Source organism: Myxine glutinosa, chromosome 7, assembly GCF_964187855.1.
Source record: "Myxine glutinosa chromosome 7, kmMyxGlut1.1, whole genome shotgun sequence".
Lineage (NCBI taxonomy): Eukaryota > Metazoa > Chordata > Myxini > Myxiniformes > Myxinidae > Myxine > Myxine glutinosa.
In genome coordinates this window covers 169,739,330-169,970,353 of record NC_136267.1, presented here as the reverse complement: position 1 = coordinate 169,970,353, position 231,024 = coordinate 169,739,330, and the positions used below count along the sequence as shown (strand labels likewise).

The window sequence follows — 231,024 nt, the reverse complement described above, 5'->3', positions numbered from 1 at the left end:
TGTACATCGAGATGGTTCTTCTATCACGATCATCGGAGCACCTACCTATGCAGATCTACCTGATCTAGATATTCCCCCCTACCCCAAATTCATAATAGTATGTATGTTATAGATAGATGGGAGGTTTGCCCCACCGATTGGCTCCACCATTAGCTAACGCTGCACTCACGGTTCCGTTCGGCCGTAATATGTAGTCGGGTGTGCGTTGAAGGTGCAGTCCTCAGATGAGGTCATTAGGTCACCAATAGGTAACACCACATTGAAGGCATGAAGACCCTCTTAGACCTAATTATCCCAACGGGCGTCCTCGGTTAGTTAACAACCCATAGGGCCATGGATATATCTGTGGACTGGTGGCCTCAGGGTCGGTAGTGGTGGCGGGACCGAAGACGCACATCTTGAGCCCGGCGTGTGTGCTGAACCCATAACATTAGGCTTGTTAAAAAAAAATTCCTGTTTATCATCGCCGCCCGCCCCATAAAAGTCGTCCGCCCCTAAAAATTAATTATTTTTTTTTTGCTCGCGAAGTCAGTAAAATCCGTTCCCGCTCAGTGGAACAGGTTCGAATTTTGTATGTGCTCGTGTACTGTCTGAGCCAAGTTACATGTGCTCGAACTTCGCCGATCTGCAGGAGACCAATGAGGCAAACGTCTCCAATAATGTCTACGCCAAAGCCAATCTCACATGCAACGATGCGACAGAGAAGCCATACTACACGGCTGGCTATGAAGATGTGTGCTATTTCTGTGGCTGTGTTGAGAAGCTGAGTACCACAGATGTCATATCCTATATGCAGAGTAAGAGTCGTACTGCCGAGAAGAAGCCCACTCGGAAGTTCAAGAAGTAGTTGGTATTCTGAAGGAGAAGCCAAATATCATCGGCAAACGGGAGAGCCTCACGCGATCATTATTGCTGTGGATTTCTAGTCAAAAATTAAACGAGCGCTACACTACATGTAGTAGTAGGTGATGATATACAGATACATCTATGAGTGCTATAATAGCAGTAGCTGCTGATATATAGATACATCTATGAGTGCTATAATAGCAGTAGCTGCTGATAGATAGATACATCTATGAGTGCTATAATAGCAGTAGCTGCTGATATATAGATACATCTATGAGTGCTACAATAGCAGTAGATGCTGATATATAGATACATCTATGAGTGCTACAATAGCAGTAGCTCCTGATAGATAGATACATCTATGAGTGCTATAATAGCAGTAGCTGCTGATAGATAGATACATCTATGAGTGCTACAATAGCAGTAGCTGCTGATAGATAGATACATCTATGAGTGCTATAATAGCAGTAGCTGCTGATATATAGATACATCTATGAGTGCTATAATAGCAGTAGCTGCTGATATATAGATACATCTATGAGTGCTATAATAGCAGTAGCTGCTGATATATAGATACATCTATGAGTGCTATAATAGCAGTAGCTGCTGATAGATAGATACATCTATGAGTGCTATAATAGCAGTAGCTGCTGATAGAAAGATACATCTATGAGTGCTATAATAGCAGTAGCTGCTGATAGATAGATACATCTATGAGTGCTATAATAGCAGTAGCTGCTGATAGATAGATACATCTATGAGTGCTATAATAGCAGTAGATGCTGATATATAGATACATCTATGAGTGCTATAATGGCAGTAGCTGCTGATAGATAGATACATCTATGAGTGCTATAATAGCAGTAGCTGCTGATAGATAGATACATCTATGAGTGCTATAATAGCAGTAGCTGCTGATATATAGATACATCTATGAGTGCTATAATAGCAGTAGCTGCTGATAGATAGATACATCTATGAGTGCTATAATAGCAGTAGCTGCTGATAGATAGATACATCTATGAGTGCTGTAATAGCAGTAGATGCTGATATATAGATACATCTATGAGTGCTGTAATAGCAGTAGCTGCTGATAGATAGAAACATCTATGAGTGCTATAATAGCAGTAGCTGCTGATAGATAGATACATCTATGAGTGCTATAATAGCAGTAGATGCTGATATATAGATACATCTATGAGTGCTATAATAGCAGTAGCTGCTGATAGATAGATACATCTATGAGTGCTATAATAGCAGTAGCTGCTGATAGATAGATACATCTATGAGTGCTATAATAGCAGTAGATGCTGATATATAGATACATCTATGAGTGCTATAATAGCAGTAGCTGCTGATAGATAGATACATCTATGAGTGCTATAATAGCAGTAGCTGCTGATAGATAGATACATCTATGAGTGCTATAATAGCAGTAGCTGCTGATAGATAGATACATCTATGAGTGCTATAATAGCAGTAGCTGCTGATATATAGATAAATCTATGAGTGCTGTAATAGCAGTAGCTGCTGATATATAGATACATCTATGAGTGCTATAATAGCAGTAGCTGCTGATAGATAGATACATCTATGAGTGCTATAATAGCAGTAGCTGCTGATATATAGATACATCTATGAGTGCTATAATAGCAGTAGCTGCTGATATATAGATACATCTATGAGTGCTGTAATAGCAGTAGCTGCTGATATATAGATACATCTATGAGTGCTGTAATAGCAGTAGCTGCTGATAGATAGATACATCTATGAGTGCTATAATAGCAGTAGCTGCTGATAGATAGATACATCTATGAGTGCTGTAATAGCAGTAGCTGCTGACAGATAGATACATCTATGAGTGCTATAATAGCAGTAGCTGCTGATATATAGATACATCTATGAGTGCTATAATAGCAGTAGCTGCTGATATATATATATACATCTATGAGTGCTATAATAGCAGTAGCTGCTGATAGATAGATACATCTATGAGTGCTATAATAGCAGTAGCTGCTGATAGATAGATACATCTATGAGTGCTATAATAGCAGTAGATGCTGATATATAGATACATCTATGAGTGCTATAATAGCAGTAGCTGCTGATAGATAGATACATCTATGAGTGCTATAATAGCAGTAGCTGCTGATAGATAGATACATCTATGAGTGCTATAATAGCAGTAGCTGCTGATAGATAGATACATCTATGAGTGCTATAATAGCAGTAGCTTGAAGGAACTGCGCTCCAAGGCGAGTCGAAAGAATTGACGCGACCAAAGACGGAATTCGTCCGAGTTGCTTAATTGAAACAAAACAGCTCAGGTATTCTGACAAGCCCGTTTATCGGGCAGCAATATATATACACATTTATGTCGGGAAGTTTGCCCGGCAAAAGCTATACCGGGCATGCCCGGGTGTCAAGGGCGAGCCTTGGAAAGGCGAGTCTGGACCTGCCCGGGCGTGTTTGGCTGCGGCCTGGCAAGTCGAGGCTGGGCGTGCCCGGGCGCTCTGGACGAGCACTGGAAAAGCGAGAGCGGGCATGCCCGGACGCTCTGGGCGAGCCCTGGAAAGGCGATAGCGGGCATGCCCGGACGCTCTGGGCGAGCCCTGGAAAGGCGATAGCGGGCATGCCCGGACGCTCTGGGCGAGCCCTGAAAAGGCGATAGCGGGCATGCCCGGATGCTCTGGGCGAGCATTGGAAAGGCGAGAGTGGGCATGCCCGGGAAAGACGAGACCGGGCGTGCCCGGGAGGTTCGGGCGTGCCCGGGAACAGTGAGTCCGGGCATGCCCGGGAGAGGCGCGTCTGGCCGTGTTCTGGCCGGTGCAAGGCGATTGTGTGCATCCAGCGGTAACTGCTACACACGCCCCTCCAGAATCGACCTGCACCGGCAGGGTCAATTTAAGGGGGGTCCGGATGACCCGGCCGAAGCGACCCCTGGAGGGTCGTGGGGAGGGGTCCGACGTGGTGGTGGGTGGTCGAGCGGGGGGAACTGTGGACGGGGGGCGGCCTCGCCACGGAGGAAGGGCCAACCGTGGTGGTCGGTCGACGTCCATGTGCGCCGGTTTGAGGCGGTCCACAGAAATCCGGTCCGGCCGGCCGCCGAAGTCGACGATGAAAGACTTGTCGCCCCGTCGCAGGACCCGGAAGGGCCCGTCGTACGGCGGCCGGAGTGGCCCCCGGTGCGCGTCATGACACACAAAGACGTACTCCGCTGTGCGAAGCGCCGGGGGGACGTAGGACTGGGGGCCACCGTGGCGGGACGTCGGCACGAGGGCAAATCGTCGGGCGGCCTCCTGGAGGTCCGAGCGCTGCCGAGCGGCGGACCAGGGACTGGTAGCGTCGGGCACGAATTCGCCCGGGACGCGGAGCGGCTGGCCGTAGACGAGCTCGGCGGCGGACGCCTGGAGGTCTTCCTTGGGGGCCGTGCGAAGGCCCAAAAGGACCCACGGCAGCCGGTCGGCCCAACCGTCGTCCTGAAGGCCGGCCATGAGTGCGGCCTTCATGGAGCGGTGAAACCGCTCGCACAACCCGTTGGCTTGGGGGTGGTAGGCCGTGGTGCGGTGCAGCGTGACCCCCAACGAACGGGCGACCACGCCCCAATGCTCAGACGTGAACTGTGGGCCGCGGTCGGACGAGATGTCCGCTGGTGCGCCGAAGCGCGCGACCCAGGTGGCGATGAACGCCTGCGCCACATCGGCGGTGGTGGTGGAGGCGAGGAGCACGGCCTCCGGCCACCTGGTGGTCCTGTCCACCATGGTGAGCAGGTGGGTGAACCCCCGCGAGGGGGGCAGGGGACCCACCAGGTCCACGTGGACGTGGTCGAAACGCCGTTCAGGCACGGCGAAAGGTGCCAGCGGGGCCTGGGTGTGGCGGTGGACCTTGACCCGCTGGCAGGCCGTGCAGGCGTTGGCCCAGTCGCGGATGTTTCGTCGAAGGCCGTGCCAGACGAAACGTGCCGACACCAGCTTCTGAGAAGCTTTCCGGCCCGGGTGAGAAAGGCCGTGGATGGAGGCAAAGATGCGACGCTGCCAGGAAACGGGCACGATGGGGCGAGGCTGGCCCTGGGAGACGTCGCAGAGCAGGACGGTGCCCACGAAGGGAATGTCGGCCAGGCGGAGGCCCGTGTCCGCCGCACGGAGTGCCTGCACCGAGGCATCGGTGGTCTGGTCGGCCGCCATGAGCGCGAAGTCCACGCCGAGGTGGACCGCGTTCGCGCTGGCCCGAGAAAGACAGTCGGCCACGGCGTTGTCTTTGCCGGCGACGTGCCGGATGTCCGTGGTGAACTCCGACACGGCGGAGAGGTGGCGCTGTTGGCGGGCCGACCACGGCTCCGTGACCTTAGCCATTGCGTAGACCAACGGCTTGTGGTCGACGAAAGCCGTGAACGGGCGGCCCTCCAGGAGGTGTCGGAAATGGCGAACGGCCAGGAATAGCCCGAGCAGCTCGCGGTCGAACGTGCTGTAGTTTAACTCGTTCGGCCGGAGTTGCCGGCTGAAAAAAGCGAGTGGCTGCCAAACCCCGTCCACCCATTGCTCATGGACGGCGCCCACCGCGTAGTTGGAGGCGTCCGTAGTGAGGGCGATGGGCGCGTTGAGCACCGGGTGAGCCAGCAGCGTTGCATCGGCGAGGGCCCGTTTGGCGCTGGCGAAGGCCGCGTCCATGGCCGCGGACCAAACAATGTCATGCTTGGCCGGCTTTCCCCGGAGGGCCTCGTAAAGGGGCCGCATGAGCTGAGCAGCGCGGGGCACGAATCGGTGATAAAAATTCACCATGCCGAGGAACTCTTGGAGGGCCTTGATGGAACGGGGACGCGGGAACGTGGTGATGGCCTCGACCTTGGTCGGCAGCGGCACGGCCCCGGTCTTGGTGATGCGGTGGCCCAAAAAGTCAACGGTCGTCGCGCCGAAGTGGCATTTGACCGGGTTGACAATTAAGCCGTGCTCGCTGAGGCGACCGAACAGTGTTCGGAGGTGGAGGAGGTGCTCGGCGCGGGACGTGCTGGCGACGAGGATATCGTCCAGATAGACGAAAAGAAACGGCAGGTCGCGCAGCACGCCGTCCATCAAGCGCTGGAACGCCTGGGCCGCGTTCTTGAGGCCAAACGGCATCCGCAAAAATTCGAACAGGCCGAACGGCGTGATGACGGCCGTCTTCGGGACGTCGGCCGCCCGGACAGGTACCTGGTGGTAGCCCCGTATCAGGTCAATTTTCGAAAAGATGACCCGTCCCGCCAAACGGGCGGAAAAGTCCTGAATATGCGGGATCGGGTACCTGTCGGGGGTGGTAGCGTCGTTGAGACGGCGGTCGTCGCCACACGGGCGCCATCCACCCCCCGGCTTTGGCACGATGTGCAGTGGCGAGGCCCACGCGCTATCGGAGCGCCGCACGATGCCGAGGTGCTCCAACGCGTCGAACTCGGCCTTCGCCACGGCGAGCTTGGCCGGGTCGAGGCGGCGGGCCCTGGCGTAGACCGGCGGGCCCGTAGTGGGTATGTGGTGCTCGATCCCGTGCCGCACCGCGACGGCCGAAAACGTCGGCCGCGTGAGGGCCGGGAATTCCGCGAGCAGGCGAGCGAACTCGTTCGCTGCCGGGAGGGCGCACGCCAGTTCGGTCGGCGCGGAGCTGCTCATCGTGCACGCCAGGGAGCTGAAGGTCTCGGCGTTGACAAGGCGACGACGTTTGACGTCGACCAGCAGCCCGTGCGCGCAGAGGAAGTCGGCGCCCAGCAAAGCCATGGGGACGCAGGCGGTCACAAAAGTCCATTGAAAACGCTGGCTGCCGAAGCAGAGGGTGACGATGCGTGGGCCGAAAGTGCGTATGGCCGAGCCATTCGCAGCGACCAAAGAGGGGCCGCAAACGGCGTCCCGCCTGTCCTGCTCGGAGGCGGGTATGACGCTCAGTTGGGCGCCGGTGTCACACAGGAAACGCCACCCAGACGCTTTGTCCCGAATAAACAGCAAGTTGCCCGAGTGGCCGGCGCTCATGGCTGGGAATGAACGCCGGCCCGGCCGTTTCCCGACCTGCCGAAAGTGCACGGGGGCCGGCACGTCCGAGCCTTGTGTCCGAACCTGGCATGGTAATAACACCACGCCCGGTCAGGTGGAGGCCCCGGCCGTCGTGTCGGAAGCGGGCGGTGCGGCGTGGCGGCCGCCAGTTGCACCGGCAGTTCGGCCTCCAACCGTGCAGGGCGCTCGGGTGTCGTGGGCGTTGCCTCGGACGGCGGCGGGCTCCAGGTAACCGCGCCGATGTGCTGGCCCGCCGAGGAGATCTTATCGGCTTCCCTGGCGAGGGCGCGGGAATCCGTGATCAACGTGCCAGCCAGGGCGAGGCGTACCGGGTGAGGCAGCTGGCAAAGGAACAGCTCGCGGAACAGAAAATCCGGAGAGTGCTCACCGAGCAACGAGAGCATATAGTCCATGCGCTCGGACGGGCGCGTGTCGCCGAGCTCGGGCAGAGCGAGCAGGCGCCGTGCGCGTGCTGCCGGTGAGAGGGCGAAAGCGTCGAGGAGGAGTGTCTTCAGCGCGTCGTATTTGTCAGCAGCCGGCGGGTGCTCGAGGAGGCTCAAGGCGCGGGCCGCGGTGGCGGAACCGAGCGCCGCCACAACATGGTGGAAGCGGGTGTCGTCCGCGGTGATGCCTCGCAGGGCGAACTGAGAGTCCGCCTGAGTGAACCAAACAGCCGCGTGAGCCTCCCAGAAGGTAGGTAGTTTAAGCGTCACTGCCGTATCCATGTCGGTAGGTCACCAATGAAGGAACTGCGCTCCAACGCGAGTCGAAAGAATTGACGCGACCAAAGACGGAATTCGTCCGAGTTGCTTTATTGAAACAAAACAGCTCAGGTATTCTGACAAGCCCGTTTATCGGGCAGCAATATATATACACATTTATGTCGGGAAGTTTGCCCGGCAAAAGCTATACCGGGCATGCCCGGGTGTCAAGGGCGAGCCTTGGAAAGGCGAGTCTGGACCTGCCCGGGCGTGTTTGGCTGCGGCCTGGCAAGTCGAGGCTGGGCGTGCCCGGGCGCTCTGGACGAGCACTGGAAAAGCGAGAGCGGGCATGCCCGGACGCTCTGGGTGAGCCCTGGAAAGGCGATAGCGGGCATGCCCGGACGCTCTGGGCGAGCCCTGGAAAGGCGATAGCGGGCATGCCCGGACGCTCTGGGCGAGCCCTGAAAAGGCGATAGCGGGCATGCCCGGACGCTCTGGGCGAGCCCTGGAAAGGCGAGAGCGGGCATGCCCGGGAAAGACGAGACCGGGCGTGCCCGGGAGGTTCGGGCGTGCCCGGGAACAGTGAGTCCGGGCATGCCCGGGAGAGGCGCGTCTGGCCGTGTTCTGGCCGGTGCAAGGCGATTGTGTGCATCCAGCGGTAACCGCTACAAGCTGCTGATATATAGATACATCTATGAGTGCTGTAATAGCAGTAGCTGCTGATATATAGATACATCTATGAGTGCTGTAATAGCAGTAGCTGCTCATAGATAGATACATCTATGAGTGTTATAATAGCAGTAGCTGCTGATATATAGATACATCTATGAGTGCTATAATAGCAGTAGCTGCTGATAGATAGATACATCTATGAGTGCTATAATAGCAGTAGCTGCTGTTATATAGATACATCTATGAGTGCTATAATATCAGTAGCTGCTGATAGATAGATACATCTATGAGTGCTATAATAGCAGTAGCTGCTGTTATATAGATACATCTATGAGTGCTATAATAGCAGTAGCTGCTGATAGATAGATACATCTATGAGTGCTATAATAGCAGTAGCTGCTGATATATAGATACATCTATGAGTGCTATAATAGCAGTAGCTGCTGATAGATAGATACATCTATGAGTGCTGTCATAGCAGTAGCTGCTGATAGATAGATACTTCTATGAGTGCTATAATAGCAGTAGCTGCTGATATATAGATACATCTATGAGTGCTATAATAGCAGTAGCTGCTGCTAGATAGATACATCTATGAGTGCTATAATAGCAGTAGCTGCTGATAGATAGATACATCTATGAGTGCTATAATAGCAGTAGCTGCTGATATATAGATACATCTATGAGTGCTATAATAGCATTAGCTGCTGATTGATAGATACATCTATGAGTGCTATAATAGCAGTAGCTGCTGATATATAGATACATCTATGAGTGCTATAATAGCAGTAGCTGCTGATAGATAGATACATCTATGAGTGCTATAATAGCAGTAGCTGCTGATAGATAGATACATCTATGAGTGCTATAATAGCAGTAGCTGCTGATATATAGATACATCTATGAGAGCTATAATAGCAGTAGCTGCTGATAGATAGATACATCTATGAGTGCTATAATAGCAGTAGCTGCTGATATATAGATACATCTATGAGTGCTATAATAGCAGTAGCTGCTGATAGATAGATACATCTATGAGTGCTGTCATAGCAGTAGCTGCTGATAGATAGATACATCTATGAGTGCTATAATAGCAGTAGCTGCTGATATATAGATACATCTATGAGTGCTATAATAGCAGTAGCTGCTGATAGATAGATACATCTATGAGTGCTATAATAGCAGTAGCTGCTGATAGATAGATACATCTATGAGTGCTATAAAAGCAGTAGCTGCTGATATATAGATACATCTATGAGTGCTATAATAGCATTAGCTGCTGATTGATAGATACATCTATGAGTGCTATAATAGCAGTAGCTGCTGATATCTAGATACATCTATGAGTGCTATAATAGCAGTAGCTGCTGATATATAGATACATCTATGAGTGCTATAATAGCAGTAGCTGCTGATATCTAGATACATCTATGAGTGCTATAATAGCAGTAGCTGCTGATAGATAGATACATCTATGAGTGCTATAATAGCAGTAGCTGCTGATATATAGATACATCTATGAGTGCTGTAATAGCAGTAGCTGCTGATAGATAGATACATCTATGAGTGCTATAATAGCAGTAGCTGCTGATATATAGATACATCTATGAGTGCTATAATAGCAGTAGCTGCTGATATCTAGATACATCTATGAGTGCTATAATAGCAGTAGCTGCTGATAGATAGATACATCTCTGAGTGCTATAATAGCAGTAGCTGCTGATATATAGATACATCTATGAGTGCTATAATAGCAGTAGCTGCTGATAGATAGATACATCTATGAGTGCTATAATAGCAGTAGCTGCTGATATATAGATACATCTATGAGTGCTATAATAGCAGTAGCTGCTGATAGATAGATACATCTATGAGTCCTATAATAGCAGTAGCTGCTGATAGATAGATACATCTATGAGTCCTATAATAGCAGTAGCTGCTGATAGATAGATACATCTATGAGTGCTATAATAGCAGTAGCTGCTGATATATAGATACATCTATGAGTGCTATAATAGCATTAGCTGCTGATTGATAGATACATCTATGAGTGCTATAATAGCAGTAGCTGCTGATAGATAGATACATCTATGAGTGCTATAATAGCAGTAGCTGCTGTTATATAGATACATCTATGAGTGCTATAATAGCAGTAGCTGCTGATAGATAGATACATCTATGAGTGCTATAATAGCAGTAGCTGCTGATAGATAGATACATCTATGAGTGCTATAATAGCAGTAGCTGCTGTTATATAGATACATCTATGAGTGCTATAATAGCAGTAGCTGCTGATAGATAGATACATCTATGAGTGCTATAATAGCAGTAGCTGCTGTTATATAGATACATCTATGAGTGCTATAATAGCAGTAGCTGCTGATAGATAGATACATATATGAGTGCTATAATAGCAGTAGCTGCTGATATATAGATACATCTATGAGTGCTATAATAGCAGTAGCTGCTGATAGATAGATACATCTATGAGTGCTGTCATAGCAGTAGCTGCTGATAGATAGATACATCTATGAGTGCTATAATGGCAGTAGCTGCTGATATATAGATACATCTATGAGTGCTATAATAGCAGTAGCTGCTGATAGATAGATACATCTATGAGTGCTATAATAGCAGTAGCTGCTGATATATAGATACATCTATGAGTGCTATAATAGCAGTAGCTGCTGATAGATAGATACATCTATGAGTGCTGTAATAGCAGTAGCTGCTGATATATAGATACATCTATGAGTGCTATAATAGCAGTAGCTGCTGATATATAGATACATCTATGAGTGCTGTAATAGCAGTAGCTGCTGTTATATAGATACATCTATGAGTGCTATAATAGCAGTAGCTGCTGATAGATAGATACATCTATGAGTGCTATAATAGCAGTCGCTGCTGATATATAGATACATCTATGAGTGCTATAATAGCAGTAGCTGCTGTTATATAGATACATCTATGAGTGCTGTAATAGCAGTAGCTGCTGATATATAGATACATCTATGAGTGCTATAATAGCAGTAGCTGCTGTTATATAGATACATCTATGAGTGCTGTAATAGCAGTAGCTGCTGATATATAGATACATCTATGAGTGCTATAATAGCAGTAGCTGCTGTTATATAGATACATCTATGAGTGCTATAATAGCAGTAGCTGCTGATAGATAGATACATCTATGAGTGCTATAATAGCAGTAGCTGCTGATAGATAGATAGATACATCTATGACAGTTTTGCTTAGGTGACAGTTTTTTTTGTATTCCATTTGACCTATCTCAACATGAAATGACAAAATGTTCGGCCTGGGGTCCAAGAAAACAGTGTGCAGGGCAAAAATCCAAAATGGCCGCCGTTTTCCCTGAAAAATCACATTTGTAGCCATAACTTTGTCATTTCTGGGTCTTTTTACTTGGTTGTGGTGTCTAACCCTATGTTTATGGGGTCAGGCAATCTATTTATGCAATTAGAAGTAGTGTCAAACCTTCACATGTTGAGTTAAGACATATTTTTGATGTTTTCGATGTTGAGTAATCATATTTTTATTAAGACATAAGTTATATTGTCCATTTTTATTTCAGGTTTTGTTCAACAGAATGGATACCAGGATACTTTTTTCTTGGACCCCAGGCCGAAAATTTTGTCATTTCATGTTGAGATAGGTCAAATGGAATACAGAAAAACTGTCACCTAAGAAGAATAACAATGAAAGTATTTTTGACCCCCGTATAGCCCACTCTTAAAAAGAGGAATGAAAGAGTGAAGGTGAGCAAAGAGTCTTGATTTTGGCAGTTTCACAAGGGGACTGATGGTGGACCATGTGTGCTCTGCAGAAACTTTGGGAGCGAGAGGGGGTTGGGGGGGGGGTGGGAGGGGGGTGGGGGGGGGGGGGGAAGGGGGGAGAGAAGAGCAGAGGGTGCAAGACCAGAAAGGGGGTGGTAGAAGACAGAGGAAGACGACCGACCTATATGTGTGATGAGAACGTGATAGGACTGTAGAGAGCTTCAGCGCAGTAGATTCCAATGATATTGAAAACCTTCACTTCCAAAGCGTCAATCTGAGGAAGGTGTGAGGCATGGGAGTTAGCCCAGAGGGGAGAGCAGTACTCCATCAAACTGCGGATGAAGGCCTTGTAGATGGATGATGTAAAGTTCTGATAATGATAGAGAGGCAATGTTCAACGAGAACGATCGGTTTTATTGCAGTACCAGAATCATTGCGCACCCAGCGAAGAGAAGCCCAAGAATACCCCAACCGTGCCCCGTAACTCCCTCTTCTTACAAAAAGCACATGCCAGTCCTTCCGGTCCAATGAACGCAAAATAAAAACGGCAAACTAATGTAATACACGCCATTACACTCTTAAGTAGGAGAGGCCATGTAAATATCCTGGTAAACACGAGGGTCAGTGTAAATATCCTGGTAAATACAGGGGGCAGGGTAAATTCCAAAGTGTAAATCTGGATCATTAAAAGCAATTGGATCCCAACCCTCTACCCCTTCCCTGTAATCGAAGAAACTGAAACGGCCAGCAAATATATCCATATATTTATTACATATGCAAGAGGGAGGAGGCTAAATTGAGAATAAGTAGGACGGCACTCTTCGACGTCACGACGTCGACTGATATGCCTCCGCCCACATTATTACATCATTATAATACTCATATCAAGTTTGATTTAAATCCATTCAGCTGTTCTCAAGTTAGCACATTTTTTACCTGACATGACTTCTGACCTTTGGCCTTTGACCTCGAGATCAGTTCATGTTTACGTCATTATACATACCTGTACCAAGTTTTGATTTAAATCCCTTCAGCTGTTCACAAGTTCTCACATTTTTACCTGACATGACCTCTGACCTTTGGCCTTTGACCTCGGGACCCCCAAAATCTAATCAATTAATCTTTACATCATGATACATATCTGTAGCAAGTTTGAATTTGATCCCTTTAGCCATTCTCAAGTTATAGACCTATTACAGACTTTGACCTTTAACCTTTGACCTCTTGAAACCAAAATCGAATCAGTTCATCTTTACATCATTATACATACCTGTACCAAATTTGAATTGGATCACTTCAGCCATTCTCGAGTTACAGACCTATTACAGACTTTGACCTTTGACCTCTTGACATCAAATTCGAATTATTTAATCTGTACATCATTATACATAACTGTACCAAATTTGACCGTGCCAGTCAGCCTGAGTGAAATGCCAGACACATCGTCACTGAGGAGGCTCTCTGAGAATGGCCAGAGAGATGTCCACTTTAACAAGCACATGATCAGATGAGCTGGTTGGAGCAGAAGAAGAGCAGCAGACATTTGCAGGGAAGTTTGTCATAACCAAGTCTAGAAGAGAAGATGCTCCATTGACTGATATCTGGGTCGGGAAATTGACAGATTGTGTCAGTCCCAATGAGTCACAGAAGTCCTTTGCTGAAGTGCCATGGCTGGTGAGAGAGGAACCCACACCCAGCTGGCATAAGGACAGTTGAAGTCGCCACATATGAGGAAGAGAGAGTTGGGATGAGTAGATAGAAGATGGTCCATGTTATCAGACAGCGAGATGTAGATTGAGTCATCACTGTTTGGGGGACGGTACAACACACATAATTATGAATAAAAGGTGGGAGCGAAGGGGAAGCCGTAGCCAGAGGTACTCCAGTGGATGAGGTGGAGAGAGGGCAGTGCAGGGCGAGTGATGAAGAGAGTTTTTTATAAAGATAGCAACCCCACCTCCAGGACGAGGCTCAGGTCTATCATACCGGAGGAGGGAGTAACCTGGGAGAGATACTAAGGAATCAGAGACATCATGAAGGAGGAAAGTTTCTGTTAAGCAGATCACGTCTGGTTTGTCAGAAGCAACCTGAATGGAGAGATCAATCAGGTTTGAGCGAAGGCCCCGGATGTTTGAGGTGCATAACGTTAATGAAGAGGAAGGGGGAGCATCGGATACAGGACAGGTGAGGGGAGGGGTAGGATAAGATGAGGAAGAGGAGGAGGAGGTAGGGAGAGCTGTCGATAGTGTGTCAGATATTTCAGAAGAGCTAGGAGAAAGGGAAGGATGAGGAGGACAAAAGGTTTGATGGTGATTGGATGAGGCACAGTGAGGTGTTGTTTGATGGGGGGCAGAGCGAGGAAGAAGGTTGGAGGAGATGGAGGTAAGAGTTGCAAGGGAGAGGAAGTGGGGAGGATGCTTTGAGGAGGAGGGGTGAGAAGGGAAAATTGGAGAAAAAAGGAGAATGGGGAGATTTGGAGGGGGGAAGGCGGAGTTTTGAAATGGAGGGGTTCGTGGGGAATTTAGGAGGGGAGGGGTGAGAGGGGAGTTGGGGAGGAAAGGGGGTGAGGGAGGAGTTTAGGAGGGGAGGGGCAAGGGGGGAGTTTAGGAGGGGAGGGGTGAGGAGGCTGTTTAAGAGGGGAGGGGAAAGGGAGGAGATTTGAAAGGGATGGGTGAAGGGGGAGTTTAGGAGGGGAAGGATGAGTTTGGATTTATATTTCTCAAGTTATAGACATATTACAGATTTGACCTTTGACTTTTGACCCTAAAATCTAGTCACTTAATCTTTACGACATTATACATACCTGAACCAAATTTGAATTAGATCACTTCAGCCGTTCTCAAGTTATAGACTTATTACAGATTTGACCTTTGACCCCAAAGTCTAATCACTTAATCTTTACAATATTATACATATCTGTACCAAGTTTGAATTAGATCACTTCAGTCGTTCTCAAGTTATAGACCTATTACATATTTGACCTTTGACCCCAAAATCTAGTAAGTTAATATTTACGTCATTATAAAATACCTGTACTAAGTTTGAATTGGATCACTTCAGCCGTTCTCAAGTTATATACCTATAACAGACTTTGACCTTTGACCTGTGACCCCGAAATCTAATCACTTAATTTTTACAACATTATACATACCTGTACCAAGTTTGAATTTGATCACTTCAGCCGTTCTTAAGTTATAGACATATTACAGATTTGACCTGTGACCCCGAAATCTAATCACTTAATTTTTACAACATTATACATACCTGTACTAAGTTTGAATTAGATCACTTCAGCCGTTCTCAAGTTGTAGACCTTTTACAGACTTTGACAATTGACCTTTGACCTCTTGACCCCAAAATCTAATCAGTCCATCTTTACATCATTCTACATAAGTGTACCAAATTTGGTCAGAATCCCATTACTGGGTCACACGTTATCGCAGTAATAGTATTTTTACCTAACATTAGGCCCCATAAAAAAAAGTATTAGCTTATCAAGATGGCCACCACAGTATTAGCTTATCAAGATGGCCACCACAGTATTAGCTTATCAAGATGGCCACCACAGTATTAGCTTATCAAGATGGCCACCACAGTATTAGCTTATCAAGATGGCCACCACAGTATTAGCTTATCAAGATGGCCACCACAGTATTAGCTTATCAAGATGGCCACCACAGTATTAGCTTATCAAGATGGCCACCACAGTATTAGCTTATCAAGATGGCCACCACAGTATTAGCTTATCAAGATGGCCACCACAGTATTAGCTTATCAAGATGGCCACCACAGTATTAGCTTATCAAGATGGCCACCACAGTATTAGCTTATCAAGATGGCCACCACAGTATTAGCTTATCAAGATGGCCACCACAGTATTAGCTTATCAAGATGGCCACCACAGTATTAGCTTATCAAGATGGCCACCACAGTATTAGCTTATCAAGATGGCCACCACAGTATTAGCTTATCAAGATGGCCACCACAGTATTAGCTTATCAAGATGGCCACCACAGTATTAGCTTATCAAGATGGCCACCACAGTATTAGCTTATCACCGTCGCGCGCATCACTTTTGGTAGAATTCCGATGGCTTTTTTCGATCGTCTTTTCGGTCTTTTTCTGCTGGAAAAGCGGACGATTCCTTCCGAATAACAACGAACGATTCCTTTCACGCTCCGGAAGTCATGAGATCGATCGTTTTTACTTCATGCGCATGCGCAGTTACCACAATGACTGTTGATCCTTTGTGTGTGCAAAAAAACAACAAAAAAAACGCCCTCCCTCATCACTTCTCCAGCCTGGATAGGGTGATAAGATAATACTTTTTTATGGGGCCTTACCTCTGACCTTTGCCCTCACAACTCCAAAATCTAATCAGTTCATCTTTACCTCATTATACATACCTGTGCCAAGTTTGACTAAGATCCCTTTAGCCGTTCTCAAGTTATCGTGGTAACGAAAACCTATCACGTACGGACGGACGGAAGGACGGAAGGACGGATATCTGGACAGCCAGACGGACAACCTGAAAACATAAAGCTTCGGCAACTTCGTCCGCGGAGGCATAAAAATGTAAAAAGAGAAGAAAAAGGAGAGGGTTAGAGAAAAGGGAAGGTAGAGAGGAGTGTGGGAGGAAGGACTTGAGTGAGAAGGAAGAGGATAATAGGACATGGGAATAAACAGAATGAGGCTACGGACAAGATGGGCAAAATCAGCTGTTCGGTATATGTAAGTCCAAGTAAAATAATTATTCGCTTCTCCTCCGGACTTTTCAAAAAAAAGGAGGAGGCACCTTACCATTTGATATTTTCCAGATTGCTGATAATTTTTCCAAGATGGCCACCACATAGTGAAGTTTACCAGACCAAATACTAAGACTACCACCAACACACATCTCCGATACCATTAAAAATGACGATGGTCATATACCCGATTTGTCAACATGTACTGCCGCAGTGTCACTTTCTGCTGAACTGAGCGCTTGCACATACTGACCCGGTACTCGATAGATGGGGACTTGCACTACTGACCTGAGCTGTCTGCTAGTTGTCGTTGATGGGCGATCCTTGGTCAAATTCCCCATTTGCAAATTTGTTGAAAATATCCCCCAGAGTCTGGGTGTACAGATCAGTGTATGGAACACTGTACCATGGATGCAAAAACTTTCTGCCAGCCTTCAGGATGTACAGTGCATTCAGAAAGTATTCAGACCCCTTCGCTTTTTTCACATTTTGTTATGTTGCAGCCTTATGCTGAAATCGTTTAAATTCATTTTTTCCCTCATCAATCTACACTCAATACCCCATAATGACAAAGAGAAAACAGGATTTTAGAAAGTTTTGCAAATTTATTAAAAACAAAAAACTGAAATATCACATTGACATAAGTATTCAGACCCTTTGCCATGACACTTGAAATTTAGCTCAGGTTCCTCCCATTTCTCTTGATCATCTTTGAGATGCTTCTACACCTTGATTGGAGTCCACCTGTGGTAAATTCAATTGATTGAACATGATTTGGAAAGGCACACACCTGTCTATATAAGGTCTCACAGCTGACGATGTATATCAGAGCAAAAAACAAGCCCTGAGGTTGAAGGAACTGCCTGCGGAGCTCAGAGACAGGATTGTGTCGAGGCACAGATCTGAGGAAGCCTACAAAAAAAATTCTGCTGCATTGAAGGTTCCCAAGAGCAAAGTGGCCTCCATAATTCTTATATGGAAGAAGTTTGGAACAACCAGGACTCTTCCTAGAGCTGGCCGCCCGGCCAAACTGAGCAATCAGGGGAGAAGGGCCTTGGTAAGAGAGGTGACCAAGAACCCGATGGTCAATCTGGCTGAGCTCCAGAGATCCTGTGTGGAGCTGGGAGAAACTTCCAGAAGGACAAACATCACTGCAACACTCCACCGATCTGGGCTTTATGGCAGAGTGGTCAGACGGAGGCTTCTCCCCAGTGAAAGACACATGAAAGCCCGCTTGGAGTTGGCAAAAAAGCACCTAAAGGACACTCAGACTGTGAGAAACAAGATTCTGTGGTCTGATGACACCAAGATTGAACTGTTTGGCATAAATTCTAAGCATCATGTCTGGAGGAAACCAGGCATCGCTCATCACCTGCCCAATACCATCCCAACGGTGAAGCATGGTGGTGGCAGCATCATGCTGTGGGGGTGTTTTTCAGCAGCAGGGACTGGGGACTGGTCAGGGTTGAGGGAACAATGAACGGAGCAAAGTGCAGAGATATCCTTAATTAAAACCTGAAACAGAGCGCTCAGGACCTCAGACTGGGCCAAAGGTTCACCTTCCAACAGTAAAATGACCCTAAGTACACAGCCAAGACAACGCAGGAGTGGCTTTGGGACAACTCTGTGAAGGTCCTTGAGTGGCGCAGCCAGAACCCTGACTTGAACCCAATCAAACATCTCTGGAGAGACCTGAAAATGGCTGTCCACCGACGGTCCCCATCCAACCTGACAGAGCTTGAGAGGATCTGCAGAGAAGAATGGCAGAAAATCCCCAAATCCAGGTGTGCAAAGCTTGTCGCGTCATACCCAAGAAGACTCGAGGCTGTAATCGCTGCCAAAGTTGCTTCAACTAAGTACTGAGTTAAGGGTCTGAATACTTATGTCAATGTGATATTTCAGTTTTTTGTTTTTAATAAATTTGCAAAACTTTGTAAAATCCTGTTCTCTCTTTGTCATTACTAGGGCATGCCCGTACTATATCTATATCTAAAATTATATCCCCCCCTCTATTTACATGAAATGGTTTGGTCCAAAGCGAACGGCTTGCGAGTGGTGACAATCCCCCCCCTCTATTTACATGCAATGGTTTGGTCCAAAGCGAACGGCTTCCGGAGTTTGGTAAAGAAATCGCCATCGCGTGCACAAACGCGCAGGAAAGCGAATGAATCGCAAATTCGTTTTTATTAGTTGTAAAACATAGTTTAACGCCAACATAGTTTGCAAACGTGAAATAAATGAATACGCGCTCAAATGTGCCATCCGAGGCAGAGTGTGCCCGCCACGTTCGGCACACGCGATCGTTCGCTGCTCTCTGATTGGTTGAATCGTTTTTTGGACATAGCTCGGTAAGTAATTGTCCGATTAATATGAAACCTTGAAAAGGCACATCCTCGGGTCCCCAGCAATATACCTGGCAAGTTAAAAGTATATCGGACCCGTGGTTGTCGAGAAACAGCGGTCACAGACAAACGTACAGACAGAGATTACTGGAATTATAGATAGATGGGGTATCGAGCGTAGATTGATGAGGGAAAAAATGAATTTAAACGATTTCAGCATAAGACTGCAACATAACAAAATGTGAAAAAAGCGAAGGGGTCTGAATACTTTCTGAAGGCACTGTATATGCTGATCTTTCGGCCATTGGTGTACATGAAATCGTCTCGGTTTGTATTTCTACAACCACCAAGGACGCATCGACCCGGCATATTTGTCGACCCGGCAAGGGGTCTGAATACTTTCTGAATGCACTGTGTGTGTATATATATTTATATAGACAGAAAATAGTAAATATCTAAAATAAAAAAAAGTAGAGGCCGTCGTCAAAAAGGAAATGGGAGGGGACTGGAAACTAATAATTTATTTTTCTTCACCTAATATCTCGATACATGGACTGAAATGGCTTTTCCATTCGACTGACACTTGCACGATCGCATACATACACGAACTTGTGGTCCCAAAAAGAAGAGCAAATCATACAAACGGACCATCTGGCAAGTTCACCGGATTTGAATCCATTGGTCAGGTGTGGTATGCTGGTGAAATAAATAACAGTGACCATTTGTAATTCACTTCCCAACAGCGTTGATTTACGGCAAACAGCAGCGCTATATAGAAGAGTTGATCACATTACTCCAACAGATCATTGATGCGCTTGTTTTCGGAGAGGAAGGCCAATGTGTGTTTCACATTATGATGTCTGAGATGATTGAGACCACGGACCAGGTGCTTTAATAGCAAACGTTTTCTGTCTCTTGTCTCATTATTGTGATGGAGCATTTGTAGAGAGCATGAGAGTGAGAGACAGAGAGGAGGAGAGGGAGAAGGAAAAGGAGAGGGGGGGGGGGGGGGGAGGCATGAGGGAGAAAGAGAAAGAGTGAGAGAGAGTGAGAGTTAGTGCTGCAAAGGAGGCCCCCAAAAATCATGGAGTTCACATTACGGTATTTCAGTTGAGTCTGATGACCTTTAACCAGTCTCTGTCATTGCGCGTTGTGACAAGCAACGGTAAAGCCTGGGACGCACCATCTTACTCAACGGACACATTGGCTGAGCCGATCACAGGCACAATTTCACTGGTACATGTCTTCAGTTTAGTCGACACAGGTGTGATCTCTGGAACCTCATCCTGTAGATACAGAAAGGTGAACATGTCTTCCCACATAATAGATCTCGAAGCACCAGTATCGATTTCCATTTCCACGTAAGAGTGATAGGTCGCCACATTCACAACAAGAACGACACTTGGTAGAGCGCATACATTCTCAGGGCTGAACAGTTTATGTTTTGTATTCCACTGATAGGCCGGCTCTGCATCCGTACCTAAACCAAAATCTAATGGGCTTGTTCTTGTCACCTACCCAACTCATCCGCCAGGTTTCATCCGAATCCGTCCACAACTTTTTGAAATATCATGCTATGTATCGTTTTTAACTTTATCTCTCAATGGTAAAAAATCATCTTACTATAATTCACCAAATGTCCGTCTGTCTGTCTGTCTGTCTGTCTGTCTCCTTCTGTCTGTCCGTTCAAAGGTACCGCAAAAACGGCTGAACCGATTGCAACGATATTTTGGGTGGCTAATCCTGGGATCTCCTGGAGTAAAATAGGGTACATTGTTTTTCCAATTTCATCTTTGGCCTCCATCATTTTCAGGTTTGGACTCCCGCATAACGTTATTTTCCCCGGTGCCACACAAACGGCTGCACCAATCGCTGCACAGCTGCACCGATCGCTGCACAGCTGCACCGATCGGACTCAGCGACCTCGGATAAAGACCTTTTATAAGGACAGTGGTTGAATCCCTGCTTGAGAGAATGCCAACCCCCTCCACGCCATCACGGTCGTCTCTCCAACTCACAATCCCACGAGATATGCAGAAAGAACGACCCAAGACCAATTATGTTCTTTTTGATTCGTGTATGAACATCATTAAAAGTAAATAATGACCTCGGCCAAAGTTCATACGACCTGAGTTCAATCTCTACATGAGAGAATTCCACATAGCTATTTGGGCGGTGTATATGCTAACAGATCGCTGTCTCCATCGATCTCGCCAAGGCCGTAACACCTATCGGCTCAAAATCCTTTTAACTGTTGACTTGGTAGTTTTTACAATGAAGGAAACATTAACAATGTTGTTGAAAGTTTATTTTGTGATTAACTTGTGATTGGAGTTATGTTGTTTGGAATGAAAAAAGAGATATCGAGTTCAAGTAAATGACGACATGCCATGATGGTTTCTACTTTCTAAACGTGAACTTCGCGGATCGCCATATGCAGATTCGCCACGGACCCACGATCGATGTTTCTATACGTGAACGTACCCGTTTGTTTGCGAACGGGTACGTTTTTCATGGAAGTCCTTCACGAACCTGCTGTCCATGTCTGACGTGCGCCTGAGGGTGCTACAGGAATGTGGAATTTATTGGTTTCATGCTTCAGCATTCGCCGTATCTGCATTGCCTGTTTGCTTCTGGCCTCCCACCTGTGCATAGCACGGGTATCTCACTAGTTTAAAAAAAGACTCTGATCCGGTTTCGGATTTGGGATCTTCACTAAAATCTAAACATTTCGTCCTTGTCACATAACCAACCTGTCCACCAAATTTTTGGCTGAATCCATCCATAACTTTTTGAGATATCCTGCTCACGCACAAGCAAACAAGAAAGACTGCAGAGCATGATACTTGTGAAATCCCTAAAAAAATTTGACCTTAAAAATTGGTGGTTGAATTCAGTGACCATATATGCAAATCCTCTTAAAATGTCGTCAATCAGATGAAAATTGAGGATTTTTTTTTTTTTTTGTATACGGAATCGAGGCTTGTGAAAGAGCTAAAATTTATTTCACAAACAAATCAACCAGACAAACAAGATATATAAAAAGAGGGAGCGGAAGACAAGATGGGGAGAGAAGGGGAAGCACACAAACATAACATTTGAGAGCAGGGAGATGTGTGGGAGGGAGAGGGCTTGGGGGGAGGAGGCGTGGGAAGGGGGGGGGGGGGGGTGGGAGAAGTATAAAACACAAGGACACCAAGGACTTCCAGGACAGAAGTTGGTATTTCAAAAAAGTGGATTTGGGGTGAAATTAGCAGGGGTAGAAAAGATCACGGTTTTGGATGGGGAAGACAAGAGATGGTGGTGAACAGCTGTTTTAAATACCTGGAGGGTGGAGTGGGATTGAAGAGAGTGAGGGAGTTTGTTCCAGAGGTGGGAGAAAAGGGGAATGAAGGAGTGAAGGTGAGCAGAGAGTCTTGATTTTCGCAGTTTAACCGTAAGAGGGTTGCAGGCAGATCTTGTGCGACCTGTAGGAATATTTGGGGGACAGAGCCCAGAGAGAGCTGGGGGGGGGGGGCAAGGCCAGAAAGGAGTCGGTAGAAGACGGAAAGACCACCAACCTGCCTGCGGTGAGTGAGTGAAAGGCCCTTGGAGTTAGCTTCATCGTGGGAGAATCCAATGATTCTGAACGCTTTGGTTTCAACAGCGTGAAGACGAGCTAGGTGTGAGGCAGGAGCACCAGCCCAGAGGGGAGAGCAGTATTACATTGAGCTGCGGATGAAAGCCTTGTATGTGTTGAGGAGCTCAGGTGTGCCAAGGAAGGACTTCGCACGACGGAGGATGCCCAGTCGGCGACTGGCTTTGGAGGCCAGATTTGAAATGTGGTTTTCCCAGGAAAGATCATGGCAGATAGTGAGACCCAAAAGCTTGAGTGACAGAACTTCTTGGAGAGGATTATTCAGAAAGTGGATGGGAGGGTTGTCCAGTCAGTCTTTTCGGAGAGACATCGTAAGAGTGTGAGATTTGTCAGGATTGAAAGACATGTTCCACTTGTTTGCCCAGTCTGTGATTTTGTCCAGGTCTGCAGAGAGTGAGGAGGCTGCAGACTGCCGATCTGAGGGATGAAGAATGGAGCGACAGAGAGTAGAGTCATCAGCAAAGAGATAGAGAGGATTTTCAAGGGAGTCAGAGAGATCATTGATGAAGACCAGAAAAAGCACAGGGCCCAGAACACTGCCTTGGGGAACTCCAGCCTGAACAGGAAGAGGAGATGAGAGAAACCCATTCAGGGCCACACGTTGACTATGACTAGAGAGGAAGTCCGCCAGCCATGTGTGGAGATTTCCATGGATACCAAAGGAGGAGAGTTTGGTGAGCAGAGCGGGGTGCCAGACCGTATCGAAGGCACGTGATATGTCAAGGGAGACAGCTCTAATTTCCTGTTTGGCATTGAGGACCTGTATCCATTGTTGAGAAAGCAGAAGCAGCATGTCCAGAGTAGAGTGACCAGGTCTGAAATCAAATTGATGATCAGAGATCAAGCCATTGGAGAAGAGGAAAGATTTCATATCCGAAGCAATGATGGATTCCATGACTTTGCTGATAATTGGGAGAAGGTTGATTGGTCTGTAGTTGCTAGGATCTTTTTTTGTGCAAAGCGGTGATGTTGGCTGATTTCCAAGCAGATGGAAGATGACCTTGAGCAAAAGAGAGGGTGATGATTTTAGAAATTTGGCATATGTTGACCTTTTGGCCTATGTTGACCTAAAAAATAGCTGGTGGTTGAATTCAGTGATCAGATATGCAAATCCTGTTCAAATTTCAAGTTGTTGTTGACCTAATTTGTTGACCTTTGCCTGATGTTGACCTTTGCCCGATGTTGACCTTTGCCCGATGTTGACCTTTTGCCCTCAAAATCAATAGGATTCTTGCTTTTGACAAACTCAACCATTTGTTGAAGTTTCGTGAAGATCAGTTTTAAAATATTACCTGTCGGTGATTGACATGCAGACAGAAGCAGACAGGGACCACATGAGTAAAACAACCTCCGTCCACATTCGGTGTCGGAGGTAAATGTGAAGGACACAAATTAATAAAAATGTTAACTGTTGTTTTCGTCAACTTTAGTTCAGGTACAAAGCGAACGTAGATGGCCCTTGCATTTGGAGATGCTTCCTCGTTGTTTAATCCCGCGCTGCGAAGCGAAAAGTGTGGTTAAGCAATCGGCACGTACGTGTCTGTAAGCGTACATCGAAAACGGCTCAAAGGAAGAAATTGAAACTTTACCACATGTTACATGACTGATACTTTTATAGCGCATATTGAGCGTACAGCAAAAACGGCTCAACGGAGGAAATTGAAACTTTAACACGATACATGACTGATACTTTTATAGCGCATATTGAGCGTACAGCAAAAACGACTCAACGGAGGAAATTGAAACTTTACCACATGTTACATGACCGTTATTTCTATAGCGCATATTGAGCATACATCCTAAACGGCTCAACGGAGGAAAGTGAAACTTTACCACATGTTACATGACCGTTATTTCTATAGCGCATATTGAGCGTACATCCTAAACGGCTCAACGGAGGAAAGTGAAACTTTACCACATGTTACATGACCGTTATTTCTATAGCGCATATTGAGCGTACATCCTAAACGGCTCAACGGAGGAAATTGAAACTTTACCACATGTTACATGACCGTTATTTCTATAGCGCATATTGAGCGTACATCCTAAACAGCTCAACGGAGGAAAGTGAAACTTTACCACATGTTACATGACCGTTATTTCTATAGCGCATATTGAGCGTACATCCTAAACGGCTCAACGGAGGAAAGTGAAACTTTACCACATGTTATATGACCATTTGATATGGCGCATATTGAAATTACAAATTAGAAATCATAAACATTTGAATCATTGTAATCGCTTCAGCCTTTGTCGTGTTAGGCTGGGTGAAAAAAGCGAAGAAGAAGAAATACATGGCGTTTTAACAGTCTCCTGATTAATATTTTAGCGATCAATTCTGGCGTCTCTATCAATATCACTCATATCAGCCTTGGTAGTTATGAAAACACTCGAGAACGAGAATAAAAGCTACTTTGTAAAGCTAAAAGGCTTCTGAATATACTCGTATAGCACACTTTTACAGTTTTCAAAGTATAATTTGTACACATTTACCTCAGAAGTGTAGATATATGCAATTACAAATTTGCCGCTTCAATAAAAAAACACAAGAATTGATTCACATCACTCGAAGTCCTCAAGAATGCGGGGTTAGGTGTTAGGTCTGCGATAAAAAGCATGTAGTTGTTGTTTAATACAGCTCGTGGGTTATTAAATGTTATTAAATCACACGAATACGACACGGTCGAGACGACGAGACAGAAGGAGCAAGGAAAAGTAACAAAATATTCCAAAGTGTTTAATATTAAAAACGCGGGTTAAGTGTTTAAACGTGCCGCTCATGTTACCACTCGACCGCCACAGGTTTCAAGTCACGTGTGTGCAAGGCAAGCGGCTTGCACGAACCCCCCTCGCATCTCCTTCTTCCCCCCATCCCCACACTGCACTGCACCTCTCCCCTCCCTCGTTAATTAGTGATCATTACGGTAATCATATTATTGGAGAGACGGACGCGAACTGGCAGCCTGTTGTGGACGCGTCTGTGAGGCCTCGAAGTGACTGCTTTCCCCGGACAGGCTACGAGTTGCTCGCCCATCGATTTGTACGTAAATGCGCCGGAATAGAACGATCCCATGAATGCATCGACCACCCGAGCTCCGGTCGTCTTCCTATCCGACGTTGGCTCTTACTCTTACTTAGGTCGTGTCCCTCCGGCGGGGAAATTCCACTGACGATTCTGATCCTTGACGAGACTTGGTGTCTATTTTACCCTTTCCTAGAATGGGGGTCATGACCCCTCGAGGAATATAAAACGAAGCAACTTTGAAACGTTAAACAATTTGCTGTAAATCATTACTATAGAGTTTATAGAACACGATACCCCGGAATTGGTACACAAGGAAAGTAGAATGGTATTCGGTAGTGTGTATCCCCAACCTGAACCAAAATCGACTGGTTTTGTCAAAACTCATCTACAACTTTTTAAAATCGTTTTTTTTTTGTTTGTTTTTTTGTATACAGAATCGAGGCTCGTGAAAGAGCTAACATTTATCACACAAACAAATCAAACAGACAGACAAAGTATATAATAAGGGGAGCGCTAGACAATATGGGGAGAGAAGGGGAAGCATACAAACACAACATTTCAGAGCAGGGACATCGGGAGATCTGTGGGAGGGAGAGGGCTTGGGGGGAGGAGGCATGGGAATGGGGATGGGGGGGGGGGGGGAGTATAAAACACATGGACCCTGCAAGGACTTCCAGGAAAGAAGTTGGTATTTCAAAAAAGTGGATCTGGGGTGAAATTAGCGGGGGTAGAAAAGATCAAGGTTTTGGATGGGGGAAGATAAGAGATGGTGGTGGACAGCTGTTTTAAAGACCTTGAGGGAGGAGTGGGATTGAAGAGAGTGAGGGAGTTTGTTCCAGAAGCGGGAGAAAAGAGGAATGAATGAGTGAAGGTGAGCAGAGAGTCTTGATTTTGGCAGTTTAACCATAAGAGCGTTGCTGGCAGATCTTGTGCGACCTGTAGGAATATTTGGGGGACAGACCACAGAGAGAGCTGGGGGAGTAAGGCCAGAGAGGAGTCGGTAGAAGACGGAAAGACCACCAACCTGCCTGCGGTGAGAAAGTGAAAGGCCCTTGGAGTTAGCTTCATCGCGGGAGATTCCAATGATTCTGAACGCTTTGGTTTGAACAGCGTGAAGACGAGATAGGTGTGAGGCAGGAGCATCAGCCCAGAGGGGAGAACAGTATTCCATTGAGCTGTGGATGAAAGCCTTGTATGTGGTGAGGAGCTCAGGTGTGCCAAGGAAGGACTTTGCACGACGGAGGATGCCCAGTCGGTGACTGGATTTGGAGGCCAGATTTGAAATGTGGTTTTCCCAGGAAAGATCATGGCAGATAGTGAGACCCAAAAGCTTGAGTGACAGAACTTCTTGGAGAGGATTATTCAAAAAGTGGATGGGAGGGTTGTCAAGTCGGTCTTTTCGAAGAGACATCGTAAGAGTGTGAGATTTGTCAGGATTGAAAGACATGTTCCACTTGTTTGACCAGTCTGTGATTTTGTCCAGGTCTGCAGAGAGTGAGGAGGCTGCAGACTACCGATCTGAGGGATGAGGAATGGAGCGGCAGAGAGTGGAGTCATCAGCAAAGAGATAAAGAGGATTTTCAAGAGAGTTAGAGAGATCATTGATGAAGACCAGAAAAAGCACAGGGCCCAGAACACTGCCTTGGGGGAACTCCAGCCTGAACAGGAAGGGGACATGAGAGATACCCATTCAGGGCCACACGTTGACTACGACTAGAGAGGAAGTCCGCCAGCCATGCGTGGAGATTTCCATGGATACCATAGGAGGAGAGTTTGGTGAGAAGAGCGGGGTGCCAGACCGTATCGAAGGCACGTGATATGTCAAGGGAGACAGCTCTAATTTCCTGTTTGGCATTGAGGACCTCCATCCATTGTTGAGACAGCAGAAGCAGCATGTCCAGAGTAGAGCGACCTGGTCTGAATCCAAATTGATGATCAGAGATCAAGCCATTGGAGAAGAGGAAAGATTTCATATCCGAAGCAATGATGAATTCCATGACATTGCTGATAATTGGGAGAAGGCTGATTGGTCTGTCGTTGCTAGGTGATGTTGGCTGATTTCCAAGCAGAGATTTTCTCAGAGAGCCTCCTCAGCGTTGACGAGTCTGGCATTTCACTCAGGCCAACTGGCACGGTCTTCAAGCAGCCATCAATCATCTGGACTGGTCTCCCATCTCTACCGCCTCTGACTTCAACTCATCCTGGGAATTCTTCCAAAGTAAATTGCTCTCTCTCATGCACAGATTTATCCCATCTCGTCTTCACTTGTCATACCCTTCCTCCCGTCCATGGTACACGGAATCTTGTGGTGAGGCTGTTGCCCAGAAACAACTTGCTTTCGTCTCCTGGAAAGCAAATCCAACGGAAGGAAATCTCATTTCCTTTCACAAAGCCCGAAACAAGTGTGTGTCCACCCTCAGGAGAGCCAGGAAACAATATCTCTCCGTTCTCAAGACCAAACTCTCTCATCTGCCTCCCTCTTCCAAATTCTGGTGGCGTCTGGTCAAATCTGTTTCTGGTGTTTGTTCCCCCTCCATCCCCTCCCTCACCTCAAACGGCTACACGGCTGACTCCGCTCGTGAAAAAGCTGAATGCCTCAACCCTGTGTTTGCCTCCAAATCTTGTGTCCCAAACACGTCTCTCTCTGTACCCACCTTTCCCAGTGGAACCCAGCTGCTCCTGGACTGTGTTCTTTCCTCCTGACAAGGTGGAAAAGTTTCTGCAACTGGACCTGACGGCATCAGCCCCCGGGTCCTAAAATACTGTTCTTCCGCTCTTTCACTCCCTCTCTCTGTTCTCTTCACCCTCTCTTTTGCTCAAGGTCATCTGCCATCTGCTTGGAAATCAGCCAACATCACCGCTTTGCACAAAAAGGTGCAAAAACAGATCCTAGCAACTACAGACCAATCAGCCTTCTCCCAATTATCAGCAAAGTCATGGAATCCATCATTGCTTCAGATATGAAATCTTTCCTCTTCTCCAATGGCTTGATCTCTGATCATCAATTTGGTTTCAGACCTGGTCACTCCACTCTGGACATGCTGCTTCTGCTTTCTCAACAATGGATGGAGGTCCTCAATGCCAAACAGGAAATTAGAGCTGTCTCCCTTGACATATCACGTGCCTTCCATGCGGTCTGGCACCCCGCTCTGCTCACCAAATTCTCCTACTTTGGTATCCATGGAAATCTCCACGCATGGCTGGCGGACTTCCTCTCTAGTCGTAGTCAAAGTGTGGCCCTGAATGGGTTTCTCTCATCTCCTCTTCCTGTTCAGGCTGGAGTTCCCCAAGGCAGTGTTCTGGGCCATGTGCTTTTTCTGGTCGTCATCAATGATCTCTCTGACTCTCTTGAAAATCCTCTCTATCTCTTTGCTGATGACTCTACTCTCTGTCGCTCCATTCCTCATCCCTCAGATCGGCAGTCTGCAGCCTCCTCACTCTCTGCAGACCTGGACAAAATCACAGACGGGGCAAACAAGTGGAACATGTCTTTCAATCCTGACAAATCTCACACTCTTACGATGTCTCTCCGAAAAGACCGACTGGACAACCCTCCCATCCACTTTCTGAATAATCCTCTCCAAGAAGTTCTGTCACTCAAGCTTTTGGGTCTCACTATCTGCAATGATCTTTCCTGGGAAAACCACATTTCAAATCTGGCCTCCAAAGCCAGTCGCCGACTGGGCATCCTCCGTCGTGCGAAGTCCTTCCTTGGCACACCTGAGCTCCTCACCACATACAACGCTTTCATCCGCAGCTCAATGGAATACTGCTCTCCCCTCTGGGCTGGTGCTCCTGCCTCACACCTAGCTCGTCTTCACGCTGTTGAAACCAAAGCGTTCAGAATCATTGGAATCTCCCGCGATGAAGCTAACTCCAAGGGCCTTTCACTCACCGCAGGCAAGTTGGTGGTCTTTCCGTCTTCTACCGACTCCTCTCTGGCCTTGCCCCCCCAGCTCTCTCTGGGCTCTGTCCCCCAAATATGCCTACAGGTCGCACAAGATCTGCCTGCAACCCTCTTATGGTTAAACTGCCAAAATCAAGACTCTCTGCTCACCTTCACTCCTTCATTCCTCATTTCTCCCGCCTCTGGAACAAACTCCCTCACTCTCTTCAATCCCACTCCACCCTCCAGGTCTTTAAAACAGCTGTTCACCACCATCTCTTATCCTCCCCCATCCAAAACCTTGATCTTTTCTACCCCCGCTAATTTCACCCCAATTCCACTTTTTTGAAATCCCAACTTCTGTCCTGGAAGTCCTTGGTGTCCTTGTGTTTTCTACTTCTCCCACCCCCCCCCCCCCCCCTTCCCATGCCTCCTCCCCCCAAGCCCTCTCCCTCCCACACATCTCCCTGCTCTCAAATGTTGTGTTTGTGTGCTTCCCCTTCTCTCCCCATCTTGTCTTCCACTCCCTCTTTTTATATATTTTGTTTGGCTGTTTGATTTGTTATTGAAATAAATGTTAGCTCTTTCATGAGCCTCGATTCAGTATACAAAATAAAAAAAGATGGCAGATGACCTTGAGCAAAAGAGAGGGTGAAGAGATCAGAGAGAGCGTGAGATAGAGAGGCAGAGCAGGATTTTAGGACCCGTGGGCTGATGCCGTCAGGTCCAGTTGCAGAATCAGAGTCGAGGGTTGACAGAAACTTTTCCACCTTGTCAGGAGGAAAGGACACAGAGTCCAGGAGCAGCTGGGTACGACTGGGTGCGGTGGGTACAGAGAGGGATGGGTTTGGGACACAAGATTTGGAGGCAAACACAGAGTTGAGACATTCAGCTTTTTCACGTGCGGAGTCAGCTGTGTAGCCGTTTGAGGCAAGGGAGGGGATGGAGGGGGAACAAACACCAGAAACAGATTTGACCAGACGCCACCAGGATTTGGAAAAGGGAGACAGATTTGAGAGTTCGGTCTTGAGAATGGAGAGATGTTGTTTCCTGGTTCTCCTGAGGGTGGACCCACACTTGCTTTGTGGAAGGAAATGAGATTTCCTTCCGTTGGATTTGCTTTCCAGGAGGTGAAGGCAAGTTGTTTCTGGGCAACTGCCTCACCACAAGATTCCATGTACAATGGACGGGAGGAAGGGTATGACAACTGAAGACGAGATGGGATAAATCTGTGCATGAGGGAGAGCAATAATTTACTTTGGAAGAATTCCCAGGATGAGTTGATGTCAGAGGCGGTAGAGATTTTGCGTCCAATCTCTCAGTTGTTTTTGTCCCCATCTCTCAATGGTGAAGAATGACTTGAATTTTTTTTTTCTAGTACCCGGATCTTCACCAAAATCGAATCATTTCGTCCTTGTTAGACACGAAACCTGTCAACCAAATTTCCTCCAAATCCGTCCACAACTTTTTGAGATATCCTGTTCACAGACAAAAAAACAGACAGGGATGAAAACATAACTTGTAACAATAGATGGTATTCATAGAATACTTACCCTGCGCAGTCAACTTGGTACAAGCTAACTCTTCTGTTTTTGAAGGGTTTTTTTCTTTGATCCAATATGGCTGCCACACCACGTGAGCGATTACACCATAAATTTATATTCTCTAATGTAATTGTTGCGTAGATCACGCTTAATAAATTTCAATCTTATCAGACTAAGCGTTGCCCTGGTGAATTATGACGTCATAATTAAGGCACCAATGACGTCATTAACAACACCTATTCACGGTGTTGACCTATTACAATGACCCACGTTTGAATTTTTTTCCATGGAGCGGTTTTGGAGATATAGAGGTGCAACCTTTTTCGTTTTTTCCAAGATGGCGTCTGTACCGCGTGACCTATGACGTCATAATTATCAGTAAAATATTCTGCAGGAGGAGGCACCCCTATGGTGAAAATTTTGTGTCCACACCAACAGTGGTAGAGAAAAAAGAATCGTACTAATCGGATGAAGCGTTATACTTGTCGAATTATGACGTCATAACAAAGGCACCAATGACATCAACATGAACGTATCTTTTTCCCCATTGGGAGTACTTGACAACACGACAGGATTCAATTTTATCCATGAAGCGGTTTCAGAGATATAGGGCTGCAAAGTTTTTCCAGGATGGTGCCCGTACCCCGTGACATATGACGTCATAATTGTGAATAAAAAGAATTATACTGGCAGAGGAGCTCCTATGGTAAAATCTCATGTCAATCAGACCACCTGTTGCCGAGAAAATGATTTTTTTATATGCAACATACACTACCCATTGCCGAACTCAGCTTTTTGCTTCGCGAGCACAGGGTAACTAGAACGCCACTCGGTAGATAGGTAGAGAGCATACCTTCGCCAGGCTGAACACTGACGTTTAGTATCCCAATAACAGGTTGGTTCTAGATTCGGATCTGAATCAAAATCTAATTGGCTTGTTCTTGTCACATACCCAACTCATCCACCAAGTTTTGTAATAAGTCATCCACAACTTTTTGAAATATCATGTTATATAACATTACTAGCAGAAGTACCCCGCATTGCCGGGCGGGGGAGTGGAGGGGGAAGGGGAGGGGTGGGGAACGGGGGGGAGGGGAGGGGAACGTGGGGGAGGTGAGGGGAGGGGAACGGGGGGGAGGGGAGGAGAGGGGGGGTGGGGGAGGGGGAAGGGGAGGGGGGAAGGGGAAGGGGTAGGGGGGAAAGGGAAAGGGAGGGGGTAGGGTGGAGGGGGAAGGGTAGGGGCGAGGGGAATGGGGATGGGGGAAAGGGAGGGGGAGGGGGAGGGGAAGGGAGAGGGGGAAGGGGAGGGGAGGAAGGGGAGGGCCAGTCAACAATGACGTTGCAGTTCTCATGGGAGGAGAGCAGCACAACAATCGCGACATCGTCCTGCATCTTCACAACAACAGCATGAAGCGGATTTTGGAGACTCACCGATCCTGTGACACCCTCCAGTACCGACGTTGCCGGGCGGGGGAAGGGAGACCCGTACATTCCCAACCCGTACATTCGCCCTCTCGACTCAAGCTCACTCGGACAAATGCCTCGCACAAATTACACCATGAAGGCCCAATGGCCATGTCTATGCCGCAAATCAAGTACGTGAGCGAGTCTGGCGCACTGAATTGAAAATATATAGAACGCTCATACTCCGTGAAAAGTGTAGCCGCCGTGTCGCCATCTTGGTTAACACGACTCGACCAACTCGCTTCGCGGATCCCGTTTGTTTTGAACGTGTCCCAGATTTTAAAAGCGAGACAACTGTTAAAATGCCATTTTGTGCGGCAATAAACGGCTCCAATCGGTTAAGGAAGGGTTGTGGAAAGACGTTTCACAGCTGATGCAAAGACGTTTAATTCATATTGCACAAAATCGACACAAAACACAATCGCACAAAAGGTGAAAAAACGCAATCGCTTTTCGCTCTGAATTACGTGCAAACGCGTGATGGAAATCACCATCGCCCAGCATCGAGTGCCAAACAAGATGGCGCCCGGTAGCTGCATCTCCACCTATGTGGTGTGAATGGCAATGGTCATTCTATATATTTTCCGTTCAGTGGTCTGGCAGCGAGGATGGAACATCACGTGATCGCTCTGAGCGAATCAGCGAGCTGCTCTGGCACCGGCTGAGATTCCGTGTATAATGTTCCTCGCTGAAATGCACTGAGGTAAATATGAATAAAAAATATGGATCTCCTCAAATATTTTTAGGAAGGCCATGTCCTTCCCATTCATTAGTGAAGAATCACTTTTAAAAAATATTAAATTATCGTATTCGGATTCAGATCTTCACCAAAATTGAAATAATTCTTCCTTGTCACACACAACCTGTTCATCAAGATTTGTCTGAATCCATCCACAACTTTTTGAGATATCCTGTTCACAGACAAACAAACAGAAAGGGGTAAAACCATAACGTTTATCCACCTTCGGTGGCAGAGCTAATAAGACGTATTAACACGACGACTTTGAGTTACAGTTTAGAAGATGGAGGTTTTATGGATCACCACCGAACACAGCATCAATCAGAATCTTCCTCACCACAACCCTCTCACATGCCACACCCACTCATGCTATATATCGATATATAGCATGGTTTTGGAAGTATTATTGTACACCGCTCCTTTCCTATGCCATCTACAGGTGCTGCATAACGTCATTGCTGGGCACCAAAGGGGGCTCGGCAATGACGCACACTGAAAGAGAGTACTCAGTTTTCACTCTGGTTGTTTTCTTGTTTTCTTGTTTGTTTGTTTGTTTGTTTGTTTGGCCGGGCGATATCTCGGCCATCATTTGAGCTAGGAAGCTGAAATTTCGGCACAATAGTGAGCAAGTACTTTGTCAAAAACGGAATTTTTTTGTTTTTTGATTAATCAATTAATTGATGAGTTATTTAATTATTAGCGATTAATTAAGTACTTATACATTTCGTTTCTCTTCTGGGCAATATCTCAGGCACCTTTTGAGCTAGCAAGCTGATATTTGGACATGACAATGACCAAGTGATTTGTCTGTCAAGGCTATTTTAGAGTTATTTATTAATCAATTAATCGATTAATTATTTCATTATTCGATTAATGACTAAAAACATTTATTTTTAAAGTTACAGATTTGGATGAAATGGTGGTGGTTCATGTGTTCTATTAGGCAATTGATTTATTATTTTATTTTTTTACGATTATTATTTATTTATTTTCATTATTAATCATTGATTTATTTTCTTTCTCATCTGGACAATATCTCAGGCACCTTTTGAGCTAGGAAGCTGATATTTGGACATGAGAATGACCAAGTGATTTGTCTGTAAAGGGTATTTTTGATTTATTGATTAATCAATTAATCGATTAATTATTTATTGATTAATAAATTTTTTATTTATTTTTTTCTTAATGACATATTTAATTAAATTCCTAAAAGTTTATATCTTCGGATGAAGCACTAGTGGTTTAGTTATGCTATTAGCCAATTGATTAAGAAAATATTTTATGACAATGTTTTATTGATTTTAATTATGCAATTCATCAATCAAATATTGTGCACCTCTCCCTCCAATAAAATACAGTCTCTATGAGCTGCATGGCGGTATTGCCGCGCTGGATGATATTTCATTATTTGGCATGGACGTGGTGTACTTTGAATCTATCTGTACTTGTTATTATTATTATTATTGGTATTAGTATTCTACAGTGTTCAAGTATGTAATTCAACTTAAACAAGAAAGAGCAATGAAAGACGGCAGACTCTCGCCAGGACGTGTTTTCAGTGTTTTTTTAAAGACCTTTGTGTTAAAACAAATATGGCGGCCAAACCACGTGACCGATAACGTCATCGTTCTTTTTTTTCTCCACCAATTTATCCCTAGATGATGCTCAAGAAATTTCATCTTCATCAGATGAAGTTTTGTACTTGTCGAATTATGACGTCATAATGGAGGCACCTGTGATATCATCATTAGCATATGTTATTTCACATGGAAAGTTCTTTACAATGACCCATATCTCAATTTTTTCTTTGCAGCGCTTTCGGAGATATAGAGGTGCAAATACTTTCGGTTTTTCCAAGATGGCGGCCGAACCACGTGACCGATGTCGTCATATTAATTTTTTTGTTCACGAATTTATCCCTAGATGACGCTCAATAAATTTCATCTTGATCAGATGAAGTTTTGTACTTGGCGAATTATGACATCATAATGGAGGCACCTATGACATCATCATTAGCATATTTTATTCCCCATGGAGAGTTCTTTATAATGAGCCATGTCTCAATTTTTTCTATGCAGCGCTTTCGGAGATAGAGGTGCAAATTTTTTCGATTTTTCCAAGATGGTGGCCGAACCATGTGACCGTTGATGTCATAATTATCATTAAAAATTTCTACAGGTGGACATTTCACCACCTATGGTGAAAATTTCCTGAAAATCGGACCAACGGTTGCAGAGAAAATCATATTTAATCTGTGCGGAAAAACAGACACACAAACAGACAGACACAAACAGACAGACAGACAGGCTGACAAATGAACAAACATACATACAGACAAACAAACACACAAACACACAAACACACAGACAGACAGACAGACAAACAAACAAAAATGCAATACCCTCTCCTCTGGCGAGGGTAATAAAGGTTTAAAGAGGTTTAAAGGCATATAAATAAATTTATTCCTTGTTTTACCGCCATTTCCCCAGTGACTATTACATCACACTGTTTAACACATTCCATTAGTGCTTCATGCTTGTTGTTACCTCTGCCACCAAAGGTGGATGGAGGTTATGTTTTCACCCCTGTTTGTTACTTGGCAAAAAAAAAAAAAAAAAATTTGCAAGTCTGTTGCTCACTCCGGTTTGTGTGCGTGTGTTTGTTTGTGTGTGTGTTTGTTTGTCTGTCCGCTCACTTATACTTGCCTACAGGACACAATTTTAAACCGATCTTCACGAAACTTTACCAAATGGTAGAGTTCGTGGTCCGACAAAATCCTATATAGTTTTGGGATCAAAAGGTCAAAAGGTCAACATAGGCCAAAGGTGAACCACTTTTTTCGAATTTCTAAAATCCTCAATTTTCATCCGATTGACTTGAAATTTGAATAGGATATACATATCTGCAAACTGAATTCAACCACCAACTATGTTTGAGATCAGCATAGGTCAAAAGGTCAAAATAGGCCAAAGGTCAACAACCATTTCAAATTTCTAAAATTCTCAATTTTCATCCAATTGACTTGAAATTTGAATAGGATTTACATATCGGCGAACTGAATTCAACCACCAACTATTTTTGAGATCAACATAGGCCAAAAGGTCAACATTGGCCAAAGGTCAACAACTTTTTTTCAAATTACTAAAATTTTCAATTTTCATCCGATTGACGTGAAATTTGAAGAGGATATACACGTCGGCGAATTGAATTCAACCACCAACTATTTTTGAGATCAGCATCGGCCAAAAGGTCAACTTAGGCCAAAGGTCAACAACCATTTCAAATTTCTAAAATCCTCAATTTTCATCCGATTGACTTGAAATTTGAATAGGATTTACATATCGGTTTACTGATGCAATGGTGACCACCAACTATTTTTGAGATCAGCATAGGCCAAAAGGTCAACATAGGCCCAAGGTCAACCGCTTTTTTTCAAATTTATAAAAGCCTCAATTTTCATCTGATTGACTTGAAATTTGAATTGGATTTTCATATCAGCCAACTGAATTCAACCACCAACTATTTTTGAGGTTAAAAGGATGCTCTACTGAGTGCCATTCCACTTTGTTCTGTTTTGCCAAGTGTCGCTCTATGAGTGATTTTTCATTTGTCTGTTTGTCTGTCTGTCTGTGAACAAGATATCTGAAAACGTTGTGGACGGATTTGGACAAAATTTGGCAGAGATGTAGCGTATGTGACATGGACGAAATTATTAGATTTTGGTGAAGATCCGGATTCGGATCCGGGTACTATAATTTTTTAAGTAATTCTTCACTTTTGGGAGATCTGGCCAAAAAACGATCCATAGCAGGATATCTTAAAAAGTTGTGGACCGATTCGGACAAAACTTGGTGGATAGATTCGGCGTGTGACAAGAACGAATGGATTTGATTTTGGTGAAGATCCGGATCCAGCTAGTATAATTTTTCAGTGATTTTTCACTATTGAGTGATAGGGCTAAATCCGATACATAGCACAATATCTCAAAAAGCATGTTTTGTTTTGTGGGACATCATATGCTGTGTATTGTATGCACACAGATTATTTTTATGCATTATTATATCCATATATGCATATTGTGCACATGTTGTATTGTTGCACATTGTATTGTTGTATTGTATTGTATTGTATTGTATTGTATTGTTGTATTGCACATTATTGCATTGCATTGTATTGCATTGCATTGTATTGTATTGCATTGTATTGTATTGTATTGTTGTACATGCACATGTTATAAGTGACATGTTGTACAGTGGTATATTGTGCACAAGCGTCTTGTGCATGACATATTGCACATATTTTGTGCACGCATATGCACACACGCACAAACACACACAAACACACACACACACACACACACACACACACACACACACACACACATTAGTGCCAAGTAATGTACACAATGGCAGCAAAATTTTCAGTCTCTACAGTTCATTCACATAATCGAGATTACATCCACATCAATCTTCTCTCAAATTCTTCACTCACACAATCACAGCAGGCTTGTCTCTCTTCAGTGTTACATTTACACAATACCTTATGGACATCACACAGATACTGACAACATTTTCAGAGTACATAGACCATCACCTATCTTCTTTATAGGGTGATACTGTAGGGTGGGCCCAAAGTTGTGCTTGGGTACAGCAATGTCTAAGATTCTGTAGAATGGGCCCATTGTGATATTTCAATATGCAAATAGTCGTCTTTCTGTTTATATTATATTCTGTAAAAGTTGGCGTTGTGTCAAAATCTCGTTTTTATTTCGTTTTTGGCAGCCTTTTTTTTTTGTCCTCTTTAAATTCAAAATGTATCTTGGTAACATCGATTTGTGGATTGAGCGACCCTTATTTACGTTAAATAGGCATGTTACCAACTTCTACTCAAAATGCCTATTGTCTTCTTCAAATTAAGTCTTTTCTGAAATTAGATCTCGTCTATATGCCTTGTTGTGAATGAAGAGCAGGGCGGGATCATCCAATTCAGCATCACTTCCTATAGAAGAACTTTCTGCAAAACAGACAAGATGACAGCAATTCATGTCCACTGCGAATTCTGCGACACAGGCAACCAGCAATGTATGCTCGTGTGTTCTGCTGAGGAGTGCCGAGTTGAACATTTGGAATTGCAACATTTATTCTATCTGTGCTGAACAGTTGTGACAAACTGCACTGATCGACTCGTTCTTTTCTTGTTGGTGAGACTCTGCAGCGTCAGAATGAATTTGTCCATGTCTGGTGAGCAGTCCGCTCCAGCAGCCGGTTTGATTAATTCAGCGACCATCACCATCCTCAATGCACATCTGAATTCCTTCGCAGATGGATTGGCTCTGCATCCACCTTTCCTCCTTATGGTTAAGAACATGTTCTCTATGATGTCCTGCATGCCTGCTGACAAACAAGGGAATAAATATTTAATGTCAAAATCTGACTGAAGCTGCTCCCACAACTGTGTTACGCAAGATAAGGCGTTTTTTGTTGTTGTTGTTTTTTTTGGATGGCATGGCTATGGAGATTGGGATTCTAACTTACATTGTAGGCATGGTCGTCCACAAGATCAATTTCAGAGGGGGGCAAAAAGGGGGACAAAAATTGGGACTTGTCGTGTTGAAGCTCCCAGAGACTAATTTCACAAAAAACGGATAATTAACCACAACTAGACGAGACATTCACAGCTCTTTTATGGGTGCACAATCAATGCAACAAGAAACACTTGTCGGTCAGTTGTTCCAATACTTATGCTTATGTAAAATGGGCGGACTGAACATAAAAAAGTGCTATTGTTCTACATTGATAAAACATACAAACATAAAAATACCAGGAAATAAAAACTCACCTTCTGTACTCTTACCTCGTATTCATCTGTTGATCTCAAATCCAAATTTCTTGAGTATATAGCAATCATACTAAAATACGCCATTGATGTCGTATTAAAAGCAAATCAAATATATAGCAAAATTAATCAAATCAAATGTATAATCAAATATATATGTAAAGTATATAGCAAATCGTACTGAAATACCAATTTTTGATGCCTATACATTCCGTCATTACTTATCCAATCTCAACCAAACTTGACAGGATGACGAAGGGTTACACAATGAAGGTTGTAGCACATTGATTTGCCCCCACACCCCAAAGGGTGTTTTCTCCCCAACCCCCGAGCGAATTTGTCCGCCATTGCCGTCAATGGGGTTGCACGTTGAGGTGTATATAAATGTTAAATTAGCTTTATCGTGGCGTATTTCCAAAGAAGATTTATCATGGCGTTTTTCCAAAGACGCTTTAATAACAAAATTAATGATAATTGCATATTTTTGATGTTATTACAAAGCAATATTAATACTAATAATGTCCCATTTCCCCCAAGGCGTTTTTCCTGCAGTGATAACGTATATAAATAGCTTATAGTTATAATGGCGTTTCCGTAGGAGCAACGGCTTCTACAGGAAGTAAAAATATTATAAACCACAAACACGTATGCTTAGCTTTTTAAACAGTCGCTAATTCTCTTTATAACACTAAATGAAGAAATTTGGAGGAATCCCGACATCCGTGAAGTAAGTTTTTACTTACAGAACTGAGCGAAGATCTACTGTACTCTATATAACCCACAAATGTTGGGTTAATAACATGGCCCTTTCTGCCACTACCATGGCATTTTTCATCGCGAAGTTTTGAAACTCGCTCCTGCTGTTTATTAAGAAACTGAAAGGGAGAAGCTCGGGTTGTGCTCCTTTTCCAAGCAGCTAGCTAGCGCTTGCCAAGCCAGCTATTGCTTAATTGTTTTGAATCGGAGTGCTTGCTCGAATGCTTAAACCACTTGGCGATCTCTTCACAAGAAACTTGGTAAATGAACACACACCCAATGTTCTTGAGACCTGCCCATAGATCGACTGTAATCTATATACCCCAAAGAGGAATGACCCTTCCTGCCCCTTCCGGCATCTGCGGGTGTACTAGTAATAACAAATTTGATTTCACTGTTCCGATACTTATGGAGGGCACTGTATATACTGTACTGTTTTATATACATAGCACACAAAATTATCCTTTGCATATAAGACATCTTCTCTCCCAACTTTCACTCCCATCTGCAAGAATGTTTTCTGCTGGTTCCTCAATTCACAGTCACCAACATAGCTTTCCTCTCTTATTGCCTTTAGTTCTTCAAGGCATCAGTTTTCTGCCTTTGAATGTTGACCTCCATACTGAGTGCACCCACCTGTAGAATTATTTATTTGTTTTACGATTGCTTAATTTCCACATCGAGCATATGTCTTTAACCTTGTTTTTGTCTTCCCATTGTTCTGTCACTTGGCCCGTCTCTGCCACTTTGTTGTGTTGATGTAAACTTTGCATCTTCTTGCAGTTAGATCTCTCAAGTACCTCTGTGTATGAACATTTTTATGGTCACCTCATTCTGTATAATGAAAGCATGGTGTTGGCTTCATGGTTTTAGGTCTTGAGGGTCTTGAGTTTGAGCCCCCTTAAATAACAACAGTAGTGGGGCGGCTTAGCCCAAATATTCAAAAGAATTGTGCATTTTGTGATACAAGCACCAAATTTGGCACAAATGTACATTAATATGTTGCGAACATTTTCAGATATTGGGCCACTTGAAATTCTCTCTTTATGTCCGCCATATTGGATTTCAAAATGGCCGCCACTTGAAATCTACATTTGCTATTATCTCTGGACGTAATGCAGCTATTGACTTGATTCTGGTATCTAAATGTATGTTTTTGGGGGCAAGGAATCCAATGGTACCAATTTCAACTTAATATTATCTATCACAGTCTGTTATATAATTTTATTTGGAAATTATCTAGGCAAATATTGGATTCAACACAATACTTTGAAAAGAATGTCTTAGTTCTGTAAATATAAATAAATAAAAAACTATACTAAATCACTAGTAACAACTCAGACAAGCTCATATATACTGGCAGTCTAAAATATAAATTCATATCCCATTAGGAAACAAAGTGACCCATTCATTTGTGTTTTTCATATGCATATTTTATGTAACATTACATTCATATTGTCAATAAATACCAAACATGCATAATCCCCTTTTCCTAGACCCTTTAAGCCATCTTTTGTGTTTCTAGAGTACAGAAATTTCTTGTATAGGCTTCCATCTGTCTTGTTTCCTTAACAATGCACTGTAGCATGTCTTTAACAATGTTTACAAACATGACTCCACTACATGTCTTTAATCACAGCCCTGACCCAAATAAAAGAGTAGAGAGGCTGCATGTGTGTTGACCCACATCAACTGTGTTCTTTGTGTGTGGCTGTGTTTAAATCACCTTGTGACTCCACATAAATGAGTTAATTACATACAATCTGGGCTCAGCTAGACAACATTGTGTGGTCAGCAATGAAGACGAGAGTCTGAATTACATGTATGCAAAAGACCTTGTGAACCAGTGAAGCAAATACACGGGTAAGCATGAATTAAATCTAGGGCATGATATAATTTCCATGATGTTTACCTCTACACTCAATGGTGGAAGGAGGTAATGTTTTGATCCCAGCTTGTCTGTATGTCTGTTTGTCTGTTAGTCCACAAAATTCCAGACAAAGCTTGTAGTAGTGGTAGTTGTAGTGGTAGTGGTGATAACAGAAATTGTTATATAGAACTGAACTTATATTATTATTATATGCAGAAAATAACTTCATTTCTATATGCCCTGCAGTGGACAGGTTAATTGGTTTATGCACTGAAGGGGTCACCCTGGTGTGCACTGCTGTGTTCTGCCTCACTGAGTTGTTCAGGTATGATGTACTCAGCACAAGCTTACCTGATACACATGTGTGCTGGCTAAAACCACTTGTCTGGTGGGCACTACAGAGGCAGGTTGTCTAATAGCCAACCTGGTCTTACTTTTTTGGGGTTTATCTGAAATTCTTACTATAAGGCTTTAAATTAGAAATGTTTTATATAAAGTAGTATTTTGAGTGAAGTGTGTATTCCACACTGACAGTTTTGACATGTTCTGAATTTAACACGAAGGCTGTAATTAACAGAACGGGGTATGTCTGGAAAATGTACTGTCCAACCTAATAAGAGTTTAGACTGATTTATATTTAAATCTTGGCTGTGTAAATATTGTAAGAATTTATGAATTCAAATGTTTTGTAAATATTCAATAAATTTGGGAATATTTTTTAACTAAAGAATCTCATGTGATTTTATTTCTCTTCTTGCCTCCGGTATGGGTGAAAATTTAATTCCGGCATAATCTCACAAAACTAATTCCCTAAGTGTGCCAAGCTAAATGCTCTACGATATAGAGGAATTATCCTCCTCTCCATTAGTATGGCGGAGGAAACCCCTCTATTATATATATAACAAAATGTTAACATTATATCATTGTATCGTTGCAGATTCAGAAGACAGTTCCACCATGTCCAAGAGCTTCAGACTAGCTGATGTTGAGCGAACTTCACCATCAACATCACAGCACCTCACCACAACTGACTGGAAGTTATGCCTTATATGTCAAGAGGACAAGACGGAGACACTGACCAAACCTGACCAATCAAAGAGAAAAGACATTGGGAGTGGGTACAGTTCACTCGCAGAGAACTTGGTCAAATTCAGTGAACTTGGAGAGCTTCCAGGATCATTTCACCTGGAAAGACTCGATGATGGTCATGGCATTGAAGCTGCGATGGTTGCACACGGTGCAAAATATCATCAGACATGCAGGCTCCAGTACAACAACACCAAACTGCAGAGAGCACAAAAGAGAGCACTCAAGAAAGAATGTGAGAGCGATGAGGAACAAGCTGCATGCAAACGCACCAGGTTACATTCACGCTCATTGAGTACAGAGAAGAAGGTCCCAGAAAATTGTTTCTTCTGTGAACAACCTGCTGGGGCTGACAGTCTTCGGAAAGCTGCAACATTCCAAATGGACAAACGGGTGCGTGCCTGTGCAACCCTTCTTGGTGATACAGAACTGCTGGGCCGTCTCAGTGGTGGGGACATGATAGCGTTGGACGCCCAGTATCACCCACGGTGCTTGATAGGACTTTACAATCGCACAAGAAAGGCCCAGTCAACAGGATCACAGGACACAAAACAAGAGCGAGCAATGTCGGCAGTTGTCTTCGCTGAACTCGTCCTCTACATTGAAGAAACCAGACAAGATGAGGAGACGGCACCAGTATTCAGATTGGCTGACCTTGTCCAGCTCTATCAGTCCAGAATGGAACAGCTAGGAGTCCAGCTCGACACGAGAGTCCACTCCACACGACTGAAACAGAGACTTTTGGCTCAGTTTCCTGACATGCGGGCACACACCAAGGGGAGAGACATCCTGATGGCATTTGAAGAAGATGTCGGTGCTGCTCTTGCCAAAGCCTGCGAGCTGGACAGTGATAGTGATGCAGTCCATCTTGCCCATGCTGCACAGATTGTTCGCCGTCACATGTTTGGAGAAGCCAAGCCCTTCACAGGATTCCCTGAAGTATGTCAAGAAGAATCTGTGCCACCGTTGCTGCTTGCCCTAGTCAGTATGATCTTAGAGGGACCCAGCATCAAGGAACAGATGGCAGACACTAACCCTGCAGCAATTGCCACAGCTCAGATACTGAAGTTCAACAGCATCAAACACAAGCGAACACGTGGCACCACATCATCCACCAGTGTCAGGCACAGTGTTGCACAGGAGACCCCACTTCCAATATCCATAGGGATGATGCTGCATGCTCATACACGCAAAAAGGAATTGGTCGACAGACTGTCACACCTTGGCCTGAGCCAATTTCCAAATAAAATTATATAACAGACTGTGATAGATAATATTAAGTTGAAATTGGTACCATTGGATTCCTTGCCCCCAAAAACATACATTTAGATACCAGAATCAAGTCAATAGCTGCATTACGTCCAGAGATAATAGCAAATGTAGATTTCAAGTGGCGGCCATTTTGAAATCCAATATGGCGGACATAAAGAGAGAATTTCAAGTGGCCCAATATCTGAAAATGTTCGCAACATATTAATGTACATTTGTGCCAAATTTGGTGCTTGTATCACAAAATGCACAACAGGTTTGCTATGCTGCTACACTACAGGTGTGTTGGCTCGGTCTGTCATCCTTCCGAGGTCAGGTCGGAAAAATGAGTCCCAGTTTACTGGGAGAAGGGGGAACTGCATCAGCAGCACAGCCGCGCTCCCAGTAATGATGCAACCAGCAGCCACAGGCTGCATACAAAGTAATAATGTTTCTGTATTGTGCATTTTAATTCTCTAGTGTGTTTGTAACACTTATTGTAAATGTCCTTCACACTCTTAAGATCAAGGTTCTTAGACCTCGCTTAATTTGACGACATTTCCATTTCATTATCTCATGGCAAAGGTCTTGTTCATTATTTGTTTTTGTCGATTTAGTCCGTTAATCTCACTCGTTTCTGTACGGTTTTGGAAAGCTGCTTCCTCATTGTGATAATCACCTTTGCTCTTTCCTGCAGGTGATGTACACCATCTTTTTATTCATAGCAAGGTGTTTCATAAAGAAAAAACCCAACCCAAGGTCGTGTCGTAGTTTTTTTAAATATTTCCCTGTCAAACAACATGAAACTTCTACATAAGAATCTTTGTAATATGTCGCATAAATTAGCACACAAAACTGAAACTAGTGATTGGAGAAGACGGTTCACAAAACATGTTTTAATTGGCTCTCCTGCTGCAGTAGGGACAAATGGATCCTCCTGGTGAAGTTGTCGTTAACTCGGCTGCATTCCTGAACCAGAATAGCTTTGATGTTGGTGGGAATTGCATTTTTTAGGTCGTCAATAATCTGAGGTTGCCCTGATACATTCAGATCCTTCAGATCCTGATCCTTCAGTTAACTCCAAAGATAGAAGTCAACATTATCCTTCAGGTAACTCCAAAGATAGAAGTTAGGTGGGTTGAGGTCCTGAGAACGGGATGCCCATTCAACATCCCAGTCCTTCTAGGGACTATTTGATCACTGAATTCCTGTTGGAGCCACTGTATCGATCTGTTGGAAGTGTGTCGTGTGGCCCCCAAATCCTGTCGATATGGCGCTTTCTTGCTAATGCAACCCAGAGGTTCTGCATAACTTTCAACTACCGTACAGTGGTTGCGGTTACCGACATCCCTTCTTCATCTTGAAACCAGAAATTTCTGGCTGTGCAATGGCCTTCCAAGAACTTCATCAGGATAAATAAAGACCCAAAACACGTTTTTACAGTTAACATGAGACCTACTTTATTTTAAGTGGTCGTCAGAAAAACCACACATTACTCAGGAAATTTGGATCCCAATGTTTTTTCCTCAAAACTAGTCACGCATCATCACAGGAAGGTGTTCATCATTGCCTTAGTTTTTGCTTCACTTATATGCGATATGGGTAAATTTTAGTTCATGCTTCAGAATTCTTTGTCAGACGTTATAGTTTTATAAATCTTTGACACAAAGCGCGCTCTCCACTCGTCTCATTTCACACAAAGCGCTCTGCACATGCCCCCATTCCATGTGAAGCACTCTCCACTCATCCTATATTTGACATGAAGCACTCTCCACTCATCCTATTTGACATGAAGCACTCTCCACTCGTCTCATTCGACAGGAAGCGCTCTCACCCATCCCATTTGACATGATGTCCTCTCCACTCATCTCCTTTGACATAAAGAACTCTCCACATGCTCCGTTTGACATGAAGCGCTCTCTATATGTCCCGTTTGATATGAGGCACTCTGCACTCATCTCGTTTGACATGAAAAGCTCTCCATTCATCTCCTCTGACACATAGCACTCTCCACTCATCCTATTTGACACAAAGCGCTCTCACCCATCCCATTTGACATGATGTGCTCTCCACTCATCTCCTTTGACACAAAGCACTCTCCACACTCCCCGTTTGACATGAAGTGCTCTCTATACGTTCCGTTTGACATGAAGCGCTCTCCACACTCCCTGTTTGATATGAAGCACTCTCCACACTCCCCGTTTGACATGAAGCGCTCTCCACACTCCCCGTTTGACATGAGGTGCTCTCTATACGTCCCGTTTGACATGAAGTGCTCGCCACACTCTCCGTTTGATATGAAGCGTCTCCACACTCTCCGTTTGACATGAAGAGCTCTCTATACGTCCTGTTTGACATGAAGTGCTCGCCACACTCCCCGTTTGACATGAAGTGCTCTCTATACGTCTCGTTTGACAGGAAGCGCTCTCCACACTCCCCGTTTGACACAAAACGCTCTCCATACTCCCCGTTTGACACGAAGTGCTCTCTATACGTCCCGTTTGACATGAAGCGCTCTCCACACTCCCCGTTTGGCATGAAGCGCTCTCCACACTCCCCGTTTGACATGAGGTGCTCTCTATACGTCCCTTTTGACATGAAGTGCTCTCCACTCGTCTCATTTGACACAAAGCACTCTACATACTCCCTGTTTGACATGAAGCGCTCTCCATATGTCCTGTTTGACAGGAAGCGCTCTGCTCTCATCCCGTTTGACATGAAGTGCTCGGCACACTCCCCGTTTGATATGAAGCACTCTCCACACTCCCCATTTGACATGAAGTGCTCTCTATACGTCCTGTTTGACATGAAGTGCTCGCCACACTCCCCGTTTGACATGAAGTGCTCTCTATACATCTCGTTTGACAGGAAGCGCTCTCCACACTCCTGTTTGACACAAAGCGCTCTCCACACTCCCCGTTTGACACAAAGCGCTCTCCATACTCCCCGTTTGACACAAAGCGCTCTCCACACTCCCCGTTTGACACAAAGCGCTCTCCACACTCCCCGTTTGACACAATGTGCTCTCCACACTCCCCGTTTGACACAAAGCGCTCTCCACACTCCCCGTTTGACACAAAGCGCTCTCTATACATCCCGTTTGACACGAAGTGCTCGCCACACTCCCCATTTGACATGAAGTGCTCTCCACACTCCCTGTTTGACATGAAGTGCTCTCTATACGTCTCGTTTGACAGGAAACGCTCTCCACACTCCCCGTTTGACACAAAGCGCTCTATATATGTCCCGTTTGACACGAAGCGCTCTCTATACGTCCCTTTTGACATGAAGTGCTCTCCACTCGTCTCATTTGACACAAAGCACTCTACATACTCCCTGTTTGACATGAAGCGCTCTCCATACGTCCTGTTTGACAGGAAGCGCTCTGCTCTCATCCTGTTTGACATGAAGCGCTCTCCAAATGCCCCGTTTGACATGACGCACTCTGTATACATCCTGTTTGACATGAAGCGCTCTGCACTCGTCTCATTTGACATGAAGTGATCTCCACTTGTCTCATTTGACACAAAGCACTCTACATACTCCCCAGAGTCTCCACTGGGTATTTGGGTGGCCCCCTGCAAACCTCACGTGGGGGCCCTTTCTATTGGAGGGCTAATACTATGGTGACAGATCTTTAAGCGAAGAATCGATTCATACCTCGGTTCCAGAGGGGGTTAGCAAAGTATGCGAATGACCATTTCTGTCTGTCTCTGCATGTATCTGTCTTTCCACACCATCATGGGTAATGTATTGTCATATCTCGGCTATGCCTGGACCGATTGTAACCAAACTTGATAGGATTGTAGTATGGGTTAACTAGAGTGTGATATGTGGCCAACAATGAACCAAGTCAAATGTCAAGGTCATCAAAGGGTGAAAATCACATTTCTAACAATAACTCTGGAATTAATCATCAGAGAAAGAAGTGGGTTTTTGCATTGAGGCCCATCAAATCTATGAATTAAGGCAAATCAAATCAAATCTGACTTAGGAATTGACTGTCAGATTCCATTGGGATACGAAAATAAACATTTGACCTGAACAATCACAATGACCAAAAATGCAAACATTAACAAAAATTTTTTATATCTGAGAAACAGCTGCAGAAATCCTTCAAAATTAGTTTGTGGAACCCTCTTTAAAAAAACCCCAATCAATCGCTAAAATAAAATGATGAGAGGAGAAATTCCGACAGAAAAAATGACTTCAAATTTCACGATGGAAAGAGCAAATGCAGATCTGATTATTTCTGAATATATCTATACGCACATAGCTCTGTTAATAATGAGCCAAGCTGCCGATCACCAACAAACTGGGCACATATGTAGTACAGACTGAACAGACAAAAATGACGAATTCCTGCAAATAAAGGTCCATGGCAACAACTCGAGAACAGAACAATGTGAATGTCACATCATTCCGAAAAATGCTCAAAAATATTATTATTTTGAAGTATTACGTGGTGGAATTGGTCTATTAGGGATTTAAATTCTTCAGATATTCACTGAGGGGATGCGGAGAAGAGCATCAAACTTTTTATGAGTCATGGAGTCAAAATAGCAAGTCTCACACACACACACACACACACAACAATCATTGATGCTTTACAATTTCACCCTTCTCCTTTTCCTGGATGCAAAATCGTCAATAATGTCATCATGCTTCAGTCTTCGTCTTGAGGCCTTCTCGATTGAGATGATGTCCAGGTGTGACAGTCTGTCCTGTGACATTGTAGCTTTGTGAGCTTCAGCTTTGAGAAAGAGTGTTCTGCAGATGCAACAGTTACCAGCATCGTCAGTAAAACCCTCAGATCCACGTGTACATTTGGATAAGTGTCCATGAGGGAGATTTTAGTTGTTTAGCTCAGTGTTTCAAGTGGAGAACATCTTTCCGGCACTGAGTTGTGCAGAAACTTGAGTTCTTCCAGTAGCTCGATGGGTTCCAAATCGCTTGAATTTGAATCAGCAGGATATGTCGGTCGTTACAGCTTTTTCTCAGATCATTGTCGCTTAAAGCTTTTGTGGCTGCGATGTTAAATAGAAAGTTGAATGGCTTTAGGATGCAGCGCATCTGCTCAAATCTACTGTCCAGTGCAGTCAGACAAACTTCAATAACCCCGTAGAAAAATTCAACTTTGAACTTTGTCTGTGGGTCTGAAACTGGTTCATCTGCAGACTCGTAAGAAAAGTGCCCGGATTCATAAGAAAAGTGCCCGGATTCGTAAGAAAAGTGAGCATGACACGCCTGGATTAGGTCTAATGCAACATCCAATTGTACGTCCTTTGACTGCAATATCTTGATGACTTAGTTGATCTGGACAAGTGTTTCGTACCAGATTGTTTCGTACCAGTACCAGTTTCGTAGCAGTTTCGTACCAGTTCAGATGACTAGACATATGAGAAATCTGAAAGTCCCCACTTCCTTCACTACGCCCATTGCCTCGCTGTAACATTTAGCATCCTTTCCTTTTGCAGTGTCAGCCAAATTCAGCAGAACAGGATCGCTTATGTGAGCCTAATGCCGAGTATGTTAAGATCACAGAGTTATATAAATAAACAAGAGTGCGCAGTTCCTATACCGCTAACGTGTTGCGATCGTGTGTGCACATGAGGGCACGTCCACCATTACCAAAGAGGGCAAAAAGTGCTCGGATAACCCGGATGTACATCCATTGGCGTACGAGTTTGAATGTAAACAATACGTAAAACTGTCACTCGTGAACGAAACCGTACTTAGCTTTTTCTTAGCCAAACTATGGAAATAAATAAGAAAAAAGTATTTCCTACAAATGCATTTGATAAAAGAGTGTATTTTATTACCTTAAATTGACAATTTAGGGTTGAATGCCGATGTACAGCTTTGAACAGAAGTCATTTGTATCGGCGACATACACAGTTATAATGCAGTGAGTTAAGCTTTAACTTGGTAAGCTAATACAGTCTATTCCATGCAGCAATCCGGTGTAACACGATAACAATCATTCTAAAATGGAAACAAAATCAGTTCAAAATCAGTTCAAATGTCTAATGAAGTATGCAATCCAACAAAGTAGAGCATAATGATCCCTCAATTGTGAACTTGAGTTGGTGTGAAAAGTCCGTCGTGAGATTGCCGTCATGCTGTAGCTTTAGTGTAGCCTGAGGGATTCAGTGTCATGAGTGTAGGCCTATTCAATTCACATGATTCAGTGTCATGAGTTTAGGCCTATTCAATTCACATGATTCAGTGTCATGAGTTTAGGCCTATTCAATTCACATGATTCAGTGTCATGAGTGTAGGCCTATTCAATTCATATGATTCAGTGTCATGAGTTTAGGCCTATTCAATTCACATGATTCAGTGTCATGAGTGTCGGCCTATTCAATTCACATGATTCAGTGCCATGAGTGTCGGCCTATTCAATTCATATGATTCAGTGTCATGAGTGTAGGCCTATTCAATTCATATGATTCAGTGTCATGAGTGTCGGCCTATTCAATTCACATGATTCAGTGTCATGAGTGTCGGCCTATTCAATTCATATGATTCAGTGTCATGAGTGTCGGCCTATTCAATTCACATGATTCAGTGTCATGAGTTTAGGTCTATTCAATTCATATGATTCAGTGTCATGAGTGTCGGCCTATTCAATTCACATGATTCAGTGTCATGAGTGTCGGCCTATTCAATTCATATGATTCAGTGTCATGAGTGTCGGCCTATTCAATTCACATGATTCAGTGTCATGAGTTTAGGCCTATTCAATTCATATGATTCAGTGTCATGAGTGTCGGCCTATTCAATTCACATGATTCAGTGCCATGAGTGTCGGCCTATTCAATTCATATGATTCAGTGTCATGAGTGTAGGCCTATTCAATTCACATGATTCAGTGTCATGAGTGTCGGCCTATTCAATTCACATGATTCAGTGTCATGAGTGTCGGCCTATTCAATTCACATGATTCAGTGCCATGAGTGTCGGCCTATTCAATTCATATGATTCAGTGTCATGAGTGTAGGGCTATTCAATTCACATGATTCAGTGTCATGAGTGTCGGCCTATTCAATTCACATGATTCAGTGTCATGAGTGTTGGCCTATTCAATTCATATGATTCAGTGTCATGAGTTTAGGCCTATTCAATTCATATGATTCAGTGTCATGAGTGTAGGCCTATTCAATTCACATGATTCAGTGTCATGAGTGTCGGCCTATTCAATTCACATGATTCAGTGTCATGAGTGTCGGCCTATTCAATTCACATGATTCAGTGTCATGAGTGTCGGCCTATTCAATTCACATGATTCAGTGCCATGAGTGTCGGCCTATTCAATTCACACGATTCAAGTTCATGCATATTTCCAAATGTTCCTCAGTTCCACTTATTGTAGCAATACATCCGTCATGGGCAATAGGCATCCAGTAAAATCCACAGCCACATTCTGCTGACGCACACAATGTTCAGGCACTTCAAGATGTACCGCACCCAGGAGAGCATCACAACAGTGATATCATTTATTGTCCTAAAAACAAAATAGTTTTTGTCAGTTGGTGTCTCCTTGATGGCTTATTTTCATTAACAAAACGTTCTGTGTACAGTCTGCCATGATGATGAACTTCACTTCATGCAACTTCATCACAACTTCACCTCATGCCTAGTAGGCCTAGGCCTATAGAGTTTTAGTAGTCTAGTCACAATTGAAGGCATCAAAGTTTAGACATTTTGCTTAACAAGCTGTCGGTAGTGTAGTCTCGGTTCCAAGGCCTACGTATCAATCTTGGCCCTAAAAACATGATATGCCATGGTAGTAGTACTATCACTACTTACTAGTACTAGCATCATCAGGCCTAGCTCGGGGCTCGGCATAGCCATAGGGCCTATGCCCTATCCTAGTTTATTTTTTCCCACTAGATTTTCATGCTGTTGAAAAACTTCACCCAAACCTCACAATTATGCCTACACGATCCCCTCGCTCTCCTTCCACTGTAGGCCTTGCTTCCGTGGTACATTTGGCACAAGTGTGAGAGTGTAAGGGCTTAATCATGTAATAATAGCCTGATATTTGGTCGAGGGCTAGGCCTATAATATTTTGTAATCTCTACCAATCTACCTCCAGGCGTGCTATGATAGATAAATTAGATTTCTTGCATGCATGGACTGAAGTTGGGGACATAAAAGTAAGTTCAGTTAAAGTCCTAGCTAAACTAACATGAATTCAGTTGTCATGACTTACATTCATTCATGCATTGCATTCATTCATTCATGCATTCATTCCTGCATTCATTCATTCATGCATTCATTCCTGCATTCATTCACACATTCATTCATGCATTGCATTCATTCATTCATTAGGCATTCATTCCTGCATTCATTCATTCATTCATTATAGCATTCATTCATGCATTATTTCTGCATTCATTCATGCATTCATTCATTCATTCATGCATTCATTCATTCATTCTTTCTTTCTTGCATTCATTCATTCTCTGCATTCATTCATTCATTCATTCCCTGCATTCATTCATTCATTCTTTCTTGCATTCATTCATTCTCTGCATTCATTCAGGCATTCATTCATGCATTCATTCATTCATTCATTCATTCTCTGCATTCATTCATGCATTCTTGCATTCATTCATTCATGTATTCCTTGCATTCATTCATTCATTCTCGCATTCATTCTTGCATTCATTCATTCATTCACGCATTCATCATGCATTCATTCATTCATTCCAGCATTCATTCATTCTTGCATCATTCATTCAAGCATTCATTCATTCATTCATTCAATCATATTCATAATCATTGCCGTTCTTCATGTTTTTGCTAACTATAAATTTATGATTTTAAGCTTGCTCAGAATAAAGCTTGTCACTTTTCGAGGAAATAACTTTGACAAAAAGATTGTGAAAGGTTTATTTATGTCATCAAACAGTCAAACTACCTGCCGAGTGTCGGACTGACGTGACTGAAATAGGCCTAAGCTTTTGCATCATGATGTGCATTTGACTTACATTGCGCTACCGACTATGTGCTGAAAAGTCACGAAACGAAGTCAATTTTCACTAAAAAAAAATATTCAAAATACTCAGTTGTGAAAAGAAATATTTATCCCCACTTTTCTTCTGTTGTAGCAACGCCAAACGGCACAGGAATGTGGCATTTTGGCAGCAATATTCTTGCAGCTTTAGTACATCGCATGCGGTAAAAGATCAACAAAACTGAACCGTTGCGGTGTTTTGAATGTCGAGGCCGGCTGACGTAAACAGTGCTGATTTGCCCTCTTTGGTAATGGTGCTTATGGGGCCAGCACTAAGGCCTGCCTTTTTTACATGAAAAAAGGTAAAAAGCCAAACATTTCAACAGCCTTGGACGTGCACCTTGACCCCATGGTCAAGGCACAATGTCAACAAGGCTGTCCCAATAACATTACACATGCGCCTCAACCCCAAGGGGGAAGCACATGGTCATTCAAACGCATGCATCATGCCCCCGAGGGGCCACAATGCATGGTCATACAATTGGGACCACTCCTCTCAATAGGAGTAAGACCCCTTAATCCACTGACAGGGAATTTACTCCTGCCAGGTCCGATTTTTTGGTAATGGCGGCTCACTCTTCTAAACGGCACAGGGTCACGTGATAGGTACGCACTCTTCTTTATTTATAGACGGCGAAGCCGGTGTTGTCAATAAACGAGTACGTATTATGTTGAAAACCTGATTATGCCTTGGCTCGAGAATCCGAAGCGCAGTGGGCGCAGCCATCTTGCGGAGGGGGAAGTATGCATAACAAATTTAAAACGTTCATTAGGAGTTTCTTTCACCCGTCGTCGTTTGATTCACAATCTTATGCACCTCCGATGTATTAATAAAATAATTTAAGACCAACATCGGCCCGCACGGGCCTGGTTATCTTCAACAAAACACGTCACCAAACACCGGATCCAATGAGAGTCGAGCATTTGCAAAAATATTTCTAAAATGAAAGCGCTCAATAGTGGGGGCCATCGACCGGATGCGGAAGTTTGCATAAAACAATTGCGAAAAAGTTCAATAGGAGTTTGTTTCACCCGTCGTTCTTTGATTCACAATCTAATGAAACCTCTCATTAGTAATTAAAATACTGTTACGGACGCGGTTTAGATGTTATTTACCGAGCGGTGGTATTGCCGCGACCTAACAGTTCCCCCGATTCTTCCCCAACTCACCCGATTCACCCAGACGTTGACCAAATCGCGCTATGCCAAATCAATGATGGAAAGGACACGACGACTGAGAAAGAGGAAACGATGCAAGGGGTACAGTTCTCAAGACCTCCGGAGGAGGGTATAATTACAGTGGTGGAGAAAAGGGGGTAGATTACACGGCAGAGTGAGGTAAAAGACACAGAAGAGATGGGCACTTAAATACAATCTTATCTATTCCCGGACAGACCACAGACAAACGGAACATGGCTGACTTACACAGGGATTGATGGCAGGGAGGGACAGGTAGTTCGATGGCACAAGGTGCACCTTAGCTCGGGGACAGGATAAAGCACGGTCCAGTCCAGAAGATGCGGGGAGGCCTCACAGCGCTCGGAGGTGGTCTCGCTTGCTCCAAGCTCAGCGCGCATCTGACGTCACCTCCTCTCCCTGCGCATGCTCAGCGGGGAGTGACACGCCCTTGGCTGGTTGGCTCCGCCCCACTGGGGCCGGTCCACCGCTTCCATTGGGTGCGGGGGTTACCGGGCTCCGCCCTTGACGAGGAGCTGACAGGGAGCCCCTATTTGGTAACCCCGTCGAGCACATGTTCGATGGCGGCTCGTTGGGAAGGCCTGATGCCCTCCCAACACCCCCTACCAACCAAGCCGGAGTGAGGACGCGCACTTCCCGCGCCCGCCGCTGCCGTTGCTGTTGTTGTTGTTGCTGAACCGTGAGGAAGAGCTGCGGGGAGGTATTGGGAGGTCCTAAACTTCCTAACGGTGCCATACAATCACATTCTGGTGCAACGAAGGGTCAGAATTAATGGAAACGAGTCCTTAACTGACATAGACTAAGAATAACTAGCAAGATGTCCTATAGTTGTCTTACATGAGATGCGGTGAACCTGGGCACGACATTTAATGGGGGAAATAGGGGGAGGTCGGGTCTACAGAGTGTTGTTTACAGAAAATGGGACTAGGGAATGGGGGATTGGGGATAGTTGGGAAGTATTGAGGAAATAGGGGAATATTTACAAGCGGATATGGATGGATGCAAATCCCATATCCGCAACAATACGTTAAGACCAACCTCGTTATCTTCAACGAAAATCGTCATCAAACACCAGAACCAATGAGTTTCGAGCATTTGCAAAAATATTATTACGCGTTTCGGACGGTGAAAACGGCGTCAAATATTCTAACATTGACGAAGAATTATTTTTTAGAAATCTCGCAGCCGTATGGGATAGTTTTTCATGGCCAGAAATATGGTATAAGCGGTTTACATATTTAGTTTAGAAATACGGATAGTTTTTCACGGCCGGAAATATCCGAAATTGAGACGGAATTCACCGAATTAATCACTGCAAGCTAACTTCTTCTGGTGGACGAAGCCGCCGTGCCCGGAGAGTCAGAGAACCAGCCCTGGCGCCTGACAGCGACTGAAGTTAGAAGACTACACACTTACTGTGAAAACGTATGTTAAGCCCAGTTAAAAATAGGCCTTAAGCTAGCACATCGTATAGTTACTTCCTTAAGCTTCTTGTGACATTTATTGTATGCTGGTATTGCCATTGGGGAGGACTGTCTGCTCTTCTCTTTTACCAAGTCTTACCAGGTACGGTACCTACTACACCTACCTACTACAAACTACCTACCTACCTACTACCAACTACCTAACCTACTGATGCCATGGTGATGGGTAAAATAGTGGCAAGAGGTTTTGGCTTCGCCGGCTCATTGCGGCTTTGCAGTCGGTACTAGTAGAACTCTGTGGTTAAGAAAAGGAAGATAACGCTGACTCACGTCCTAAAGGTACTTCCGCAAGATGGAGGAAATGACGTAAAATTGACTAAATAATTCATAGTTTAGGAGTCGCGGAAGGCGAGAGAACGAGGCCATTCGTAGGGTTTGAAGATGGTTTATTGTAACAGCAAGATCCAGCACACACTAAACTTGAACGGAAGTCGGCACGCTTATATAAAGCCAAAATCCCTCTTCGGAGGGCGTGGCTCCTGCAACCGTGCGTGCGTCACGTCCGCACAACCACAAGTCCAACAGGCCCGTGCACGTGTATTATGCCCAAATAAGGTAATCACATAAGGTAACCGCCACATGCGGTTACCTGCACATAAGGTAACCGCCACAATAGTAAATTTCATTCGATTTACTTTGAGGTCGTTGGAAAGTTATTAGTCCCCTACCGGTGTACACCGGAGGGGGACTATAGGTTTGCACTCCGTCCCTCCCTCCGTCAGTCAGTCTGTCAGTCCGTCACGCAAAGAACAGTTTTCCGGACTTTTTTTCTAAACGCTTAACGCTAATGATTTCAAACTTGGCACATGGTTTCTTCATGATAAGTTACAGATTAAGTTCGAACTTCACGACGTTTTGATCATTTTTGACAAAGTTATGGCACTTTGAACTTTGGGAATTCTGATAATTCTGATGATCCTTAACTCAGTGCCGTTTTAAGTTTTAATTTCCTTTAAAAAAGATTTTCTCTGCAATAATTGGACCGATTGAGATCAGATTTTCAGCGTAGGAGGGACTCGGTCTGTAGAATATTTTAATGGTAATTATGACGTCAAAGGTCACGTGGTTCGGCCGCCATATTTTTTTCACGAAAACACGAAAACCCCTTTTTCTCTGCAACGGCTGAACAGATCGAGGCCAAACTTTGCAGACAGAATCGCATACCCTTGACGAACAAAAAAGTCAGCCAGCATGACGTCATGCGTCACATGGTTTCAGAGTTATGACGTTTTTAAGCATGAACCTTTAAAACCGAGCTCCTCCCTCATTTTTGATCCAATCGAGGGGAAACTTCACAGATTTGTTCAGCATGTCAGTCCACTAAAATGTCCTTTTGGAATTTGCGATAGGGCACGTGGTTTGGCAGACATCGTTAATTAAACGAAAAAGAAAAAAGAAAAAAAAGGATATATCTTGAATCGCTCGTTCCTCAGACCGTGAGTTGGTAATTATATAATTCACACAGTGAAATACGTGCAGGCCGCTCCACGGAGCGACCTTGCGGGCTTATCGATGAGGCGAGGCGTGACACACATGTGTCTCAGCACACCTCAGATCAAGTTTGAAAACCAGCATCAACCGTGCATAAATTTGCATATTCGATCATTTTTGGCAAAGTTATGGCACTTTGAACTTTGGTAGGGGACATGTATTGCAGCGCAATACTCAGAATGCTTGTTTAACAAGTAATAAAAACATTTAAAAAAATGAAAAAGGATGTAGGGATGTTACTGGGAAAAGTAGGAAAACAAGAAGAAATGATCGATTATTACACTTGGAAAAAAAAATCAGTCTGTTTAAACATAAAGATACAGGGTTCTATTTTGAAAGTCCGTCTATCTTTCTGAATTAAATGAAGATGATGTTTTATGTATGGCGGCAGCAACCATTTAGGATTTTAGAATAAAGCATGACGGACACTGAATGAGCACATAAACAACAACAACAACAACTCTGTCATGAAAGGTCCGGTTGTCACGTGGTTCACTGTATTTTTCATCCTCATTGAGATTTACAGATATGTGGTTGTGAAGTGCAACTTGATGTCTTTGATTAAAACCGTCATTAAAGCGATTGTCAGCCGGTCGGCATGCAGGATTGTGCTATTAGAAATGTCTATGTTGCACTATTGGACTTTAAAGAAAGCTGATGTGGGAGGCCCCTATTTGTGAGTGGCCCCCAGCGGCTGCGGGTGCCTAACGGAAGCTCTGTTACTCCCTGTTTGACATGAAGCTCTCTCCATACGTACTGTTTGACATGAAGCGCTCTCCATACGTCCTGTTTGACATGAAGCGCTCTCCATACATCCTGTTTGACATGAAGCGCTCTCCATACGTCCTGTTTGACATGAAGCGCTCTCCAGATGTCCTGTTTGACATGAAGCGCTCTCCATAGGTGAGGATGAGACTACCGGAAGTAAGCTGTAGTGCCCTTTTGTGGTTTGTTTTCAACGTATCCAATCACGTGACTTGTCGTGAAGGATGCACTAACCGGAAGTTACGTAGTTCCGCGGGCGGCTATACAAACATTTCGTATTATTTTTCATAAAACTTTATATTGTTAGAAAGAGAATTACTTCTAGCTTGTCGGAAAGTTAAAATTTTAAAGATCAGACAAGAATTAAGCGAGTTATGATCAAATAACCTACACCGTTTCCATAATTTCCGGCTGTAACACGTGCTCTTTTGTGGTTTGTTTTCAACGTATCCAATCACATGACTGTTGTTGCGAAGGGTGCACTAACCGGAAGTTACGTAGTTCCGCGGGCGCCTATACGTCCTGTTTGACATGAAGCGCTCTCCATACGTCCTGTTTGACATGAAACGCTCTCCATACGTCCTGTTTGACATGAAGCGCCCTCCATATGTCCTGTTTGACATGAAGCGCTCTCCATACGTCCTGTTTGACATGAAGCGCCCTCCATATGTCCTGTTTGACATGAAGCGCTCTCCATACGTCCTGTTTGACATGAAGCGCTCTCCATATGTCCTGTTTGACATGAAGCGCTCTCCATATGTCCTGTTTGACATGAAGCGCTCTCCATACGTCCTGTTTGACATGAAGCGCTTTCCATACGTCCTGTTTGACATGAAGCGCTCTCCATACGTCCTGTTTGACATGAAGCGCTCTCTATACGGCCTGTTTGACCTGAAGCGCTCTCCATACGTCCTGTTTGATATGAAGCGCTCTGCTCTCATCCTGTTTGACATGAAGCGCTCTCCATACGTCCGTTTGACATGAAGCGCTCTCCATATGTCCTGTTTGACATGAAGCGCTCTCCATGCGGCCTGTTTGACATGAAGCGCTCTCCATATGTCCTGTTTGACATGAAGCGCTCTGCTCTCATCCTGTTTGACATGAAATGCTCTCCATATGCCCCGTTTGACAAGAAGCGCTCTCCATACGTCCTGTTTGACATGAAGCGCTCTACTCTCATCCTGTTTGACATGAAGTGCTCTCCATATGTCCCGTTTGCAACGAAGCGTTCACGACTCATCCTGTTTGACATCAAGCGCTCTCTTCTCTTCCCGTTTGACACAAAGCACTCTCCACTCAAATTTGTGGCATGTACTTGGGATTCACGTGAGCCCATTCCTGTCAGTGTAAGGTGAAATAGGAGCTATATCCGCTCTCTGCTCTTCTTCTAATCGTCTCCTCTTTCTGAACCTACTTTCCTGGATGATTGATGGCACCTGCCAAATGTTGTTCATCCCTAAGTAGGTCAGAATGTGCAATTGGGTTCTGTAAGCACTATGATATAATCTGCTTTCCCATGTATACTTTAATTGTGCCTTTTCATTGTGATTTATGTCCATCCAATAAAATTAATTACATGCTCATGATTTCTATCGTAAATACCTGCCATTGCTGATTGAATAAACCTAGTCCTTGTTGAATTAATGTGCTTGTTAAACTGTTGAATGTTTCCAATCATCTCACTCTCGTGCTTTCCACCATTGGTCCAACATAATGTGTTAGTCTAGTTCGAGGGGAAGTTTTTGCCCCACTGATTGGCTCCGGCATTGGCCAAAAGCCATCCACAGTTTGCTCGGCCATACAAAATAAATAAACAGGTGGCTGTTGAAGGTGTGACCCCTAATTAGAGTTGCCATGCCAATGGTAAGACAACGCGTATCCATGGAGCGAGAACCCTGCTCATCTCAGCGGTTCTAATCGGCGTCCATGGTTACCTAGCAACCTGTCAGCCTGCAGAGTTAGCTGTGGCCGGTGGCCTCAGGACCGGAGGTCTGGTAGAGGTCCGAGGAACGCCCTCGTGATGACCTTAGACCCCGGGACCGTAACAATATATTTGGAGTCATCAATGCATGAGTTTCAGTGACACAGGTTCTTTTTGGAAAACTTAGTACAAAGCAGTTGCCAATGACCACATGGTACGAAATCCATACAAACAGAGAAAAATTCCTGTTTCCTTACTCTGTGTACTGTATTTCTTGCCAATTTTATCCCTCTTTATTCTTTCTACATTAAAAGTCAAACGCTGCACATTATTACATAAATATATGCTGAAAAGACTCGGTTTACAGGTACTCGTTTCGGGTAGTAACAGAGCGATTTCCTCTTATAAAGTGTGGTGTTTCCACAGGGTTATGGGTGAAATAACATGACACCCCCCAATGTCTGACTGGCACATTTATTCCTCGATTTTGCCACACTGTGCATGTGCACCCGGGTAAGACGCAACATGTCAAAATATATTCTTCTGTGCCTGAGGGCAACCAAGCTCACCTGCTGAAACATCTCCAAGTTCATTATTAGACCCAAAATTGTTTCCACAGAACAAATGCTAATTCTGTATTTTCTTTTAAATTACATGTGCTTCTGTATTGTTTAACTGTAGCATGATTTATATATGGTAGAGTTTGCTTATGTCAGGGAATAACGTCAGTCAAGGCTCTGAAATCTGCAAAATTGTCCTTTGACATCGAACTCGTAATATCTTCTCTCCTTTTTCTTGATATTGCTCATAAATGAGCTTGCTCAAAATCTTACTGTGTAATACCAATAGTGTAGCAGCATAGCAAACCTGTTGTGCATTTTGTGATACAAGCACCAAATTTGGCACAAATGTACATTAATATGTTGCGAACATTTTCAGATATTGGGCCACTTGAAATTCCGTAATTTTTTTTTTCAAATTTTTTCAAATTTCGTAATTTCAAATTTTTCGGGTGACACCGTCACAATTTCGGTCTTCGAGGCCGGCCGATATAGTGGGGCGGCTTAGCCCAAATATTCAAAAGAATTGTGCATTTTGTGATACAAGCACCAAATTTGGCACAAATGTACATTAATATGTTGCGAACATTGTGTGGTCAGCAATGAAGACGAGAGTCTGAATTACATGTATGCAAAAGACCTTGTGAACCAGTGAAGCAAATACACGGGTAAGCATGAATTAAATCTAGGGCATGATATAATTTCCATGATGTTTACCTCTACACTCAATGGTGGAAGGAGGTAATGTTTTGATCCCAGCTTGTCTGTATGTCTGTTTGTCTGTTAGTCCACAAAATTCCAGACAAAGCTTGTAGTAGTGGTAGTTGTAGTGGTAGTGGTGATAACAGAAATTGTTATATAGAACTGAACTTATATTATTATTATATGCAGAAAATAACTTCATTTCTATATGCCCTGCAGTGGACAGGTTAATTGGTTTATGCACTGAAGGGGTCACCCTGGTGTGCACTGCTGTGTTCTGCCTCACTGAGTTGTTCAGGTATGATGTACTCAGCACAAGCTTCCGGTCGGCCCGGAGGTTGGGGTGCGGGGCCTGTCACGGAACGTCAAAACAAACGGCCTGCCGGGGCCGCCCAAAAGTCGGGCGTGAGGGGCGCGTCCACTAATGGAACGCCTCTCGCTTCCCAGATCGAGGGCCACGTGGTCAGGAGAACCTCGTCCCTTCCGGTCACACTTTGCCTATCGGCCGGCCTCAAAGACCGAAATTGTGACGGTGTCACCCGAAAAATTTGAAATTACGAAATTTAAAAAATTTGAAAAAAAAAATTACGGAATTTCAAGTGGCCCAATATCTGAAAATGTTCGCAACATATTAATGTACATTTGTGCCAAATTTGGTGCTTGTATCACAAAATGCACAATTCTTTTGAATATTTGGGCTAAGCCGCCCCACTACAAGGGGGAAATGGTAGGGAGCTTACCAGGTATTACTCGGGTAAGGGTTCTGCGCGCATTGAAGAGAGTTGTACATGGGGCTGAATTTTAATTTTAATTTGAGTTGAATTTTAATTTAAGTTAATTTATCACTCCTGGTCACCATGACCATTATCACAATTCGCCAGACAAAAGAAAAAGATGGATCTTTTAATTAGGCGCACCGAACACAACAGTTTCGAGCCATAAATGTTTTGGGCTGCTTAAAAAAAACACCTTTCTTCTGGGTCCGTGGTATGGACCTGGACCGAACACCTCTGATGAAATTTTCTGCGATTCAAGATTTGGAGGAAATATTTTTTCCAAAGTGAAATTATTTCCTCATGTTCATCATTTTAGTCCCACAAAAATGTTGGCATGACAACGGCCAGCCCACAGCACACCTCTGTGGTCATGGAGAATATCCCATCCCACATCAAATTTCACCTGGCATGCACATGAAATTGTAATAGATGGGTGAATTACCGGTACCATAAACAAATTACCACATTTGTTCATATTCCTCCTGATTGTGCTTTGAGCTCGTTGTACGTATTGACGTAATTGTTTGAGAGATCTATCATGTATGGCAGTTGTATGAAGGATGTATTCAGGTTGTATGAAGGAATAGCCGCATATTCAGGTTGAAACCTCGTCATGCTGCATCTTTGGTGTTGACAAATCTGCTCGAATTCTACATTTGCCTTTTTTACCTGGACAAAACATGATAACATACAGGTCATTTTGGGGATCATGGGACTCATTTTTAAGCATGGAGGGTTTATTTTATGTGATTCGTTAGTTAAGCATGGTTCCTGCTCCACACATGTTCTATGGTGGTGAAAACCTTTTTTCTATGGTACTGTTCTATGGTTCTATGGTGGTGAAAACCTTTTTTCTATGGATCTATGGTGATCTATGGTTCTATGGTACTGTTCTATGGTTCTATGATACTGTTCTATGGCGGTGAAAACCTTTTTTCTATGGTTCTATGGTACTGCTCTATGGCTCGATAGTACTGTTCTATGGTTCTATGGTGGTGAAAACCTTTTTTCTATGGTTCTATGGTACTGTTATATGGTTCTATGGTGGTGAAAACCTTTTTTCTATGGTTCTATGGTACTGCTCTATGGCTCGATAGTACTGTTCTATGGTTCTATGGTGGTGAAAACCTTTTTTCTATGGTGGTCTATGGTTCTATGGTACTGTTCTATGGTTCTATGATGGTCGATGGTTCTATGGTATGGTTCTATGGTGGTGAAAGCCACGCGTTTTTACCCACGCATGAAAAGGGAAAAGCGGAGCTAAACAATTGGTTCACTTCTGTCCGCCTGCACTTCTGTCTGAAAACGTCAGTTAATGATCGAGGAACAACTTAATTTCAATTGAATGTTATATTTGAACATGAATCGGAAAAGAAACTTGTAGTTTCACAGGACTTTGGCTCTGAATTTGTCCCGATCGCGCATGCGCAGAGAGGCGTGAGATAATTTTTCTACTGTCTGTCTGTCTGACAGTCAGACAAAATTGGGAATCATTCCAAACAGGAAACTTACTGCTCTTAAGGATGTCATAAAGGACACAAACAGCAGGCACGAATAACTAATATAACGTCTTAAATAAGGTGGTGTATAAGACACTGCATCACCGGCGGTAAACTTCCACAATTTTTTTTTTCTACGACCTTTAAAATCTTTATTTAATTTCAATTGAATACTTAAAATTTGAATACAATTTGAATTTGAAATTTGAAATTGATGAAGATGGCTTGAATGAATGAATGATCGTTTTAAGGCCATTTTCCCCGCTAGATTTAACACCCGCGGGGGTTAGCCTTTCGGGCCCCATGACAATCATGGTTCCCTGTTTGAGGCAATGTTTTTATGGCCGGATGCCCTTCCTGACGCCAACCCTTGGTCACGCTCTTACGATGCGCAGGGATGAAGATGGCTTGATGAATACAATTTCAATTGAAAACTGTAGAACACAAATCGCCTTTTTACAAAATCCTCCGTTTCGCTGTACTTGGGACCAAATATTACATCATTTTACGTCATCACGACCAATCGAATTTGTTGCTCGTAGACCCGCGCATGTCCTTCTTCTTCAAGACGACACGGGGTAAGGTGTTCTATGAACTCTCGTTTGTCCTTTAATGAACTTATTCTAATATTTTTAGCTTTTGGTGTGACACTATCTTTTAACATTAAATTTGTTAATTAAAAAAATTTTTTAATTAATGTTTTAATGTCACAAGGTCTGTTCATTAAAAATGTTGATATGTGATGGGATCTTTGGGAAAGTACCACTTGTCTCTCCCGCTGCAATGGTTCTATTAGCCTCGTATACTCTGTATACCTTGCACACCTTGGGGCATGGTGCTGATAATTACTTTTTCTTGAGCTCGGTGTGTGTATTAATTTGAGTTGAGTGCATGTGTTCTGGTTTTTTAAAATATTGTCAAGTCGGTCTTGGCAGGTTTGCTGAATGAGCAATGATTTAGAATTTTCCACACTCTGCTTATTGGTAGAGAATTGATGGCATGCTTAATATGACACATCAGCATGTAATGTCGCACATGTCGTGTCACAAATTAAAATAAGCACCACGACGCTCTCCAAGGCAGAATTTATGGCTGTGTTTGCAATACTTGTGTTCAATGTGATTTTAAATGGTGTTTTAATGAGTCACGTGGCCACGAAACAGCCATCGGTAGTATCAGTGCCTCTTCGAATGACGAGGAGCAAATGAGATGTGAGCATTTCAAGTACTGATGTATTTTGGTAATTAATTTCAAATAACTTGGGGAAATAATTAATCTCGAGCATTGTATTGATGTGCAACAATTGCCATGTGTTCTTTATTCCTACAGGGCGACAAGGCTTTGGAGACATCGCAGTCCGTTCAAAATGGATCGACTTCAAGTTTTGTTGCGACATGTTTCACCAGGAAATGGTAGTCTGCCTGGGAAAGACTCAATGGCGAATGAGATTGCCAGTCCTATGAGTGACAGCGATGTTGTCGTGGTCCATGGTGTTCAGACTCCTATTGGAAGAGCAAAACGTGGTGTGTTCAAGGTATGTATCACCTGAAGTGTAAAGCATGATGTAGGATGATTTTTTTTTACAGGAGACATTTTGGAGAAAACACTGAGTGAGTGGTTGTGTGCATGTGTATCTTTGAAAAACATTTGGGTTACCTTGACGGGTAATGCCCCTTCTTAGCCCATGCGGCGGGAGACGGGGCGATGTGTCCTGTGTTGCTTGAGATGTGGCTCCAGTAGCTTCTTGATATTGTTACGGACGCGGTTTAGATGTTATTTTGACCGAGCGGTTGGTATGACCGCGACCGAACAGTTATTCCCCGACTAGACCCCGATTCCACCCAGACGTTGACCAAATCGCGCTATGCTAAATCAATGATGGAAAGGACACAACGACTGGGATAGATGAAACGACGCAAGGGGTACAGTTCTCAAGACCTCCGGAGGAGGGTATAATTACAGTGGTGGAGAAAATGGGGTAGATTACACGGTAGTGAGGTAAAGACACAGAAGAGATAGGCACTTAGATACAATCTTATCTTATCCCAGACAGACCACAGACAAACGGAACAAGGCTGACTTACACAGGGATTGATGGCAGGAAGGGACAGGTAGTCGATAGCACAAGGTGCACCTTGGCTCGGGGACAGGATAAAGCACGGTCCAGTCCAGAGGATGCGGGGAGCCCTCACAGCGCTCGGAGGGTACGTCTTGCTTGCTCCAAGCTCAGCGCGCATCTGACGTCACCTCCCTCTTCCTGCGCATGCTCAGCGGGGAGTGACACGCCCTCGGCTGGTTGGCTCCGCCCCCCTGGGGCCGGTCCGCCGCTTCCATTGGGTGCGGGGGTTACCGGGCTCCGCCCTTGACGAGGAGCTGACAGGGAGCCCCTATTTGGTAACCCCGTCGAGCACATGTTCGATGGCGGCTTGTTGGGAAGGCCTCATGCCCTCCCAACACCCCCTACCAACCAAGCCGGAGTGAGGACGCGCACTCCCTGTGCACGCCGCCGCCGTTGCTGTTGTTGTTGTTGTTGTTGCTGAACCGTGAGGAAGAGCTGCGGGGAGGTATTGGGAGGTCCTAAACTTCCTAACGGTGCCATACAATCACATTCTGGTGCAACGAAGGGTCAGAATTAATGGAAACGAGTCCTTAACTGACATAGACTAAGAATAACTAGCAAGATGTCCTATAGTTGTCTTACATGAGATGCGGTGAACCTGGGCACGACATTTAATGGGGGAAATAGGGGGAGGTCGGGTCTACAGAGTGTTGTTTACAGAAAATGGGACTAGGGAATGGGGGATTGGGGATAGTTGGGAAGTATTGAGGAAATAGGGGAATATTTACAAGCGGATATGGATGGATGCAAAGCCCATATCCGCAACAATATTTATGTTTTAAAGTAAGGGCTGAGTTATTTAATTATTTCTGAGACTATTAAACACAAACATTTTGATGGCCCATGCCATGACAACGCGTGCTAGAACCCTGATTATAGGGGTGACCAACTCGGAGGGATTCGCTCAATAACTCCCACCCATAGGATTAGCCATTTCACCCCCCACTCAAGGAAAAATTGGACCCTACCTCATACTCACAAGAATACCTTGTGGCCAGCTGATAACCATATGAGCCTCTCAATCATACACCGGCCCCAACCTGTTATAAGTTTAAGTATGTCGTTGGTAACTGAAAAAAAAGCCTGGTGTTGGCTTAGCGGTTAGGGTGCTGGCTTGGGATCCTCGGATCCTGGGTTTGAATCCCGGTCGATCACTGAATTAACGCCAGGGGGGTTGACTCAGCCTGTCATCCTTCCGAGGTCGGCAAATTGAGTACCAGTTCACTGGTAATTCCCTGTGTGTCGCAAGAGGCGACTAACAGGGTTGGCGACAGGAAGGGCATCGGCCATAAAACATTGCTTCAAAAAGGGGACCACTGTGCCTGAAAAAGGCCAACCCCCGCTCTGTGGGGAAAAATGGCCTCTAAAGGTGGTTCTTATTTCTTTGTTGTTGGTAACTGAAAACACACACAAGGCATGCATGAAAGGCCTCGTTAGCATTCATGCCATCTTGAAATTGAAAGTCCCATATTGTGGCAGCAATTTGATATTGCAAAAGAAAGTCTCAACTGTCAAAAATGAAATTGGATGCTTCAATCTTTTTTAAAAACTTTATTTGAAGCCATAAGTATTTCTGCCATAAATGCATTGCATTGCATTTAATGCAAAGAAATGGCTCAAAAAAAAATCCTCCTTCAACCCAGCATGACCAATGACTGATCTTGTGTCCTTTTCAATGCAAAATGATTAATTGTACGATGAGGAATTAAAGCAAACATAAATATGTAATTTTTATTTGCCATAGTTATTCAGGATGGCCTAGACCTAGAGGCATGCACACTCTCCTATAAGTTGTCTCTCCTGGGTTTGAATCTTGGCCCAGCTATAAACTGTCATCACAGGCATCAATGTGTGCACCGTCCCTCGGATGGATGTTAAACTGGGCGTCATGTCTGATGTCTGCTGACATTAGTCGGTGGATGTTAAAGATTCCACGGTGTCCTCGAAGAATAGGCGTACTATCGCTGGCACCTTGAGCAAATTATAAATTCCTGCCTTAACCTTAGCCAAATATCACGCCTGGCCAGCCAGTTCGTGAATAACTTGGGCCAAGGTGCCCATGGCTAATTCCACATGAACATGGGAATAATTGTGGTCATTAAAGAAGAAGAAGAAGAAAATCTTCCTTAGTTATTGTGCATAGCACTTGATGACTCCAGAATATAATTTTTTATTCCGAAGCCACAGAAGGTGTCAGAGGCAATTTTTTTTTTTAGGTTTTACTGTTTGTTCGTTGGTGCGTCCATTCGTCTGTCGGTCCGTCCGTCTGTCAGTCTGTACATCCGTCTGTCGGTCCGTATGTCCGTCTGTCATTTCCTGATCACTTTTTGTTAACCGCGATATCTTGTGAACTACTGAAGATATTTTTAACAATCTGGTTAAAAAGGTGTAGGCCTATTATGATGAAAAGATGAACCGATTAAATTTTGGTTTCAAATGGTCAAAAGGTCATGTGACATTTAGCTGAAAGTAGCAGACTTTAATTACTGTGGTAACTTGGAATTGCAAATGGAATTTTAACCAAACTTGGTACAAGTATGGACAATGATAAAATATTAACTGATAAGATTTTTGGGGGCAAAGGTCAAAGATCTAAGGTCAAGTGCCTTTTGATTGGAAACCTGTGTTACCACAATAAAATAACTTATGACCCACTTCAGAGATTTAGACCATGCTTGCCATGCTTATGGACTGCCAAATAAAGATGAGCTGATTCAATTTTAGGTTGAAAAGGTCAAAGGTCATGTGCCCTTTGAAAATGACTTAGCAGACAATAACTCGAGTTAGATGCATCTGATGTTGTCTCTTCTACTTGTGTGTTTGCTCTCTCTTTCTCTCTCAGGGAGCTGTAATTTTATAATGTGACCTTTAAAGAGGTCAAATGTATCAGTGGGTTGACATGTACCATGCGCAGATGCAATTGCGTCAAATTCTACTTTCTAGTTTTGAAATGAAATTTGAAGCCAAAACACACTTGTTGAGCATTTTATTATTATGTAAATGTAAGCTGTTGGATTTGTCTGGTTAGACTGTTAGAGCATTCCCATCTGAACCTTTTGCTCAATATTTGGAACCACAGCTTAATTCGCACTGGCTGCCCATGGTCTCCCTGAACGGGTAATGAACGTAGAGCAGCAACGAAGGCTGGAAAGGGTGGAAATGGGAATGGTTCGGTGGATGTGCGGAGTATCGTTGAGAGAGAGGAAGACAAATGATGAAATGCGAAATATGATGGTAATAGAGCCTGTGATTGATGCTGTGAAGAGGAACAGGTTGAGATGGTTTGGTCATGTGTTGAGGAAGGATGAAAGTGACTGGTTGAGAAAAGTGATGGAAATGAATGTAGAAGGAAGTCGAGGACGGAGAAGACCGAGAAAGACTTGGCTAAAAGTGGTGGAAGAAGAAATGCGGGCAAGGAGGTTAACAAGGAGAGATGCAGAAAATAGGGCAAAATGGAGAAGATTGTCATGGGGACCGCAAGGCTAACCCTCGCTCTAGCAGGGAAAATGGCCTGAAAATGCATGTTGTTGTTGTTTGTCCATGGTCTCCTTCTGTCCTTGTAATTTCTGTTAAATTATGCTGATGTTTGTTGCTGTCTTTGTCCCACACGTGATTTATGTATAAGCTGCAACACGAGCTTTAAACCATGATGTACAAAACAAAAGAGTGAAGTTATATGGCATTTGCTTTTGCATTCTTGTTAAACTATGGTCTGCTTGGATAGTATGGATTTAGATATGGCATTAGTGGGTGATTTTGTTGGTCATGACTACTTTCTCACTCCTTTCTATGAAGGTTAAACATCGTTCTTGATTGTGCTCTTTATTCCATTCCCTGTCTTCCCCCCACACTGTATCTCGCCTTGCAAACACCAAAGGATATCATGCCAGACGAGATGCTCTCGCATGTGATGGCGGCCGTCCTGAAAGCTACGGGCCTGCCAGCAGCAAAGCTGGGAGATATCTGCGTGGGTATGTTTATCACAGATCGGATGAATGGTAGTGATGGTGCAGATAAGAGCAGCGGGTTTTGGAGCCGATATGAATTCTGACAATTCCACGCAGGAGGATGGTGGGTACAAGACCTCAATTGGACCATAGAGTCGAGATGCCTATTGGCACGTAAGGTCTCATGGGGTTGTGCTCCCCATCCGGAACCACCCCGTTTAAGAGGCTAAAAAGGGGGGGGGGTACCCTCAAATTCATTAAATTTATTTTAAAATCTCCTCTGAAACCATGGAGAAATAACCATCAGTCTCCCACAGGGCTATTTTTTTGTATTGCTTTCACTGCAATGGTCAAGGCCAATGATCTCACTGCAAAGTGCAAAGGTAATCCTAACCCTCACCCTAACCCTAACCCTAACCCTAACCCTAACACACAAAGGCATACTTGTTTTAACACTCACAAGTGCTCACTAACAGATAGCACAGTGGGATTAATGTCCTCTCTGAAAGGAAGTCTTACTCAGTGATGTCGTGCTTTGTCTCTGCAGAGCACCTGGCTATTGTTTTGTCACTGGATCCAATTTTATTGCGAGTGAAATGCAGACCGCATAATGCGGAGACTTGGAATGCTATATGTGAGCTATCCTTTCAGTGTTCTTTTGTTCTGTGCTCAAAAGCTGGATAGAAACAGTAAAATTAAAAGCTGCACTTGCGAAATAGTATTGTTTTTAAAAATTGTATCTCGGCCCAGCCCCTAACCTGTCATCCCGGTGTATCACAAGGCAGGTGATTCATCGATGTGTGTGCCAGCCCTCGGTTGGATGTTAAACTAGGTGCCATGTCTGCTGGCATTAGTCGGTGGACGTTAAATATCCCACGGTGTTCTTCGCGAAGAGTAGGTGTGCTATAGTCATGTTTCCTCCTCTTTTTGTTAAAGGCCTTGTCTCTGACAATTGGCTTGGGTTTCGGCCCAGTCACTCAACTCTGAACATGCTGATTACTTATGTCGCTGCAATGCTCACAGGCCTTCCTTTATCTCTAAGAAGTCTGGACCGTCTCATGCATTCAACATCAACGATTTCACTGATGCTCCTAAAAATCCCTCTTTCTTTTTGGAGATGACGCCACATTTTGTCAGAAAGTACAGTACATTGTGCCATTCCATTAACTTTCAGGCAGAAGCTATATCACCCTGCTGACCTGGAATTGATCTGATGTTGTTCTGACAAATGGAGCCCATCTTTCAATCCTGCAAAATCTGTTTCATCTTCATGCTCCGAATGAAAAGTCAAATTAAACAATTTTTTTTACCATGATCCCCCTACAGGAAGAGGTTCAGTCTCTTGGATTTATTGGCCTCGTCGTCCACCACAATCTCTTGGACTGATCATATAGCAAAGCTGCCTTCCAAAGCCAGCCAAAGACTGGGAATCCTCCATTGTTTCAAGTCATTTTTTTGTATACTTAGACGAGGCTCGTATGAGAGCTAACACATAAAACATATAATAAAGGGAGAGAGAGGGAAGCACAACAAGAGTATGGAACAGGTACATTGGGAGATCTGTGCAAGGGAGAGGGCTGGGGATAAACAAGATGGACACTGCAAGGATTTTCAGGAAAGAAAACGGAATTTGAAGGAGCTGGGTTTGGGGTGTTTTAACAGGGGTAGAAAATATCAAGGTTTTGGATGGGGGAAGATAATAGATGGGGGTGAACAGCTGTTTTGAAGACCTGGAGGGAGGAGTGGGATTGAAGAGAGTGAGGGAGTTTGTTCCAGAGGAGGAAGAAAAGAGGAATGAAGGAGTGAAGGTGAGCAGAGAGTCTTGATTTTGGCAATTTCACCAGAAGAGGGTTGCTGGCAGATCTTGTGTGACCTGTAGGAATATTCGGGGGACAGAGCACAGAGAGAGAGCAGGGGGAGCAAGGCCAGAGAGGAGTCGGTAGAAGACAGAAAGATCACCAATCTGCCTGCGGTGAGTGAGTGCAAGGCCCTCAGAATCAGGTTCATCGCAGGAGATTCCAATGATTCTAAAAGCTTTGGATTCTACAGCGTGAAGCCGAGCTAGGTGTGAGACATGAGCACCAGCCCAGAGGGGAGAGCAATACTCCATCAAGCTGCGAATGAAAGCTTTGTACGTGGTGAGGAGCTCAGTTGTGCCAAGGAAGGACTTCGCACGACGGAGGATGCCCAGTTGGCGACTGGCTTTGGAGGCCAGCTTGGAAATGTGGTTTTCCCAGGAAAGATTATGGCAGATAGTGAGACCCAAAAGCTTGAGTGACAGAACTTCTTCAAGAGGATTGTTGAGAAAGTAGATGGGAGGGTTGTCCAGACGGTCTTTTCGGAGAGACAAAGTGAGAGTGTGAGATTTGTCAGCATTGAAAGACATGTTCCACTTGTTTGACCAGTCTATGATATTATCCATGTCCGCAGAGAGTGAAGAGGCTGCTGCCTGCCGATCTGAGGGATGATTTATGGATGAAGCGGGTCAGTCACTTGAATTTCTTCGTCTCATCTTCAACCAAAATCTCTTGGGTTGACAATAGAACAAAACTCATCTCCAAAGCCAGCCAAAGACATGGCATTCTCCATTGTTTCAAGTCATTTCTTGATAATTCTGAAATAATCACAACCTACAAGGCCTTTGTCCATAGCTCAGTGGTGTACTGCCCTCCCTTTTGAGATGCTGCCCAATTATCACATCTGTCTCTTGTGGATTTAGTAAAATCTGGAACTCTCACGATGAAACCATCTCCATTTTCTATGATGACACGAAAGCTTAGTGGCTGTTGCTCTTACATTACAGACAGGCTTTTTCGGTCTCTTCCCCGGTCTTGTTATTTTTGCTGTCTCAGCTCTTCAACTCGCTCCAGTTCCTCCATGATATAGTTATTCCTTCCATCACTCTATCCTGGTTAAACCCCAGCATTCAGACTTATCACCTGCTCCCATTTTTTTCCAAGTTTCTCCCGCTTTTGGAGCTGTCTGCCAGAAGCAGTTTAATCGCACTCTTCCCTCCAGGGCTTCAAGCATCTGATGCAGAACAATATCATGTCATCCATCACCTCTACTACCCATGCTCTTCTTTACCCACATTAAGCCTAACCCTGGACAAACCCTTTTACATGCAGATTAGATTCCTTCCATCCTCTCCTCATCGTTTTTCCTATTCATTCATTTCCTTGCTCGTTTTGTCCAACAGTGGCTCCGTTGCCCGAATGTCGTTACGTTTCCTCTTTTACCCATGAGCCTCGATCTTAAATGAGAAAGTGTAAAAGCACTAATTAGGCCAGTAGCCAGCAGCATGTTCTTCAAATTGATGTAAAATATTGGGTAGCTGGGGGGTTGAGGGCCATGTGTGATGATGTCATGGATATCTTTGATTGCGTTGTGATGAATGCCCTGCACGATCTAATAATTTGGGTGCTGAGCACCAGGGAGAAGGACAAAAGTCTGATTCAATTCCTCCGACATTTTGTTCCTATTTCCAATATATTGTGTTGTATTCTTTTCTTCAATATGCATGTAAGCTTGTATCTTGGTATGAGGCAAATATTCTTCTGCAAAATGATAATTGAATTAAATCCACCCCCGAAGGTGGACCGAGGAGATGTTTTCACCCCTGTCTGTTCGTCTGTCTGTGAACTGGATATCTCAAACTGTGCACGGATTCGCACATAATTTTGTGGACAGGTTGGGTATGCGACTAGGATGAATTGATTCGATTTTGGTGAGGATCTGGATTCGGATCCAGCTGCTCTAACTTGTTAAGTGATTCTGCGCCATTGAAAGATAAGGCCAAAAACGACATATCTCATGATTGATTTCTCTAAACGTTGTTGACGAATTCGGACGAAACTTGGTGGACAGGTTGAGTGTGTGACAACGACGAAGCGATTCGATTTTGGTGAATATCCGGATCTAGAACCAAATACGAGAATATTTCTTTATTTAATTATATAATATATTAATTATAATTATAATTAAAAATTGTAATTTTTAATTTAAATTTTTTAAAATAAACTAACCCTAACCCTAACAACTCAGGTTGAGTGTGTGACAAGGACGAAACGATTCGATTTTGGTGAATATCCGGATCTGGAGCCAAATACGAGAATATTAATTTATTTAATTATATAATGATATTAATATTATAATTATAATTAAAAATTTTAATTTTTAATTAAATTTTTTAAAAATAAACTAACCCTAACCCTAGCAACTCAGGTTGAGTGTGTGACAAGGACGAAACGATTCGATTTTGGTGAATACCCGGATCTGGAACCGAATACGAGAATATTTATTTATTTAATTATATAATTATATTAATTATAATTATAATTAAAAAATTTAATTATATAATTATAACTTATAATAACATAATAATACTAAATAATTTATAATAATAATTTATAATAATTAATTATAATTAATTAATTATATTAATGATAATAATAATTAATATTAATAATAATAATAATATAATAACATAATATAATAATAATTGTAATATTAAAATTAATGTCTGCTAGTAATATTATTTATAACAATGATAATTATGATTATAATTATATATTTATTTATTTATTTATTTATTTTATTTTAAATGCTTCTTCACCATTGAGTGATGGGACCAAAAACGATACAATAGCATGATATTTCAAAACGTTTTGCACGAGATATGACAAAACTAGGTGGATGAGTTGGTTACATGACAAGAATAATCTGATGAGATTTTGGTTCAGGTCCGGATCCAGATCCGGCCTATCAGTGGGATACAACACGTAAACTGTTCAGCCTGGCTACATGATACACGTTTATGTCGATAATTTGCAACACATTCCTCCCCCTCCTCTTACCCCCAACCCTGAACTTTGAGGCTATGACTTTTCATCTCCTAAAGCTTTCCCTGGCACAACCCGAGTACAATCACGAGTTTTCAAGTCACACCATACAGAAGTTTAGGAATGCATCAAAGTCAAACAAACAAACATGCAAACACGGATGGGATTGTATAACTTAGAGCATGATTTATTCCTCATTTTAGACCTTGCCAATGAAGGCTGTTTAAAAAAAAAAAATTTGTCACAGTTTTTTCTCTTTATACTTGTCCTTGATTTGTTTTCTATAAATTACACTCACCAATCGCTTATGTCATGTAATTGATGTAAGTAAGCATCGCCATCTGTGATTATACATCATGCTGTACAAGTACACCCAGACTCGTTCTTGGTCACCACTTACTGAGCATTTCATGAACAATTTATTTTATTTTACTTCCCATATGGGAAAAGCCCACTCTCCATGAATCTTCACGGTACCAAAATGAGACATTTTAAATGTCTTCACATTAACGTCAGGGTGCAATCACTTGCTCTTAATTTCTCGGCTTATGTAGAACATCTGCTTGAGGGCATGTCATATGGAAGATAGCTTAATAATCTATTTTGAAAGACATGAGGGAAGAAATACAGTATAGCTTCATATTTGAAATCTTATGCCATGTCATATTCCCTGCTCATAGCATAAGTTTATGACTCCCATGGGAAGCTGGCTACCAGTGAAGAATGTGATATATTCCTACCGACAACACTGTATTGCAACCAACTCTGTAAGGATCTCTAGTGAGCGGCAGACTGCCCCTGCACATTCCAGGAAGAGTTTGTATGAACATAATATTAACTGCCTTGCATCTTCCACATCTCCAAGCTTTAGTTTCACATGGCTTGGCTGGAATTGCACGTGATAAGGCGAAGTGTTGTGTTAAGCATGCAGGTCAGGTTTGTTAAATTGAATGAAATAATTTACGTTGGAACCCTCCTAATTTTCCCCCTGCTTTTGCAAAGTGCTGCACAGGAGGAGTCCAATAGAATGGCTGAGAGTTGGCAATTTTACATTGTGTTATGTGTGTGCAGCATCCCCTTTCGTAAAGCCGTGTGTGCATCTCCGTGTTACTCTGTCTGAATAGATGTGGATATGTACATTGTACAGCTTTTTTTTTTTGATTGATTGGACCAAAGCTGTACATTATTAGCCCCCGTTGGACGTAGTACAAAACTGGGGCTTATGGATTGGGTCTCGTCTGCGCGTCCACGCGTCTGCTTGTCTGCAACCATATCTCGGAGATGTGTGGACCAATTTTGTTCATACTTGGCACAACGACAATAGATGAAGGTATACATATGCACATCGTTTTGTTTCGCGATGTGATCAAAGATGGCCGACTGGCAGCCATTTAAGTTGTAAAAAGCCCTCTGTTGAACATGTCCTCAACCATTTATCAGACATGCATTTGCTGATGGTTGTTCAAACTTGGCTCACAGATAATGAATGATGGCTTACATGTGCACGTCATTTCTTTTTGAGATCAGATCCATGATGGCTGACTGGTGGCCATTTTGTTACTCAAATGTAACCAATTTTCTTCAAACTTGGCCCAAAGACAATACATGAGTATACATATTGTTACGGATTCGTAACTGCCGTTATTGTGGTTTTCCTCCACTTGAAAGATTTCGGATTATATGTACTATTATTGTCTTCCCAAGGTTTATTGTTTATGAGCAGTTATTTAAAGTTAAAAAGGCTAACTTTAAATGATACAGGACACCGAACCGGAAAGACGAGAAGGTGAAGAGAAAGAAGCGGCGCGAGCAAAGTCGGAGAAGACGCATGGCGTCAGCGCTCCGGAACGAGCAAGGTTTATCGACAGTCGCGAGGGGATTTTGAGTTCCTGGAAGGGACATCCGGCGATAAGAATATTCGCTGGAGTGGAGAAATCTGCGTAGACAGATTTGGGGCGCTGAGATTCCGACGAATCCTCGCCTCGTTGTAACGGCTCAAGCCAGAGCTGTCGGCCATCTTGCACCCCGTGTGTCGGACACCTGTGAAGGTGTGCTTCATGTCATCTTCACCCCCAACATCGTACCGTCTGCCGGGGATGGGTGTGTGCGACCGCTTCGTCTCCAATTACGTTGCGGTTTGCTGAGGGAGCGGTGAAGGTGCGCCTCTGGAGGGCGCCGTTGTACAGTTTGGCGGGAAGAGCACCCTTGCCCACTGTACACGCTTCGGAGATCGACTGGAGAGCGAGATTCGGGCTTCGACCGGATTTCGTTCCATCGACCGCTGGAGCGAATCCCATTCGCCTTGGGAAAGGTCTAAGAGACATTGAGGAGTGTCGTTGCACTCGCTGACCACGCCATGAGTGACCTGACTGTATATAAGAGATATATAGAGTGCACTCTTAATGGCCATTTGCTGTACCGTATTACCTGTGTGTGATTTATAATACAAGTTTGTTCATTTATAATCATTGGTGTGGTTTCACGATTGATTTTCAACACAGGGTAATATATTTTTCTCCCGGGGTTCCTCTCGGGGTTCGGAGGTTACCGAGACCAGGAGATTGTGGAGGACTCCGTAACATTATGGAGAAGATTTTGTTTTGTCCTTCGATCAAAGATGGCCGACTGACAGCCTTTAACTCCATACAGCAAAATTACTAAAACCACGGCGGGAGCTATGACTTTTTCTTCTTGTTTGGCAATGGACTTGAAATCTCAGAAGCCAGTAGTCTTTTGTGTGATCACAATGTAACATTCTGATTACTTCTGCCACTGAAAGTGGAATATGCTGTGTTTTTACCCCTGTTTGTTTGTCTGTTTGTCTGAGCAGAATATCTCAAAAAGTTGTGGACGGATTCAGATGAAGCTTGGTTGTCAGGTTGGGTGTATGGCAAGGATTAATTCATTCGATTTTGATGAAGATTCGGATACTACAATCTTTGAAGTGCATTGAGAGATAGGGCCAAAAGCGATACATTGCATGGTATCTCAAAAAGTTTTACACGGATTCGGATGAATCTTGGGGGATGAGGTTGGATAGATGGCAAGACAAGCCGATTCGATTTTGGTTAAGGTCTGGATGCAGATCAGGCCTATCAGTGTGAACTTAAACTGTTCATCCTGGCGGAGGTATGCTCCGCTCTTGTTTCCAGTTCCCAAACGCCATTGTAGTTTATTGTTGAATTATTCATCAAACGTTTAATTTTCTGCTACTATGATGGGTTTAGTCAATCTTGAGGACATACAGCAGTTACATGGTACCAAGGGTACCAAGACAAATGATACCAATAAAAAATACACTTTTTTTTTTGTATACTAAGTCGAGACTCGTGCAAGAGCTAACTGTACAGTTAGTACAATTCCTGCAGGTCGCACAAGATCTGCCAGAAACCCTCTTATGGTTAAACTGCCAAAATCAAGACTCTCTGCTCACCTTCACTCTTTCATTCCTCTTTTCTCCCGCCTCTGGAACAAACTCTCTCACTCTCTTCAATCCCACTCCTCCCTCCAGGTCTTTAAAACAGCTGTTCACCACCATCTCTTATCTTCCCCCATCCAAAACCTTGATCTTTTCTACCCCCACTAATTCACCCCAGATCCACTTTTTTGAAATACCGACTTCTTTTCTGGAAGTCGTTGCAGCGTCCATGTGTCTTATACTTCTCCCCCCCCCCCCACCCCCCCCATCCCACGCCTCCTCCCCCCAAGCCCTCTCCCTCCCACAGATCTCCCGATGTCCCTGCTCTCAAATGTTGTGTTTGTGTTTGTGTACTTACCCCTCTCTCCCCATCTTGTCTACCGCTCCCTTTATTATATGTTTTATGTGTCTGTTTGATTTTTAGTGCGATTAATGTTAGCTCTTTCATGAGCCTCGATCTTGTACCCCAAAAAAATAAAAATTGAAGGCTGGATCAGCTGTGTGCATGACTTTGACTAGCATGCTTGATATTCGAATTTGGGCTTGTTTTCCACAAATACAAATACTGTTACACTTCGTGATGGTGCTTGACCCTCTTCTCTTTATCGCTGACCATCAGACATGCTTCTTCTAGGTCAAGCACTTTGTGTACAAATGAGCATGCATGTCACTGGTAGTTCACCCCCATCACCATGAATCCTTGTGTTCAAACACCGAGTGATTCAAAACTAACGCAGTGCAAATTGCTCATCACATAATTGGCATTTTTTAGTCGTTTGTTGAAGCAGAAGTCAATATTATTTCATTGTTTCTATTCCTCTGTGCAAATGTAGAAATGGAACGCCGTCTTTGCTTCGTGGATTGCCTTTCCTTTGTTTTACCCCTGCCCACCGAAAACTGGCTGAGGTTATGTTTTCACCCGTGTCAGTCCGTTTGTTTGTTTGTGAACAGAATATCTCAAAGAGTTGTGGACGGATTCGGACTAAATTTGGTGGACAGGGTAGGAGTGTGACAAAGACAAATCGATTCGATTTTGGGGAAGATCCGAATACGAGAATTTTTTATTTTTAAAGTGATTCTTCACCATTGAGAGATAGGGCCAAAAACGATATACTGTATAGCAGGATATTTCAAAATGTTGTGCATGAGTTATCTTCTTTACTATAATTCACCAAATGTCTGTCCGTCCGTTCGAAGGTACCGCAAAAACGGCTGAACCGATCGCAACGATATTTTGGGTGGGTATATCTGGGACCACCTGGAGTAAAATAGGCTATATTGTTTTTCCAATTTTTCCAAGTTTTCCAATTTTCCAGTTTTTCCAAACACGATGGAATAATATTTACCGATATGAACAGTGATGTGGCTTTTATTGAAATTCTACAAATACTGTTTAGATTTTGATGAGAATTATGAATTTGCCACAATGCTGAAGTGGACAGATGACGGCAATGTGCGGGTTTGATAATATCCCAATACAACCGTCATTCAATCGTAATGTTAAGTCGTTAAACGTTAATCGTGTTAATCGTTTTGTTAAAGTATCAATTGATGATTGGAATTGAGTGAATACAAGTACGATTTTGAATTCGTAATTGTGTTCACCCAACCGTACGGAACTTCACATCAGGATTTAAATATTTGTTTATGTCACGAATGTTGTTAAAAGTTTATTTTTTATATTAATGTTATTTAATTTGTGATTGGAGTTATGCTGTTTGGAATGAAACAAGAGATATTGAGTTCAAGTGAATGACGAAATGCCGTGATGGTTTCTACTTTCTAAACGTGAACTTCGCGGATCGCCATATGCAGATTCGCCACGGACCCACGATCGATGTTTCTATACGTGAACGTACCCGTTTGTTTGCGAACGGGCACGTTTTTCATGGAAGTCCTTCACGAACTTGCTGTCCATGTTTGACGTGCGACTGAAGGTGCTACAGGAATGTGGAATTTATTGGTTTCATGCTTTAGCATTCACCATTTCTACATTGTCTGTTTGTTTCTGGTCTCCCACCCGTGCGAAGCACGGGTACCTCACAAGTGACAAAAATAGATGGAAGAGTTGTGGTTAGGCGAGAAGAACAAACAGATTCCATTTTGGTTCAGGTCCGGATCCAGATCTGGTCAATCAGTAGAGTACAAAACGTAATGTGTTCAGCCTGGCAGAGGTATGCTCTCTCCAAAGTACTGTTCTATACACAAATAATTAAGTTAAGCACCCCCCCCGTTTTTTTACAACCTCGCACATTACAAGTTTGTTGTCGTCAAAACAGTGTAATATACCCATGATATTGCTATATTTTCTGGAGAAGTGATATTATGGTCACATAAAAACATAACAATCATGCCGTTTTCAATATTTTATTCTGAATAATTTAAGGTGAAATTTTTTAGGAATTTTAGGCATATTTTCACCTCAATTTAAGTATGGAGCTATAGGTCCATCACGGACAGTGTGGATGACGTTTATGTTTTCTAATGTACAGTCATTGTTCTGAGAAGACCTCTAGCGATCTTTGCGTCAATAACGTGTGTAGGACCCAAGTGATCGGATCACTGACTCAACCCTACGTCTCATAGACCCTGTAAGCCGTCGTATGTGTTGCTGTGGCAGGTTGAACCCCCTCGAGCACGTTTGGGACATGTTGGGACGACAAATTGCGAAGATGGTCCCTCCAATAGCCAATCTGGATGAATTGGAACGTGCATTACATCAGGAATGGAACAACCTGCCACAGCAACGCATACGACGGCTTACAGGGTCTATGAGACGTAGGGTTGAGTCAGTGATCCGATCACGTGGGTCCTACACACGTTATTGACGCAAAGATCGCTAGAGGTCTTCTCAGAACAATGACTGTACGTTAGAAAACATAAACGTCATCCACACTGTCCGTGATGGACCTATAGCTCCATACTTAAATTGAGGTGAAAATATGCCTAAAATTCCCAAAAAATTTCACCTTAAATTATTCAGAATAAAATATTGAAAACGGCATGATTGTTATGTTTTTATGTGACCATAATATCACTTCTCCAGAAAATATAGCAATATCATGGGTATATTACACTGTTTTGACGACAACAAACTTGTAATGTGCGAGGTTGTAAAAAAACGGGGGGGGGGGGGTGCTTAACTTAATTCTTTGTGTATAGTTAATCTTGTGCTTGCTTGACATGTCTTTTACACATATATTTGAAAACTTCCCAACAAACTCTGACAGAGTAATGCCCCTAAACTCTCCCTTTAAATCAAACTGTACCCATTTGGATTCTCTCTTTCTTTAATGATAGGATGCTTTAATGTAAATCTGTAAAACATACTCCTTATTTGGTCATGTCATCTCGATTCTCGAAGAGATGAACTGGTAAAATGGGTCTTGATGTCTGTCTGTCTGTCTGTCTGTCTGTCTGCCCGTCTGTCTGTCCGTCTCTCCGGTCACCCATCAAATTCATATGTCTATCCGTTTTTGCTATTTTTGCTACTCCTCCCTTATCACCCCCCTGATTGTACTGAAACTTGACACATTAATACAAGACAGTAGCCTGCACAATCGTTAAGGCTTCGATTTTTAGATTTTGGATTGTGGGGGGCTCCCAGGTGGTGTTTTTGTGGGGGAGGGGGGTGCCCCAAAATTCAGATCTCTACTCATCCCTTATTTACCAACCGATAGCTCTGAAAGCAAATACGGAGAGCAAATACGGCTAAAAAATAATTTGGGGCCAAGAGGTCAAAGGTCAAAGTCTGTCTTCTACTTGATGGTCTGCAGGATCGCCCTTTCTTAGATTTTTATTTGATTTCGTATCAAGGAGCTTCTCAGGGTCGGGGGACTCCGGGGATGGGAGTGCAAAATCAGCAGTGGTCTGAAATACAACCTCAAGAGATGACCATCTAGATGACTAGTTTTAGGCCTCTGCCGACTAAGTTGCCAGAGGCATTATATTTTCAGGTTGTCCTCTCTGGCTGTCCGTCCATCTGGGATAGGTTTTCATTAGCGCGATAAATTGACAATGGCTAAAGGGATCTTAGTTAAACTTGTTGCAGGTATGTATAATGAGGTAAAGATGAACTGATTACATTTTGGGGTCACGAGGTCAAAGGCCAGGTCAGAGGTCATGTTAGATAAAATACCTGTTACTGCGATAACTTGTGAACCAGTGATGGCATTCTGACCAAATTTGGTACAGTTATGTATAATGATGTAAAGATTAACTGATTAGATTTTGGTGTCAAGAGGTCAAAGGCCAAAGGTCAGAGGTCATGTCAGGTAAAAATGTGATAACTTGTGAACAGCTGAAGGGATTGAAATGAAAACTTGGTACAGGCTTGTATAAGAATGTAAACATGAACTGATTACATTTTGGGGTCAATAGGTCAAAGGTCAGAGGTCATGTCAGGTAAAATTGTGATAACTTGAGAAGATCTGAATGGATTAAAATCAAACTTGGTACAAGTGTTATAATGATTTAATAATGTGGGCGGAGGCATATCGGTCGACGTCATGACGTCGAAGAGTGACGTTCTAGTTATCTCACTTGGAACGAAGTCCAGGGGAGCTTATGCGATGGCACGTGTCCTCCGTCCATCAGTCCGTCAGTCCGTAAACACTTGAAACTTCTTCTCCGAAACCGCAGATGGGATTGCGACCAAATTTGGCACAAATTATATGTGTTATGTTGTGACTAAAGTTTGTTCACGGCATTAAAAAAAATCTGAGTCTAAGGGGGTTTCTCAGAGTCAAAATGGGTCCAGGTTTGACCCCCCCCCCCCCCACCCCCACCCAAAATAGGAATTTGATTTTTCCCCTGAAACTAGACACTATTTCGATGAACCTTTACCACAACCTTCATTACCCATGATGTACCGAAGATTGTTCATGGCACGAAGAAAATCGAAGTCTGAGGGGGTCTACGGGGGATCAAAGTGGGTTCAGGTTTGACCCCCAAAATAGATATTTGCTTTCTTCTCAGAAATTACACACACAATTTCGATGAAACTTGACCACAACATTCACCACCCATGTTGTACCAAAGTTTGTTCCTGGCATTTAAAAAATCGGGGTGTAAGGTGGTCTATGGGGGATGCTTGCCCCCCAAAATAGGTTTTTTCTTTTTTCTCAGAACCTACACACATAATTTCGATGAAACTTCACCACAACCTTCATCATCGGTGATGTAGCAATGTTTGTTCAAGGCATTGGAAAAATTGGGGTCTGAGGAGGTACACGTGGTGGGAGGGGTTGGGGAGAGGTTTCCCCCAAAAATAGGTATTTTTTTGTTTGTTTGTTTAAAATCTTATGATTATGTTAGTTTGATTCTTCATGCTGCCCTGTCTTCTAGCAACCATTGAAATTGGTTTAAAATACCTTTAGTCAGTGCAGTATACTGTTTATTCTACCTGGTGAGCACCTGGGGTATTGCCCCTATGTTTTCCACTTAATTTGGTGCTCAGATACCATCAAAAGCTCAACTTTTTAACCTATTTTCCTAATTGCTGTAGCATGCATTTTTATTTTTGTTCTTTACGTTTATTGAGATACTTCCGAAAGCATAATGATCTCTGAAGTTTCTAGAAGTTCATTTCCTGTGTTTGTTTTGTTTGCTTTTTATTATAAGTCAATAGTTTGTACTTTGTGTTAGCTATCAGCTCCGTCTGTCTGCCCGCCCGTCGCGCCATTTCCTCCTAAACGGTTGGGCAGAAATTCACCAAACCTGGTAGTTGTGATCACCATATGGCAAGAAGGTGCATGAGCAGTGCCATTTTGGCCCCATCCCACCTCCCCCTTGCCTCCCCCCCCCCCCCCCAGGTGGGGTCAAAAGGTCAAATACCAAAAAATGCAATTATGGGCACAAATTTTGTATATGCGATCAGCATTGGGAGACACATGTGATGTGTCGCAATTCCTTTGATTTGACCCCTGGTTCATTCCCCAAATATTCTTATGGGGACAGGGTCACGAGGGTAAAAACATGAAAAATATTTAAACTCAAAATTTAATATTGGGGTATTCCGTTCCTGATGGAAATTTTTACCATCTTTTAACTTTGCTTTAGGTGAAAAGCATGGGTATTTTCATGTTCTTTCATATTTAAGAAAACAAATGGTGTTTAGTTTTACTCTTGGTTATGTCATTAAAAAGTACTATGTGCGAAAGTGTTCGGCCATCTTGAAAATAAACATTTTTATCGTCACATTGGCATATTTTGATGAATAAAATGTGTTACACTGATCATGTTTTATTAAGGAAAGAAAAATGAATGCATTTTATAATATTTATGAATGGAATTCCAATATTTGGTCTGACCACCTTTTTCATTCAAAGCAGCAGACATCCGTTTTGGAATGCTTTCCTGCAATTTGATGAGAAATTCCATTGGGAGGTTGTGCCCTGCATTCCGCAATGTTTCCAGTAATAATTCATCCTTTGATCTTGGTTGTTTTTCATTTTTCTTCCTGTCCAAGTAAATCCCAAACAGCGTCCATGATGTTAAGGTCGGGACTTTGAGCCGGCCATTCTAATAAGTGTACAATAGTTTGTAATTCTAATTGTTGTGGAGTTTCTCTCTCTCTCCCCCCCTCTCCTGATGACAGAGTTGCTGACTCTGTTTTCTTTGTAAATATTGTTGCGGATATGAGGATTGTATTTTTTTGATTGTGTTGTATTGTGGTAAATTGCTGTGTAACATTGTTTGATTCTGGCCCCTCCTGCCTCCAGTGTTGTGTAAAGGTTAAAAGGGCGTCCCGGTAGTTAATTCCATAAAGCATCCATTGAAGGACACTATAATACCCTTGTTCAGTAGTTTATATCCTTATTATGTGTTTTAGGGTAAGGCCTTGTCTTCCATTAGAATGACACTCCATTGCACCAAGTGAAAGAGATAGATTCCCTTCATCCTTCATTCCCATTCCCAAAACCTCCATTTCCCCTTTCGTCAATTGCCATTCGCATTGCCAACTACAATTGCCGCCATTGCCATTGGCCACGAGGCGGGTTGGGGAAGAAAGGCGTGCCCGCCGTCGTCATCAAGGGCGGAGCCAGAGGGTCGCGCGACCAACCAGGGCCGAGGTGAGCACACCGATGGGCGTGTCCTGAAGGCCGGCGGCTTAATCGCCGGAGGCGCTATAAAAGCGCGCGCGCAAGAGTGACCAGGGCTGAGCTGCGTGGTGAGGTGCAAAGAAAAGAGCTGGGTCGTCAGAGGAGAGCTGAGTAAAAGGGTCCAAGAGAGAGAAGGGAGATCATCCAGCAGCGATTCTTGTTCAAAGGAGATCATCCAGGGAAGCACAAAGCCTGCTATTCGTCGCCTTGCTCGCCAGCAGCAGCGTCCACAGCAGCAACAACACTCAACAGCCGCTTGGGGCCTGGACGGCAGTTTGGAGCAGGGCCGCGAAGGAACGGCGGCTGCCCAACGCGCCGATCGTGCTGCAGGACCCGTTGGACCTCCCTCTCCCTCAAAACATCCACCTGCCATTCCTATCATCAATTCCCCGTGTGAGTCCGTTTCTGTTTGTTCTGTCCTGGGTAGTTAATTAAGTCTGTTTAGATAAGCTAGCGATTTTCACTGTGTCTCTAAAAAGCTTCTGTATATTATTTTCTTATCTTTCCTTCTCCTTGGTTATTTTGAGCCTGTACATAGTAAATTAATTTAGTAGTATTTTCAAACCTTTTTGCCTTCGTCTTCTTATTCCTTTTCTTCACATCCGTCGTCTTTGTCTTTTCCCTCATTGAATAGCTGTGGCGTGATACGGCCAACGTTCGAGTGAATCGGGTGAATCGGGGAAACTGTTAGGTCGCGGGGCCTCCGCTCGGCAAACATAACATCCTCAACCGCGGACTGTAACAATTGGTGTCAGGAGTGTCGGATTCGGACCTGGGACTAAATTCATTTAGCCCAAATTTTGGACACAATTGTACAATTGGCGTAACAATTGGTGTCGGGAGCGGGAACGGACCCGAAGCGCGCTTAACGCGCTCAAAATTACGAGCTGCCAAAATTTGTGTTGTTTTAAAGAAAAACCCGAATTTTGAAATCGCGCCATGGCTGGTCAAGGCGATCGGATGCCGGTGGGTGAACTAGGAGAGGGGTTAGGAGTAACCCAGGATCAAATGGAGGGGAACATTGGCAATGTGGTTGAGGAGGTTTCAGGCGCGCAAAATGGCGCTCTCGCGCACGTGGTTGTAGCGGCACCAAATTTTGCCGCGCCCGTAACCGTAGCAGCACCAAATTGCGCTGCACACGTGGTCGCGGCAGTCGAGCCAGAGATACCAGGGTACATGCGATTTTTTATGGACCAATTAATGGCAAAAATAGACGAATGTGGGGGATCATGGATCGCAGGATGGGCGAAATGAGGGCCGATAGGGAGGAAAGGGAGCAGAGGGACAGAGACCGCGAGTTGGGCGAAAGGGTCCCAGGGGTGCACGACGAGGTAATGCGGGTCGAGAAGCACTGGTTGAACGAAGTTGAGAAAAGCACGGGTAACTGGACCGGGGTAGAAATCGCGACACGGGGTTTGGAGCAGCCGGCAATCGCTGAGGTAGAGGAGGGTGTTTTATTAAAGCCAGCGGTCGTCGAGGTGAATAAAGAAAAAGCAGTGCTGGGAATTAAAATTGAAGAGATGACGGAGGTAGCCCGGGAATTGCAGGGAGAAATGGAAAATGTGCAAGGTCTGTGCTCAACTCATAACGGTGTGCTCACTAACCAAATAAAGAGTTTGCAGGTGCGCGTGGAGAAGGGAATCCCCCAGGTGAGTCGTGCTGTGTATTGTGCGGGGAGATTTTGTAAGAGGATGTTTGGCGACAAAAGAATTTTCGCGCGCTTGGGATCGAGGAGGCACCCGGGCGTTGGTGAAGGGTCCCGTGTGAGTAAAAATGGCATGCGTGTGAGGAAAAAGTGTGCGTCAAAGAGTGAGCGTGTTATAAAGTGTGGGAGTGAGACCGAGTGCGAGTGAAAATGCACGTCGGGGTGTACGGAGTGTACGTGCGAGGGTGAGAGTGACCCGGAGAGTGAGTTGGTGGTGGAGCGGGTGCGAGAATGCACGCTTGGAATGGTTGAGGGTGTGCGAGGAAGTACACCTGAGTTAGTCATGGCGCGGGTGTGGGAGAGCCCATGTGAGCGCGTTAGTGGGTGGATGCCAGAGTTCACGCCCATGGTGAGTGGTACGGAGTACGTACCGGGGGAGAGTGCGCAAGACGGTGCGCGAGGTGTGTTAAGGGAGTGTGCGAACGGTGAGTGTGCGCGAGAGGGGTGGTGTGTAACAGGGAGTGCGTTGGTGGAATGGACGGACGGCGTTGGAACGCCGGGTCTTGTGAGGGTGAAAGGGGTAGCGTATGCGTGTGAGCATGCCGGTGAAGCATCGACGGTAACCGGGTTAGCGGTTAGAGCGACGGATAGCCGATGCGAGCACTCGGTGTGAGGAGCCCTTTGTTGGATGCGAGGCCCGGCGCGGATCGAAGCTGCGTCGTTTCTCTTCGAAGCGTCGTTGCCGATTCGGGCTTGGCCCCGCCCTGCACGGTCGAGTCCGGGCCTTGGCGGGCGAGGCGTCCGGTCCGGTTCAAGGGCGAGTGGGAGGAAGCGGAACGGTGCCCCCTCGCGGGGATGGGGTTCCGAACGAGCGAGCCTCGGTCATCGGGCCCGGGACCGCAAGGTACCGCGCCGAGATGGTGCGTGGAATCTCGGCCCGACCAAACCACCTCCCTTGAACCGAAAGCCGGACGGATTCAACCTGCAGGCGACCAAACCACCCGAATTCATTGCTCGGCTTTGCGAAGCCGAGTTTAATGATGTCATGACGCACCGAGGCTAGGATATAGCGGACTGTGATGATGATGATGATACTGATAGTGTTTTGATCCGAAATTTAGAGAAGTGAATAGAATTGGCAGAGTGATTGGCAAATTTTTGATTGGTTGAAATTTGGTGTGCAAAATTGATAGTGGGAGATGCCCCATGTGGTGGGATGGCAACTCTGTCATCCCTCACAGCGGGGGCAAAGGAGCACCAGAGTTATGGGGTTTATGGCAGTGAAAACTAGCCTGGGTGGGTTTGGATAATGTGTAGGACCCTAGAGATTGACATTAGGTAACGTTAAGGTTAGGTAGTGACAAGGATACCTGTAGTGGGGACGTAGGTAGATTAGTGTGGATGATAATGACGTGGGAGCGCAATAGTTTAAAGGGGCGACGGGGAAGCGCAAGTTTCAGAGGGGAGTAGTTAGATGAGATGATGCCGTGTGAGTGTTGGAGGTGTATTCAAGTGTATTGAGCAGGGTATGAGTAAATGAGTGTGAGGAACAGGTGTGATTGCACAGGTGTGCAACTGAACAGGTGTATGGAGCAGTGTATGAGTGAGTGATAGTGATGAGTGTTGTATTGACCGAATGGTCCAGGAAGGAAGGAAGGAGGGTGCAGGTGGCACCAGGTGTGATTCCACAGGTGTGCAACAACAGGTGTATGGAGAATGGTTGTGTGGAAGACATGGAGTGTGGGATATATGGAGTATTGGAATGGATGGTCGTGGAGTGAGTATGGTGGAAACTATGGAGTGGAGTGGATGGTGCGAAGGTGTGAATGGGGGAAGGATGGACCCCCATCACGAATACCCGGGGAGGGTAGTGTAAGTGTTAGGTAGAGGGTACAGGTAAATTGTGGTTGGATATTGGCATCTGTGGTGCGGGTGAAAGAATGGTATTTGGATGGGTGCATTAGTGTTGTGGAAATGGCTGGGCGTGTAGCCTGTTAGTGTGTGTAGTTGGTTTGGGCACTCCACCACTGTGAGGATGTCAGCCAGGTGAGGCCGCAGGTGGGCTCTGGGAGCCGGTAGAGTTGTTGTGGATGGGGGCCGAGGATCCGGAGGACGGACCCGGGTAGCCCAGTGCCAGAGGGCACCGAGGGGTGACAGAGCCAGGAGGAGCCTTCCCCAGTTAGTTAGGTTAGGGTGAGGAGCTAGGTAAGCTCGGGTGGCAACTACAGTGGTGGAGGTGTGCAGGTGGGTAGACCTGCTGGGAGAGCTACACGTCTCAGCCCAGAAATCGTGCAAGGGCACAGGGAGTTGAATCGGGGGAGTGAGACCCCAAATTGAGAAGCACCACAGTTTGGTCAATGGGAATTGGTTTTTAGAACCCATAGTGTAAGGTGGCCAATGGATTGGCAGGGAAAGACCCCGGGTAGTGTAAAGTGTATTAAAGTCATTTAGAAAGTAGTTAGGATGAATATCTCCTCGCACCATCGACATCCACTCACCTGAGATGACGTGCCTCCACACCATGCCAGGTTGTTTGATTATTTTTGTGCAAATGTTTGGATTATGAGACGCATCATGACGTGGGTGTGACATTGTGCTTGTGTTCCATCTCTTCCTCCTTATGAGGATTGATGATGAATTGGGTGATGGCAAATTCTGGGTAGAGGGAGTGAAGACGAATTTGGTATCGGGGAAATATGGGGAAGACGTGACAGTAGCACCGAATTTGTAAATGTGTAGCTTTTGTCAATATGGGGTAAGGGCAAGGGGTAGTGTAGGTGACAGGGGGGGGGGTGACGTACGGTAGGGACGAGCTTTTCTCACACTTCGCTCTCCGTACGCACTTCGCCTTGCATTGCCTTGTTTGATGTGTACCCTTGTGACCTTACCCCTCGCTCATCTGTCTTCCCCCCTTTGTCTCCCACATGAGGACCTGAGCGCCACTGGGCGCCGAGGGGAGCGTGCGTGAGTCCGCCATTGTGCGCCCGGAACTCCCAGAACCAGCTGTCTGCATCGATGCACCACATTATGGACCACATGTCTGTGGCCGAGCACCACTTATGGACCCCATGGGTTGGGGCATGGCCCCTCTGCTGGAACCGGCCAGGAAGGCCCGAAATCTTGCTGGCGGACCTTGATCACAGGGCACCGATGCCCCACAGGTGAACCACACTAGTCGGCCCTGTGGGCCATAAATAAAATAAATAAACATGGACACGTTTGGGCAAGTTTTATTGCAAATAGGCCGCCAGTAAGAAAATGAAAAAAAGACAACAACTGGAAGAAATAATAATAGCCAGCAGAGGGAGCCGAAGAGCAAGAGACCACCTGCAGGGTTAGGGGTTGTTGTTTTTATTTTTATTCATTGAACAATGATGACTGTGCACCGATTGGTGCCTGAGGGTGTATTGGTGCGTTTTTGGGTGCTTTCATGGTGCATTGATGCAGAGCAGACTGTCTCCCCCCCAGAAAGAACAATCACAGGTCCTGGGTTGCGTATTGTAAATAAAATAGCGTCACTGTAAATAATGCTCCCCACCGTCAGTGTGTAGTTTGAAGACCATTCCGCAATTCGGTTAACTGTGGGCGTGAGTCTGTTAGGTAGGGTGCAATGGAGCAGCGGGACATATTTATCTATGTTTTAAAACTGTCGCACTCAGGGTCAGGTTAAAAGTAGAGGGAACTACACCTACGTGTCACACTAAATTAAAGTTGTAGGCCCGGGCCGTGCCTAAGAGGAGGAGGGTGCAGTGTTGCGGATATGAGGATTGTATTTTTTTGATTGTGTTGTATTGTGGTAAATTGCTGTGTAACATTGTTTGATTCTGGCCCCTCCTGCCTCCAGTGTTGTGTAAAGGTTAAAAGGGCGTCCCGGTAGTTAATTCCATAAAGCATCCATTGAAGGACACTATAATACCCTTGTTCAGTAGTTTATATCCTTATTATGTGTTTTAGGGTAAGGCCTTGTCTTCCATTAGAATGACACTCCATTGCACCAAGTGAAAGAGATAGATTCCCTTCATCCTTCATTCCCAAAACCTCCATTTCCCCTTTCGTCAATTGCCATTCGCATTGCCAACTACAATTGCCGCCATTGGCCACGAGGCGGGTTGGGGAAGAAAGGCATGCCCGCCGTCGTCATCAAGGGCGGAGCCAGAGGGTCGCGTGACCAACCAGGGCCGAGGTGAGCACACCGATGGGCGTGTCCTGAAGGCCGGCGGCTTAATCGCCGGAGGCGCTATAAAAGCGCGCGCGCAAGAGTGACCAGGGCTGAGCTGCGTGGTGAGGTGCAAAGAAAAGAGCTGGGTCGTCAGAGGAGAGCTGAGTAAAAGGGTCCAAGAGAGAGAAGGGAGATCATCCAGCAGCGATTCTTGTTCAAAGGAGATCATCCAGGGAAGCACAAAGCCTGCTATTCGTCGCCTTGCTCGCCAGCAGCAGCGTCCACAGCAGCAACAACACTCAACAGCCGCTTGGGGCCTGGACGGCAGTTTGGAGCAGGGCCGCGAAGGAACGGCGGCTGCCCAACGCGCCGATCGTGCTGCAGGACCCGTTGGACCTCCCTCTCCCTCAAAACATCCACCTGCCATTCCTATCATCAATTCCCCATGTGAGTCCGTTTCTGTTTGTTCTGTCCTGGGTAGTTAATTAAGTCTGTTTAGATAAGCTAGCGATTTTCACTGTGTCTCTAAAAAGCTTCTGTATATTATTTTCTTATCTTTCCTTCTCCTTGGTTATTTTGAGCCTGTACATAGTAAATTAATTTAGTAGTATTTTCAAACCTTTTTGCCTTCGTCTTCTTATTCCTTTTCTTCACATCCGTCGTCTTTGTCTTTTCCCTCATTGAATAGCTGTGGCGTGATACGGCCAACGTTCGAGTGAATCGGGTGAATCGGGGAAACTGTTAGGTCACGGGGCCTCCGCTCGGCAAACATAACATCCTTAACCGTGGACCGTAACAATATGCTTAGACGTGTTTGGGGTCGTTGTCTTGCTGCAACACAAAGTTGTTGCAAATTATCCTCCTTCCTGATGGGATGCCATTGTGCATTTGTATCCACTTGCACGTGTCAGTATTCATTGTTCCTTCAATTATCACCAAATCACCAATGCCAACAGCAGCAATACATCCCTGAACATGAACAGAGCCTCTACCATGCTTCACATTGGGATGTAGACACATATCCTTGTACTTCTCACCAATTCCCCTTCTGACATACTGTCTTCTCTTTGCTCCAAAATTTCAAACTTTCACTTGTCACGCCAAAGTACTTTTTTCCCACTGAATAGCATCTCAATTACTCTGATGTTCTTGGGCATAATTCAGTCTCTTTACTTTGTTACCTTTATGCAGAAAGGGCTTTTTGATAGCAACTCGACCATGGAGACCACTTTTGATTGGACACCTACTGACAGTAGATTAATCCACTTACACCCGTGATGTTTTGTGTCACTTCTTTTGTAAGTTCAGCACTTGATTTTTTTCTCTTTCTTAAAGGGGAACTCAAACGCTCAGACTACTTCGACACTAATCTATCCCTTGATGACCTACAAAATCGATATGACGTGTCGTTTTCCGATTTGCAAATTAAAAAGTCAATAATTTTGGAAATAAAAGTCGAAATCTTCTTCTTCATGATTAGATGTGACGTCACTCCTTGTAGTTGACCGCAACTTCCGTATTGTTGAGGGGTTACATCGCCGTACAATTGAACTAAAATAGCAATTAATTTTCGAATTTCTACAAATATGCCGGGTCGATGCGTCCTTGGTGGTTGTAGTAATACAAACTTGCATGCACACCGATTCGACGATTTCATTTCATTTCATGCACATGCAATCGACGACAACGATTTCATGCACACCAATGGCCGAAAGATCAGCATATACAGTGCATTCAGAAAGTATTCAGACCCCTTCACTTTTTTCACATTTTGTTATGTTGCAGCCTTATGCTGAAATCGTTTCAATTCACTTTTTCCCTCATCAATCTACACTCAATACCCCATAATGACAAAGAGAGAACAGGATTTTAGAAAGTTTTGCAAATTTATTAAAAACAAAAAACTGAAATATCACATTGACGTAAGTATTCAGACCCTTAACTCAGTACTTAGTTGAAGCACCTTTGGCAGCGATTACAGCCTCGAGTCTTCTTGGGTATGACACGACAAGCTTTGCACACCTGGATTTGGGGATTTTCTGCCATTCTTCTCTGCAGATCCTCTCAAGCTCTGTCAGGTTGGATGGGGACCGTCGGTGGACAGCCATTTTCAGGTCTCTCCAGAGATGTTTGATTGGGTTCAAGTCAGGGTTCTGGCTGCGCCACTCAAGGACCTTCACAGAGTTGTCCCAAAGCCACTCCTGCGTTGTCTTGGCTGTGTGCTTTGGGTCATTTTACTGTTGGAAGGTGAACCTTCGGCCCAGTCTGAGGTCCTGAGCACTCTGTTTCAGATTTTCATTAAGGATATCTCTGCACTTTGCTCCGTTCATTGCTCCCTCAACCCTGACCAGTCCCCCAGTCCCTGCTGCTGAAAAACACCCCCACAGCATGATGCTGCCACCACCATGCTTCACCGTTGGGATGGTATTGGGCAGGTGATGAGCGATGCCTGGTTTCCTCCAGACATGACGCTTAGAATTGAGGCCAAACAGTTCAATCTTGGTTTCATCAGACCACAGAATCTTGTTTCTCACAGTCTGAGAGTCCTTTAGGTGCTTTTTTGCAAGCTCCAAGCGGGCTTTCATGTGTCTTTCACTGAGGAGAAGCTTCCGTCTGGCCAAAGCCCAGATTGGTGGAGTGTTGCAGTGATGGTTGTCCTTCTGGAAGTTTCTCCCATCTCCACACAGGATCTCTGGAGCTCAGCCAAAGTGACCATCGGGTTCTTGGTCACCTCTCTTACCAAGGCCCTTCTCCCCCGATTGCTCAGTTTGGCCGGGCGGCCAGCTCTAGGAAGAGTCCTGGTTGTTCCAAACTTCTTCCATTATGAATTATGGAGACCACTTTGCTCTTGGGAACCTTCAATGCAGCAGATATTTTTTTGTAGGCTTCCCCAGATCTGTGCCTCGACACAATGCTGTCTCTGAGCTCTGCAGGTAGTTCCTTCGACCTCATGGCTCGGTTTTTGCTCTGATATGCATTGTCAGCTGTGAGACCTTACATAGACAGGTGTGTGCCTTTCCAAATCATGTCCAATCAATTGAATTTACCACAGGTGGACTTTAATCAAGGTGTAGAAACATCTCAAAGATGATCAAGAGAAATGGGAGGCACCTGAAAAAAATTTGAAGTGTCATAGCAAAGGGTCTGAATACTTATGTCAATGTGATATTTCAGTTTTTTCTTTTTAATAAATTTGCAAAACTTTCTAAAATCCTGTTCTCTCTTTGTCATTATGGGGTATTGAGTGCAGATTGATGAGGGAAAAAATGAATTTAAACGATTTCAGCATAAGGCTGCAACATAACAAAATGTGAAAAAAGTGAAGGGGTCTGAATACTTTCTGAATGCACTGTATGTGCACGATCACCCCCAGTAGCTTCCTCCTTTCTTCTGTCCCAATGGTGTTCACAAATTTCCAATATCCGCGGACACATTACCTATGCTAATGATTTCGCGGAACGGAGGATGTGAGTTAATGCATTGGTTTGTGTGAAGAATCCTGGGAGGGAAAGGAAAAGTACGAGCTATTTGGGAGGAATTCGATCTTGTCCTTTTTTGAGAGTTATTCATTTTGCCATTAACAAAGCCGGCCAGCAAAGATGGATCGTTGATCCCTTTGTTTTGGTGTCTAAAACTTAGCGCCCGGCTGCGAGCCATTCCGAATTTGAAAAATGGACGTCGTCACGCAGTTTGAGTGTGCAGCCACGTCGTCTCGACACGTAGCCCTCGTAAAGACAAAAAGGCATTTTAAATACTGGCGACGATACCCGCTCTTCGGGCGGGGCTTCAATTGGGAGGCCCAAATGAAAAGGCAAAATATCAGAAATTGAAGGCTTTGTTTTTATTTTAAACGATTTATATAAACATCCGTTAAATCATATTACACGCAAATCATCAAAATCTAAACTGTATTTGTAGAATTTCAATAAAAGCCACATCACTGTTCATATCGGTAAATATTATTCCATGATGTTTGGAAAAACTGCAAAATTGGAAAAATTGGAAAAAAAAAATGGAAAAACAATATAGCCTATTTTACTCCAGGGGGTCCCAGGATTACCCACCCAAAATTTTGTTGCGATTGGTTCAGCCGTTTTTGTGGTACCTGGGAACGGACGGACGGACAGACGGACAGACATTTGGTGAATTATAGTAAGATTTTGCATATGAAATAGTTGGCGTGTTTCCAGCCATTTTGATTTGACAGTTGTGGACACCGTAGAGAGACTGCTCTTCCGGGCTTGTTTATTGTCCCCCGTCGCACCGCGGAGCGAAAGGGGGGCTATGGTTGTCCCCTCTGTCCGTGTGTGCGTCCGTCCGTCCGTGTGTGCGTCCGTCCGTCCGTATGTATGTGCGTCCGTCCGTCCGTGCGTGCATGCGGAGGTGCATTCGTGCATGTGTGCGTGCGTAAGCGCAGGACCGAATTCTAATTTGGTGTGTGGTTGCAACCCACGTCAAAATCCAAGATGTCCACCACTATATATATATATATGTCTCAACCTTTTGAGCGAAATATCTTGAAAAATAAACGAACTACTAACTTCTAATCTGGTGTGTGGGTGTATCTACGCATAAGGAAGAAAGCTATTGGAAATTGGGTCGCCACGTCAAAATCCAAGATGGCCGCCGCCATGTTTGTCTGAACCTTGTGCGCGGAATAGCTTAAAAAATAAGCGAAGTACCAACGTCTAATCTGGTGTGTGGGTGTATCTTGGCATAAGGAAGAAAGCTATTGGAAATTGGGTCGCCACGTCAAAATCCAAGATGGCCGCCGCCATGTTTGTCTGAACCTTGTGCGCGGAATAGCTTAAAAAATAAGCGAAGTACCAACGTCTAATCTGGTGTGTGGGTGTATCTTGGCATAAGGAAGAAAGCTATTGGAAATTGGGTCGCCACGTCAAAATCCAAGATGGCCGCCGCCATGTATGTCTGAACCTTGTGAGCGGAATATCTTGAAAAATAAGCCAAGTACCAACTTCTAATCTGGTGTGTGGGTGTATCTAGGCATAAGGAAGAACGCTATTGAAAATTGGATCGCCACGTCAAAATCCAAGATGGCCGCCACAAATATATATGTCTGAACCTTGTGAGCGGAATATCTTGAAAAATAAGCCAAGTACCAACTTCTAATCTGGTGTGTGGGTGTATCTATGCATAAGGAAGAACGCTATTGAAAATTGGATCGCCACGTCAAAATCCAAGATGGCTGCCACAAATATATATGTCTGAACCTTGTGAGCGGAATATCTTGAAGCATAAACGAACTACTAACTTCTAATCTGGTGTGTGGGTGTATCTACGCATAAGGAAGAACGCCATTGAAAATTGGGTCGCCACGTCAAAATCCAAGATGGCCGCCTTGCGTCTTCCACTTTGTCAACTCGCATCACTTCCCCGACGGGGGACCTAGGTGTAACGCTCGTTGCATTTCATTTTTCTGTTGTAACAAAGAATAATGCGAAGCAAGGCAGGTCTACACTATTCACAAGGTACAGATATAGAAATGCCAATTGAATTGTTCCTGGGAGAACCTAGCAGTACCTGTACTTAAACATATTGCTACTTGCAAGATCGAAGATTTTTCAAGTATATTGGTCGGTCGGTTGAGTTTGTTATTCTGTCTGTCTGTTTGTCTGTCTGTCTGTTTGTCACTCCCCTACTGGTCACAATTCTAAACCGTTCGTCATGAAACTTCACCGAGTTGTAGAAGTCGTCAGAATTGAGAAGCCCATTGATTTTGAGGTTATCTGGAGGTCAAATGTCAAAATCGCCATTTTTCATCTGATTGACTTGAAAATTGAACAGCATTTGTATATTGAGTCACTGAATTGGGAAACCAGCTATTTTAAGGTCAAAAGGTCAAAGGTCAACTCAAGATCAAACTTCTAAAATCATCAATGTTCATCTGATTGACTTGAAAATTCAACAGCAATTTCATAGTACCTCACTGAATTAGGAAACCAACTATTTTAAGGTCAAAAGGTCAAAAGTAAACTCAAGGTCAAACTTCTAAAAGCATCAATTTTCATATATGAAAAATCATCACTTTTCATCCAATTAACTGGGTAATTAAAGAGCAAAGGTGATTCATCAGTATGTGTGCCGTCCCTCAGACCCCAATATTTTTGAATGCCGTGAACAAACTTTGGTACATCAAATAGCTATTTTGGGATGGTAAACCCCCCACCCCCTACTCCCACGCCCCCTCTCCTGGTAATTGCCCTTAATGAGCGCAGATTTTGATTCGGTCAATACACCTTCATTCGGCATCAGATATACAGCTTGTGGTCAAGTTTCATCAAAATTGTGTGTGTAGTTTCAGCGATGAGAGCAAATACCTTTTTTGGTTGTAATGATATGCTTGGGAGCCTCGATGTTACACATTTCTGTCCGCGCTGTCACTAACGACTCGCCAATAAGCGATGAAACTGGTCCAGCAGCTGAGGGGATGTGTAGCATTGGGTTTCTCTTGTGTGTACTTTGTGTAAATGTCATTACAGCTGTGGAGGGACTTTGGGTAGAGTTTGAAACAGCAAAGGGCTTTCATGGTTGCATTTATGCAGCTTTCTTCGGCTGGAGGAGCATGGGAGGAGTCAATTAATTTCTTTAATCCTAGCCACCTGGGGTAATTGATTGGGTGAGAGCTGATTGATTATTCCCTCCATTCATATGTGAGAGATGCAGGTGGGTCTTTGTTTTTCATTTATATATAATGTTGAATCTTGATAATATGGAAAGGGTACTTTGCCTTACATGGCAGGATCTTGTTTGAGTGGTTCTTAATCTCCACTGGTTGCTCACTGGAATTGTGTGTTTGCTCACTCTCGCCAACCCACACACACTGCTAAGTGTAATGAGTATGCCAAACACCCCGCAACATGAGTTGAAGGAAACCTTCATGCTGTGTTGGATTTAAATAGGCTTGATCAAAGATTTTGCTTCTATACTTGTCATCGTTTTAGTGCTATAATTTTTCCAGAGCATCGGTTCTAAGGAAATAATCTCTTGCAAGGGGAAAATCTTGGATGGATCACCACTTTGATACAGTGTACTCAATGGAGTGTGCAAGAATTTGGGACTTAGCCAGGGTGTCCTGACAATCTTTGGTGGTGTTTGCTGCATTCATTCACAAATCCCTCATATCGGGATAGTGTTGGGAATTGGAATTCAATCATAATAGGAGGGTTGCAATTGTTGGTGGTACACTCATCATAGGAGGACATATCATATCATAATCATAATAGGAGGACATAATAGTACTGTCGCTTTGCATTGTGGGTTAAAGCAAATGCGTGTCCACCATGTTGGTGGTACACTCATCTGCTTGAGCAGATATTTTGATTGTTTATCGGCAGATGCTAGGCATAGATGTAGACAGAAGATGACTTTATGTGAAGCCATTGATCCATACAGATTGAAGAAAGTGGATTTTGCAGCTGACAACGTCAAATAATGGCATGAAACAGGTGATTATATAGGTATGAGAATGTACATTATGTCAGATAGAAGGCCAATCGACTGGCACGCGATGCAAAGGACGGTGAACCAAGGTGGACGATAGGAAAGGCAGACTGCATTACTCAAATGCAAAGGATACAAACTCGAGAAGAAAATATATAGGAATCGAATTGCAAAATGAACATCAGAGCTTGCAAGGATTTTATCATGAATTAGATTAGAATAACCCATTAACTGCACAATTCATATAATTCACATTGCACAAAAACCTTTTTATGAGTAATACGGTGAGTGCCATGATTGCACAAAAGGCGCATTATGGATTTCATAAGTGAATCGATAAATCAATCAAGTTAATCAACTGGAATATATATATACGTGAAACAGACAGTCACGTGAAAAAGTAAGTACACCCCATGTAAAGTTTTGACTTTTTCCAACATATTTCAATATACAGCTATTTGTTCTTCATTTCAACAATATTGATAGATAAAGGTGATATAATATAACAAATATCATGAAACATTTACATTTTGTAGTCCATTGTATTATTTAAATAAACATAAATGCAAATTTCGCATGTGGAAAAAGTAAGTACACCCCATGAAATGTTATTTATCTTTTTAACATATGTGGAGATATCAATATTTGATCTTCATTTAAACAGTATCTATAGATAAAGGTTGTCGTGGAAATCAAGCTCAGACACGACTTGACCTCTGGGTAGGTTTAATATCATTTTAGATCGGTAATACATCCTGTGAAAATACATACATACATACAGGTATCAAATCAGAGCATTCATGAGCAGCAAAGATAGTTTCCATTTAACCATGGTTAGCGCAGCGCGGCATTTGGGGAGGGGCGTACATACCATTCAACTACTGGATAATGTCACAGTGAGTCCCGCTGAAGTGACCGCACGCCCCGGTTGTCCCGCTCTTATAGACGGCCCCTTCCGTAGCGAGCACCCTGGGTTCACCTTGGATTCCGAGCAAACATAATTTCACTACATTCTCCCCGCCGTTAAAACTATACTGCCGCTCGGCAGGTTGCCCAAGCATCAGCAATAAACGAATGGTCACGTCAATCCATGTCGATGGCAGGGTTACTGCAACCTGTAAGCCGGGATAGCATCAATCCCCAGAAATAGCAGGATTGAGGAGGATATCCCAGTCAAGAAGATATCGAACCGAGCAAGCAGTGGTCATCCCAGGGAGAAGACGATGAGCCCGTGGGTAGCAGGAGTCTTCCCGTGGGGTAGTCGGCATAGCAGCTAGATGGATAAGGTATACCTTAGCGTTACGCAACACATGGCATAAGGTGCGCCTGACGAAGAGCGACTGTCCATTCGTCGCAAGGCAACATGTCAGGAAGGTGTGTCAATGTGGAAGATGTGTAAACGTGGAAGATGTATAAAGCAGTAGCCCCCTTAACAGTAAGTAAGAGTACTTGACAGGAGGGCGCTACAGTGAGTCATTACAGTAAGCACTACAGTAAGTCTGTACCTGCCCTGGCTCCCAAAAGTCCATACGCATTACAAAACGCAAACTCACACGCAAATCTACCGTTGGCAGCGATCGCACGAGACACGAGCAGCCTCTGAAGGCTGTCTGGACGACCGGCATGGCTAAAACGACCGAAGCCAGCGAAGCGTGCAGAACCCCCGGGATGCATATGGCAATCCTGTCCAGCGGCACAGCGCGCGCGGAGGATCGGATAAGATCGGCAGACCGAGAGAGCCTCGGCTGGACAAACCATGTTTGTCCCAGCGTTGTCCCGGGTGGATGGTCTAGATGTCGAGATGATCGTCATGTCAGATGTCCCGGATGGATTGGCCATCCCCGGATGTCCAACCGATCCATCCATTCAACGCCATCATTGCAAGGCACGGATCCAGCACGGATCCAGCCGGACCGCGGATGGATCGACCATCCACGGACGCAATGGCACAGAGACCCAAAGTCAGCCATCTCCCCAGATGGACTGTCCATCCACGGATGGCCGACCAAACCATCCATGCAACACCTTCATGGAATGGCTCGGATCGACCATCCATGGACTCAAAGTCACGCACAAAGACACAAAGCATCCATGGACGCCATCCACAAGGGCGAGGTGGGAGTCGGTAGACCGGACGGCACCCGGGCGAGCAACAATACCCACCCGGGCCCCCACAAAGGGGCGAGGTGGCCCAATCACAGGGAGGGGCCATGTCGAGAAAAGGTCGCAGACGCAGACGCTCCATGGGTCACGGTGTACCCCAGAAGATCTATCCATTGTGCGTAGGGAGTATTCGCACGTAACCTCGAGCACATGAGTGATACCAGCGCGACCCCAAGGAAGCGCTGCAGATTAGGAATCATGGTCATATGGACATATCCACAAACCGTAAGATTATCGAGGTAGCCGAAACATCTGGTAAGGCACCCGTAAGGCACCCGACCCCACCCCCCGAGGATGCAGCAGCGCGCGGCATACCGAAGACAGACGACCTTCACAGACGAGGCGTCTCGCAGACTCGAAATGTACGAGCCAAGAGCTCTGGCCGATAAACAGCGAGCCCAGCGTCAAGGGCGAGCAGGCAGTACGGTGCCCCCGTTACATGCGCGCGCAGGTGGCAAGGGAGTCTGGCGCGACGCTCAATGTATGTCACCATTTCACGAGGTCACCGTGAACTCCCCAAAAGGCGCCGGCGCGCGACCCTGAGGTAGCGCCGCGTTACGTTGTTTACGTCGTTTACGTAAAGGACAAATGGTACGTAGTTTACCAAGGTACAGGGTAATGTAAACGAATCCCCGATGAGATCGCGGGATGCACGCAAGTACGTTAATGTACGACGCTAATGTACGCACGCAAGTACGACGCTGTAAAGCAAACGCGTGATATAGTCGATGACGTCATCAAATCCGAAATCTAAAGTCTCGCGGCCATTGGGCAGCAGCATTCGAGCGAGCTCGAGATCGGTATACAGATACGAACCTGCCGACGGGTTTCATTGTCAAATGATACGAACCCGGCCGACGGGCGAAAGTAATGTCTAGGGCGCACCGCGTACGAGGGAAACCGAAAGGCGAGCTCGGCCTGTTGCTCCAGTGCGGGTGAGCCCGCCGAGTCGAGGGGCGAGCACGCCGAGTCGAGATGGCGTGCATGCTGGGCAGCGATTGACTGCACGACTAAGGAGCGAAAACATATAACGCCCTGAAGTAGCATCTCATTGGAGGTGCATTGAGCATGAAGGATGAAGGGGGGCCTGTCGGTCCGTCAAGCCTGCTCTACATCATCACCACATTAACTCAATCCAACAGCTTATCAAATTAAATTAATAGGGTGAAACGCGGGACGCGGGGTGTGTGAAAAAGAATGATAGCATTCGGTCCACATACATTCCATGCACAGCATGTTTACACGGTCGCAGGTGTTAAACGAAAGAGCGGGAACACCAAATCGAGTAAACAAAGGACGAAGATGAACGAAGAAGAACGAACGAAGAACTACACATGGTAGTTCTTCCATCATAACAGAAGCATAAGCATCATAAGCAGAACCCGAGTGCCGTGAAAGGCTATGAAGGTCCCGCTCGACGCCCTTAGAAAGTCATCCGTGCTGCGACGAGTCCTCGCATGGTGTCAAGCGAGCCTCCATTGAGGCGATTCCGGGCAGCGGTGTTCGCCGGCCTCGGGACGTAGCCACATGCAGGTGGGATTGCCGGCCGCGATCAGAATCGCCGGTGGGGCCGCGAGAGGAACCGCAAGCAAAGGGGTTCATCCAGCGAAGAAGCGGCGCGCGCAACTGGCGCGTCGTGCATTGTAGTGACTCCATCCAGCGACGGTGCGGCGCGTGACTCGCAGGTGGGATTGCCGGCCGCGATCAGAATCGCCGGTGGGGCCGCGAGAGGAACCGCAAGCAAAGGGGTTCATCCAGCGAAGAAGCGGCGCGCGCAACTGGCGCGTCGTGCATTGTAGTGACTCCATCCAGCGACGGTGCGGCGCGTGACTCGCGCGTAAGAGGGGTTCCGTCGATCAGCGATAGGAATCGCCGGCGTTGGCCGCAGAGAGGGCCGCGATGGGTGCCACGTGTGGCTTCGCGTAGGTGGTGATTCCGAGCAACGAACGGAATCGAGGGCCATGCCGATCGTCGTGGGCCTCGCCGAGTAGGGCCCGCAAAAGGGAGCAACGTGCGGCGAGGAGGTGATCAGAATCAGGATGGAGGCCCCGATTCGCGTGGAGGAGGTGGTCGTTCCACCGAGTAACGAGTGGTCGGAGTGAGCCGGTCGTGCCGGCGTGCTTCCGACGAGCAGTGCGCGATTCGCACGGAGGAGATGGGCCACAGAGTAGCGAGTGGTCGGAGTGGAGCCGGTCGTGAGAGAGACATGGCGTGATTCCGACGAGCAGTGCGCGATCAGCGCAGAGGAGATGGGCCACCGAGTAGCGAGTGGTCGGAGTGAGCCGGTCGTGACGGCGTGATTCCGACGAGCAGTGCGCGATCAGCGCATAGGAGATGGGCCACCGAGTAGCGAGTGGTCGGAGTGAGCCGGTCGTGTGGAGGCATGGCCGACATGGGAGACGTGATCACACACGTGGGAATCTCAACTCGGGCCGAGGCACTCATATCTAGGATGAATCCCTCGGACGGAGCCGTTAGCGCTTCCGAGCTGTGATCGGACGGGTCGGCTGGCGGCTCCAAGCGGGTCCGTCGTTCCGACGGGGTATCAGCCGCAGGACGTTGCCCAGTAGCGTCGTGCTCCAGGCATCGAGCCGGAGTCCGCCACGCCTGCTCTGGCGTTCGGGTCTCATGAGAGCAGGTCGCGTTTTGACGACGCGGTCCCGCAAAAAGGCTTGCGACGTCCCTTCTTTCGAGGCAGGCCGGCAGCGAGAGTAGTCGGAGCTCCGTTGCTGGAGCTAGCTCGACGGGTCCTCCGCTGGGCATTCCTCTCCGAGGCGAGCAGTGCAGGAGCGATGACAGGAGAGGGATTACGATTAAGTAATTTACGACATGGCCCCTGCGCGAAGCGATCGCTCGATGCAGTCGGTTGGCTGTCTCCGCTGCGAGAGTTGACGCCGGCCGTGCACAGCGCTCCGTGTCGTTACGTAGAGGCGCTTCAGCTCGGCTGAGTGGTTGCGGTGTAAACGCCAATGAGCAAACGCCGTAGCAGATCCTTCAGCGTGTGGGTCGGCTCCGAGAATCAGCACCACGATCATCCGGTGGGCAGCCATTCGGCGAAATAAAATGATATTAAGTGTCGTGGAAATCAAGCTCAGACACGACTTGACCTCTGGGTAGGTTTAATATCATTTTAGATCGGTAATACATCCTGTGAAAATACATACATACATACAGGTATCAAATCAGAGCATTCATGAGCAGCAAAGATAGTTTCCATTTAACCATGGTTAGCGCAGCGCGGCATTTGGGGAGGGGCGTACATACCATTCAACTACTGGATAATGTCACAGTGAGTCCCGCTGAAGTGACCGCACGCCCCGGTTGTCCCGCTCTTATAGACGGCCCCTTCCGTAGCGAGCACCCTGGGTTCACCTTGGATTCCGAGCAAACATAATTTCACTACAAAGGTGATCTAATTGAACAAAAAACAATGAAAAATTGACTTTGCAATAATTTATTCAACAAAAAATTGTTGCACAATTGCATGCACAGCTCGTTTCAAATCCCCCCACAACATCTCGATGGGATTTAGATCCGGGCTTTGACCTGGCCATTCCAGAACCCTCCATTTCTGTCTTTTCAGCCATTCCTTGGTGGATTTACTGGTATGTTTAGGGTCATTGCCATGTTGCAAGGTCCACCTTCAGTTGAGCTTCAACTTTCTGACAGATGGCCTCACATTATCCTCAAGCACCCTCTGGTACAATGAAGAATTCATAGTGGATTCTATGATGGTGAGCTGCCCAGGCCCTGATGCAGCAAAGCTGCCCCAAACCATAATATTTCCACCACCATGCTTTACAGTTGGTATCAGGTTCTTGTGGTCAAATGCTGTCTTTGGTTTTCACCAAACATGTCTTCTGGTACTGTGGCCAAATAGCTCTACCTTTGACTCATCTGTCCAGAGCACATTGTTCCAGAAGTGCTGGTCTTTGCCTTGGTGTTCATTGGCAAACTTAAGTCTTGCCCTTATGTTCTTTCTGGACAGCAAAGGTTTCCTCCTGGCACACCTCCCATGTAGATCAAATTTGTGCAGCCTCTTTCTAATGGTAGACTCGTGCACTTTAACATCAACAGTTGCAAGAGCTACATGTAGGTCCCATGATGACATTCTGGGGTTCTTAGAGACTTCTTTCAGCATCTTGTGGTCTGCTCTCGGGCTGAACTTGCTGGGGCAGCCTGGCGTGAACAAGTTGGCAGTTGTTTGGAATCTTCTCCACTTGTAGATGATCTTCCGGACAGTCGAATGATTGATTTCAAATTGTTTGGAGATCTTTTTAAATCCCTTCCCAGACTCGTAGGCATCCATAACCTTCTTTCTGAAGGCCTCACAGAATTATTTTGATCTAGGCATGGTGACGCCGCACACTTCAACAACAAAGAGCAAACCAAACTAAATGTCTGAGGTTTAAATAAGACAGGGTCCTCCAAGATCCTTTCTAACGATGTTCTAATCATTTGCGCCTGAGCTGGTGCACCTGATTCTAATTTTAGGTATTTGAAGTAGTGATAAATGTAGGGGTGTACTTACTTTTTCCACATGCGAAATTTGCATTTATGTTTATTTAAATTATACAATGGATGACAAAATGTAAATGTTTCATGATATTTGTTATATTATATCACCTTTATCTATCAATATTGTTGAAATGAAGATCAAATAGCTGTATGTTGAAATATGTTGGAAAAGTCAAAACTTTACATGGGGTGTACTTACTTTTTCACATGACTGTATATATATATATGTATGTGTATATGTATATGTATATGCTTATATATTGTTACGCAACCGTGATTAACACCACAGTTACGGATGGCCGATTTGCGAGACTTTAACTCCCGAGGCGAACACTCAATGGCGGACTCAAGTTCAACACAAACGCGTGGAATGGCGGGACACAGCGAAGGCTCCGCAACCTTACCTATTAAAATCAAACACCCAGGAAAACTGCGTTCAGATATATATACAGAAAATAATATAAGGATTTATTATCGAATAGTAATACAGTGAAAAAGCCGCGCCGGTAAATCTAATAACTCTAAATCGGGACATCCCCACACGACTGACAGCAAACACGATACGAGGGAGATTATGAATACAAAAATAACACGTCACGTCGTTCAAATGTACGCGGATGCTGCTTATCTGTCTTTTGGTTGTCTTGGTGGCGGCCGTCCACACCGCTCCTTTTGGCCCGATCGCACACCACCAGGTCCTTCGCTCCAAGCTCTACGAGGCCCCGCTCCAAGCACCACGCGTCCGACGCGTGGCCAGCAGCTTCACACGAGGACGATCTCCACAAGGCCCGTGCACCAATGGTTCAACGGAGGGCTCGACTTGCAATGAACTGCTGCGAACTGCCGCGTGCTCTGTGGGCTTGGTGTGCTCGGTGTGTGAACGAACTCTCCACCAACTGCCTTCGGGGAGCTTTTCCACCAACTGTGTCTCTGCGTCGACTGTGTGCTCCAACCAACTCCTACGAACTCTCTGGTGTCTGCCTGCGTCTGCCCCGAACTCAACTGGACTCTACTCAACTGGCGTTCGACCGTCGCATATATTGGTGGCCGATGACGTCACATTGGCGCACTCCTCAGCCAATCACAGCCTCCCAACTCGCCCAGGTCACGCCCTCTGCGGCATGCGACTCCTGACATCTCCCGTCCGCGACCCCCCCCGCGGTCGTTTTGTAACACGTGCCAGCGAGGTTGGTAGGCCTTTGAGGTGCGAACGGCGGCGGCCAGCCGTGGCGGTGTTTTTGGCCTGGTTTCCTGTCTATTTATTACGAAGTCAATGTCAGGGAAAGGGAATTATTTAATGTTGCGCTAAGGACCTAACTAATGTTTATGTGGTTTGCAGTGCCATAATGGACAGAGGTTTGACTACCAGGTGAGACTCACAGGGGCGTTACCTTTAATCCCTCACTATTTAACACTCGGACCTCCAGGTAGATCCACAATCATACATCTTACCCCGACAAACGCCTAAACATCAAGAACTTATTACATGTAGAGTCCCTGTCACGACAGCCGAATACCTACCTATTCAGATCTACCTAGCTCTAGATATTGCTCTACCAAATTCATAACAATATGTATGTGTATCTTGAAGGAGGAAAGTTAAAAGATGAAAGACACTTATCCAACCAAGATATTCTAGTTTTGTATTTTTAATTAATTTTCTGAAATTTGTAGAATTTGTTTTTCACTTTGAAGTTGTGGGTTGCGATGTGTAAATAAAGGTGGAAAAAGTCTGATTTCATGCATTTTAATTCCAGGCTATAAGGTAACAAAAAGAATGTGAAAATTTTGAAAGGGGGTGTAGACTTTCTATAGGTACTATATATATATATATATATATATATATATATATATATATATAAATTATATATATATATATATATATATATTGTTTTGAATTTTAGGTAGGGCATATATAGATTTAGGTAGATCTGCATAGGTAGGTGTCCGGCTGTTGTGATAGGGAACCTCACCTGTAATAAGTTCTGTCTAGGCTTGGTGTCGGAGTAAGCTGGGTATCTGTGTTCCCGCCACGAGGGGGCGGGGCTTGGTAACTAGAATTAAGGCATAAAGATAGGATTCCATTGTATATCGTCCCCTCTGTGATCATTCCAGTGTCCCTTATGGCAACACATCACATACATTAGCTAGGCCCAATAGAGCACCACATTAATTAAATTCCCCCGCCGCCGCAATGACTTACGGAAGAACAAACCTGAAGCGACCACGCACAACACCAGCAGGGCGACAGGCATTGCACAGGCAGGCCGGGAGCCACACCCAGGAGGACTCGTGACTGGCCAGGGGAGGGGCGAACAAGAAGCTTTCCCGTGATTGGTGGAAGGGAGGGAGCAAGGACGTGCCACACTGATTGGCCACCGACCAATGACACCATGGCCAATCAGTGAGGAGGGCACAAAAGAACTACCCACAAGCTACACGCGGATTGGAGGGGAAGGGCCAGTGACATCAGACCAGGTCTGATAAAAGTAAGCGGAGATGGACATTTTCTCTCTTCTCTCTTCCCTCTTCGCACTTCGCCTCTGCCTCTTCACCTCTGCCTGCCTCTTCCTGCCTTCCCGCGTTGGAGACCGTTCCTTTCTTTACCTGTTGCCCGTTGCGCGTTCCTGTGCCGGCGGACCTCTCATCTTGGTTCCGGATGAGGGGGGCGACTCCGCGTGGACGAGTCTGGGCATGGCCGGAGGAGCGATCTGCACGTGACCCATTCTAGTTGCACGGAGGGCTGGTGGAACACCCGTAGACGGGACCGAGCGGTTCGCGCCGACCAGAGCCGCGTCAGACGGAGCCTGACCGACCTGACTACACGACAGAGCTAAGCCAACACAAACGCACCACACAACGTTTGCTTTTATTCATCCTTCCATTGTCTTGTAGTTTCAGTCTGTGAATGGGATCCCAACCTTGGGGGTTTAGTTTTTACCGTCCCATCCTTTGTTATTGGGTAACGTTTAATAAATATTTCTTTTTGTACATAAATCCGTTTTCGTTTGTGAGTTACTTTCCGCAGGGTAAAGACGCTGGCGCGCGTGGACCGTGAGGTAAATCTTGCCGCTTCTTCTTCCTCTTTCCTCCTTCCTCCTGCGCGTGTATAGCAAATCTGCCATTGATTGTCGCCTCATTAAGCTCGATTGCCATTCGCGATTTCCCCGGTCTTAACCGAGGGGGAGTCGTGCGACAATATAAACCAGTTTTTCCTGATATAGTTGGAGTTCTTGATTTTCCTGGAATATCCAGTTGATATTCTATTTGAGTTGATATAGGAATGACACCACAACACAACACTGCAATCCTTTTACAGATTGCCATCATGACATATTTTGACATTTTCCACCTCAATATCACAATAAATACAATTCACAAATTACGCCAATCCAAACTACAAATCTACAACTACCGCTCACATAAACATCATCTTGCAATTATTGTTACTATTGCCACCTACAACAATAATCTCAAAAACAAATCAATGTCATCAATGCCATTTTCGAGGAGAGATCATTTTAAATTGGATCATGTGGAAAACCTTTCATATTTCCAGGAGAACCTGGGTGGGGGGGGGGGGGGGGGGGGGGGGGGTTCCAAGCCAGCATGAAAGAGAAATCTTGGAGTTGTCGTTAAGTGTTCGTTCTCTCAACTCACACTCTGTACAAGCGGATGTGCATAACGTTGTACCATCCCATCTATTCACTCTTATGTGTGCTTTGGGAAAAGAGGAGACTTCCGCGTTCATTATACAGATTAATAATCTCACGTTGGATTCTTTGATCGGAAATTCGATTCGGTACTTTATTATTTCATGGATACCGCTTACAAAACGGAATGTGATATTTTTTTTTTTTAATCCTGATAAAAGTATTAAAATGACCTCATTTTTTACAGATATGTAGGCCTAGTCGTACAGAGATGTTGAATTACATGCACCAAAAAGAACTTCATGGAATTGGATACTTTATTTTTTTTAATTTTATTTTAATACAAGATTGAGGCTCGTGTAAGAGCTAAAAGAGGAGGGGATACTGTCATTTAATTTGATCTTTTTCCTTATTGTACTATCTCTCGTCATATCGGAGACGTGCCCATGCAATTCTCACTGCGCATATCCACGTGTACATTTATAAAAGGGCAAGACTGGTGTTGGCTTAACGGTCAAGGTGGCTGGCTTGAGATCTTAGGGTCCTGAGTTTGAGACCCTGCCATGTCGTTGAAATAACACCAGTTGAGTTCACTCAGCCTGTCATCCTTCCGAGGTCGGCAAAATGGATACTTTATATGAATTTATTTTATATGATTTTATATATTTTATATATAAATTTTATTATATATATATAAATTAATATATTATATATAAATAAATTATAAATATATTATAAAATTATAAATTTATAAATTATAAAATTTATAAATTATAAATTATAAATTATTATAAATTATAAAATTATAAAATATATTATTATAAATTATAAATAAATAAATATATTATATATAAATAAATATATATATATAAATATATAAATAAATAATAAATAAATATATATAAATTTTATTTATATATAAATAAATTTTATATATTTATATTTTATATATAAAATATATATGATTATATATATTTTATATATAAAATTTTATATATTTATATGAATTCATAATTCTTTATATGAATACATCCTCAGCTTACTGAGGTGATAGGGGGCACTGCATCAGCGGCACAGCGGCGCTCCCAGAAAATGATGTAGTCGAGCAGCCACAGGCTGAACACAAACCACTAGCACCACTGAAAGGGCCACGTGTTCACTTATTTTAACGAAGTTCGTTTAGCCAGAAATGTCAGTGAAATGAACTCTAAATTGAATGGTAAGCACGTCACCTACGATGATTTAGTGTGTATTTATTGGTAGTTACAGAACTTACACTGCAGTGTAAAATCAAATGGTAGAGTATGAAATTGAGTACAACTGAATAAACACCTCCATGCAGGTACATTCATTTAATTGGATTTGATTTACTTTACTCAACAGAGCATTGGTGCTGCCAAAGCAGTTTATTGGCAAGGGTTAAACTAGGTGGTTTGCCATTGCCTCCCCGGTATTGTTTGTCCCTGCACTCTCCTTTCAAATGCTGAGCATCAAACAAGGAAGCAGCACATTCAATTTTAAGTCTTCGGTGTGACTCGGACTGGGTTTAAATCACAGACTTCCAGACACCGAATGTATGCTGTAACCATTACCTTATCCAATGATGGCCATTTTTTTTTTCGGACTACCATTTCACCTTGACCTTCAACATTTAGGGATAGAGTGTAAATTTTAAAAAGGCGTCATAATTGATGGAATCTATCCAGAAAACTCAACATCATGAAAATCGGAGGAGAATTATTCACGTTATGATCAAAAAAGTGTTTTTTTGTTAATTAGGTCACAATCGAAAAAAAAGTAGGTCAAGGACACGAAACAAATATTAGGTGCACAACTTCAGTGCAGGTACACTATTATGATGCAAGAACATCTTAGAATTTAGAAGGCCAAGCGGTCAATGAGATTCCACATTGGCAAAATTGACTGATGACAAATAATTCGGTTTTTTCAGACCGCCATTTGACCATGACCTTTAACCCTGTGCAGTATGATGTAAATTAAGTTTAAATGTAACTTGTTACATTATCTTATCTAGTTATTAGGTTAGGCTATCTGGTGAGTGCAAATTCGTTCTAATCAGACAAACCTTGGTTGAGTTTTGGTGAAAAATGAAAATATGTCTAATTGGGTCATGACCTTAAAAATAGGTCAAGGTCAAAATTATGTAAACCCTACATACTTTTTATTCCCATTATTGAAGTGATTTTTCACCATTGAAAATTTCACCATCATTCTGAAAATCCCAGCCGGATCCGAGGTACAGTTCAGACGGCAGAAAAGGGATAAAAATCTTAATTGGTGGTTTTATACACCTAAGGTGTACGACCTTGACCTTTAACCAGGAAGGGGTATGATATGAATTAATCGTAAATGTGACTTGCCCTAAGCTATCTAGTAAGGGCAATTTTGTTCAGATCGGCCAAACTTCCGTCGAGTTATGGTGAAAAATGTTAAAATGGCTATAACTAGGTCATGACCTTAAAATTAGGTCAAGGTGAAATGTCAAGCATGCATACTTTGTATTTTTTTTTTGGGGGGGGGATACAAGATCGAGGCTCATGAAAGAGCTACCATTAATCACACAAAATCAAACCGACACATAAAACACAAAATAAGGGGAGCGGAAGACAAGATGGGGAGAGAGGGGGAAGGACACAAACACAACATTTGAGAGCAGGGACATCGGGAGAAATGTGGGAGGTAGAGGGTTTTGGGGGAGGAGGGAGAGGTATAAAACATATGGACATGGCAAGGACTTCCAGGAAAGAAGTTGGAATTTCAAAAATGTGTATCTGGGGTGAATTTGCGGTGGTAGAAGAGATCAAGGTTTTGGATGGGGGAAGATAGGAGATGGTGGTGAACAGCTGTTTTAAAGACCTGGAGGGAGGAGTGGGATTGAAGGGAGTGGGGGAGTTTGTTCCAGAGGTGGGATAAAAGGGGAATGAAAGAGTGAAGGTGAGCAGAGAGCCTAGATTTTGGCAGTTTAACCATAAGAGGGTTGCTGGCAGATCTTGTGCAACCTGTAGGAATATTTGGGGGACAGAGCACAGAGAGAGCTGGAGGAGCAAGGCCGGAGAAGATTCGGTAGAAGACGGAAAGACCACCAACCTGCCTGCGGTGAGTGAGTGAAAGGCCCTCGGAGTTAGCTTCATCGCGGTAGATTCCAATGATTCTGAACGCTTTGGTTTCAACAGCGTGAAGACGAGCTAGGTGTGAGGCAAGAGCACCAGCCCAGAGGGGAGAGCAGTATTCCATTGAGCTGCGGATGAAAGCCTTGTATGTGGTGAGGAGCTCAGGTGTGCCAAGAAAGGACTTCACACGACGGAGGATGCCCAGTCGGCGACTGGCTTTGGAGGCCAGATTTGAAATGTGGTTTTCCCAGGAAAGATCATGGCAGATAGTGAGACCCAAAAGCTTGAGCGACAGAACTTCTTGGAGAGGATTGTTGAGAATGTAGATGGGAGGGTTGTCCAGTCGGTCTTTTCGGAGAGACATAGTAAGAGTGTGAGATTTGTCAGGATTGAAAGACATGTTCCACTTGTTTGACCAGTCTGTGAGTCTGTGTTAGTGTTAGTGTTAGTGTTAGGGTTAATGTTAGGGTTAGGGTTAGTGCTAGTGTTAGGGTTAGTATTAGCGTTAAGGTTAATGTTAGCGTTAGCATTTCCTTTGAGACCAAGACGGTCGTTACATCATTGACAGGGTGTACACAGTTGTTAGGGTTAGTTATTAGGTTGTTATTTGGTTGTTCATTTACTTTGTACCATTTACCCCTCCCTCCTCCACAAGCCCTCCGCCTTCCACAGATCTACCGACGTCCCTGTTCTCTACTGTTGTTGTGCTTGTGTGCTTCTCTCTCTCTCCCCCTCTTGTCTCCCTCTTGTCTCTACTGTTGTTGTGCTTGTGTGCTTCTCTCTCTCTTTCTCTCCCCCCCTGTTGTCTCCCTCTCCCTTCATTGCATGTTTTATGTGTCTGTGCATGTATTCTTGTTCAATATGTTATCTTTTACACGAGCCTCGATTCTGTATACCAAATAAAAATCCTGTTAAAATTTGAGGTCAATCAGATGAAAATTGTGGATTTTAGAAATTACACCTATGTTGTTGACCTTTAGCTGATGTTGACCTCAAAATAATTGGTTGTTGAATTTGGTGAGGTGATATGAAAATCCTGTTCAAATTTCAAGTCAATTGGATGAAAATCGAAATTTTTTGAAATTTTGCCCATGTTGACCTTTTAAACTCACAAATAATTTGCTCCTTGCTAATGACTCTACCATGTGGTGACGTTTCCTGAATATCGGAGTAAAAATGTTACCTGTAGGATGTTGACAGACAAACAGACAAAGAATAATGCACACGACCATCCAATATATAAACCTACGATTTTCACAAGTAACAAACAAGAAAGAGCAATCGGAGATTTCCGACCCTCCCCAGGACGTGTGTAGTTTTGACCTTGGGTCCTCGGGGTCTTTTGTGTTTTTTGGGTCCTCGCGGTATGCAGGTCCTCGCGACTAAAAGAGCTGCAGAATGTGCTGAGGTTCTCCTGATGTTTTGAGTAGTTCATGAATGTTTCATTATCCGTCTCCGGGTATCTCATGAGTACACTCGAGCAAGGTACACTCAAGCTGCTGGCTCTTCCGCACAATGGGATGCAGACCAAAGCTGTATTCCTTCTGTCGTTGTTGATGAACACAAGTGCGAACGCAAGCATGTTTGTTTGTTTTTTTGTTTGTTTTTTATATACAAGATCGAGGCTCGTGTAAGAGCTAACATTAATAACACAAAAACAAACGGACACATAGAACATATGATAAAGGGAGCGGGAGAACAAGATGGGGAGAGAGAGGGAAGCACACAAGTACAACATTTGAGAGCAGGGACATCGGGAGATCTGTGGGAGGGAGAGGGCTTGGGGAGAGGACGCGTGGGAAGGTGTGTGAGGGGTGGGAGACTTAAAAAAAAAAAGAAACACATGGACACAGCTAGAACTTCCAGGAAAAAAAGTCGGTATTTCAAAAAAAAAAAAGTGGCTCTGGGGTGAATTAACGGGGTAGAAAAGATCAAGGTTTTGGATGGGGGAAAACAAGTGATGGTGGTGAACAGCTGTTTTAAAGACCTGGAGGGAGGAGAGTGATTGAAGAGAGTGTGGGAGTTTGTTCCAGAGGTGGGAGAAAAGAGGAATGAAGGAGTGAAGGTGAGCAGAGAGCCGAGATTTCGGCAGTTTAACCATCAGAGGGTTGCTGGCAGATCTTGTGCGACCTGAAGGAATATTTGTGGGACAGAGCCCAGAGAGAGCTGGGGGAGCAAGGCCGGAGACGAGTCGGTAGAAGACGGAAAGACCACCTACCTGCCTGCGGTGAGTGAGTGAAAGGCCCTCGGAGTTAGCTTCATCGCAGGAGATTCCAATGATTCTGAAAGCTTTGGTTTCAACAGCGTGAAGCCGAGCCAGGTGTGAGGCAGCAGCACCAGCCCAGGAGATTTTCCGCCATGGTACAACGTGAAGATTTGACAGGGGCAGAGTGCCTTATATAATTATACTGATCGTTTGCTTCAGAAATTTCAAACATATGCAGCAAATGCAGTGCTGCATGGCACGGCCCTTGTAAGTGTAATGTAGTTCCCATAAGGGGTGCGAGCAATGTGCAAGGTCCAAATTATCTCCGCGGGGATATGTTATCACATGATGCCCGTGCAATTGGGCGCATCATGCTCTCGGAAAGTAAATTCGGACATCTTTAGTCTCCTTTCTCGACAAATTTCAAAGACCAGTCCATCAAGGAAGCTCAAAGGACGTGCAGCACTTGCTGCACTTACATTGGGTGGAACATAAAATGCATAAAATATTTTAGAAGAAACAGCAGGTGCATTTCCTCTTGGTTGTCTGTGTGCTGCCTTGGCTCAAAAATAACATTGTGGGGATTTAGCAAAGATTGTGTCAACTTAGTCACACAATGTTCTCTTCAACGAGAACCTTTTCAACTTCGTCGAGTGAAGATTAAGACTCCTCTCCGGCCTTGCTCCCCCAGCTCTCTCTGTGCTCTGTCCCCCAAATATTCCTACAGGTCGCACAAGATCTGCCAGCCACCCTCTGATGGTTAAACTGCCAAAATCAAGACACTCTGCTCACCTTCACACCTCTTTTCTCCGGACTCTGGAACAAACTCCCCCACTCTCTTCAATCCCTCTCCTCCCTCCAGGTCTTTAAAACAGCTGTTCACCACCATCTCTTATCTTCCCCCATCCAAAACCCTGATCTTTTCTACCCCCGCTAATTCACCCCAGATACACTTTTTTTTGAAATTCCGACTTCTTTCCTGGAGGTCCTAGCAGTGTCCATGTGTTTTTTACCTTTCCCACTCCGCCCCCCCCCCCTTCCCATGCCTCCTCCCACCCCCCAAGCCTTCTCCCTCCCACAAATCTCCCGATGTCCCTGTTCTCTACTGTTGTACTAGTGTACTTCGCTCTCTCTCCCCATCTTGTCTCCTGCTCCCTTCTCTTCCCTCTTCTCTTCCCTCTCCCCCTTCCCTCTCTCTCCCCATCTTATGTTTTATGTGTCAGTTTTTTTTTTTTGTGATGAATGTTAGCTCTTACACGAGCCTCGATCTTGTATACAAAAAAAAGAAATGCGCATGCGGATGGAGTAAAATCTTTGGGAAGTTGATTTGCATATACCCCAATGAAGCCCCAGTGAAGTCCATAGGCCCTGGTGTTGAAGGTGTGAGACGCTACATCTGGAGACCACTTTTCTTGAAAGTTTGCTGGCAATGTGTGTATGAGGAAAGCAATTCTGAAACAAGTCTGCTGTCGGCTTAACGGTTAAGGTGGCTGGCTGAAGAACGTATAGGGTCTTGAGTTTGAGCCACTGTCTTGCCGTTGAATTAACACCAAGAGGTTGAATCAGCCTGCCATCCTTCTGAGGTCGGCAAAATGAGTACCAGCTATCTGGTAAGGGGGCACTGCATCAGTGGCACAGCCGCGCCTCCAGGAAATGATGCAGCCAAGCAGCCACAGGCCGCATACGGATAAATGTATTCTGATTACCTCCGCCACTGAAGGTGGATGGACGTTATGTTTTCACCCCTGTCTGTCTGTCTGTCTGTCTGTCTGTCTGTTTGTATGTCTGTGAACAAAATATCTCAAAAAGTTGTGGACGGATTCGGCCGCAATTTGGCAGAGATGTAGCGTGTGTGGCAAGGACGACATGATTCCATTTTGGTGAAGATCTGGATCCGGATCCGGCAACTAGAATTTTTGAAGTGTTTCTTCACTAATGGGAGATGGGGCCAAAAATGATATATAGCAGGATATCTCAAAAAGTTGTGGACGGATTTGGACCAAACTTGGTGGACAGGTTGTGTGTGTGACAAGGACAAATAGATTCGATTTTGGTGAAGACCCGGATCCGGCTAGTATAATTTTTAAAATGTTTCTTCACCAATGGGAGATGGGGCAAAAATGATATTGTTGAGGAAATGAGAATTGTGTTTTTTTTAATTGTTGTAAACAAATATCACCCTCCTTCCTCCAGTTGTTGTGTATAAAGGTCAAAGGGCGTCCCTTAGTTAGGTCATATACAATCACGTTAGCCAATCATAGATTTCCTCCTTGTTGGTAGTTATTTCCTTATTCTGTGTATGAGGTTAAGGCTTTGTCTTCCATTAATTAATACTCCATTGCACCGAATTCAAATAGATAGATCCCCTTTTTCATTCCCATTCCAAAAGCCTTTATTACCAACTGCATTTGCCTCCATTGAGCACGCCGTCGGCTCGGAGAAGAAAGGCGTGTCTCCACCTCGTCATAGAGGGGAGGAGTGAGCCAGCCCTTGCCGACTAACCCAGAACGAGGGGTTTGGCTTTGAGAGGGCGTGGGGAGAACCGTCGAGTAGGTTCGCGAAGGTTGAAGGGCGTGGCCTATATAACCCGCGGGAGACGCCCCCACCTCAGATGAGTCCAGATGAGCTACGGAGATGAGCACAGAGGATGAGCGCTTAAAAAGCACGCGACGCACCTGAGACGAGCTGCGTGATCCAGGAGAGGAGAGGAGAGAGGGATGTCCCATGAGCTTTAAACCACCACAGCTTTGAGCTTCGACGGCAGTTTTCGACCGTGGCCGCGAAGGAACGGCGGCTGTTGAACGTGCCGATCGAGAAGGGGCGGCGGCTGCTCACTCCCGGCCCGACCGTGCTCCGGTTCCAGTTGGACCTTCCCCTCCTTCCAGCCAATCGTTCCTGCCTTCATTCCCCATTCGTGTGAGTCTGTCTTTTGTTTGTTCTGTCCTGGGTTAAGTAAGACTGCATAGGTAAGCTAAGGTGCACTGTGTCCGCTTCTCCTTCTTCTGTTTTTATTTTATTATCCTTCCTCCTCCTTGGTTGCTTTCAATTGTGTAAATAGTAAATAAATCATATTTGTATTTCTTACCCTTTGCCTTTCTTTCTTCTACATCCGTCGTTGTTGTCTTTTCCCTCATTGGACACCTGTGGCACGATTTTGGCCAACGTTTCAGGATCGGGTTAGTCTTGGTAACAGTTCGTGCCACGGTTGCTAAACACCGCTCGGCAAATTAACATCTTATCCGCGGTCACGAACGGGGCTGTGCACCGGCCTTTCCGGAGGTCGCGGTGCAGCTTCAGGGACCACGTCGGTCAGTCACAAACGAGGGGACTAATCCCCCCTCAAAGGGGAACCATAGGCCGACGTTGGGTTCCGTAACAATTGGTGTCGGGAGCGAGATACGGACCTGAAGTGCTTAGCGCGCTCAAATTACGAGTGGGCCGAAATTTTGTTATAAAATTCAAAATTTGAAAATCGTGCCATGGATGGTCAAGATGATCGGATGCCGGTGGGGGAACTAGAAGAGGGGTTAGGGGTACCCCAGGACCAGAGGGAAGAAATGGAGGAGAGCAATGAGGAGGTGGTTGAGGAGGTGTCAGGCGCACAAAATGGCGCCCTCGTGCATGTGGCTGGAGAGGCGCAAAATGGCGCCTCACACGAGGTTGCGGCAGCCGCGCCCGCAGCACTGGTGGATTCGAACCTTTTTTTGCTACAAATGGGGACCCTTATGGAAAAAATGGGTGAGCGAATGAGGGACGAAGCGAGGGCTGATAGTGAGCGATTGAGGCGCCAAATGGGAGCAATGGAGGACCAAATGGGGGCAATGAGGGACGAAGCGAGGGGTACCAGCGAACAGTTGGGAAATAAATTTGAGGGTTTAGACAAGAAATTTGAGGGTAAATTTGAGGGGTTGGACAATAAATTTGAAGGGTTAGACAACGGGATAAAAGAGGTAAAGAATGGGTTAATGGGGTTGGAAAATAGAATGGCTGCCCAGGAGAACCAGATGGAAGGAATGAAGAATGGGTTAGGGGGGTTAGCAAACACAATGGACAACAAATTGCGGGAAGTAAGGGAGCAATCCGCCCGGGAAATCAAACGGATGGGAGAGCAGATATAGGAGGTGAAAATCGGGTTGGAAGGTAAACTGGATGCTCAGAGGGATGAATTGGAACAGATGAGGGCGGCATCTACTAAAGAGATGGGGGAGGAGATAAGATGAGGTGTTGGCGAGGATGTCTCGGGGGTACGCGAGGAGGTAAAGCGAGGTGAGAAGCGTATGGAGAAAGAGGTGAGAAATAGTACGGCTATGTTACAGGGGGGCATAGAAGATCTGACGCAGGAAGTGGAACAGCTAACGGTGGGACAAAAAGAACTAGTGGAGCAGGTAGAAAAGAACAACACTGCGGTACTAGGAGGGTTGAAAGCGACACAAAACGAAATCAAAAATGACTTAATAGCGACGAAAAGGGAATGTCGGATGGTATGTGAGGGACTGATAACGAGGTTGGACGAGGTGACGGAGGAAATGGAGACGAAGGACCGGGAGGTGAGGACGCACATAGAAACGGTCAAGGTGGCCTTAGAGGATGAAATTGAGGAGACGCACCGGGAAATAAAAGAGGTGAAGCAAAAGTTAGAGGAAGTGGAAGAGGGGGTGAGTGAATTTAAGAAGAGACGGAGGGAAACTAAGAGGGAGATAAGGGAGGAGGTAATGGAATATGTGCAAGGTCGGTGCTCAAATCGTGATGGTGTGCTCGCTACCCAAATAAAGAGTTTGCAGGTGGCGAAGGAGGTGCGGAGACAAGGTGCCAAGGTGAGTGGCGTTGTACTCGGAAATGTATATGGTGTGAGGGGAGCTTCAGTCGGCTTGGGGGTTGGTTTGGACCCGGGTGTTCGTGAGAGGCCGCTGGTAAAGTGTGCGACAGGTGCAGAGTGCGAAGGAGGAGGTGCGCGAGAATGTCCGACTATGGGGTGTGTGAGGAAAAAGTGCGCGCTGAGGAGTGAGTGTGCTGTCGAGAGTGAGTTGGTCGTAGCGCGTGTGCGGGGGGGGGGGGGGGCACATGGAAGCGCGGGATGGGGAGTGTTACAGAGGATGTAACGAGAGAGTGCACACCTGTGGTGAGTGTTACGGAGGGTGTAATGGGAGAGTGTGCGCAAGAGGATGCGCAAGAAAGGTGTGTAACAGAGGAGTGTATGGGTACAGAGTGCGCTGTCAAGAGTAAGGGTGAATGCGCGACCGAGTGTGGAGGTGAGAGAAGTGAGAGTGACATGGAGCGGGAGTTGGTTGTGGCAGGTGAGAGAGGATTTTTTTTTTGTTTTTGTTTTTGTATACTGAATCGAGGCTCGTGAATGAGCTAAAAGAGCTGACTGACTGATTGGCTGATTGATTGGCTGACTGATATATCATAGAAAGCTGAAATTGTTCGTGCTGATGGACATCAAAGCTGGTACACCAGGAAAAATCACAGAACCATCGGAAAGCGTCCGTAAATGAAAATTTACGTAAAAAACTGTAAACGCATACGTTAAAAAAAAAAACCTCAATCGGATGTACACCTGGGATGGAAGGAAGCACACCTGGAATGGTAGAGCACGTATGGGAATGCACACTGGAGTTAGTAGTGAGGCACGTGGTTGGGTGTGCAAGTGAGTGCACACCCGTGGTTGTCACAGAGGAGGTGACCGAGGAAGGGGCGCGAAGAGGTGTGTTGGTGAGGTGTGCGAACGACGAGTGTGTGCCAAGGTGTGCGGTGGTCAGGTGTGTGACAAAGTCTGCGAGCGGAATGAGTGTACCTGGGTGTGTAAGAGAAGGTGCAATGATGAGGAGCATGGGAACGGCTGGATGTATGAGCAAGGAACGGGACACGGGGTGTGAGCATGCAAGTGGAGCATCGACGTTAACCGGGTTAGCGGTTAGACCGACTTATAGCCGAAGCGGGCCCTCAGTTCGTGCCGGGGTTTGCGTGCAGCGGGGACCCGCAGGGATCGTGACCGCGGCGGTTTCAAAAGAACCGCCGTGCGGGATCCACGCCGGGCCGCGCTCTGAACGGCCGCGTCCGTGCTCCGCCAGGCGGAGCAGGTGGCCCGGTAGGAAGGGTCGTCATGGCGACCCGTTTCTGTTGAGGCGTTCCGGCAGGGCGAGATCGGGCCATTGGACGGCTCCGTGCCGAGATGGTGCGTGGGATCTCGGCCCGGGTAAACCTCCTTCCCTGCACCGAAGGCCGGACGGTTCCAACCGCCGGCACCAAACAACCCGCATTCATTGCTCGGCTTTACGAAGCCGAGCTTTAGAAATGAATTGGCGCACCGAGAGGCTCAAGTGAGTAGACGTGTAATAATAATAGTGTTTTGGACCCGAAATTTAAAAAAAAGCAGAATTTGATGATTGGCAAAGGATTGGCAGATTGATGATTGGCAGGTGATTGGTAGAGTGATTGGCAAATTTTTGATTGGCTGGAATTTGGTGAGCAAAATTTATAGTGGGAGATGCCCGATGTGGTGGGATGGCAACTCTGCCATCCCTCACAGCGGGGGCAAAGGAGCACTAGTTATAGGGTTTGTGGCAGTGAAAACTAGCCCGGGAGGGTTAGGATATCGTGTGTAGGGACCTAGAGATTGACAATAGCTAACGGTAAGGTTAGGTAGTGACAATGATACCTGTAGTGGGGACGCAGGTAAATTAGTTTGGATTATAATGATGAGGGAGCGCAATAGTTTAAAGGGGCGACTGGGAAGCGCAAGTTCCAGAGGGGAGTAGTTAGATAAGAAGATGCCGTGTGTTTGAGGATCGAAAGTGTATTGAGCAGGGTATGAGTAAATGATTGTGATTGTGAGTTGTATTGAGATTGCACAGGTGTGCAACTGAACAGGTGTATGGAGCAGTGTATGAGTGAGTGATGGTGATGTGTGTTGTGTTGACCAAATGGTCCAGGGAGGAGGAGGGTGCAGGTGGCACCAGTTGAGATTGCACAGGTGTGCAACTGCAGGTGAATGGAGAATGGTTGTGTGGAATACATGGAGTGTGGAATATATGGAGTATGGAATGGATGGTCGTGGAGTGAGTATGGTGGAAACTGTGGAGTGGAGTGGATGGTGCGAAGGTGTGAATGGAGGAGGATGGACCTCATCACGAATACCCGGGGAGGGTAGTTTTAAGAGTTAGGTAGAGGGTACAGGCAAATTGTGGTTGGATATTGGCATCTGTGGTGCGTGTGGAAGAATGGAGTTTGGATGGGTGCATTAGTGACGTGGAAATGGCTGGGCGTGTGGCCTGTTAGTGTGTGTAGTTGGTTGAGCTCTCCACCACTGTGAGGATGTCGGCCAGGTGAGGCCGCAGGTGGGCTCTGGGAGCCGTTAGAGTTGTGGATGGGGCCCGAGGATCCGGAGGACGGACCCGGGTAGCCCAGTGCCAGAGGGCACCGAGTGAGGAGAGCGCCAGAGGGCCTTCCCCAGTAGATAGGTTAGGTTAAGGAGCAGGTAAGCTCGGAGGCAACTACAGTGGTGGAGGTGTGCAGGTGGGTAGACCTGCTGGGAGAGCCACACGACCCAGTCCTGAAATTGTGCAAGGGCACAGGGAGTTGAATCGGGGGAGTGAGACCCCAAATTGATGAAGCCCCACAGTTTGGTCAATGGGAATTTGGTTCTTAAAACCACATAGAGTAAGATGGCCAATGGATTGGCAGGGAAGACCCTGGGTAGTGTAAAGTGTGTTAATGTCAGTTAGAGGATAGTTAGGATGGAAATCTCCTCGCACCATCTGCATCCACTCACCTGAGGTGACAAAACCCCACACCATGCCATGTTGTTATTATTTTTGTGCAAATGTTTGGAATGTGAGATGCATCATGACATGGGTGTGTCATTGTGCTTTGTTGTTCCATCTCTTCCTCCTTATGAGGATTGATGATGAATTGGGTGATGGCAAATTTTGGATTAGTGGGAGTGAAGACGAATTTGGTATAGGGGAAATATGGGGAAGACGTGACGGTAGTGACGAATTTGTAAATGTGTAGAGTTTTGTAAATATTGGGTAAGGGCAAGGGTAGAGTAGGTAACGGGGGGGTGACGTACGGTAGGGACGAGCTTTTCTCCGCTCCGTCTCCAAACGCACCTCGCCTTGCATTGCCTTGTTTGATGTGTACCCTTGTGACCTTACCCCTCGCTCACCTGTCTTCCCCCCCCCCCCCCCCCACCTTGTCTCCCACACGAGGACTGTGCGCCATTGGGCGCCGAGGGGAGCGTGCAGGAGTCCGCCATTGTGCGCCCTAAACTCTCGCAACCACAGCTGTCTGCATCGATGCACCACCTTATGGACCACATGTCTGTGGCTGAGCACCACTGATGGACCCCATGGGTTGGTGCATGGCCCCTCTGCTGGAACCGGCCATGAAGGCCCGAGATCTTGCTGGCGGACCTTGGTCACAGGGCACCGATGCCACACAGGTGAACCACAATAGTCGGCCCTGTGGGCCATAAATAAATAAAAACGGACACGTTTGGTGCATTTCATTTTATGTCCAAATAGGCCGCCAGCAAAGAAGTTGACAACATCAGGAAGAGCATTAGCCAGCAGAGGGAGCCGAAGAGCAAGACCACCAGCAGGGTTTGGGTTTGTTTTTATTAAGAACAGTGATGACTGTGCACCAAAGGGTGCTTTGTGGTGCTTGATGGTGTTTTGGTGCGTTTTTGGGTGCTTCATGGTGCGTCGATGCAGGGCAAGCTGTCTCCCCCCCCCAAAAAAGAACAATCACAGGTCCTGGGTTGCGTGTTGTAAATAAAATAGCGTCAATTGTAAATAATGCGCCCCCACCGTAAGTGGTTAGTTTGAAGACAATTCCGCAATTCGGTTAGCTGTGGGCGTGAGTCTGTTAGGTAGGGTGCAATGGAGCAGCGGGACATATTTATTTGTGTTTTAAAACTGTCACACTCAGGGTCAGGTTAAATGTAGAGGGAACTACACCTACGTGCCACACTAAAAGTAAAGGTAATAGGCCCGGGACGTGCCTAAGAGGAGGAGTTTGCAGTGTTGAGGAAATGAGAATTGTGTTTTTTTTAATTGTTGTAAAAAAATATCACCCTCCTTCCTCCAGTTGTTGTGTATAAAGGTCAAAGGGCGTCCCTTAGTTAGGTCATATACAATCACGTTAGCCAATCATAGATTTCCTCCTTGTTGGTAGTTATTTCCTTATTCTGTGTATTAGGTTAAAGCTTTGTCTTCCATTAATTAATACTCCATTGCACCGAATTCAAATAGATAGATCCCCTTTTTCAGTCCCATTCCGAAAGCCTTTATTACCAACTGCATTTGCCTCCATTGAGCACGCGGTCGGCTCGGAGAAGAAAGGCGTGTCTCCACCTCGTCATAGAGGGGAGGAGTGAGCCAGCCCTTGCCGACCAACCCAGAACAAGGGGTTTGGCTTTGAGAGGGCGTGGGGAGAACCGTCGAGTAGGTTCGCGAAGGTTGAAGGGCGTGGCCTATATAACCCGCACCACGACGCCCCCACCAAGAGACGCGCAAGAGATGAGTCCAGATGAGCTACGGAGATGAGCACAGAGGACGAGTGCTTAAAAAGCACGCGACGCACCTGAGATGAGCTGCGTAATCCAGGAGAGGAGAGAGGGATGTCCCATGAGCTTTAAACCACCACAGCTTTGAGCTTCGACGGCAGTTTTCGACCGTGGCCGCGAAGGAACGGCGGCTGCTGAACGTGCCGATCGAGAAGGGGGCGGCGGCTGCTCACTCTCGGCCCGACCGTGCTCCGGTTCCAGTTGGACCTTCCCCTCCTTCCAGCCAATCGTTCCTGCCTTCATTCCCCATTCGTGTGAGTCTGTCTTTTGTTTGTTCTGTGCTGGGTTAAGTAAGACTGCATAGGTAAGCTAAGGTGCACGGTGTCCGCTTCTTCTTCTTCTGTTTTTATTTTATTATCCTTCCTCCTCCTTGGTTGCTTTCAATTGTGTAAATAGTAAATAAATCATATTTGTATTTCTTACCCTTTGCCTTTCTTTCCTCTACATCCGTCGTTGTTGACTTTTCCCTCATTGGACACCTGTGGCACGATTTTGGCCAACGTTTCAGGATCGGGTTAGTCTTGGTAACAGTTCGTGCCGCGGTTGCTAAACACCGCTCGGCAATCAATTAACATCTGTCCGCGGTATGAACGGGGCTGTGCACCGGCCTTTCCGGAGGTCGCGGTGCAGCTTCAGGGACCACGTCGGTCAGTCACAAACGAGGGGACTAATCCCCCCTCAAAGGGGAACCATAGGCCGACGTTGGGTTCCGCAACAATATATAGCAGGATATCTCAAAAAGTTGTGGACGTATTTGGACGAAACCTGGGGGACAGGTTGTGTGTGTGACATGGACGATTTGATTCGATTTTGGTGAAGATCTGAATATGGATTCGGATGTGAGAAATATTTAATTTTAAAGGGATTCTTCACCATTGGGAGATTGGGCCAAAAACGATATATAGCAGGATATCTCAAAAAGTTGTAGATGGATTTGGACTAAACTTGGTGGACTGGTTGTGTGTGTGACAAGGACAAATAGATTCGATTTTGGTGAAGATCCGGATCCGGCTAGTATAATTTTTAAAGTGTTTCTTCACCATTGGGAGATAGGCCAAAAATTATATATAGCAGGATATCTCATAATGTTGTGGACGGATTTGGACCAAACCTGGTGGACAGGTTGTGTGTGTGACAAGGACTAGTCGATTCGATTTTGGTGAATATCTGAATATGGATTCGGATGTGAGAAATATTTAATTTTTTAGGGATTCTTCACCATTGGGAGATTGGGCCAAAAACGATATATAGCAGGATATCTCAAAAAGTTGTAGATGGATTTGGACTAAACTTGGTGGACTGGTTGTGTGTGTGACAAGGACAAATAGATTCGATTTTGGTGAAGATCCGGATCCGGCTAGTATAATTTTTAAAGTGTTTCTTCACCATTGGGAGATAGGCCAAAAATTATATATAGCAGGATATCTCATAATGTTGTGGACGGATTTGGACCAAACCTGGTGGACAGGTTGTGTGTGTGACAAGGACTAGTCGATTCGATTTTGGTGAATATCTGAATATGGATTCGGATGTGAGAAATATTTAATTTTTTAGGGATTCTTCACCATTGGGAGATTGGGCCAAAAACGATATATAGCAGGATATCTCAAAAAGTTGTAGATGGATTTGGACTAAACTTGGTGGACTGGTTGTGTGTGTGACAAGGACAAATAGATTCGATTTTGGTGAAGATCCGGATCCGGCTAGTATAATTTTTAAAGTGTTTCTTCACCATTGGGAGATAGGCCAAAAATTATATATAGCAGGATATCTCATAATGTTGTGGACGGATTTGGACCAAACCTGGTGGACAGGTTGTGTGTGTGACAAGGACTAGTCGATTCGATTTTGGTGAATATCTGAATATGGATTCGGATGTGAGAAATATTTAATTTTTTAGGGATTCTTCACCATTGGGAGATTGGGCCAAAAACGATATATAGCGGGATATCTCAAAAAGTTGTATATGGATTTGGACCAAACTTGGTGGACAGGTTGTGTGTGTGACAAGGACGAATCAATTCGATTTTGGTGAAGATCTGAATATGTATTGGGATACGAGAATTGTTTAATTTTTTAGGGATTCTTCACCATTGGGAGATTGGGCCAAAAACGATATATAGCGGGATATCTCAAAAAGTTGTATATGGATTTGGACTAAACTTGGTGGACAGATTGGGAATGTTACAAGGACGAATCAATTCGATTTTGGTGAAGATCTGAATATGTATTGGGATACGAGAATTGTTTAATTTTTAAGGGATTCTTCACCATTGGTAGACAGGGCGAAAAGCGATATATAACATATTATAAATAGTTGTGGACGAGCGAAGACTAAACTTGGTGGATGAGTTGGTTTGGTGACAAGAACAAGCCGAATCGATATTGGTTCAGGTCCGAATCCAGATCCGGCCTATCATTGGGATACAAAACAAACTGTTCAGCCTGGCGGAGGTGTGCGCTCTCCCGAGTGCTGTTCTAGTTAATCTCGTCTTTACTCTCTCACTCCCATGCTTTGAACGTCGTGTTATGCAGAAGGACAAGCCTCATTTCTCAACTTGTGTCCCGCAGGGAATGTTTTGCAGCCTGGGGCGGGAGTTCTGATGGCTCGCATTGCCCAGATTAACAGGTACATCACAAACCCGCCGCACCATCTCACTGCGACGGAACTGGAACATCACAAACATATATTGCAGATCCAACATAGCACAGATCCACAGGTTACCATGCTTACATACTTGGCACCTTGCTAGAGTCATCTGTTCAGTACCTCACATAAGTTGGGATGAATTTCACCAAATATCAAACCTTGTAACAAGTGATGAACTAAGTGTCCTTGTAACTAAGGTAGCATGCAGGGAGTGGTGAGAAGCGGTGGTGTGGGAGTCCAGAGGGAGGGGTGGAATGGGAGGGAGGAGGTGAAAGGGTGAGGTGGGAGCATGCAGGGAGTGGTGAGAAGCGGTGGTGTGGGAGTCCAGAGGGAGGGGTGGAATGGGAGGGAGGAGGTGAAAGGGTGAGGTGGGAACATGCAGGGAGTGGTGAGAAGCGGTGGTGTGGGAGTCCAGAGGGAGGGGTGGAATGGGAGGGAGGAGGTGAAAGGGTGAGGTGGGAACATGCAGGGAGTGGTGAGAAGCGGTGGTGTGGGAGTCCAGAGGGAGGGGTGGAATGGGAGGGAGGAGGTGAAAGGGTGAGGTGGGAACATGCAGGGAGTGGTGAGAAGCGGTGGTGTGGGAGTCCAGAGGGAGGGGTGGAATGGGAGGGAGGAGGTGAAAGGGTGAGGTGGGAGCATGCAGGGAGTGGTGAGAAGCGGTGGTGTGGGAGTCCAGAGGGAGGGGTGGAATGGGAGGGGTGAGGTGGGAGCATGCAGGGAGTGGTGAGAAGCGGTGGTGTGGGAGTCCAGAGGGAGGGGTGGAATGGGAGGGAGGAGGTGAAAGGGTGAGGTGGGAGCATGCAGGGAGTGGTCCCGTAGTGTGGGTACTCTTGCTAGTATATTTGATATATGACCCAATGTGAGTGTAGAATTATATATTTTTGATGTTCACAACCCATGACAAGTAACTTTGTGACATAATAGGGAGAATGGATGATACGGGTATATGGACCATAATGTTCAGTTATTGATGGTATTTTTGTTCAGAATGAACCCGTAAAGTGAGACGATGCGCTCTGCGGATGCCCTTGTAGTTTAGAATTAGATAATTTGGTAAAGGCACACAAAAAGAGAAACTAAACTAGAAGGGCACTCGATAGCGCGCAGACTTCCGCGAGGCTGAACAGTTTACATTTGATAATGATTGATAGGCCATAACTGCAGCCGGACCTTATCCAACTAAATAATCAACGATAATAAATTACAGTGCCATGGCCAAACAGTGGAACAAAAAAAACAATTAACCACCTTTCGAGGCCATTTTCCCCCGCAGAGCAGGGGTCGGCCTTTTTTGGGCACTGTGGTCCCCTTTTTGAAGCAATGTTTTATGGCCGGATGCCCTTCCTGCCGCCAACCCTGTTAGTCGCCTCTTGCGACACACAGGGAATTACCAGTGAACTGGTACTCAATTTGCCGACCTCGGAAGGATGACAGGCTGAGTCAACCCCCCTGGTGTTAATACAGCGATCGACCGGGATTCGAACCCAGGATCCGAGGATCCCAAGCTGGCACCCTAACTGCTAAGCCATGACAACTTTCAACATTGGCTTTCATGGCCAAACAGTGGGAAAAAATGAATCAAATTATCAAATTGGTTTTGAAGAATTAAAACGTCAAGAGATGGAAGGTGATTAAATACTGGTGAATAACTGCCACCACTTTGAGCTGTGGTTGCCAAAATGAACCCACTCCGAATGCTGGATGTGACTGCTCTCCTCTCGATAGCTCATTCTCGATTTCACGGCAGCAACTCTCCCACCGGTCAATCTTACCCCTGAACCCCGCTCAATCTTCCCTCTGAACCCCGCTCAATATTCCCTCTGAACCCCGCTCAATCTTCCCTCTGAACCCCGCTGAATCTTCCCTCTGAACCCCGCTCAATCTTCCCTCTGAACCCCGCTCAATATTCCCTCTGAACCCCGATCAATATTCCCTCTGAACCCTGCTCAATCTTCCCTTTGAACCCCGCTCAATCTTCCCTCTGAACCCCGCTCAATCTTCCCTCTGAACCCCGCTCAATCTTCCCTCTGAACCCCGCTCAATATTCCCTCTGAACCCCGCTCAATATTCCCTCTGAACCCCGATCAATATTCCCTCTGAACCCTGCTCAATCTTCCCTCTGAACCCCGCTCAATCTTCCCTCTGAACCCCGCTCAATCTTCCCTCTGAACCCCGCTCAATCTTCCCTCTGAACCCCGCTCAATCTTCCCTCTGAACCCCGCTCAATCTTCCCTCTGAACCCCGCTCAATATTCCCTCTGAACCCCGATCAATATTCCCTCTGAACCCCGCTCAATATTCCCTCTGAACCCCGCTCAATCTTCCCTCTGAACCCCGATCAATATTCCCTCTGAACCCCGCTCAATCTTCCCTCTGAACCCCGCTCAATCTTCCCTCTGAACCCCGCTCAATCTTCCCTCTGAACCCCGCTCAATATTCCCTCTGAACCCCGCTCAATATTCCCTCTGAACCCCGCTCAATATTCCCTCTGAACCCCGCTCAATCTTCCCTCTGAACCCCGATCAATATTCCCTCTGAACCCCGCTCAATATTCCCTCTGAACCCCGCTCAATCTTCCCTCTGAACCCCGCTCAATCTTCCCTCTGAACCCCGATCAATATTCCCTCTGAACCCCGCTCAATATTCCCTCTGAACCCCGCTCAATCTTCCCCCTGAACCCCGCTCAATCTTCCCTCTGAACCCCGCTCAATATTCCCTCTGAACCCCGCTCAATATTCCCTCTGAACCCCGCTCAATCTTCCCTCTGAACCCCGCTCAATCTTCCCTCTGAACCCCGATCAATATTCCCTCTGAACCCCGCTCAATATTCCCTCTGTACCCCGCTCAATATTCCCTCTGAACCCCGCTCAATCTTCCCCCTGAACCCCGCTCAATCTTCCCTCTGAACCCCGCTCAATATTCCCTCTGAACCCCGCTCAATATTCCCTCTGAACCCCGCTCAATCTTCCCTCTGAACCCCGATCAATATTCCCTCTGAACCCCGCTCAATCTTCCCTCTGAACCCCGCTCAATCTTCCCCCTGAACCCCGCTCAATCTTCCCTCTGAACCCCGCTCAATCTTCCCTCTGAACCCTGCGCAATCATCCCTCTGAACCCCGCTCAATCTTCCCTCTGAACCCCGCTCAATCCAAATTCTGAATCCCGCTCAATCTTCCCTCTGAACCCCACTCAATCTCAACCCTCTTCGCTCTCCCCGAATCAAAATCATAACTCTTTTTATTCCATCTGAACCTCTCAAAATCCTAACTCTCCTCTATCTCTGAATCTCTCAAAAGATAAACTGCCAATTGTCACCTGAGCATCTCCTCGTGCTTCAACCTCTTTGAACCAGCAAGTGAGCTCAAGCATCTGTGAGTTTAAACCAGTCATATGCACATCTACAGGTTCAGCACACCTGCATAATAAAAGTAGTACACACCATTTAACTAAATATAAAAGTGAAATCATCATTTTTGTAATTTATCAGAGTGGTACAAGAGGTTTAAGGAGACTGGAAATTGTCAGAAACAGAAAAGTACCGGTCGACCAAGAACAAGTGCAGCATATGTTGACTGAGTGCGTGAATCACTTCAACAAAGTCCCAGAAAATCAACCCGACGCACATTCAGAGAACTGGGACTACCAACCACCACTGTACACAGGAATATGCATAAAGGTCTGAAGCCCTATATCTACAAGGTGCAGATTCTGCAGGAACTCAAACCAAATGACGGACCCCAACGTAAGGTGTTTGCCTTGGAAATGCTCAGTCGCATAGAGGATGATGAAGATTACCTGAAAAAGGTCATGTTCACAGACAAAGCTTGCTTTCATGTATTGTGGAAGGTCAACCAGCACAATGTGAGGAACTGGGGCTCCGAAAATCCCACTTGGTCATTGAACACATACGCGCATTTTTCTCTGCGGAGGACACAGTGACCTCAACAATTTACATGAACATGTTGCAAGGATTTGCCATCCCACAGATTGAAGACCTTTAACCAGATATCATTTTTCAGCCGGGCGGCGCTCCCCCTCATTGGGCCTTAGTCGTCCGAGCCGTCCTGAATGAAAAATTTCCAGGTCGGTGGATTGGCCGAGACGGACCAACCGCCTGGCTCCCACGATCACCAGACATAACTCCCCTTGATTTTTTGCTGTGGGGGTTTGTCAAAGATGTTATCTGCATGCTATCATGCTGAGCCAAACATGGCAAGAACTCATCAAGCTGACAATCTTTCCCACATATATCCAAGTATCAAGTATCCCCTCTTGACTGTTTTTAATGTGGTAAACTATGTTGAGAATGACAAGAAGGACCAAACTGAGAATGACGTTCTTGAATTGTAGCTGAAAAAAATATATTACAGTTAAAGTGCATCCATTTCATTATTTTGTACAAATTTATTTATTTGGCTGTGCTGAAGTGGTTAATATTGATGTCATTTATATTAAAATCCTATTGCATCCCTTTCTTCCTCAGTGGGATTCCTGAATCAGTCCCCATCTACTGTGTGAATCGACAGTGTTCCTCTGGCCTCCAGGCGTGCATGAACATCGCAGGTATCACTGATTACTCAATGGAAAACTTGTATATTGCTGCGGTTTTGAGATTTGTACAGTAAAGTTCAATAAAGGTTAAAGGTTTGCCCCCCATAGATAGTCACACGAGCAACACGTAGCCTCATTTGTAGTATAGTTATGTCTTAGTATATGTGAGAGTAGGCCCCTTCCAGTGTTAATCCTGCGTTGTTGTAAAGACAGGAAGATAGGCCCTACTTCTACAAACCATTCCACCTCTACAGGCTCGATCCAGTTTGTGAAGCATTGGTTGCTCACGAGTCGAGTTAACACGAGGTAGGCCTCGGAGGTGGAGGAGGGTTGAGCTCGGCGCGGTGGCAGTGGGGACGGTAAGCATGAGTCACCAATCAGGGCTCAAAGCGTGTGGCTGCAGCACTGCGTCACAGGGCGTGGTTGGGACATTCGATCGAGCTAAGGGCGTGGCAATAAAACCCTGCGCGCGAAGCCCCCACCTCAGTCCAGTTATGGGAGAGGCGCTCGTCAAGTTATGAGAAGGGAGAGGCAGGCGCTCATCAAGTTGAGTCGAGGAGTTCGGAGAAAGGAGATGTGCTTGAAGGGAATCATTCGCGCTGTATGAACTTGGTGACGAGGAATATGTGTGCGCAGCCAGGGCGGTTATAACTTGCGCGGTTCAGCGAAAGCGAGTGAACGAGGCTGAATAATCGCCAGCCGTGCAAAGTCCGCCCTCTACCGTTCGCCCCGAGATTATTGCCGCTTTGTTCGAGCAACACGATACGGGTTCCTGCCTTCGCCTACCCCCATCTTCGCGGGACGTGCCGGGGACCGTGGAGAGTGAGACGGAGCCGATCCTGGACGACCACCGCGGCGCTGGAGAACATCACCCTGCCCATCAGCAATCCCCATGTGAGTGTGAGTGAGACGGGCCCGTTTGTCCTGTGGTATTAAGAATAAGTCTGTCTAAGGATTTCCCTGTGTCTCTTCGTCCTGAGCTGTAAATACGTGCAATAATAATTAAATCTATTTGTTCTTCCTTTTCTTCTTATTCGATCGTCTTTGTGATTTCTCCATTGACTAAGCGTGGCACGAATAAGATCGCTTGAATCGGGTTCCATTATCTATAACGGTGCAGATCACCATCACACGTGGTTCATGCGAGGCTTATTTCCTCGCTTCCAGGGCAGCGCTAGTACTTAGGTACGAGCGAATTTGGTCCCGAAACCCTATTTGGCGCTGTCCGGAAGGGACGTAATAGGTCTCGGGTCACGCCAGGTCAGTAAAGACAAGGGGATTAATCCCCCCTTGATAAGGGGAGAAGGCCGGCGGCAGATCCGCAACAATATTTATCCATCAATCGAATGCACATTTGACAGATTTGGTCTTTTATTTGGTCGACAGGTTGTATCATAACTGAAACATGGCTTGTTCATAACACACCGACCGAGTGTTCTTATAGATTTGGACTTGGAATATGATCAGTGTACTGCATTTAATTATCCATTTTCCAAGGCAATGCTCAAAACAGCTGTTCATCACCATCTCTTATCTTCCCCCATCCAAAACCTTGATCTCTTCTAACACCGTTAATTCACCCCAGATCTACTTTTTTTGAGATCCCGACTTCTTTCTTTCCTTGAAGTCCTAGCAGTGTCCATGTGTTTTATACCTCTCCCACCCCCCCCCCCCCCTTTCCCATGCCTCCTCCCCCCCAAGCCCTCTCCCTCCCACAGATCTCCTGATGTCCCTGCTCTTCATCTTGTTCTCCCGCTCCCTTTACCATATGTTTTATGTGTCAGTTAGTCTTTTTTGTGATCAATGTTAGCTCTTACACGAGCCTCGATGTTGTATACAAAAAAAAATTTAAAAAAATGAAATAGAGCAAAAGTGACAAAAGTGGCATGTTGTAATATTGTAGTTGGACTTTAATCCATGTGGAAGGATCGTGAAAGTCCGGGAAATTTCCTGATATTCAATGATCTCACTATATCGAGGAATTAATCTATTAATTAAACTTCTAGTGAAAGAACCATATAATAATTGATGATGATGGTGTGAGTCGTTGCTTTCGACGGATCTCTGCTCTTCATTGGCGTGCTCACGAAGCATCGTGCGTTGAGCGATGGTTGTACCCTCCAATGCAGGACCCACAGGGTCGACCACAAACATCGCAGGTATAGACCGGTCCTTGCGGAGATGGGCGGTAGCAGGTTTGTCTTTCTTACCTCCACTGTCTCTTAATAGCAAGTCTCCCACATTCAAAGTGATCCAGGCCTTTGCAGTAAATGTTACACCAAGCTGACCTGTTTGTGGCCTGACAATCCTAGGTGACACCTGGAATGGCACAATATTTGAGTGTCAATCTTCATGTCAATCTTCCAAAGGAATGGCACAATCAAGGCGACATGTCAATCTTCCAAAGGACACACATGCTTTACCAAGTATCGATGTTAATTCGTCGTCAATCATTGCACCTTGAGAGAGGACACCTCCCAGGTGTCAGAACTTATTTACAACTGTGTTTGGCGTCTTCGATGGTAATGGATGGGACGGTATACGCACCTTCTGGTCTCGGCTGAAGCGTAGCCTCGGTCTTCTTGGGGCTAATTGTAAGACCATAGCGATGAGCAGATTGCGCAAAGGAGGTGACAATAAATTGCATATCTTTAAGATAATGACTGAAGAGCGTGCAGTCATCGGCGAAAAGTAGATCACGGAGCAGCATTTCCATGATTCTGGACTTGGCCTTCAGATGCTGCAAAGTAAAGACACTAGTCTCGGTGCGAAACCGGATCATCACTCCCCAGGTGAAACCTTTAAAGGCATCATGACGCATCGAGGAAAACACAATGCTAAACAAGAAGAAAAATACATAAAATGTCATAGCCCCCATGGTTTTAGTAATTTTGCTGTACGGAGTGAAAGGCCGTCAGTCGACCATCTTTGGTCCGATTTAAAAAAACAAAATCTTCTGCATATGTATACTCTCATGTATTGTCTTTGTGCCAAGGTTGAACAAAATCGGTCCATGTATGTCGAGACATGGTTGAGAACGTGTCCAACATTGGGTTTCTTTACAACAAAAATGGCCGCCAGCTGGCTATCCTTTATCCCATCGCAAAACAAAATGATGTGCATATGTATACCATCATGTACTGTCTTTGTGCCAAATATGGACAAAATCGGTCCATACATATCCGAGATATGGTTCCGGACGGATGGGCGGACGGACAGACGAGTGATCCCATCCATAATAATAGAGGAACGAGGACCGAGCCTTTCTTTGTACTGTTAGTAACAGGAAATGACTTAGAGGTGCATCCACTGTCCCTCACATGAGCAACCATGCCATCGTGGAAGGATCTGATGAAGTTGACCAACTTAGCGGGACAGCCGACTTTGTTCCGTAGCTTCCACAGGCCTTCTCTACTGACCAGATCAAACGCCTTCGGAAGGTCGACGAAGACCATGCATAGATCGCGATGTTGTTCTCTGCTCTTTTCCTGAAGTTAACAAGCACAGAACATCATATCAGTCATGCCACGCCCAGCATTAAAGCCGCATTAGCTTTCTGGGGTGATGCTGTTGACAATTGTTGGTGACATGTGATCAAGAATGATGCAGGCAAGTATTTTCCCAGCAATATATAGTAGAGCCACACACAGTAGTTGTCGCTACACGACCTATTATCACCTTTGGATTTGTACAGGGGAACAATCTTGGCATTTTTGAAGACCTGGGGTACTGACCCCTCACTCCAGATGGTAGTGTAGTAAAGTTGGTTTTGTCGGGTGAGGATGTTGGCACCACCAAACTTGAAAACCTCGCAGGGGATACAATCGTCACCAGAGACCTTTCCATATGACATCTCTTTGATATCTGTGGTGGTCTCTGTTTTAGTCGGAAGGTGGGCAAGGTCTTCTAATATAGGTCACTGGAGAAGAGAGTCAAAAGAGAGGCTGAAGGCGAGAATTTTTTTGATCTTTCTCTTAGTGTGTTGTTGTATATTAATTAGCAAATCAGAATCTAAAATGGCTGTGATGAAAATCCCATTAACACCCCCTCCTCCACCCTCTTTCCCTGGCATCTATAGCTAGGCTGATATCTATGCACTGCCTAATTATTTTTTTCCCATTAACAACTTCTGCGACTTCTGCGACTCATTGGGACTAAAACAATCTGTCAATTTCCCAACCCAGATATCAGTCAACGGTACATCATCTCTTCTGGATTTGGTTATGACTAACTTCCCTGAAAATGTCTGCTGCTGTTCTTCTGCCCCCAATTGGTTCATCTTTGCATTCATTGTTCATTCATTCATTCATTGGTTCATTTGTTCATTCATTTGTTCATTTGCTTGTTAAAGTGGACATCTCTGGCCATTCTCAGAGAGCTTCCTCAGCGTTGACTAGTCTGGCATTTCACTAACGTCAAACGGCTACACGGCTGACTCCGCACGTGAAAAATCCGAATGCCTAAACTCTGTGTTTGCCTCAAAACCTTGTGTCCCAAACCCGTTTCTCTCTGCACCCACCATACCGAGTCGAAACCAGCAGCTCCTGGACTCTGTGTCCTTCTCTCCTGACAAGGTGGGGAAGTTTCTGTGATTCTGCAACTCGACTCTGATTCTGCAACTGGACCAAACGGCATCAGCGCACGGGTCCTAAAATCCTGCTCTGACGCTCTATCTCACCCTCTCTCTGTTCTCTTCACCCTCTCTTTTGCTCAAGGTCATTTATAATCTGCCTGGAAGTCATCCAACATTACCACTTTACAAAAAGGTGCAAAAACAGATCCTTGCAACGACAGACCAATCAGCCTGCTCCCAATCATCAGCAAGGTAGTGGAACCCGTCATCGCTTCTGAAATCAAATCCTTCCTCGTCTCCAATGGTTTGATCTCGGATCATCAATTTGGATTCAGACCAGGTCATTCTACTCTGGACATGCTGCTTCTGCTGTTTCAACAATGGATGGAGGTCCTCAATGCCAAACAGGAAATTAGAGTTGTCTCCCTTGACATATCACGTGCCTTCGATACAGTCTGGCACCCAGCTCTGCTCACCAAACTCTCCTCTTATGGTATCCATGGAAACCTGCATGCTTGGCTCGTGAACTTCTCCTGTCATAGTCAACGTGTGCCTCTCAATGGAATTCTCCCATCTCCCCTTCCTGTCCAGGCTAGAGTTACTCAAGGCAGTGTTCTAGGTCCTGTGCTTTTTATGGTCTTCATTAATGATCTCTCCGACTCTCTGGAAAATCCTCTCTATCTCTTTGCTGATGACTCCACTCTCTGCCGCTCCATATCTCAACCCTCAGATCAGCAGGCAGCAGCCTCTTCACTCTCTGCAGACTTGGATAACATCACAAAATGGTCAAACAAGTGGAACATGTATTTCAATCCTGACAAATCCCACACTCTTACTATGTCTCTCCGAAAAGACTGTCTGGAAAACCCTCCCATCCACTTTCTCAACAATCCTCTCCAAGAAGTTCTGTCACTCAAGCTTTTGGGTCTCACTATCTGCCATGATGTTTCCTTGGAAAGCCACATTTCCAAGCTGGCCTGCAAAGCCAGTCGCCGACTGGGCATCCTCTGTCATGTGAAGTCCTTCCTTGGCACACCTGAGCTCCTCACCACATACAAAGCTTTCATCCGCAGCTTGATGGAATACTGCTCTCTCCTCTGGGCTGGTGCTCCTGCCTCACAACTAGCTCGTCTTCACGCTGTAGAAACCAAAGCGTTCAGAATCATTGGTATCTCCAGCGATGAAGCTGATTCTGAGGGCCTTTCTCTCTCTCACCGCAGACAGGTTTGTGGTCTTTCTGTCTTCTACCGACTTCTCTCCAGTCTTGCTCCCCCAGCTCTGTCTGTGCTCTGTCCCCCAAATTTTCCTGCAGCACGCACAAGATCTGCCAGCATCCCTCTTATGGTTAAACTGCCAAAATCAAAACTCACTACTCACCTTCACTCTTTCAATCCTCTTTTCTCCCACCTCTGGAACAAACTCCCACACTCTCTTCAATCCAACTCCTCCCTCCAGGTCTTCAAAACAGCTGTTCACCACCCTCTCATATATTGCCCCATCCAGAACATTGATCATTTTTACCACCTTTTTCAAATTCCGTTTTCTTTTCCTGAAAGTCCTTATAGTGTCCATCTTGTTTATCCCGTGTACCCCGCCCCATCCTTCTCTCTTCCATAGATCTCCCCATGTCGCTGTTCTCCACTGTTGTTGTGCTTCCCTCTCTCTCCCTCTTTTCTCCTACTCCCCTTATTTGTATGTTATATGTGTTAGCTCTTATACGAGCCTCGACGAAGTGGACCAAAAAAAATCGCTGCCAAAGACGCTTCTACGTAGTATTGTCTCAGGGGGTTGAATACTTGTGTAAATTGGATATTTATGTGTTTAATTTTTTGATTAGTTTGTAAAAATTTCCAAAAAGAATTCCACTTTGACATTATGGGTTATTATGTGTAGATCAGTGTCAAAAGAAATCTCAATTTCATCCATTTTCAATTCAGGCTGCAACACAATAAAATGTGAAAAAGTCAAGGGGTATGAATACTTTCTGAACGCACTGTGTGTGTATGTATGTCTGATATATATATATATATATATAGTGTGTGTGTGCGTATCAATGGAATAAAGTTGTTGCAATGTTGGTGAGGCAGCAATGCTTTCTCGGTGGAGCAGTGAGTGAGCTTACTGCATTGGTAGGTCGGGTAGGGTACTTTGGTAGGGTACTGAAAGGTTGTCGTTTTCAATCCAGGTGAAGGCCACAGTCGTAAGGATTGGATTCTAAATCTCTGGAACCGGAGCTATTCACAGGAGAATTGTGGTGTCGTTGTTGGAATGTCGATGAAAAACCCAACTGGCTTATTAATAACCTTCAGTAAAGAAAGTAATCTTCCTGTCCCACCTTTTCTGGTCTATGCACGTAACACCAATCCACACAGTGGTTGATCCTTAATGCCCTCATGGCCACTTGGGATGTGCACCTAAATGCTACCTCTGAAAAGGTAGCATGAGCAAAAATTCTGTTAACAAAAAGAAAATCCGCAAAATTAATCGAGAAGCTCCAACAAATGGTTTGAAGGAAGTGCACTGATATTTTCCTTCAGACATTACGATGCGAGGGGGAGGAGGATGAGGAGGAGGAGGAGGAGGAATTGCATATTCATAACCTTAGAGGATGCTACCATAATCACTTGACTTACATCACACTTACTTGGTGTGTAAGAGAGATTGATTGCTTGTTTTTTTTTGTGTGTGTGTTTGGTATGTAGAACGAAATGTAGAACATGGCACTTTATATTATGGAGCTTCCTAACAGGTGCTTGTGATCCTCCAACCTACTTTTCTCTGCCCGTCCTTTCACGTGACCTTCATTTGATTTACGTGTTCCTCCGGGGGAATTACCGTTTATGGCAAAGTAGTTTCGGCCATTGATTGTTGAAATAGAAATCTACCTTGAAAATTTATGCTGACAAATATCCTCATTTCAGAATTGAAATTTGTCTTGTTTTCATCTCGATTTGTCGTATAATGTTTTTTTTCTTCATCCGATTGGCTTATAATGCCGCGAGCTATTAAGGTTCTGTGCAGTATAACATGATAGATGGTCATTTTGTTCCTCCCAAAATCGGTTGTGTAATGGCTGCCAATTCGAGTGCACTATACTTGGCTGATGTTTTACGGTCCACTGACTTTCCATGCTGATGTTTTTGAGAGTTCAGCACTTAACACAGTTTCTCAGACACTATTGTGCTGAAATAATTGGATATGCTGAGAGAAGAACCTGTTGTTGGACTGTTTCGTTGGGATGATTTGGCTCATTTATGTTGCAGGATGATGCTTGTCGTTGTCGCAATCTGATTGAACATTCACGGTTTGAGGTATAATTGCTGCAAATTTCCTTGCAAGCACGCATCTCACAACCGGTATCATAAACGACGACAGTATCACGATGCAGATTTTGGCTCATGGCAACCAAGCACATGGTTACCTAGCAACAGGGAATTTCCATTGTCCTGTCAACCTGTTTGTGTGTCCCTAACAACCGGCAGTGTACCTTATAGTTACACCATTACCCCAGACGTGGTGAATGTTTAATGTTTCTGTGGACTACGTGTAATCGATAAAATGTACCACACTCTTGATTGGTACCGAAGCAGTTCCCTTGGCAAAGGTTATGCATGGTGATTTTCCATTGTTTCCTTACCGACAGTCCGGAAGTGTAGGAATTTTCAAAATTTCTTCAGGGTTCCGGCAAAATAACTCACCTGCTCTTTCTTAAAGGAAAAAGGAACCGCCTTTAGAGGCCATTTTTCCCCGCAGAGCAGGGGTTGGCCTTCTTTGGGCACCTTGGTCCCCTTTTTGAAGCAATGTTTTATGGCCGGATGCTCTTCCTGCCGCCAACCCTGTTATTCGACTCTTGGGACACACAGGGAATTACCAGTGAACCGGTACTCAATTTGCCGACCTCGGAAGGATGACCAGCTGAGTCAACCCCCCTGGCGTTAATTCAGCGATGACCGGGATTCGAACCCTGGACCCTAGGATCCCAGGCCGGCACCCTAACCGCTAAGCCAACACCAGGCTTTCTTCCTGAAAGACACAGTGCAATATTTAACGTCAAACAACGACCACTGCTGCCAGACGGGTCTTCTGTGCAAACGTCCTTCCAAGGGACGGAGCAACGGTGTGACATTTTCCAGCTTCATTTTCCAACATTTTCCAGCATTCCAGCATTTTCCAGGTCTGGATTCAAACCGATGCTCAATTGGTCAGAGGTGAGTGTGCATACCTCTAGGCTTTCCTGCCACCCTGGCCTATGCCAGTATATCCACTAAAGATCTTCAAATGTTGATAAAGACACTCGTTCAATCCATCGAGTTTTTATTGCCACTGACGAAAACAACGTGGATTTTTCTTTCAACAATTTATTAGCGAAACCAAACATAAATCAAGGAAATCTTTCCAGTGATTAAAGAATAGGCAAACATGAAGAACAAGAAAATGGTTGTGTCAAACAACCACGCTTTAAGGCAATAGGTTGGTGCTCGACTCTTCTCTTATGCTGCGCAAAGGTGTGGGGAGGAATGGGGGCAGGAGAAGATGCATGGGGTGGAGAAGAATGTACAGAAGAAATTTCCAAGGAGGGAAAACTAGAAATTTGAAAGCAAGAGGGATTTCGGTGGGATGGGGGGGGGGGGGGGGGTCTGGGTTAACTATTGTAATAGAAATATCATTCTTTTGTATTGGGGAAGATCTAGGATGGTGGTCCACAGCTGTCTTGAAGACCTGGAAGGAGGAATGAGATTGAAGAGGATGTGTAAGTTTGTTCCACAGCTTGGAAGAGAGGAATAAATGAGTGGAGCTTAGCGGTGATTCTGGATTGAGGTAGTTTCACCAGAAGGAAGTTGATGGTGGACCATGTGTGCCCTTTATAAACCTGGAGGGCCAAGCATGGAAAGAGCAGAGAGTGCAAGTCAAGTTAAGGGGTTAAATCTGTGTTTATTAGCGGCTTAGGTTGGTCACAAATAAACAATCAGCAGAATGTTGTCCTGATGAGCCCATAACAAGGGCGAAATCTAGATCGACATCTCTGCCTTTGTCCATTTGTGACCATGGAGCTTGAATCTCAGTCTGCAAGGGCTTGAGTGCCACACGGATGCCTCCGAGTTTGGAGGTGATGTGTTGGTATAACTTATGCGCATGACGTCAACGTCATGTTCTACCCCCATTTTGACCCAGATCCACTTTTTTGAAATAACGACTTCTTTCCTGGAAGTCCTAGCAGTGCCCATGTGTTTTATACCTCACCCACCTCCCCCCTCCCCCCCCCCCCCACCTCCCATGCCTCCTCCCCCCAAGCCCTCTCCCTCCCACAGATCTCCTGATGTCCCTGTTCTCTACTGTTGTACTTTTGTGCTTCCCTCTCTCTCTCCCCCATCTTGTCTCCCACTCTCTTTATTACATGTTTTTATGTGTCCGTTTGTCTTTTTGTGATTAATGTTCGCTCTTTCACGAGCCTCGATCTTGTATACAAAAAAATAGAAATAAAATGTCATAGCGTCAGTGCGTTTCTTTGGCTCAATTTAATATTCCTGACTGCAAACCTCCTAACTGGTGATGAGCAGGGCAGACACAATGTGCACATGTGGCAGGCGACACTTGTTGCTAGCAGGTTGTGCAGCAATTGCTGGGGTGAGACTCTGTGTCTTGCTTCCTCTTCAAGTTCAGAATCTTCAGAATCATTGGAATCTCCCGCGATGACGCTATCTCCGAGGGCCTTTCACTTAATCACCGCAGGCAGGTTGGTGGTCTTTCCGTCTTCTACCGACTCCTCTCCGGCCTTGCTCCCCCAGCTCTCTCTGGGCTCTGTCCCCCAAACATTCCTGCAGGTCGCACAAGATCTGCCTGCAACTCTCTTATGGTTAAACTGCCAAAATCAAGACTCTCTATTCACCTTCACTCCTTCATTCCTCTTTTCTCCTGCCTCTGGAACAAACTCCCTCACTCTCTTCAATCCCACTCCTCCCTACTCCAGGTCTTTAAAACCTCCTGGTCTTAAAACCTCCAGGGACCTCCAGGTCTTTAAAACGGCTGTTCACCACCATCTCTTATCTTCCCCAATCCAAAACCCTGATCTTTTCTACCCCCGCTAATTTCACCCCAAATCCACTTTTTTGAGGTGACTTTTGACTTCTTTCCTGGAAGTCCTTGGTGTCCTTGCGTTTTATACCTATCCTGCCTCCCCCCAGGCCCTCTCCCTCCAAAAACATCTCCCGATGTCCCTGCTCTCAAATGTTGTGTTTGTGTGCTTCCTCCCCTTCTCTCCCCATCTTGTCGACCGCTCCCCTTTTTATATACTTTGTTTGCTTGTTTGTTTGATAAATGTTAGCTCTTTCACGAGCCTCGACTCTGTATACAAAAAAAAAATAAAAAAAAATAAAAGAGGGGGTTCAATATATATATATATATACGAGCTTGGCTCAGCTCGGCTCGCTATGCTCTCCTCACCACGCGTCGATACAGACGAAAGGGCTTGTTTTAGCTGAGGATGACTCTACCTGAGTTGCTGTGTTGTCATGATATTCACCAATCATAATACAAACAATTATTTTGAACACATTTATTTGTAGTTTTTGTGATATTACATTTTTATTAGCCATTTTGGTTGAAGATTTAGGTTGGAAAAAAAAAAGAAAAAAAAAAGGAGAACCCCTCAGCACATACATATGGGAGAGGTAGGTGCGGACTGGAAGTTTGGGACGATTACACCTCATCATCAGGTAATTAAAAACACCTAATCACCACGTCATTAAAAACACCTCATCACCACGTAATTAAAAACACCTCATCACTACGTAATTAAAAACACCTCATTACTACGTAATTAAAAACACCTCTTCACCACGTAAATAAAAACACCTTATCACCATGTAATTAAAAACACCTCTTCACCACGTAATTAAAAACACCTCATCACCACGTAATTAAAAACACCTATTCACCACGTAATTAAAAACACCTCTTCACCACGTAATTAAAAACACCATCACCACGTAATTAAAAACACCTCATCACCATGTAATTAAAAACACCTCATCACCATGTAATTAAAAACACCTCTTCACCACGTAAATAAAAACACCATCACCACGTAATTAAAAACACCATCACCACGTAATTAAAAACACCTCATCACCATGTAATTAAAAACACCTCATCACCATGTAATTAAAAACACCTCTTCACCACGTAAATAAAAACACCATCACCACGTAATTAAAAACACCATCACCACGTAATTAAAAACACCTATTCACCACGTAATTAAAAACACCTTATCACCATGTAATTAAAAACACCTCATCACCACGTAATTAAAAACACCTCATCACCACGTAATTAAAAACACCTCTTCACCACGTAATTAAAAACACCATCACCACGTAATTAAAAACACCATCACCACGTAATTAAAAACACCTCATCACCATGTAATTAAAAACACCTCATCACCATGTAATTAAAAACACCTCTTCACCACGTAAATAAAAACACCATCACCACGTAATTAAAAACACCATCACCACGTAATTAAAAACACCTCATCACCACGTAATTAAAAACACCTCTTCACCACGTAATTAAAAACACCTATTCACCACGTAATTAAAAACACCATCACCACGTAATTAAAAACACCTATTCACCACGTAATTAAAAACACCTCTTCACCACGTAATTAAAAACACCTCATCACCATGTAATTAAAAACACCATCACCACGTAATTAAAAACACCTATTCACCACGTAATTAAAAACACCTCATCACCATGTAATTAAAAACACCATCACCACGTAATTAAAAACACCTATTCACCACGTAATTAAAAACACCTCTTCACCACGTAATTAAAAACACCTCATCACCATGTAATTAAAAACACCTCATCACCATGTAATTAAAAACACCTCATCACCATGTAATTAAAAACACCATCACCATGTAATTAAAAACACCTCATCACCATGTAATTAAAAACACCTCTTCACCACGTAATTAAAAACACCTCATCACCATGTAATTAAAAACACCATCACCACGTAATTAAAAACACCTATTCACCACGTAATTAAAAACACCTCTTCACCACGTAATTAAAAACACCTCATCACCATGTAATTAAAAACGCCTCTTCACCACGTAATTAAAAAGACCTCATCACCATGTAATTAAAAACACCTCATCATCAGGTAATTAAAAACACCTCATCACCAAGTAATTAAAAACACCTCATCACCACGTAATAAAAACACCTCATCACCACGTAATTAAAACACTTCACAACCACGGAAACAAAAGTTTGAGGGAGTAGTTCAGTGACAACACAGACACTGCCAGATATGTAGATATATAGATAGATGACTGTACCTGAGTTGCTGTGGTTTCAACCAATCATAATACAAACAATTGTTTTGCACAAATGTATTTCTAATGTACGTGATATTACATTTTATAAACTAGAACGCCACTCAGTAGAGCGCATGCTCCGCCATGGGTCAAGTTGGAATAGTACGATTTCACAAAAGTTTGAGGGAGCAGTTCAGTGACAACACAAGACAGACACTGCACAGATATATATTTAGCTTACATTTTCACTTCAGTTTCATTTCAGTTGGATAGTAAGATATTCACTTACATTTTCGGATTCAGCGTTCAATTCCATACAAGTGAGTGTATTTTGAGGCATGTGTGACTTAATAAAATTATTGTAAGCCAGAAAAAACGTTCGTTTCATTCCTTAGGGATACAACATGTAAAACTGGCCCAAACGTCAAAACAAAACTCGCTCATTTTAAGTCGTACAAGCTCATGCGACCACTCATTCTTCTGGGAAGAATCCCGTGCACATGCCGGTCACACTTATAACTCACCTAAGTCTTTATATTAGTTCATCAACTACTGACACCGCGATTGACATTCGCTGAGGTAAATGTTGACATCTCTTCTGAGGTAAAAAAAAAACAACAACAAAAAACAGTTTTAAAGCATTATACGTATCAAACGATACATTTTATGAAACGGGGAAACCGAATACACACTTTGGTGGTTTGATATATATATATATTGTTGCGGTTTTGAGAACCCTCCAATTTGTAAATATTTGTAATAATCCCTTATAAATAATCCCCTGTAAATATTCCCATTTTTGTGTAAAGGTCAAAGGTCGCACCCGAGTTAGGTCATATTGCAACACGTAGGACACATAGAAACCTCTTTAGATATCTCATTAGTATGTGTTCTAGTTAAGGATCTGTTCCCAATAGTTTGACTCTGCGTTTGCATTAATCAAATAAGATAGGCCCCTTCAATTATCCCCAATCTCTCTCTCTCTCTCTCCAGCCATCAATTAACACCTAAAGTCGGGGTTGCTCATTTTCCTGCCCTCCCCTGCCTTTTTGTTGGCCGCGTTTTGCTGCACAAGACGTCATTAAGCATGCGGTCAAGTCCGGAGAAAAAGGGGGGAGGAGATATCGAGCGAGGCGGATCCCTGTTCAGGGTGGAGCCAAGGAGCCCTCATCACCCAACCAGGGCCGAGGCCAGCGCCTCGGTGGGCGTATCCAGATGAACCGCGGCTTAATACGCGATCGGCCAATATAAGCGGCCGCGTGGGACTACTTCGAGAGTTGGTTGGGAGTTGGAAGGCAGAGCCGAGAGAGTGGGAGAGCCGAGCAGAGTTGCAGGATCGCAGAGAGGGTTGTGAGTTGGTGCTGAGGGCAGAGCAGAGCGCAGAGCGTGGTGGTTCATGGCAGCCGAGAAGAGGATGCGCTGTGAAAAGTGGAGAGAGGAGAGTGGGGGTGCTCGTATTGCTGCAATAGGCTGAGGCCCTCGAGACCGCTATTGAAGCCGAGGGTCGAGAGCAGAGAGAGAGAGACGGTGAGAAGGTCGGTCCGCCACCGCGACAATACTGACCACACTGCCTGCCGGGTTTCGCCGCGAACCAAAGCGTGGACCGGAGTGGGGCGTGAACCTGGGGCTGGACCTCGACGCCTACCATCTGCTTGGACCCTTCTCCTCCTTCCTTCCTACCATTGCCAACTCCCGTGTAAGTCTGTCTGTATTGTCCTGGGCATGATAATTAAGAGTGTCTAAGCTTGCCCAATGTCCTTTTATTTCCTTCTTCTGTATATTCTTGCCCCTTTTGTTTCCTCTGGAGTATTGTATAATAAATCATATTTGTTCTTCCTTCACCCATCTGATTTCTTCTCATCCGATCGCTTTCGTGTTTTCCCCGATTGATATACGTGGCACGATTTGGCCAACCGCTCTGAATCGGGTTAGTCAACCGCTAACGGCTCGGACCTCGGATTGCTAAAACCACTCGGCAATTTCCATCTTGTCCGGGTCCGAGCAGGGAATTATATCCCTGCTTTGCGGAGGGATTGGCAAAGGTATCTGGGAACCCATTGACCAATCACCCTGGCCAATCTCACCCCGCAAAGGAGCGTGTAATTTCCAGGACTGGGGGAAAATCGGCCAGTGTAAAAGACAAGGGGATTAACCCCCCCTTGGTAAGGAGAGCGCCGACCCCCGGATCCGCAACAATATATATATATGTATATATATATATTGTTGCGGACGCGGTTAAAGATGTTATTTTACCGAGCGGTTGGTATTACCGCGACCGAACAGTTATTCCCCGATTAGAACCCGATTCCACCCAAACGTTGGCCGGATCGCACCGCGGCTGCTCAATGAGGGAAAAGACTAAAACGACGAATGCAAAGAGGAAGACGAAGGCAAAGAAAGGTTTGGAAATACTACTAAATTTATTTACTATTTACACACATAAGCAAAAAGAAAGCAGTCACGTTTATTTACAGCACATAGGGCTGCTGGGCCATAGAAGTTCACGGTTCACGTTTCACGTTTCACGTTTCACGGTTCACGCGTGTAAAGAAAAATGGACAAACGTAGTATGACTTGCTCTGGGCCATAGAACGCCTTTCATGTTTCACGTTTCACGTGTCACGTTTCACGCGTGAAAGGCGGAATGAACATGCACACTTTTTCTATGCGTGAAAACGGAGATCTCGGTCGACCTGATTATTTTTAGACTGACATCCGGGCAAAACTTCCGAAACAAAATGGACGACTACCGAGAACAGTTGATCGAGTTAGTGAGAGCAAGGCCCCTGCTGTGGGATCCGCGTGTGGCGGATTACAAAGACAAGGACCAGAAGGCACAAGTTTGGGAGAACTTGAATGGGCGTCTGAATTCACCGACAGGTTAAGGTTTATTGTTTTTGGGTGTGTGCGCGTGTGTGTTTGTTTAATTGTGTGTGTGTGTGTGTGTGTGTGTGTCAATGTGTGTGTGTATGTGTGTGTGTGTGTGTGTGTCAATGTGTGTGTGTGTGTATATGTGTGTTTGTGTGTGTGTCAGTGTGTGTGTGTGTGTGTGTGAGAGAGAGAAAGAGAGAGAGAGAGAGACAGACAGACATACAGAGTGAATGAGACAGTGATAAAGACAGAGACAGAGTGAGAAGTTGTTCGGTGGAATTCACCACGGGTTTCTCTCAGAAGGAAGTGCTCTCGGCTCCAAATTCTGTGCCTTTTTCTCTTCCTCCGTCTTAGTAGAAGCAGAATGAGGCAATCTTCTTCATCCGAAGAGTCCATGTTGACGGTTACTCGGCCAAAGCAGAACTGGCGCGCAACACGTGAACAGCCAAGCGTGAAATCCTATGGCCCAGGGTCCGATTGTTCACGTGAACGTGAACCGTGAAACGTGAAACGTGAAACGTGAACCGTGAACTTCTATGGCCCAGCAGCCTAAGACGCAGGTGACACAGTGAAAATACTAGCTTACCTACAGTCTTAATTAACCCAGGACAGAACAAACAAAAGACAGACTCACGCGGGGAATGATGACAGGAATCGCAGGAGGTGGATGGCTGGAGGTGAACGCTTGGTGGAGCCAACGTGGAGCTTGGTGGAGGTGAACGCTTGGTGGAGCCAACGCGGAGCTTGGTGGAGGTGAACGCTTGGTGGAGCCAACGCGGAGCTTGGTGGAGCCTTGGTGGAGGTGAACGCTTGGTGGAGCCAACGCGGAGCTTGGTGGAGCCTTGGTGGAGGTGAACGTTTGGTGGTGCCAACACGGAGCTTGGTGGAGCCTTGGTGGAGGTGAACGCTTGGTGGAGCCAACGCGGAGCTTGGTGGAGCCTTGCTGGAGGTGAACGCTTGGTGGAGCCAACGCGGAGCTTGGTGGAGGTGAACGCTGGGTGGAGCCAACGCGGAGCTTGGTGGAGGTGAACGCTTGGTGGAGCCTTGGTGGAGGTGAACGCGGCTGGTGGGGGGTTGGTGTGACGGGTTCTCTCTCCTTCCCTCACAAGCTTCAGGACTCCTTCTCTCTCTTTCTTAGTCCCACCCAGTCCAACAACTTCCTCTCTTGCTTCGTCCAACTCAAGGCCTTTCTGTCTTCTGATCTCCTCCCTCCTCGACTCTCTCCGGGGGCCTCTGCCTCGGGTTATATAAGCCCCACCCTTGACCCTTTGCGAACCTCCCCAAAACGTTCTCTCTCCGCCCTCTAAAGCCAACCCCTCGTTCTGGGTTGGTCGGCAAGGGCTGGTTCACTCCTCCCCTCTATGACGAGGTGGGGACCCGCCTTTCTTCCCCAACCCTGCCTCGTGGTCAATGGCGGATGAAGGGAAAACCGCCCAAAATGCAGTTGGCAATTGACGAAAATGGGGAATGGAGGTTTTGGGAATGGGAATGAAGGGAATCTATCTCTTTCACTTGGTGCAATGGAGTACTTCTATTAATGGGAGACACAGCCTTACCCTAAAACACAGAATAAGATATAACTATCGAACAGGGGTATTCTATGATTGGCTGACGTGTATGCTTGTGGAATTATCGGACGCCCTTTGACCTTTACACAGCTCCGGAGGCAGGAGGCGCAGAATAACAATAATAATAATAATAAAGCACACAATCAAAAAAAAATACAGTCCTCATATCCGCAACACTGCACCCTCCTCCTCTTAGGCACGTCCCGGGCCTACAACTTTTATTTAGTGTGACACGTAGGTGTAGTTCCCTCTACTTTTAACCTGACCCTGAGTGCGACAGTTTTTTTAACATAAATAAATGTGTCCCGCTGCTCCATTGCACCCTGCCTAACAGACTTACGCCCACAGTTAACCGAATTGCGGAATGGTCTTCAAACTATACACTGACGGTGGGGAGCATTATTTACAATGGCTCTGCTTTATTTACAAAACGCAACCCAGGACCTGTGATTGTTCTTTCTGGGGGGGAGACAGTCTGCTCTGCATCAATGCACCATTAAAGCACCCAAAAACGCACCAATACACACCCAAGCACCAATCAGTGCAGTCACCATTGTTCAAGAAAATAAAACCAACAACCCCTAACCCTGCAGGTGATCTCTTGCTCTTCGGCTCCCTCTGCTGGTTATTATTATTGTCTTCCAGTTGTTGTCATTCTTTCATTTTCTTACTGGCGGCCTATATGTATTAAAACTTGCACCCAATGTGTCCTTTTTATTTTATTTTATTTATGGCCCACAGGGCCGACTACGTGTGGTTCACCTGTGGGGCATCGGTGCCCTGTGGCCCAGGTCCGCCAGCAAGATTTCGGGCCCTCATGGCCGGTTCCAGCAGAGGGGCCATGCCCCAACCCATGGGGTCCATCAGTGGTGCTCGGCCACAGGCATGTGGTCCATAATGTGGTGCATCGATGCAGACAGCTGGTTCTGAGAGTGCCGGGCGCACAATGGCCGACTCACGCACGCTCCCCTCGGCGCCCAATGGCGCACAGGTCATGTGGGAGACAAAAGAGACAAATGAGCGAGGGGTAAGGTCACAAGGGTACACATCAATAAGGCAATGCAAGGCGAAATGCGTACGGAGAGCGAAGTGAGAAAGCTCGTCCCTACCGTACGTCACCCCCCTGTCACCTACACTACCCTTGCCCTTACCCCATATGTACAAAATCTACACATTACCAATCCGTCGCTACTGTCACGTCTCCCCATATTTCCTCTATACCAAATTCGTCACCACAATCCCTCTAACCAGAATTTGCCATCACCCAATTCATCATCAATCCTCATAAGGAGGAAGAGATGGAACATCAAGCACAATATCACACCCACGTCATGATGCGTCTCACATTCCAAACATTTGCACAGTAAAAAATAATCAAAACATGGCATGGTGTGGAGTACCTGTCACCTCAGGTGAGTGGATGCAGATGGTGTGAGGAGACTTCCTAATCCTAACTATCCTCTAAATGACATTAACACACTTTACACTACCCGGGGTCTCTCCCTGCCAATCCATTGGCCAACTTACACAATGGGTTCTAAAAACCAAATTCCCATTGACCAAACTGTGGTGCTTCTCAATTTGGGGTCTCACTCCCCCGATTCATCTCCCGGTGCCCTTGCACAATTTCTGGGCTGAGACGTGTAGCTCTCCCAGTAGGTCTACCCACCTGCACACCTCCACCACTGCAGTTGCCACCCGAGCTTACCTAGCTCCTCACCCTAACCTAACTAACTGGGGAAGGCCCCTCCTGGCTCTGTCACCCCTTGGTGCCCTCTGGCACTGGGCTACCCGGGTCCGTCCTCCGGATCCTCGGGCCCCATCCACAACAACTCTACCGGCTCCCAGAGCCCACCTGCGGCCTCACCTGGCCGACATCCTCACAGTGGTGGAGTGCCCAAACCAACTACACACACTAACAGGCTACACGCCCAGCCATTTCCACAACACTAATGCACCCATCCAAACATCATTCTTCCACTCGCACCACAGATGCCAATATCCAACCACAATTTACCTGTACCCTCTACCTAACACTTACACTACCCGCCCCGGGTATTCGTGATGGGGGTCCACTCTTCCCCCATTCACACCTTCGCACCATCCACTCCACTCCATAATTTCCACCATACTCACTCCACGACCATCCATTCCAATACCCCATATATTCCACACTACCATTTATTCCACACTCCATGTATTCCACACAACCATTCTCCATTCACCTGTTGTTGCACACCTGTGCAATCACACCTGGTGCCACCTGCACCCTCCTCCTCTTCCTGGACCATTTGGTCATCACAATAGTCAATACACATCACCATCACCATCACTCAAACACTGCTCCACACACCTGTTCAGTTGCACACCTGTGCAATCACACCTGTTCAATCACACCTGTTCAATCCTCACACACACGGCATCATCTCAGCTAACTACTCCCCTCTGAAACTTGCGCTTCCCATTCGCCCCTTTAAACTATTGCGCTCCCTCGTCATTATAATCCACACTAATCTACCTGCGTCCCCACTACAGGTATCCTTGTCACTAACTAATCTTAACGTTACCTAATGTCATCTTCGCTAGATCCCTACACACGATATATCCTAACCCTCCCGGGCTAGTTTTCACTGCCATCAACCCCATAATCTAGTGCTCCTTTGCCCCCCCCTGTGAGGGATGGTGGATTTGCCATCCCACCACATCGGGGAGGTCCCACTATAAATTTTGCTCACCAACATTCCAACCAATCAAAAAAGTTTGTATCCCAAAATTTCGAATCCAAAAACACTATCAGTATCATCATCATCACAGTCCACTATATCCTAGCCTCGGTGCGTCATGACATCATTAAACTCGGCTTCGCAAAGCCGAGCAATGAATTCGGGTGGTTTGGTCGCCTGCAGGTTGAATCCGTCCGGCTTTCGGTTCAAGGGAGGTGGTTTGGTCGGGCCGAGATTCCACGCACCATCTCGGCGCGGCACCTTGCGGTCCCGGGCCCGATGGCTCAATCTCCCTCGGTCGGAACCCCGTCCCCACGAGGGGGCACCGTTCCGCTTCCTCCCACTCGCCCTTGAACCGGACCGGTCGCCTGGCCCGACAAAGCCCGGACTCGACCGTGCGGGGCGGGGCCAAGCCCGAATCGGCAACGACGCTTCGAAGAGAAGCGACGCAGCATCGATCCGCGCCGGGCCTCGCACCCAACAAAGCACAACGCGCCCCGAGTGCTCGCATCGGCTATCCGTCGCCCTAACCGCTAACCCGGTTCCCGTCGATGCTTCACCGGCATGCTCACACGCATACGCTACCCCTTTTACCCTCACAAAACCCGGCGTTCCAACGCCGTTCGTACATTCCACCAACGTACTCCCTGTTACACACCACACCTCTCGCGCACACTCGCTGTTTCACACTCCCTTAACACACCTCGCGCACCGTCTTGCGCACTCTCCCTTGGTACGTACTCCGTACCACTCACCATGGGCGTGCACTCTTGCATCCACCCACTAACGTGCTCACATGGGCTCTCCCACACTCGCGCTACTACCAACTCAGGTGTGCTTCCTCGCACACCCTCGACCATTCCAAGCGTGCATTCTCGCACCCGCTCCACCACCAACTCACTCTCCGGGTCACTCTCACCCTCGCACGTACACTCCGTACACCCCAACGTGCATTCTCGCTCGCACTCGGTTTCACTCCCACACTTTATAACACACCCACTCGCCGACGCACACTTTTTTCTCACACGCGTGCCATTTCCACTCACACGGGACCCTTCACCAACGCCCGGATGCTTCCTCGATCCCAAGCGCGCGACAATTCTTTTGTCGCTAAACATCCTCCTGCAAAATCTACCCGCACAATATACAGCACGGCTCACCTGGGGGATCCTTTTCTCCACGCGAACCTGCAAACTTCCATTTGGATTAGCGAGTACATCATCATGAGTTGAGCACCGACCTTGTACATATTCCATCACCGCCTCCTGCCGCGAGTGGTTTTCTAAGTCCCCGGTCTCTTCAATTTCAATGCCCACTTCCACTTTTTCTTTACTCACCTCGACGACCGTTGGCTTTAATAAAATTCCCTCTACCTCATCGGTCGCCGGCTTTTCCAAACCCCGTGTCGCGATTTCTACCCCGGTCATTGTACCCGCGCTTTCTTCCGCTTCGCTCAACCAGCGCTTCTCGACCCGCGTTACCTCCTCGTGCACCCCTGGGACCCTTTCGCCCAACTTGCGGTCTCTGTCCTCCATCATTTTTTTATTATCCCTTTTTGCCTCTGCTATCCGTTTTTCCACTTCACACCTGGATTCCTCCCTCAATTTTTTTTGATCACACCCGGATTCGTCTGACATGGCGTCCCTCTTCCAATTATACATTGACTCTTCCATAGAGGCCCTCATTTGTGCCATAAATTGCTCCATGAGGGCCTGCATTTGGGCCATCCCTCCCACTTGTGCAGCGGGTGCGGCCGCCGTAGCCATGTGCGAGGTGCCATTTTGCGCGCCTGAAGCCTCGTGCGCGAGGACGCCATTTTGTGCGTCTGATACCCCCTCAACCGCCTCCTCATTGCTCCCCTCCATTTGATCCTGGGTTACTCCTAACCCCTCTCCTAGTTCACCCACCGGCATCCGATCGCCTTGACCAGCCATGGCGCGATTTCAAAATTCGGGTTTTATAAAACAACAAAATTTCCAGCACTTTGTAATTTTGAGCGCGTTAAGCGCGCTTCGGGGCTCGTATCCCACTCCCCGACACCAATTGTTGCGGACGCGGTTAAAGATGTTATTTTACCGAGCGGTTGGTATTACCGCGACCGAACAGTTATTCCCCGATTAGAACCCGATTCCACCCAAACGTTGGCCGGATCGCACCGCGGCTGCTCAATGAGGGAAAAGACTAAAACGACGAATGCAAAGAGGAAGACGAAGGCAAAGAAAGGTTTGGAAATACTACTAAATTTATTTACTATTTACACACATAAGCAAAAAGAAAGCAGTCACGTTTATTTACAGCACATAAGACACAGGTGACACAGTGAAAATACTAGCTTACCTACAGTCTTAATTAACCCAGGACAGAACAAACAAAAGACAGACTGACGCGGGGAATGATGACAGGAATCGCAGGAAGTGGATGGCTGGAGGTGAACGCTTGGTGGAGCCAACGCGGAGCTTGGTGGAGCCTTGGTGGAGGTGAACGCTTGGTGGAGCCAACGCAGAGCTTGGTGGAGCCTTGGTGGAGGTGAACGCTTGGTGGAGCCAATGCGGAGCTTGGTGGAGCCTTGGTGGAGGTGAACGCTTGGTGGAACCAATGCGGAGCTTGGTGGAGCCTTGGTGGAGGTGAACGCTTGGTGGAGCCAACGCGGAGCTTGGTGGAGCTTTGGTGGAGGTGAACGCTTGGTGGAGCCAACGCGGAGCTTGGTGAAGCCTTGGTGGAGGTGAATGCTTGGTGGAGCCAACGCGGAGCTTGGTGGAGCCTTGGTGGAGGTGAACGCTTGGTGGAGCCAACGCGGCTGGTGGGGGGTTGGTGTGACGGGTTCTCTCTCCTTCCCTCACAAGCTTCAGGACTCTTTCTCTCTCTTTCTTAGTCCCACCCAGTCCAACAACTTCCTCTCTTGCTTAGTCCAACTCAAGGCCTTTCTGTCTTCTGATCTCCTCCCTCCTCGACTCTCTCCGGGGGCCTCTGCCTCGGGTTATATAAGCCCCACCCTTGACCCTTTGCGAACCTCCCCAAAACGTTCTCTCTCCGCCCTCTAAAGCCAACCCCTCGTTCTGGGTTGGTCGGCAAGGGCTGGTTCACTCCTCCCCTCTATGACGAGGTGGGGACCCGCCTTTCTTCCCCAACCCTGCCTCGTGGTCAATGGCGGATGAAGGGAAAACTGCCCAAAATGCAGTTGGCAATTGACGAAAAGGGGGAATGGAGGTTTTGGGAATGGGAATGAAGGGAATCTATCTCTTTCACTTGGTGCAATGGAGTACTTCTATTAATGGGAGACACAGCCTTACCCTAAAACACAGAATAAGATATAACTATCGAACAGGGGTATTCTATGATTGGCTGACGTGTATGCTTGTGGAATTATGGGACGCCCTTTGACCTTTACACAGCTCCGGAGGCAGGAGGCGCAGAATAACAATAATAATAATAATAAAGCACACAATCAAAAAAAAATACAGTCCTCATATCCGCAACAATATATATATATATATATATATATATATATATATATATATATATATATATATATATATATATATATATATATATATATATATATGTAGGGAGCTGTAATGCCCCTCCCCCTTTGTATATCCTTGCTGCTTTACCAATTACCAAGTATAACCAATTATATGTTTTGTTTTGACTTGCTACTGTACTCTTTTATGATACTGAGTTCTTTCTACTGCATTGAGGATGTGTAATATCCTAATAAGGAGTCCTCTGCCTGTGTGCTCTGGCCTGCGTGGGCACAATCTCTAGTTCCCCTTTCCAGGCCTTGGAGGCAACTCTTATCTCTCTTTGCCTTTTTCCTGATTTTGCCATTATCTTGCAAGTTGACAGTTTTACGAGTGTCCACTCCCCTTTGTACTTTCCCAAGCCAGCTGCTATACAGAAAGTTGTAAACATGTTGTCACATAATGCTGACCATCTCCTTATCAGAAGCTAACCCATGACTGGCCTTGGATGAACTTCCTTTAATTAACTGAACAACAGGATGGGACTATGGTGGGGGACCCAATGAGCCCATTCTGTCTCTGTGTCTTGTGAGCTAACTCCACCTCTGACTTTCCTTTATATAAAGCAATGTTAATTGAATTATTTCAGAGCATCTTGTTGTACTGTTGGTCATTCCTTGTGAGTTTCAATGCAACTTTGCTGTCCTCAAGCTTGAGTACTCGAGTTCCAATAAATATATCCGTTGCTCCTTTCTTCTGAGTTCTTCTGAGTCCCAAGTCCTAAGTCCCAATCCGACAACTGGTGGCAGCGGTGGGATCAGTCTGGGCAGTCCGGGACGCGGTCCCAGGCAAGGGAGTGGTGAGAGACCAGCTGGCAATTGATCCGGGTCAGGTGAGCTGTGGTTTTCTTTTGTTTTTTCCTTTTTAGCCCGGGGGTCAGTCCAAATTGTAACCCACTCTCTCTTGCTCGGTCGCCGTACGTTCCGTTCCCTGCTCATACCTGTTCCACGAACCTAAATTTAATTACGGACCGCTTGGGTCCTGGAGCAACTGATTGTTTATGGACTCGTTAGGGTAACGTTACGTAAGGAGAAGTGCCCCACGTTGGGCGCCTGAGGTTAAGGGGTAATAGATCTCTGGGTTGTAAGGGTAAGGATAAGGGCGGCGTCCCGATCCGAGGCCTACCCGGGAGACGTTGGGATTTTAAGTAAGATCAGAACTATTATACGGGCGTAGGACGCCAGGAAAGTGCAGTAAGGGTAGGATAGACGGCTGTGTAGGCGGGCGAGCCTCTCAGGAGAGTAGGTAGCGCGGCCGTACCACGCGAGGCGGGCGAACCTCACGAGTACAAGACTGCGAGCCTCTCAGAGTTAGGTAGACGGCTGTAAACGCGAGGCGGGCGATCCTCACGAGTACAAGGCTACGTCGGTAAACTAAATTTTCCTAGGATGGGTAACAGTATGGGTAATAAGACAGTAAAGGCAGGTGAACCGCTTAGACATACCCCAGCATTTTTTATGTTTAAGAGGTATGGCTATGCTGCTGTGAGACCAGGGAAGTCATGGGTTGCATTGACGAAGGATTTAGGAGAACCGTGGCCCGAAGGAGGGTCTTTTGCGCTGGAAAAATTGGACGTATTGTATGAGACATTAGAAAAGTTCGAACAGGCCACGAAACACTTTCCGCCTGACTATTGGAAAGTCTTTGGCTGGTGGAAGGAAGAAGCGATGAAGCGACACGCAAAGTCGAAACAGGCCAGCTTGGCCGGTGAGGTAACAAAACTCAAGGGTCTGAGGAAACAGGCGAATAAAGAGCAGGATGAAGCGCTTAAGGAAATAGAGAGGCAGGCCAACGCGCGACTGATGCCGCTCGTTGAAAACCCAGACCCCGCGAGAGGGGAGGCAGTGACCAATCTACCCTCCCCAGCCCCAGTCCTAAGCTCTGTCCCGGGGTTTCAGGCACCACCTATCCTTTCTGCGCCCCCGCTACCACCTCCCTATAACCCCGCTACCATCGCGCCCCAGATACCCCAGAACCACCCGAGCCAGGGAAGGCCGTTTGCACAACTCGGGGCTAACGGAATAGATGACGGGACCGACATCGCAGGGTTCCCGCCACCGATAGGACCGGATGGGTTATACCCCTCACTGGTAGGTTGTAAGGGGAAAAGGACCTCACAAACTACCCCATCGGAATGTCAGGAAATAGAGGAAAGGAAAACATTGTGCCCCGTACAAGTTATCGGAGTTGACGCAGCAGGTCATGGGGTTCGGGAAAGAGTACCTTGGAAAGAATCCTCTTTAACTGTAATGCGGGCAAGGATTCAAAATTTGCTTATTGAGGATCCACGGCAGATAGTGCCGACCATGTCGAATTGGGTTTTGGATGGCGAGTGCGACTATCGAGACATAACCCATATGGGAGTGTCCGTGCTCCCACCCAAGGTATGGGAAAGGGCTAGACAAAGAGCACACTGGCCGGTGGCAGACCCAAGGGCTGGTGCAAACCCCCTGTTAACACAAGCGCAATGGGATGCTCTAAAGGTCCTGCTGCTAGATTCTATTGAGCAGGCGCTGTTGCCAGCAGGAGGTCCGGATTGGGGAAAGATCGGGGCCATAAAACAAAAGGCAGGAGAACCAATTGGAGAGTACCGAGAAAGGTTGGAAAAGGCCATTGCGCGCTGGGGAGGACTGGGTCCGATGCAGCTGGGAGGGCTACCCCAACCATTGGTAAATCAATATCTAATCGAGGGGCTTCGGCCGGTGTTAAAGAAACAGGTACAGACCGTCCTCTTCGGCTGGAAGGGAATGACAACCAACGAATTATGCGACAAACTGGAACAATGCCCGGGCTCCTCCCTAGAGGAGAAGAAGGATATTAAGGAGGAAATATTGCAAATGTTTGTCCAAGAGAAACGGGCTCAATTTAATCAGAATAAAAAGGGGGATCAGAGTCAGAACTACATACACGAACAGTGCCAGAAGTGGGGACCTGTTCGAGGTCCAGAGGAACATAGGAGGAGTTGTTATCCTCTTTTCTATAAGGGCCAATTCCCCAACGGAGAGTGGATCCACAACGAAAATGAGAACTGCGACGGTTGTACTGAGGAAGATTTTGGACTAATTAATATGAACGAGGTGAAACAACAATGGACAATACCACCCCCTCTTCCCCCTCCTCCTCAAAACCCTCAAACTTGGACTGTGCAAGGGCCCCCTCCCCAAAATTGGTATCCACCAAGACCCCTTCTCCAAAACCCCGGACCACCCCCCAATAGTGGGATGCAGAACGGACCAAGGGGGAACTGGGCCCCGCCTCGGGGTCCGCCGCAGTGGCAACCAGTGAACCAGTCACATTGGGGGCCGCCAGAACGCCGGCAGGGCGGAAGGGGCGCTGTAGAGGGACGACCTATGCCCTCCGCACCACCGGTTCCGCAGGAACCGTGCCATTATTGCAAGCAGATGGGACACTGGATACGTGATTGCCCAAAGGCTCGTAAGGGGTTTCAGCCCCAATACAATAGAGGGGCCTATTGACGGGACGCTGGCGAGTCGCCCAAGGAGTGTCCTCTCTTGACCATGACACCGGCAGAGGAACCAACCATGATGTTGGACGTGGAGGGAAGACAATTAGAATTTCTCGTAGATACGGGCGCGACTCGCAGCACAATTAACAAGGGGCAATTGCCCTCTTTGCGCCCTACGGCCAGGAACGTTCAAATACTGGGTGTTTCGGGTTTACCCCAAGCGCTTCCTATTTCGGAGGAAGTGCGAGTAACATGCGGCCCGCTGGAGGCTAAACATGCTTTTTTGATGACCACTACCGCCCCGACGAATTTGCTGGGACGGGATTTATTGTGCCGTTTGGGCTGTCAGATCTCATGTACCGAGGAGGGAGTTTTCGTAGACGTCGCGGAATCTAAACGCGACTTGGTAATGACGGCATTGTCTCGGCCCGGCCCCACCGTGTATTGGTGGCGCATGGATGAAGGGGCTCTGGCTACCTGGACGCATATCATAGATAATGTGTGTTTGGACAACGCAGTTCTGCGAGATTGGCTACAACTGCACGAAATTTCGATAAAAACCTTAAAGGATAGTCCACCCCATTGCACTGCGTACTATGATGCAACGGGCGACGACGAGAATTATCGAGAAAAGGTTAAGGAAAAGCTGGGCGAGCGCACGCCTCTACACTTGTCACGGATGTGGATCGGCCGCGAGGGAATAGGAATCGAGGCAGTCCTAACCTCGAGTCAGCGTGCATTGACCCGATACCCCGAAGGAGCGGCCGCCCATGTTACCCTCACTACTGCCAAGGGGTGGCCGCCGGAAAGTGTAGGTTGGATGGTAGGGAGGTTACGTGAAGTTCCCCTACAAGGTTATCGGAGTAAGAAGGGCCGTTGGACTTTGAAACGGCTCCAAAATGGCGAAGGGTTCTCAATTGACTTCAAGACACAACGGAGGGATGGAACGTTCGAAGCAACAGAGTTGCCTCCTAAGGGCACCTATGCCATGAGGGCAGTGCTGACGGACCCGGGTGAGTCAGATTACCTCCTAGCGGAGGTGCCAGACAATTTATGGCCCAAAAGCGACGGTGAGGTTGGACGGATGCGAGACGCCGAACCTCTAGTGATAGCAGTGCAGCCGGGGATGCGCTTGCCAAATGTAAAACAGTATAAGCTACGACCTGAGGCCGACGTAGGCATAGCACCAGTGATTCAATCCCTAGTGGAACAGAAGATTATCGTGGAAACTAACAGCCCATGTAATACACCAATTTTGCCAGTTAAAAAGCCGTCAAAGGACAAATGGAGGTTTGTACAGGATTTAAGGGAGGTGAACAAGGTGATACAGGGCATACACCCACTAGTTCCAAACGGAGAAACCCTCATGATGTCAATTCCACCGGACGCAACATACTTCACGGTCATCGACCTTTGTTCTGCGTTTTTCTCTGTGCCCATCGCGCCTGAGTCACAATACTTATTCGCTTTCACCCATAGGGGGCGCCAGTATACTTGGACAGTACTACCTCAGGGGTTTTCAGATAGCCCCACTCTGTTTTCCCGGGCGCTGCACCGCGACCTGGCGGATGTGGAATTGAAGGGAGGGTCAGTGTTGCTGCAATACGTTGACGATTTGTTGATTTGCTCCCCTTCAAAGGAGGCGTGCGAAATGGATTCTTTGGCCCTATTAAAGGCCTTGGCGGCCAAAGGCCACAAAGTAGGCAGACCAAAACTTCAGTTTGTGCGGCAGGTTGTAACTTACTTGGGACACGCCATTTCGCATGGAAAACGAGAATTGGATGCTGGACGGGTGACCGCTATCATGGAGCTGCCTCGCCCTCGCTGGCAACGACAAATGCTGCGCTTCCTAGGTATGACGGGATATTGCCGCACTTGGATACTTGATTTTGCGCTGCTGGCTAAACCACTGTACGAGGCGACCAAATCAAATGCCCCGGACCTATTGATATGGACGGATGAATTGAGGCGATGTTTTGACGGGCTGAAACAGGCGCTGGTTACGGCACCGTCATTAGGACTCCCGGATTATGCGAAACCATTTACCCTTTACACTCACGCCGTGGGAGGTTTCGCCCAGTCAGTTTTGACACAGACCCATGGGGATAAGGAGCGGCCGGTGGCCTACTTTAGTAAAAAGTTAGACCCGGTCGAACAAGGGTTTCCGGTGTGCTTGCAAGCCGTGGCAGCGGCCAGGTACGCAGTAGAAAGAACAGCGGACATTGTTATGGGACACCCAGTAACGCTACGAGTACCGCATTGCGTCACTTCGCTGTTGTTACAGCGAAGCACACAGCATTTGTCTAACACTAGATTAATGCAATACGAATCCGCACTGATCACTGCAGCCAACATCACGATCGAACGTTGCACGACGCTCAACCCAGCCTCACTGATGCCCACTCCTGAGGAGGGCGAACCTCATGTGTGCTCCGACGTTGTGCAGCTAGTCTCCACGGTGCGATCGGATTTAAAGGACAATCCCTTAGAATACCCCGACTGTATATATTATGTCGATGGATCAGCTAGGCGCGCATGGGACGGGTCTCTGTTGTCCGGGTACGCCGTGTGCTCGGATAGCGAAACGGTAGAGAGCGGGCGTCTTCCACCTACATTTTCCGCACAGCAGGCGGAGCTGTGCGCCTTGACCAGAGCGTGCAGCTTGGCGGAAGGCCTTGCCGTCAACATTTACACAGATTCGGCCTACGCTCACGGCGTAGTCCACGATAAAGGAGCCATCTGGAAGATGAGAGGTTTTCTCACATCTGCCGGTTCAGTGATAAAGAACGGCGCGCTGGTAGAAGGGCTCCTCCGAAGCATTTTACTTCCCCGCGCTATCGCGGTAATTAAGTGTCGTGGCCACCAAAGGGCGGACACTGACGTTGCCCGGGGCAACGCAAGGGCGGACGAGGCGGCAGGAAAGGCCGCCAACCAACAGATAGAACGCAACATGCCGATGGTGACACGAGCACAGAAGACAGCCGCACAGATTGCTGACATACCGACTGCGGGACCACCCGCCACACCAACTAAGGACGATATCATAAATTTGCAAAATGCTGCACCGACGGCCGAACACGAGGTCTGGCTCAAACGAGGAGCGATACGCCCTGGGCCAGGGGAAATGTGGACCCTTGATGAAAAACCTATAGCACCCCAGGCTTTACTGCCTTGGCTGGCACGCATGGCTCATCAGAATGGTCATGTGTGCCAGAGGGGGGTGATGGGACAGATAGACTACACTTGGGCAGCGCCAGGACTGTCACGGATTGTATCCGAAGTGTGCCGATCGTGTGTGGTCTGCCAGCAACACAATAGAGGGGCGCCGCCGAGACATGCACATGATGGGGGACGGCCCCCGCCAAGTGGGCCGTTCGCAACTATTGAGTTCGATTTTACAGAATTGGAACCAAGCTTGTCGTTTCGCTATGTGTTGGTAATCGTAGATACGTTCACCAAATGGGTCGAAGCATACCCATGCGTCAAATCCGATGCTCCGACAGTAGTGAAGCGCCTCGTGCGGGATTTTATGTGCAGATTTGGCATTCCCCAGATAATTTCGTCAGATCAAGGAGGCCATTTCACGGCGCAGGTGGTTAAGGGCATCCTGAAGGCGTTGGGCGTTAAACAATCCTTCCATTGCGTCTACCACCCACAGTCCTCAGGACTTGTGGAACGAACGAACAAGACTTTAAAGAATAAACTAGCGAAACTTTGCGCAGACACAGGCTTGAGGTGGCCAGAGGCTCTTCCGCTTGCATTGATGAGCATTCGTTCCACCCCGGGTCGCACTACGGGCCTTTCCCCCCACGAAATATTAATGGGACGACCTATGAGCTTGCCCGTTTCAGCACCAACAGACATGTCCACCCTTGCTTTGCCAGTAATGGATGACATGCTTTTGAGATTTTGCATAGGCTTGTCGAATGTGGCACGCAGCATCCATGCTCGAGTACGAGAGGCGCTGCCTGAACCAATAGGCCACGCCATCCACAACTTTCAGGCCGGCGACTGGGTGCTCGTGAAGCACTTCACCCGCAAGGCTGCTTTGGAGCCACGGTGGAAGGGACCATTCCAGGTGCTACTGGTCACACCGACGGCAGTCTTCTGCGAGGGTAAACCTTCGTGGATCCACGCCACCCATTGTAAGTTGTCCTTCCCCGCACCACAAGCCACACAAGACACCGCACTTCACATTGCTGCAGACACCACACCTCACACCGCTGAAGACAATGCACCGTCTAGGGCACCACAGTCTCCTAAGGGCGGCGATGACGGTCATGATGATGGGAATTCTGGGCAGCTGCCTAACAAACCCCGCCAAGGATAGGCTTCTGCAGTTTAACCCACTGAGAGAGGATCTCCCCAAATACCCAGGACACGACAACTACACGTTATTTAAACTTTACTCCGTCAAATACATAACGGCTCCCCGGGGACAGGGGATAGTAGTACATTGCTGTGAGTTGGAGACACATTTCAAGTGGTTATCTGTAAGATGGATGGAAGCCATGGTGGTACACAATGGGACACCACAGGCACGCATGACAACCCCACGCATAGTCTTAACTAAAGTTAGACAGGTGGAAAATGGAAGGTTTACTGGGACCGTGAATAGTCACGCCGCCGCAGGATATCAATGGGGCACGGGCATCGACAATACTACTCTCCTACTGTCGCATGCCCTCGTCGGCCCACACACCACGATAATACTTGAATGTGGAATATGGCCCCCGCGCACGCTGATTAGAAGGAACAAAAAGAGGGGAGAGACCCAACACCAATTCCGGCCTAGTTGTGCCGCCTACGTCATTAAACCCCCTCCTGCCCAGGAAGTAAGAAGGAAGCCAGAGGAGAACACATACTGGAAGGTCGCACGGCATATGGCCACAGTACAGAATAGGACACAGTGTTGGATGTGTATGCACCTTCCCCGCACCAGCACAGCAGGCATACCAATGGTAGTGTTACCCCTATCACTCAATGATTTGTGCTCGAAGCCACTAGATACCAAATGCATTAGTACAACTCTGACAAGCCAAGGTTCTGATGAAACCGCGTGTAAACGAGTTTTCCAGTACTCCCCTCCCATTCTGTCCCGACACTTTGAGGAACGTCCGGCGCCGGTTTGGGTCAAGCCGGCATGGGGGGCCCTCTGCTTAGAAGGAAAGGGCCAAGTAATGGTAGGCAAATCCGTGTGTAGAGATACCCTTCCCGCGGACCCGAGAAAAGGGAAACACACGCTCCTAGTGAACGTTACAAGCTCGCCCTTGCATAACCTCACACACCTCCAGTTGGCATGGAAAGGGGAAAACGGGACAAACACTATCCCAGGTCTTCTCACTTGCATGACCACCCATTTAGTGGCCCCGCACGGGACCATGTTTGTATGCGGGAATAAAGCTTACCCGTATTTACCTGATAATTGGGGAGGAATTTGCTATTTAGGATCAGTTTTCCCAGAGATGGAAATGCGACAGCACTTGCATAATACCACCGCACTCATAAGGACACAACGAAGCACCTATTGGCACGACGACGACACCACTACTTTACACGGCGCTGATTGGGAGAAAGCCGTTAGCTTCTTCTTCCCATGGGCTGGGACGGTCATGAACAGTTACCGCATTGACAAAATTGCGTTAATCTTAGAAACTGTGGCCAACGCCACCGCTACAGCACACGACGAAATGTTGGACACAGTTGTCCATCTGCGTACAATGGTTATGCAAAATAGGGTTGCATTAGATATGCTATTGGCAGAACGAGGAGGGGTATGTGGGATAATTGAGGGTAAATGTTGCACTTTTATTCCTGACCCCTCACAGGGTGTCAGTGCTGCTATTATAACGTTAAGGGAAAGCGCTCACTCATTGACAAGGGATCGATTGGATCGGGAAGCCTCCCACCAGTGGCTTACCGACTGGTTCAAGGGGTGGACAGGCACAATTGTAAAGTGGGTACTAACCGCCTTGGCAATAGTCCTTGGAATCGTGGTTTGTTGTGTAATAATCAAGGCTTTAGTCCTTGCGTGTGTGAGGAAGTTTTCCACAGGATGGACACTGAAGACGACAACAGAAAGGGCCATGGTGATGCTTGAAAAGCTGACCGTGGGTCCAGAGGACACACTGGCCGTCGACGTGACTGCAGACCGCGGATCCTGGAACGACGACCCGGACGAGCCACTGGGCCGCGACAATGAGATCTCCGCTTCCGAAGATTGTTCTTCCATTGTTGATATTACCGATAATGACGTCGAGTACACTTATGCGGACCTCGAAGCATTTCAGGCTACCAGGAGGCCGTTTAAACTGGGCCCCGACACGTCGGAAGAAGAAATCGACGATTTCCTGAAGGATTCCTCTCGTTTCTTCACGATATGCCATGCCGTGGCTATGACTATGGGCCGTCCACTCCGCAGGCCTACGCCACCTGAAAATAATGTTACTGATGATGTTACCAATGATGATGTGGGCCACTTGCGAGGGTCCCCGGCTGATGTTTATGTTTCAATGCAGGCTCTGCCTCTCCATGTTTCACGAGCTCACCTTTATGTCTCACAAGCCCACAGTGAGTCAAACGCCACTGACCCAGTTCGGGATTTGGACCCAGCTGTGAACCCAAGCCCGGATGGAGAGGAACTCGATCGTGAAAATACTCTGAGTTCCGAGTCTGATTGTTTTGGAGATTCGCCCTTGAATAACAGCGAAGCAAGCAGCATCGCCTCGGACGATCTCGACTTTGACCCAAAGGAAGTTTCTCTCCCACCTTTGGATCGTTATGCTTTATTTCATGGCCATAGGTTTGAGCCACCTGATACTGACGATGTTGTGTCTTCCCCAGATCACCAGCACGTAAGAGACCTCATGAACATGAATATCGATTGAGCGCTGAAGATCGACAAGGATTTCACTTGGGGAAGCCTGGGCGAGCTCCAGTTGGGGAGGAGTCCGGCTGCACCTCTGTGGACCAAGGGTGGGTCGGAGATCTTCCTGGGTGTGGACCCCGGTGGAACCAGAGGTCTTCGTTGTGGATTTGGCGCGCTATTCGATCTTCATGTCTCTACGGTCTCACCTCATACACCCATCTACACCCGACTTACATCATACATCCACTTACACCCACTTGCACCCACACACCCGCGGATCAGCCTGCTGGGTTCGTTGTGCGGTACTGGGTACGGGACATGCTCACTGGGCTGCATTCGTGTGGTACGTTACGTTTAGTTACACTCTCTCTCTCTCCCACCTCTTTTGGTGGATTTTGTGTGCCATTTGATCACTCTGCTTTTACGGCCTTACATTGCATACTCACATACAGACGCGAATCATCCTACTGAGTTTGTGTGGTGCTTTGGTACGGGACATTCTTACGGGGCTGCCTTCGCGTGATATGTTGAATGATTTTTCTGTTTTTGTTTGAAATAAAGGCCTTTGATTGGCTCGTAGATAACTTTGTATCTTAGATCCAAAAGGGCGGTATGTAGGGAGCTGTAATGCCCCTCCCCCTTTGTATATCCTTGCTGCTTTACCAATTACCAAGTATAACCAATTATATGTTTTGTTTTGACTTGCTACTGTACTCTTTTATGATACTGAGTTCTTTCTACTGCATTGAGGATGTGTAATATCCTAATAAGGAGTCCTCTGCCTGTGTGCTCTGGCCTGCGTGGGCACAATCTCTAGTTCCCCTTTCCAGGCCTTGGAGGCAACTCTTATCTCTCTTTGCCTTTTTCCTGATTTTGCCATTATCTTGCAAGTTGACAGTTTTACGAGTGTCCACTCCCCTTTGTACTTTCCCAAGCCAGCTGCTATACAGAAAGTTGTAAACATGTTGTCACATAATGCTGACCATCTCCTTATCAGAAGCTAACCCATGACTGGCCTTGGATGAACTTCCTTTAATTAACTGAACAACAGGATGGGACTATGGTGGGGGACCCAATGAGCCCATTCTGTCTCTGTGTCTTGTGAGCTAACTCCACCTCTGACTTTCCTTTATATAAAGCAATGTTAATTGAATTATTTCAGAGCATCTTGTTGTACTGTTGGTCATTCCTTGTGAGTTTCAATGCAACTTTGCTGTCCTCAAGCTTGAGTACTCGAGTTCCAATAAATATATCCGTTGCTCCTTTCTTCTGAGTTCTTCTGAGTCCCAAGTCCTAAGTCCCAATCCGACATATATATATATATATATATATATATGTATATATGTATGTATGTATGTATGTATGTATGCATGCATGCATGCATGCATTGCGGAAATGAGGATTGTGTTTTTTTGATTGTGTTGTATTGTATAGTAAATGGTTGTGAATTATTGGTTTAGTCTGAGCCCTCCTTGCTCCAGTGTGTATAAAGGTCAAAGGGCGTTCCGGTAGTTAATCCCATAAAGCATACATTGAAGGACACTATAATACCCTTGTTCAGTAGTTTATTTCCTTATTCTGTGTATTAGGTTAAGGCTTTGTCTTCCATTAAAATGACACTCCATTGCACCAACTGAAATAAAATAGATTCCCTTCATTCTTCATTCCCATTCCCAAAACCTCCATTTCCCCTTTCGTCATGGCCAAGCCTCGATTGCCAATATTACATCCCCTCCAAAACCACCATTGAACATGTGCTCGGGTCGGGGAAGAAAGGCGTGCCAGCCCGTCGTCATCAAGGGCGGAGCCAGAGGGTCGCGCGACCAACCAGGGCTGAGGTGAGCACCCCGATGGGCGTGTCCTGAAGGCCGGCGGCTTGATCGCCGGAGGCGTTATAAAAGCGCGCGCGCAAGGTACTGCGTAAGAAGATCCAGATGAGCTTTGGAGAGAGAGAAGGTTCAAGGTCAATTACAAGGAGTTGCGCCAGAGACGGCAGACGCGTCCTGAGGTGAGCCAGAGAAGCAGCTTTGGCTCCACAAGCAGCGTTGACTCCACCAGGCAGCTTCAACCCGTTACCCCGCGGGAACCAGATAGCGGTGGCATCGGTGGCCGTCGAGGTCCAGCCGACGTCCCGTGCGGGATCAAGCCCGAACCATCTGCCCCAGCTGAACCCTCCCATTCCTCCTTCCAGCATTCATTCCTGCCATTCCATCCTTCTTGTGTACGTGAGTTTGTTCTGTTTGTTCTGTCCTGGGTTAATTAAGACTGCATAGGTAAGCTAGCGATTTCACTGTGTCCTTCTGGTCCGTCCCTCTGTCTATTTTATTTTATTATCTTTCCTTCTCCTTGGTTTCTTTGAGCCTGTAAATAGTAAATAAATTATATTCGTATTTCCAACCTTTTCGTCTTCTTCTTCTTCTTCTTCGCATCCGTATCGCTTTTGTCTTTTCCATATTGAATATCTGTGGCGCGATCCGGCCAACGTTCGGGGATCGGGTGAATCGGGGAAACTGTTAGGTCGCGGTGCCATCCGCTCGGCAAACCAACATCCTTAACCGCGGACCGTAACAATATATATATATATATATATATATATTGTTGCGGATATGAGGATTGTGTTTTTTTTTTGATTGTGTGCTTTATTATTATTGTTATTCTGCGCCTCCTGCCTCCGGAGCTGTGTAAAGGTCAAAGGGCATCCCATAATTAGTCCACAAGCATACACGTCAGCCAATCATAGAATACCCCTGTTCGATAGTTATATCTTATCTTATTCTGTGTTTTAGGGTAAGGCTGTGTCTCCCATTAATAGAAGTACTCCATTGCACCAAGTGAAAGAGATAGATTCCCTTCATTCCCATTCCCAAAACCTCCATTCCCCCTTTTCGTCAATTGCCAACTGCATTTTGGGCGGTTTTCCCTTCATCCGCCATTGACCACGAGGCAGGGTTGGGGAAGAAAGGCGGGTCCCCACCTCGTCATAGAGGGGAGGAGTGAACCAGCCCTTGCCGACCAACCCAGAACGAGGGGTTGGCTTTAGAGGGCGGAGAGAGAACGTTTTGGGGAGGTTCGCAAAGGGTCAAGGGTGGGGCTTATATAACCCGAGGCAGAGGCCCCCAGAGAGAGTCTAGGAGGGAGGAGATCAGAAGACAGAAAGGCCTTGAGTTGGACTAAGCAAGAGAGGAAGTTGTTGGACTGGGTGGGACTAAGAAAGAGAGAGAAAGAGTCCTGAAGCTTGTGAGGGAAGGAGAGAGAACCCGTCACACCAACCCCCCACCAGCCACGTTGGCTCCACCAAGCGTTCACCTCCACCAAGGCTCCACCAAGCTCCGCGTTGGCTCCACCAAGCGTTCACCTCCACCAAGCATTCACCTCCACCAAGGCTCCACCAAGCAGCCGCGTTGGCTCCACCAAGCGTTCACCTCCACCAAGGCTCCACCAAGCTCCGCGTTGGCTCCACCAAGTGTTCACCTCCACCAAGCGTTCACCTCCACCAAAGCTCCACCAAGCTCCGCGTTGGCTCCACCAAGCGTTCACCTCCAGCCATCCACCTCCTGCGATTCCTGTCATCATTCCCCGCGTCAGTCTGTCTTTTGTTTGTTCTGTCCTGGGTTAATTAAGACTGTAGGTAAGCTAGTATTTTCACTGTGTCACCCGCGTCTTATGTGCTGTAAATAAACGTGACTGCTTTCTTTTTGCTTATGTGTGTAAATAGTAAATAAATTTAGTAGTATTTCCAAACCTTTCTTTGCCTTCGTCTTCCTCTTTGCATTCGTCGTTTTAGTCTTTTCCCTCATTGAGCAGCCGCGGTGCGATCCGGCCAACGTTTGGGTGGAATCGGGTTCTAATCGGGGAATAACTGTTCGGTCGCGGTAATACCAACCGCTCGGTAAAATAACATCTTTAACCGCGTCCGCAACAATATATATATATATGTATATACACACACACACACACACACACACACACACATATATACATACACAGTCACGTGAAAAAGTAATTACACCCCATGTAAAGTTTTGACTTTATCAACATATTTCAACATACAGCTATTTGATCTTCATTTCAACAATATTGATACATAAAGGTGATACAACAGAACAAATATTATGAAACATCTACATTTTGTAGTCCATTGTATAATTTAAATAAACATAAATGCAAATTTCGCATGTGGAAAAAGTAAGTACACCCCTACATTTATCACTACTTCAAATACCTAAAATTAGAATCAGGTGCACCAGCTCAGGTGCAAATGATTAGAACATCGTTAGAGAGGATCTTGGAAGAACCTATCTTATTTAAACCTAAGACATTTAGTTTGGTTTGCTCTTTGTTGTTTAAGTGTGCGGCGTCACCATGCCTAGATCAAAAGAGCTCTCTGAGGCCTTCAGAAAGAAGGTTATAGATGCCTACGAGTCTGGGAAGGGATTTAACTCCAAACAATTTGAAATCAATCATTCGACCGTCCGGAAGATCATCTGCAAGTGGAGAAGATTCCAAACAACTGCCAACTTGTTCAGGCCAGGCCGCCCCAGCAAGTTCAGCCGAGAGCAGACTGCAAGATGCTGAAAGAAGTCTCTAAGAACCCCAGAATGTCATCACGGGACCTACAGGTCGCTCTTGCCACTGTTGATGTAAAAGTGCACGAGTCCACCATTAGAAAGAGGCTGCACAAATTTGATCGACATGGGAGGTGTGCCAGGAGGAAGCCTTTGCTGTCCAGAAAGAACATCAGCGCAAGAATAAAGTTTGCCAATGAACACCTCGGCAAAGACCAGCACTTCTGGAACAATGTGCTCTGGACAGATGAGTCAAAGGTAGAGCTATTTGGCCACAGTACCAGAAGACATGTTTGGCGAAAACCAAAGACAGCATTTGACCACAAGAACCTGATACCAACTGTAAAGCATAGTGGTGGAAATATTATGGTTTGGGGCAGCTTTGCTGCATCAGGGCCTGGGCAGCTCACCATCATAAAATCCACGATTAATTCTTCATTGTACCAGAGGGTGCTTGAGGATAATGTGAGGCCATCTGTCGGAAAGTTGAAGCTCAACCGAAGGTGGACCTTGCAACATGACAATGACCCTAAACATACCTGTAAATCCAGCAAGGAATGGCTGAAAAGAAAGAAATGGAGGGTTCTGGAATGGCCAAGTCAAAGCCCAGATCTAAATCCCATCGAGATGTTGTGGGGGGATTTGAAAGGAGCTGTGCATGCAAGAAACCCCTCAAACATCGCACAGCTGAAAGAATTCTGCATGGAAGAGTGGGCAAAAATTTCTCCCAGTCGATGTCAGAGACTGGTAGACAGTTATAAGAAACGCCTACTTGAGGTTGTTTCTGCCAAAGGGGGCAATACCACCTATTAGAGCCAAGGGTGTACTTACTTTTTCCACATGCGAAATTTGCATTTATGTTTATTTAAATTATACAATGGACTACAAAATGTAAATGTTTCATGATATTTGTTGTATTATATCACCTTTATCTATCAATATTGTTGAAATGAAGATCAAATAGCTGTATGTTGAAATATGTTGAAAAAGTCAAAACTTTACATGGGGTGCACTTACTTTTTCACATGACTGTATATATATATATATATATATATATATTATATGAAGCTCTTTCTAACCACTGGCTGACTGTTTGACAGACTGACTGACTGATATTACTGTTCAGTACCTTCCGGGTATCATAAAAAAAAAAAAAACCACCTTTAGAGGCCATTTTTCCCCGCAAAGCGGGGGTTGGCCTTTTTCGGGAACCGTGGTTGTTGTTGTTTTTCGGTCCCCTTTTTGAAGCAATGATTTACAGCCGGATGCCCTTCCTGACGCCAACCCTTTTTGCCGCCTTTAACGACAAACAGGGAATTACCAGTGAACTGGTACTCAATTAGCCGACCTCGGAAGGATGACAGGCTGAGTCAACCCCCCTGGCGTTAATTCAGCGATTGACCGGGATTCGAACCCAGGATCCTAGGATCCTAAGCCGGCACCCTAGCCGCTAGCCCAACACCAGGGTCAACCAGGTCACCAGGGCTTCCGGGTATCATAGATGGCTGAAATTTGGTGTGCCGACGGACATCGAAGCCAGCACACTGGGAAAAAATCACAACCACCAGAAAGCGTCCGTAAATGAAAGTTTACATGAAAAACCATAAACTCATGCGTAAAAAAAATTTGGTTGGTTGCATTTTTGCAGCTTTCTTTGGCCAGAGGAGCATGGGAGGATTCGATTTATTTATATAATTTTAGCCACCAATCTATAATTTTAATCACATATTTTAATCACATAATCACAACTCTGATATTTCAGTTTTTTCTTTTTAATAAGTTTGCAAAACTTTCTGAAATCCTGTTTCTCTTTGTCATTGTTGGGTATTGAGTGTAGATTGATGAGGGAAAAAATGAATTTAAACGATTTCAGTATAAGGCTGAAACATAACAAAATGTGAAAAAGGTGAAGGGGTCTGAAAACTTTCTGAATGCACTGTATATATGTCTTTGTGTGTGTGCCTTATCAAACTACGACTGTAAAATATAGTTATGTATTAGAAAAAACAATTGTTATTTTTTATGGAAAAATCTAGAATAGTTCTGTTAGCATTTTCCATGTTTAAGGTTATTTTTCAGTACCAACTTGTTCATAAGTTAGCAAATAATTTGTCTTTGGTTATTCATCGTAAACATCTGCTCAGGTTTTTATTCTCTGCCACGTCAGTGTTACTTGAACATTCTGCCCCCAGCATCATGGGAAATGACTGCCATCATTTTTTCCTCCTTCCTTGTAGATCGTGTGTCTGTTAAATAATATCTTGAAGACTCTCGGCCTTGCATGTACATAGAAAATTCGATGCTGCACTAATATTGCCAGTGATAACGTACGGCTCTCATTTTGTCCCCCTTCCCTTATGCCCTTTAAAGGTGGCATAAGGAATGGATCTTACGACATCGGCCTGGCCTGTGGGTAAGACACCGACTCCTGGAATATTGATGTGCGAATATCTCCTGCCTGTGTTTTGATGGATGTCTCGATCATTATCAGATAATTTTCATTCTAAACTGAGCAATAGCTGTTGGTTTTGGTGCAATGAACTTGTGTAAGCAAATATTGTTTTTGTGAAATAATTATTTGCTGGGCTTAACTTAGCCAAGAACAAAGGTCAATTATAGGTATGGCTGTTTACAATGGTGAAAAAAAGAGATCAAGTCATTATCTTCAAAATGTTTTGGCATCAAGATGTGATTTAGGAAATAGATTTGAGAATTCTTTCCCCATTGCTAAATTGCTCCAAGGAACGGGGCACTATTTGCTCGTGCAAAAGGTAAAAGCAACAGAAAATGACATTTTGGAGGTTTTGGATATCAAGGTCATGCTACTTAAATATTTCCATATAATTAACTTGCTCTCCACCTACATCAGTGCACTTAGCATACTGATCCACATTGTTAATGCCACAGTCAAAATCCGTTCCATCTCAAGTGTTCTCAATGAAAACATCTTCTCCTGAGATCATTTGCGATAATTCGGTGGAGGTCCTTTATGCACTTAACTCTTTGAATATGTGGAAGAGGTAAATGCTTCTGTTCCTGGGGCTATTCTGTTCTGTGCGATCAGGTCTTGCATGAGCTGCTGTACTTTTGTCAAGGAGAATGTCATTGGTACCTCCGCCACCGAAGGTGGACGGAAGTTTTGTTTTCACCCCAGTCTGTCTGTCCGTTTGTCTTTGAGCAGGTGATGTCAAAAGGTTATCCACAGATTCGGCCGAAATTTGGTGGACATGTTGGGTGTGTGACAAGGAAGAATTCATTCATTTCTGGTGAAGATCCGGATCCGGATATGAGAATATTGTTGTGTGGACGTCTCTATTAAAACGGAGCACATCACGGATGACCTATTGAGCGTTAAATTGAGGCGACGATCAAATACAGACTCACGATACAAGCGCGGGCGGAAAAGAGAAGAAGAAGAAGAAGCCGGAGCTTTTACCTGACGCAGAGGATCGAGCAGTCTTCAAACCTGCAAAGTAATTAAACTCACGAACGCGGAATTAAATGTACAAAAATAATAGATTTATTTAATGGAATGCCGGGACAAGGAAACGCGACGATAAAGCTAAAATCTAATTTGGGATCCCACACACCAGACTTCAACAACAGACAAGGGAGGATTTTACGAAAAGAACCGCGTCGTGTGGATGTGTGCTGGCTTCACTCAATCTGGCTAAGGTGAGTCAGGGATTGTCAGGCTCCAAGCGCAGTCTGGACGCGGCTCCGGTGTTGGCGGGAGGAAGGCCGCCCGGTCGTTGGCGCGAAACAGGCCTCGACGCACCCTGTTCACTGGGCCTCGATAAGGCCGCGGGCGTGCAACCCGCTTCCTCAGCCGTGCAATGTCCTCACGGATTCGACACGGAACTGTGATGCACCCACGTTCGGATAAGAAGGGAGAAAGGGTCGAGGGCGAAGGAAGGCGTGAGGGCAAGAGGTCGGAGCAGAGGCATCGTGAGGGCAGGAGCGAACGAGGTCCAGACACCAAGGTCTCCAACAACGAGAGAGGAAGAAGAGAGTAAATGTCGGTCTTCCTCTTTTTTTTATCAACCCCTCGTGATGTCATCTCCCCCTCTCTGCCAATCCCTGCTGGCCAACATCACAGGCTCAATTCTCTACCAATGGCCGCGTCACTTCTCTCTCATGCCATTCGTCGGTGGCCAATCAGTATGCCACTTTCTTCTACCTTACTTCCACCAATCCGAGGGAAGCTTCTTGCCCCATCCCCTGGCCAATCACCAGTCCCTCCTTACTCTGCCAATCGGTGGCCTCCGTCCTGCCTGTGCTATGTGTCATCACCATGCCAGCGCAATGTGCGGGCGCTTCCTGCCTGCTCTTCCGGTGAGTTGTATTGTGGGAGGGGAATTAATTAGTGTGTGCGCTAATGGGCCTAACTAATGTCGATGGTGCGTTGCCATACGGGACAAAGGATAGATCACAGAGGGAACGACGTACAAGGGAATTAGCATAATCCCTACTCTATTTATCACAAAGCCATCCTCGTATGACCACAAAGATACAATTAATCCGACATCCGGGCTAGACAAACTTATTACATGTGGGGTTCCCTCTCATGACAACCGGGGCATGATACCTACAAATATCTACCTGATCTATATACCACTCTACCCCAAAATGCATAACACAGCCACACCCCCCCCCCCCCCCCCCCGCCCCGGAACCGTAGCCCCTGCTAGGTTCACTGCAGGCGCTACCATTCCAGTCTTAACACATACTGTCTAACACTTAATTAACCTATGAAATAAATCAGGAGGGTTGTGGGAAGTGAGCCGAAGGTACCTACCCGTGCTCCTTAACATGCTACCCCCTTAACCAACCATCACATTTCAAATATTTACAAGATTATCATTGGTCGTTCCTTCGGAGGGAGGAAACAAACAACACGCAAAAACCTATCTTAACCACAAAACTTAACCAAACTTGCAAAAATAAAAAAAAACTCCATAAACATTTATACAACCCCAGTCTACAGACCGTGTCCCCCGGTGGATGCCACAAGACTCAAAGTTACCTGCAGGGCCATCTCAATGCACCCCAAATTTCCATGGGCCCTGTCCTGGTGTTACAGATGAGTGGCATGGCTCGGTGAATTTCGCCCACATTCATTCAACACAAACCCATAACCACTCATACACATTCTAAAAATCATCACAACACAAAAATCAACAAAGCACTTATTTCACCCCCCTGCAGGACCATGGCATAGATGTCATACACATGTGTGTGCGGTTCTCTAGTAGGCAGCGGGGAGGTACCGTATGAGCAAGATGTTGGGGGCGCTTCAGGCTGTGGTGCCCGCAGTCCCAAAAACGAGTCACCCGACTTACAACTTGTTCGCCCCCCCTGCCCACCCCCCTTTACCTCTTGGCCCCGTGACAGCCAAACAGACCCCGCCACCGCGGGCTCCAATTTCCAGACACCACTGGCTGCCAGGGGTAATTGCCACAGAGGGGAGCCGCAGTCATCGTTCCTCTAGAGCTTGATCTGTACCTGCAGATGCGCACACATTCCCCACTCACAAAATGCAGAAAAACATTTCCTCCCCCACTGCCATTCAATTCTCCAACACATTGTTCAATGAAAAGATGTTACACAATGGTGTTTCCAAACGTTGCTGCCATGGCCTGCCATTATGTGAAATCCCATATTCACATTTCACCAACACATTTCAATAAAAGAAAACACATTTCAATAATCACCACTCATAACTCCATTTCCATCTCCATCCTCTCGACCACACAAAAACACAACACCTCCACATAAAAACAAACGCCACCCACAGGACACTGTGTTGCACACATTCCAATCCCTTCACCGGCCATGCCATCACTCTCACCCACCCCCTACTCCAAATTACATGTCCCCAATTTAAAAAAGCAAGTACTGAAGCCTGGGACAGTACACAACCAGTCACTTACCTCAAGTACAGGTAGATGCAGGTTGATCGGATCCAAAGTGCCATCCACCCTGCAGATTCCCAAAATGTATCCCATTGGGCCTACCAAACTCACCACATTGCCTTTTTATCCCTACTGTACTGGCAGGTATGTGGATCCACCTCCAATGGTGACTATCACTACACTACTACATGTGGCTACGACAGCTCCGCACCTCTACCGTGCAAGGGCCATCGGGACAAGCTGAGCAGCCCGAAACGCCAACATGGCCCATGAGTGTCCATAAGGGTGCAACCCACCATCCATCCTTCAGCCCCCCTGTGAGGAACACAGCCACACTAGCCCCAGCTGTCCAATGTGGTGAGCACCTGCTGCCAACACAACCACACCCACAAAAACCTCGGCCCTGGGGGCAGCGGTCGCAGTGCGTGGCAAGCCGTGGCATCCACATCACGTCGCCTGCACCACCCTCATCCCCCAGTCCACACAACTGCAGCCCCCAGTTCCCACCCACACTTGACCATGCCAAGGTCGAGTCGACAGCCATGCTCCACCAGGAGACTCACCCAGAATACATGGTCCACACACCTCGGACACCCATAGCACCACGTTGACCTCCCGACGACCCAACTACATCTGCACAACCCCGCATCCCAAACATCGGCACAGTCACCCCCGAACCAGTTGAAGGCTCTATCCTGCAAGTCTATCAATTTTTATCCCAGCCTCCAACACTGTGGTCCAACACACCTTTTTTTTTTTTTTTTTTTTTTTGAAACAAGATCGAGGCTCGTGAAAGAGCGAACATTAATCACACAAAAAGTCAAACCGACACATAAAACATATAAAAAGGGGAGCGGTAGACAAGATGGGGAGAGAGGAGGAAGGACACAAACACAACATTTGAGAGCAGGGACATCGAGAGATCTGTGGGAGGGAGAGGGCTTGGGGGGAGGTGGAAGAAGTATAAAACATATGGACACTGCAAGGACTTCCAGGAAAGAAGTTAGAATTTCAAAAAAAGTGGATCTGGGGTGAATTAGCGGGGGTAGAAAAGATCAAGGTTTTCAATGGGGGAAGATAAGAGATGGTGGTGAACAGCTATTTTAAAGACCTGGAGGGAGGAGTGGGATTGAAGGGAGTGGGGGAGTTTGTTCCAGAGGCGGGAGAAAAGAGGAATGAAAGAGTGAAGGTGAGCAGAGAGCCTAGATTTTGGCAGTTTAACCATAAGAGGGTTTCTGGCAGATCTTGTGCGACCTGTAGGAATATTTGGGGGACAGAGCACAAAGAGAGAGCTTGGGGAGCAAGGCCGGAGAGGAGTCGGTAGAAGACAGAAAGACCACCAACCTGCCTGCGGTGAGTGAGTGAAAGGCCCTCAGAGTTAGCTTCATCGCAGGAGATTCCAATGATTCTGAAAGCTTTGGTTTCAACAGCGTGAAGCCGAGCTAGGTGTGAGGCAGGAGCACCAGCCCAGAGGGGAGAACAGTATTCCATTGAGCTGCGGATGAAAACCTTGTATGTGGTGAGGAGCTCAGGTGTGCCAAGGAAGGACTTCGCACGACGGAGGATGCCCAGTCGGCGACTGGCTTTGGAGGCCAGCTTGGAACTGTGGTTTTTCCAGGAAAGATCATGGCAGATATTGAGACCCAAAATCTTGAGTGACAGAACTTCTTGGAGAGGATTATTGAGAAAGTCGATGGGAGGGTTGTCCAGTTGGTCTTTTTGGAGAGACATAGTAAGAGTGTGAGATTTGTCAGGATTGAAAGACATGTTCCACTTGTTTGACCAGTCTGTGATTTTGTCCAGGTCTGCAGAGAGTGAGGAGGCTGCAGACTGCCGATCTGAGGGATGAGGCATGGAGCGGCAGAGAGTGGAGTCATCAGCAAAGAGATAGAGAGGATTTTCCAGAGAGTCAGAGAGATCATTAATGAAGACCAGAAAAAGCACAGGGCTCAGAACACTGCCTTGGGGAACTCCAGCCTGAACAGGAAGGGGAGATGAGAGAAAACCATTCAGGGTCACACATTGACTGCGACCAGAGAGGAAGTCCACAAGCCATGCGTGAAGATTTCTATGGATACCATAGGAGGAGAATTTGGTGAGCAGAGCGGGGTGCCAGACCTTTTCGAAGGCACGTGATATGTCAAGGGTGACAGCTCTGATTTCCTGTTTGGCATTAAGAACCTCCATCCATTGTTGAGACAGCAGAAGCAGCATGTCCAGAGTAGAATGACCTGGTCTGAATCCAAATTGATGATCCGTGATCAAGCCATTGGAGAAGAGGAAGGATTTGATGTCCGAAGTGATGATTGATTCCTTGACCTTGCTGATTATTAGGAGCAGGCTGATTGGTCTGTAGTTGCAAGGATCTGTTTTTGCACCTTTTTGTGTAAAGCGGTGATGTTGGCTGATTTCCAAGCAGATGGCAGATGACCTTGAGCAAACGAGAGGGTGAAGAGAACAGAGAGAGCGTGAGATAGAGAGGCAAAGCAGGATTTTAGGACCCGTGGGCTGATGCCATCTTGTCCAGTTGCAGAATCAGAGTTGAGGTTTGACAAAAACTTCTCCACCTTGTCAGGAGAGAAGGACACAGAGTCCAGGAGCAGCTGGGTTCCACTGGGAAAGGTGGGTACAGAGAGAGACGTGTTTGGGGCACAAGATTTTCAGGCAAACACAGAGTTGAGGCATTCAGCTTTGTCACGTGCGGTGTCAGCTGTGTATCCATTTGAGGTAAGGGAGGGCATGGAGGGGGAACAAACACCAGAAACAGATTTGACCAGACGCCACCAGGATTTGGAGGAGGGAGACAGGTTTGAGAGTTTAGTCTTGAGAGCAGAGAGATATTGTTTCCTGGCTCTCCTGAGGGTAGACACACACTTGTTCCGAGCTTTGTGAAAGGAACTGAGATTACCTTCAGTTGGATTAGCCTTCCATGAGGTGAAGGCAAGTTGCTTCATGGCAACTGCCTCACCATAAGCTTTAGTGTACCATGGACGGGAGGAAGGGTAGGACAACTGCAGACGAGATGGGATAAAACTGTGCAAAATGTGTTTCTGCTCTAACATGCACTGTCAACTGTGGGACCTTATATAGAAAGGTGTGTTTCTTTCTAAATAGTGTCCAGTCAATTGGTTTGGCTGCAGGTGGACTCCAATAAAGTTGTAGAGACATCTTAAGGATGATCAAAGGAAATTGGATGCACCTGAGCAGTACATAAGAAAGGGGTTGAATACCATTGACTCGACATTTCAGCTTTTCACTTTTAATTGATTTGTAAAAAATTCTCTTTAAAAATCCACTTTGATATTATGGGGTATTATGTGTAGCTCATTGACAAAAAAAATCTCAGTTCAATCCATTTTAAAATCAGGCTGAAACACAACAAAATGGGAACAAAGTCAAGTGGTGTTAAAACTTCCTGAAGGCACTGTATCTCCAACATCTTCCCCACAATGTAAGTTTAACTTTCGTTCCCCAATTACTTCCCTTATCCTTTCTTAAATAGCAGTTACATTTGCTTCTCTCCAATCCTCCAGTATCTGTCCTGATTCCAACGAGTTGTCAAAGATATCTGCTCACAGCACTCTTACCTGCTCTGCCACCTCCCTCAATACTCCTGGTCCCAGAGCTTTATCTTATCTTAGTTTTCCTAGCTGTTTCCGAGCTTATTATTGAAACTCCTGCCATTGGTATCGGATTTGTCTCTCTTAAAAACCTCTCCCTCCGCTTAATTATTTTCTACTACCGGGCATTACCATTACCATCCACATTCCTCCAGCCTAAAAATGCCTTAATCCCCTCCTCAATTTCCACTGCAAACGTTGCTGCCCCCTTTCTGCTTCATGTATTCTGGAAGCACTCCCGACACCTTCAAATATTCCCATTACCTCCTGGATACAAAACATTTCTGCTTACACGAGTCTTCCAACCATGGGTTATTATCTATCACTCAACTCTTAAATTATTCCCTGGTGGAAATTAAGCCCTGGTGTTGGGCAAGCGGCTAGGGTGAGGGCTTAGGATCCTAGGATCCTGGGTTCGAATCCCGGTCAATTGCTGAATTAACACCATGGGGTTGACTCAGCCTGTCATCCTTCCGAGGTCGGCAAATTGAGTACCAGTTCACTGGTAATTCCCTGTTTGTCGTAAAAAGGCGACAAAAAGGGTTGGCGTCAGGAAGGGCATCCGGCCGTAAAACATTGCTTCAAAAAGGGGACCAAAAAAACAACAACAACCACGGTCCCCGAAAAAGGCCAACCCCCGCTTGCGGGGAAAAATGGCCTCTAAAGGTGTTTTTTTTACTCAACTCTTAAATTATATTGCCTTTCTCGTTCTCATAAGTATAGCACAACCACAACCGACGTCTTCCTGACATCATCCGACAGTCATTTTAAACTTCCTTCAAAATCCCTTCCTCCGGTTCCTTTGAAACAACACACAGCTCCACGTCCACGGTCCTTCCTACACAATCTCTCCCAAATTAAAACCATCTCTCTGGCCTCATTCTTACCTATCTCCACCAAACAGTCACCACTGCCCAAATATTAAATTCAAACCGATAAAGTGGCGAGTGTACTTGACAAATGGAACAAACGTAGCAGGAATGCTGCGAGTGACTAATACATTCAAGCCAATGCATATGTCAAGTACACCGATGTTTACTTGCGGATTTTTCCTACTTATCTACGTACAAACTTTCATAACACATTTTCCTTCCCACTCTCTGTATTAAACACCTTCCATGTCTTTCCTTCTCCTCTCTGTCCTCTCCTTTTTTTATACGTATTTTCTTTCTCGCTTCTGACGGCCCCCTGCCCTCTAGAAAGCCTCTGGAAAAAAGCATTATTGTATCTACTTATTTGTTTTCTTGGTCATTTCCTTTGGGACATGACTCATATTTGTTAGTAAAATCAGTGGTTTGATTAAAATTTGTTCCATATCTATGCTAAATATTTTTGCTCACAGCAATAGCAACATTTTAAATTATTTCATAGAAGTGAAGCGAGACATTGCTGAGGTTTCAGTAAGGATTAGGCTGTAAGAAAGTTGTACTTCTTGCGGTGAATAAAAAAAAAATCCAAGCACTTGAAGCATCCCTGACACCGGTCATGAAAATGGAAAATAATTTCATTGTTTCAGTTTTTTCTGTCAAAGAAAATAAGTATAAATTTTTGTGGATTACATAGGAAGCAGGGCAGGAATGCTACAAGGAACTAATAAATTCAAACAAATAAAATAAAAACCGAATCTATAAACATATAGTGACGTGTCGTTCCAGTTGCTTGGTACGAGTCGGTCAAGTCACGTCGATGTGACCGTACCGGGCAGCGGAAGTGGAAAGGCCATATTATGGCCATTCCACTTCCTATACCGTACACGTGGGACTGTCAAATCACCCAAGCGCTACTTTAATCGGGACCGTACACCTTGTCTCCAATTTATCTTATTAGGCCGAGCAAAGCAGAGAGGCACAAGGTATGTATGGTCTGGATATATAATGCTGGTAGCCATAGCCAATTAACCCTCAACGAGTTCCCCAATTACCAATGAGATTAGCATGACCCAAATTCACCCCGAGACCAGGTGTATTTAATTACCAAACTAGAACGGCACTCAGTAGAGAGCACACCTCCGCCTGGTTTGGCCGTATCACTCAATGGTGAAGAATCACTTCAAAAATTCTACTAGCTGGATCCGGATCTTCACCAAACTTTAATCGATTGTTCCTTGTCACATACATAACCTGTCAACAAGTTTCGTCCAAATCCATCCATAACATTTTGACATATCCTGCTATGTATCGTTTTTGGCCCTATCTCCAAATGGTGAAGAATCACTTGGAAAATTAAATAATTCTCATATCCGAATCCATATTCAAATCTTCAACAAAATCCAATCGAATCGTCCTTCTCAGACACACAACCTGTCCACCAAGTTTCGTCCAAACCCGTCCACAACTTTTTGAGATATCCTGCTATGTATCGTTTTTGGCCCTTTCTCCCAATGGCGTAGAATCACTTTTAAAATTCTAGTAGCCGGATCCGGATCCGGATCTTCACCAAAATCTAATCATTTCGTCCTTGTCACATACGTGACATCTCTGACAAATTTCGTCCGAATCTGTCCACAACTTTGTGAGATATTCTGTTCACAAACGGACAGACAGACAGACACACGAACAGACAGACAGCGGTGAAAACATAACCTCCTTTGGTGGACATAACCTAAAAACCTTTGGTGGCGGAGGTGACAAGGTCATGGGAGGGTTTACACGAAACAATGCTCGAACAAACGTTAGCGAGGTTCATGGTGCACCATCGCAAATCCCCATGCCTTCCACCGAAAGCAAACTTGGAAGATAGCAAAAGGTTCCACCAGGAATGACCCAAAATCAAATTTTGAGTTACAATTTTTTTTTTCTGTTTTGACCCCTGTTACCCTAAGTCCCCACCCCGTGGGGCATGAATCAGGGGTAAAAACCAAAAAAATGTTGCATGTGTCATGGGTCCCCCAATGTTGATTGCACATACAAAATTTCATTTCAAAAAGTTTTAAAATGTGCTTGTAATTGCATTTTTCGGTATTTGACCTTTTGATCCCACCACAAAGGACGGCGCCAAAAATGCTACTGCTGTAATTATGATAAACTTCATGCCATGTGGTGTTAATAACTACCAAGTTTGATGAATATCTGCACAACCGTTTAGAAGGAGATAGCATGATGGACCGATGGGCCGGTGCTCCTGCCTCACACCTGGCTCGGCTTCACGCTGTGGAAACCAAAGCTTTCACAAACATTGGAATCTCCCGCGATGAAGTTAACTCCTAGGGCCTTTCACTCGCTCATGGCAGGCAGGTAGGTGGTCTTTCTGTCTTCCACCGACTCCTCTCCGGCCTTGCTCCCCCAGCTCTGTCTGTGCTCTGTCCCGCAAATATTCCTGCAGGACACACAAGATCTGTCAGCAACCGTTTAGTGGTTGTTGTGGACATGTCATGTTGTGGACATGTGTAGTTGTGGACATGTGTAGTTGTGGACATGTGTAGTTGTGGACATGTGTAGTTGTGGACATGTGTATGGTTAAACTGCCAAAATCAAGACTCTCTATTCACCTTCACTTTTTCATTCCTCTTTTCTCCCGCCTCTGAAACAAACTCCCTCACTCTCTTCAATCCCACTCCTCCCTCCAGGTCTTTAAAACAGCTGTTCACCACCATCTTCCCCCATCCAAAACCTTGATCTTTTCTACCCCCGTTAATTCACACTAACTCCACCTCCTTCAAATTCCATTTTCTTTCCTGAAAGTCCTAGTCGTGTCCATCTTGTTTACCCCGTGTTTCCCTTACACAGATCTCCCGATGTCCCTATTCTCTACTGTTGTGCTTCCCTCTTCACCCCCCCCCCCCCCCCCCTCTCTCTCTTGTCTCCTGCTCCCTTTATTATATGTTCTATGTGTTAGCTCTCATACGAGCCTCGACTTCGTATATAAAAAAGAGTCAGATTCAATAGAAACCATTCTAATTTTGGGTGGCATTGTCGCTTATGGCACGGTAGGGGTTAATGCTCAACTCCCAGAGAAATGGCCAAAGTGTTAAACATAACAACAACAACTATTATATTTGGTTATGTATGTTTCTTGCAAAATGTGCAATGTGTTAATTTCATCACCGACAGGAATACATATTATTTGTGTAAGATTCTGAAAACATGTTCACAAAGATTGAGTGTGCAAACCACCTTGATATACATGAGAAACACATTTCAAGAAAGTCACACGTTTGTGTTTCATTATGCCATGCATGTGTAAGGTACGAAGTTTACCTGTTAATTATATAGGATGGGTTGATGATATAGTTTTTGGATATATCTCTCTAATGTGATTTTAATTAGTGCAAAATCCCCCCAAAAATACAAAATTGATCTTGAAATTACCTTTAAATTCAAAATTGAAAAAAATTCCATGTAAAAAAACCTAAAGGTACAGGTAGTGCTCAAATTGTTCGTGTTAGCACAAGCGGCAACAACCACTGCTGTGTGACAGACTGCACCAATTTTCAGCAGTCGTATTGCGTACGGTTACCTGCGATGGACGTACGGTTACCTGCGATGGCCGGTCACAAGCATCGGTGGTTCTTTGCAGCAATGGTCATGTGGGTCATATGAAGCAATGTAAAAGCCCTGGGAGCAGAGCGTCGACGAACATGGTAAAGTGAAAATGATTGTGGGCGATTTGTCACAAATACAGTCCAAGTCCATATTTTGGACAACGTCCGCTGAACAGCACTCCGCCAACTGATGCCATCTTACCTTTTGTTTGGAAAGGTAATGTTCTGAAATTTGATGTGGGTCTGTTTTTTTTCTTCATTTAAAATAATAAAAACCCCTCCACTCAAACCTCTATTGAAGCAGATTGTTGGAATCCTGTCTCTTAATAAAAGGAAACTGGACGATGACCACATGCACCTACTTAAGCAATATTTTCAAAGTGAGGAGAACCCTGCATGCACTGTATATGTGCAATGTATTACACTGGAACACCTGATGATGCTATCTTGTTGGCATCATGCTCTACAGTATCAACTTTCTTTCCCAATTATTCCTCATATTTTTGTTAACCCCATTTCGCTTTTTTTTCTTCTTTTTTTTCTTCTTTTTTGTACACAAGATCGAGGCTCCTGTAAGACATAACATTGATCACAAAAAGACAAATTGACACATGAAACATAAAACATGACAAAGGGAGCGGGAGAACAAGATGGAGAGCAGGGACATCGGGCGATCTGTGGGAGGGAGAGGGCTTCGACGGAGGAGGCATGGGTAGGTGGGGTGGGGTGGGAGAGGTAAAAAAAAAACCGTGGACACTGCTCGGACTTCCAGGAAAGAAGTCGGAATTTCAAAACAGTGGATCTGGGGTGAATTCACTGGGATAGAAAAGATCAAGGTTTTGGATGGGGGAAGATGGTGGTGAACAGCTGTTTTAAAGACCTGGAGGGTGGAGTGGGATTGAAGAGAGTGAGGGAGTTTGTTCCAGAGGCGGGAGTAAAGAGGAATGAAAGAGTGAAGGTGAGCAGAGAGTCTTGATTTTGGCAGTTTCCCCAGAAGAGGGTTTATGATATGTATAATATGCTTCTTGATTTATGATATGTACACATGACTCAAAACTCTGCATATACATAATTACTCCTGCGAGGGAGTAATGCATTCGATCGTGTCCGTGTGTGTGTGTGTGTGTGTGTGTGTGTGTGTGTGTGTGTGTGTGTGTGTGTGTGTGCGTGCGCGTATGTGTGTTGGTATGTTCGTGTGTTTGTGAACAAGATATCTGGAGAAGTTCTGAACGGATTTGGATGAAAGTTGGTGGGATGATTGCCCTTGGGATAAGGAAGAATTGATTAGTTTTTGGTGAAGCTCAGGATATTATTCCGGATCCAGGAATTATTTGAAGGATTGTTTACCATTGGAAGATCGGGCTCAGCAGCGGCCACCCTCGGCGGGAGTATGCGCTCTACTGAGTGGCGTTCTAGTTAAAGTTTGTATTGCTTGCTATTAAAAAACATGTGATACGGTTCTGCATTTGATAGGTCAACGAGCAAAGGTGATAATTACGCCATGTATTAAAAGTACTATGATGACATTTCAATATCATAATAAACTTTAATAAAAGGTCAGAATCAAAACAATCTGGACCCCCAGAGGCGTTTGAAGGCACTTTTTAACCATGTGGGCGACATGGTATCGGTCGCAGCATGCTGGGCGAATAGACACTCAAACCAACCTCATCATTATCAACATGACTTGTATAAGGAAAGATGATAAATGCACATCAGCGAAAATAAATGAAAATAAAAACAAGAAAGACGTCATGCAGTGCATTATACTTGCAAAATCCATCCCTCCTCCAAAAAAGGTTGCCAAGGATACATCTAATTGTACATTTCATGAAGATTTATGTTGACGGTCTTAATCAAAGGTCGGTTCCTATTGGATAAAAATTGATTCTTATATCAATATAATTAGATTATATTCGTGATTTAAGAGGTTTGACCTTGAGTTGACCTTTTTACCTTAAAATATTGTTATTAAAATGAGGCACTCTGCGATTGCCGTTTAATTTTCAAGTCAATCGGATGAAAATTGATGATTTGTTCAGATGAAAATTGATGAATTTTGAAGTTTGACCTTGAATTGACCTTTTGACCTCAAAAATATTTGGTTTCCCAATGTAGTGACTTAATATGCAAATGCTGTTCAATTTTCAAGTCAATCGGATGAAAAATGACAATTTTAGAAATTAGACCTCAAGACGACCTTTGATGTTTGACATCAACATCAATAGGCTTCTTCCTTACGACCAACTCTCCCATCTGGTGAAGTTTCGTGAAGATCGGTTTAAAATTGTGACCTGCAGGCGGTTGGTGAACAAACAGACAAAAAAATAACGCACAAGACCAACCGATATACATTGTTGAAAAATCTTTGAATTTGCAAGTAATAACTATGAAGATGAAAACGAAATGAAACCATTTATTAGCCAGCACTGGCTTTCCTTTGCTAGAACTCTGCAGACATTTCATTTTGTGTTGGTGGAACAAGGTTTAAGGCTTCTGAACTAAGATTGCATCAAAAAAGATGAAACAAGTACCAATCGCTGGGGGTGAAGGTTTTGGGTGGGGGGTCCATATACTATGGCCCCCACTGTTCTCAAGATAGCAAACACAACTAATTAGATTACCCTTCCCCTATTCTGAACTAATTTTGCCCTTACTAAGAATTAATGAAAAAAAATTTTAATGGAAAAAATAATAAAAATAATAAAAACACTAAAATTTTAAAAAATAATTAATAATTACCCTTCTCATGTAGGTACATTCATTCAATATGTCAAAATCTATGGAAGAAAATTCTTTTTCTCATCAATATAACCCTCCATAGGGCCTACACTATCCCTAACAAGGTTAGTGGCGATCACTCAAGCCGTCACAGAACCTTCCTCCAACCCCACATTGCAAATTCCCCCTAAATTAAAAAAATCCATAAAAGCCAAGAACTTAATATTTTACCTGACTTCTGCTACTTCCTGTGTCTTGGACTTTTTCTTGTTATTTTTCTTTATTTTTTTATTTTGTTTTTCCTTATCTTTTTCTAAGCTTCCTTAAACCCCTTACCTAGAATGGGCGTGTGCTTTGTTTGGAACGATTTCCCCAAAAAGTAAATTTTTAAAAACTCCTTTGATTCCATTGAGAGAAAAATGAATTGAAAATGTGAAATTTGTGTCGGATTACGTCAGATTAAATCAACAGAACGTCGATCGAGGTAGAATAACCACCACGGAAAAAAGAAGCTCATGTTTTGGGCAGTAACCCCCTTTTCCTTTTCTTTTTTCCCCTTTTTTTCTTCTTTTTTTTCACCGACGAAGGGTTAAGGCCCGCAACGTCAGCTTCTCCTTTCATCCCACGACGGTTAGCATACCTGTTGATTTCAGCCATTTTTCTACCTGTCCACCGACTCGTCTTCACAAGCAAGAGCAGCTTCATTTTTTTTTTTTGGTGCAATCTGAATTCGGAAGTCCTAAGTTCTGCTGGCAACACAAAATAAAATGTCTGCAGACCCTTGACAAGAGGCCGGCAAACAAGCCACAAACACAAGGTACATCTTACTAGAATTCACCAAATGTCTGTCTGTCCGTCCGTTCGAAGGTACCGCAAAAACGGCTGAACCGATCGCAACGATATTTTGGGTGGGTAATCCTGGGACCCCCTGGAGTAAAATAGGCTATATTGTTTTTCCAATTTTTCCAATTTCCAAATTTTCCAATTTTCCAGTTTTTCCAAACACGATGGAATAATATTTACCGATATGAACAATGATGTGGTGAAATTCTACAAATACTGTTTAGATTTCGATGATTTGCGTGTGATATGATTTAACGGATGTTTATATAAATCGTTTAAAATAAAAAAAGCCTTAAATTTCTGATATTTTGCCTTTTTATTTTGGCCTCACAATTGAAGCCCCGCCCATAGGGCAGGTACCGTTGCTAGTTCATTCAATGAAAAGATTGAGATGAGACGTCAGTTTGGAGTCGCACCAGAATCCTCGGCGACACCTATGATCTTACCTTCCTGGTCAAGGCCATCAGGAGACAGTTATTTCGACGTTTTGACAATGAATGTTTGAAAAAAAAGTGTTCAAGTGTGAATTGAATGAATGAACGACCAACGGAATGAACAGCCGGCAGTGGGAGATTTTCGCACAATTGCTGTCCCACCGCCCGGTGGTGGAGCGTGAACCCCCATAAGGAACATCACGACTGGAATTGTTTGAGGAGACATCTGTTGATAGTAACAACCTTTTCCAAAACCTCCATTTCCATGAAGCAAGAGGAATTTCACAGAGGAAGAAAAAAAAGCCTCAATTTCTGGAATTTGTTGATCGTAAACAAACATCAATAATACACAATGACTGGATTAATAACGTGCCATGTTTCAATCCCTGGGGTATGATGGTATATGAAGTGCTTAAAGTTTGTTATCAAAGATAACGATTTTGTTTTGAAAATATTCATTTTGACAACAAATATCAGGGCCAACCTTCAGGTGTTAAAACCACAATTATCCATTCTTTTTATTATTTCTGCAATATGATTTGGTTTGCTGATTGATATAATTGACTGGAGGCTCTTGGTACAACAAATAGTCTTTGGGATTAATTTTGAGAGCATATAATTGCAGCAGAAACTAGAACGGCACTCAGTAGAGAGCATACCTCCACCTGGTTGGCCATATCACTCAATGGTGAAGAATCACTTAAAATTAAATAATTCTCATATCCGAATCCATATTCAGATCTCACAAAAATCGAATAGATTCTTCCTTGTCACACGCACAACTTGTCCACCAAGTTTCGTCCAAATCCATCCATAACTTTTTGAGATATCCTGCTATGTATTGTTTTTGGCCATATCTCCCAATGGTGAAAAATCACTTTAGAAATTAAATAATTCTCATATCCAAATCCGTATTCAGATCTTCACCAAAATCTAATCTATTTGTCCTTGTCAGACACCCAACCGGCCTACCAAGTTTTGTCCAAATCCGTCCATAACTTTTTGAGATATCCTGCTATGTATTGTTTTTGGCCCTATCTCCCAATGGTGAAGAATCACTTAAAAATTAAATAATTCTCATATCCGAATCCATATTCAGATCTTCACCAAAATGTAATCTATTTGTCCTTGTCAGACACCCAACCGGTCTACCAAGTTTTGTCAAAATCCGTCCACAACTTTTTGAGATATCCTGCTATGTATGGTTTTTGGCCCTTTCTCCCAATGGTGAAGAATCACTAAAAATTAAATAATTCTCATATCCGAATCCATATTCAGATCTTCACCAAAATCTAATCTATTTGTCCTTGTCAGACACCCAACCGGTCTACCAAGTTTTGTCCAAATCCGTCCACAACTTTTTGAGATATCCTGCTATGTATTGTTTTTGGCCCTATCTCCCAATGGTGAAGAATCACTTAAAAATTAAATAATTCTCATATCCAAATCCATGTTCAGATCTTCACCAAAATCTAATCTATTTGTCCTTGTCACACACACAACATGTCCAACAAATTTCGTCCAAATCCGTCCTCAACTTTTTGAGATATCCTGTTATGTATCGTTTTTGGCCCTTTCTCCCAATGGTGAAGAATCACTTTAAAAATTCTAGTAGCCGGATCCGAATCTTCACCAAAATCTAATCATTTCGTCCTTGTGACATACGCTACATCTCTGCCAAATTTCGTCCGAATCCGTCGACAACTCTTTGAGATATTTTGTTTACAAACAAACAAACAGACAAACAGACAGGGGTGAAAACATAACCTCCATCGACCTTTGGTGGCGGAAATAATAAAAGAAAAGCAAGCACGTTTAGAAACTTTTACAATTGATTTCAACTTACCTTTTTGTTCTTTGCCCTAATTTTATCAAAATTCATCTCAAAGGCTCTTCTTCTTTGTTATTCTTCTTCAATACACATATTTTTATTACGTTTTCTAATTGAGCTTATTTTGCTTGTTGACGTCGGTTATGGAAGGTATTTTCAGATCATTGACTTGATGTAAACTTTTTCGTTGCAGCGTAGAAAGCATGTCCCACCGCAGTGTGGCAGACCCTCAGAGTATCGGCGACATCAGTGCAGCGGCCTTTGATCAGGATGCAACACGTGACTGCCTCCTGCCCATGGGGTAAGCTCGAGCTGGCTTGGCAGACTCGACACACTCCTTTCTTCCTGGTGGGCATCGTGGTGGCTGTATCTGATTGGCTCCCACAATAACTCCATTGCATTCGAAGCAACAGCTTGCCTTTTGTCATCCTAAGCAAGCTTGGTTGCAGTATTATCACTCAAATAACCTTCCCCCGGGTATACCCCGCACATAGGTAAAAAGTGCCCACGCATGGGTATACCCCGCACCTAGGTAAAAAGTGCCCATGCACGGGTATACCCCGCACATAGGTAAAAAGTGCCCACGCACGGGTTTACCCCGCACCTAGGTAAAAAGTGCCCACGCACGGGTATACCCCGCACCTAGGTAAAAAGAGCCCACACAGGGGTTTACCCCGCACATAGGTAAAAAGTGCCCACGCATGGGTATACCCCGCACCTAGGTAAAAAGTGCCCATGCACGGGTATACCCCGCACATAGGTAAAAAGTGCCCACGCACGGGTTTACCCCGCACCTAGGTAAAAAGTGCCCACGCACGGGTATACCCCGCACCTAGGTAAAAAGAGCCCACACAGGGGTTTACCCCGCACCTAGGTAAAAAGTGCCCATGCATGGGTATACTCTGCACCTAGGTAAAAAGTGTCCACGCACAAGTATACCCCGCACCTAGGTAAAAAGAGCCCACGCACGGGTTTACCCCGCACCTAGGTAAAAAGTGCCCATGCACAGGTATACCCCGCACCTAGGTAAAAAGTGCCCACACACGGGTATACCCCGCACCTAGGTAAAAAGTGCCCACGCACGGGTATACCCCGCACCTAGGTAAAAAGAGCCCACACAGGGGTTTACCCCGCACCTAGGTAAAAAGTGCCCATGCATGGGTATACTCTGCACCTAGGTAAAAAGTGTCCACGCACAAGTATACCCCACACCTAGGTAAAAAGAGCCCACGCACGGGTTTACCCCGCACCTAGGTAAAAAGTGCCCATGCACAGGTATACCCCGCACCTAGGTAAAAAGTGCCCATGCACGGGTATACTCTGCACCTAGGTAAAAAGTGTCCACGCACGAGTATACCCCGCACCTAGGTAAAAAGTGCCCATGCACGGGTATACTCTGCACCTAGGTAAAAAGAGCCCACGCACGGGTTTACCCCGCACCTAGGTAAAAAGTGCCCATGCACAGGTATACCCCGCACCTAGGTAAAAAGTGCCCACGCACGGGTATACCCCGCACCTAGGTAAAAAGTGCCCATGCACGGGTATACTCTGCACCTAGGTAAAAAGTGTCCACGCACGAGTATACCCCGCACCTAGGTAAAAAGTGCCCACGCATGGGTATACCCCACACCTAGGTATAAAGTGCCCATGCACGGGTTTACCCCGCACCTAGGTAAAAAGAGCCCACACAGGGGTTTACCCCGCACCTAGATAAAAAGTGCCCACTCACAGGTATTTGTTTAGCACCTAGGTAAAAAGAGCCCACGCACGGGTTTACCCCGCACCTAGGTAAAAAGTGCCCACGCACGGGTATACCCCACACCTCGGTAAAGGGTGCCCACGCACTGGTATACTCCGCATGCCAAGGGTGTTCGGTTCCCAAGTTTCTTGTAGAGCGCTTGCCAAGTGGATTAAGCACTCGAGCAAGCACTCCATTCACAACCGCAGATAACGAACGCTTGGCTTGGCAAGTGCAAACTAGTTGCTTGGTAACTGAACACACCCAGGGTCTGGTGCAATCCATGTCGCCATCACTCTCGTCCTCTTATTCTCAAAGAAAATGAGTCCACCTGATCGTCGGCTTTCAGTTTGGATTTGGCTGTGAAACTTTTACATTTCCCCATATTTGTGTTGACAGCAAACACTGTACGACAGCAAACACAACAACCTGCAGGGTATTTGTACATTATATAATGGGTGAGCAGTAGGATGGTTCTTAAAAATGAAAGTTAGAAAAGTCATGCTCCTAACACTTATAATGTTTTGTATGTGTGTGTGTGTGTGGATGTGTCTGTCATTTGTGTCTTCATCCTTGTGTGTGCCTGTCAGTGTGTGTCCGTCAGTGTGTGTGTGTGTGTGTGTGTTTATCCATGTGTGTACCTGTCAGTGTGTGTGTGTGTGTGTGTGTGTGTGTGTGTGTGTTCATCCATGTGTGTGCCTGTCAGTGTGTGTCCGCCAGTGTGTATGTGTGTGTATGTGTGTGTGTGTGTGTGTGTGTGTGTGTGTGTGTGTGTGTGTGTGTGTGTTCATCCATGTGTGTACCTCTGTGTGTACCTGTCAGTGTGTGTGTGTGTGTGTGTGTGTGTGTGTGTGTGTTCATCCATGTGTGTGCCTGTCAGTTCATCCATGTGTGTGCCTGTCAGTGTGTCCGTCAGTGTGTGTGTGTGTGTGTTCATCCATGTGTGTGCCTGTCAGTGTGTGTGTGTGTTTATCCATGTGTGTACCTCTGTGTGTACCTGTCAGTGTGTGTGTGTTTATCCATGTGTGTGCATGTCAGTGTGTGTGTGTTCAATGTTCATCCATGTGTGTCCGTCAGTGTGTGTGTGTGTGTTTATCCATTTGTGTCCGTCAGTGTGTGTGTGTGTGTGTGTGTGTGTGTGTTCATCCATGTGTGTCCGTCAGTGTGTGTGTGTGTGTTTATCCATTTGTGTCCGTCAGTGTGTGTGTGTGTGTGTGTGTGTGTGTGTGTGTGTGTGTGTGTGTGTGTGTTTATCCATTTGTGTCCGTCAGTGTGTGTGTGTGTGTGTGTTCATCCATGTGTGTCCGTCAGTGTGTGTGTGGGTGTTTATCAATGTGTGTACCTCTGTGTGTGCGTGTCAGTGTGTGTGTGTGTGTGTGTTTATCCATGTGTGTCCGTCAGTGTGTGTGTGGGTGTGTGTGTGTGTGTGTGTGTTTATCCATGTGTGTCCGTCAGTGTGTGTGTGTGTGTGTTTATCCATGTGTGTCCGTCAGTGTGTGTGTGTGTGTGTGTGTGTGTGTGTGTGTGTGTGTGTTTATCCATGTGTGTCCGTCAGTGTGTGTGTGGGTGTTTATCAATGTGTGTACCTCTGTGTGTGCGTGTCAGTGTGTGTCGTGTGTGTAGATGTATGCTATGTTCCGTGTCTCCAACAGCCTCGTCATTTGTGTGCAATCTGTGCTGCAGAATCACCTCGGAGAACGTTGCGGAGCGCTTTGGTGTTTCCCGAGAGAAACAGGACGCCTTCGCGCTCGCTTCACACCACAAGTAAGGAAATCGTCTCGGTGTCTGAACCTGCCTGAGAACATTCGTTGTGAATTGTGATCAAACTATTCCACAGACATCGACTTTGAAGTTTTCAGTGCATCAAATGAAGTGGCTACGAAGAGGAGCATAACGGCTGCCCTTTAATGCAGGTTTTGTACGAGGATCTGGGCTCGGGGGAGAATTCGACAACAAATTGATAACAGATTACAAAATAAAATACCTTCTGCTTGACATCTCACACCTGTCCCGTGTGGCACAATAATTTCAAATTTACACTTGGAATCACCGGGATGAAAACGATGCGCCTCATTTAAACTCTTCATATACAACAAAATCACCTTTTTCCTTGACGGTGATTTCCCTGTAGTTCATTGGAACATTGGAAGTTCATTGGAAATTTGCATTTTTATGTTTTCAAACAAACAATTCCAAACTTTTTTATGAACATGAATGTTTGATCACCATTGAACATGTGCGTACCGTCTCCAGTTCGGTTCCACCGTCATGGATGACGATGCATGTTTCAAGGTAATGATCGTCTTCCCAAGTTCAGGTAATAATTCAGAAAAATAAAATTGTCCACAGGTTAAGTTTCCTCCGCTGAAATGCACAAAATTCACAGCACGACAGGTGCAAGAATTGCAATAGCACCAAATGGAAATTGTCGAAAGAGATCCTCCGAATATCAAATGTTTGAGCTGCAATGGGTTTTCTATGGAACCAGAAAAAGTAATCAAATGTTTTTTCCCCCTTTTTCCGTGATATAGAGTGGGGTAGGTGCGAAGATGCCGAACTAGCTTAGCAACAGGCCATCGGTTCAAATAGCACTGAAGGAATCGGTATTAAACATTTTGATTCGATGCTTCTGGAAACAATCTGGTCTGCAGGAGAATGATCGGGCCAGACTCAGGAGAATGACCATGTCATTCCAGCTGGTGCTCATAAACGATTCTTTTGGAATGGGTAATCTACCTGCCCCACCTGTTCTGGTCGACTCTTCAGGGAAACTTGCGGTGGGCATTAACATTCTAACTAGAAAGCATCCGAAAATGCAAAACCCGTCAGCATCCGTTTATATTCATATGTCTTCTTCTTCTTCCGTATGCTCAAAATAACGAAAACGGTTTATGAAAATTGATGATTTATGCAGCCTTGACCTTTGAGCTTTAAATCTAAAAAAAATCTTCTAGCTTTTGATTGGTGAACCAATTATGTAACCGAATATGCAAATTCTTAAAATTTCAGGTCAATTGGATGAAAAGTGACCATTGTATGTGATGCTGACCTTTGACCTTTTGACAAAATTATTCATTTTTCTTCTCCATATTCTCATAATAAACTGTTGAAAATATGATGACAAAACACAAATGGAAAATTTAAATTTCAGGTCAATTGGATGAAAATTGAGGATTTTAGGTGACAGTGACCTTAAACCTCTTGACCTTTTGAAATTTGATTGGCTTTTGATCTAAAAAAAAATATTCCAGGTTTTGATTGGTGAACCAATTAAATTCTTAAAATTTCAGGTCAATTGGATGAAAAGTGACGATTTTATTTGATGCTGACCTTTAACCTTTTGACAAAATTATTAATTTGTCTTCTCCATATTCTCATAATAAACTGTTGAAAATATGATGACAAAACTCAAATGGGAAATTTAAATTTCAGGTCAATTGGATGAAAATTGAGGATTCTAGGTGACGCTGACCTTAAACCTTTTGACCTTTTGAAATTTGATTGGCTTTTGATCTAAAAAAAAAAAATTCTAGCTTTTGAATGGTGAACCAATTATGTAACCGAATATGCAAATTCTTAAAATTTCAGGTCAATTGGATGAAAAGAGATCATTTTATGTGATGCTGACCTTTAACCTTTTAACCTTTTGACAAAATTATTCATTTTTCTTCTCCAGATTCTCATAATAAACCTTTGTTGAAAATATGATGACAAAACTCAAATGGGAAATTTAAATTTCAGGTCAATTGAATGAAAATTGTGGATTTTAGTTGATGCTGACCTTTTGACCTTTTGAAATTTGATTGGCTTTTGATCTAAAAAAAGAAAAAATCTTCTAGCTTTTGATTGGTGAACCAATTATGTAACCCAATATGCAAATTCTTATTTCAGGTCAATTGGATGAAAAGAGATCATTTTATGTGATGCTGACCTTTAACCTTTTAACCTTTTGACAAAATTATTCATTTTTCTTCTCCAGATTCTCATAATAAACCTTTGTTGAAAATATGATGACAAAACTCAAATGGGAAATTTAAATTTCAGGTCAATTGAATGAAAATTGTGGATTTTAGTTGACGCTGACCTTTTGACCTTTTGAAATTTGATTGGCTTTTGATCTAAAAAAAGAAAAAATCTTCTAGCTTTTGATTGGTGAACCAATTATGTAACCCAATATGCAAATTCTTATTTCAGGTCAATTGGATGAAAAGTGACGATTTTATGTGATGCTGACCTTTAACCATTTGACCTTTTGACAAAATTATTCATTTTTATTCTCCATATTCTCATAATAAACTTTTGTTGAAAATATTATGACAAAACTCAAATGGGAAATTTAAATTTCAGGTCAATTGGATGAAAATTGAGGATTTTAGGTGATGCTGACCTTAAACCTTTTGAACTTTTGACAAAGTTATTAATTTGTCTTCTCCATATTCTCATAAGAAACCTTTGTTGAAAATTTGATGACAAAACTCAAACGGTAAATTTAAATTTCAGGTCAATTGGATGAAAATTGAGGATTTTAGGTGATGCTGACCTTAACCCTTTTGACCTTTTGAAATTTGATTGGCTTTTGATGTAAAAAAAAAAAATTCTAGCTTTTGATTGGTGAACCAATTATGTAACCCAATATGCAAATTCTTAAAATTTCAGGTCAATTGGTTGAAAAGTGATGATTTTATGTGATGCTGACATTTAACCTTTTGACCTTTTGACAAAATTATTCATTTGCCTTCTCCATATCGTATTATAAAAGAGCAAACGTATATGGTGATGTTTGTATGTTTATTTGTGAACAAAACGTCTTCAAATAAAATTAACACCCAAAACACGGTCCGTAAACTCTTAATTACGTACTGTATTTTTTTTTTTTTTTTTTTTTTTATACTGTACTGTTGGAATATACTGTACCTTTTGACCCTTTAGACTGCTGAGACCCCTCAGACCTTTGACGACCCTTTAAGTCCCCCACGACCCTTAAGACCACCAAGATCCTGAATACCCAAAATACCCTTAAAGGACCCAAAATACCCAAAAGACCTAAAATACCCCCAAAGATCCTCAAAGACTCAGAGGAATGAAAAGACCCGTAAGAACTAAAAGCCCCTGAAGACCCAAAACACCCCAAAGACACAAAATATCCTTTAAGGTCCAGAGGATCCAAAAGACCCAAAATATCCTGAAGACCCAGAAGTCCCTGAAGACCCAAAAGTCCCTGAAGACCCAATTTTGCCCACTCTCCCCCACCATCCCCCAATCACCATCCACCCCATCCCCCCTCCACTATTCCCCCAATTCCCCCACTATCCCCAATCCACCATCACCATCACTAACCCCCACCCACCATTCCCACCATCCCTCACTGCCTGAGAAAGCAGGCATGGTCAAAGATGCCTATCCCTCTGAAAGGACGTGTGGTGAGGTGCGCGGAGTGCGACGAGTCACTCACGCTAGTTCTCATAATAAAGCTTTGTTGAAAATTTGATGGCAAAACTCAAATGGTAAATTTAAATTTCAGGCTATTTGGAGATCTTAAGCCAGCCGCCTTAACTGTTAAGCCAACACCAGATTTAAGATATATCTTCTTACCTGTTTGATGTGTGCCCATAGGGCAGCTCGAGCCACCAGGCTGCACCTCTTCCAGGAAGAAATTGTGCCGATGCAGTCATCTGGGGTGCTGGTGGAGGAGGATGAGGGCATACGGCCTAACACAACGATGGAAACACTGGCCCGTATCCCACCGGCCTTTAAAGAAAATGGGACCACAACTGCAGGTTTCTTGTTTTTTTGTACACATAGTTGAGGCTCATGAAAGAGCTAGTACATTGAACAGATTAGGAAGCAACAGAACAAAAGGAACAGTGGAGAGAGGGGGACCCACCAACCGCAGAATTGAAGGCCAATATAGAGAAAGACTTGGACAAAGGAAAGGACACATGAGGTGGACAAGATGGATAGAGAAGGAAGCTCTCAGGAAGGACAACTGGAAATTTGTAAGGAGGGGGGTGTGGGTGGAAAAAGGGGGGAGGGGTTAACAAGGCTAGAACGATCTGAGATGGTGGTGAACAGCTGTCTTGAAGACCTAGACAGAAGAATGACATTGAAGCAGATGTGGAGGTTGGTTCCACAGGTGAGAAAATAGAGGAATAAATGAGTGGTGAGTAGTGATCCTGGATGTAGGTAGTTTTTCACCAGAAGGTGGTTAATGGTGGACCGTGTTTGCCCTTCACAAACCTTGGAAAGGGGGAGGGAAGGGGGGGATCACAGAAAGAGCAGAGGGTGCAAGACCAGAAAGGAGGCAGTAGAAGAGACCACTGACCTGTCCTCAATGGAAAAGTGATAGTCCCATTGACTCCGCTTCATTGCTGGAAATTCCAATTATCTTGACGGCCTTGGTTTCCATGGTGTCAAGCTGACCTAGAGGTGTGGCAGGGGAGCCAGCCCAAAGGGGGGGGGGGGGGGGGGAAACTCCATCAAGTTGCGGTTGAAGGCCTTGTAGGTGAACAGTACAGGTGTGCCAAGGAAGGACGTTGCACAAGGAAGGACCCAGTCTGCACCTGGCTTTGGAGGCCAACTTTAAAATGTAGTTTGCCCAAGGTTCACAAGATTAAAATGTTACACTTTTGTTGACTTTGGAAAATAGGCCTGCTGGTGGAGCAGAGCCTGTTTTGAAGGTAGAAGTTTTTCATTTGAGTAAAACTAGAATATTTAAGAGCCGTCGCTTCACTGACAGGAATACCAATCTTATAGATAGAAATGGATTTACATATGCACGTGAGAGGAATATTTGAGGTCACGTGCGTCTTACCCTCCGTAAAGCACCATGTCGCCTCAGTCCGCCAACCCTCGAGGAGAAGAGGGAAAACCTGCCATTTTTGCTTACGTCATAAATAGATGGAATAGTGTTTTAACCAACTGGTTTTCAGAGATAATAAATAAAAATTAACTTTCTCCCTTTAGAAATATCACCTGCTTATTGTTCGTATCCTTTTCTCACCTGTGTTGCAAGTAGAGCACTGGCCCATGTCCCACCGGCCTTTAAAGGCTTTGTGATGCTTTAAGGCGGTGTATAATCAGAAATACTGTTTGATAGGGCGAAATATCACTGTTGTATGAATAAGATGGAAATGTTGATTGAACGAGACTCGCCATTATGAAAAGTGAAGAAGAAGTTGAAGGAAGAAGGGTTTTTGTTTGAATTTAAATTTAAACTGGCCCATCTATCCTCACCTTACTCAACTATATAAACCATACTGTTTGCAGATTGCCTGACATCTGATTGATAAAAAGATGGCGATCAGAATTGATGGCGAGCATAAGTTACGGCGTATAAATCCTCTATAGGACAATTGTCGATGGACGGACGCACGCACTCACACATAGACAGAGCTTTTTATATATTCTAGATTTGTCCATTTTATGCTCTTCTCTCTCTCTCTCTCTCTCTCTCTCTCTCTCTCTCCCTCTCTCTCCCTCTCTCTCCCTCTCTCTCCCTCTCTCTCCCTCTCTCTCCCTCTCTCTCCCTCTCCCTCTCCCTCTCCTCATGGCTGGTTCATTCAGTAAAGACCTGCACTGATTGACATCCATTTTTAAACCTTTCACATTACTCAAAACAAATGTGCATGAGATGTGTATTACTAAACTGAACAGCTATAATTTCCTGAGTTTCAGCTCTTTTGACACTTTCTTTGACCATACGCTTCAGGAATTGTCTTGGAAGAGCATCATTGAATATGGAAGATCATACGCTTCAGGAAAATTATTGCCACGACCACATGACAAACCCTTCGGAAGTTTGTCAGAGGGGAGAGTTTAGAGGTAGCTTTTCGGTATTTTTTCTCTATGAAATGTGAGGCTCATGAAAGAAAAAGGTTGAATTGACAGCACAGTAGCAGGGAAACAATTAGACGCAACCAGTAAGGGGAATGAACTAACAGGGAAAGAAGAGAGAGAGAGAGAGAGAGAAGAGAGAGAAAAGGAAACACTGAAACTAGTAACTAAGATGGTTGGGGTTGGAAGGGTTAATGGGGGAATGAAGATCTCACGGGTCAAGATAACTTGAGTTGTCGGTGCACTGGTTGCTTGAAACTCTGGAGGGAAGAATGGGAAAGAACGGTCTCTGGAAGATGATTCCATAGATGGGAGAAGTAAGGAATAAAGGAGTTAAGGGGTGCAGTCTACCTGAAATTGGGAAGTTTCACCAGTAGGGGGTTACTGGAAGAATGCCTCCTGAAGTTCCTCGAGAGGGTGGAAAGACTGAGAGACAGGAGAGGGAGCAAAATTGGAGAAGAGGTGGTTAAAAAAACAAAACGGACCACCTGCTTTCCTACGATGGAAAAGCAACAGATCTTGTGCTTCGGCCTCATCATGAGAGATGCAAATAATGTTGAAAGCTTTAAATTCCACAGAATGCAGGAGCGACAGATGTGATTCTCGGGTGTCAGCCTATAGAGGAGAGCAGTATTTCATTGAACTACGGACGAAGGCCTTGTAGACTGTGAGTAGCTCTGATTTCCCAAGGAAAGACTTGGATCAATGGAGGATGCCCAGTCTATGGCTGGCTTTGAAGGCCAGTTTCCAATGTGGTTGGTTCAGAAGTCATGGCTGATGGTGCAGCCTAGAAGTTTAAAATATTGAACCTCTTCCAGTGGCTGACCAAGGAATAGGTGAGTGAGTTTGACGATCCTTCTGGAGCAAGAGGGCAAGACGGTGAGATTTTCCAGGATTGAAGGACAATTACCAGCATCTAATCAACTCCAGATAAGTACAATAATGTAACTACAGTATGTTTAACAATTGAATGGAGTACTGGAATGACACAATGTGAAGTCATATGCCAAAAGGAACAGAGGGTTTTCCAGAATCTTTCCAGAATCTGACAGCCAAAAGGAACAGAGAGAGGTCACTTGTGCCCAAGACACTGACTTGCAAAACCCCAGCCTCCTTTGGGAGAGGAAAGGGTTCCATTGATATCAACATGCTGACTTGCATGCCTGGAGGAAGTCAGAAATCCTGGGATAAAGGCAGCCTTCCGTGCCACAGCCAGAGAGCTTAGCAAGCAAAGCAGGATGCCAGAGTGCGTAAAATGCATGACATATGTCTCAGGAGATGGTTCTGACCTCCTGTTTGAGATTTAGGGTCTCCAACTATTGCTGAGAGGAGCAGCAGCATATCCAGAGTTGTGTGACTGGGCCAGAATCCAAACTGAAGGTCAGACATTAGGTTGATTGAAAACAGGAAAGACTCCACATCAGCAGCAATTATGGATTCCATGACTTTGCTTGTAATTGCAAGTAAGCTTCCTGGCCTGTCGTTGATAGGATCTCTTTTTTGCACCCTTCTTGTAGACTGGAGTGATGTTTGCTGACTTTCAGGCCAATGGGAGGTGGCCAAATGGAGGACAGACTGAATCAAGTGGACAAAGGAGAAGCAAGAATGGCAGAGCAGGATTTGAGATCATGAGCAATGATCCCAACAGGTCCCATCATTGAAGAAGGGTCAAGGCCAGACAGAACTTTCTCCATCTTCTCGGGTGAGAAGGATGCAATGTCCAGCAGGCAGTGGGTAATACGGGGACAGAGCAGGATGTATCGGGCATATGAAATTTGGTGGCAAACACAACATGCCGCCTTATATCGGGCAGAGTCTGCTGTATTGCTGTTTGGGGTGAGGAAGGCTAGGGTATGGTGGGGGAGCAAACACCAGTGACTGGCTTGACAAGGCCCCAACCCTTCTTGGTGGATGGAGACTGGTTGGAGATTTTAGCCGTGAGGTTTGTAAGATGACATTTTCTGGCTTTCCTGTGGGTGGACGCACACTTATTCCACCCTAACAACTAACCCTAACCCTATATCGGGCAGAGTCTGCTGTATTGCTGTTTGGGGTGAGGAAGGCTAGGGTAGTAGGGTATGGTGGGGGAGCAAACACCAGTGACTGGCTTGGCAAGGCCCCACCATGGCTTGATGGATGGAGACTGGTTGGAGATTTTATCCGTGAGGTTTGTAAGATGACATTTTCTGGCTTTCCTGTGGGTGTGGGTGGACGCACACTTATTGCGAACCTTACCGAATGAATGAATGCTGTGATGGAGATGGTGTTCCAATCCTTTTGTGATGGCAGATTACAATCCCTGCAAGTTGACCTCGGCGAAGTCATATTACGTGTAGTTGAGGTTGCTCTTTTACAATAACCAGAGAGATCTGGACTTAAACAATTCGATAATTGTCAGAAGAGGATCAGGGTATTGATATTGGACGGAATGTTAGTCATTACTAGGTGCAGAAATCTGGGTTGGGAAGTTTACAGATTGAGTCAGACCCGCAATGGCAGATGCGTTCCACACGATACTTTGAAAAATAGGTTGGCACTTATTGGTGTGTGCACATGCATCCTGTAAACTGTATCTTTCCCTCCAATCTCCATTTTGTGTTCTTTGCACTCAAAGTATTCTCCACCAATGACCGAGTTGTTTTCTCTCTTCCCTACGTTCTGCGACGAAATGACACGCATCCCCTGCTGCTCCTACTAGGCAATTCGAGCCAGCTGAGCGATGGTGCAGCAGCGGTGCTTCTTGCTCGTCGGGGAACTGCCAATGCCTTGGGCCTTCCAGTCCTTGGCGTGCTACGCTCTTTTGCCGTATTGGGCGTACCACCCGCCGTCATGGGGATTGGGCCGGCATATGCCATTCCCGCTGCCCTCAAAAAGTGTGGTGAGTTGTGATTACAAGTAAAATAAGTTTGCAGTCATGGCGTATCATTTGTCCACAAAATTCCTACGGGCCGTGTGAAAAGACCGGTACTCCACATCACCGTTTTTGGATAGAATTATACAATACCTCGATCAGCTACACAGATTTTACATCTTTGGATGAATTAACTATTAAAAAAAAAAAGTTCATTGCTTCCCGTCATTATGAAAGCCCCAGAAAAAAAGAGCTTTCATCCATAGCTCTTACTCATATTGAGATTTTGTACATTTTCAGCTTTTATCCATTATTATTGATATGGGCAAGGCAGGCAAGCTTGGTACAATTGGACCTCACCCCTTATAAAGGGAAGAGGAGGAGAACAAGAACAACCAGAACTGCGAGCGGTGATGTCAGGCTTCCAGACAATATGGCCACCATATCACATGACTGATGATGTCATCATTTTCAATAAATTTTCCTCAGGAGTAATGGATCATATCTGTAAATTTTGGTTTGGGTCGGTTAAGCGGTTCTGGAGATATAGAATTTCAATTTTTTCCTTAAATCCAAGATGGCCACCATACGATGTGACTGATGATGTCATAGTTTGAAAAACAATTCCTCGTGTAGTCAATCATACTTGTGAAGTTTCGGATTAATCCGTTTAGTGCTTCTGGAGATATGGATTTTCGAATAATTTTTCCTTAAATCCAAGATGACCACCATACCACGTGACTGATGATGTCATTGTTTAGAAATATTTTTCCCACATCAGTAGTCGAGCATATGTATGACATTTCACATTGATCTGTTGAGCGGTACTCCAGAATTATTATTTTTTCCTTAAAAACAAAATGGCAGCCAAATCACATGACTGATGACGTCATAGTTTGCAAATATTTTCCCCCATCGGATCGGAATGTAAACATGAGTTCCAAGTTTCGTCTCGATCGGACAAGCGGTTTCGGAGAAGTGGTTTTTTAAGTTTTATTTTTGAATCCAATATGGCCGCCATACCACGTGACCGATGAGATGACATCTTTTCGCAAACTTTTATCACCATGGCTAAGCGATCACATTTGTAAAATTTTGCGTTGATCCGTTCAGCGGTTCTGGAGAAGAAGATGTTTAAGGTTTATGACATTATAGGCAATGGCACCCAATGTAAGTCAAAATTGCTTCCGGTTTGCAATTGCAAAAAAGAACAATAGGCTTCCGGTGGGAACCTCACCGGAAGCCTAATAAGATAGGGGGCGATAAAACACGGATTTGACAATGAAATCAATGGCAATTTGACAATCAATCCCCCAATGACTTCCGCAAGACTCATTTTGTTTCCCAGTTGCGCTTTCTTGTGTGCCAGAGTCGGCGCAAACAACAGCTTGGCATCACATGATGCATGCACTGTGAGGTTTTGGAATCTGTATGGACGTACGAGTGGAGACAGCACAACATGGGGCATACTGTTGTTAGAGCAACTGCGTTGTTGTACTTTGCAGGGTTGAGCCTGGACGACATTGACATTTTTGAAGTCAACGAAGCCTTTGCCAGTCAGGTAAGTCGTACGTGCGGCTCTCATCCTCCTACTATTCATTTGCAATTGGTCACAACTGGCTTTGACACCGATCCAAATTTTAAAAGTGAATTGTTGCTCCCAGCTTGCCGGCTCAATGACACAAGACGCCATTTGTATTTTTGCCGCCTTCATCCCTACCCCGCTTAGAATCCCGTGCGGGCGCATTGGATGGAATGGTAGTCATTACTAGGTGCAGAAATCTGGGTTGAGAAGCTTGCAGATTGAGTCAGACCCGCAGTGGCAGATGCGTTCGATACGAAACTTTGAAAAATAGGTTGGCACTTATTGGTGTGTGCACAGAGGAATGGAATGCACACTAACCCTAACCCTAACAACGAACCCTAACCCTAACAACTAACCCGAACCATAACAACCCTAACCCTAACCATAATCCTAACCCTAACAACTTTGTCTTTCTTTTTTTTTTTTTTTTTTTTTTTTGGATACTGAATCGAGGCTCGTGAAAGAGCTAACATTTACTTCACAAACAAATCAACCAGACAAACAAAATATATAAAAAGAGGGAGCGACTAACCCATCAACTAACCCTAACCATAACAATCCTAACCCTAACTAACAACTAACCCAAACAACTAACCCTAAACCTAACAACTAACTCTAACCCTAACCCTAACTAACAACTAACCCTAACCCTAACCCTAACCCTAACCCTAACAACTTGCTTGTAAAGAAAGTAATATCAAATGGTATTTAAATCTAGTCGAGTGCTCTTCTGGGAGTCTGTATCCATAGCCATCTCTCGTATTTTGTTAAAATTGTCCATGAACCTGCTGTCAGCATATTCCAATGATAAATCAATGCCTTGAAGCCAATAATAATCAATGCCTTGAAGCCAATAATAATCAATGCCTCGAAGCCAATAATAATAATCAATGCCTTGAAGCCAATAATAATCAATGCCTTGAAGCCAATAATAATTATCAATGCCTTGAAGCCAATAATAATAATCAATGCCTTGAAGCCAATAATAATAATCAATGCCTTGAAGCCAATAATAATCAATGCCTTGAAGCCAATAATAATAATCAATGCCTTGAAGCCAATAATAATAATCAATGCCTTGAAGCCAATAATAATCAATGCCTTGAAGCCAATAATTAATAATCAATGCCTTGATGCCAATAATAATTACCTTCGCAAAAGCGGAAGGTTATGTTTTGATCGCTGTGTATTTATTTGTATGTCTGTGTGTGTGTGTGTGTGTATGTTATTCGCATAACTCAAAAAGTATTCAACCGAATTGCATGAAATTTGGTGGGATGATTGGATATTATACGGGACACATTTGATTAGATTTTGGGAGCAATCGGGTCAAAGGTCAAGGTCAAGGTCACGAAAAGGTCAAAATCGTATTTTTGTTGTTCTGTTCCCTACACTCCCATGCCAAGTACAGAACAGTAGCTGCGGCGAAGGTATGCGCTCTACCGAGTGCCCGTTCTAGTTATCAATGCCTTGAAGCCAATAATAATCAATGCCTTGAAGCCAATAATAATCAATGCCTTGAAGCCAATAATAATAATCAATGCCTTGAAGCCAATAATAATTATCAATGCCTTGAAGCCAATAATAAATCAATGCCTTGAAGCCAATAATAATCAATGCCTTGATCATAATCAATGCCTTGAAGCCAATAATAATCAATGCCTTGAAGCCAATAATAATCAATGCCTTGAAGCCAATAATAATCAATGCCTTGAAGCCAATAATAATCAATGCCTTGAAGCCAATAATAATCAATGCCTTGAAGCCAATAATAATCAATGCCTTGAAGCCAATAATAATCAATGCCTTGAAGCCAATAATAATCAATGCCTTGAAGCCAATAATAATCAATGCCTTGAAGCCAATAATAATCGATGCCTTGAAGCCAATAATAATCAATGCCTTGAAGCCAATAATAATCAATGCCTTGATCATAATCAATGCCTTGAAGCCAATAATAATCAATGCCTTGAAGCCAATAATAATCAATGCCTTGAAGCCAATAATAATCAATGCCTTGAAGCCAATAATAATCAATGCCTTGAAGCCAATAATAATCAATGCCTTGAAGCCAATAATAATCAATGCCTTGAAGCCAATAATAATCAATGCCTTGAAGCCAATAATAATCAATGCCATGAAGCCAATAATAATCAGTGCCTTGATCATAATCAATGCCTTGAAGCCAATAATAATCAATGCCTTGAAGCCAATAATAATCAATGCCTTGAAGCCAATAATAATCAATGCCTTGATCATAATCAATGCCTTGAAGCCAATAATAATCAATGCCTTGATCATAATCAATGCCTTGAAGCCAATAATAATCAATGCCTTGAAGCCAATAATAATCAATGCCTTGAAGCCAATAATAATCAATGCCTTGAAGCCAATAATAATCAATGCCTTGAAGCCAATAATAATCAATGCCTTGAAGCCAATAATAATCAATGCCTTGATCATAATCAATGCCTTGAAGCCAATAATAATCAATGCCTTGAAGCCAATAATAATCAATGCCTTGAAGCCAATAATAATCAATGCCTTGAAGCCAATAATAATTAATCAATGCCTTGAAGCCAAAAATAATTAATCAATGCCTTGAAGCCAATAATAATCAATGCCTTGAAGCCAATAATAATCAATGCCTTGAAGCCAATAATAATCAATGCCTTGAAGCCAATAATAATCAATGCCTTGAAGCCAATAATAATCAATGCCTTGAAGCCAATAATAATCAATGCCTTGAAGCCAATAATAATCAATGCCTTGATCATAATCAATGCCTTGAAGCCAATAATAATCAATGCCTTGAAGCCAATAATAATCAATGCCTTGAAGCCAATAATAATCAATGCCTTGAAGCCAATAATAATTAATCAATGCCTTGAAGCCAAAAATAATTAATCAATGCCTTGAAGCCAATAATAATCAATGCCTTGAAGCCAATAATAATCAATGCCTTGAAGCCAATAATAATCAATGCCTTGAAGCCAATAATAATCAATGCCTTGAAGCCAATAATAATCAATGCCCTGAAGCCAATAATAATAAATGCCTTGAAGCCAATAATAATCAATGCCTTGAAGCCAATAATAATCAATGCCCTGAAGCCAATAATAATCAATGCCTTGAAGCCAATAATAATCAATGCCTTGATCATAATCAATGCCTTGAAGCCAATAATAATCAATGCCTTGAAGCCAATAATAATCAATGCCTTGAAGCCAATAATAATCAATGCCTTGAAGCCAATAATAATTATCAATGCCTTGAAGCCAATAATAATCAATGCCTTGAAGCCAATAATAATCAATGCCTTGATCATAATCAATGCCTTGAAGCCAATAATAATCAATGCCTTGAAGCCAATAATAATCAATGCCTTGAAGCCAATAATAATCAATGCCTTGAAGCCAATAATAATTAATCAATGCCTTGAAGCCAAAAATAATTAATCAATGCCTTGAAGCCAATAATAATCAATGCCTTGAAGCCAATAATAATCAATGCCTTGAAGCCAATAATAATCAATGCCTTGAAGCCAATAATAATCAATGCCTTGAAGCCAATAATAATCAATGCCCTGAAGCCAATAATAATAAATGCCTTGAAGCCAATAATAATCAATGCCTTGAAGCCAATAATAATCAATGCCCTGAAGCCAATAATAATCAATGCCTTGAAGCCAATAATAATCAATGCCTTGAAGCCAATAATAATCAATGCCTTGAAGCCAATAATAATCAATGCCTTGAAGCCAATAATAATCAATGCCTTGAAGCCAATAATAATCAATGCCTTGAAGCCAATAATAATCAATGCCTTGAAGCCAATAATAATCAATGCCTTGAAGCCAATAATAATCAATGCCTTGATCATAATCAATGCCTTGAAGCCAATAATAATCAATGCCTTGAAGCCAATAATAATCAATGCCTTGAAGCCAATAATAATCAATGCCTTGAAGCCAATAATAATTAATCAATGCCTTGAAGCCAAAAATAATTAATCAATGCCTTGAAGCCAATAATAATCAATGCCTTGAAGCCAATAATAATCAATGCCTTGAAGCCAATAATAATCAATGCCTTGAAGCCAATAATAATCAATGCCTTGAAGCCAATAATAATCAATGCCCTGAAGCCAATAATAATAAATGCCTTGAAGCCAATAATAATCAATGCCTTGAAGCCAATAATAATCAATGCCCTGAAGCCAATAATAATCAATGCCTTGAAGCCAATAATAATAATCAATGCCTTGAAGCCAATAATAATCAATGCCTTGAAGCCAATAATAATCAATGCCTTGAAGCCAATAATAATCAATGCCTTGAAGCCAATAATAATCAATGCCTTGAAGCGAAGATTCTGTTCTCTTCTGACAGCTTTCCCAGGTATGTTTGCTCTCTTGGCTCAAGCGGAATCCGGTCAGGTGTGCCCTGTATTCTTCATGGTCTCGATAATACATTTGCCATGAATGGCAGCATGCTTCTTCGAGATGCATACAATCCAGTAATGAATTCCAGACTGATGTTCCAGCAAGGAATATCACTTTTTGATGACTAGCATGGATATTTATTGGCAGTGTACCTGTCCTCGAGGGACAAAATCCCGAAGCTTAGCATTTATTGGATGTGTTCTTTGCACGTCCGTAGGAACAAGAATGCCATCCTTATTCCCGCAGGCTGTTTACTGCGCTGAAAAACTGGGCATCCCTCCGCACAAGCTGAACCCCAATGGAGGAGCGATAGCCATTGGTCACCCACTCGGTTGCACGGGGACTAGGCAGGTTGTTTCACTCCTGCACGAGCTAAGACGTCGAAAGAGCAGGTAAGCCTGTGGACTCCACAACACATCAATTACTGTTGTGGGTTGAAAGGAATTCATAGATGTTGCGTTTCCACTCAACCACCGTGACATCCATTTTTATTGCATCGGTAGGGCAGCGCCATCAACCCTTCTGGTGGAGCTACCTGAATCCAACAACACTGATCAGCTACACTCATTCCTTCCTCTTTTTCCCAACCTGTGGATCCAACTTTCACATTTTCTTCAATCTCATTCTTCCCTCCAGATCTTCAAGACAGCTGTTCATCACCATCTCAGATCATCCCCAATTAAAAACCATGATCTTTTCTTTCACCCACAATCCAATCCCTCCTCCTTCCAAATTTCCACCTTTTCCCTCCTGAGAGTTTCCTTGCATCATCTCCTGCCCCCCATTCCTCCCCACAGCCATTGTTTGTCCAAGTCTCCCTCTGTCTTGGCCTTCAACTCTACTGTTGGAGTCCTCCACCCTTTCTCTCTCCTCTTCCTTCAGTCTCCCTCTGTCTTGACCTTCACCTCTGCTGTTGGAGTCCTCCACCCCTGCTCTCTCCTCTTCCTTCAGTCTCCCTCTGTCTTGGCCTTCAACTCTACTGTTGGAGTCCTCCACCCCTTCTCTCTCCTCTTCCTTCAGTCTCCCTCTGTCTTGACCTTCACCTCTGCTGTTGGAGTCCTCCTCTTCCTTTTGTCCTGTTATGTTCTGATCCATTCAGTGTACGAGTACAAGCTCTTCCAATTGCCTCGACCATGTATACAAATAATATAAATGAACATATGTCACCCACAGGGTGAACCGTATCTTGCCAAAATGTGAAAATTCCGTTTTTTCGTCATGACGTCATCAAATGACGTCATAGCGTCAAACTGTTTACAGATCTGGGAAGCACTCATCAAGGGCATTCATATGAGGTATTACTCGATATGGTACCTACGATTTCAAAATTTGACCTTGGGGTCAATAATTTTCGACCTCCAGCGCTAACCATGAAGGTCAAGGCCGATCGCCACCAAAAACTAATCAGCTGAGCGCCGGACCATATACTAGATTCCCATGAAGTTTGGAGACGATCCGATCAAAGTTACTCAAAAAATTAGTGTTTCGTCGACCTCCATGATTGACCACAAAGTGACCTTGACCTTTGACCTTGACCTTCAAAATTTTGTGTGCTGAAGGGTATCTCTATAGGACTCTGATATGCGAAGTTACAGGAGTTTCCAATAATAACTGTGGTCTACAGAGTGATCTAAACGTGAAAAAAAAATGATTAACCACAAACAAAAAAACAAAATGAAAATTCCGTTTTTTCGTCATGACGTCATCAAATGACGTCATAGCGTCAAACTGTTTACAGATCTGGGAAGCACTCATCAAGGGCATTCATATGAGGTATTACTCGATATGGTACCTACGATTTCAAAATTTGACCTTGGGGTCAATAATTTTCGACCTCCAGCGCTAACCATGAAGGTCAAGGCCGATCGCCACCAAAAACTAATCAGCTGAGCGCCGGACCATATACTAGAGTCCCATGAAGTTTGGAGACGATCCGATCAAAGTTACTCAAAAAATAAGGGTTTCGTTGACCTCCATGATTGACCGCAAAGTGACCTTGACCTTTGACCTTGACCTTCAGAATTTTGTGTGCTGAAGGGTATCTCTATAGGACTCTGATATGCGAAGTTACAGGAGTTTCCAATAATAACTGTGGTCTACAGAGTGATCTAAACGTGAAAAAAAAATGATTAACCACAAACAAAAAAACAAACAGACAAACAAACAGACAAACATACAAGCTGACTAATACATCTTGCAAAAACTTCGTTTTGGCAAGATAAAAAAACAAATAAAAACATATGTCACCCACAGGGTGAACCGTATCTTGCCAAAATGTGAAAATTCCGTTTTTTCGTCATGACGTCATCAAATGACGTCATAGCGTCAAACTGTTTACAGATCTGGGAAGCACTCATCAAGGGCATTCATATGAGGTATTACTCGATATGGTACCTACGATTTCAAAATTTGACCTTGGGGTCAATAATTTTCGACCTCCAGCGCTAACCATGAAGGTCAAGGCCGATCGCCACCAAAAACTAATCAGCTGAGCGCCGGACCATATATTAGATTCCCATGAAGTTTGGAGACGATCCGATCAAAGTTACTCAAAAAATAAGGGTTTCGTTGACCTCCATGATTGACCGCAAAGTGACCTTGACCTTTGACCTTGACCTTCAAAATTTTGTGTGCTGAAGGGTATCTCTATAGGACTCTGATATGCGAAGTTACAGGAGTTTCCAATAATAACTGTGGTCTACAGAGTGATCTAAACGTGAAAAAAAAATGATTAACCACAAACAAAAAAACAAACAAATGAACATATGTCACCCACAGGGTGAACCGTATCTTGCCATTTGACCTTGACCTTAATAATTTCGTATGGTGAATAGTATGTCTTCATGACCAACGCACATGAAATATTGAAAGATTTTGATGAGAACTGAGGAAATAATTTTTTCATGAAAATTCCGTTTTTTCGTCATGACGTCATCAAATGACGTCATAGCGTCAAACTGTTTACAGATCTGGGAAGCACTCATCAAGGGCATTCATATGAGGTATTACTCGATATGGTACCTACGATTTCAAAATTTGACCTTGGGGTCAATAATTTTCGACCTCCAGCGCTAACCATGAAGGTCAAGGCCGATCGCCACCAAAAACTAATCAGCTGAGCGCCGGACCATATACTAGATTCCCATGAAGTTTGGAGACGATCCGATCAAAGTTACTCAAAAAATTAGTGTTTCGTCGACCTCCATGATTGGCCGCAAAGTGACCTTGACCTTTGACCTTGACCTTCATAATTTTGTGTGCTAAAGGGTATCTCTAAAAGACTCTGATATGCGAACTTACAAGAGTTTCCAAAGGGAACTGTGCTCTACAGAGTGACCTAAACAATGCGAACTAAAGCAATACAATATACATGAAAAGTGCAGTTTTTTCGTCATAACGCCGTCAAATGACGTCACATTGTCAAACTAGTTATATGTTTGGAAAGCACTCAACAAGGGCTTCAATTTGAGGTACTACTCGATATGGTAACTGAAACTTGAAAATTTTACCTTTTGGTCAAAATTGAATGACCTTCAAAATGACCTTGAAGGTCAAGGCCGATCGACACCAAAAACTAATCAACTGAGCGCCATACCACACCCTATATACCCACCAAGTTTGGAGATCATAAGATCAAAGTTACTCAAAAAATAAGGGTTTCGTAATTTGACCTTGGGGTCAATAATTTTCGACCTCCAGCGCTAACCATGAAGGTCAAGGCCGATCGCCACCAAAAACTAATCAGCTGAGCGCCGGACCATATACTAGATTCCCACCAAGTTTGGAGATCATAAGATCAAAGTTACTCAAAAAATAAGGGTTTCATTGACCTCCATGATTGACCACAAACTGACCTTGACCTTTGACCTTGACCTTCAAAATTTTGTGTGCTGAAGGGTATCTCTATAGGACTCTGATATGCGAAGTTACAGGAGTTTCCAATAATAACTGTTGTCTACAGAGTGATCTAAACGTGAAAAAAAAATGATTAACCACAAACAAAAAAACAAACAAAATAAACCTATGTCACCCACAGGGTGAACCGTATCTTGCCAAAATGTGAACATGAGTGACTTGCTTCAGGTCACACTGAGGTGAACAGAACTGCTATCCACTAGAAGCGACTCTTTGAGGAATGTCTGCCCACGAGATATTGAAAGATTTTGATGAGAACTGAGGAAATAATTTTTTCATGAAAATTCCGTTTTTTCGTCATGACGTCATCAAATGACGTCATAGCGTCAAACTGTTTACAGATCTGGGAAGCACTCATCAAGGGCATTCATATGAGGTATTACTCGATATGGTACCTACGATTTCAAAATTTGACCTTGGGGTCAATAATTTTCGACCTCCAGCGCTAACCATGAAGGTCAAGGCCGATCGCCACCAAAAACTAATCAGCTGAGCGCCGGACCATATACTAGATTCCCATGAAGTTTGGAGACGATCCGATCAAAGTTACTCAAAAAATAACGATTTCAACATTTGACCTTGGGGTCAATAATTTTCGACCTCCAGCGCTAACCATGAAGGTCAAGGCCGATCGCCACCAAAAACTAATCAGCTGAGCGCCGGACCATATACTAGATTCCCATGAAGTTTGGAGACGATCCGATCAAAGTTACTCAAAAAATAAGGGTTTCGTCGACCTCCATGATTGACCACAAAGTGACCTTGACCTTTGACCTTGACCTTCAAAATTTTGTGTGCTGAAGGGTATCTCTATAGGACTCTGATATGCGAAGTTACAGGAGTTTCCAATAATAACTGTGGTCTACAGAGTGATCTGAAGGTCAAGGTCAAAGGTCAAGGTCGACCTCCAGCGCTAACCATGAAGGTCAAGGCCGATCGCCACAAAAAACTAATCAGCTGAGCGCCGGACCATATACTAGATTCCCATGAAGTTTGGAGACGATCCGATCAAAGTTACTCAAAAAATAACGATTTCAACATTTGACCTTGGGGTCAATAATTTTCGACCTCCAGCGCTAACCATGAAGGTCAAGGCCGATCGCCACCAAAAACTAATCAGCTGAGCGCCGGACCATATACTAGATTCCCATGAAGTTTGGAGACGATCCGATCAAAGTTACTCAAAAAATAAGGGTTTCGTCGACCTCCATGATTGACCACAAAGTGACCTTGACCTTTGACCTTGACCTTCAAAATTTTGGGTGCTGAAGGGTATCTCTATAGGACTCTGATATGCGAAGTTACAGGAGTTTCCAATAATAACTGTGGTCTACAGAGTGATCTAAACGTGGAAAAAAAATGATTAACCACAAACAAAAAAACAAAAAAAAAAACAAACAAAAAAACAAACATACAAGCTGACTAATACATCTTGCAAAAACTTCGTTTTGGCAAGATAATAAACATATGTCACCCACAGGGTGAACCGTATCTTGCCAAAATGTGAACATGAGTGACTTGCTTCAGGTCACACTGAGGTGAACAGAACTGCTATCCACTAGAAGCGACTCTTTGAGGAATGTCTGCCCACGAGATATTCCGATGATAATCGTTCTAGAGAGTGACCTTGAAAAATACGTGTTTGCCTTATAACGTCACCAAATGACGTCATTTATATAATGTCTAAAGCTTGACCTTGACCTATAAATGTCTAAAGCTTCACTTCGCAAAGTGACCTTGACCTTTGACCTTGACCTTAATAATTTCGTATGGTGAATAGTATGTCTTCATGACCAACGCACATGAAATATTGAAAGATTATGATGAGAACTGAGGAAATAATTTTTTCATGAAAATTCCGTTTTTTCGTCATGACGTCATCAAATGACGTCATAGCGTCAAACTGTTTACAGATCTGGGAAGCACTCATCAAGGGCATTCATATGAGGTATTACTCGATATGGTACCTACGATTTCAAAATTTGACCTTGGGGTCAATAATTTTCGACCTCCAGCGCTAACCATGAAGGTCAAGGCCGATCGCCACCAAAAACTAATCAGCTGAGCGCCGGACCATATACTAGATTCCCATGAAGTTTGGAGACGATCCGATCAAAGTTACTCAAAAAATAAGGGTTTCGTTGACCTCCATGATTGACCGCAAAGTGACCTTGACCTTTGACCTTGACCTTCAAAATTTTGTGTGCTGAAGGGTATCTCTATAGGACTCTGATATGCGAAGTTACAGGAGTTTCCAATAATAACTGTGGTCTACAGAGTGATCTAAACGTGAAAAAAAAATGATTAACCACAAACAAAAAAACAAACATACAAGCTGACTAATACATCTTGCAAAAACTTCGTTTTGGCAAGATAAAAACAAACAAACAAACAAACAAACATACAAGCTGACTGATACATCTTGCAAAAACTTCGTTTTGGCAAGATAACAAACAGACAAACATACAAGCTGACTAATACATCTTGCAAAAACTTCGTTTTGGCAAGATAATAAACCCTGCCCAGAAATTTAACTGAGCTTCTTGTTAAAAGCAACGCACCATTTCTAAAGTCACCGCACCAGATATAAACAAATTGTACCAGCACCTGAGGGTACCTGTGACCAAAATACGTGGGGAACTAGAAGGGCACTCGGTAAAGTGCACACCTCCACCAGGCTGAACATTTAATGTTTTGTATCCCAATGATAGGCCGGATCTGGATTCGGACATGAACCAAAATTAAATCCGCTTGTTCTTGTCACCTAACCATCTCGTCCACCAAGTTTATTCATAACTCGTCCACAATTTGTTTAATATCTTGTTGTATTTCACTTTTCGCCTGATTTCTCAATGGTGAAGAATCATTTAGAAATTAAATAATTGTCGTATCCGAATCCATATTCAGATCTTCACCGAAATCGAATCGATTCATCCTTGGCACCCACCCAACCTCTACGCCAAGATTCGTCCACAACTTTTTGAGATATCCTGCTATGTATCGTTTTGGCCACATCTCCCAATGGTGAAGATTCACTGAAAAAATTCTACTCGCCGGATCCGAATCCGGATCTTCACCAAAATGTCATCATTTCGTCCTTGTCACATACACTACCTCTCTGCCACTAAATTTCGTCCGAATCCGTCCAACAGACAGACAGACAGACAGGGGTGAAAACATAACCTCCATCGACCTTTGGTGGCGGAGGTAATAACATTACTTCATTCGGCCTTGATCTGGATTCAAGCGAAGCATTTGCCCAAAGGAATCCTGACATTGTCATGTGACACACATGTTCAGATTTGTGAACATTTTGCTTCTCCAATGCAGCCCTGACTACCCCCATGACATTAGTTGGGATCAATCTTTTGACAGTGTTGACATTGCACCTTTCTGGTGCTTCTTCAAACTCCCTTTTAAAGCCCGATTAAGTTCCAAAGCAAAACCCTATTTAACGACATGATGTTTGTATTTGTAGTATAGAGTATCCTTTGTGGTTGGCCTTCTTTAAAACAACAAGTGGATTGCTGCCATCGGCTGAAGAGTGCTACACCTCCCACTCATTCTTTCACACAAGTCGGAAAAAGCAAAACGCAAGCCGCACGTGTTTCTTTGTAAAGCAAGGAATTGGTTATTTTAAACCGTCTTCAACAACACCAACAACAAACAACATGCATTTTAAGGCCATTTTCCCTGCTAGAGCAGGGGTTAGCCTTGCGGGCCCCATGACAATCATGGTTCCCTGTTTGAGGCAATGTTTTTATGGCCGGATGCCCTTCCTGACACCAACCCTTGGTCGCCTCTTAGGATGCGCAAGGATACGGTGTACCTATTCTGAATCGGGGTACACACCGTGATCATTCATCCCAGCAAGCTGGTGCTCAATTTGCCGACCTCGGAAGGATGACAGGCTGAGTCAACCCCCCTGGCGTTAATTCAGCGATCGACCGGGATCCGAACTCAGGACCCTAGGATCCCAAGCCGGCACCCTAACCGCTATCTCCATTTTGCCCTATTTTCTGCATCTCCCCTTGTTAACCCCCTTGCCCGCATTTCTTCTTCGACCATCTTTAGCCAAGTCTTTCTCGGTCTTCCCTGTCCTCTATTTCCTTCCACATTCATTTCCATCACTCTTCTCAACCAGTCACTTTCATCCTTCCTCAACACATGACCAAACCATCTCAACCTGTTTCTCTTCACAGCGTCCATCACAGGCTCTATTCCCATCATCTTTCACAATTCATCATTTGTCTTCCTCTCTCTCAACGATACTCCGCACATCCACCGAACCATTCGCATTTCCACCCTTTCCGGCCTTCGTTGCTGCTCTACGTTCATTACCCATGTCTCGCTCCCATAAATCATAACACTTCTCACACATGCAGCATACACCTTTCCCTTCAGCTTCAACGACACTCCCCTCCTCATCAGCACGCCACTCGGTTCCCGAAACTTCTTCCATGCACATCTCACTCTAGCAACCGTTGCCGAGTCTGATCCACCTTCTCCATTCAGCATGTCTCCGAGTTAGCATAATGTTTTCAAACCTTCCAGCTTCATGCCGTCTCCAAGATCCAACTCAACATTTCCTCCATCTGCAGCTCCCTCTGTGCACACCTTACATTTGAATGTAGCTGCCACACTGGTTAATGACCCTCTCAGACTACTACATTTTTGATGAACCCACTCAGCGCACATTGTACATTGAATGGAATTCACTCCGACACCCTTCCTGCACACAGCACACGGCCACTTCCCAGTTCTTTCCACCTCACCACATGCTTTACCACTTGCCATCACCTCCGTTTTTCCGATATTCACCTTCAGACCTTTTGCCTCCATACATTCCTTCCACGTGTTCATCTTTTCCTTCAGTCCATCCATACTTTCCGCAATCAACACCAGATCATGTGCATACAACTCCCACGGTAAACCCTCCTTTACGTTCCGAGCCAGCACCTCCATCACAGCTACAAATAGTAGTGGACTTAGTACCGACCCCTGATGCACTCCCACCTTCACCTCAAACTCACCACTGTTCCCGTCCTTCGTCCTTACAGCTGTGCGCGCTCTTTTGTACATTGCCATCACTACTCTGATCAACCATTCCTGCACTCCTAACTTCCTCAATGCCCATGTCACTACTTCACGTGGAACCCTATCGAATGCTTTCTCCAGATCAACAAACCCAAGAAACAACTTCTTCCTCTTCTCCATGTACTTCTCCTGCAACTGCCTTACAATAAAAAGCACGTCTGTCGTTCCTCTTTCATGATTTTCATGTTCCTCTTTCATTTCCTCTTTTCTATTAAACCGTCTTCAAACGAATCAAAATCAGTATTCTGGAAACAAACTGTTGGGAAGACGGATCATGTGGTTCGTAGCTCCACCATTCTGCTCTGAGAAAGTGCGCAATTGTCTATTTTCTATGACCTTGATGAAACATTTTTGATATATATATATATATATATATATATATATATATATATATATATATATATATATATATATATATATATATATATATATACTGTATATATATATATATATATATATATATATATATATATATATATATATATATATACATACATACATACATATATTATACACATACATACAGTGCCTTCAGAAAGTATTCATACCCCTTGACTTTTTCACATGTTGTTGTGTTGCAGCTTGAATTTAAAATGGATTTAATTGAGATTTTTTTTGTTACTGATCTACACATCATAATTCCCCATAATGTTAAAGTGGAATTTTTATTTATAAATTTTTACAAAATAATTAAAAATTAAATACAGAAATATCTAATTTATGTAAGTATTCAACGCCCTGAGTCAATATTTCGTAGAAACGCCTTCTGCAGTGATGACAGCTTTGAGTCTTCTTGGGTATGCCTGCATCAGCTTGGCACATCTGGATTTGGGGAGTTTCTCCCATTCTTTGTTGTTCTCAAGGGTTTTTCTGTATTTGGCTTCATTATTCCCTCTATCCTTACAAGTCTCCCAGTCCCTGCCACTGAAAAGCATCCCCATAGCATGATGCTGCCACCATAATGTTTCACGGTATGGATGGTGTTGGATCGGCGATGAGCTGTGCTCGGTTTCCGCCAGATGTAGCGCTTTGCATTCAGGCCAAAGAGTTCACGCCAATTTTCATCTCATAAGACCACAGAATCTTTTGCCTCATGCTCTCTGAGTCTTTCACGTGTTTGTTTGCAAAGTCCAGGTGTGCTGTTATGTGCCTTTTTCTCAGGAGTGGCTTCCGTCTGGCCACTCGCTCATAAAGCCAAGATTTGTGAAGTGCTGCAGAGACTGTTTTTCTTCCGGCAGGTTCTCTCATCTCAGCCAAGGAACTCTGTCGTTCTCCTCTCTCCCACCCCACTCCTCTCTTTCTCTCTCCCCCCTCTCACAATGTTCCTGTCAAATAAGCAATGGGTAGTGTTTGCTAGTTGTAAATACAGAAGCAGAAAATGAAAATAAAACAATTAATATTGTTCCCTTTTACCCCTTAACCATACGTCCCATACTACTGCCCTATGTTTTATCCCAAATACTTCCCCTGCCCCCTTTCTTGCGATGATCCTTTTCTGACGTATTATTTTCCCAAAGATAATAAACTCCATTGAAGTTATTAATACATGATCAGTAGATCATGACTGAGTATATTTACCACAAGTGAAATGAAACTGATGCTAACAGCCATAAGTTGTTGTCAAACCTTCTCCCGCAGATCACACGGCGTTGTCTCCATGTGCATTGGAACCGGTATGGGAGCTGCCGCGGTATTCGAGTACCCCGGCCATTAACACATCTTGTACCTATACACCATCCGATACTTGTGAGAACCCAGTGGGGTTCATACAATTCTACCTTATCCATCCCGCTTGCCAGAAACCATAAATTTGAGTCATGCATTGTGATGCAATAATGTTTGGCTTACTTATTTGAGCTGAAACTTGCTTTGAAGGAACTAGTAGTGGAGCTCAAATTTGTGCCACAAGACTGCAATTTGTAGAAGCTGAACTATAGCTTGGGTCGAATAATTTCAGTCATACGTCAGAACTCAAAGTACCCTTTGAATGCACCGGTACTCGTCCGACAAATTTGTACACGTACAAATATGAATTGCACTTGTTCAAATAAAATACAATCATGTTTACTTGTTCAAAACCTGCAGGCCTCCATTTGTATTTTGTGGAATTCTTTCGAGTGTAAAAAATTTCATTTTGTGAATTTCTTTACAACACACACACACACACACACACACACACACACACACACACACACACACACACACACACACACACACACACACACACCCACCCCTCAATTTAGTAATTGATTTTTTAAGCTCGCTGTTGGGTTTGCTAATGAATGAGTAAGATAATCAAAAGGCCTTTAGGACTCCATTTTCTGAACACTGCATATGAAGATAACAACCAACGACACACACACACACCTCGTTTTTACACTGCGCTCGCGAAGCGAAAAGCGTGGTTAAGCGATCGGGTAAACACACGCATGCATACGTACGTATGTTGTACGTGTCTGCATTTTAAAAATTCATTTTCTCGGCAACCGTTGGTACGATTCACACAAAACTTTCACCTTAGTATGCAGCTACTCATGTACAATTTTATTGGTAACTATGACGCCATACGTCACATGGTACCGACGCCATCTTGGAAAAACGTGGCAACTCTATATCCGAACCCCTCCATGGAAAAATTGAAACATGGTGCGTTGTCAAGTACTCCCCATGGGGAATAAGTGTTGTTAATGATGACATCATTGGTGCCTTAATTGTGACGTCATACAGTTGTGGCCAAAAATATTGGCACCCTTGCACTTTTTTTTTCAAATAATGCACCATTTCTTACAGAAAATTGTTGAAATTAAAAAATATTTTGGTATCCACATATGAAGACCATAGAATTATAACCAGGCTGTCACATTTTTATAGATATTGAGTTAGTGACATTTTTACATAAAAGATGGCTCTCTCCATTGTCTAAAACCACTACCTGGGTGATATCTGCATCATGGCCCGAACTAGAACCGAGTAAATAGGTCAAAATACAGAATTACATTCAGGCTAAGTCCACCTATGTGACTTAGCCTGGTTGTAGCACTCGACACGAAGTGGGCACATGGCTCATGCCTGTCAGCCATTTTGCTGAAGTCAGCTTAGCTCATGTTTTTATGACCTGATACATTTCATAAAATATAAAGGGAAGCTTAAATAATATTTCCCGGCTCATATATACCTCATAAAAATGAGGTGTGGGCAAGGCACAGCTACAGTCAATTTGAGCCCTGGATCAAGTTCAATCCATACAAAAGAAAAGCAAATGAAGCAGCCAACAATCCACAACAGAAATATCCTGATGGGCATGTTCCTCTTAAGCTAGAAAAATATAATGATCTTCAGAAACTAGTGAATAAGAATATCATACCTCTAGGTCTACAACATCAGGATTTCTACCGAAATCTGCCACATGTTGGACATGTGCATCGCAAAAATGCCAACAATGATGAAAGTGACAGCGATGGTGACGATTATGAATACTGAATGAGGCCTTGTACTCCTGAACTACATGAATATGGACTAAACATTTAAACATGTTCATAATCTGAACATTTATAGTTTTCTGAACATTTATAGTTTTCTGAACGTTTATAGTTTTCTGAACGTTTATAGTTTTCTGAACATTTATAGTTTTCTGAACATTTATAGTTTTCTGAACATTTATAGTTTTCTGAACATTTATAGTTTTCTGAACATTTATAGTTTCTGAACATTTATAGTTTTCTGAACATTTATAGTTTTCTGAACATTTATAGTTTTCTGAACATTTATAGTTTTCTGAACATTTATAGTTTTCTGAACATTTATAGTTTTCTGAACATTTATAGTTTTCTGAACATTTATAGTTTTCTGAACATTTATAGTTTTCTGAACATTTATAGTTTTCTGAACATTTATAGTTTCTGAACGTTTATAGTTTTCTGAACATTTATAGTTTTCTGAACATTTATAGTTTTCTGAACATTTATAGTTTCTGAACATTTATAGTTTTCTGAACATTTATAGTTTTCTGAACATTTATAGTTTTCTGAACATTTATAGTTTTCTGAACATTTATAGTTTTCTGAACGTTTGTAGTTCTGAACATTTAAAGTTGTCTGAATGTTTGTAGTTCTAAACATATATAGTTTTCTGAACATTTATAGTTTCTGAACATTTATAGTTTTCTGAACATTTATAGTTTTCTGAACATTTAAAGTTGTCTGAATGTTTGTAGTTCTAAACATATATAGTTTTCTGAACATTTATAGTTTTCTGAACATTTATAGTTTTCTGAACATTTATAGTTTTCTGAACATTTATAGTTTTCTGAACATTTATAGTTTTCTGAACATTTATAGTTTTCTGAACATTTATAGTTTTCTGAACATTTAAAGTTGTCTGAATGTTTGTAGTTCTAAACATATCTAGTTTTCTGAACATTTATAGTTTTCTGAACATTTATAGTTTTCTGAACATTTATAGTTTTCTGAACATTTATAGTTTTCTGAACATTTATAGTTTTCTGAACGTTTGTAGTTCTGAACATTTAAAGTTGTCTGAATGTTTGTAGTTCTAAACATATATAGTTTTCTGAACATTTATAGTTTTCTGAACGTTTGTAGTTCTGAACATTTATAGTTTTCTGAACATTTAAAGTTGTCTGAATGTTTGTAGTTCTAAACATATATAGTTTTCTGAACATTTATAGTTTCTGAACATTTATAGTTTTCTGAACATTTATAGTTTTCTGAACATTTATAGTTTTCTGAACATTTAAAGTTGTCTGAATGTTTGTAGTTCTAAACATTTATAGTTTTCTGAACATTTATAGTTTTCTGAACGTTTGTAGTTCTGAACATTTATAGTTTTCTGAACATTTAAAGTTGTCTGAATGTTTGTAGTTCTAAACATATATAGTTTTCTGAACATTTATAGTTTTCTGAACGTTTGTAGTTCTGAACATTTATAGTTTTCTGAACATTTAAAGTTGTCTGAATGTTTGTAGTTCTGAACATTTATAGTTTTCTGAACATTTAAAGTTGTGTGAATGTTTGTAGTTCTAAACATATATAGTTTTCTGAACATTTATAGTTTTCTGAACGTTTGTAGTTCTGAACATTTATAGTTTTCTGAACATTTAAAGTTGTCTGAATGTTTGTAGTTCTAAACATATATGGTTTTCTGAACATTTATAGTTTTCTGAACGTTTGTAGTTCTGAACATTTAGTTTTCTGAATGTTTGTAGTTCTGAACATTTAAAGTTGTCTGAATGTTTATAGTTTTCTGAACATTTAAAGTTGTCTGAATGTTTGTAGTTCTAAACATATATAGTTTTCTGAACATTTATAGTTTTCTGAACATTTAAAGTTGTCTGAATGTTTGTAGTTCTAAACATATATAGTTTTCTGAACATTTATAGTTTTCTGAACATTTAAAGTTGTCTGAATGCTTGTAGTTCTAAACATTTATAGTTTTCTGAACATTTATAGTTTTCTGAACGTTTGTAGTTCTGAACATTTATAGTTTTCTGAACATTTAAAGTTGTCTGAATGTTTGTAGTTCTAAACATATATAGTTTTCTGAACATTTATAGTTTTCTGAACGTTTGTAGTTCTGAACATTTATAGTTTTCTGAACATTTAAAGTTGTCTGAATGTTTGTAGTTCTAAACATATATAGTTTTCTGAACATTTATAGTTTTCTGAACGTTTGTAGTTCTGAACATTTATAGTTTTCTGAATGTTTGTAGTTCTGAACATTTAAAGTTGTCTGAATGTTTATAGTTTTCTGAACATTTAAAGTTGTCTGAATGTTTGTAGTTCTAAACATATATAGTTTTCTGAACATTTATAGTTTTCTGAACATTTAAAGTTGCCTGAATGTTTGTAGTTCTAAACATATATAGTTTTCTGAACATTTATAGTTTTCTGAACATTTAAAGTTGTCTGAATGTTTGTAGTTCTAAACATATATAGTTTTCTGAACATTTATAGTTTTCTGAACATTTAAAGTTGTCTGAATGTTTGTAGTTCTAAACATTTATAGTTTTCTGAACATTTATAGTTTTCTGAACGTTTATAGTTCTGAACATTTATAGTTTTCTGAACATTTAAAGTTGTCTGAATGTTTGTAGTTCTAAACATATATAGTTTTCTGAACATTTATAGTTTTCTGAACGTTTGTAGTTCTGAACATTTAAAGTTGTCTGAATGTTTGTAGTTCTAAACATATATAGTTTTCTGAACATTTATAGTTTTCTGAACGTTTGTAGTTCTGAACATTTATAGTTTTCTGAATGTTTGTAGTTCTGAACATTTAAAGTTGTCTGAATGTTTATAGTTTTCTGAACATTTAAAGTTGTCTGAGTGTTTGTAGTTCTAAACATATATAGTTTTCTGAACATTTATAGTTTTCTGAACATTTAAAGTTGTCTGAATGTTTGTAGTTCTAAACATATATAGTTTTCTGAACATTTATAGTTTTCTGAACATTGAAAGTTGTCTGAATGTTTGTAGTTCTGAACATTTATAGTTTTCTGAACATTTATAGTTTTCTGAACATTTAAAGTTGTCTGAATGTTTGTAGTTCTAAACATATATAGTTTTCTGAACATTTATAGTTTTCAGAACGTTTGTAGTTCTGAACATTTAAAGTTGTCTGAATGTTTGTAGTTCTAAACATATATAGTTTTCTGAACATTTATCGTTTTCTGAACATTTTTAGTTTTCTGAACATTTATAGTTTTCTGAACATTTAAAGTTGTCTGAATGTTTGTAGTTCTGAACATTTATAGTTTTCTGAACATTTATAGTTTTCTGAACATTTAAAGTTGTCTGAATGTTTGTTGTTCTAAACATATATAGTTTTCTGAACATTAATAGTTTGCTGAACGTTTGTAGTTCTGAACATTTAAAGTTGTCTGAATGTTTGTAGTTCTAAACATTTATAGTTTTCTGAACGTTTGTATTTTTCTGAACATTTATAGTTTTCTGAACGTTTGTAGTTTTCTGAACATTTATAGTTTTCTGAACATTTATAGTTTTCTGAACATTTATAGTTTTCTGAATGTTTGTAGTTCTGAACATTTATAGTTTTCTGAACGTTTGTAGTTTTCTGAACATTTATAGTTTTCTGAATGTTTGTAGTTCTGAACATTTATAGTTTTCTGAACGTTTGTAGTTTTCTGAACGTTGCTCAAATAGTTACACTTTTATTGAATAAATCACTCATGATAAAATTACCGGTATATTTCTGTTCCTTGTGCTCTTTTAAACATTTACTAAGCAACGCCCACTTGTGTCAATATCACAAATGGGCCAAGTCCATTGTGACTTCGCTGGTTATAATATTAGCCATATTGGGATGTTGGAGTTTTGCCCTATTTTTACCCCATAGGAGTGATGAAAACATACATAACTATTTGATTGAACCTTTTGGTGATGCAGGAATGAAACAAATATGATCACTTAAACGTAAGTGAGCAATATAAACATAAAAAATATTTTTCACGTTTTTCTCGAAATGACTAAACTGTGACTTAGCCTGGTTATAATTCTATGTTCTGCATATGTATTCTTTGGTTTGGAGTGCAACAAAACAAAAAAAGCTGAAAAATTTACTAAATCTTAGCTTATTACACACAGAAATCCTAAAATGGCCTGGACAATATTATTGGCACCTTTTAGAAGTTGTTAGAAATAATAAGATTTCAAGCAGGTGATTCTCCTTTACTTTGGAACTGAACTCACCTGCGGTAAGTTGCGGGTGCCTGCAATATAAAAATCACTCATTAAACAGTTTGAATAGAGAAAATGAGTCATTCTGCTGTTTTGTGTCACTGTGTGTACCGCAATGAGCATGGAGAAAAGAAAGAAAATCAGAGAATTGTCTGACGATGTCAGACACAAGATTGTAGCCAAGCTTAGACAATCTCAAGGCTGCAAGTCCATCTCCAGAGACTTTGATGTTCCTGTGTCCACCGTACGCAATGTTATCAGGAAGTTTAAGGCCCATGGCATTGTAGCCGACCTCCCTGGACGTGGCTGCAAGAGAAAACTTGATCGAAGATTGCAGCGAAGGAGTTTGAATGGTGGAGAAAGCGCCTCTATCAACTGCCCAACAGATTCAAGCTGACCTTCAGACACAAGGTACGACAGTTTCAACTCGCAGCATCCGTCGCCAACTCAATGAAAGGGAGTTCTATGGTCGGAGACCCATGAGTACCCCACTGCTGAGAGAGAGCCATAAGAAAACCCGACTGGAGTTTTCCAAAACACATCTAAACACGCCAAAGTCCTTCTGAGAGAATGTCCTGTGGGCAGACGAGACAAAATTAGAGCTTTTTTGGAAAGCACATCATCTCTATGTTTACAGAAAACAAAATGAAGCCTTTAAAGAAAAGAACACCTTCCCGACAGTCAAACATGGAGGTGGTTCAGTGATGTTTTGTGGTTGCTGTGCTGCCTCTGGCACTGGGTGCCTTGAATGTGTGCATGGCATCATGAAATCAGGAGATTACCAAGGCATTTTGGAGCGCAATGTTCAACCCAGTGTCAGAAAGCTGGGTCTCCGTCGAAGGTCATGGGTCCTGCAGCAGGACAATGACCTCAAACACACTTCAAAAAGCACCCAGGAATGGTTCAAGACAAAACACTGGACTGTTCTGAAGTGGCCAGCAATGAGTCCAGATCTAAATCCCATTGAACACCTGTGGGGAGATCTGAAAACAGCAGTTGGGAGAAGGCACTCTTCAAATCTGGGAGAACTGGAGCAGTTTGCATAAGAAGAGTGGGCCAAACTCACAGGCGAGAGGTTTTCAACTTATTTTTAGAGAAAATTGTGAGTTATTTGAAAAAAGTGCAAGGGTGCCAATATTTTTGGCCATGACTTGAATTCGACAAGTGCAACACTTAGTCCAATCAGTTTGAAATTTCGAGAGCATGATCTCAGCAACAATAATATTGGAGAATGTAAATTTATGATGTCATCGGTCACGTGGTCTTGCAGCCATATTAGATCTAAGCGAAAATCTTTGAAAATCTTATTCTCTGAAACCACTTAACTGATTGCAAAACTTTAACTAAATGATCAACTATACCCATGGGAATATGGTTTGATAAAGATGATGTCATCAGTCACGTGGTCTGGCAGCCATATTGGATCAAATTTTTTTTAAACCTTAAAAAACAGTAAAGTTGGCTCGCACCAAGTTCTTCTAAAGACGTGGGGTAAGTATTCTATAAATATCATCTCATTTATTTTGTTCGTCACACTTCCATCTCACACACACACCAGGTGTGAAATGGACCTTGGTGTTTATCATAATCTACAGTAGTTTTTGAAAGTCGACCAGGGCATGTTCAGTCTCTAATTGACTGACTTGACGACTGCTTGGGGTCACTTGCATCACTCAATTTTCCCACTGATTTACACTGCCATTCTTTGTATAATAGAAATGATAAAAGCAATTCCAGGTGCAGCACTCTTTAATAAATACCACACAATTGACGAGGCACATAGCTGATGGATGCTCAGCATCGAGACACGCAATGATAATCAAAAGGAAATATTTCCCCCTGCCAAAGATCTTTAATCCAAGACATCAGGAAGCTAATGTAGGCATGGCGGACAAGATTGGGGTCAAGACGGTACCATGGGGGTATTCCGATCTCAGCCGGGGGAAGAGATAAAAGAAACACCATTGAGGTGCTCAAGGTGAGCGGATAAGGTTGGCAAGCCGAGAATGATGGTGGCATTGGATGCCACAAGTAGAAAGCTAGGCAAGTAGAGCGGAGTGCCAGACTCTGTCGAATGCTCGAGATACACTCATGTGAAAAAGTAAGTACACCCCATGTAAAGTTTTGACTTTTTCAACATATTTCAACATACAGCTATTTGATCTTCATTTCAACAATATTGATCGATAAAGGTGATATAATACAACAAATATCATGAAACATTTACATTTTGTAGTCCATTGTATAATTTAAATAAACATAAATGCAAATTTCGCATGTGGAAAAAGTAAGTACACCCTTGGCTCTAATAGGTGGTATTGCCCCCTTTGGCAGAAACAACCTCAAGTAGGCGTTTCTTATAACTGTCTACCAGTCTCTGACATCGACTGGGAGAAATTTTTGCCCACTCCTCCATGCAGAATTCTTTCAGCTGTGCGATGTTTGAGGGGTTTCTTGCATGCACAGCTCGTTTCAAATCCCCCTACAACATCTCGATGGGATTTAGATCCGGGCTTTGACTTGGCCATTCCAGAACGCTCCATTTCTTTTTTTTCAGCCATTCCTTGGATTTACTGGTATGTTTGGGGTTATTGTCATGTTGCAAGGTCCACCTTCGGTTGAGCTTCAACTCTCCGACAGATGGCCTCACATTATCCTCAAGCACCCTCTGGTACAATGAAGAATTCATAGTGGATTATATGATGGTGAGCTGCCCAGGCCCTGATGCAGCAAAGCTGCCCCAAACCATAATATTTCCACCACCATGCTTTACAGTTGGTATCAGGTTCTTGTGGTCAAATGCTGTCTTTGGTTTTCGCCAAACATGTCTTCTGGTACTGTGGCCAAATAGCTCTACCTTTGACTCATCTGTCCAGAGCACATTGTTCCAGAAGTGCTGCTCCTTTGCCTCGGTGTTCATTGGCAAACTTTAGTCTTGCCCTGATGTTCTTTCTGGACAGCAAAGGCTTCCTCCTGGCACACCTCCCATGTCGATCAAATTTGTGCAGCCTCTTTCTAATGGTGGACTCGTGCACTTTGACATCAACAGCCCCTCCTAATCCCCCCCCAATCCTGATCTCCCCCCTTGCCCTTCCCCTCCTAAACTCCCCCCTTGCCCCTCCCCTCTAAATCCCCCCCCTTGCCCCTACACTCCTAAACTCCCCTCTTGCCCCTCCACTTCTAAACTTCCCCCTTCCCTCCAAAACTCCCCCCTTGCCCCTCCCCTCCTAAACTCCCCCCTCAATCCTCCCCTTCAAAACTCCCCCCCAATCCCTCTCATTCAATTCTCCCCCCATACCATTCCTCTCCAATTCTCCCTCCTCCCCCCTCCTCCTCCAAGCTGCCTCCTCCCCACTTCGTCTCCCTTCTATCTCATACCTCCACCCCCCCAAACCTTCTACTTTCCTCTGCCCCCCCTCAAACAACCCCTCACTGTGCCTCATCCCTTCACCATCAAACCTTTCATCCTCCTCATCCTTCCCTTTCTTGGAACTCTTCTGCAACATCTGACACACTATCAACTGCTCTCCCTACTTCCCCCTCTCATCCTTCATCTTACCCTACTCCTCCCCTCCCCTGTCCTGTACCCGATGCTCCCCCTCTCTCTTCATTAACGGTATGGACCTCAAACATCCGGGGCCTTCGCTCAAACCTGACTGATCTCTCCATACAGGTTGCTTCTGACAATCCAGACTTGATCTGCTTAACAGAGACTTTCCTCCTTCAAGATGTCTCTGATTCCTTAATATCTCTTCCTGGTTACTCCCTCCTCCGGTATGATAGACCTGAGCCTCGGCCTGGTGGTGGGGTGGCTATCTTTGTCAAAAACTCTCTTCCTCACTCTCCTTGCACTGCCCTCTTTCCTCCTCACCCGCAGGAGTACCTCTGGTTACGGCTTCCTCTCCGCTCCCACCTTTTGTTCATATGTGTTCTGTACCGTCCCCCAAACAGTGATGACTCCATCTACATTTCACTGTCTGACAACATGGACCAATTTCTATCCACTCATCCCAACTCTCTCTTCCTCATATGTGGTGACTTCAACTGTCATCATGCCACCTGGTTGGGTGTGGGTTCCTCTCTCACCAGTCATGGCACCTCAGCAAAGGACTTCTGTGACTCACTGGGATTGACACAATCTGTCAATTTCCCGACCCGGATCTCAGCCAATGGAGTATCTTCTCTTCTAGACTTGGTTATGACAAACTTCCCTGCTAATGTCTGCTGCTCTTCTTCTGCTCCAATCGGTTCTTCTGATCATGTGCTTGTCAAAGTGGACATCTCTCTGGCCATTCTCAGAGAGCCTCCTCAGCGTCGACGAGTCTGGCATTTCACTCAGGCCGACTGGGACGGTCTTCAAGCAGCCATCAATCGTCTGGATTGGTCTCCCATCTCCACTGCCTCTGACATCAATTCTTCCTGGGAATTCTTCCAAAGCAAACTGATCTCTCTCATGCACAGATTTATCCCATCTCGCCTTCAGTTGTCTTACCCTTCCTCCCGTCCATGGTACACTGAATCTTGTGGTGAGGCAGTTGCCCTGAAACAACTTGCTTTTGCCTCTTGGAAGGCTAATCCAACTGAAGGCAATCTCAGTTCCTTCCACCAAGCTCGGAACAAGTGTGTGTCTACCCTCAGGAGTGCCAGGAAGCACTATCTCTCCTCACTCAAGAATGAACTCTCAAACCTGTCTCCTTCCTCCAAATCCTGGTGGCGTCTGGTCAAATCCGTTTCTGGTGTTTGTTCCCCCTCCATCCCCTCCCTTACCTCAAATGGCCACACAGTTGACATCGCACGTGACAAAGCCGAATGCCTCAACTCTGTGTTCGCCTCAAAATCCTTAGTCCCAACCCATCTCTCTCTGTTCCCACCTTTCCCAGTCGAACCCTACTGCTCCTGGACTCTGTGTCCTTCTCTCCTGACAAGGTGGAGGAGTTTTTGTCAAACCTCGACTCTGATTCTGCAACTGGACCAGACGGCATCAGCCCACGGGTCCTAAAATCCTGCTCTGCCGCTCTATCTCACCCTCTCTCTGTTCTTTTCACCCTATCTTTTGCTCAAGGTCATCTGCCAGCATCCTGGAAATCAGCTAACATTACCGCTTTACATAAAAAAGGTGCAAAAACAGATCCTTGCAACTACAGACCAATCAGCCTGCTCCCAATTATCAGCAAAGTAATGGAATCCATCATTGCTTCGGATATGAAATCTTTCCTCTTCTCCAATGGCTTGATCTCTGATCATCAATTTGGTTTCAGACCTGGACACTCTACTCTGGACATGCTGCTTCTGCTGTCTCAACAATGGATGGAGGTCCTCAATGCCAAACAGGAAATCAGAGCTGTCTCCCTTGACATATCACGGGCCTTTGATACGGTCTGGCACCCAGCTCTGCTCACCAAACTCTCCTCCTATGGTATCCATGGAAATCTCCATGCATGGCTTGCGGACTTCCTCTCTGGTCGTAGTCAACGTGTGGCCCTGAATGGATTTCTCTCATCTCCCCTTCCTGTTCAGGCTGGAGTTCCCCAAGGAAGTGTGCTGGGCCCTTTGCTTTTTCTGGTCTTTATCAATGATCTCTCCGACTCTCTGGAAAATCCTCTCTATCTCTTTGCTGATGACTCCACTCTCTGCCGCTCCATGCCTCTTCCCTCAGATCGGCAGTCTGCAGCCTCCTCACTCTCTGAAGACCTGGACAAAATCACAGACTGGTCAAACAAGTGGAACATGTCTTTCAATCCTGACAAATCTCACTCTCTTACTATGTCTCTCCGAAAAGATCGACTGGACAACCCTCCCATCTACTTTCTCAACAATCCTCTCCAAGACGTTCTGTCGCTCAAGCTTTTGGGTCTCACTATCTGCCATGATCTTTCTTGGGAAAACCACATTTCCAAGCTGGCCTCCAAAGCCAGTCGCCGACTGGGCATCCTCCGTCGTGCGAAGTCCTTCCTCGGCACACCTGAGCTCCTCACCACATACAAGGCTTTCATCCGCAGCTCAATGGAATACTGTTCTCCCCTATGGGCTGGTGCTCCTGCCTCACACCTGGCTCGGCTTCACGCTGTTGAATCCAAAGCTTTCAAAATCATTGGAATCTCCCACGATGAAGCTATCTCTGAGGGCCTTTCACTCACTCACCGCAGGCAGGTAGGTGGTCTTTCTGTCTTCTACCGACTCCTCTCCGGCCTTGCTCCCCCAGCTCTCTCTGTGCTCTGTCCCCCAAATATTCCTTCAGGTCGCACAAGATCTGCCAGCAACCCTCTGATGGTTAAACTGCCGAAATCTCGGCTCTCTGCTCACCTTCACTCTTTCATGCCTCTTTTCTCCCGCCTCTGGAACAAACTCCCACACTCCCTTCAATCCCTCTCCTCCCTCCAGGTCTTTAAAACAGCTGTTCACCACCATCTCTTATCTTCCCCCATCCAAAACCTTGATCTTTTCTACCCCCACTAATTCACCCCAGATCCACCTTGTTTGAAATTCCAACTTCTTTCCTGGAAATCCTGGCAGTGTCCATATGTTTATACCTCTCCCACCCCCCCCCCCCCTTCAAATGCCTCCCCCCCAAAGCCCTCTCCCTCCCACAGATCTCTCGATGTCTCCATGTCTCTCGGTCCCTGCTCTCAAATGTTGTGTTTGTGTCCTTCCCCCTCTCTCCCCATCTTGTCTACCGCTCCCGATGTTATTTGTTTTATGTGTCTGTTTGTCTTTCTGTGTGATTAATGTTCGCTCTTTCACGAGCCTCGATCT

The 231,024-nt window shown here is 44.7% G+C and overlaps 2 protein-coding genes across 2 annotated transcripts; both read left to right on the top strand.

The window, feature by feature from the left end:
- The first annotated feature begins 25,543 nt into the window (after positions 1 to 25,543).
- On the top strand, positions 25,544 to 218,636 carry ACAA1 (acetyl-CoA acyltransferase 1). The gene is made up of 13 exons (XM_068123575.2): positions 25,544 to 25,788; positions 64,951 to 65,155; positions 69,618 to 69,711; positions 126,125 to 126,182; positions 130,686 to 130,765; positions 171,621 to 171,663; positions 189,288 to 189,395; positions 192,516 to 192,596; positions 196,446 to 196,609; positions 201,364 to 201,543; positions 203,022 to 203,077; positions 207,791 to 207,936; positions 218,195 to 218,636. Exons 2-13 carry the CDS (start codon positions 64,988 to 64,990, stop codon positions 218,268 to 218,270), a joined length of 1,254 nt encoding a protein of 417 aa, XP_067979676.2. The 5' UTR covers positions 25,544 to 25,788; positions 64,951 to 64,987; the 3' UTR covers positions 218,271 to 218,636.
- Positions 42,114 to 44,959, top strand: LOC144893032 (uncharacterized). Its single transcript, XM_078782545.1, has 2 exons — positions 42,114 to 42,192; positions 42,805 to 44,959. The coding sequence occupies exon 2, from the start codon at positions 42,825 to 42,827 to the stop codon at positions 44,208 to 44,210; it is 1,386 nt and encodes a 461-aa protein (XP_078638671.1). The 5' UTR covers positions 42,114 to 42,192; positions 42,805 to 42,824; the 3' UTR covers positions 44,211 to 44,959.
- Positions 218,637 to 231,024: the final 12,388 nt, after the last annotated feature.

What these genes read in the sequence shown, in the direction of transcription:
- ACAA1 (XM_068123575.2), top strand. Translation starts at nt 64,988, where the DNA reads ATGGATCGACTTCAAGTTTTGTTGCGACATGTTTCACCAGGAAATGGT. An exon ending in AAATGGGACCACAACTGCAG is followed by an intron (nt 196,610 to 201,363) that starts GTTTCTTGTTTT and finishes TGCTCCTACTAG; the next exon opens with GCAATTCGAGCCAGCTGAGC. An exon ending in CGCTGCCCTCAAAAAGTGTG is followed by an intron (nt 201,544 to 203,021) that starts GTGAGTTGTGAT and finishes TGTACTTTGCAG; the next exon opens with GGTTGAGCCTGGACGACATT.
- LOC144893032 (XM_078782545.1), top strand. Translation starts at nt 42,825, where the DNA reads ATGTCCAAGAGCTTCAGACTAGCTGATGTTGAGCGAACTTCACCATCA.